At 42.6% G+C, this 288,358-nt stretch overlaps 2 protein-coding genes and 2 non-coding genes across 17 annotated transcripts; 1 reads left to right on the forward strand and 3 right to left on the reverse strand.

The window, feature by feature from the left end:
* Positions 1–14,371: 14,371 nt before the first annotated feature.
* On the reverse strand, positions 14,372–187,547 carry TMEM164 (transmembrane protein 164). 13 transcript variants are annotated; one of them, XM_065915536.1, is made up of 7 exons: positions 187,412–187,533; positions 186,052–186,333; positions 115,267–115,316; positions 88,263–88,329; positions 44,958–45,036; positions 19,043–19,143; positions 14,372–17,354 (listed from the first exon to the last, which is right to left on the reverse strand). In XM_065915536.1, exons 2-7 carry the CDS (start codon positions 186,058–186,060, stop codon positions 17,148–17,150), a joined length of 513 nt encoding a protein of 170 aa, XP_065771608.1. In that variant the 5' UTR covers positions 186,061–186,333; positions 187,412–187,533; the 3' UTR covers positions 14,372–17,147. The 13 variants fall into 13 exon arrangements, with proteins under 13 accessions (XP_065771608.1, XP_065771597.1, XP_065771602.1 ...); XM_065915525.1 differs by having other exon boundaries at positions 186,052–186,721; positions 187,412–187,529; XM_065915530.1 differs by lacking the exon at positions 186,052–186,333 and adding an exon at positions 163,223–163,294 and having other exon boundaries at positions 187,412–187,506.
* Positions 126,675–126,747, forward strand: TRNAE-CUC (transfer RNA glutamic acid (anticodon CUC)). The gene has a single exon. It is a non-coding gene; the product is annotated as a tRNA-Glu (tRNA).
* Positions 187,548–236,795: 49,248 nt separating the features above from the next.
* On the reverse strand, positions 236,796–237,559 carry LOC136153998 (ferritin light chain-like). Of its 2 annotated transcripts, XM_065916167.1 has the most exons (2): positions 237,299–237,559; positions 236,796–237,235 (listed from the first exon to the last, which is right to left on the reverse strand). In XM_065916167.1, the coding sequence occupies exons 1-2, from the start codon at positions 237,464–237,466 to the stop codon at positions 236,939–236,941; spliced, it is 465 nt and encodes a 154-aa protein (XP_065772239.1). In that variant the 5' UTR covers positions 237,467–237,559; the 3' UTR covers positions 236,796–236,938. The 2 variants fall into 2 exon arrangements, with proteins under 2 accessions (XP_065772239.1, XP_065772238.1); XM_065916166.1 differs by having other exon boundaries at positions 236,796–237,559.
* Positions 237,560–250,035: 12,476 nt separating this feature from the next.
* On the reverse strand, positions 250,036–250,142 carry LOC136154820 (U6 spliceosomal RNA). Its single transcript, XR_010660530.1, has one exon. It is a non-coding gene; the product is annotated as a U6 spliceosomal RNA (small nuclear RNA).
* Positions 250,143–288,358: the final 38,216 nt, after the last annotated feature.

A 288,358-nucleotide genomic window follows, 5' to 3' on the forward strand; every position in this document is an offset into this window, starting at 1 on the left:
TCTGTTTCATTGCCCCAAAGCCCCACTCCCTGTGTGAATTTGATGACATGTGCTCACGTCAATCACAGTGGCTAAAAACAGCCATCTTGGCTCTAGAGGACTATTGTGGTTTGGAATAGTGCTCCATTAAGGCAGCCATCTGCTCAGAGCCAGTTTCATCATTCATGTTTAATGGTACACAGGATTTTTTAATGATTTAGATGATATTAATAGGTTCAGGTAGAATGAAGTAATTTAATGAGCCCACAGCATTCTTTTTTTTTATAGCATTAGTGGTTAACTCAGTGGTCTGGACAGATTTCAACTTCAGTAATCACACTCCACCTACCTAAATTCTTCCCAGAGTTTCAGCACTTCCCCTCTTTAGACTTCATGCCCCACTGGGCACCTTTTAAATTGCTCCACTGCTTCAGAGGGCAAGTGTGACTGTGTGGAATGCGGCAGTTCCTCTCTGTTGATGGAAAATACTATCATATCCAGGGGGTCCCATCACTGTGAACTGGGAGGAAGTCTGCTGTGGGAAAAATCACACCTGGATTCAGAGCTGCCACTCAAGAGAGCCCAGTGAATGACAACCGTTTTCAGACCGTGGCTTCTCCCACTTTCTGCAGCTCTTAACCGCATGAGCTAAGACAAGTGTGGGTTTTGGCCAAGCTCTGATGGCTTCCCATCTGTCTGTCCAGGCTTTTCCCCTGCTGGAGGAATAGCTGAATGGAAGGATGTAACTGAGTCACGCCCTGGATACACTGCTTTGGCTACTACATTCAGAGGACTTCCTTGATCCCTTTAACCCATGACACAATCCCCTGTTTCAAACCCCAAGCCTGTTGGAAGAAATCTTTTCAAGAATCAGAAAAAACTGCCTTAGGACCCAAACCAGTTTACCTCTTCATCCCAATAACTTAGTATCACTACGACTTAAAATGACCCTTATTATGTTCCGAGTATATGGACTATGCCTCTCAAATGGTTTCAATGGACCCACCCAGAGGGCTGGTAGAGGGCATGTGCTTTACATAAATGAACACAGACCTAAGCTTGCAGATTTTCATCCTGACAGATGATCACATTAGCTCGACAGAGGTTAGCAACAGAGGCTAGCTTTAAGATGCACTAAGACAGGAGCACTGGGCGGTGTCTGCATTACAGGCCTCTGTGCTCACAAGTGCCCTGCTGTCCTTGAGTGCCTACTCCCTCTCTAAAAGGACACAGCCAAGTCACAAGGGGCTGGTAATTTGTTCAGCCTTTAGTCTCCCTCCATGCTGGAAGAAACTCTTTGCTTTTTAACCAGAATCTTAGCTGGCACCTCATTAAGTTACAAGTATGAGATTAAAAACAGTATTTCATTGCTTTAAAGTACAAATGTATACCAGTTAAATGTATGCTCAGAAAGTTAATGAGAATGACGAGGCTGTTTGGGTGACTATAAAAATTTGTAATTGGGGTGACAGATGACAGAGTCTCAGCACTCCATTGATTTCTGTATTGTTTTGGCTGTACAGCAGCAACAAGGTCTTGATTTGCAAACAGAAGAGGTAGTATTGTGTATAGTTTTATGAAAGTGAGTACACATTGGCCTAAATTATAAAACCCCAGTGCAGTCACAGCCTTCTGAACCAGGCCTGACAAGGAAGGCCTGCAAGAAGTTTGGCATCTTGCCAGAGGTTTGAACATAATGTGTCAACTTGATGGTTCCTGCTGACCCACTGGTGGTCTTCAATTGCCATTCTGAATGTAACACATTATGGATGTTTTAGTTAGGTGGGGTATTTTTTCAGTTTGTATTAGTGTTTCAATATTATACATTTAAAGACACACTTTTTTTGAATCAAATGTTTATGGAAACTTCAATCAGTTCCAACAGAATGCCAGGTCCCGTGGGACAATCTGAAAACCACTGCTGCCGTCCCAACATGCCCAGTTATTTTGAGAGCCTTTGGCAAAGCGTCATTTCATCTCCTTTTCTATTTTGGCCTTTTCCTCCCAAATGTCAGGCTCAACGTGATCCATCAATATTTACTGAGTGCCTGTCCCCCCAGAGGCAGGGTACCTTGCTTGGTTACAGAATAAAGATAGTATCATTTTGTAAGACAAATTAACAGTCCACTCTGGGCTAAGAGTTGTGAGCAGCATATAAGTGTGTTCCAGCTGGCAAAAGTCGTTGACTGGGGCCCAGGTGATACTGGGCTGGCTTTATAGGGTTTCTCTAAATGGCTCCCAATGCACTGTGGCATTAGAGGAGAGTTGTGGCAACCTTGTTGGGAAATGGCATTTCTTTGGCCCTCCAATGTATCAGCAGTAGAGACCACCCAGAAACCAGGCACTGTCATGGTTCCTTGAGTGGAGGACATGCTTTGTTCTCACAGTGAGGCTGTCTTGCTCCCTAGCAGGAATGCCAAGGTAGTTGGGCGAGAAATTACATGACCGTATAAGAAACAGGTCTATGTACATGCAGAATGGCATTTGGTGTCTCAAAGTTTTGTTTTTTGTTTTTGTTTTTTACTGCAAAGCTGTCCTCTGGAAGGCATCAGAACCTTCCCATGACCAGGAGAGAGAGAACTAGGCTGTTTGCTCTATGAGGCTGCCTTGAGGCCAGAAGAAAGTTCCCAGCATGTCAACTAATGGAAAAATCCATTCATGGGGCAGGAGGAGAGATAAGATAGTGAGGGAAACCCACCCAGAGAGGGAAATCAGAGTCACTTTCTGAATCACCCGCTACACAGAAAGGGCAGGAAGGCAGTCTTAAATTTGGATATTGTAAAACAGGAAACACAACTGGTACACAATAGAATGTTTAAATCACATCTTAACTGACAGGAAGCTGCGGAGAGTCACAGCCATTGCCTGAACACCAGGCAGATTTGAAACTAGGAGTTGCTCTTGTCACTTGTCATCCAACTAGCATTTTCATCTCAATATTCTGGAATGATCCAAGGTTAGCATATGTGTTAATATGTGTAAATGGATTTGTGCATATCAGCATAGGAGACAGGGGTGGCCAGACAGCTGGCTGGGCCAATCAGGATCCCCACTCCCACATAGCCTGGCAGAGCCAGAAAGGGGGTCTTAGATTGGAAAGAGGAGGAAATCCCCATCTTGTTGAAAGGACAGTACTAGTGTAACACAAACACTTCCCTAAACTTTCTCTACTCCAAACAGTCAAATGAATTCCAGGAACTCTGCATGGAGACATTGCCACCCTGCTGGCATAGGTCTCAGCAGTGGCCCCTTTCCCAGAATTGTGGTCAGTGACATGATTCTTGTTTACCTTGCCTAGCCTATGTGGTCTATGGCGCTCATGAATGATGGGGTCGAAAAGAGGAACACCTGGTTAATCCAGTCATTCAAAAAGGCTGGGATTGCTCCTGCAGGGTACATGGTCCTCATTGGGCCCCTCCTTCCCCATTTTGCTTTGTACCACTCCAGTAGAATCTGTGGCCTTGAAGAAGATCAAATAGAAATTCATAAAGGTCAGCCCTAGGCTGGTAAAGTGCAGGCAATACATTTGCTCTTGGGAAAGTTATCCAGTGAGTCCCGCGAGCAGGGTGCACAGGGCACTTGAGAGTTTAAAAGAAATTTCGTTCTTTTCACCTCCTTTTGTTGACTTTTTTAAAATTAAAGTAAAATCCACAAAACACAATGAGCCACTTGAAAGTGTACAGTTCAGTGGTTTTAGTGTCTTTGCAGTGTTGTACAACCACCAGCTCTCTCTGGTTTTACAATTTTTTCATCACTCCATAAAACACTCCATCTCTATTAAGAGGTCATTCCCCTTTCTCCCTTGGCCATCACCTAAGTAACCACTAATCTTCTGTCTCTCTGAATTTGCTTATTCCGGACATATCATTTATATAAATGGAGTCATTCAACATGTGACCTTTTGTCACTGGCTTCTTTTACTTGGCATAATATTTTCAAAGTTCATTCAAGTTGCTGCATGTTTTCAGTACTTCATTCCTTTTGATGGCTGAGTACTATTTCATTGTATGTATAGACCACAATTTGTTTATTCAATGTCCACTGATGGACATTTGGGCTGTTTCAGTCATTTGGCACTTACAAATAATGTTGCTACAAATGTGTGTCTTAAGTTTTCTGTGTGGACACAGGTTTTTATTTCTCTTGGGTAGATACTTAAGGATAGAATTGCCGGATCATGTGGTAATTTGTTTAACTTTTTGAGAAACAAACTATTTTCCACAGTGACTGTACCATTTTACATTCCCACCAGTATGAAGGTTCCAATTTCTCCACATCCTCACCAATACCTGTTATTATCTTTACCATAGCCATTCTAGTGTGTATGAAGTAGTATCCCATTTGTGGTTTTGACCTACATTTCCTTAATGACCAGTGATGTTGAACACCTCTTCATGTGCTTATTGGTCATTTGTAATCTTCACTGGAGAAATGTCTATTTGAGTCCTTTGCCCAATTTTTAGTTGTGTTGTTTAGTTGTTAGTTTAGTTGTTTCTGGTAAGTTTTAAGAGTTTGTTATATATTCAGGATATTAAACACTTACAGATATATGATTTGAAAATATTTTCTCCCATTCTGTAGGTTTTTTTTCACATTCTTAATGCCCTTTGATGGACAAAATTTTTAAATTCTTATTAAGCCTAATTTATCTATTTTTAATTTTGTTGCTCTTGTTTTTGGTGACAAATCTTAAGAATCCATTGCCAAATCCTAGGTCATAAAAATTTAGCCCTGTTTTCTTCTAATAGTTTTAGCTCTTATATTTAGGTTGTTGATCTATGTTGAGTTAATTTTCCTACATAGTGTACTGCCATAGTTGATTTTCTTATGTTGAACTCTCACATTCCTGGGGTAAATTCCACTTTGTCATGGTGTATGATCCTCTCAAAGCATTGTTGGATTTGGTTTGCTTGTATTTTGTGGAGGATTTTTGTATCTATATTATAAGGATACTGGTTTGTGATTTTCTTGTGGTATCTTTGTCTTGCTTTGGTATTAGGGTAATGATGGCCTTATAGAATGTGTTAGGAAGTATTCCTTCCTCTTCTATTTTTTTGAAAGAGTTTGAATAGGATTAACATTTAAATTTTAAATGTTTGGTAGAATTCACCAATGAAGTCTGGGTATGGTGGGGAGGTTTTTGATTACTGATTCAATCTCTTTACTTGTAGAGATTATATTATTATTAATATATAGAGATTGTTATATTTCTCCTTGAGTCAGTTTTGGTAATTTCCATGTTTCTAGCAACTTTTCCATTTCATCGAGACTAATTTATTGGCATACAACTGCTTATAATATTTTCTTATAATCCTTTTAATTTTTGTAAGGTTGGTAGTAACATCTCTGCTTTTACTTTGAATTTTAGTTGTCTTTTTTCTTAATGAGTCTAGCTAAAGATTTGTCAATTTCATTGATTTTTTAAAGGAACTATTGGTTTCATTGATTCTGTTTTTTCCTATTCTTTATTTCAATTAACTCTGCTCTAACTAACCTTTATTATTTATTTCCTTCTGTTGGCTTTAGGTGTAGTTTGCTCTTTTTCTAGTTCCTCAAGGTGTAAAGTTAGGATGTTGATTTCAGAGATTCCTTTTTAATACAGGTGTTTGGAAACTGCTTCCACTGTATACCAGAAGTTGTGGTGCTCTGGGGAAGTTGGGATTGACATATACACACTACAATATATAAAATAGATATTGTATAGCATAGGGAACACTACTCAATACTCCGTAATGACCTCAATACTGCTGTAATGATTCTGTTCCCATATGGAACAGAATCTAAAAAAAGAAAGGATATATGTTTAAGCATAAATAGCTCATTTTGCTGTACTGCTGAAATATGACATTGTAAATCAACCATATTCCAATAAAATTAATAATAAAAATTAAAAAGCATATTGCAAGAAATATATGCAGAAATTTTAAAAATTGGGTACATTGTACTTCCATTTTCATTCATCCCAAAGCATTTTCTAATTTCCTTAGTGATTTCTTCTTTAGCCCATTGGTTATTTTAGTGTGTTGTTTGATTTCCACATATTTGCAATATTATCAGTTTTCCTTCTACTTTGGATTTCTAAATTCATTCTATTTGGTCAGATAAGATACTTTCTATAATCCCAATCTTTTAAAATTTATTGATAATTGCTTTATGGCCTAATATATGATCTATCCTGGAGAATGTTCCATGTACACTTGAGAAGAATGCATGTTCTGCTCTTGCTGGGTAGAGTATTCTGTATATGTCTCTTAGGTCTAATTGGTTTATAGTGCTGTTTAAGTCTTCTATTCTTTACATATGCATTGTCTAAATTTTACCCATTATTTAAAGTGGAATACAGTAGTCTCCACCTATTATTGTAGAACTGTTTCTCTCAAATGGACAGTTCTGTCAATTTTCCTTCATATCTTATGGAGCTCTCTTGTTTGGTGTATATGAATATACTTGTTACATCTCTTGTTTGGTGTGTATGAATATACTGGTTATATCTTCTTGATGAATTGATCCGTTTATCAATAAAAGGATAACATTGTCTCTTGTAAAAATTTTTCACTTAAAATTTTTTACCTGGTATTTTGTAGCCACCTTCACTTTATTTTGGTTATTATTTGCATTAAATATCTTTTTCCATCCTTTCACTTTAAATCTCTCTGGATCTAAATTGAGTCTCCTGTAATCAGCATATAGTGGATGTCATTCAGTCATTAAGTCATGTCTGACTCTTTGTGACCCCATGGACTGCAGCATGCCAGGCTCCTCTGTCTTCCACTATCTCCCAGAGTTTGCTCAAATTCATGTCCATTGAGTGGGTGATGCTTTCTAACCATCTCGTCCTCAGCAGCTCTGTTCTCCTATTGCCCTCAATCTTTCCCAGCATCAGTCATTTCCAATGAGTTGGCTCATCAACTCATTGCCAGAACCCCCTGGACAGCATATAGTTAGATCATGTCTTTTTAAGATTCATTTGCCAAAAAAAAAGGAAAAAAATTCATTTTGCCATTATCTGTCTTAATTGGTGAGTTTAACCCATTTACATTTAAAGTGATTACTGATAATGAAGAACTTTTTTTCCCTGCCACTGTGCTATTTGTTTTCTACATGTCACATCTCTTTTTCCTCAATTCCTCCAATACAGTTTTCATTTGTGTTTGATGGACTTTTTTCTAGTGTACCATGTTGATTCCCTCTTCATTTCCTTTTCTGTATCTTTTATTTTCTTAGTGGTTACCATGGGGATAGAGTTAACATTCTAAATTTATATAGCAATCTAGTTTGATCAACTTTCTTTTCCTTTTAAATAGACTATAATTTCAGAGCAGTTTTAGGTTCACAGCAAAGCAGAGCAAAAAGTACACTGAACTCCCCATATATTGCCTGCCCTACCTCCTCCACCTCATACACACATAGCCTCTCCTACTATCAATATCCCACACCACAGTGGTGCATTTGTTGATTGATGAACCTATATTGATACCAAAGTCCAGAGTTTACATTAGAATTCATTCTTGATGCTATATATTCTGTGGGTTTTGACAAATATATCTACCATTATAGTATCATAGACAGTAGATTCACTGTCCTAGAAATCTGGTGCTTCACATATTCATGCCTCCCCCCAACTCTTGGTAACCACTGACCTTGATCAGCCCCTTTTTAATAACTACAATAGCTAATATTTATGAAGTGCTTACTGTATAAAAAGGACCATATTATACATTTTTCGAACAGCCTTATGAATTGCCCACTTTACAGAATCTAGATCAAAGAAGTTACCAGTTATCCAAGGCCACCTAGCTACAAAGTGGCAGAGCCAGGATTCAAACTGAGTTTGTCAGGGTTGAGAGACAGCCTTTTATCATTTACCCTGCTGTCTTGATGAAGATGAAGATGATGGTGAGAATGGTGGTGGCAATCATGGTGGTAATGGTAGCAATAATGGCATCTAACATTTATGGAAGTAGTGCTTACAATGTGCCAGGCACTGTGTCAAGTGTCTTATCTATTCAATCTTCACACCTACTCTAGGAAATAGTTATTACTATTATTGCCATTTTACAGATGAGCAAACTGAGGCTTGGGCTAAACAGCAATCTCCCTCAAATGCACAGAACCTACTAAGTAGAGGCTAGCAACTATGACTGCAGACTTCATTTTGACGCTCCACCATCTCTCTCTAGGTCTAAAGATGGCAAAAACACAGGATAAGTTCTTTCCCTGAAAATTGGTTGGCTTGGTTTTTGAAGTTCAAAATCCAAGGACTTAGACTTGACGTCATTGGATTCCTTCTTTTCCAAGAACACATGAGGTCTGACAGCACTGCTCTCCTATGGGCAGGGCAGATTCTGCCTTTGGCTGTCCAGCCTTAGTTATTGTCTTTCTTGTCAAAGGAGGACTACCCCCAGGCTTCTGGGTACACAACTAGGGCTCAGAAATAACCCCCTAATCGGCCTCATCAGCTTTGAAGGAGGCCACTGCAGGAGGGGCCTAAGTAGGCCACCACTTTAACCCAGTTACATGAGGGCAGCTGTAATCCAGGCTGATCATGTCTTGCTAAGCTCTCTCAGCGGGGTGGGGGAAATGTCCAAAAACTGCTTCCTGTGCCCAATTATCCCTGGATCTCACTGCAGACACTCCTTCCCTTTCTGGAAGAGCCTGGCCTCAAGACTACAAGGGCCAAGTTTAATTAGAGTGGCTGCCAGGACTGAGGGAAGGTTGGAGGCAATTTCCAATTGCAGTGAATGTCCATGGCTTAGGCTACCCTAGGTGCTGCCAAGGTGCTGCTTTTCCTTGAAAGGCCCACCACCTAACCCTTCTTCCACCTTGCTGGAGGAGATGAGGAAGTCATTGTCTTCCTCTTTATGGGCCAGACAACTGCTTATGTCAACCCAGGGAGTTCAGGACAGGCTGCACTCCTTTCCCCTGCACACACACCCCCACCCCCTGCTCATCTCTGGCAATGAGCAGCCCCAGAGATCCCCAGGGAAGCACGCTGAGCCGCCTGGCCAGGCTCTGGTTGGGAAATAAAGAAACCAGAGCTGTTGGGGGTGGCTGGCCTGACTTGTCTGGCTCCCTCCCTGTCAGCTGGCACAGTGGGCCTCCCTATGTAGGTGCACTCCATCTCCTTTCTGTCGCCCCATGAAACTCTGCCCCAAGAGAGAGCTCAACAAAGGGGGCTCCCTCAGATCAGGAAGCTGAAAGTTTGCCTGGCCTAGCTGAATGCTGGCAGGGAAGAAAGAGAGGATGGAGTGTCAGGAGGAGACTATATGCTAAAGTTTAGAAGTTTTTCCAAATGGCTTTTCTCTACCAGGAGAGTGACTCTCATGGAGAAGAGGAAGAAGAATCAAAAGTTAACAATGATGGCATTTCAGTGACTCTAAGATACTTCAGGTTCAAAGATGGCTGCTATTTTATGTACTATTAAAAAAGATGCCAATTAAACTGTCATGCCACTGACTGCATCCCAAATCTGGAGATATTAAAATTATATTTTTAGAAAGTGCCTAAAGCGTCAATGAAATACAGAAAAAAAAATGCCTTAAAACTGAGGTTATCAGCCTCTTACACACCCCAGAGACCCCAACCACACAGGGCACAAGAAAGCACAGTGGGTGAGTATAGTCAAAAGACCAAGCAACTCCTGCACTCTGTGAACAAGCCTAGTAACCACTGCCTGGAAACAGAACCCCCTTACACTGGACAGGACATTGTAGTTTATAAAGTCCTCTCACACTCATTTATCTCACTTGATGTCTCACCTGGAGTTCGGAGAGGTCTGACTTTGCCAAGGGGACCTGGGACCTACGAGCGGATGGAGAGCCAGGACCACAGCCCTCATCTGCTGAGCTCCACCACAAGACTCTTCCAACGACTACAGAATGACCACTACCTCAGAGAGGGTAGAAGACAGACTAGTGAGGGTGTAATGAAGTGACTTTTAAACCCTTTCCCCAATGAAACTACTTACAGAACCTCAGTGTACAAAGCAGAATAAACGTGGAGCTGTTTTGGGTGAAACAAGGGGAAAGGCCGGAACCTAACCCACTCTGCCCCCACCCAGCCATCATCCTGAGATGGCCCCTCAGACAGCTCCCCAGAGTTCCTGAAACTCTAAGGAACAATCTCCGAACCTCTGGGGTAAAGGGGCTTCAACTCTCTTGGTAATATTCTTTTTTCAAAGCTGGATTTAGACATTCTTCTTCATAACCTTTTGGCATGTCTTAAAATTTTCATTAAAAAATGGCACTGGTATAGATGGGTCAGCGAGCTGACTCACAACCCAGAAGCTTAAAGTCAGAACAAGACCAAACAAAAAGTTTGCTTTGAATTATGAGCTGGGCTGAGGCCTGGGCATTGAGATTCTTTGTAAAGCTCCCTAGGTGATTCTACTATGAAGGAAAATTTACAAGCCCCTGTATCAGCAGCATCCTGTCAGCTCCGACATTCTGGAAATCTGAGGGTGTCCTGGACCACACAGGAAGGCCTCTAGGGGGTGGAATACTGGAGAGTCTTGGGTCTTCCTAAAAACAAGGAGACTGGGGACTCCTGGTAACTAGGGAAGGAGCAGCTGAAGGGACAGTAAAGCGGGCATCACCTCTTGCAGGTCCCTGGATGTCGAGGGAAGGGGGAGGGAAAGGTGGCAGAGAGCAGGGCGAACTGGCGGCTAGAGCAGAGGTACAGCTGGGGATGGGTCATTTGCCAGCCTGACTTCTGTGGGTCTCTGTCCCTCCGCTGGCCTTGGCAAACCAGGACAAAGGGAAACCTCACTGGGGGATCAGATTGTAATCGTTCAAGCTGCTCCCTATGCCTCAGAGGTGACACATTCCATGGGCTGGTGGGGCTTTTACCGTGTAAACACCAACTCTGCCTTTGTGCCCCAGGGAGTGGAAGGGGGACCCTGGAGGGGATGAACAGCTGTGAGGTATGTGGAAAAGCAGTTGCTGCCTCGCCCACCCCCCAACCAGAGATCTAGAGAAGGGTCAGGCGAAACAGATACTGTCTCTGTTCTCTATCCTCACAACACTGCCTCCTCACCCGACTCCTGGCTACCTGTAACTCCTAAAGAGGAGCAAGATGGGGGCCCTCCAGCTGGAGCTTGAGGTACCCAGGTCAAAGGCACATGGCCCCATGCAGGAGAACTCAAGAGATGGGGGCCATAGCTTATGTGGCCAAGGTTTCTCACTCAGGTAACCATGGTGCCTCCCACTATTTTGTAAAACTCAGGGATAAGAGCATGTGTGGTTCACAGAACACGTTCCAAGGACCAGGTCCTTGCCCTCAAGGAGCTCAACGTCTACAGAGGGACAGAGCACCCTGATGAATTCCAAAATGGGTAGGCAAAGGGTATCCTGGAGTGAGCACCAGGGGCTGCAAGAGCTGAGTGGAAGGGTACCTCATGTATACTGGAGCTCACGGAAGACTGCATGCAGGAGCCTACACTGGAGCTGAGTGAGACCTCTGGACAAGCAGGGAGATGGGGGTAGCTGAGAAAACAGTGTGAAGAACAAGGCAAAGAAGTAGGAAACCACAGGGAGTGACCAAGGGGAGTTCAATATGGCTGGAACAACGGGTCTGCTATAGATGGGTCTTCATGGAACATGGAGGTGAGGAGATGAAGCCTAGGTGTTTACAAGGCCCCAGGGAAGTGATGCAGTCAGATCTCCACTGGAAACTGTTGCCTGCAGTAGAGTGTACAGACTGGAGCAGAGACCTTCAGCAGATGCATGAGCCCTGGGGAGAGGTTGCCATGGCCTATGTCATCCTTCTGAAATGGAAGATACATAGAAGGGCCACAGGACCACCTTCTCTCACCTCCTTCTGGCAGCCTCTGCCCCTGGGCCACCCCTGGCCTGGCCCTGTGCAGCACCATCTTGTTTACTTGTAGGCCTTTCAGCTCTGCTCTGCGGCTCGCCAGGGTCAGGTAGGTCTGCTGGCAGCAGAAGAAAAGATGGGCCTGACTCCCCTGCCTCAGCACTCGCGTGGTCCATCTTCTGCAGCACTGCCGGTTCTCCTCCCGTTCCTCTCAAACCCGGGGCCCCCTGCTGAGGGTCTGCCCAGTCATCCCAGCACCCCAGATGGACAGCAGGACCCAGGGGTCAGGGTGCCGAGCACCTAAGCTCTGGAGCCTCACAAAACCGGCTCCTAGGCCAGTTCCTCCATTGGTTAGCTCTGAGTCCCAGTTTTCTCAGTGTCTGCCTATACCACAGGGACCGTGTCACATGGGTGCAGCTACAGTTTTACTGACAGAGAACCTGGGGTCGCAAGTGAATGAATGACTTTCCCAAGCTTGTGGTTTGGTACAGGATGGTAGGGCCCATCCACTCTGAAGGCCAAGGCTTCTAACTCCTGGCCGATGAAGGAAGCCCACTTGCACTGGAGGCCCCTGTGGCTAGCTGTGTCCCCTGTAGAAGCAGCCACACCAGCAAAAGTCTGAGTACAGCGTCTCTCTGGTGTGAAGGTGGGCATGGCTAATCATAGTCACCACGGGGTTCTCAGTTGGGAGCCCTAGAAGGCCAGGTCCAACTGTTTCCCAGGGGCAGGATTACTTCACGTGGCATGGTCTGACCTGTGTCAGCCTTGGCCCTGTGCTGGACAGAGCTGGCCCCCAAGAAACTTGGGATGAGGGAGCCTGATTGCATCTGGTTTTAGAGCTGCCTCCTGTAGTTCAGTCCTCTAGCCCACGTGGGGTCCCTTGAGACCAGGGTCCCTCAAAGCCAGCAGATGTCCCCAGCCAACAAGCCCTGTGAAGAGCATAAGGCCTGCTGGGTCTCTGGTGGCAGCAGGCAGTGGGGGGAGGGGCTTCAAGGCCACACGACTTGAACCATGCGACTCCGGGGGCAGAGCTGTGCTGAGCAAGCCCGCTGCCCCGTGGTGGTCCTCCACAGCCTGGATGGTCAGTGGCCCCTTCTGTCTACTTTTCAAAGCAGGAGCCCTTCCTTCTGAGAGGCTTCTGGGAAGCAAGGCCAAGACTCGTAGGTTCTCACAAATCTTTTAATAACAGTAAATGAAGGAAACATTTAACAGTAAGTGCCATGGTGAGGGTTCCTTTTCATTCAGGGATCTTCAACAACAGAAACACCTCAATCTAACATTCAGAGTGCGAAGTACACAAATTAATGACCATTTATTTCCAAAGGTGACTGCAGAAACCATTTTGGTACAATCAAAAGGGTTTTACAAAACAGAGAAAACATTACAAAATGTCCCAAGAGGTGAGCGAACTGGCGGGGGCACAGAGCACCCAAGAAGCAGCTTGGCGAAAAGTACTCATCTACTCATCTTGCAGCTGGTTAGGGGACTCACAAAAACTGGTTCTCCAAGGGAGTCACTGTGGGGACGAGTGCCAGGGAGGGGGTCTGCCCAGGACATGGCAATCTCCCCTTGAGAATGAGGAAGGACTGTGGTGGGGGTGGGGGCGGCAACAGAGGCAGTGCCAATTTCCTGGCAGAAAGAATTACAAGTTGAACTATCTTATTCTCTCTACCACAATAACACCAATAGAAATGAAGAGTTCTTCCAAATGTAATACAAAACTGACACCAAAAAAAAGCAGGTTTCCAAAACAATAGTTTGGCTTGAAATGACATTTTTGTTTTGTGTGTTTCGTGCCACGAGTAGCTAACCAGTGTAGAAAATGTTACGAGAGCAACAATAAGCAACTCGGTTTTCCTGAGCACAAGGGACTCACTGTATGTACAGAAGAGGAAGGCTCATTCCCACTTACGGACCCTCCCCACCCTCAGAGGGAAGGGCAGCCTGTGCAGTGAGGACGCCCCTCCCCATAGTCCGGGGCTTTGCTCCCGATACCCTCCCTGAGGCCTGCTCCCCATTTACCAAAACCAGCACCGGCATCTTGTCTTACAGTGGCCATACCGGCCCTTCTTCTCCCCTCGCCAGCCTCCCCATCTCCCCTTCAGATGACCAACATCTACAAATCCAAGGAAGTCTTTTTTGGCCAAGGTGTGTATGTGTTGGGGGGGATGAATAGTCTTCCACTAGCCCCCCCCAACACCAGTGCCATGCTGACAACCTGCTCTTTGTTGCAGCTGTTGTCTGCCCCACAAAACAGTGCACTGAAATATCAACGACCACAAACTGCAAAGCCCTGAGGGAGGCTGCAGTCAAAGGGATGGTCTGAGAGCTGGGCTTGAGGTACCAGATGGGAAAGGGCCCTGAACTCCCCACCCCCACCTCACGGCCACCCTTCCCGCAGCTTTTGTGAATGCTGAGAAGTCAGTCCCGAGAGAGAGACAGAGAGAGAGAGAGAAGGTTGAATGGGGGAAACTGAGTCTATAGCCTCCTCACACGCTGACAGAGGAACGCATCACTGGGCCTCCAGAAAGAAGATGGACCAGATCATCTTTGGTGTGCAGAACCAAACAGAAGGAGTGGAGGGTGGGGTGGGGTGGGGGCTACAAGCAGGTGGGAACACCTCTCTGTTATTTGGAGCTGATGCCGTAAGTTGGCCAGCTGAACAGAGTGTTCTCATTGGCCCAGATGCTCAGCCGAGGCTACCTAGGGGCTGGAGGGAATACTCCTTTTCCCTTGCTAGGGCTGCTGTAAAAGAAATTGTCCACTTCTACAAACACCCTCCCAGACACACATGGAGCTCCCACATGCTGGCAAATGGCACATGGAAACTTGGACAGGCTGGCTGGGGAAGCTCCTTGGCACTGACAGGAGAGCCCCGGGGAGGGGCAGGAAAGCCTGGCCCCGTGGTGATGGGGCCCACCCTCCAAGGCAGGGCACCGAGTGTCAGGCCAGGTCACCTCTCCACGTGGGCCTGGCCCAAGGGTAGAGTCAGATACAGACCAGTTCAGATGCCTGCTGCTCCCCAATACCTCACAGGTCATGACTCCCTGTGGACCCAGTGGACAGGGCTTGCTTTCTGTCCCCTTCCCCTCCATGTTTCTGAGCCCGCCTGGCCCCCAGAAGCAGTGCCTCCCTCCTTCCCCAGACAGGTGCACCTGCTGCTGGCCTGGCCAAGCCAGGCACATGGCTTACACTTTCTTCTTTCCTGCCAAGCAGCAGCGAAGTGCCAGCCAGCCAGGGGCACTGAGCCATAGCCAGGGCAAAGACGAGTTTTTGGAGACAGGCCAATATGAAGAAAGTGCGAGCTGACTGGCACCCTGCACCAGGCCCGAGACAGGGGGGAAGAGAGCGCTCTGCCACTGTGCCCTTGGTGGCGCAGCGTCTGTGCCACCCAGGCTGCTGGCTCCCAGTTGAGGCAGAGATTCCAGCACGGCATAGGACAGATCCCCAGGGGCTCCTCCTATGACCTCACTCTAACCTTTTATTTTGTAAAGAGGCCAAAGGAGCACTGAGGCCTGGCCTCCTTGGCCGCCCCCATGCACAGCCAGTAGGCAGGGTGAAACCAGCCACTCAAGAGGTACCTCTTCTGGTGGCAACCCAGAGCATGCCACCCTCCTGCAACCCCACACCCTGGGGATTGATGGCATCAATTCCAGCATCCCTCTGCAAAGAGATGGGCCCCTCCACGGACGCTTCCCTGGGCCTCGCCCTGCTAGAAGAGACTCTCCCATTCTGCTGCCTCCAGTAAGGCAACTTGCTAAAATAATGACTACTGAGTCACTGAAACTCAGTCTAGGTCTGAAACAGTAACACCTGGAATACTGAACGGGCCAAGGGCAAGTGGGTTGCCTAGACTGGGAGACAGGGTTGGGGGGGGGGCAATCAGAGAAGGTCACAGAACTAGCTTTTCTGTTATGAAGTAATCTCTTCTTAGTAAGCGCCGACAAAGAGTCAGCAAATGCTACCACCTCCCTCTCCTGAGGTCCACGTATGACTGAGGCTATCCTGCAGCCAAAGGTCTCCCTTTCTGAGCACCTGAATCTCCAACCAAAGGGACCTGATTTTTTGGTACCTGCCTTTCAATCTAGATAGGTGCTGTGGGGGTTGGGAACATGTGACGTTCCCCCTGCCCCACCCTCAAACAATTCAGCTCTGATGCTGGCTGCAGTGATGACATCTAGTCCTAGGGAAACAATGCTGCAGGACCTGTATCCTTGCAAACCTAGGATGCTCATATATCCTGTAAAACCACGAAATGGATAGACAGGTGTCCTCCAGAGACAGGCCCTAATGTAAGGATTCTCCGAAGTCAAACATCCCAAAACAAATAAACAAAGAAACAAAACCCCAAAAGCCAAAAAAGCCCAACTCTAGCCCATCTTTCCCTGAAGCTGCCTTTAAAAAGAGAGAGAGAGAGCATTTAAGAGGTGCTCAAAATTAAAATGTCATCTGTTATCAACATTAAACTAAAAGCAAGCCTATGATTCAAATCACAGTTTTCTCAAGTTATCACTTCTGTTGATTAATTTCTATGCTCACTTCTGACCAGGATATGGGTCAGTTCTCAGCTCTCAAGTAGAATCTCCACAAGGTCCCAAACTAGTATTAGCTGTGGATATTTTGACCTAATTTCCTTTGGATTTGCTGTTCCAACAGCACTCATGGGCCTCAGTAGAATCTAGCCCCTCAGATGGTAGCACCCCTAAACCCCACCTCTGGCAGTATCTGGAGGGAGTGACTGGTTGGCTGCTTGCTTTGAGTCATGGGACACCAGTGGGAAGAATCTGGCCAGTTCTATTTTGGCCATGAGCTGGGAAATCCCTTGGCTCTTGGCTTGCCGCTGGTATAGAAACAAGGCCTCGGTCCCCTTATGGCGGGGGCTGTGCTGGAGACAAAAGGGGACCCCAGCATAAGCCTGGAGATCCCTGGCAGTGGAGAAATCAAACACAACCACATCTCATCACTTTGATGCCAAAAGAACTACTGCTTGCTGTTCCCTTTCTCCTCAACCAGCTGTTGTTAAAGCACCAACAAGCAGAGTGGAAGCCACTGACTACTGTCTTACCATGTAAGGCCCCAAGGAGCAGGGAGAGAGAGCCCTCAGCACTACACCCCAGGCTCCAGGAGCCATCCTGGGGGAAGAGGTGGGAAAGGAAACATGTTGGAAGAAAGGGGCAGAGAAGAGGGAAAAAGAAATATACTGAACGAGTTACTGCCCTCTCCCATGATTTCACCAAGAACTGGATGTCCTCCAAGTCAAGTCAGGACTTGTTTCCTCAAGGGGAGAAAAAAAACAAAACAAAACCCCAAACAAAATAAAACAAACAAACAAACAAACAAAAAAAACACAAGCACCTTCAGTCTATTTTCTTGGCTGGAAGCCGGAGCAAATCCAGCAGATATTTACACAAGGGCCCAGCCATGTATGAGAACAGGATGACCAGCTTCCCGTGGGTCATGGTCATGAGAGTCTGGTGTCCCGAGGCCCAGATGCGGTACCAGGGGCCGTAGAATGGGTCTGAGATGGCCGGACACAGCATGTTGTTCAAATTCACTTCGGTGACCTGCAGGGACAAGGGAGGTAGAGTGAGCGTTCACCATCCTGAGGCCTTCTCTGGCTTCTGCCAGTTCAGCCGTGTCTACCTAAGGGGGACTAGACAAGGAGGGATTGATAAATCCCCACCTGTTCATAGAGGGATCTTTCTCCCCTAAGTTTGGGTCATGGCTAGAGCCCTTTGGAGGTGATGGAGGAGGCCATCCAGTGGAAAAGCTGGTCTTGCCTTTGGGTTGGGCCCAGAGTCTGTTGACGTTCCTAAGTATTTACTATGTGCCTAGACCCGGAGAGGTCTTATGGGATAAGAGAGCCATCAGCTGCATGGTCCCTGCCTCTGTGTAACTAGGAACCAATTAAATTTGGACGATCGGTCTACCACAGCTGACGTCAAACCAGACGGTGCTCACTGGCTCTTGCCCACCATAAGATCTGAGGCGTGTACAGAACGGGGGCGGCAGAGTCCTCAGATAAGATCTGATGAGGGAAGTCACACCATTCTGAATGGACTCATGAAGAATGGATGGGAGTAATGATGAGGAATGGAGTGAACAGAGCCTTCCATGTAGGAGGCATGGCCTGAGCGAGGTCTGGAGGTGAGACTGAGCGTGGTATGTATGGTGACATGGAGACACCGACTCTTGTGGAATCAAGGAGTCACAGTGGAGACAGGTGTGAAGGTAAGGGCATGATGGTCAAACTGCTTCCTTCCGAGAGCACAGGAAGCATCTATGCTATTGGCAAGGAGCTCAAACTACCCCCAGGCCAACCGGAACAGAGCAACACACCACGGTGGGGAAGAGAAAATGACTGCTTCGACAAAGGCACTGGTGACATCAGTTACGTGCCCTAGTCCAGCCAGGTCCCGCCAAGACTCCACACGGCTAACGGTACATTTAACGCTGCTCGCACACAAAACCCGATATGCCACTCCCACCCCAAGGACGGCCACGACAGCTGCCTTCCAAAGTCCTTCAAGCCCATTCTCCTTAAAAACAAGTCCTCACCACCTCTCAAGAGAGGTGGAGGGTTTGTGCCATGTCACAGATGGGTGGAGAACAACACTGCCCTCAAGGATAATGTGACTCACCCAGAGCAGTGGCAAAGCCAGGACTTGAACTTGGGTCTCCCTAACCAAGCCCCAGCCTACTGCTACTCACTTTGCCACCAACTGATACACCACCCGGGCACCGAGCAATCCTGGGCTCTGGATAACTCAACTACTGAGTTCAGCTATCAGCCACATTCCAGGTAGGTCGGAACATCCCAGAAGGCCACGGGGGTCACCCGACACCACACTTCCACTGGCCACACAGATTTGGGCCTGGTGGTAGGCCTAGAATGGACCCAAGGTCAGAAGTTTCCCCCAGGGCCAGGGTTAGGGTCCTGCCTCTCACACAGGCCACAGCCAACAACTGTCCAGTGCAGCTCACTATTTCCGACCCAAGTGGCCATGAGTGAAGGGCCTCCCTGCCTCTCCAGGGATGAAAGAAACAGTCATTACTGAAGGATTCAGAAAGCTCTTTGGAGAGGCCAAAGCTGTGGATCATAAATCAGCAACCCAGACACAACAATCTGACAGTGTGGCCTTTGGCATCTCGTATTTTCAAAACAAAACGATATACCAGCGCCAACCAGGATTATCAAGATTTATGAAGAACTCCAAACAGAAGGGATAGAATGGGATAGAACCAAGCTTACCAGGCCCAGGATCTGCAAGACGCTGAAGTGGTAGAAGAACATGAGGCCAGTTGAGAGAAGGGCCCACCGGAAACTGCTGAGGGGCTCCGGGGTGTAAGCACCTGGAGAGAAAGGGACATGGTGAGACAGCAGGGGTGGTGACCCTTCTCCTCCCTTACCCCCCGAGGGTGCAGGTGCTGAGGCCATAGCCACCATCTGCTGTTCTACCCACTTCCGCTACCCTGCGACAGCTGCTCAATGGACAGCCCCACTGATTAGCTGGGTGACTCTTATCACCTCTTCCCAACCTTTGTTCTGCCAAGTAATGCTGGGGCCATTCTAGAGAGGATTTTTTTTAAACTTCTAATAGTAACACAGTTGGCCCTTTGTATCTACAGATTCCACATCCCCAGGTTCCACCAACTGGATTGGTCCATGGTTGATCTTTCGGGTTCCACATCCACAGATGCAGACAGCCAAGTATATTACACCATTTTATGTGAGGCGCTTGAGTATTCTTGCATTTTCGTATCTGCAGGGGTCCTGGAACCAATTCCCCTCGGATACTGAGGGACAACTACACATGCTCACTAAAGGAAATTTTGAAAATGTTAAAAAGGTAGAAATGAGATGGAACAAAAGAAACACACCCCCAACACTCTACTAGCTGAATGTGACCACTGCTAGAATCTGGTGTGTCTCCTTGGTTCTTTTTGCCTTGGGAGTTTCTTTTCTTTCTTCTTCTGATTACTGATTGGAATTTTACTGTATGCATAATTCCTCAGCCTTCACTTTCACCTTTGTTATAATCAGTCTTTCATGTTTCTAAAGAGAAGCATCATTGAGGAAGTGTGGCATGGTGGTTGAGCATGCTAACTTTGATGTCACACAGATTTGGTTTCAAACCTGGATGCTACCACTTACTGCCTGCTTGACCCAGGAAATGTTCTTTAAACTCCGTGTTCCTCATTTTACTTGTCTGTAAAATGGGGCTACTTCTAAGAGTAGTTGTGAGGAGTAAAGGAAAGAATATGTTGAGAGCTTTCAGTACGGAATCTGGTACAATGAAAGTGCTCAGTATGTGTCAGGTACTGTCATTATTGCCTTGTTATTATTATCATTCAGATAACTAAAGAATATGCCATATCCAGTTATCATGCCATTTCCTGATCTTTAGACAACTCTCTCCCACTGGAACAGCAAAAATTATGTATTTGTCTTCTATTATCACTCAGAACTCCCATCCCAGTAGGCTTGGGTATATGCTAGACCTTGCAGAGTAGGGAAATGGCTCATAGAATGCTCTGGGGGCAGGCATCCTATAATGCGGGTGCTCCACAATGAAAGAAACGTGGAATGCTCATCTCAAGCAAGTAGGCAGCAACAGGAGGAGGAGTATTTTCCCAAGTCAGTCTTTCATGGATCCATCCACTTATTCACCAGTTATTAGACACCTATTATATTCCAAGCCCCGAGCCAAGCATTGGGGATAGGAACATAAAGGAGGTGGGCTCCCTGCCGCCTCAGACTCATGATCTGGTGGTGGCGGCAGACAAACCAGGCAACAGTGAGAACCCGGTGCGATGACCAGGTCTGTGCTGTGTATAATGGGGGGATGGAAATCAGCTTGGCAGAGGGGGCACAGAGTGGAGTCCTATAGGACAAATGGGACTAAAAGAGGGGCCTAGGAAAGCAGATATTTCTGGGAGTGAGCCAATTCACAGAACTATGGGGAAGCACTGAGACTACAGAGGCCAGTGTGATGGGGCAGTGAGCAGGAATAGGCCTCAGAGGTTCATAGGGTTAGGCTGCTCCCAGCTGGGCCACATAGGACCTTAGGAGCCGTGCTGAGGTCTTTGGGCTTCATTTTGTGCTGCAGGGTCATGACACTAAATGCCTGAAGCCTCAGGCAGGCAATTAACTGGGAGCACGGGAGTGACTGGGGACAATGAGCCATCGGGGATACTGGAGACCGGCCAGCTGGAAAGGCCAGGCCCCTCCTGAAGAGGGCCATCCCCACTCAGCACCACCCAATCCCTGCCCTACAGAGGTCTGGGCCCAGCGCTGACAGTGTTTTCACTCTTGCAAGAAAAGCCAGAAGTGGGGAACTTTCATACGGAATTTCCTGATTTTTAAATGTTGGCAAATAATTCAGAATGTTTTAAGAATGCTCAACGGACCAAACAAAACATGTCTTCTTGGACGGCTTTCAGCCCAGGGGTGGCCAGCTTCAAGCTCTGCTGCAGAGCCACAGAAAGCAGAAGAGAATGTCTGCAGCAGGAAAGTGAGATCGATCATGCATGTGCTTGAAAAAGACCACCCTGGCCCCGGTGTAAGGGATGGGGCTAGAATAGGTGGGGCAACCAAGAAAGAGAGTGCTTCCAGAGCCCAAAGATGGAGGAGGATGGATGGCTTTGAAGATACAACAGTGGCCCTGTCTTCTAGCTGGGCATCACTGGGTTGATGGTGCCACTTGCTGTGATGGAGAAGAGAGGAAAAGGCAGATTTGGGAGAGAAGGTGGAGAAATGAGGCCAATTTTAGACATATTGGAGTTGAGGCGTCCATGAAATACCCCAGTGAAAGTGTCTCTTGGGCTGCATGCACTTTGGGAAACACAGTGGGACAGGGGTGGCGGTGTGGGCACTGGAGCTGGGCAGACATGGGTTCTCAAATCCTGGCTCTGGTTGCTTAGCGACCTCAGGGTTGTGGGCCAGCCACAGTATCTCCAATTCAGTTTCACTCATCTACAAAAGGGGGTGCTGTGGCCTACTTCACAGGGTAGATAAGATCATATAAGCCATGACTGGAGTGCCATATCTGGGATTTAACAAATGCTGATTATTTTCCTTATGATATGAACTGCAATCTCAGTGAAAAGGACAGGACAGAGCATCCAGCCACAGGTGTCATGAGCACAGGACAGTAACCAAAGTCACAGGAGCCTATATAGACTGAGCAAGGAAGAAGGCCAGAGGCAGAACACCACAGTGGGGAGGAGGAGGAGAGGAGACAGGGTGACCGAAGCCTGCTGGGTCTTCTAGGTAAGAAGCTCAGGCTCACTCCATGGACAAGGTGCACAATCACTGCACACCTGAGGCACCCTTTGCGAGCATCGGACTCATCTGTCCACTTTATAGATGGACAAACTGAGGCCAAGAGACAGGCAGCCCCACAGCCAATGTCAACAGCAGAGTACTGGGCTCTCAGACAGTGCCAAGGGACTCAATGCCCTCACTGCCACCTCTCCAGACCTCCATCACACCACACTGTACCAGCTCTTTGTCTGTCTACCCATCTATATGAGGGCCTCAGAGTTGAGGACTGAGTCGGATTCTTTTTTGAGTTCCTAGCATCTAGCACAGCACTTGGAATGCACGTACATTGGATGTGTTTTCCTGTCTACCGAGTGAGTGGGAACTGAGCACTGTGCTGTCATCCTGGCTGCTGAGGACATGAAAGGGAAGAGGAGGGAACCTGGAGGATCCACAGGTGCTTAGAACCTTGTTGAGCAGGTTTTCCCAGGTTTCCCTTCTCTCCAGCCTCTGCTTGGCTCCCCCTGGTGGCATCTGGGCAGTAGTGACAACCCCATGGGTGACGGCTGCGGGGAAGAGGGGACAGGAAGAACCAAACAGGGAAGTACCCTCAGCCACGCTTCAGCAACCCTACCCTGTCCTCCCCTAAAGGCCCTGTCCCCTGTCCCACCCTATGGTAAGGGGAGGGGGCAGGAGCACTCAGACACTGCCAGGGGGTCACGTGTCTCAGTGCTCTTACTGCCTCTAGTTCAAACCCCGACTTGAGTACCATTCATTCTGTGTTGCATCATCCATCTCTAAAGAAGGCTGACAACTGAGGAGTAGATGCTTTTGAACTGTGGTATTCGAGAAGACTCTTGAGAGTCCCTTGGACTACAAGGAGATCCAACCAGCCCATCCTAAAGGAAATCAATCCTGAATATTTACTGGAAGGACTGATGCTGAAGCTGAAACTCCAATACTTTGGCCATCTGATGGGAAGAGCCAACTCACTGGAAAAGGCCCTGATGCTGGGAAAGATTGAAGGCAGGAGAAGGGGATGACAGAGGATGAGATGGTTGGATGGCATCACTGATTCAGTGGACAGGAGTTTGAGCAAGCTCCGAGATGATGGACAGGGAAGCCTGGTGTGCTGCAGTCCATTGGGTCACAAAGAGTTGGACATGACTGAACAACTGAACAACAAAATCCATATCAAGTCAGACTATCAGATCCCTGAGGGGCAGGCAGTTTCTGAATCACCACTTCACCTCCAGCACCAGATACACAGTAGGCACTCAAAAAACCATCACTGCTGCAGAAAAGGCTGGTACAGGCTTTCTGGAGTATCTATAAACTCTAAACCTTTTGGCTCAACAATGTTACTTTGAGGACTGCTATCAAATACCTCCAACACCCAGCAAACAGCCTTTATGTACACAAAGACATTTACACTTGCACTATGTACTGTACTGGGACACTGGAAACAAACCAATGGGGGAGATATGTAAACTCTGGTGCCTCAATATTATGCAATAGTCGCTGCCACTCAAATGACAACCAGACAAACTATATACCTGTGCAGAAAAGTCCCTGGCTCGTGATGCCAAGTTTAAGTGATGGAACCAAACAGTATGTCAATGATGGGAAATGTGGCTTAGTGGTTTAAAACAAAGGCCTTATAGTCAGACAGCCTTGGGTGTGAGTCCTGCCTCTGCCATGGCCTTGGGCAAACTGCGCCACCCCTCTAAGCCTGTTTCCTGTAGTAACATCTATCTCTCGGGGCTGCTAAGTGGAGTAAGAAATGTAAAAAAGTAAACACAGCAGCTAGCCTGGCACACAGATGGCAGCTGCTATTTTTATCATGGCAACCACAGCCATCCAAAATCTCATAAAAGACTGGAAGACAAGGAATCTTGTAAAGAGGTGAGCTTTTTCTATGAAGGGGGACTCTGCCTTTTCACTGCTGATGGATTTTTTTCACTGCGAAGGTGATCAAATATTCAATTTCTTTAAAAAAGAAGAAAAAGAGAAAGCACTGTGAGAATAGATGACCCAGTCTACACAAATATATGCAAATTGTATGCAAACACACATCATTCTTTTTTTATATACCTGGATATGGCCCCTGGGAAAATCTCAGTGAAAAACCAGTTTTCTTTTAAAGGAAAAGAGAAACTTAAGCACTTTCAGAAAAATTAAACACATAAAACTTTTTTTTTAACTTTTAAGAAAAAATAAATGTGACATTTGCTACTAGCATCTTCTATCCCAGGAGGATAGAAGCGTCTCCACTCTAAAGGTAGGGGGAAACCGAGATAATAGCTTTTTCTGAAATCGATTTCTGCCAGAAGAAAGCTTTAAGAGCGCTGGGAGAGATGTCAATGTGTACCAGCAGCCACGACAGACCCCCAGAGGCCTCTCCCAAGGGGCTGTTCTCTAATCCTCTAATCCCAGATGGGAAGGCCTTACACCAAGGGGATGAAACAGGGCAAGGCGGCATCCTAATCATCAATCTTCTTCCCATTGCATTCAACTCATTCACTTTTACATGTTACCCATTCATTCAACATGGACTGGATACATGTTGGGCAGACTCCATGCTAGGCAGTGGGGATGCGGAGGCATAGGTAGGTCTGTGAGCAATGAGACAGTGTCATAAGTTGTGCCTTGTGGGCGCGTGCTCAGTCATGTCCAACTCTTTGCAGCCCCCAGGCTCCTCTGTCCATGGAATTTTAAAGGCAAGAATGCGGGAGCGGGTTGCATTTCCTCCTCCAAGGGATCTTCCCAACCTAGGGATCGAACCCACGTCTCTTGCATCAACAGATGAGTTTTTGTTTTTTTTTTTTTACCACTAGTGCCACCTGGTAAGCCCGATAAGATCAGCACCACTAAGTAATGGGCACACCGAGGAAAAGGAGCTGGAGAAGATAACAGTTGGGATGAGTTTTGAAGAACAAGGAGATGAGGACAGGAACTTAAATGAAGGAAAGAACATTCCAGGCAGCGAGTACAACCCGGGAAAAGCCGTGGAGACATGGAACAGCAAGCTGTTTGCATGGAATCCCAAGCAGGTCTGTGTTGCTGGAGCATCAAGTGGGAGGGGGACATGTGCCAAGAAATGAAACTGGAGAGACAGGCAAGAGGGCTCAGGTCATGAAGAGCCTTGTCTGCTGTGCCTGGGAACTTGGCCTTTATCCTTTACACAAGAAGAAGCCACTGAGAGGTTTGAAACAGGCAAATGCAAGATCAGATTTCGGTTTCAGCTAGCTTGACTACTCTGGCAGCAGCATGGATGAAGGGCGGGAGAAGGATAAGACTGAAGACCAGGTTGGGTGCCGCTGCAGAGATGGATGACTTGGTGATTTGCTGGGCATGGAAGAGGTTTCTAGGGTGACCCCCTAGGTCAATGAGTTTGGTAACAGAGAGGCATTGATTTGGGGGGAGGAGAGCTCAGGTTGGGGGCATGCTGACACTGAATGCCTACAGGGTACCCCAGGTCTAGAGCTCAGGAGAGGGAGATGGCCTGGAAACAGAGCTTGGGGTATGGGTAAGATCAACAAGGAAGAGTCCACAGAATGAGATTAAAGGACCAAGGACAGAGCCTGAAGAACACCAATAGCTACCAGGAGAAAGAAGACCCATAAGAAGACAGGACTGAAGACAAGATTAAAGACTGTAACAAGCCACATTTGGCAATTTCCATTTAAATGGATTAAGATGAAGTAAAATTAGAACTCTGATTCCTCAATAGCACCAGTCACATTTCAAGTGCTTGATAACCACACATGGCTAGTGGCTTCCATACTGGACAGGGAAGAGATAGAACATTCCCATCATCACAGAAACCTCTGCTGGGAACACACTTCTCTACAGAGTGCAATAAATACAACTATTTTCACTGGGTTTGCTGGAGCAACTTTGGGAAAGTAGTGAGGCATGAGCTGAGTGGTAAAAGATTGAAGAAAAGGTTTCCATGTACATAAGGTAAGGAAGAGAATGCCAGGAAAAGGGAACAGGATATGCAAGGTTACAGAGAAACCATCAGTCACATTCCCAGTGTCTCAATTCTCTGAATGACCCTTTCACAGCCTTTTGCTCTTTCATGATCTACCACTTGACACAAGGACCCTGCTTCATCTCTAGTACTGTAAAGCAGTCAGTGGTTTTTTTTCCTTGGGCTCATATAGGAAGAGTGCGTGCCAAGTTGCTACAGTCATGTCCAACTCCTTGTGACTCTATGGACTGTAGCCACCAGGCTCCTCTGTCCATGGGATTCTCCAGGCAAGAACACTGGAGTGGGTTGTCATGCCTTTCTCCAGGGGATCTTCCCAACCCAGGGACGGAACTGTAGTCTCTTACATCTGCATAGGCAGGAGTAGGAAATGTCTTTCTTTGCATTGCTGTTTCCAGGCCACTGGCCTTCTTTTCTCCCGAAAACCCCACAACCACCATACTGCACCACCCACCAACTACCCTTCCCTTTTACAGCTGCCTACAGACGTACAGGTCATGGCTCTCAATATTCCTCAAGGATATTAGTACCTGGCTCAGTACCACTCTCTCTAAAAACACTACTGCCATAGCGCTTGATCATTTCAATATCTAACAGGAACCCTTGCCTCTAGCTTCTCTCAATGATTTTGTCCCCATCTCACCTCAGCCAGTCATTTTCAAGATCATGCCTGAGATCTTATAATTATGAATATCTGTAGCCCCTCATTAAGTCAAGTATTCCCTCTCCACCCACCACTTGTATTTTTCCAGCTGACCCCCTTTAACCCTGACCCCAATACTTCTTTGACCCCACTGGAATCTGTGATCCATGGGTCCTACCATGCTTTTGCTGTCCTTCATAGTCCCTTCTCTCCTGCATTTTCATGACCCATCACTCGAATGATCCCTGCCCTACACCTTTGATGTCATGGCAACTCTCATCTGGAAAAAACCCCAGCCTGGCTTAAGTCAGTCCCAACCTGCTCTTTTTCCTTGCTTGCACCTACACAGTTCAACACGGCTGGAGAAAAACAACAGTGCTGGCTGTTCTCACTTCAGTGAGAAAACAACAGTGCTGGCTGTTTCGTGATCACACACCTGAAGTGCATCTTTCGTGTTGCCAGGCAATTAGAGTCCACTCTCCCAGCCCATTCACTCTCTCAAGGTCACAATTTAATATTGTCTCCCTTGCTTTTCCGAGCTTCAATACTTGTATCCCATCCTCACTCTCAGATGAGGACCCTGATTCCTACTTCACTGAGAAAAAAGAAATCAGACAAAAATTCCCATAAGCACTCATGATCACGTCTAAGCACATATCCACATTGGTGCCCAGAGTGCTCTGCCTTCACCCGGTTCCCATGGATGAACTGCCCAGGATCCTGCCCAAGGAAGGCCCAAGGCAGGCCTTTCCTTTTGTATCCCAATACCATCTGCTCGTGCCTCCTCAATATTTCCCCCCAAACTCTTTCCTCTTCCTCTTATATCGAGTTCCTCCTTTCTACTGATTATTCCCATTAGCATATAAACTAAACACACTGTAACTAACAGCTCCCATTCTAAAACAAACCCCCACACACTTGACCTCACTTCGCCCCTGCACATTCCATTCCTCTGCTCATCTTTACAGCAAAACTCCTTGAGAGAATTCTCCATACCTGCCCTGTCTGATATGGTAGCCACTGCCAGGCATGGCTAGTTAACATTTGAGATTTGGCTAGTCTGAACTGAGACGTGCTATTAGTGTAAAAAATACTACCGGATTTCAAAGGATGTAAAATATCCCAGTAATGATTTTACAGATTATTCAGGAAGGATAATATTTTAGATATAGTGGGTTCAATATCAGTTACATTATTAAAATTAATTTCACCCATTTCTATTACCTTTCTTTAGTGTGACTACAAGGACATTTGATACACTTATGTTGCTACCAAGCTTTTACTGGACAGCACTTGTCTATACTGCCATGTCTACAGCTCCTCTCTTCCAGGTCTCTCCCTCCACTGCACAAAACAGCTCCTGTCCAGGTCACAAACAACCTTTCCATTGCTAAATCCAATGGCCAATTCTCAGGCCTCATCTTAGGCACCCTCTGTGTCTTGCAACATTCTTCACTTGGCTTCTGGGACGCTGCTGTCTTAGCTCCCCCACTCCTGCCTTATAGCCCGCCTTCCTCTCGATCTCTGTTACTGCTTCCTCCTCAGCTCCTTGACCTCTAAATGATGGAGAGAATCAGACTGCAGAACTCGAGCTTTTCTTTTCTCTACAGACTTTCATTCCCTAGGTTATGTCAACCAATCGCATGGCTTTAATACCTGCTGATTACTCCAACATTTTCATCTCAGTCTGGACCACTGCCTTGAACTCCAGGTTCACACAGCTCACAGTCTGCTCACTATCTGCGCTTGGATATCTAAGTGGGCGTCTTTCTCTTAAACCCAGCTTTTGATTTTGGCTTCTATGGTAGATCGTTACAGTACTGGTTTCCAGTATCCACACTCTTATGAATTCCTTTCCCACACTGATTTGGCCATATGGCCCATCTGGCTAAGCCAGGCAACTTGCTTTGATCAATGGGACTTCAAAAAGATGGGATCAGGGGCTTGATAAGTTCTCATGCACTGGGGCTTGCCCTCTTGGAATGCTGCCCGAGACCCCCATGCCATGAAACGCCTCATCAATAGAGAGGCCCAGCCATTCCAACTGTACCAGTTGAGTCCAAGCAGGACCAGTAAGTAGAAAAAAATGTTTAGCTCAGGCAGCTATAGCAAAGTACCATAAACTGGGTGGCTTAAACATTAGAAATTTATTTCTCACAGTTCTGGAGGCTGGCAGGTCCAGGATCAAGGCCCCGGTAGACTTGTCTGGTGAGAACCCACTTCTCTGTCCACAGACAGACAACTTTTGGCTGTGTTCTCACATGGTAGAAGGAGCTAGGGAATTCTATGGCCTCTTCCCATGGCCTCTTCTCATCACGGCACTAATCACAATTGTAAAAGCCCCACCCCTATGACCTCATCCAACCCCAATTATGTTCCAAAGACTCCCACCTCCAAAATAGCATCACATTAGGGGGTTAGGACTTCAACATATGAATTTCAGGGTTGGACACACATATTAAGTCCATGACAAAGAATTACTCAGTTAACCTATACAACTGTGAAAAATAATAAGTCATTGTTTTAAGCTACTAAGTTTGGGGCATGCTATACAACACTAGGTCATTGAAGAGCACTCCCGCCTCTCCAAAAAAGCAATAAACAAGCACAAAACCCCTTCTCCTAGCCTTCCTTATCTTCATAAATGGCAATCCATTTAAGTTACTCAGATCAAAAACCTTAGAGTTATCTGTGAGTCCTCTCTCTCACATCCCACATCTGATCCATCAGCAAATCCTGTTGGCTCTACCTTCTGTATGTATCTGGAATCCAATGAGTTTTCTCCACCACTACTGTTAGTGCTCAAGTCACTGACATTTCCTTTCTCTTTTATTACAAACATCACTTACAGATCTCCCTAGTTCTACCCTGTGCCCTTACAGGATAGTAAAATTTCAGCATAGCAACTAGGTGATCCCTTGAAAGACGAACTCACATCATGTCAGTCCTCTGCTCAAAACCCTCCAATGGCCTCCCATTTCCCTAAGAAGAAAATGGCAAGTTCTTAATGGTCTATGAGACCCTAGATATGGTTTGTCCCTCACCCATATCAACTCTCTGACCTCCTCTCCTATTACTTTCCCCTTCCTTTACATGGCTCTAGACACACTGACCAACTTGCTATTGCTAGCATACTCTAGAAAGACTCCTGTGTCTCTGGGTCTTTACACTCATTATTATTTTCTCTGCTTTTTATACTCTTCCAGATATCCAGAAACCTGCAAGCCTTTGCTCAAATGTCATATTCTCAGCATGGCCGTCCTTCACTCTCCCCACCCACTCAGCAGCACTATGCCCCTTACCTGCTTGAACTCTGCCTCTATACACTTAACATCATCTGACTTGCTATATATTTTATTTATTGCTATTTATTTATTTCTTTACTGTCTCCTCCCACAAAAGAAAGTAAGCTCCGTGAAAGCAAGAATATGTATTCCTTTTACTCGCTGCTTCATCCCCACAAGTGCCTAACACCAAGTAGGGGGTTCAACTCATATTTGCTGAAAGAATGAAGCAAGTGGCCCAGTATGTTCAAGAACTTAATATCATTGAGTCTCAATGGATTACCAAGTGGAGACAGAGGCATAAACAGGAGATGAGGGCCAGTTCTTTAAAAAGCCTTTTTGCAACATTGTAGAAGGGAATGGCAACCAGTATTCTTGCCTAGAAAATCCCATGGACAGAAGAGCCTGGCAGGCTACAGTCTATGAAGTCTCAAAGAGTTGGACATGACTGAGCAACTTCCACTTTGCAACATTAGATATATTGAACTTTACAAATCACCTTGAGATCCAGTTAAAAGGCAGGCTTTGAGGCAGTCTGGGGTGGGGGCTAGAGACTGCATTTCTAACTGGCTCCCAGGTACTGCTGGTCCTCAGACTATACATGGTAATGGACAGGGCTCCTCATCTGGCTGCTGACTGAAATAGGGTGAGATGAGAGGCAGGGAGACCAGTATTGAACCTCTGTAATAGACCAAGTCAGGATGATCAGATCTGAACTAAATAAAATAGGAGGTGTGTTATGTGCTAAGTTGCTTCACTTATGTTCAACTCTTTGCAATGCTATGGACTATAGCCTGCCAGGCTCCTCTGTCCATGGATTTCCTAGGCAAGAATACTGTAGTGGGTTGCCATTTCCTTCTCCAGGGGATCTTCCTGACCCAGGGATTGAATTGCTTCTCCTGAATTGGCAGGTGGACTCTTTACCACTAGTGCCACTCTGGAAGCTCAAAATAGGAGTAGTAGGAATGAATTTGAGAAATGATCAGATCCAATTGATTGGATTGATGGGATGGGGGTGGTAAAAGGCCAATGATTATCTTTAGATTTTTGGTGTGGGTGGTGGTACCACTCAGTGGGATGGGGAACATCGGAGAGGATGTAGATTTGGGGATAGGGGATAAAACAACAAGTCTAGTTCCTGACAACAATGCCATGCAACATTTGCTGCCCTTTAAATGAGAAACCTTCATTTCTTTGCTTTTTTTTTTTCGCATGTGGGATCTTAGTTCCCCAATCAGGGAACGAAGCCATGGTCTCTCCATTGGAAGCATGGAGTCTTAACCACTGGACCCCCAGGGAAGTCCCAGAACCTTCACTTTTAGCTTCTGCCATAGTTACCCAGAAGACAGATGATCATGGATGTGTGATTTCCCATCCTTGGCCATAGAGTACAGGTCCAAGTCAGGACTCCTGCCATCCAGGCACCGGATCAAACGAACTGTACCCTCTAGGCTGCTTAATATAAGGGGAGGCGGAGACTGTCCCAAGTTGGGGGTCCATGTGGAAGGTCAACTTGGTTGACCGTTTTATCCTGAGGGGTTGGAGAGCCCACTCTGGCTAGGTTTCACCCTCAAGTGCCCAGTGGGCCACTTAGCCTACAGTGAAGGCATATAAAGACCCAACTTCACCCATGAGGATCAGAAAACCAGCCCTCTGCCAAAAGCAGAGTGAGGACCCTGGGCTGGCAAAGACTTCAACAGGGGGACCTGACCTAGCAGACAAGCACTGGAGTCCAGAGACCCAGGTCCCTGCTTCTGTTCTTCACCAGTTGCTGTGAGATCCGCTGTGTGGAGCAAAACCCCTCTAAGCCTCAGAGCCCTGCTGGGGGAAATCTAATCTCAGGCTCTCTGTACCTTACAGGAGCATGTAGGGATAGAAAAGCTAAAGGAGCACAGAGGTACTTTAGGGGGAAAGTACTATTTAAACACAAGCCCCACTATGCCTCATACGTGTTCTACAGTTAGTACTGGCTGGTGAGCTCTCAGCAAGGGGAAGCCAGCTCTAGGATCATTTGATGCAATGAAGCTACACCTTCCATCTGTATCAGAATCCCCTGGAGGGCTTGTTAAAAGGCATCTTTGCTGGGCCCCACCCAGGACTTTCTGATTCAGTAGGTCTGAGGTGGGGCCTAGAATCCAGAATCTGAGAATTCGCATTTGCATTTCTAATACGTTCTCTGATTAGGCTGTTAGTCCCAGGACCACAATGCAAGAGACATGGGCTTCTCCACTGGCTCAGCAATAAAGAATCCACCTGCAAGTCTGGAGCTGCAGGAGACATGGGTCGATCCCTGGGTCGGGAAGATCCCCTGGAGGAAGGCATGGCAACACAGAATACTCCAGTATTCTTGCCTGGGAAATCCCATGGACAGAGGAGACTCGCGGGCTGCAGTCCATGGGGTCACAAAGAATAGGACACTACTGAGTGCCTGAACAACAAGAAGCACATCAGGTGATTCTGATGCTGTCTTTCAACCACGCTGCCTTAGGAGGAATTCTGGAGCTGAAAGACATACCAAGAGGTCTAGGGAAAACTACCAGTGTGGGGGGCCACGGTCTGGCCAGATGTGAGGAGCAGTGTCTCCCAGAAGCTGATAAAATTAAGGCAGGAAATACTTGACTTAATCCACTGCTACCACAAAGCACTCCTGAGCCCCAAATACTTCCTCTTCAGCAGGGAAAGTCTTACAGTCTTCAGAAACTCACTTACCCACCCTCCTCCACAGGGCTCAACCCAGGGCCAATTTCTCAAATTTCCCGCTCTTCCCTCACCCAAAAAAACCTCTCAGGAGACTTCAGAATCCACCTGAATCCCTTAGCCTTTCCACTGCCCCTCACCCCATCAGCCAAGTGGAACTGAGAAGCCAGTGAAAGAGAAATTTCCCAGTATCCCAAAGTTAGACAGACAAGCAGGGTAGTGAGCTGACCTGGGGTAAGGAAGAAACAAAGGGCGCCACCTGGAACTGAGGGTGGTATGAAAACCTGGGGACATCACAGGCCAAAGTGCTCTTGCTTTAACTGCCCTCGAAGCTAGCAGGGGGCTGCATTAACAACCCTCATCTTGCAAAAGATAAGTGTAAAGTCTGGATCAAACAACATGAGGGTTCTCACATCCCAGTTTCCTGTGTGTGTGTGTGCTCAGTCACATCCAACTATTTGAGCCCCATCTGCCAGGCTCCTCTGTCTGTGGGATTCTCCAGGCAAGAATACTGGAGTGGATTGCCAGGTCTTCCTCCTCCAGGGAATCTTCCCAACCTATGGATCAAACCCACATCTCTTATACCTGCTGCATTGACAGGTGGGTTCTTTAGCACTAGCGCCACCTGGGAAGCCCTTGGGAAGCCTGAGATGTCCCCAAAGGACATCTTCCCTTGGACTTGAAAATAACCTTGTCACCTCGCTTTAAGCCTGTCCACTGTTCCAAGCCTGAAACAAGACTGTCCACTGTTAAGAGCGTCCACTGTTCCAAGTCTGAAACAAGAGCGCCCTCTAGTGAAACATATAGATAGGGGTTTCCAAACAGCCTGAAGGCGGGGCTTGCTAGCTTTCCTGTGCCTGGCTGGGTACATGAGGACACTGACGAATCCCTTCTCAGAACAGTGTTTTACACGCATAAAATAAAAGGCAGAGGGTTACCAAAGAAGCCAATGACATTAAGAGAAGATTATCAAAACATTTAAACAGATTTGTAATACAGTACTTATGCTTCTTCACTAATGTGTTTAATAATAAGAGCTAGCAGCTACTATAATTTCCAAGTAGTGATGAGCATAAACAGCATTCTGAGCTATCTGCCACAACTGTAACATGATAGGAAGCCATCTGCGATTGCCATTGACAACCAGGCCACAGGTAGGACTCATCCTTACATTCATATGCTGCGTTTCTGCTGGAGGTTAGTGAAAACAAAGATGTGATTATTTTTTCTCATCCAAGTTAATGGATCGCTTAATTCCTACTTGTGGATTCCAGGTTAAGAAACTGTCCTTAGATGAAAACTGCCACAATGCACCAACCAAAGAACCCCCACAAGGATGGAGAAGAGGGAGTTCCCAGAGCAGGGAGTTGTGCCACTAGTCCCACAGGTCCTCAAGCTGGCTGTCATCCAAGCCATCCTGCTGGAAACCCATGGAAACCCAAGATGGTGACCCCACCAGCATCAACTCCCTCTGAACCTGCCACCTGTGCACAGAATGGCCTCTCCACCTCCCCACCCCAAGGAAACCTGGCTCTTAGGATCCAGAGCAGGAAGCTCTATATGAGGTATCAACATCAAAGCTGCAAGTTCTCGCCCAGCCCTGCTGACACTGAGGTGCTGGGTGCCTGCTCAGCTGACATTAAAACAGCCCATTTTCATTGTTCCTTGGATGACCCTTCTCTCAACCCAGATGTTCTGCTCCTGCACTCGAGCTGCAGAGTCCTCCTGGAGAAAACTGGGTGACTGAACAGATTAGTACTGGAAGAATGCAAGGAGATGTTTCAGGGGGAACCCCCTCAGCGCTGGCCACCAACCAGAAGGTTGAAGAAGAGTTACACTGTCCAACATAGCAGTAGCTGTTTCCACTGCAATTCAAATTTGTTAAATGTAGAAATTCCCCAGTCCTAGCTCTTCAGCCGCACTATCCATATTTCATCTGCTCAGGAGACACCTGGAGCTGGTGGCTGCCATGATGAACAGAGCGGATATAGAATATCTGTTATCACAGCATGTTCCACTGGAAAGCACTGGAACAGTCTAGACTTATCTCCTTCTCCCATTTCCCGCAGCACTTACTCCTCTTGTTATTATCCTTCTCAGTCTACCATCAAGCCCTTTGATCCTCAGCAGCTGTCATCACCTTGTAAGTCATCCATTTCCCTTTCTCTCAGTGCCTTCAATGCGCCCTCTCACAACCAACCTTCATCTTGGCACCTGAAGGTGCCCAGCCTTAGGCAGAGAGGAAGGGGAGGAGGGGAAAGCGTGGGAGCGGGGCCCTTCCCTTGGCTCCACAAGGCCCTTCACCCCTCCTTCCTTAACACTCTTAACCACTTCCTTCCCATCCCTTCTCCAGTGGCCTCATTTCCCTGGAATCCTCTGAAACAATGAGGCACTCTGGGGCCACCAGTCCTTTCATGACAATTTCTCCTGCCTTAGCTACCAGGAAAACCAGCCACTCCTCCTGTTGCTCTGATGATTCCTGCCATCTCCTTACATTCTTCCTCCTGTCTATTTCCAGGTTGATGTCCCCCAAGGCCTTTTTCTAAGTCCTAATTCTTCCCCACCTACACAGTTAGCCTGAATCATCTCATCTACTCCCATGTTTATATCTACTACTTTGATACTAAAGATATCGAAGTCCGCCTCCAGCCCAGACTCCCCTGAAGAGCTCCAGAATATTCCACCCAACTGCCTCCTAGACATCTTAGTCTGATGAGCCTAGAAGTACCTTAAACTCAAGTAAAATAATCTTCCTCCTTAAAATATGCTCCTTCCTTCTGAGTTCCCTCTCCATGAGGGGCACTCAATCCCCCAATCGCACCATGGCTAACCAGACCAATATCCTGGGGCCTCAGAAGACTTCATCCTCTCCCTGGCTCCTATAGCATCTTATTTATAATAAACACTAGTAATTTAACAATCATTAATTTAAATTCAAATAAAGCATGATCTTAATTATCTTCATCTCCTGAAATGATGAAAAGACAAGACTGCCACCTAGTGGCTAAACACAGATTAAACAATTAGATACAGAATTATTAAAAGTATAGGGAACTTTCAGGAAAATGTGCCTTAGGTCGCCTAGGAAAGTCAGACATAGATCCGGAGAGGAGGTAGCACCTTTGAGCTAATTTGCGGGGGAGGACACAGACTCTTCCAGGCCCAAGTAGAGAAGCTGGTGTGTATTTGCGGTGGGGGGCGGGGGAGGGGAGGTGGAAGCGGCAAGAATGGAAGCAGGTGGGGCTTTGAAAGTAAAGTAATGGGAGCTGAAGTCTAAGTGATGGGAAATGAGGTCAAAGAGACAGGCAAATGTCAGACTGTGAACAGTCTGGAATGCCCATAAGGGAGGAGTTTGGTCTTTATCCTGCATGAGAATTTGAAGCAGTGGAGGGAATTCTGATCAGATTTGCTTTCTTTAGAAAGGTATTCTGGAGACTGGACAGAAGGCAGACTGGGTGGGAGGTAGGGCTGATCGGGGATGGTGGGGTGGGCAGGGGGGGGAGACAAGAAAGAAAGTACTAGTCCCAGCAATGGAGGCTGAGACCCTGACTAGGACAGGGGTGGTGGGGACAGAGAGGAACGTCCAATGTGCAAGCATTTTGAGAATTTGGATCCTCAGAACTTCTGAACTGATTGGTACCGGGGGTTAGGCAGAGGAGGGGATCCAGGAAGCTGGCAGGAATTTTGGCTTCGGCACTAAGAAAAGAAGTAGAGGAGGAAGGAGAAGAGCAGGTTGGAAGGAGGAGCATGGAACTGAGGAGGCTGACCAAAGATATCTCCTCAGGCCTACAGTCAGAGCTACAGATGGGGAATGCCAGGATCTCTGAGACAGGCAGGGCAAAGGAGCCCAAGGAAAAATAGCCAGAGAAGGAGGATAACCAGGAGACATGTAAGGCATGGGACTCAAAGGAGAAACAGACATCTAAAAGGAGGGGTGTCAGCAAAGGTAAGTCCACTGACAGACAGACACTCTGCATGGGCTGACTTCAGAAGTCAGCAAGGCACAACCTGACCCCAAGAACCCACGGTATACTTGGAAGATAAGATGTGAAATTAACAAGAGGCAGTAAAGTGGTTAAAAATAATAACAGCAGCAGTAATAATACCAGAAATATAGAATATACTGCTTACCATGTGTCAGGACCTTTACATATGTGAGCTCACTGACCCCTCACAACACACCTACCAATCCCCATTTTACAAATGAGAAAATATGCATATTTTTAAAAATTTTTTATTTTTTCAGTGGGTTTTGTCATACATTGATATGAATCAGTCATAGAGTTACACGTATTTCCCATGTTTTTAAATGTTGAGGTAATGATGAAGTGCAAATGATTTTGCATGATATCTGAGCAGTTGAAACAAGCAGGAAGTATCTGATTTATATTAATGACAACATGCCAAGGAGTACAAATGCAACCCAAGGACTGTGGGCTGCTGTGATTCAGAATTGAAGGAAATACTACATTTCAGTTGGAGTTAATGCAAATAAAGATGCGATTCTCCCCCCACCCCAACTCCCCGTATCCAGTATCATGGACCCCATAAGTCTAGTGAACTTTGTGCAGGTTCAATCAGCTCAACATCACCCTATGAAACTCTTAACGAGTGCTTAGTCCATGGAAAGCGCACAATAAATGTTAGCTTGTAAGATGTCTAACAGAATATGGGCAATGTGCAGTGTGTGGATATACAGTCTTTCATTCAGTCCAGAAATATGAAGAAGAAGAGAATAATTCCTGTCCTTGGTGTGACGGGCATGTAAACAGACACTTAAACCAAACCACTAACATAGCAAAAGAAAATAAGGGATTTTTTTTTTTATGACCTTGGAGTAAGGAAGGGCTTTCTAGTCATGACTCAAAATTCAGAAGCCATGAAATAATAGATACATTACACAGAAATATAAACATCATACATGGCAAAAATAAATCATGAGTAAAGCCACCCTGGTGGCTCAGATGGTAAAGAATCTGCCTGCAATGCAAGAGATCTGGGCTCAATCCCTGGGTTGGGAAGATCCCCTAGAAAAGGACATGGCAACCCACTCCAGTATTCTTGTCTGGAGAATCCCCATGAACAGAGGAGCCTGGTGGGCTACAGACCATAGGTCACAAAGAGTCAGACATGAATGAGTGACTAATACTTTCACTTTAAAGTTATAAAACAGATGACAAAAGGGGGGGAAATATCTGCAGGTGTATTACAAAAGACTAAAGAACTCCCAGGATTCAATTTTGTATTTAAAAAAAAATCAACAAGAGAAGAATGAGCACATGAGAGGAGCACATAATTCAAGGACAAGGAAATCGAATGCCAATTTAAGCATGTATAAAGAGGCTCAGCCTGACTCAAAGTAAGAGAAATTCAAATTAAAAGTGAATCAATATACCATTAGTTTTACCCATCAGATGGGAAAAAAAGTGGAAAGTTTGGAAATATACTCCTTTGGTGAGACTGTGTGGAAACAGACACTCTTCCACATTGTTAAGAAACATTTAAATTGATAGAACTTTTAGGGGTTTGGAACTATCCATCAAATTTATAAACACATATACTCTCTAATTCAGCAGTTCCACTTAGGGGGATTTATCCTTTAGATACCCTTGCACACCTGGAAAATGGTATTAGAGGTTCATGGTCATTCAGCACAGTGTTATTTATATTAGCAAGAGGCTAGAAACAAACTAAATGTCTACCAAGAGGAGATGGAATAAATAAATTAGAGTGTTGTAGTCTTGTGTCTAAAAGCCACACAAGTTGAGTTCAAATCCTGGGTTGGCTACTTACTATCTGAATACCAGTTTCCTCATCTGCAAAACAGAGGTGACAATAACACCTACCTGAAGGACTGTGGTGGGGATTCAATGGGTTAATGTTACGTGAAGAGCTTGAAACAGTCTGGCGCCTGTAAACATTCATTTGTGTGATTATTCAATTTACACCTGGCTCCTCCCACAACATTATGAATTCTATGAGGGGAGGGGTAGGATGGGGCCTGATTTTCACTCATCAGGGCATCCCAATGGCCAGCATAGAGCCTGGTTAGAAAGAAGGCACATATAAATATGCTGCTATGGTTTGAATGTCTGTGCCACTGAAAATTCATGTGGTAAAATTCCAACCCCCCGTGAAGGTATTGGGGGCTGGGACCTTTGGGAGGTGCTTAGGCCATGAGGGTGGAGCCTGGGAAGTCTGAGATAAAGTCACCAGCACGGTCACCTTCTTGTGAGGCCCCTCTTCCTGGTTCATAGCTGGCCCCTTCTTTTATAAGACACACCAAAAGGATCCCTCATCCCATCCACCACGTGAGGCCACAAAAAGAAAGGGCCAGCTGTGAACCAGGAAAAGGGACCTCACAAGAAGGTGACCGTGCTGGTGACTTTATCTCAGACTTCCCAGCCTCCAGAACTGCGAGCAATAAATTTCTCTTGTTTGTAAGCTACCCAGTCAGTAGTATTTGCTTGTGGCAGTCCAAATGGATGAAGACATATGTGTTAGATGCATGGATGAAACAGATGCGGGGATAGAGATGATTCCCAGGTTCTAGCTGGAGTGACTGAGTGGTGCCATCTGTCAAAAACCACAGGAAGAGAAGCAGGGCTGATGGGAAGATGAGTGCACGCGGGTAGGCTAAGCTGTGGTGTGCTTGACACATTCAGGAAGAGATGCTGGAGTGAACTACATGAAAAGGAATCTCCTAAGATTAAGGGCTGCCGAGGGCAACACCATGGCCATCACAGCACGGGCTGGTAGCTAAATTGTGTAAGCATGTGAGACCACAACAGGACTAGCAGAGCAAGAGGTGAGCCCAGAACAGAACTCTGGGGAAATCAATATCTCAGAGGACAGGGGAAAGAGAACTCCTGCAAGAGACTTGGGAAGGCATGAATGGTGAGATGGGGATGGAATGGGGGGTAGAGACTGGAACCCCTGAGAGTAGAATATTCCAAAAGGGAGTGGTCAACAACATCCAGTATAGCAAAGAGTGCAGGCAGGATAAAGCCTGACAGACAGTCACCACATTTGGTCACATAGTTGCTGGAAATCTTTAGAAGAGCTGTTTCCATAAAGAGGTGGGCAGTGAGGTAGATGTCTGATGGCAATGTTCTGATGAATGAAAATAACTGAGAGGAGGGCTCATCAGATGTAAACAAGTGTCACTCAAAGTTATGTCCTATTTATGACATGATTTCAAGTGGTAAATAGACAAATATTTCTTTAGCTTAAAAGTGATTTATTTAAAGTGTATTAAAATAGGACTTTCCTGGTGATCCAGTGGTTAAGAATCCACCTGCCAATGCAGGGGACATGGTGTCAATCCCTGGTCTGGGAAGACTCCACACACTGTGGAGCAACTAAGCCTATGTGCTGCAACTACTGAACCTGCAATCAAGAGTCCATAGCTACAAGTACTGAAGTCTGTGCACCCTAGAGAATGTGTTCCACAACAAGAGAAGCCACCTCAATTTGAAGCCTGCACACTGCAACTAGTGAAAGCCCAGGCACAGGAAGTGAAGACTCACCACAGCCAAAAATAAATAAAATTTTAAAAGGTGTATTAAAATAGATAATCAGTGTACTGAATCCAGGATTTCACAGAGTATCAAGCTTCTCTTAAAAGCTAATATATCTTAGGAAAAAAATCAATAGGTTTAATAATACATACATAATAATACAGGTGAATGCATGGATAAGGCAAAAAATATTATATCCTAAGAACTGAAATTTAGGAAATATTGTTTGGAGTACTTTATGATGTGAGGGGAGTATAAAAGATATAGTTGTGTGGAGTTAAAGTTTTTTAGACTAGGGAAGACTTTAGTATCCTGAAAAGCCAGTAGTGAAGCACTGAAAATCCAAGCACTGATAAACAAGTGACCAATTGAGGGATAGAGGTTCCACAGGAGGTGGACGGGATGCAATGGAACGACAACAGGGTGTGACTGGCCATGGCTACGAGCAGGAGGAACACCACTCCCTCCAAGATCAGAAGGAGGAACATAAGGATGGGTGTGGGTAGAGTGGAGAGAAGTGTTTGAGGGAATCCCCACCCGAAAATCTCCTATTTTCCCAGTCATTTGTTGGGAGAATATCTACTGAGAGTGGAAAGGACTGGAAGTTTGAATAGACTGGACAGGAAGTTTGGGGAGGGAAGCAAAGCTTTGTCACAAGATTTCTGAGGGCAGTGTGTAGAGACGTTGGTGAAAGACACAGAGTGAGTGAGTGATGGTGCTGACAGCACCATTATAATAGAGATCATGGAATTTCACTGGCCCAAATCTGAAAGAGTTGAGAAGTTTCCTCACAAGACTAACAGTAGGCACTGGGATTGGACACTAATCTGAGTACAAGGGACAAGGGAGTGAGACATGCTCAGGAACTGGTAAAGTTCCAGTAACTGGTCATGGTGGTACAAGCTGATTTGGAGCAAAGGGGAGGTTGGAAGAAGCACAGATTTGGGTCAAAGAAAAGGACATAAACGCTTATGATCTCGGAAGAGTTTTAGGGGAAAGCAAGGTCCTGAAGGGGGCGCAGAAGTCACTACAATTAACAAGCTCACACATTGAGAAGCTGGGGGTGGGATGAGCAGTCCTCACCGGAAGGTTGTCAGGATGCTGGCTAGAGCTGTACTGAAAATAGTGAGAGAGCCATGGGCCAAAGATACCTAGGAATGCAGGGGAACTGACCAAGAGGTTCGAATGGTGGTGGTAATCAAAGAAAGAGGTAAAGAGGATGGTAAAGAAAAAAGCACCCACACATAAGGCAGAGACAAAATAATGGTCTGGTAGAGACAGTGGAGAGATGGGTGGCATATGGGGCTGAGCAGAGACAACAGCCTCAGTTAGAGGGTTTCAGGCAAGAGATGGGAGGACTTTGTGTTTTGTGAAGAGCTGAGGGTGGGGTTATAAAGCATGCCATTCCACAGTTTCAGAGCTGACAGGAAAGGAAACAGCAACAAAGAGTGTGGCTGGAGGAAGGAGGAAGAGAAAAGCAGTGTGGACAGGGGAGGTCATGTTTACTACGAAGGTGCCAAATGGCTGTAGCTGTGAGGAGAGAGAGATTCCCATTAAGCAGGACCTTGCCTTTCAGGGACACAGGGCTCCTTGGCATGGGGGGTACTGGAGAGGAGAGCTAGTCCGGCCTTGGGTAAAAACTTCTGAACCAATTATTTCTAGAAAATTACAAGACTTCCATTAGGGAAGAGAAGCCCCAAACTCTCAGCTTTTTGGTTTCCAGGAAATCCTCTTCCCCCTGTTCACTCCAGTTCCACGGTCACTCTGCAAGGCCTACATCAGGCTCGGTGGAAGGTGAAACATCAAGAAATCCAGATGTTTTCCCCAAATGCTCATGATTTCCCCCAACTGAACAGCAGATGGCAGCAAAGAGCCAGAAAGGAAGCCGAGAGCACCCAAGAACCCAGAAACGGAAAAGCAGGGAAGGTAGAAAGACTTCAGAAATCCGATACTCTCAGTTGTGTCTGTCCTCTCAGACAGGCACTCCTTGCGGAAGGACTGGGCCTGTCTGGTTCGTCTCTGATTCCCTGGCACAAATCCTCTGCACACAGTAGGTGTTGAACAAACACAGGCATACCTTGGAGTTACTGCAGGTTCGGTTCAAGACCATTGCCATAAGGCAAGTTATAAGAATTTTTTGGTTTCTCAGCACATATCAAGGTAATGTTTATACTATACTGAAGAAGAACTAAAGAGCTTCTTGTTCAAAGTGAAAGAAGAGTGAAAAAGTTGGCTTAAAACTCAACATTCAGAAAACTAAGATCATGGCATCTGGTCCCATCACTTCATGGCAAATAGATGGGGAAACAGTGGAAACAGTGACAGACTTTATTTTGGGCGGCTCCAAAATCACTGCAGATGGTGACTGCAACCATGAAATTAAAAGGCGCTTACTCCTTGGAAAAAAAGCTATGACCAACCTAGACAGCATATTAAAAAGCAGAGACATTACTTTGCCAACAAATGTCCATCTAGTCAAAGCTATGGTTTTCCCAGTAGTCATGTATGGATGTGAGAGTTGGACTATAAAGAAAGCTGAGTGCTAAAGAATTGATGCTTTTGAACTGTGGTGTTGGAGAAGACTCTTGAGAGTCCCTTGGACTGTAAGGAGATCCAACCAGTCCATCCTAAAGGAAATCAGTCCTGAATATTCACTGGAAGGACTGATGCTGAAGCTGAAACTCCAATATTTTGGCCACCTGATGTGAAGAACTGACACACTGGAAAAGACCCTGATGCTGGGAAAGATTTTGGCGGGAGGAGAAGGGGACAACAGAGGATGAGATGGGTAGATGGCATCACCGACTCAATAGATGTGAGTTTGAGTAAACTCTGGGGAGTTGGTGATGGCCAGGGAGGCCTGGCATGCTGTAGTCCACGGGGTTGCAAAGAGTCAGACATGACTGAGCAACTGAACTGAACTAATACTGCAGTCTATTAAGTGTGCAATAGCATTATGGCTAAAAAAATAAACAAATAAACTATTTTCTAACAAAGATATATACATTGCTTTTATGTTTTACACAAAACATGCCTAGCATAGCATCCTGCACACAGAAAACACTCAATGAAAAGTAGGCATTGATGGTTATACTGTGGTTGTTATTACTGTTACTATTATTACAGCCTCTTTTCAAGGCCAGGCACCAGAGGAGAAGGGAAAGACTCAGGGACAGTGTGTGTATGCACAAATTGGATCTAACAGAGTGTGTATGTATAAATTTGAATCCCTTTCTTAGCTTGCTTCCCCCAAGCAGTGCAGCTATAGATTCAATAGAAGGCTGCAGTGGAGTCAGCCACTTCTAGAAAGTATAGCTTCCCAGATAGGATTTTTTGAAGAGGTGGGGAAGGTAAAGGTTGCTATCAGACCACTCTGACTCAGCCAACCAACAGACTTTTATAATGCCTCAGAATACAAATAGTTTTAACTAATATCCATGCACATTTGGTCAGAACTTGCATCCCACACCTCAGGAACCATGAGCAGTGGGGGTCTGGAGGCCTGGGACAACTTCCTGTCTGGTTCCCTTCAGAATGACTGTATCTCTGAGACTTACATATTATTAGGAAGCTCTTCCCTGAGAAATGGCATAGGTCACCTGGATATGGAAAGTCAGACTTCTCTTTAAGCTCAGTCAGGAAAAGGGGTGTGTTTAGAGCAAATTAAAAAGAACTGCTCTTTGACAATGTGAGCCCCCATGTGGCAGCACAGGTAAAAACAGCCTCAAAGAATAGAGCCACAAGACTCCTAATTGACAGAAAGCAGGGAGAGAAGTTTCCATCCTCCTACATGACCCCCAGTTGATGGGTCCTTAAGGCTCCCTCGTGCTGGAAGTTCTTAAAAATTTGCTAGAATTTCTGAGTTAGAGGAAGCACAACTTCCAAACCATCTCCCAACAGGCTTTAGGGTCCATGTGGCTTCAAGGAATTTTTAATGTGATAGAAATGAAACCCCTGCTGCCCTGGGTGAGGTTAGTCTCCCAGCAAAGTCCCAGGAACCAAGATAGAGAGGCTGGTGGCTCAGACTAAAAGAGGTTGACTTCCAGGCATGGGGCCTTTCGGGAAGCTCAGAACATTAAGAAGGGGGGCGGGTGTCTTACAACTAGTGTAGAATGAGTGAATTCCCCTTTCCTTTTGTCTACTACCGAACAGAAGGAGGGGATTATTTAAGGGTCGTTGTGAGGTCACAAACAGATCAGCCTCTCGACCAGGTTGGTGGTCTCTCCCTTTGATCAAATGAAGGTTTCCATGCTCTGTTTTACATGAAGGTCGCTGCTCCTTCACCAGCCTTTTCCCTTAATCCCATAATCCCAAGTTCCTGGACATCTTGCCCCTTTCAGTATCTTTTCTGGTTCAGAGAGGATAGATATAATGAGCAAAAGCACAAGGTCCCTCTACCCTCTGCTGCACACTGAGGCAGGGAGAAGGCAAGAGCAGAAGTGAATGACAGAGTGTGGGTAAACTCTGTCCATGCAAACCCAAGGCCACCATGGACAAACAGCCTGAGGCCTCAGCCCTGGGACGGGCTGTCAGTGGCCCTGAGCTCATGCACACAAAGGATGAGAAACCACCAGGCTCTTTGCAGGCCTCATCCATGGCCATTTTCCCACTGCCTGGTGTCTGGCATGAAACATGCTGCAGAGACTCGGTCAGGGAGCACCTCAGGTTTCTGATAAGACACCCAAGAGGTTGTGACTCCCCCCCCCCCAAACAGAAGAGAAGGTAGGTGTGGAGCTGGCACAGGGATGGGGTTTGCTGGCCTTACCTCCTTTCCAAAGCAGGTAGATTGGCACCACGTAGAGCATAACATGCTGAATGTAGTAAATCTCCAATTCAAAGGGGAGCTGTAAGGACAGGAGGGAGAGGTGTTTCAGAGCAGGAAGCACTCATTCTAAGGGATTCTCCAGGTGAATGCCTGACCTCTCATGGACCCACAGCTTAGCAACCCCACACACAAGCAGTTCAACTCCCTTCACAATTAGAGAAGAAAGAATGAAATGACTATACCTATGACCTAGGCCGGTCTGCCAAAGTGCATTTTGTAGAGATAGTACTTGAAAAATGCTCCACTCAGACAGTGTGGTTAAAAATTTAAGAAAGGTTAAATACAATCTATCTCCTCCTCCCTTGGAAATTCACCGTGTAGGTTAGTGGTAGATTAAGGACCTACAAGTAAGAAGATTGCTTAACATTGTTTATTTGGCATTTCCTAAACTTGTTTAGCCAGTGCATTTGTTTAAAAAAAAAAAAAAAGCACTTAGTGTTCTGCAGAATATACTTGAAGAAACACAGCCTTACATCACTTCCTGCTCCTACTGAGTAGCTGGTGGACTACTTAAAAGTTTATGTCTCACTGAACAAGAAGAACATACAGGGTAGGATTTATTATTCCCAGTTTCCAGATTTAAAGGTACTGATTGCCAAGTCTGGTTAAGTCTCGATCCAAGAATAAAGAGTTTCTCCACTGGATACTTGGGGTCAGTCCAGGGTTAGCCCTAATTTTGGGCAAAGACTAACTAAGCGGCTGGGCCAATTCTGGCATGGCTTGCCAAAAAAGAGTATCCCCACCCTCCTTCCAACCAACACGCTCATTCATTCACTCCTGCTTCCCATTTCACTCAAAATCGAAGCTCTAAATTACCAAAGTGGAGTGTGTTTCAACCTGGCACGGGGACCGTGCTTCAGCGCTTGGCAGCGGGCGGAGAGGGGAAACAGCTGGGCAGCTAACTCAATTCCGGGAAAAGAACTGCAGCCGCTGGCGAGAGGCATGGCCTCCAGGGCTTACACAGCCCTACACACACAGACACACACAGACACACACACCCCCCACCAAGGGGAAGCCCAAGGAAACAATGATACCCAGTGCAACGATCAGCTGCCTCCCTACGAGCGAGCACAGAACCAAGCCTGTGAGCTCATGAGAGGACCCAGTTCTGGGCTCCCCTCGCCCAGGAACCCAAGGCCTTGTGCCAAGGAGTGAAACCAAAAGATGGCAGAGCTCCCAGAATGGGAGCTGGGAGTACTGTGGACCCTGGCTCTGGCTACTGAAAATAAAACCCACGCAGAAGGAAAATTTCCCACGGACCCAGATGATTATTTTGTACTCACAGAAGGAAATGTAAAATTCCAAGAAAAGAAACAAGGTTCCCAGTGGGTCTGCAGAATGGGGTCGTGTGGTTTCACAGTGAGTGAGCACCACCAGCAGGAGCTAACTTTGGAGGCCTGAGAGGTCCACGGGGGACCCTCAGAGCAATGTGGTCTGGGATCACCCTACTATGAATGAATTAACTGACTTGACTGTGGTCCCACAGAAAGCAGGCAAAAGTTTCAAGAAGGCTCGACTCTCTGGCTGCTAAGCCAAATCTTCAGGTATCTAAGGGACTAGAGGTCTTCCTGAAATGGGGTCTGGGACCACAGGTTGCTCGCCCACCGCAGGGAGCAGAAAACCAGGCAGAGGACGGGCAGCTCCTGGTCCCAGCTAGGTCTCCAGGCAGTACCCCTGCTTAACTCCCAGACTCAAGCATTATTTACCCACCTGGACTCACGGGGCCCTCTGACTTCCCCTCCCTCACACTCCTTCTGGAAAGCAGACTCCCCACCTGTACGTCCAGGGAGGCAGGTCAGCGCTGCGGCCCTAAGCACAGACTCTGGAGTCCGTCAAAGCCCTGTTCTCGATTTGATTCTGCTGCTTAATAGCTCCATGGCCTTGGGCAAGTCACTTAACCTCTCTACTCCACTTCTGGCACTGGTAAAACTGAAATGAGAGTGTTGTAAAAATAAATTTTCAAAAGATTTTACTAGAACAAACATTTGTAGAGTCCCTATTTTGTGCCAGGAACCATTAAGCAATTTGTTCACTATCAGTTCACCTATTAATTCACCTGCTGCTCCCATTAACTCCATTTTAGAGATGAGAAACTGAGGCACAGAGAAGTTAAGAGAACTTACTCAAGGGCACAAGACTATTTGGTGGCGCAGCCCAGATTCAAACCCAGGTGGGCTGGCTCTAAGTCTCCAGTCTTAGCTTGTAGACTCTTCTACCCCATGCCCTGCTCCTTCCCTCCCACAAAAATGCTAACACCTGGGACATGTGCAGTGTAAGGGAGATTTGCAGGGGCAAAGGGGGTGCGCAGTGGAAAGGAGACCCTGGTAACAAGTGGAGAGGTAACAGAAGCACATTAGGAACAGCAGGATCAGCAATTGTCCTTCACCTGGGGACTAGGCCCAGTCCCTCCCTGTTCACAGGATCCCCACCCTCATGACCTGCTCTGCCCCATGTGGCAACAGGCCCCACATCACACAGTGGCCAAGCTTGGCCTCCAAAACAGACCTCCCAGCTCCCACTGGAGCTCTGGAGACATGTCAGTCACAGATCTCAGCTGGGCTGGCCAGGAGACTGCTCCCATCAACAGTGTCTTTCCTGCCTGCTTCTCCTCCTATTCCAAGAGTTCTCTACCTCAGAAGGCCACAGAGAGTATTCAACTAGGTGTGGGCACCACTGACAGCCAAGGCCAGGGAGAGGAACAGAAGGGGATGAAAGAGAAGGAGCAACACAAGAAAACCATAAAGTGGCAGGAAGAAGAGAGCTGAAGGCAAGCAGGAAGCTAGCTACTAGTGGTCCTTTAATAACAGAATATTTAGAAAGTACTTGTGTGCCATGCCCTGTGTTAAATGCTTAACGTGTGTTATCTCACTTAATTATTGTAAGGTTCCTGTGAAGCAGGGACTATGGTCATCCCCATTAGACAGATATGGAAATTAAGGCACAGAGAAGTTAAATAACATCCAAAGAAGAAGAGGCAGGGCAGTGATGGGGATAAAGGACATACAGCAATTGAGCAGAAAAAAGCACTGAACCTGAGCCCAGGAACTCTGTCATGGAGTCTCCTCTTTCTGTTTTCCCCATTTGATAAACACTGTCTCTAAAACATCATACTTCCCCCAGAAGTTCTACTTGGCTAATTCATCTCTGCCCTCCAGAATGGACATCTGGAGCTCCACTCTAATGTACATATCTGGGCTCCTTTTTAGCTGGGGGATTCCCAGGGATTTAGACAAAATGTCCTACATCATTGCAGTTGAAAGCCAAAGGCAATAAAAACGTTTTCAGCTACATAGGTTATAACGTCCTTCTCATGTCCAAGTCAACACTTTTTTTCCCCTTTTTTAAAGAATTAAAAGAGCAGACAGGTAAAGTTCTCCAGGCTTCTGGAGTCAAATTGCCTGAAACATGAAGTGTGTGGGCTCCATACATGGAGAGATCTGGGGCCTCCTTCCTCCCGACCTGCTACCCTGACAGCCACATACCCACACTCTGCTGTGGAGACGACCTGCCCCCGTGTGCCCTACAGCCTGCCCCAGTGTGCCCTATGTCCCTGGTTACTTCTGCCACCATAAGAAGCCCAACACTCCCAGGTCACCAGCCAATGCATGAACTCTAATCCCCACATGGCTTTCTACAAATTCTCAAATCCAAGACCACCTTCCACCATTCCCCAGTGCTTGAAATCCCTCCCCTCTATCCTCTGGAACCCACTAACTATCATTTGCAAAGCCCCTCTATCTTCAAACTCTTCTCTGAGCAGTCAGTTCCTTCACCTTCTTACTTTGATGAAAACCTGGCCCCCTCTCTGAGAACATGGCTATCTCTACAGCCCCCTCAAGTGGTGGGTGCTTTCCCTCCCATGTCGCCTTGTAACCCTGAGCCAAGAGGACTCCTGTCTGCTCCCAGAACATTCTCTCTACCTTCTTTCTAACCACTCCCTGGATATGAACCTCATGTCATCAGACTCTCCCACCCTCTAGTGTTCTTGTTGTACTCATCCTATGGACCCTTCTTCTTACTGCTTTCCAACCTGCCTTTGTCAAAATTTCTGTGTTTTCAATATTTAGCAAACACCAGTCTCTAATGCTTTGACCTCCATTCCCCTCGAGTTTTCACCTCAGCCGTTTATTCCCATGGTCACACCCACCACTACCAACACCTGCAGCCCTTCTGTAAACTCCGTCATGCACTCCACTCTCCAACCAACACCACCAGTCTACCCAACTCACTCCACGCCCCTTCACATCCTCCAGCCTCACTGGGACCTACATCCACTGACCCTACCACTGTTTTATTGGCCCTCACAAGCTTATGTCCTCACCTCTTTACTTGCCCATCACTCCCTTCCATATGTTCTAAACCCTTTTCCTTACTTGCCGTGAAAAAACATATTCCTGGTTAAACTGAACTCTCTGCCTTCATGTTCCTCTGCTATGCAAGCAAGCATGGCTGGAAAAAAATGTAAAGCTATGCTGTTAACTCTTAAAATTCATAACTGCAAATTTTAAGCGGGCCCTTAATGCAACCTTATAATCCAACTACATTCCCAAGTCCATGCACTCTTATCTCTCCTGGATGATTCCAACCCTTATTTTCACAACTTCTGCATTCCTCAAACCTTTTCCCATCCTCCCTCTCAGCTAGCAGCATGACTCTCTATTTCACTGGGGAAAAGGGAGCAGCTGGAAGAGAACATCAACAAGCTCCCAGCTTCACATCACCCTCCTCCCTATACCATCCCATCACCACCTCCTCTGCCGCTGCCTTGCAGGAACCAGCCATGCTACTGGCTAAGGCTAGTCCCGGGTTCCCACACTAGATCCTTTCCCCTCTCACCTACTCAAGGACACACCAGCAATTGTCCCCGTTTCACTAGATCATTCCCATCAGAAAACAAACAAGCTATAAAATCTTCCAACTAAAGACAAAAACTTGATCCCATTGCCTCCTCCAGCTGTCACCCCCATATCTCTGCTTCCCTCGATAGCAAAACTCCTAAAATGGCTTGTGTCTCCTCACTGCCATCATTTCCCCTCCTCTGAATTATCCTTCCATCCACTCCAATCACAGTTTCACACCCACCACTCCCCTGAAATTGCTTTGATTGAGGTTATCAATGACCTCTATGTTCCTAATTCCTCTACATATTGAAGGCGCCCAGAACCACATCCTTGGCTCCTTTTTTCTCCCTACTCTCACTCACTGGATAACATTATCCAGGCTCCTGGCTCTAAACACTTATCTATTTACTGATGACTCCCAAATGAGTATTTCCAGCCTAGAGTCAGGCTATTAAGACTGAAATTCTAGGACTTCCCTGGTGACCAGAGGCTGACTCCATGTTCCCAATGCAGGGGGCCTGGGTTCAGTCCCTGCTCAGGGAACTAGATCCCACATGCCACAATGAAAGATCCTACATGCCACAACTAAGATCTGACAGAGCCAAAATAAAAATATGTTTTTAAAAAAGACTGAAATTCTAGCTCCATCACTTAGTTGCTATGCACCTTTGGGCCAATCACAATCTTGTAAAGCAGGAATGACAATAGTACCTACCTCATCAAGTTGTGATAAAATTTGGTGAAATAACGCATGGAGAGCTCCTGGTCCAGTGCTAGAATATGATATATATAGACTCAATAAATGCTAGCTGTTGTTACCATCCTCCTCTTCAACATCAATGCAGCCAGTGAGTGGTGAAGCCAGGATCTCAACTCTGACTCACAAGACTAATGCCAGGTCTCTCTGGGTCAAAAGTTGGAGCTCATTTCATCCCATTATTCCACCCTGGCAAGAGCCTCCAGCAAGAGATGGTGACCAACCTGGGCCAGCCCACAGCCCTAAGTCACAAATCACTATTTCATCAGATGACTGCTAGGATAACTTTAGCTTGCTAGCTCAATCCATTTTTTGGCCCATCTTTAAGAGACTTTCTCCTGGAGATGTCTTGATTTCTCAAAGAAATTTCAACACTGCTCTCCTCTTCTCACCCATGACAGTCCCATTCTTAACACTCAGCCAACCAATTGAAAAAAAAAGCCAACCATTTACTGAGACACTCCCAGGTGGCAGGTAATGTGCCCAGTTCTGGGTATGCAGCCATGATGAAGACACAGTCCCTGTCCTACAAGAGCTCACAGTGAAGTTGAGAAAGCTCACAGACAAACGGATAAGGTCAGCACAGCAGAGGAGCATGGAGGGAACTGTAGATTAAGCATTGGATTGGGTCTGATTTTTTTCTTGAAAAGTAAGGGATGGTCCTGGACGATGTGCAAGGGATACTGGTAGAGGCAAGGAGCCCAGTCAGCAGCTGGCGATAGCAATGTTGAAATGAAGCTTGAGGGACTTGCCTGGTGGTCCAGTGGTTAAGAATCTGCTGTGCAATGCAGGGGACATGGGTTCTATCCGTGATGGGGGAACTAAGATCCCACCTACCTCGGAGCGACTAAGCCCATGCGCCACAACTGCTGAAGCCCACACGCCACAACTAGAGAGTTTGGGTGCTGCAATGAAGATCCTATATGGCGTAAATAGGACCCAATGCAGACAACTAAATAAATATTAAAAAAAAAAAAATCAAACTTGGAGGCAGAGACAGCAAGAGAACATTGAATGGGAAGGTTTGAGAGAAGGTAAGGAAGTTGAATCACCAGAACTAAGTAACTGATGTGGATGGGGGTACACCAGAGTAAAAGGAGAGGTGAAAGAACTCCCAGGCTGATGGCCTAGGTGGCTGGTGGGATGTCGGGGCTTCTCTCTAAGTTGGGGACTACAATCAAGGAAGCAGGTTGGAGGAGGAGAGGCAGAAGAAAATAAAGTGAGACCAGGCTGAATTTGTGAACCCAGTAGGAAAACCTGGCGGAAATGCTCATCAATCAGTGCGAATGTGGGGTCTGGATCTCATGGAGGCTGGAGAAGATGAGAAGAATTGAAAGGCAAATGATATACACGTATATAAAATGCAAACACAAAAAAGGATGAAATTCTAAAAGGCAGTAGAAATGCTGATATTCTCTTTACACACCCCAATACAATACCTTATGCAGCCCACTCTATAGACCCCTGGTCCATGGTATTCTTTCAAGAATGAATGGGTGGCAAGAAATGGAAGTCGTAACTCCAGGGGAGTATCAATAGAATTGGGAGAGATCTGAACATAGTTACAGATGAAGGGAAGGAGCCAGTGGGGAGATGGAAGATGAGGAAGCAAGAAGGGCAGGAGGCACTGGATGGGGGACAGGTACTGGAAGCGGGCAGGAGGGCTGGGACCCAGAACACATGGAGATGAGGAGGGAAGGACAAGTTAAAGCGAGAACAGCTGTAAGAGGGAAGGACATGCTGGGAGTGGAGGCAGCTCATGACCAAGGGGGTCCCATTACCCGGCTAGGGACTTGTGTTACCAAAGGATCCATGGCTGCGGATAAAGTGCAGACTGAGGATGGGTGATTACAAAGAGAGGACCCTGCACTCAACTCAGCCCCAGACTGCAGCCTCGCCAAAGAAACCAGGAGATCAAATCAGATCACTGTATGGTCTTAGTGCCTGTGTCTCTCTCAAATTCATGTCCGATGGGATGGTAAGCGGAGGTGGAGCCTTTAGGAGGAGATTACGTCATGATGAAATCAGAGGCCGAGAGCGCCCTTACCCCTCCCACCCTGTGACCCAGAAGGGGATCCCCATTTGACCCTGCTGGTACCTGGATCTCAGATTTCCAGCCTCCAGAACTGTGAGAAATTTCTGAGGTTTAGAAGCCACACAGTTCATGGCATTTTCTTATAGGAGCCTGAACAGACTAAAACAATAGTCTCCCTTCAAGGGAAAAGGCTGCAGCCTCTGGCAATGTTCCAGCCAACCGAGCTGGGCTTTGGAACACTTTATCTTCATTAACTGACCACAGACTTCGACTGTGGCTACTGGTGTTGCAAATTCCTTGGGACTAAATACCATTTGTTAGAGGAGCCACAAAAGGAATGCCCACGACCTAAAATCAACTACAATGCATTCACAGAACAGAATACCATGCTGCCATGAAAAACAACAAGCTGCCCTAACAAACACTCAGACAAATCCAAATCTGGAACATTCTGCAAAATGACTGGCCCAAACTCATCAAAATGTCAATGTTATGAAGGAGAGAGTGGTGGTGGGGGGACTGTCTCTAGATTTTCAAAAAGTAAAATTAACAAAACCTGATGAGATATACAATCAAAACCAAACATGAAAGTCGACTTGATCCTGATTTTAAAAAGAAAAGTAAAAAAAGACATCCTTGGAATGAGTTGGGGAAATTTAATATAAACAAGATTATTAGATAAAGCAGTATTACAGAACTGCTGATAATTTTGTTGAGTGTGATTATGGTATTGTGGATATACAAGAGAATGTCTTTTTCCTCGAGAGCTGCAGGGTGAAGAATTTAGAACTGAAGAGTCAAAATGTCCACAATCTGGGGGGAAATGATTCAGCAAACATAAACAGAAAAACAAAGACAGTGAATAAGGAAAACTGGCAACTGTCGAATCTAGCTTGAGGGTATATAGTCGTTGATTATACTTTTGTTTCAACTCTTCAGGATGTTTGAAAATTTTTATAATAAAAAGTTTGTAAAAATTTTAAAAGTAAGTAAATTTAAAGAAGGTAAATCTATAGAACTCATATGGCAAAGTAACAAATACTTGCATATATGAACAAAGCTGTATACATAAAGATGTTCACTGCAACATTACTTGTAATAACAAGAAGTATCTAATATCAGAAAAGCTAACTGAATGTCCACTGGTAGAAGAGTCATCGAAAAAAGAAATACTCTGGAAGACTAACTCTGCAACCACTTACAAAAAAGGAGGTACAACCATTTACAGGCAAAACTGAGCAAATCTACTGAACAAAGCACAATCCTTTTTGTAGAAGAAAAGGGGCTGATAAGTTTTTGTACTTTTATGATTTTTTTTGACATGGACCATTTTAAAACTCTTTATTAAATCTGTTACAATACTGTTTCTGTTTTTTATGTTTTGGTTTTTTTGGCTGTGAGGCAAGTGGGATCTTGGCTTCCTGACTAGGGATCAAATCTGAGCTCTGTGCATTGGATAGGCGAGGTCTTAATCCCTGCACTGACTGCCAGGGAAGTTCCAGTCTTCATACTTTCAGATGTCTATCAATGAATACAAAAAGGACGGGGATGATATTTACCAAACTGATCAGGGGAACAGGACTGGGGAGGACAGGTTGGCATAGGGAAGGGGAGACTTAGACTTGGATTCTAGATATTTGTATATCTAGATTTTTATGTATTCATTTTGGATTTTTATGTATTCATTTATTAATCATGTAGCTAAAAGTTTAAAAAAAAAAGTTCAAAAAAAAAGAAAAAGTCAAAAGAGTAATGTACCTCTTAGCAGCAATTACCTCTGGGGAGTAGGTGGGGAGAACTTCTGTGTTATAGTCTTATCTCTCTATTGCAGGTTGCATTAAGCTATTATGGATGATTAGTATTTAAGAACCCCCTCTCTTAGAGTATCTGAATATGTTGTAGAACCCCTCACAAGTTCCTTGTTCTCACTTTATCTTCCCTTGTAACCCAACTCCCACCCCCAGTACAGACAAGCTACCCATGGCCCTACCAGGCACGTGGAATTCCATCTTACACTCAAGGTCTGATGTGGACCATAAAAAAGGCTAAGCATTGAAGAACTGACGCTTTCTTCTGTCATGCTGGAAAAGACTCTTGAGAGTCCCTTGGACTGCAAGGAGATCAAACCAATCAATCCTAAAGGAAATCAGCCCTGAATATTCATTGGAAGGACTGATGCTGAAGCTGAAGTTCCTGGTCACCTGATGCAAAGAGCCAACTCATTAGAAAAGACCTTGATGCTGGGAAAGATTGAAGGCAGGAGGAGAAGGGGACGACAGAGGATGAGATGGTTGGATGGCATCACCAACTTAATGGACATGAGTTTGAGAAAACGCTGGAAGATGGTGAAGGACAGGGAAGCGTGGCATACTGCAGTCCATGGGGTTGCAAAGAGCCGGACATGACTGAGTGATTGAACAACAACAACAAAGTTCTTGGGTTGGTTTCACAGTTGTTTATAAAATTACCCATGAATAAATAAATGTAGTTATGAATAAAATTAAAGCATGCCGTGTATGGACCAATGTTGAAATTTGTTATGACTCGAGAATTATAAATATGATTTATTTACAAAGCTCTGTCTAAAAAGAAAAAGGATAGGGGTTTCATTAAATGACTTGTCCAAGGTCTCAAGGCTGAACCAGAATGTGAACCCAGGCAACTTGGCTCCAGAATGCATGATCTTAACCACTGTTGTCTGTTGTCTATACTAGGCTGTTCCCCTGATAGAAAAAAAAATAGGGTCTACTATGAAGCCAGAAGACCTGACCTAACACCTAGCTACCACGATACAGGCACTAGCCATCCAAGACCCCAGAGGGCTCCGAAGTCCCCAAATCCAGATTTACTACTTCTTTAGACTGAGCCAGAGCTCGCATTTCATGTGGAAGAAGGAGTGTAGCACTGAGTACACAAGAAGGTACTTCAGGACTTAGAAGTCCAGCCCTGAATGTGTCATTTGACTTTCTACTCAAGGATGGAAAGTAAATATTTGCACAGCTCTCTCCAAAGAACTCTGCAGAAAGGCTAATGACAGAGATTGTTCAAAAGGTCTAGAAAGGAACCAGGGCAGCTGCAAGTCAAAAGACAGTCAGCTTGTATACAGAGGCCAAGCCACAACTGCAGAATGAATGTGCCAGGGCTGGCCTTCCTTCTCAGGGTATGTGACAAGGGGTCCCAAGAGGGCCTTTAGCACCACTGACAGGAACAAGACCTCATTCTCCTCCACCTTGGGTTACAGATTCCATACAGAAAATGTAAGCCATGTAGAGTGGGAGGGATGAGAGTAAAGGTACTAAACTTCCAGTCCCTCATCAGCCCCAGCACTCTGTGATGCCATCCGGCTGAATTTAGTGTCTTTGAAGGACTCAAACATCAGAAGGCTTGAAATAAGGCCAACCCCAGACTAGCACTAGAGCAAAGGAAGGGACAAACACATCTGAGATTTGGCTCTAAGCCCAGTAAAACAGCTGGACACTCAGTACCCAGTACTCACTGCCCTCAACCAAACAACCATAGTGTCTGGTTAACCTTCTACTCCTTGGGGGCCCTTGCTTGAAGGCAACCAGTGGGCCAGGCAGCCATTTGTAAGGCAGGCTTCCTGACCTTGTTGCTTCCAACATGTTCCCCTGACAAGGCCCATTACCTCTGCTACAAGCTGGAGTCAGGGTCAGGAATCTCTAAAGCAAGGGAAGGCAAATGTCACATGTCCCCTTGAGGCATGGCCCTTGAGAAGAGGCCGAGAGATGGCACTAGACCACCTCCTGACATGAGTAGACTCTGCTCACTTCTCTTTCTACTTCTCTCCTGTTTAATTCTCCCGTTCTCAATCTCTTCCCAGGCTCTGAGACTGCTTCCAGGTTTTCTACGAGCACTGGAGAGTAATAAACTAGTAGCTCCTGGCTAATCTGACACACAAAGGATGTGCAGAATCTTTATTTTCATCACACATTTTTAGAGAAAGAATCTTTTTGACCCACTGGGATGGAGCCCAACATTTCACATTTCAGTGAGGATCTCGAAGGTAATCTGGATACAGGTGCTTAACTTACTCTTAAAAGAAATACTACAGTAGGTTATCTCCAAAAGTCTAAATGACAGGTGTGAATTTACAATATTTTCTCCCAGAAATGACAGGCAGTTCCCAGGAAAATGTACTGATAAGGATAATGATGTGACTAGTGTTCAAAACAACAATAAAGATAGCAATAATCATCATTAATAATGGCGGGTACACAGGACTTCTCTGCTAGACATTGTCCTAAGTACTTGTATTAATTAACACAACAACTCTGTAAGATAAGAGCTATAATCCCCCTTTTTTGCATGAAGGAATTAAGATACAGAGAGATTAAGTAATTGGCCCAAGGTTACTTAAAAGAGCCTGGATTTAAGCCAGACAATCTGACTCCAGAGTCCATGTTCTTACCTACTGACCTACATTACTCTGATGTGTGCTGAGGCCCTTTACAGTACAGAGGAAGTCCTTCATTTACAAATGACTCAAATCCATGCTGGTTTGATCACTTGCTACTGAAACAGTATCCTTTCTCTTCCAACCCCACCATCTGAGCCCAGACCTGGAATGTTCTAATTACATTGCCATGGGAACTAATCAACACTGGAATCTATCTCCATGATCCCCTAGACATCAATGAATTCATTCATTCAGTCAATCAACAAATACATATTAAGTATCTACTGTGTATCAACTCTTATATCAGGATACAAATGGTTCCTGCCTTCATGCACTTATGCCTTCCTCATTCCAAATGCTGATTTCTAGGGTTTAGAAGGGCTCAAAAGATGGTTAAAATCAGTGCCCCAAGGCCTCATGGCCACTGATATTAATATTTTGTTAGCAACATGGTGGGTTAAATAGCTATCAGATACCTCATACAACTTAGGACAATAGTAAACAGACATATAGTAGGTATTTATCAACTTACATAGAGATATTTTAGGGGAACACTGAAAACAGAAAGATGGCCAAATCAATGAATAGAATGAGAGCATCCTCCTGACTGTACCAACAGGAAGGACACAGACATAAGAGAGTCGGAAAACAAGACCCAAACTTTCACTTCTGGTAATAACAAATGATAGTTAGTACTTAAAAGGATCCCAAAACACCACACTTCAGTGTAAAAGTATACTGGAAATACAAATCACTCTACCCCTAATGGTAAGGAAAATACAGTCTCAAATCTTAATGATGAGCTGGAGTAATAGGGGAAGAAACTAGTTAGTTCCACTAAAATCTTGGAACCACAAGGCAGCCTTCACATGGGTTTACAACCTAAATTTATACAACTTGGGTAATCTAAAACTGCTAGGTTGAGAGTTTTATTTAGCATGATTCCAGACTGGTAGCCCTCAAGCACCTGATAAGAAAAGACAAATCTTCTCTAGAGAAATCCAGGACTCAAAAAAAAAAAAAAATAAATCCCCACAAAAATTAAAAAAAAAAAAAATAAGTAACGTACAATAAAGAACAATAATAAACAACAGTAATATTTAAAACAAAACCTAAAGAAGTCAAGAACCAGTAAAACAGAGCTTTAAAGACCTCAGAATAGTTACAGACTATGTTTAGTATATTTGGAAGAAGGAAAATTAATTGAAATTAAAAACTCTTGATAGTTTTAATTTATATGTTTAGTTGCTGATTAGACAGCTAAAGAGATAAGTGAAATACAAAGCTGAAAAAGTTGTCCAAAATGCAACTAAGACAAAGAAGTAGAAAATAGGAACAAAAAGATTAGGAGATGTGGAGGACAGAGTAAGAGGAGCTAACATAATTCTATACGTAGTCCTAGAAGAAGAAAAGAGGAGATAGATGCAGTAGTTGAAGGCAAAATAACTAACAATGTTCAGAAACCTGATGAACATATATTCACAGATTCAAAAAGTTCAAAGACCCTCAAATAGAATAAGCCAAAAAAAAAAATCAACATTGAAACAAATCCTACTAAAACTGCAGAACACCAAAGACTGAAAATCTTAAAACCAATCAGAAAGAAGAGATTTACTTTCCAAGAAGTGAAAGTTAGGACTGACCAATAACTTTTCAAGGCAATGCTGGAAGACAGAATATAGTAAAATTACATCTTCATTGTGCTGGGAGAAATATAATTATGAACCAAGATTTTTATAGCCCGTGAAAATATGTTTCAAGAATAAACAAGGAAAACAAACATTTTTAGGCAAAAAAAAAAGAAAAAAAACCCCGAAGAGTTTGTCTTCGATAGATCATCTCTAAAGATAATTCTTAAAGATAAAATTCCAGCAAAGGCAAAGCAATGTCAAATGGAAGGCCTGAGATGCAATAAAAAATAGCAAGTAAACAAAGTGGTAATTATGTAGGTAAATCTGAATGAACTTTTTTACATTACATAATGTCTTAATTTAAAAGAAAAGTTAAAATAATACAGAATTAAAATACATGACAATATAAGCACATAAGTTGAGGGTAATGAATAGAGTTTAAATATTAAAAGGTCCACAGGCAAAGAATAAAGTAGTAACCCTATTTCATAGCATACATACTCCAAAGGATATACTCAAGAGTAAAAAAAACAAACAAAAAAAAAACTAACAAAAAAAATGTCTACACAAAGTTATATATGAATTTTCATAGCAGCATTATTCAAAGCAGCTATAAAGTGGAAACAATCCAAATGTCTATCAACAGGTAAATGGATTTTAAAAAGTACTGTATATCATACAATTGAATTTTATTAGCCAATATAAAGAAATGGCATATTAATAGATGCTACAACATGGATGAATCTCAAAACATTATGCTAAGTGAAAGAAGTCAGAAACAGAAGGACAAATAAATATTTTCTGATTCCATTAATGTGAAATGTCCAGAACAGACCAATCTATAGAGATAGATATTAGATCAACTGTTACTTAGGACTGGGGGTGGAAGGAGCGGTGGATGTAAGCAGACAGAAAGATGATAGCTAAATAGTATAGTTTCCTTTAGGGGTTGATAAAAATGTACTAAAAGTTAATTGTGATGGCTGCACAATTCTGTGAATATATTTAAAAAACTTTAAATTCCACACTTTAAATGAGTGAATAAACTCAATAAAACTAGGACCAAAAAAATGTTATAAGATCCTTGTATTGTTTGAGAGAAAAGGTCTGACTGATCCTAGCTCTGGATATTTTTGTTAACATTGGTAGGATAAACGTTAAAAAGAAAAACCCAATAACTGAAATAGTGTATGCAACTTCTAAATCAGTAAAGGGAAAAAGAGAATGATAAGAAAATATCCAATAAATGCCCTTAAAAGGTTAGACGCAAGGGGAAAAAAAAAAAAAAGACAAAATGCTCCAACCTAGATTAGTAAGCTGTATCAAATGGTGGCAGAGCAAGTGACATCCAGTAGTATATTTTGGAGTTTGGGATAAGTGGGAGCTCACATTCTACCCAACCTCCTTCATGAAAAGGGTCTCTGGAGAAACACACTCCTTACTGAAGACTTGGACCTGCCAAATAAATACCACCTTGGGACAAGACATCTCCTTTTGGTCACCAGGGATCAAAGGTATTCCTCCAATTAGTTAAGGCCTAGAGGTCCTGGGTTTTAAAGGAAAAAAAGTAATTCTGTGCTGAGAGGTCATCTGAGTTTTGACACACAAGCTAGTTTGAATTATTAAGAGTGTAACGGGTGGATAACTTGTACATGTAGGGCTCAGTGTAAGAATGCCTGGCTGCTTCAATAAGAACCATGAGTGCACTTTGCATTTGCTGTCATAGACAGGGCTCCTGCATCTCTCTAGGGCAGCGTGGTGTCACAGGATATGTATTTGTGCTGTGCTTATCCCATGTATTGGAGCTGATCGATGGGAATGCTGTCCAGTCCCTGACCAGAGGAGGTGGGTTGGGAGGGGGGCACTCCCCCAATTCTGGCTGCTGCACTGGCACAGCAGGGCAGGGAAAATAAGCTGAAATACATCTGGAATGACTCTTCTTGCTTCAGAGCTTACTCAGTTAAAGAAAAAGAATTTTTTCTGGTCCCACCTTTGGAACTAACAGTTTAGTCTTTGGCCACATGATAACACCTTGCCAGAAGAAATTTCCAGATGATATTTTCTCATGGACAGCTCTAGCTCTGCATGTGCCAAGAGTAAACCCATGGCCCCTGCTCCACAGGGCAAGTCACCATCCCTTTGCTCAAGACTGTGAACAGAACAAGGGGCATCCCTTTGGCCCATATGGCAGCTGACCTCTGGCCTACTTTCAAGAGTAGGAAATAGCAGTTATGCACAGTGAATGTGGTATGAGGCCCAAGAGCGAGTGGTCCAATTCTTTTTACACTGTCTAAGGCAATGGCACCCCACTCCAGTACTCTTGCCTGGAAAATCCCATGGACGGAGGAGCCTGGTAGGCTGCAGTCAATGGGGTTGATGCATTGGAGAAGGAAATGGCAACCCACTCCAGTGTTCTTGCCTGGAGAATCCCAGGGACAGGGGAGCCTGGTGGGCTGCTGTCTATGGGGTCACATAGAGTCAGATACGACTGAAGTGACTTAGCAGCAGATCACCTACAAATTGGACTTCTTTCTCATCAGTCATTATCTTGAACACCCACTCCATAAAGAACCATGTCATGTGTCCTCACACGCCTCCAGCACACATGTGCATGTGCGTGCGCACACGCACACACACACACACACATCCCTAAAGCCCTGTTCATCAATTCTTGTTTCCACTGGTTGTGCTTCAGTGCATGCTAAGTCGCTTCAGTCGTGTCTGACTCTTTGCGACACTATGGACTGCAGCCCGCCAGGCTCCTCCGTCCATGGGATTCTCCAGGCAAGAATATTGGAGTGGGCTGCCAGTTCCTTCTCCAGGGGATCTTCCCGACCCAGGGATTGAACTTGCAACTCTTACATCTCCTGCACTGGCAGGCAGGTTCTTTACCATTAGCACCACCTGGGAAGCCCTGTGTTTCAGTGTGCCTCCATAAAATATAAGTGGAGAGCAGCAGTTAATGTCTACTTGGAAATAAATTCTGGAAATCTGAAAGCCACAGATAAACCTCCTTCCTGGCTAAAGACATCCTGATAGAATCTGGAGCCAACAGTGTGCACCTGTTACAGGTCAGCGGTTGCTGCAAATCCAAAAGTGGAGGGTTCCCTCTGCTTTGAGACTCACTGCCCTGGGAGGAGGGGGAAAAGTATGCCCTGGATCAGCAGGGGGAGGGATGCAGCATCTCCCCACCCTCCTGTCAGCCTGATCTCTGCCCCCATGGGACGGCCCCCAGAGGGCACCTGTGAGTCAGATCAGAAGCAGGGAGGAACCAGGCAGCTTCTAGAAGATTCGTGGTCTTCTCTTCCTCTCCATTCACCCTCCAAATAGTCATTTCTAAGTGGCTGTCATCTTAGAAAAACATACTTCCTGGTCTATATAGACATGTTCCGCTTCTTTAGCACCCCCGTCTACATCTCCCCACCCCCACCCCCACCTATTTTGGGCCGACATAATTTACAACTCCCAGAAATGCCTGAGAAGCAGCGTACGCACTTCTGGTGCCAAGCCTGACCAGTTTTACAGATTTTCATTTAGCAGGTGTCTGTTGCTAAATCAGTAGCAGCTGCTAATTGCTTTTCCTCCCTCCAACCTTCAGACAGAATGAAACATCTGGTGTTCTCTCACTTTGGGTTAAAATCAGCTACCTTACCATCCCTCCTCTGGGCTCCATTTTTATTAAAAAGCTGTCAGCTGATGCCTGGAGCCAGCGGGAACAGAGAGCCAGGTGGCCCCTGAAGAAGGGAAATGATTCTAATGGCAACTCGGCAGGCTAAGGCCGCCTCCTGGTCCCAGACCTTAGGGACAGACGAGGGATTGCTTGGGCACCAGTCCCCACCAGGTGGAGCTTGAAGTCCATGACCACCCAAGTTACATGGAGCTTCATTTCTTGAGCGAGTACTCTGAGGACCTTGCCCCCTCTTGCTGGCAATGCCCGCCCTGCCCTGAATCTGTTCCAGAGGTGGGACCCTACGCACCAGGTCGCTTCACTCTCTCTTCCAGGGAAGGAGGGTGGCTATTCAATGCACACATGCTTCTACTGCCATGAATTGGAATCTCAAGGGTAATAAAATATATACAGTGGTGGAAATTATAAGGACCTTATCATTTACAGCTTCAATTTATACCAGTGTTCTTTTGTAGCTTTTTCAGTCACCTTTTGGTTCTGGTGTTTCCTTCCCACCCCCCACCCCCCAAAAATCTGTTGGCTGGGCCCTATATCTGCTTCTTGATTCTAAGTCAAAACCATTCTTAAAGGTACCTTTACAGCAACTCAGATATTTTACATTATTAATAAATAATAATCACAGCTAATCTTTATTGAGCACTTACTACTGTGCATCAGGCGTTGGGATAAGCACTTTACATGCATTACCTTATTGAAGATTTAGAAATGATTATGACTGCCCTCATTTACAGTATGCCAACAGTTTCAGAGAAGGCCTACTGATGTTGTGGAACCAAGACTGGAAGTGTGATTTAGCCAGATAAGAAGCCTGTGCTCTGCTGACTGGGTATTTGATGATATTAAGGAATTAGCGATAATGATAACAGATACGATAATGGCATTATGATTATATATATGAGTCCTTATATATTAAAGATGTATAATGAAATATCTACAGTTAAAATTCCATGAAATTTCCTTTAAAATCATCCAGGTAAGAGAAATGAGTAGGAGAGAGAGAGATTCTGTGTGTGTGTGTTTGTGGAAGGTGGGGAAGCAGTTTGAGATAGAGTAGGTATACTGATGAAAACAACACTGGCCATGAGTTGATCCTTGTTGAAACTGGGTGGGTAATGGATTTTTTTTTACTTTTATATATATTTCCATTTTCTTTAATATAAAATTATACACATACTGTATACTATATTTTAGAACCTCCTGACTTGAGCAAGATCTTCCCTATCCCTAACTTCTCAGCTCCTATCACCAAACTTTTCTCATCTGGTACACATGCAGTAACCACCCTTCCCTTGGAGTTATTAAACCCTGTTTGTCTTCAAGTTTCCAGTCATTTTACTCAAGGTCCTTGGTGTGGGACATAAGGGGAGGCTAGGAGGGCCAGATGCTGGTAAGAGGAGGGCATCATAAGGACTCTATTTCTCCATTCTGAAAACTGCATTCATCTTTTCAGTGCTTCTGCTGCTGCTAAGTCACTTCAGTCGTGTCCAACTCTGTGCGACCCCATAGATGGGAGCCCACCAGGCTCCCACATCCTAGGAATTCTCCAGGCAAGAACACTGGAGTGGGTTGCCATTTCCCTCTCCAATGCATGCATGCATGCTAAGTCCGTTGTGTCTGACTCTGTGCAACTCCATGGATAGCAGCCCACCAGGCTCCTCTGTCCACAGGATACTCCAGACAAGAATACTGGATTGGGTTGCCATTTCGCTCTCCATCTTTTCAGTGACCATCTGACAAAGGAGTATTTGATTGAATCCTTAAATAACTATGTGGTAGATAACATTATTATTCTTGTTTTACAGATGAGGAAACTGGATGAAGTAGCTCAACTAAACCCCAAAGTCCTTCCTAAGAACAGCCACTGCCCAAGGGCATCTGTGCTATAGGAACAAATAGATTTGGTATTTGTCCCCATTCCAGGCACAAAACTCCTAAAACTCTTAGGCATTTCCTAGTCAAGGCTATGGTTTTTCCAGTAGTCATGTATGGATGTGAGAGCTGGACTATAAAGAAGGTTGAGCGCTGAAGAATTGATGCTTTTGAACTATGGTGTTGGAGAAGACTCCTGAGAGTCCCTTGGACTGCAAGGAAATCCAACCAGTCCATCCTAAAGGAGATCAGTCCTAGGTGTTCACTGGAAGGACTGATGTTGAAGCTGAAACTGCAATACTTTGGCCACCTCATGCAAAGAGCTGACTCATTGGAAAAGACCCTGATGCTGGGAAAGATTGAGGAGAGGAGGAGAAGGGGATGACAGAGGATGAGATGGTTGGATGGCACCACTGACTCAATGGACATGGGTTTGGGTGGACTCCGGGAGTTGGTGATGGACAGGGAGGCCTGGCGTGCTGCGGTTCACGGGGTCGCGAAGAGTCGGACATGACTGAGCGACTGAATTGAAGTGATAGGAATGTCTTTTGTCACTCATGAGAAGCTCCTTTTGAACACACCCAAGTTTACACTGAGAGAACTTAGGGGAGGGCCCCTAGATAACCACAGGATGGGAATGGTCCCCAGGAAGTGATAAGGAGGGTAGAAATTTGTAGCTGCACCCACTGCTCTCTGGGAAAGGGTGGCTAAGGAATAAGCTCTATAAAAACTCTTTAATAGGAAGACTTGATAAGCTTCCCCATTGGTGAACACATCTGTAGGCCAGGAGGGGTGGTACACCCTAGTTCCATGGAAGTAGAAGTGTCTGTGCTTGGGACTCCATCTTCTATACCTCTTCATCTGGGGGTTCATGTGCTTTCTTTAAAATATACTTCCTAAAAAACTGATTGGTGGTGTTTCATTGCTAAGTTGTGTCCAACTATTTGCAACCCCATGGACTGTAGCCCAGCAAGCTTCTCTGTCCATGGGATTCTCCAGGCAACAATACGGGAGTGGGTTGCCATGCCCTCCTCCAGGGATCTTCCCGACTCAGGGACCGAACCCATGTCTCGGGCAGTGCAGGCAGATTCTTTACCACTTAGCTACCAGGGAAGCCCCAAATAACTGGTAAACAAAAGCAAATGATTCTCTGAGTTCAGTGAGCAACACTTGCAAGTAGTGGAACCTGAGGAGGGAGTTCATGTAACCTCTAATTTTTAGCATATCACTCAGAAGCATAGGTAACAACCTGTACTTGTAACAGGTACCTGAAGTGGGGGCAGTCTTATAGGACTCAGTCCTTAACCATTGGGATCTGATACTATCTGCCAAGAGTGTCACAAGGAATTAACCTGTAGGCCACCCAGCTGGTGCTATAAAACTGTTTGGTGTGGGGAACCCCCTACCACACACAGAACATCCCATTCAGTATTTATGCAACAGGGGAGGTGGAAAGAGCACTAGTCTGGGAGCCGCAGACTTCAGTGGTGATCCTAGAGCTGCTACTCACTGGCTGTGTGACCTTAAGCAGGTCATTCAACCCTTTCTGGTCTTTATTATTTATAAAATGACATAGGTGGATAATATGAAATTCTAAGGTCCACCAAACCTCTAAAGTTCTAGGATCTGGTTGCTTTTTAATTCAAATTTTTGAACTTGACCTTTACTCCTCTCTGTTCCACTAATGTTATCTTTTAGGACTTTTTCGAATATTGAAACTGGTACCCAATATAGCTTTCCTTCTGAGCTTTGGGACACAAGCAAATCTGACACTTCAGTCAGTCATCTGTGTCTTAATGTAAATTAGTTCAACAAACCACTAGCCAGCTAACTGTATTACCCATTACCGAGTCCATAGTTCTCTATCTGGTCATGTGCAGCTTAGTCAAATGACTCATTACTAAAATCCAGATACCCAGATACTCTCTGGGTTTCTGTAATTAACATTTGATTAATCCTATCAAAATGACACAGGGAGAATTTCACAATGTATTGGGTGGGAGAGGTGTATTCTATGTGAGTTCCCTCGTTCTTGCCATATTATTTCTTAATAAGGCCAGATGGTCTTGGGATGGATATAATATGGATTGAGAACTTTTGAGAATTCGACCTTCACTTCTTTTCAAAAATCAAAATAGCTCTTCAACCTAATTTGGGGTACCTCACCTGTTTATGCCCTGTGCTGTCGTGTCCGATTCTTTGTGAGCCCATGGACTGTAGTTCACCAGGCTTCTCTGTCCATGGGATTTCCGAGGCAGAAATACTGGAGCCAGGTGGCATTTCCTACTCCAGATCTTCCCAACACTGGGATCGAACCCAGGTCTCTTGTGTCTCCTGCATTAGCAGGTGGATTCTTTACCACTAGCACCACTTTATGCTAGTGGTGAAGAATTTCAAATTCACCTGCAATGGATTTCACATCATAACATTAACTTTTTTTTAATTGAAGTCTAACTTACATATATGGGGACTTCCCTGGTGGCTCAGATAGTGAAAAATCCACCTGCAAATGCAGGAGACTTGGGTTTGATTCCTGGGTTGGGAAGATCCCCTGGAAGAAGGCAAGGCAACCCACTCCAGTATTCTTGCATAGGAAAGAATGAACAGAGGAGCCTGGAGGGTTATACTCTACAGGGTCACAAAGAATCGGACAGGACTGAGCAACTAACACTTTCACTTTCAGCTTACATAAAGTGCAAAATATCTTAACTTTTGTCAAGCCCTATAGTGTAGGCCTTATTTATAATAGCTGAATGACTGACTAGGAAGACTTTCATCTTTATCAGGTACTGTTCCAACCATATCTGTTCAAAGACAGGTGTCCTTAAAGGAGAGAACAGAAGCAGAACAAGAATTGATCAGTATTGAGTTGCCTTTTCTCCTTTCTACACTAGATACTGGCTGTTTTGCTTTCTCTCAATCTTGTTTCCCAGGTCTTTCCAACTGTCATGTGCACACCAACCCCAAGAGATCTTGTTAAAATGTAGAGTTTCATTTGGTAAGTCTGGGATGAGGCCCAAGGTTATGAATTTCTAACGAGTTCTCAAGGGAGGCCAATTCTGCTGACCTGTGGACCACATTTTAAGTTGCAAGGACTCAGGGCATAGTGAGGAAGGTGCAGAGGTGGAGTGGATAGAGAGTGAGCTTTGTAAACAGAAATCTGGGTTCTAACTTGCAACTTTTTCCACTCACTAGCTCATTGCCTTTGGGTAGACTGCTTAACCTCTTTGCATTTCAGCTTACTCCTTATAAAAATGAGATGAGTTTCATCTCAGGGCAGCTATGAGGATTAACTGAGATGAGGGAGGTAATAAATCTAGCACTGTTCTGAGCATATACCTCTTGTACTTCTGCTCAGTCATGTCCAATTCTTTGCGACTCCATGGACTGTAGCCCGCCAGGCTCCTCTGTCCATGGGGTTTCCCAAGCAAGAATATTGGAGTGGGTTGCTATTTCCTCCTCCAAGGGATCTTCCCAACCCAGGGATCAAAGCTGCGCCTTTTATGTCTCCTGCATTGGTGGGCACATTCTTTACCACTAGCGCCATGAAATGGTAGCTATTTTCGTGAAAGTCTAACTATGCCTGCCATTCCCTACCTTTGCTGTTATGAATCCTAAAAATTCAGATTTGCCATGCCACACCTGGTGTGTATAATATTCTAACCTTCTGCTGTGCATTGCATGTTTGTGTCCCCACCCCACCAAATTTACATGTTGAAGCCCTAAATCCTAATGTGATAGCATCCGGAGGTGGGACCTTTGGGAGGTAGCTAGTTTTAGATGAGGTCATATGGGTGGAGTCCTCAAGATAGGATTAGTGTTGTTATAAAAAGAAACACCAGAGAGCAAGAGGGATCTGTCTTGAACTTGTGAGGACTCAGCAAGGTGGCCATCCACAAGCTAAGAAAAGAGCCCTCACCAGAACCTGACCTAGGCTAACACTGTGAGCTCAGATTTCAGGCCTTCAGATTGGTGAGAAATTTCTGTTGTTGAAGTCAGTCAAAGCTGACTAATAACACCTCCTCTAAGCTTACCAGCTATCCAGTAAACATTTATTGAGCTCCTACTGTATGACAGCCCTGAAGCCTTTCAATTCCCTCTAGTTCCCTCATGGCAATGCTAATCACTGTACTTTAAAAGAAACTCTAGAGAACAAGATGGTGGAGGAGTAGGTGTATGTGGAGTACATCTCTCTCCATGGATACATCAGGAATACACCTTCAGACACAGAAGTGCATGCAGAACACCAGCTGAGGGTGGACAGGAGTACCTGACCAGTGGAAAAGAATATATAGAATCACACAAAACTCGGTAGGATGAAGGAACTAGGGGGAGAAACAGGAGTGTTAGTAGGACTGGACCTGCCCTCGGCGGGTGGGGGAACTGAAGCAGGGCTCTGATCCCCATAGCAGGGCAACTGTCTGAGTCAGAAGAGAAACATTTAAGGCTGAGAGTGAAAGAGCTGATCTGTGGCAGCCTAAATGGAATGAGAATCAGACAGTCCTTGCCCACAGCCTGTCTCCTGGAAGGGGCAGCAGCTGGGAGCAAGCCCAGGGCAAGGGCTGCTGTTGAATGCAGAGAGACCGGTGGAGGGGATGTGAGGGAGGAGATAGTGGTGAGAAATGCTGGTAGAGGAAAGTCAGGCAGCCATGGTAGCATGGTGATACCACTGAGTCATGCGTAGGGGGTGGAGCGATCACCATAGCCTCTCTCTCCCCACACGCCAGCATCAGCACTGATCTATAGAGAAGCTGGCCCATAAAATGCCTGAGGCACTGAACTACAGAGTAGGACCCCACCCAGGGTGCCCCTTTAAGTGTCTCAGGTGCCAATCTACAAACTAGGAACACAGTTAGGGAGGACCCTCTATGTGTCTGACATGCCGAACAACAGAGAAGGACCACACGCAAGGGAGCCCTCTAAGCGCCTGAACGGGCGGAGCTACAGAGAAAGACTGGCCAAAGAAGCCCTCTGATGGCTGGCTAGAAGAGGTTCAAAAAGACTCTGATAGGGCCATAACTCCTGCGGTGGGGCAGTCTGTGTCCCTTCACATTTGGTGCCGCCAGGGTCTCTGCAAGACAAGCAGCTGCACTACTTTCATGCTCAACTCTCACTGGGCAGAGCTGCCACAGGCAAAAAAAAAAAAAAAAAAAAGTCTTGCATTTATGCACACAGGATCACTTCGGTCATGTCAAACTCTTTTCAACCCTATAGACTGTGGCCTGCCAGACTTCTCTGTCAGGGAGGGGGGTTCTCCAGGCAAGAATACTGGAGCATATTGGCCAAGACTGGTTGCCATACCCTTCTGGAGCACTGTATTTCATACTTCCCCAGCCTCCAACTCCCCTGAGTACCTGGTGCTGCCAGAACCCCTGTGACCCAAACAGCTGCACCACCTCCACACCTGGCCCTCACAGGGGCAAATCCAACCCCTCCAGGGCAGTCTCAGGAGCAAACCCCAGTGCAGGACCCACATATAGAGGTGGAAATAAAACCACAACTGAAACCCAGGGGCAGGGTGGCTAAGGAAGAAGACCACAAACTTCCCACCAGCTGTACAAGCTGCAGATTAAATCTACATGATCAACTAAGCAGACTCTGTGTCTATGGAATATATAAAGGGCCATAGAGAGTGCCCACAAAAGAAAACTCACTAGTTCTGATAGCTGTGGACATTGGAGGCAAGAACACACAGGGGTAGGACCAGATTAGAAACTGAGCTGCCCCCACAGCAGGTCCAGAGATCAGCACACTGTTGGAGGGCATCCTAGGGAGGTGAGGTGGACTGTGATTGAGGGAAAGGACTCTGACAGCCGTGACTCAAGAAAAACTCTTATTTTTTGACTTGTTCTGTAGATTCTTTTGGATTTTTTTCTTTCTTTTTCCTTTATTCCCCCTCCATTGTATTTGTCAATCTTATTGGCACTAAGAAATCTAATTAAGCTTTTGATCTTTTTTTTTCCTCACTCACATTTTTTATTGTTGTCATCAATCTCTGCCTCTACATGGGGCTTTTGCAGGTCTGTGGAGTTTTCCTCTTGTTCTTTCCTTTCTCTTTTATTTTTTATACATTTATTCCTTTGTTTGCTTTTCCTACTGTTTTTTTCCCCTGGCAGTTAACCTTTAACGTATATAAATCTTCTTTTTGTAGCTCTTTTTAACTTTGCATATCTATTCTTTCTTTCCTTTCTCTCCTTTCCTCTCCACATATTTGTTAGTTTTATTTTCATTGTTTTATTCCCCAATTGGCACCGTGCTTTAGTTTTGTTTTACAGCTTGTACTTTAATTAGTTTTGTTCTGGTAGATATAATTTTCTGTTTCTTTTGTTCGCCAGGTCGATCAATTGTACTTTATTTTTCCTGCATCAATTTTGCTTATGGGTGTATAAGTATATTCATTCACATTTTCTGTTTGTTGTTATAAACCTCTGCCTCTACATTGGGCTTTTGCAGTTCTATGGAGTTTTCCCTTTTTCCCCCTTTGTTCTTTCTTCTTCCTTTTTTCTCTTTTCTCATTTTATAATTTTAATTTTTTTAAACCTATTATACTTTTTCTATATTTATTCCTTTGTTTGCCTTTCCTACTGTTATTTTCCCCTTGCAGTTAATCTTTAATGTATATAAAACTTTTTCATCTACCTCTTTTTAACTTTGCATATCTATTCTATCTTTCTTTCCTTTCCTCACAACATATTTGTTAGTTTTGTTTCACTGTTTCATTCCCACTTGGCACCTTGCTTTACTTTTGTTTTCCAGTTTGTGCTTAAACTAGTTTTGTTCTTAACTTGTAAATGTAATTTTTTATTTCTTTTGTTCATCAATCAATCTACTGTACTTTATTGTTGTTGGAATGTTTTGACTTTGCTCATGGGTATATATGTATATGTGTATAGTCCATTACTTTAATTATTACTTGCCTGATTTTGTAACTGCCATTTGTCTGGGGTTCATCTTTGGTTTCTCATTTTTGGATATTTGTTTTCCTCTCCCTTAATGCCATTACAAACCACTTGTGGAATCGCCATTCCTGACCAAAGATCAAGTGCTAAGGTTTGGGAGAGGGAGCACTGACTCCAAGACCCTAGACTAGCAGAGAACTAACCCTAGGGAGTATCAAATACTAAGAACTCACACAAAGAAAACCACTTGAATAGAAGACCTGGGATTGCCCAACCACCAGTAGCACCCTGTGCAGAACACCTCATCTAAACAAGAAACAAAACAAAAATACAGACCCAATTATCAGCAGACAGGATTACCACCTCACTCAAGCCTTGCCCATCAGAGGAAAAATGAACAAACAAAAACTCAGCACAAATCTCACCCTATACTGAAGCTCACACAAACCACTGGACCAACCTGAGGAGGATAGAAACCAAAAGGAAGAAAGAATTCAACCTTGAAGCCTGGGGAAAGGAGACCTCAGACACAATAAGTTAAAAAAGTGAAAAGGCAGAGAGGTACTACACAAATGAAGGAGCAAACTAGAAACACAGAAGTCCAAATAAATGAAGAGGAAATAGGCAAACTACCTGAAAAACAATTCAGAATAATGACAGTAAAGATGACTAAAACATTTGAAAACAAAATGGAGAAAATGCAAGAATCAATTAACAAAGACCTAGAAGAATTAAATAACAAACATACAGAGACAAACAACACAATTAGTGAAATTAGAAATACTCTAGAAGGAATCAATAGCAGAATATCTGAAGCAGAAGAACGAATCAGTGAGCTGGAAATACAATGGTGGAAATAACTTCTGAAGAGCAGAATAAAGTAAAAAGAAGGAAAACAGCTGAGGACAGTCTCAGAGACCTCAGGGACATTACCAAACACACCAACATTCGAATTATAGGGGTCCCTGAAGAAGAAGAGAAAAAGAAAGGGTATGAGAAAATTTTTGAAGAGATTATAGTTGAAAATTTCCCCAACATGGAAAAGGAAATAGTCAATCAAGTCCAAGAGGTACAAAGAATCCCATACAGGATAAACCCAGGAGAAACACACCAAGACACATACTAATCAAACTAACAAAGACTAAACACAAAGAAAAAATACTAAAAGCAGCAGGGGAGAAGTAACAAGTAACATACAAGGGAAACCGCATATGTTCAACAGCTGATCTTTCAGCAGAAACTCTACAGCCCAGAAGGGAATGGCAGGATATACTTCAAGTACTGAAAGGGAAAAATCTACAACCAAGATTACTATACCCATCAAGGATCTCATTCAAAATTGATGGAGAAATAAAAACCTTTTCAGACAAGCAAAAGTTAAGAGAATTCAGTACCACCAAACCAGCTTTACAACAAATGTTAAAGGGACTTCTATAGTCAATAAATACAAAAAAGAAAAAAGATCTACAAAATTAACCCCAAACAATTAGAAAATGGCAATAGGAACATGTATATCAATAATTACTTTAAATGTAAGTGAATTAAATGCTCCAAACAAAAGACACAGACTGACTGAATGGATACAAAAACAAGACCCATATACATGCTGTCTACAAGAAACCCACTTCAGACCTAAAGACACATATAGACTGAAAGTGAAAGGATGAAAAAATACATTCCATGCAAATGGGAAGCAAAAGAAAGCTGGAGTAGCAATCCTCACATCAGACAAAATAGACCTTAAAATAAAGAAGATTGCAAGGGATAAGGAAGGACATTACATAGTGATCAAGGGATCAATCCAAGAGGAAGACAAAACAGTTGTAAATATCTATGCGCCCAACACAGGAGCACCGCAATACATAAGAAAAACACTAACAGACATAGAAGGAGAAATTGGCAGTAACACAATAATAGTAGGAGACTTTAACACCTCACTCACACCAATGGACAGATCATCAAAACAAAATTAATAAGGAAACACAAGTCCTAAGTGATACATTAGATGAGATGGATCTCATCGATATCTTTAGGACATTCCATCCAAATGCAGAAGAATACACCTTCTTCTCAAGTGCACATGGAACATTCTCCAGGATACAGCACATCCTGGGTCACAAATCAAACCTCAGTAAATTTAACAAAATTGAAATCATATCAAGCATATTCTCCAACCACAATGCTATGAGAGACTAGATATCAATTACAAGAAAAAAAAAACTGTAAGAAACACAAACACATGGAGATTCAACAACACATTTCTAAATAACCAACAGGTTACTGAAAAAATGAAAAGGGAAATCAAAAAATTTCTAGAAACAAATGACAATGAAAACTCAACAAGTCAAAACCTATGGGATGCAGCAAAAGCAATTCTAAGAGGGAAATTTATAGCAATACAATCCTACCTCAAGAAACAAGAAAAACATCGAATAGACAACCTAACTTTACACCTAAAGCAACTGGAAAAAGAAAAAAAAAAAAACCCAAGTTAGAAGGAAATAAATCATAAAGATCTGAGCAGAAATAAATAAAAAAGAAATGAAAGAAACAATAGTAAGATTAATAAAACTAAAAGCTGGTTCTTTGAGAAGATAAACAAAATGTACAAGCCTTTAGCCAGACTCATCAAGGAAAAAAGAGAAGAATCAAATCAACAAAATTAGAAATGATAAAGGAGACGTTACAACAGACAATGAAGAAATACAAAGGATTATAAGAGACTAGAGACTATTATGAACAACTATATGGCAATAAAATGGATAACCTAGAAGAAATGGACAGATTCTTAGAAAAGTTCAATCTTCCAAGACTGAACCAGGAAGAAACAGAAATTATGAACAACCCTATTACAAGCACTGAAACTGAAGAAAAATCTCCCAAAAAAACAAAAGCCCAGCACCAGATGGTTTCACAGGAGAACTCTAACAAACATTTAGAGAAGAGCTAATGCCTATCCTTCTAAACTTCTTTCAAAAAATTGTAGAGGAAAGAACACTTCCAAACTCATTCTATGAGGCCACCATCACTCTGATACCAAAACCAGACAAAGACAACACACAAAAAGAAAACTACAGGCCAATATCACTGATGAACATAGATGCAAAAATCCTCAACAAAATTTTAGCAAACAGAATTCAGCTATACATCAAAAAACTCATACACCATGATCAAGTTGGGTTTATTTCAGGTCTGAAAGGATTCTTCAATATATGCAAATCAATCAACGTGATACACCATATTAACAAACTGAAAGATAAAAACCATGATCATCTCAATAGATGCAGAAAAACCTTTGAGAAAATTCAGCACCCATTTATGACTAAAATTCTTCAAAAAATGGGCATAGAAGGAACCTACTTCAACATAGTAAAGGCTATATATGATAAGCCTACAGCAAACATTATTTCTCAATGGTGAAAAAATGAAAGCATTCCCCTTAAGATCAGGAATAAGACAAGGGTATCCACTTTTGCCACTATTATTCAACATAGTTCTGGAAGTCCTACCTACAGCGATCAGAGAAGAAAAAGAAATAAAAGGAATCCAGATCGGAAAAGAAGTAAAACTCTCACTGTTTGTAGATGACATGATACTCTACCTAGAAAACCCTAAAGATAGTATCAGAAAATTACTAGAGCTAATCAGTGAGCTTAGCAAAGCTGCAGGATACAAAATCAATACCCAGAAATCACTTGCATTTCTATATACAATGAAAAGTCAGAAATTAAGGCATCAATCCCATTCACCATTGTAACAAAAAGAATTAAATATCTAGGAATAAACTTACTTAAGGAGACAAAAGAACTGTACACAGAAAATTATAAGACACAAATGGAAGAAATCAAAGACAACATAAACAGATGGAGAGATATTCCATGTTGCTGGGTAGGAAGAATCAATATTGTGAAAATGACTATACTACCAAAAGCAATCTACATATTCAATGCAATCCCTATCAAATTACCAATGGTATTTTTCATAGAACTAGAACAAAAAATTTCACAATTCATATGGAACCACAAAAGACCCCAAATAGCCAAAGCAGTCCTGAGAAAGAAGAATGGAGCTGGAGGAATCAACCTTCCTGACTTCAGATTATACTGCAAAGCTACGGTCATCAAGACAGTATGGTATTGGCACAAAAACAGAAATATAGACCAACAGAACAAGATAGAAAGTGCAGAAATAAACCCATGCACCTAAAGGTACCTAAAGGGTACCTTATTTTTGACAAAGTAGACAAGAATATACAATGAGGCAAAGACAGCCTCTTCAAAAAATGGTGCTGGAAAAACTGGACAGCTACATGTAAAAGAATGAAATTAGAACAATTCCTAACACCATACACAAATATAAACTCGAAATGGATTAAAGACCTATATGTAAGACCAGAAACTATAAAACTCTTAGAGGAAAACATAGGCAGAACACTCGATGACATAAATCAAAAAAAGACCCTCTATGACCCACCTCCTAAAGTAATGGAAATAAAAACAAAAGTAAACAAGTGGGACCTGATGAAACTTAAAAGCTTTTGCACAGCAAAGGAAACTATAAGCAAGGTGAAAAGACAACCCTCAGAATGGGAGAAAATAATAGCAAATGAAACAACTGACAAAGGATTAATTTCTAAAATATACAAGCAGCTCATACAACTGAATGCCAGAAAAACAAACAACCCAATCAAAAAGTAGGAAAAAGACCTAAACAGACATTTCTCCAAAGAAGATATACAGATGGCTAACAAACACATGAAGAGATGCTCAACATCACTCATTATTCAGTTCAGTTCAGTTCAGTCACTCAGTTGTGTCCAACTCTTTGCACTCATTATTAGAGAAATGCAAATCAAAACTACAATGAGATATCACCTCACACCGGTCAGAATGGCCCTCATCAAAATGTCTACAAACAATAAATGCTGGAAGGGGTGTGGAGAAAAGGGAACGCTCTTGCACTGTTGGTGGGAATGTAAACTGATACAGCCACTATGGAACATGGTATAGAGATTCCTTAAAAAATTAGGAATAAAACCACCATATAACCCAGCAATCCCACTCCTAGGCATATACCCTGAGGAAACCAAAATTGAAAAGAGAAACATGTACCCCATTGTTCACTGCAGCACTATTTACAATAGCTAGAACATGGAAGAAACCTAGATGTCCACCGACAGATGAGTGGATAAAGAAGTTGTGGTACATATACACAATGGACTATTACTCAGCCATGAAAAGCAATGTATTTGAGTCAGTTCTAATGAGGTGGATGAAACTAGAACCTATTATACAGAGTGAAGTGCATCAGAAAGAGAAAGTTAAATACCATATTCTAATGCATATATATGGAATCTAGAAAAATGGTACTCAAGAATTTATTACAGGGCAACAGTGGAGAAACAGACATAGAGAATAGACTTATGGACATGGGGAGAGGGGAGGAGATGGTGACATGTATGGAAAGAGTAACGTGGAAACTTACATTACCATATGTAAAACAGATAGCCAAAGGGAATTTGCTGAATGGCTCAAGAAAGTCAAACAGGGGCTCTGTATCAACCTAAAAGGGTGGGATAGGGAGGGAGATTCAAAAGGGAGGGGATATATGTATACCTATGGCTGACTCATGTTGAGGTTTGACAGAAAACAGCAAAATTCTGTAAAGCAATTATCCTTCAATAAAAAAATAATTAAAAGAAGAAACTCTATAAGCTTTGACTGTTCTTTTAAACATGCTTAAGATTCCTTTCTTTAATTTGCATGTAGATGACTTTAAACCCAGAAACATTACAATGCCTTCTTTGGAAAGACATTTCTCACCATAAGCAATTCTAAACTGTGAATGACTAAGTATCTCAACATTAAAAAACTCTACTACCCTCGGTTCCCCAAGGACAGATATTTATTAAAAGTTACTAAAGGAACTTCCTCAACTTGATAAGGGTATATGCAAAAAACTCACAGCTAAAGTCATACTCAATGATGAAAGATTGCATGCTTTTCCCCTAAGGTGAGAAATAAGACAAGGATGTCCACTCTCGCCACTTCTATATAACACTGTACTGGAAGTTGTAGCCAGGGCAATTGGCCATGAAAAAGAAATACAAGGCATCCAGATTGGAAAGTAGAAGTTAAACTGTCTCTATTCATAGACAACACAACCTTATCTACAGGAAATCTTAAAAAATAACACACACACACACACACAAGTTATTAGCAGTAATAAAAAAGTTCTGAAAGGTTATAAGATCGATACAGAAAAATGAACTATACTGTAATGAGCAATCTGAAAATGAAATTAAGAAAACAATTCCATTTGCAGAGCCATCAAAAAGAATAAAATACGTAGGAAAACATTTAACCCAAAAAAGTGCAAAATCTATATTCCAAGAAACTAACAAAATGCCACTGAAAAAAAATTAAAGAAGACCTAAATATACACATAGACATCCTGTGTTCATAGATTGAAATACTTAATATTGTTAAAATGACAATATCCCTGCAATTACTCTATAGTCAAGGCAACCCCTATCAGCATCCCAGCTGGCTGTTTTGCAACAAATTAAAAGATGATCCTGAAATTCATATGGAAATACAAGGGCCCCAGAATGGCCAAAACTATCTTGAAACAAAATAACAAATTTGAACGACACACTTCTCACTTTCAAAACATTCTCCAAAGCTACAGTGATCATCAAGACAGTGTGGTGCCAGCATAAGGACAGACATATACATTAATGGAATAAAACTGACGGTCTAGAAATAAACCCTATTTGATTGATTTTTGATAAGAGTTCCAAGTGGCTCAGCTGGTAAAGAATCCGCCTGCAATGTGGGAGACCTGGGTTTGATCCCTGGGTTGGGAAGATCCCCTGGAGAAGGGAAAAGCTATCCACTCCAGTATTCTGGCCTGGAGAATTCCATGGACTGAATAGTCCATGGGGTCACAAAGAGTCGGACACGACTGAGTCACCTTCACTTCACCAAGACATTTCAACAGGGAAGAGTCTTTTCAACAAACAATGCTGGGACAACTGGATATCCACATCAACAGAATGAATTTGGACCCCTTCTTCACATGATATATAAAAAGTCCTAAATGCAAGATCTAATACCATGAAATTCTTAGAAGATATTCCTAAGACCTTATGAACTTGATTAGATACTAGTGTCTTAGACATAACACCAAAAGCACAAGCAGTCAAAGACAAATTAGACTTCATTAGTGTTTAAAGATTTTGTATTTTAAAGGATGCTATCAATAAAATGCAAAGACAACCCAAAAGATGAGGGAAAATATTTCAAGTCATATACCAGATAAGGGTCTACTATCCCAACACATAAGAACTATCACAATTGAACAATAAAAAACACATAACCCAATTTAAACGTGGGAAAAGATTTGAAAAGCCATTTCCCCTAAGAAGACATAAAAATGGCTAATAAGTACATGAAAGGGTGTTCAACATCATTAGTTATCAGGGAAATACAAATCAAAACCACAGGGATATACCATTTCACACCTTCCCAAATGGTTATTATGGGGAAAAAATCAGGTAATAACAATTGTTGGCAAGGAGGCAGCAAAACCAGAACCCTCATACATTGCTAGTAGGAATAAAAAACAGGGAAGCCACTTTGGAAAGCAATCTGGCAGTTCCTCAAAAGGTTATTTAAACATGGAGTTACCATATGACCCAGAAATTTCACTTCTAGGTATGTACCCCAAAGCAGTCAAGACTGTACCCCACCAGGCTCCTCTGTTCATGAAATTCTCCAGGCAAGAATACTGGAGTGGGTAGCCATTTCCTTCTTCAGGGGATCTTTCTGACCCACGAACGGAACCCAAGTCTCCTGCATTGCAGCCAGATTCTTTACCGTCTGAGCCAATAGGGAAGCCTAGTCAAGCAGATATCTTTACACAACCATTCACAGCATCACTATTCACAATGGCCAAAAGGTGGAAACAACCCAAATGTCCATCAATGCGTGAATGGATAAACAAAATATAAGATAACCAACAAAGACCTACAATATAGCACAGGGAACTATACTCAGTATTTTGTAATGCCCACTATAAGGGAAGAGAATCTGACAAACTGAATCACTGTGCTGTACACTTGAAGCTGGCACAACATTGTAGATACAGTATACTTCAATTTTTAAAAAATGTGGTATACTGTACAAAGGAATATTATTATTCAGTCATAAAAAGGAATGAAGTAACCTGGATGAACTTGAAAACTTTATGCTAAGTGAAATAAGTCAATCAGAAAAGGCTACATATGATATGATTCCATTTACATGAGATATCTAGAACAAGCAAATCCATAGGGACAGAAAGGAGATGAGTGGTTGCCAGGGTCTATGGAGGGGAGGAGTAGAGAGACATTTACTAATGCTTTTGGTGGGGGTGGGGGAGAATGACGAAAATATTCTAAAATTAAATAGTGGCAATGGTTGTACAACTCTGTAATGCACTGAATTAGACATTGAATTGTACACTTCAAATGGATAAACTTGCATTATGCAGATTTTATCTCAATTAACACCTCCCCTCAAAAAAATGACTACAGGGAGAAAGAAAGACGCAAGGATTCATTGCCTCTTTGTGGAGTGGTTTTAAATGTTCAAAGTTCTTTGCTAATTCTTCTGTTGTCTTCTGTTATCTGCTACCTTTTCTTCAAAAACGTATCTGTGAGGTAGACAGAGCAAATATCACTAAGACCAGTTGACAAATGGGGAAACTGATGCTTGATGGGAATGAAACTAACTCAGTCAAAGCCCCAACGTCAGCGGTCAGCGACAGCATGAGACCAGGCAGGGCCCTAAGCAGTGCTGCCCCGCCTGCACACTGGAATTGCCTGGGGTGCTTCTGGAAAATGCTTACATTTTGAAATTGGCTCTGTTGCTTCTAGGGTGCAGTCAGTGCTGAGAACCACTGATCCACACAGACTGGGGAAACAGAACTCGCCTCCTAGATATGGCTTTGACTGCATGAAGAAACACTGCTGACCACCCGAGACTGTACTGCTTACGACTTGCTCAATAAATCTTGCCTGCTTGATCTAAAAACACAAAAAAGAAACATGGCTTGGGGGAGTGGCTCAAAGACGAGGGAGAAATACTGGGTGGAAGAGTCAGAGGCTGTGTCTTCTAATCACATTTTTGGAAAACAGAACTAGTGCAAAGAACTATTAAACTCTGGAGGCAAAGAGGCTGCTACCTGTCATTCTCATTCATGACTGCCACTCTCCCTGAGAGTGGGGGGCTTGGGTGTTACTGAAAAACTCAGAGGTCTCGACATTTCATTCAAATGGGAAGAAACACCAGGAGTGGGCCTAATTCACCTGTCAGAAGGGAGTAGAGAGAGAGTTGGCCAGTTCCCTAATCTAACAGTCTGTCTGGGAAACACACACACACACACAAAGGTGCTGCTAGTCAATGTGGAAAAGAAATCCGGCCAGGGAATTTTAATCTCACTCGGCAAAGCTAATTCAGAAACATAGCCCTCAAAAACCACTACAATATTGTAAAGTGATTAGCCTCCAACTAATAAAAATAAATGGAAAAAAATAAAGAAACAAAGCCCTCTTCACATCACCATCACCCAACCAGGGAGCTGGAGCCAAGGCCCTGAAGGCTAACATCAAATAGCACAGGCCAATAGGAGCCCAGTTTGACATCTGTTTGGAGTAGTAGTAACAACAAGAGCATCTGACACTTAATTAAACACTTACTGTGTGCTAGGCACTGGACTAAGTGCTTACCCCACGTATCTCCATTCGTTCAAGCACCCATCTACAGATTAGAAAACAAGGTCACCGAAGTGTGTAATTTACTCATGATCACATGGATAAAGACAGACGAGCCAGCCATAAAAGCAAGGATCTGCTCACTCCAGAGTCAGCTAACTGACCACTACATTATACTAACTCTTAACAAGCACACAGAGACGAGAAGACTTTGAGAATACGCTACAAACAATATGAACATCTGTCAACTATTCACTGATCCTATTTCAGTATATTTCTGTATTTTCTTTATTTGCTATTATGAAGATATTACTTTTGTAAAGAAAACATTTACACAATTGCAAGGACAGAGGCACAAAAACCTCATGCTTTTTGGTGTTTTTCTTTTTTTTAATATGTTGAAAAATAAGCCCTTTTGCATTGATGGTACTTATTTTTTATTTCTACTTTCCTGTATTTCACAAATTTTCATCACTAAATATGTCTTTTGCTGTCATCAGGAAAACAGCATTATTTTAAGTGGTTTAAAAATAATTCACTTGGGAAAAATATCTCTCATCCCTCCGGTATCACACCTAAGACATCATCCTGGACATGTGTGCAAAAGATCCCTGAAATTTCTCTGCAATACAGAGGCTCAGGTTGATGGGCTAATTCATTTATTCTATTTGTGGATACCACCATGTGCTGGGTGTCCTGCATAGAGCAGATACCACAAAAGACACTACTCTTGCCCATAGACACTAGTTATGATGCAGGCCTGGGAGCCTGGCAACAGGCTGAATATACACTTCAACCAAACTATGGAGTGCTCAGCAGTTATTGGAAAACAATGAGCTACGTCCACACCTGAAGAGATTACAGATTCTACAATTAGGTTAAAGGAAAATACACTGGAGGAATGGTTATAGCTCAATGCCGATTGCACAAGAAACCTACAACCAAACCAACCAACAACCCCAGAAATGTGAACATCTCCATCTGCACTTATGGGCAAAAGAAAAATGTGGAAACATATACAAACAGTTAACACAACTTACCCCTGGGGAGACAGGATTGAAAATTGATGAGGTTTAAAGATTGGCTTTCAAAAAAAAAAGATTGACGTTCTCTTTATACTTGTCTGAATAAATGAATTTTTCAAGGAGCATATATTTTTTAAAAAATCCTGAAAGTATAATCGGTCCTCCAAAAGAATCTCTAATGGATATTGTATAAAATTTACACAAAAACTTGACTTGGCTTAATACTTGAAAATAAAATAAAATAATCAGGAAAGAGGTGGAAAGAAACCCTTGAGCTTGCATATCAGAAAGACAGATGTTCTCAGGCCAGTTCTGTCAATTCTTGTGTGTCTCTGAGCAAGTTATATAAACTTTCTAAGGTTTAATCTGTTAAATGGCAGTGCTAACCAGATGGCTCAGTGGTAAAGAATCTGCCTGCCAATGCAGGAGACACGGGTTCGATCCTTGGGTCGGGAAGATCCCCTGGAGAAGGAAATGGCAATTCACTCCAGTATTCTTGCCTGGGAAATTCTATAGACAGAGGAGCCTGACAGGCTATAGTCTATGGGGTCTCAAAGAATCAGACATGACTTAGCAACTAAATAACAACAACAAGTGAAACCAAGGACAGGCATCAGCTAGATTTCTTAAACCACAACTTGCTTAATAAGTAACATCCTATAACCTGCCTTTGCAGACCAAGCTCTCCTTAATTGTTCCTGCAAACTGTATACCTTCCAAGCTGCGTATAGCTTAGACAATATATCACAAGACTCCTTTAGGCACCCCTATAGATAACAGCTCTGACATTATAGTAATGGTTGCTTCAGTTGTTTTTTCAGGAACATGGAGCTAGTCTAGTCCATTTCAAAGTGGTCAAGACCATCAACCATTCACCATTCAGCTGGGACTGAGAGTATCTGATGGATTACTTTTTGATGTCAGAGGTCCAAAAACTCCATCCTCAGATCATGCTAAGGTCACCATTTTTCTGAACATGCATCTCAAGAAGTACGTAACTCAGCTATACTTGCACAGAACGCTGATTACTTCACCGCCTTCTTGCCTCCAACCATCTTTCCCCAGGCCTCAGACCACCCTGCTTCCTTGTCCCATAAATATCCTAAACCCCTCAACTTGGGGGAGGTGGATTTGAGATTGGTTCTCCTCGCTTGGCTGCCTTGTAGGGCAAACCTCAGCATCTCAGCATTTGGCTTCCTGCACACTGGGCAAATGAACCTGGTACAGTAACACTAATACCCACCTTTCACAGGGTTTCTGTGAAGATCAAAGGCTAATAATTAACAACTAATGCTGATGGAGGACCTCCCATCTGCCAGGTGCTGTGCTACATGCTTTACACATATTAACTGATTTATCCTCAGAGCAGCTTTAGGAGGGAGGCACTATGATCACCTCCATATCATAGATGAGAGCATGGAAGCCCATTCAAGTTAAGTAACTTAGCCAAGTTCCCTTTCTCCCTCCCTCTCATATACACACAGCACAGTCAGGGTATGAACCTGGAAAATCAGATCCCTGAGCTATATTCTTAATAACTCTACTAGGGTGACATATTTGTATTTGTGAAAGATTTTGTGGTTGAAAAGCTCCGTCTCCCTGTAAGAACTCTTAGTGGTGGTGGAAAACGTAAGTAAGTACACATAAAATCAAAACACTCCAAGGGCTAAAAGGCGTGACAGAAGCAGTGTCACAGGATGTCTTCTGGTGATTGGCCAGTAAGTGGCCAGTAAGTATATACAAACTGGAGTTCATGACTCTCCTTCCTGCTCTTTAGACAGTCAAGGAGAGTCTACTATTTCCTACCTCCATACCTCTGGTCCCTTAGTTGAACTGTCACCTTCCTCTGCAATTTGCATGCACATTCTAATAGCCCTTCAAGGCTTGGTTCAGGCTTTACTTCTGCATGGAGCATTTCTGGACCACCTCATCCAATGACCTCTTTAGGACGCAGTGCATTAGAGCTCAAAGTCTTTAGACTTAGTTTTAGTACTTACAAATCATGTAACTCTGAGCAAGTCATTTAGCGTCTCGAAACCTCAGTTTCCTCACAGGTAAAATCAGGTTCTTGTGAGAATTTAATAAGAATATCCATAAATTACCTGGCACACATTCACATTAGATGCTCAATAAATACTGATATTAATCCTCTTCCCATTTTTGTAGATCTTGAAACAATTACAATTTAGCAATTAAGCCTGTATTGCCTTGCAATTCTCCTTTCTCAAGATTTTGACTCTAATATCGCAATCATGTCTAAGGCATTTGTGCCTTATCCTTCTAACTAAACCACAAGTTCCTTGAGGGCTGGGAATGAACTCTGGTTGCTTTTGCATCTCCTGAAGCATATAGCACAATATTTAACAAAAAATGTGCTCAATAAAAATTTGGACTGACTGGTACAGCTGGGCTGGCATTCTGTAAGACTCTCAAAGATTAATCTCAAAATACAGGCAGTAATTAGACCTATTCTAGGCCAGTGCCTAGAATTTGGTGGAACCCCAGGCCTTCTCAACACCCTCCATGTCCCCATACACTTTGCATTCATCTGATCAGAAACACACTGGCCTTTGTAGAAGGTTGAGGCACAATTTTGCCTGAATCAATTCTTCAGAAAGCTAAGGCCTCTTTTGAAAACAAGCTTTTTCTATTTTAAGTACTGTCAAGAAAGCAAAGGGACATTCTGTCCCTAGTTCAAGTCCAAAACCCAAACTATAAATTTTAAAAATAGCTCAATTTGCCACTCACAGAAATAACTTTTCTAGGTCAATTAGCACGTTTCAATGTACCAATTAGCAAAGAGTAAGATTCTCAAGTCGATTTGCATCCGTGACAGCAAAGTGTTCCCAGCAGCACACATGGGTACAAGGTGTGCCGGCGGCAGTTACATCCCCAAAACATGATGGTGGATAAGGAGCAGCCGCTCCAGGAATGGAAAAAATCATTACTAACCTCTTCCACTCAGTCTGTTAGGAACATTCAAGAGAACCATCTAACAGAACAGGAACTGGGTAAAAGGGGAGGGGTGGTAAAGGAGGAAAACAGGAACTAATGTTAACAGATCAACATGGCTACACAATAAGGGGCAATTTTTGATAATGAGATAATAATATACTAGAGGCTTTGAGCCTTGATGAAGAAAGGAACTTGATGAAAAGAATCATTATCATTCGTCTCCTTATTGTTCTAGTAGAAGACAGATGGCTGCAAACATAAATATAGGCCAGGCTAGAGGCTTTGGTTGGAGAAGGGGCTGTCACAGTTTGCAGTTTCTTTTCTCCCTTGCTCAGAATACTTCATAAGAAGTTGTCATGGACATTTGAGGGTAAAAGGCTCAGGGTTGGAATGCAGCTTGGGTCCCGTGCCTCATTCTGAGGATCAAATCAACAGCTCTACAAGGTAAGAGCTGTAACCGAAAAGCTAATATGTAACCAAGTTCCATGGGCACCCTGCTTAGCTCCCAGGTCTTGGCTTGCACTTTCCAGGAGGTGGTTTAGCCTGAAACACTGTCTGCAAAGTCATGTGTATAGATAAGGAACCCCATCACCATCAGAACGAAAAACCATTGGCTATACAAGGAGCTACTAGGCAAGTTCATCTATTCTCCAAGCCATGGACTACTTACTGACAGCTGGGGCTGGGGGATCTCAACAAGGAATCCATGGATGGGCTTCTGGGAGAAAGGGGCAGGAGGTGGCGGTCTGTGTCCCTCCTGAAATTGTATGCAAACTTGTCTTCGTGCATCTGGGAAGAGGCTCTATAGTCCTCATCAACTTATCAAAGAAGCCTATGACCCAACTCTTCTACTTGGAGAGAAGCTAAGTAGCATCTCCAGCGTCTTAATTCACTATCATTCATATTCAAACTCACCCTAGATGTCAATCAAACAAAGGAAATGGGCTCTGAAGTCTGAGTTAGGAGACCTGGGTTCTAGGGGCATCCACCTTGGCTTCTTAGGCAAGTCATTTATCCATCTAAGTTACCTCTCTGGGCTTCCCTGGTGGCTCAGATGGTAAAGAATCTGTCTGCAATGCAGGAGACCTGGGTTAGATCCCTGGGTTGGGAAGATCCCCTGGAGGAGGGCATGGCAACAACCCTCTCTGGTATTCTTGCCTGGAAAATTCCCAGGGACAGAGGGGCCTGGCAGGCTGTTACAGTCCATGGGGTTGCAAAGAGTCGGACACAACTGAGCGACTAAGCACAAGTTTCCCCTCTAGAAGATTAGCTCAGACAAGCTTTCACCTCTCTGATAATCAAATAATAGTTCCATGATACATTTCCCCTCCTTCCCTCAAAGAAACAAAAGTGAAATTGCCCTTAAGGCACTTCATCTGAAGTCAGAAAGAGACCTACTCTGAAATCCTGGTAGTGAAGAGTACTTACTTGTAATATGGGCCATTGGAATAAATCTTCTTTCTTCTAAGGTGTCAGCTTCTAAGATCAAGAACCAGGAGGAACTTGGAGCTGGACATTTTTTAGCTGGGCTGCAAGCCCCAGTGCCAACAAGGCATAGAGCAGAAGACCACGTGGAAATTCACTGATGATCCACATCCTTTAGCTGACTGTGGAAATTTCCTCTAACTCCCTCACTGTCTTTATATATGAGTGTATACACGTTTGTATTACTGGTATACACACCAATTAGCTCATTCTATTTTCCTTGTTTCCTCATTATAGCTACGGAGGAAAAAGAGGATTAAAAAGCATCAAGGGCCAAGAAGGAAGAAAGGGCAAAAAATGTCCAGAATTGACTTCCTGCCTAATTAGATCATCAGGCTTACAGAGTTGCCTACCTTCCTGTGCCTTATTTTGTCAATCTGAGCTCAAGGGGTTGCAAAGTAAAAAGTCCTGAAGGTCAGGGTAGCCTAGGAGGGGTCCCAGCCATTTAAAGTAGCCAGACCAAAGCCAATTGTCAAGACATTTGCAAACAGAGCCACCACCCTGAGCTTTTATTTTTGAAAAGGAATACGAGATTATTTACCAGAGTGACTGGAATCGCTAGTTAACACAGAGTTCATCAAAGAAATTTCGATGTTAAGGAAAGTCACTTGGACATTCTTGATAAGCTGGCTGACTAAAGCTTGACATTTATTTAGAAAGTACTGGGGGTCATAACAAATAGAATAACAAATCTGCCATTAGAGAGGGGAAGAAGCGGAAAGGGGGAGAGGGCGAAAGAGAGGGAAGGAAGGAAGGAAGGACAAAGGAGGGACAGACGAAAGAAAAGAATTTCTACTGATGAACTCTCTGAACGCCAGTTTCTTCCTCTATAACAAGAGGCTATAAGACTCGGCCCTCACACAACTTAATAGCTACCTCCCCCAACTGTTATTTGAAATGACCTTGTAAATTATGAAATGCTATCCAAAGAGGAATGATGATCATTTTGAGATTTAAACTGTGATACTAACACATGAGGCAAATTTAAGTCTTGAAAACAGAAAGCAGAAGGAAGTATTTCATGTGTGAGTTCTTGCCCTGAGTTTTCTCAGCCAGCCTGCTAATCCCTCTGCAGCCACACATATGGGAGTCTAAGGACAGGGCCTGGCCACTCAAGCCCTATACTCCCACTTCTCTCTGTACTGGTTTAGCACCCAGCCACCTGCCACAGTGGGGTTTTACCTGCTAGCCACTGGCGGGATGTGTGGGCCAGACTTCTCTGTGGCTTTGGGACAACAGGGAAGAAATCTAATTCTTGCCCAAAGGCGTCTCTGGCAAAGCAGGCTGCCTTTGAGGCTCCCCAGTAGATTATTCTGGACTAATGTGGCTGAATCCACACTGGAGGCCCTTGGAACACCTGGAAGCTTTGGTTGAATGGGTGGGGCCTCCTTTCTCTTCACCAAACCCTTCCAAAAGCTTTTGTAGGCTTTTCTGATCTGTTCTGGTTCTGGCCTAAACCCTTACTAAAGCCCCCGAGTTCCATACCATACTCTCATCCTCATCAAGCTCCATTACATCCAAACAGGGTTGCATCAAATCTCAACATTGAATGTGTAGACATGTAAAAACTTACACAGAGGGGCCAAAGGTAGAAATTACCATGATCAATATAAATAAGCTAAAAGGATATATTGCATAGCACAGAGAATATAGCCAATATTTCATGATAACTTTAAATGGAGCTTAACCTATTAAAAACAATGAATCACTATGCTATACATCTGAAACTAATATTCCCAATCACCTATACTTTAATAAAAAAGATTAAAAAAATAAAAACTCACATGAGGACATGACCTAAGGATGAGGACAAGCTCTGGATAACATAGGAGCAAGCAAATACCATTTTGTATGTTGCTGGTATATTTCTAGAAGGGGCCACTTACCAGACGCGTATTCACCACAGGAAATAGCAGAGCAAGAAGAGCTCCATTCAACATGTGCATCTGCAGCCTGGAGAGGAAAAAAGATAAAGTGCAGGTCATACTCTGACTGTGATGCAGAGGCAGACAAAAATGTGTCAGGTTATGCCATGCCAGATGGGAGAGCATGTATACAAGAGGTTGTGTGAGTGAAACAGAACACTGGAGTTGGCACACATGTGTAATAAATGAAAAGCAGCACATTTTGCATTAGCTGAAATGTTCTGAAGAGCACCAGTGCCGCCTCAAAATCCCCTAAACGCTTGGTGAACAGGCTTTGGTTACAACACTTCATTGCATAATTAGCTCTGGGCTCCCTAAACATTCGGTCCGTCCCAATCTCAGCTCCAACTGCTGTGGCTCAGGCAGCCTAACAAAGGGGCACTGCGGGAGCCAGGTGTTATTACACGACTGTGTTATTATAGTAGAGACCTATTTCTCAGAGCCAGCTTGCTTATTTACACAGCCAGGTCCCATCCTCCTCCCCAAACAGAGACCTAGGCAGGAAAATGGTAGCAAATACAACCCAGGAAGACAACTTCAGTGTTTCGCAAATGGGCTCCCTCGCTTTCTTAGAAACACCTTTGGGGTGGAAGTGGCAGCCTTCCAAGCTTTCTTTTGTCTATTTTACATACTGGGTTCTGTGACTAGAAAGCAAAACGAAAAAGAAAAGGAGAAAACCACTGGTCTCCAGCACTGGGTAGTGATCCTGTTTCCCAAATCCAGACTTGTTAAAACACATGCTAGGAACCCTTTATAAGTCAAGAACAAGCAGGTCAGGAACAAACTCCACCTGTGTGAGCTGTGGGACTAGGCTGAAGCAGCTTTCCTCATCATTCAAGGCAAGTGGTCCCTGATGACTGAGGGAGAAGCAAAGAATGACAGTCTGTTCCTCCTGAAGAAAAGCTAATTTGATGGGTCACGTACAACCACCACTGAGTCAACGTGGCTTCTGGACCTCAAGTTCACTCTTGCGAGCTCACACACACACAGACACTCACAGCAGTCTCAAGATAACTAGGATCTCTCTTGTGCCCTGACTGGGACCTAGAAGAACATGAGCTCTTCTCTTGGAACTCACGGACCTGTGCCTAAGACTAAGAGACCATGTTGTAAGGAGTCCCCAATGGGACACCACACAAGCCCCAACCAAGGCTGCTTTTGGTTTACCCCAGTCTGTTTCTTTCAGCTGCTTGTTACTGGCAATGCTGTGATGATGGTGATGTGCACTTAACATATCCCAGGCAAGTATCTAAGTAATTGCTTTAGGTAAACTCTCCAACTGAATTTTTACAGCAATTTTATGAGATGGGTACAATTATTCGTCACATTTTGTGGATGAGGAAACCAGGCTCAGAAAAGTGAAGTGACTTCATCAACGCCATAGGGTAGCAGAGTCACAATGCAAACCCAGGTTCATCTGACTCTGAACTCGAATGTCCACCTCGCTATCTTGCACCAGAGCCCGCCTCCCTTCCTCCACTGCAAATATGACCTCAAGTAAAGAGTTAGCGGTGTGTCACTTTCCTTCCTTGTGTTTTCAGGGGTCTCTCGTACCACCTTCTTCATCCCCAGCTCCAGCTTTAATGAGCTTTCAGGGGATAACTGTCAGGAGCTTGCTGTTAGGCCATGCCAGACCAGCAGTCCTACAGTTTAAGAGGGCTTAGCTTGATCCATAAAAGGGAGGAGGCACATCAATGCAATGTCACTCCTGCCTCCCTGGATTGGCACATTTTTTAAAACGGAGTCTTTCGAGGAGGCACCTCATACTCTCAGAAACTGGTGAAAACTCTGGCTCAAGCCTCAATGCCTGGAGCAGGGGTCCTTAACAGCCATTCTGCAGCTGTTAAGGGGGTGAAGTAACACATGCCTAACTCTGCCCCTGGACACTCCTAAGTGACAGGCACAGCAAAAACACTCACCCTGGCAGAGAAAAAAATCTCACTGATAGTAGAGGTACCAGGCTTTGCCACTGGCCTTAAAAGAATGTCATTTACACAAGGCACCAAAACTTAAATCCTGAGGATGATGGAACTGATCCCAAAGGCCCATGAATGGCCAAAGATAAAGAAGATAAAAGTCAACATCAAGATTCAAAATAAACAACCTAGATAAAGACAAGTCTTGTTCTGAGTCCTCAAAATTCAATTCCACAAGCTACATACAGGCCAAAAGGTGAATTATCCTTAATATAGAAAAAGATCTTACATGTCACTAATTTAAAAAATATCTAATGCATCAATATATTGAGCAATTTCATGTGCCAATCACTGGACTAAATATTCAAATACATCATCTCATTGAATCTTCATGGTTTTTATTATAATCAGTACCATTTTCAACTTCATAGCTGAGAAAACCAAAGCACCAAGTGATTAAGTCACTTGCCCCAGATCAAATAGATAATAAGGGGCAGAGGGAGAGGTCACATTCAGATTTCATCAAGTTCCCAGGCTATGTTTCTGCTGCTATATCCTGCACTTCAAATCCACGATATGAACATTGCAAATGTTGTGTGTGGTGTGTGTGCATGCCAGACAGGAGACCATGGGGCAGGGGAGATCATTCCTAAGAGCAACAGAAGTCCTTATGTATTCTGTGGCAAAGCTGGCCCAACTACCCAGCTGCACTGCCTTCTACAGACCCAGGGCACAATCCAACAAGTAAATGATTGCCCGATCAGAGTCAAAGACTTTGGTTTTGCTATGTATCACCTCTAGCCTGCCTCCCAGATACCTACTGGATACTGGAAATGGATAATGAACCATTAGAAAAGCCAGTGAGAGTGCTTCCCTGGTGGCTCAGTGGTAAAGAATCTGCCAGCCAATGCAAGAGACACAGGTTTAATCCGTGATCCGGGAATATCCCACATGCCTTGGATCCACTAAGCCCGTGCACCACAACTACGGAAGCTGGGGCAACCCAGAGCCTGTGCTTTGCAATGAGAAAAGCCACTGCAATGAGAAGCCCATGCGCCGCAACTAGAGAAAAGCCCATGCAGCAATGAAGACCCAGCAGAGCCAAAACATAAAATAAACAAAAATATTCAGAAAAAAATAAAGAACATCCAGTGAGAGTTCCCTCATCTGTACAATGGGAATAATAATAGTACCAACTCACAAAATTATAAGTGGTTGATATATATAAAGGGCTTTTAAAAAGTGCATGGCATATGTTAAGACTCAGGTATATGTTTCTTAAATAAATGGTGAAGAGCTCATCTAAAAGCCTCAAGATTAAAAGGGGAGAGGGATCATGAACCATTGGGGAAAGCTTAACTGTTATAAAAGTTCAAAGTGTGACAAAAAGGTCAAAAGAGAGCAAAAGGACAGATTGAAGGCCAGAAGCATACAGTAGAGCCTGGAGATGGACCCCAGGTCAGTCACACTTACAAACCTTCTGGCTGGCTCTAACACTTGGCCATTACCATTGTCACAAATATTTTGCCAGCTTTTTTTGTTTCTATGTAGGATACTATGCTAAGTCATTTTAGTTGGTAAGAACCTGGGGTAAAATGGCGATTGTTATGGGTTTGATTCTCTGTCATGTCAGTTCTTTCATTAAATTTTGTCTACAACCATTTGTCCATTACTGTGTGTTAATATCATCCCAGGTACTATAGAGAAATGCGCTTAGTTGCTAGGTCTTGTCTGACTCTTTGCGACCCCATAGACTGTAGCCCACCAGGCTTCTCTGTCCATGGGATTTCCCAGGCAAGAATACTGGAGTGGGCTGCCATTCCCTTTTCTAGGGGATCTTCCTGACCCAGAGATCGAACCTGGGTTTCCTGCATTGCAGGCAGATTCTTTACTGTCTAAGCCACCAGGGAAGCCCAGAGAAAAGGAGATCAATATAATTAAGACCTAGTATGTGTCTTCAAGAAAGCTGACAATCTTATTAAGAAGCCAAGAAATCAAAAATGTAGAGGAAAAGTAGTATAATGGTTAAGAACTTTGTTTGGAATCAAAAGTGAAAGAAAGTGAAGTTGCTCAATCATGTCCGACTCTTGGCAACCCCATGGAGTAGCCTACCAGGTTGCTCCATCCAAGGGATTTTCCAGGCAAGAATAATGGAGTGGGTTGCCATTTCCTTCTCCAGGAGATCTTCCCGACCCAGGGATTGAACCCGGGTCTCCTGCATTGTAGGCAGATGTTTTACCGTCTGAGCCACCAGAGAAGTAATGCTACTACTGCTGCTGCTAAGTCACTTCAGTCGTGTCTGACTCTGTGCGACCCCATAGACGGCAGCCCACCAGGCTCCCCCATCTCTGGGATTCTCCAGGCAAGAACACTGGAGTGGGTTGCCATTTCCTTCTCCAATGCATGAAGGTGAAAAGTGAAAGTGAAGTTGCTCAGTCGTGTCCGACTCTTAGCGACTCCATGGACTGCAGCATACCAGGCTCCTCCGTCCATGGGATTTTCCAGGCAAGAGGGAAGTAATACCTACATTCAAATCCCAGCTCTACCACTTACTGGCAGAGTGACTTTGGACAAACCGCTTAAGATATGTGATTCAGGCACTTCCCTGGTGGTCCAGTGGTTAAGACTCTGCACTTCCACTACAGGGCATACATGTTCAACCCCTAAGTCGGGAAACTAAGATCCCACATGCTCCATGGCACAGTCAAATGAATAAGTAAATAATAAAAAGACTTTAAAAAATAAAGAAAAAATATGTGATTCAGTTTTCTCAGTAATAAAATGGGGCTAGTAACAGCACCAATTAAAAGAATTGTTGATAGATGTGGTAAGACTATGTAAAGTGATCAACACAGTACTTAGGACATAGTAAGGACTCAATACATGATAACTATTATAATCCTTAATGAAGCAAGGTAAATGAATATCATATTATTATTCATAATAAATGAAGCTATTACAAAATTCTCATGAGATGATGTATATTTAAATTTAACACTTGATTACAACCAAGAATCTAAAGATATAGAACAGAGTGCCTGGAAAGGAAAATTTATAGAAAGGAATTATCAAATGAAATTATAAAATATTTTGAAGTGAACAAAAAATTAAAATACATTAAAATACAACATGTGAAAATGTGTAAGATCCTTATAACAGAAAATTCTTATTTTAGGAAAAAAGTATAATCTCAAAGCAGTAAACCAAGATTCTAACTTGAGAACCCAGAGAAAGAAAAGCACAATAATCCCAAAGCAAGCAGAAGGAATGAAATAATAAAGGCAGAAATCAATGAATGTAAAAACAAATACAATCAATGAAACCAAAAGTTCACCTTTGAAAAATGCAATATAATTGTGAAACCTCTAGGCAGTATGACGTGGATAAAAAGAGAGAATGCAAAAGCTACCAATATCAGGAAGGAAAGAAGGGATATCACTACAGACCCCCAGAAATTAAGAAGATAATAAGAATATACTATAAACATTTCTATGCACATAATTCAACAACTTAGATAAAATGGAGAATTTCCTCTAAAGCCACAAGCCACTAAAACTCACCAAAGATGAAACAGATAACCTGAATAGTTCTATTAAAGAAATTATGTACCCACACACACACTGGAATATTATTCAGGCACAAAAAAAGAAAGCTATTTGTGACAACATGGATGAACTTTGAGGGCATCATGCTAAGTGAAATAAGGCAGAGAAAGACAAATTACTGCATGATCTCACTTAGATGGAGAATCTAAAAACAAACAAATAAACAAAATAATAAACTCATAGATTTGGAGAACAGACTGGTAGTTGCCAGAGGATGGTAGTGCAGTTTTGACCGGTTGAAGGAGGTCAAAACTTCTAGTTGTAAAACAGGTAAGTCATGGTGATATAATGTACAGCATGGTGACTATAGTTCCTGCACTGAATATTTGAAAGTTGCTTAACAGGATAAATCTTAAAAATTCTTGTCACAAGAAAAAAAAAAAAAAGTAACTATGTGTGGTGATGGATATTAACCAGACTTACTATGGTGATCATTTCACAATATACACAAATATCGAACCATTATATGATATACTTGAAACTTATATAATGTTATATGTCAATTATATCTCAATAAAAATGTGTAGTTAAAAATATTCTGAATAAGACTCACATGGCTTCAGTAACCAAATCTACCAGATATTTATACAATCTGGTTCAGAATACTGAAAAGGAGTAAGCATGTCTCAACTCATTTTACAAGGTCATTATTACTCAGATACCAAAAATAGCACCGAAGAATTGATGCTTTTGAATTGTGGTGCAGGAGAAGACTCTTGAGAGTCCCTTGGACTGCAAGGAGCTCAAACCAGTCAATCTTAAAGTAAATCAACTCTGAATATTCATTGGAAGAACTGATGCTGAAGCTGAAGCTCCAATACTTTGGCCACCTAATGTGAAAAGATGACTCACTGGAAAAGAACTTGATGCTGGGAGAGACTGAAAGCAAAAGGAGAAGGGGGGCAGCAGAGGATGAGATGGTTAGACATTATCACCAACTCAATGGACAAGAATTTGAGCGAACTCTGGGAGATAGTGGAGGACAGAGGAGCCTGGCATGCTGCAGTCCATGGGGTCACAAAGAGTGAGCCATGACTTGGCGACTGAACAACAACCACCACCAAAACAAGAGAGGAGTGGGTGCAAGGGGAGATGGGGATGTTGAGTGGAGGAGGAGGAGGAGAAAGAGGAAAATTAAAAATAAACTAAAATCTTCATGAACACAAATATCCTCAGTAAAATGTTAGCAAATCTAATGCAGCAATATAAAAAGAACACTACTCCACAACCAAAAAGGGTCTGTCCTCAGAATGAAAGGTTGATTCAATATGTGAAATTCAATTAATGAATTTCACCAAATTAACAATGTAAAGAATAAAAAGTGTATGATCATATCAATTCATACAAAAAGGCATGTGTCAACATTTAACACCTATTTATGATAAAAAAAAAAACCAATAAACTAGCAATTGGAGGGAACTTCCTCAACCTGATGGCTTCCCAGGTGGCTCAGTGGTAAAAGAATCTGCCTGCCCATGCAGGAAATCAAGGAGATCTTGATCAAGAATCTGCCTGCCCATACAGGAGATCAAGCAGATCTCCCTACCCAGGAGATTCAATTTCTGGGTAGGGAAGGTGCCCTTGAGTAGGAAATGGCAACCCATTCCACTGTTCTTGCCTGGGAAATCCCATGGACTGAGGAGCCTGGTGGGTTACAGTCCATGGGGTCACAAAAAGTTCGACATGACTGAGCACACATGCACTCCTCAACCTGACAAAGGACATCTAAAAAATGTTATGCCCAAAATCAAAAAGACCGAATGCTCCCCCCATTAACATCAGGATCAAGACAAGAATGCCCATTTTCAGCACTCCAATTCAACATCATACCAGTAGTCTTACCCAGTGCAGTAAAACAACAAAAATAATAGAGATTAGAAAGGAATAATACTGTCCCTGTTTTCAAAGAATTATTATATGTGTAGAAAATCCCAAGGAATCAAGAAAAAAGTTTTTAAAACTAATACATGATGAGCAAGGTTAGTTGCTAAAATGAATATATAATTAGCTAAGTTAAAGCATTGCAAGGTCAACACACAAAGATTTCTGCATAATAGCACAGTAAAACTGGAAATCAAAGTTTTAAAAATATATACTATTTACATTATCTCTTCCAAAACTGAAATACTTGGGTATAAATCTAATAATATATGTACAAAATCTATATGCTAAGAACTACAAAAGACTGATTAAAGAAATTAGAAATCTAAATATATAAAGACATACTGTATTCAAGGATTGAAAGGCTCAACATAAAAAAGATATCAATTCTCACCAAAATTATCTATAGATTCAATTCAATTCTAATCAAAACCATAGAAGGATATTTTGTAGACAAAAGCAAACTGACTCTAAAATGTATATGAAAGGGCAAAGAAAGAAAAGCTAGAGTAATTTTGAAAAAGCAGAAGATGAAAGAATCACTACCTGATTTTAAGGCTTACTATACAAAATTATAGACTTCCCTGTAGCTCAAATGGTAAAGAATCTGCCTGCAATGCAGGAGACCAGGGTTTGATCCCTAGGTTGCGAAGTTCCTCTGGAGAAGGGAATGGCAATCCACTCCAGTATTCCTGCCTGGAGAATTCCATGGACAGAGAAGCCTGGCAGGCTACAGTCCGTGGAATCGCAAAGTCAGACATGACTGACTAACACACACACACGTATAAAACTATAGTAATCAAAACAATACAATACTGGCCAAGAAAAGCCATATCAGTCAACAAAACAGAACAGTCCAGAAATAGACCCACACTGATATTGTAATTTGATTTTTCATCAGAAGCTTTGCAGGCCAGAAAGCATGGGCTGATACATATTCGAAGTGCTAAATAGGGGAAAAAAAAACCTGTCAACCATGAATCCTGTATCCAACAATGTTAGCCTTCAAAATAGGGAAAATAAGACATTTTCAGAAAAGCAAATACTGAGGGAGTTTGTTATGACTTGACCTGCCTTGCAAGAAATGCTAAAGGGAGTCCTGCAGACTGAAATGAAAGAATATATCAGACAGTAAGTCAAAGCTGTATGAGGAAATAAATATCTTCATAAAGGAAAAGACATGGGTAATTATAAAAACTAGCATTAGTGTAACAACAGTTTGAAAGAATAATTTTATCTACATGATTTAGTACAGTAATACATTTCTATAAAACACATTAGTCTAAAAGCTAGTGTTACTATTACTTTGGTTTATAATTCCACATTTTGCTTCCTATATAATTTAAGAGACTAATGCATGTAAAATGATTAAGTTTGGGGGCATATTTGTATAGAGATATAATTTTATGACATCTCTAACTTAAAGGGGTGGTGATGAAACTGTAAAGGAGCAGAGTTTTTGTAGATTATTGAAATTAAGCTAATACAAATTCAATGTAAACTGTAATAAATTTAGGATGTTATATGTAATCTTCATGATAACTGCAAAGAAAATATTGGGTTCCCAAAAAAACTCATTCAGGTTTTTCTATAACAGCTTATGGAAAAACCCAAATTAACTTTTTGGCCAACCCAATAGTTGAAGAATACATGTAAAAGGAAACAAGTATTAAACTGTTACACTACCAAAAAAATCAGCTAAACACAAAAGAGGACAGTAACAGAAGAAATACGTGTCAAAAGTTTATAAAATATATAGAAAACAAATAGCAAAGTGACAGAATTCCCTGCTTATCAATATTAACTTTAAATGTAAATGGATTAAACTCTCCAAATGAAAGACAGAGATTGGTGGAATGGATAAAAAAAATATGATCTAACTATATGCTGTCTACAAGATAATGTACTTTAAATCCAAAGACAGAAATAGGTTGAAAGTAAAAGGATGGAAAAAGATATTCCATGCAAACGGTAATGAGAGCAGAAGTGGTTATAATAAAATCAGACAAAAAAGCTATAAATCAAGAGTTTACAAGAGATGAAGAAGAACATTACTTACTAGTAAAAGTTTCAATACAGCAAGGACATGACAATTACAAACATTTATGTACCTGATAACAGGCTATCAAAATATATGAAGCAAAAATTGACCAAATTGACAGAAGGAATAGACAGTTCTACAAAAGGAGTTGTAGACTTCAATACTCCACTCTCAACAATAGATAGAACAGTCAGACAGAAGAAAAGAAATTTGAGGACTTGAACGAGACAATAACCAACTAGATCTAACAAACATATACTTTATAACAAACACTTTGTTTTGTAAAGTGTTTTATGACAAAACACTTTTTTTTTCATAACAAACACTTTATTTTACCTGACAACAAAATTTCTATTCTCAAGTGCATGTGGGTCATTTTCCATGATAGACCATAGATCAGGTGGCAAACTATTTCAATAAATGTTAAAAGATAGATATTACACAAAGTATCTTCCCTAACCATAACAGGATAAAGTTAGAAATCATTAACAAAAGTTCAGGTGACCCTTGAACAATATGAGGTGTGGGGTTAGGAGCACCAATACCCCATGCAATGGGGATCTGCATATAACTCTATAGTTGCAATCTCCCAACATACAGAAAGGTATAAATATAATAAAAACTTCTGTGTCCAGCATCTCACTTTAATAAATTTGAACATTACTGGTTTGGTTGAAGTCTCATTTAACCTTCCTGAACACCATCTCTTCCATTCCTTAACCAGATGGAGCCTTTATTCTGAAAGTGCTGGGAGTCATTCTGATGTTTTTATATATTATGAAACTTGTATATATCCACAAGCAATATATATTATTATTTTATGTTTAGTCATTAAATAAATGATAAATGATATACTCTGTGTGTCTATGCATCCCCTTCTGCAAATTACATTTCATTCAACAGGGTTTCTTCTAATTATCTGTGCTGACACATGTAGTCTGTTTTTCACTGCTGTAAATTATTCAATTATATGACTATATTAGAAGGAAGTTATACACTGTCATGTTGATGGGAGTCTGGATCTACTTTTTTCCCTTCATCCAGGAACTATGTTGAGATTCGCTTTCTGTAATTTGTATTATAAAAACAATAGATATATTTCCATCACCCCAGAGCCTAGGGTCATTACACTCTGACCTCCTGTTTCCATAAGCCCTTGGTTTGACAGTGCATACATTTTGCCCACTATGTGAGGCCCCACAGCACAAGCCTGTCACATAGCAGGAAATGCAGTTAAAGTCTTAACATCTTTTAACGTGCTTATCAGAAAACATGACAAAATCACTGAATCTAGGTGGAGGTCATACCCGTCTTTGGCATACTGTTCACCATCCAATATGCTTGAAAATTTTCAGAATAAAAGTTTGAAAATAAAAAACAAGTAAAGGAAAACAAACAAGTACAACAGGAAGGCTTAGCTGGCTTGGCCTGTGGGCAGGAAGATAACTTCCTGGTTGCAACTGGTGGTTTCCCACTTCCTTGTTCTGAACCAGATAGAGCCACACAACTGCAGAGGCGCCAAAACTTTCTTCCTGTGAATTTCAGGAAGTTGGCCAAAGGCTCCATCTGTAAGGCACCTAATAAAAGGCGTTACTTATCTGAAGGCAGTTTTCATTCTGAAATTCTACTTATCTGTGTAAATGCAATATTCCTTCCCTGGGATCCTAAGTCTAACAGTGAAGTAAGTACACATATGGTAAAGCATCAGAACAAGGATAATTCTGTTATTATTAATACCTATTGATTACTTAGTCTATGTGAGGTTTCATGCTAAGAGATTCACATGGATCATCGCTCATCTGTCACCACCCAAGAAGTAGTTACTATTCCTGGCCTTCTTTGACAAATGAGGAAATAGATGCTAAGACTTTAAGCCTTGCTCAGAAGGTTTAAGAAGTAACAGAACCACATCTATAACATAAGCCATCTACTTCCATTGTTCTCTTCAAGATTTCATCAAATCACATCTATCCAACAAACCAAATGTCAAATAACAGAGCACGGTTTAATACATTGTATTATGTCCATTCAAATGATGAAATACAATGCAGTCATTAGAAATTATGTTTAGAAGAATATTTAATAACATGGGGAAATAATCATGGCATATTAGCTTTTAATATATTGCAAAGCAGCATGTATAGAATAATCTCAATTAAAAAAAAAAAGGCATATATACACAGAAGACTGGGAGGAAACTACACCAACACATTAATGGAGGAATTTCAGTTATTCTTATTTTCTGTAACATTTGATGTTTTCCTTATAGCGAGCATGGATTATTTTTATAATGAGAATGAAACATTCTTCTTCATGTCTCCTTACTTTTCTTTCATTTTTTTTTTCCTTTGATGCACTACACTGCATGCAGGATCTTAGTTCCCAGACCAGGGACTGAACCCTTGCACCCTGGAGTGGAAGCATGGAATCCTAACTATTGGACCATCAGTGAAATCCCCCTACTTTTTCATTACCCACTGCACAACCCCTACATAGCTTACCTAAACCTTATCTATTATGCTGTATGAATTTTCCCTCTTAGAATTACTTTGTCCAATATTTAGCAGAGTAGGTTCTGAATTTGGCTTCCAAAAGGACTACGTGAGCTAACAGAGACGCCCAAAAATGATCAGTCCCCATTCCTCTGCTAAGAACTCTTTTCCATGATTCCCCAGATGGGAAAAGTCATCTGTATCCCCAGCCTTGCTTTTACCAGGAAATAGTATACACCCAAACACATGTTGAAAGCAGAACAGCCCAGGGAGGAAGAAAAAATAAAAAAACAAAAGCAGTCCCTGCTCCAAAAACCTTCAGAGAGACTTCAGGAGAGAATTTGGGGAAATGAAAATGCTGAATCAGAAATTCTGGACCAAGACTGTAGAAGTCAAAGTCCCCAGGAGAGAACAAAACCGAGTATGTACATATGGAGACAAAGGCTGCTTCTGCTGTGTATGGAAGGGAAGGAGAGCTGTGAATAATCTGAAAGCACCTTCTTTCTTCCTGAGCATTAAGAGCAGTAAGGAAAAATATGTATAGTCACAAGGTAGCTACCTGGCAGTGGCTCCCAGGACAGAAGACACCAGAGAAGTTTCTGCATCAGAAAGGAAACTGGGCTCCTTGAATCGCTGCTTATTTACTATGGATTTTCTAGGTTCCTGATCTCTTTCCCGCTGACATCAGCAGCATTCATATGTAGGATTTCCTCTCCCTCGCCCAGAACAGAGTCTTAAGAAAGCTGCTCAGGTCAGAGGCAGCTTCCCAAACACCCTTTTCAGGAATAAGTCCAAAGCTAGACCAGGTGAAGATGCAAAAAGGCTGTTCCTTTGGGGGTTCTGAAGCAGCTGGTCTGTTGCACACTGGGAAAGGGGGTGCTGAGATAGATGGCGAAACCAGTCATATTACAACAGGTTCAGCCTGAGCCAAGCTCATGAACTCAGGACAGTTCTAGAGATAGGAGTCTCTGGGGAGAATCCTGCTGCTTAAAAATTGGAATGGGATCTAGAAAAAGAGATGGTCACAAGGCTACTGAACTCTCACAATATCGTGTGCCACAAGGCCAACAGGGCATCAATCTTGCAATGCCAAGATCACATGTCAGGTTGTCCTAATTGCCCTTATGCACCCCCATGCTTCCCTCACCTATCTTGGCTCACACCCGGCTTACAGTCCTCTCTCCACCCAGCAATGCACCCCCACCCCTGCTCTCTGTGGCACAGATGAAATTTCATCTCATCTCCTTTAAAAGCCTCTCCAGACTGAGTCAGCAGACACTCATGACCAAATAATTCTTCCTGCATCAAAGATCCACTACCCCCATGCGTACATGAAAACAAACAGATTGAAGGGGTTAAGTATCAGGGGCGGGGATCCCCATACCCTATACTTTCTGAGGTACAGACGTAGGCCAGCTCCAAGCTATGCAATTTTCTCACCTGGGGTGGGGTAGGGGAAGAGCTCTCTGCCATTCCAAGTGCACAGATCAGTGACTCCTTCCATAAGTACTCCCACCCTCACGAGTGCACAATCAGAAAACCAGGCACCTTAAGCAGTGGGTGTTTGCAAGGCAGCTAAGCTACCTGATAACAACCCAAAGCCAGTTTCCTTTTCCTTCGTCTATTCCTTCAAAATACCCCAGCTCAGAGAGAGCAGCATCCCAAAAGGCTGGTTTCTCTAAGTAGAGCACTCTGTGTGTGCATGTGTACCTGCTCAGTTGTGTCCAACTCTGCAACCCCATGGACTGCAGCCCGCCAGGTTCCTCTGTCCATAGGATGCTCCAGGTGAGAATACTGGAATGGGTTGCCATGCCCTCCTCCAGGGGATCTTCGTGACCTGAGGATCAAACCTGCATCGCCTGCATTGCAGGTGGATTCTTTACCATGGAGCCAGTGGGCTCCTAGCCCCTTATGAAACCAAGAATTCCATCCTTTTCTAAAAACAGCAGCCTGGATGCCAAAGAGCAAGCTGAAAACTAAGAGGCTGCCAGCACTCAAGCCCTCTATGGTGGCGGGATCCATGGAGACTGGGCAGGGGGAGTGAGTGCTGGACACCCAGTGATGATGACACCTTCCTTCGGCTTGGAGAACAGATTCCAACAGAGACCAGGAAGCTCTCAAACCACCCAGCACTGCCCAAGGCTGCTCTTGGCCACACCTGCAGGTCCCGTGACTGGTGGTCCTGCGGCACCAGCCCCACCACTCAGCTGCCATGGAGACCTCTTAGACTTCCTCCAGCATCACCTTCAGATGGGGTAGTTAGTGTTAGTCACTCAGTCGTGTCTGACTCTTTGCAATCCCATGGACAGTAGCCTGCCAGGCTCCTCTGTCCATGGGATGCTCCATGCAAGATACTTGAGTGGATAGCCATTTCCTTCTCCAGGGGATCTTCCTGAGCCAGGAATTGAACCTGGGTCTCCTCCATTGCAGGCAGATTCTTCACCGTCTAAGCCACCAAGGAAGCTCTTTAGACGGGGAGGATCGTGTAAATGGATGTGGGTATGCTAACTCTGCTCCAAGAACAGCATTAGACACACCTGCTTCCCCTGTGGAGATGGGAGGCCATGCACGGCTAAACTTTAGGCTCTTTGTTTCCAGGTCTGGGAAAAGCTGAGGGCTGCCAGGGCGAGAGCTGGGGAGGAGGAGTCTGTCCACACCACCGAAGGAAATGTGGCCTGGAGCCCAAGGGCAGCACTGTTTCCAGAGGCCAAGGGTCCTGGTCTCCAGCTGATGGGTAAATCCCAGTGGCAGATCCTGGTAAAGAGGCACCATAGCAGCCGATTCAGACTAGCGGCTGCTTCTCTTTATCTAGTGAGCCTGTTGTGGTTAATAACTGAAAACCCAGGATCTTCCAGCCTTGGGAAGAGAGCAGGTCATCTACAGGAAGCATCACTACTCACAAAGAACAAAGGCCGGGCTGGCTTTTCAGTTGCATCTGATATGAACCCTTGTGACAGCTGCAGAGGTTCCCCAAGCCTCGCAAGGACAAAAAAATCCCTGCTCTGATCCTTATACCGAAAAGTGTGACTGTCAGCTCTATGTATCTCTATTCTTAAAGAGCATGGGATGCTATTACGAGGATGAACTGTGAAGTTCCCGAACTCCACCCCCCTCTAACTCTGATATGCCTTTTAACTGCTACTCCAGAAATCTGTCTCACTGCCTTGAAGCTTCGAGCAAAGTTCCCCTCTTACTGTAGGCATGGAATTTCCTCTTTCCTCTCTCTTTCTGTATGCTAATTTTTAAAATTTATTTATTTTTGGCTGTCCTGGGTCTTTGTTGCTGCCTGGGGTTTTCTCTAGTTGCAGCAAGCAGGGGCTACTCATCATTGCATTGCACAGCCTTCTCATTGCAGTGGCTTCTTTTGTTGCAGAGCACAGGCTCAAGGGCTCCAAGCTTCAGTAGTTGTGGCACTTGGGGCCAATAGTTGCTTTTTCTGGGCTCTAGAGCACAGGCTCAATAACTGTGACCAATGGGCTGAGTTGCTCCACAGCATATGGAATCTTCCTAGATTGGGGATCAAACTCGAGTCTCCTGCATTGGTGGGTGGATTCTGTACCACTGAGCCACCAGAGAAGCCCCTATCTTAACCATTTTTAAGTATATAGTTCAGAGGTATTAAGTACCTTCACAGTGTTGTACAACCATCACCGTCACCCATCTCCAGAACTTTTTCAGCTGGTCCTCCTGTTTTTGAAAAGTTTGATTAGAATACTTACTGCCAAACTCATTTGTATACATACAGTACTGGTCTATGCTACTTTCTAGCTCCAACAGTACTTATGGAGTTAAAACAAAGATCAGATCAGATCACCTACAACGTCCAAAACATTTACTATCTGGCCCTTTACAGGAAAAGGTTGCTGATTTCTGCTCTAAACCAAAACATAAGGAATTCCCTGGTGGTCCAGTGGTTAGAACTCCATGTTTTCACTGCCAAGGGCATGGGTTCAACCCCTGGTCAGGGAACTAAGATCCCACAAGCTAGGCAGCATGACCAAAATTAAAAAAAAAAAAAAAAGTATTTACACACACACACACACACACACACACACATTGGATTTATAGTTTAAAATAGTATTTGCTTAACTACTACTAACACAGCTTCTCCTATCTCCCCCACTAAAATACATATCAAGATACACAGAATGATAAAACTCCACCAAATTACTTAAAATTTAGACTGATGGGCATCCTACTATGATTATCTGGGAGAAATCTCCATTAACATTAAAACTAATGCTGAAATAAGGAAAAAACAATTTGGGGTCAAGTCTTGCAGCAGAAATCTGAAACAAGACAGTAAAACACTGAGTGGTTATACCACAGCCAGCCTCACAGCTTAGCAATGGAGAGTTCATCTCATAACTGGCAAAACCAGCCATGCCTCCACTCCAGGGCTACCATTTGCAAGGGAAATCAACAACTCCCCAAGTCGGTCTATATCCATTCGGAGACTCCTCCCATAAACCAAAAGGGATGAAGTGATCGCTTTGGTGCTTTTACACTGCCTTCTGGGAATGGCAAACTTCACAAGTAAAACTCAGGTACCAATGCATATGGGAGGCTGCAGTTCATCCAGTTTATATGTTCAGAGCGTCAGAGAATCTAATAAGTAGGAATAAGGGATTCCATATGGGTCCAGCAAAATCCACCAGATGAAGCTGCAGCTGCTGCTGCTGCTACTGCTGCGGCTGCTGCTAAGTCGCTTCAGTCGTGTCCGACTCTGTGTGACCCCATAGACAGCAGCCCACCAGGCTCCCCGCCCCTGGGATTCTCCAGGCAAGAACACTGGAGTGGGTTACCATTTCCTTCTCCAATGCATGAAAGTGAAAAGTGAAAGTGAAGTCGCTCAGTCATGTCTGACTCTTCACGACCCCATGGACTGCAGCCCACCAGGCTCCTCCATCCATGGGATTTTCCAGCCAAGAGTACTGGAGTGGGGTGCCATTGCTTTCTCCGATGAAGCTGCTAGACACTGCAAAACAGGCTGGAAGCTTGGTGCATCAACCTGGCCACCAGGAATGGGGCTGAGAAGGGGTTCTAGCCAATACCAAAGAGAATAAGAGGAGAGTCAAATGAAATCCACATACTCTATGTCTTTAACAAAGCCTAAATCAATCTTCCTTTAACTATGCATCAACATACACCACAAACTGCATGCTTCCTATGAAAACCTCTAGCAGCAGAAAGGAAATGTATAGCATTCTGAAGAGTTGGAGGAAGCACAAAAGCCTTCATTTAGTGTTGGAATCAGAAGAAAATTTTAGAAAATTGCATCCTCAAGAGAATACGAGAAAACATGAACTATATGAAAACAAGTATAGAAAGCCATTGGAATAAAACATATCAAGAAAGAAAGATAACAAAACTGGACAGAAAAGAAAGTTTAGCAAACCAAGGAAGAATTACAAAAAATATTGTAGCAGTAGAATTAAACTTCACATTGGAGATGGCAAAAAGCAAAATATATCAATTCATAGTGCGGAGGCCAAATCTAAACCTCTCCCAAGTACGCAGAGGAAATGGAAAGCTGACCACAGAAATGTGACAAAGGTTGTTATTAGAAAATCTATTAACATAACAGATGAAACGGGGAGATCAAAGGAGAAAACCCAAATGAACCTCTCAATAGATTTTCAAAAACCATTAGCTAAATTCAACAACCATTCCTGGGTCGGGGGGATGGTGATTTAAAAATAAGATAATTCTTTAACATTATAAAGGATGTTTAACTTTAACCAATAACCAACATCAGAATTAAAAGTGAAAGCACTAGGAACGTTTCCATTAAAATCAGAAACAAGGCAAGAATTCCTGCCAATACTACTATCATTTAACACTGTCCAGGAAGTTCTAGCTAAAACAATCAGGCTTGAAAAAAGTTTTGCTCTTTAAAAGAAGACCAAGTTATCATACCAGAGTTGATACTCTTAATTTCCAAAATAAAGTGAAGAAATTGAAAAACTACTAGAAGAGTTAAGCATGGTGGTCAAATATAAAATAAACACATAAAATCAAAATCTTTCCTATGTACCAGTAATAATCAATTTGAACATAAAATAAATCATATCACAAACTATAAACTCTCCAGAAATGACATTAATAAGAAATCTGTGGGATATACAATCTGCACACACTTCTAAATAACATACAAGAAAACCTGAATAAACTAAGAAATCTACCTTGTCTTTCCTTAGAGAGACTCATTATGGTAAGGACATTAATGAAATTCTATATTTAAAGTAATTCCAATCAAAACAACAGGATTTGGGGGAAGAGTCTGACAAAAGCATTTTAAGTTCATCTGGAAGGAAAAAAAAATGGTTCAGATGTGTTATGAAAAAAGTGTGAGTAAAGTAATAGTCTGGGAAGAATGGTGAAGAGAAATCTGGCCTGCTAGCTGCTGCAAATACAAGAGTCTGAAATTGGTGGCAAACCCAACAGAGACACTGACAGAACAGGATAACAAGCCATCCAAATAAACCTCAGTGTCAGGGAGGAAGAAATTTTCCTCTGCCCTTCTGGGTTCTTCTGGCTAGTCTAAGAATTCAATTGACGTGAGACCAATTAACAGGAGAAAATCATAAAAATGTTTAAGGACATGTATACAAGGGAGAGACTCAGGAGAACTGAGTAACTTGCCAAAACAGCTGAAACCCTCAGCGTAAACACCATCTTAGAGAACAGACATGTGAACACAGCGAGGGAAGGAGAGGGTGGGATGAACTGAGAGAGTAGTATTAACATATACACACGACCATGTATAAAACAGATAGCTAGTGCTGTAGAACACAAGAAGATCAGCTTGGTGCTCTGTGATGACCTAGAGGAATGAGATGCGGAGCAGGGCAGAAGGCTCAAGAGGGAGGGGATATATGAATATTCATAGGTGATTCACTTCATTGCACAGCAGAAACTAACACAACACTGTAAAACAATTATCCTCCAACTTACAAAATATCCCCTATGATAGACCATAATGGGAAAGAATATTAAGAAAGAATATGTGTGTGTGTGTGTGTGTGTGTGCATAACCAAATCACTTTGCTGTACAATAGGAATTAACATTTTAAGTCAACTATATTTCAATAAAAATACATAAATAAAGACAAAACAGGATGATAGAGGTAGGGGTTTGGGACTTAAAAAGGGGAGAAAGGCAAGTCAAATGGAGATAGGAAAACAAACGTTTGGTAAACAAATGTTTGCTGGGCCATGAAGAGAATGAGACACAGAGAAAACTCAGAGTTTCCTCCACCACACCTAGCTCATCCTCTGTACATTATCTCTGGTGAGGGCACTATGTCAAAAATAAGCCCTTTATTATACTTTAGGCAGCTAAGAAGGAGGTAAAAAGAAAGACTTTCTGAGTCTTCTGTTAATCTTAAAACTAAGAACATACGTAAATTAATCCTCATGCAAAAGTGACGGGGTAGCAAATTTTGCTCCCCTATGCTAGCATATATAAGAATTTATGTACGATAAAAATGTAACAGCAGTAACCATAGGGAAATAGTTAATCAACAAATACTGCTCAAATGAATTACAATTTGGGCAAAAATATTCTACATCCCTATCTCATACTATGCACAAAATGAATTTTAGATGAACTGACAGCTAAAATATTTAAAAACAGATTTAAAAGCTAGATTGTCTACCTGATCTTAGAATGGTAAAACTCTTCAAGCATAAAAGCACTGGAAGAAATAACCATGGTCTGAAAGTGGTGCAGAAACCAATCAATGTGACTAATAAAAATGTAGAATATACATCAAAAGCATTGTCAACAAGTTAGAAGGCAGTCTGGGGAAAACATTTACTGCAAAGGTGATAAAGGATTAATACTCTTTATATATGGACAACTCATTCAGATCCACAAGAGGAGAAATAATTTCATATAAAAACAAAAAAAATAACCAAAAAAGTGACATTTCCCCAATTAAAATATGTAATATGTAATAAGCATAGTAGGTATCTGTTTGGAATTTCTATAATGAAATTTGAAGCAGAAAAAAATGAGGAAAGGGGCAAAAAGAAAGAAAAAGAAAAGCTACCAGAGGAGCTGGGGAGTACCTGCTCTCTTTCCTTTATTTGAGGGGCAAAAGAGAATCTTATTTATTAAGAACTCGAAAGGCAGGCTGACTCATATTATGCAACAGGGTATTTTCCCTAAAGGTAACTGCAAAAGGTACCTTTTTTGAAGTCAGTAACAGGAGAGAAAGCACAGAATGGCCTCTAAGGATATAATACTCAAACTTGAGTGGGAGAAAGAATTCTGTGGCTTGGATGTTGAAGATGATAGACAGCTCTTCAGATAAGAATCACTCAAAACAGCCAAATGAATAAAAAGAAAATGGCTCAGACTCAGAGACATAGACCAACACTGCCCGTACAGACTCAATACAACATGCATCCACAGCATGGAAGAGCTGGGAACGGATTGGGGGATAAGGGGCCAAATGCTGCAGGCTGGCATTCTAGGACATGGAAGTCAACCATGCCCAAGGCTGCTGCAGTGGAGGCTCCACGTTCGAGGCACATGTTTTTCCCTTGGGCAGCCACTTACAGCAGCTGGCTAAGCAGGTCACATGTCAACTGTGGGGCACAGAAAGGGGACACTTTGGGTCCCACTCGGGGACCCAGCCAGAACACTGGGGAACCATCATTCCCTCTTGTCAAGTGCAGTGTGAGAACCCTGTGGAGAGTTCTGCTCCTTCCCCACCCTAGAGAGAATTGCCAGCCCCTGCCCAGCACAGTTCTTGCAGCCTGCTGGGCACACCATACCCCTTTCCTGCAGTGACTGGGCATGCCTCCATGAAGAGCATGCCAGCCCCTGCTTCGCCGGGAAGCAAACAAACTCATGTGTGGCTGCCACAACAAAGGGCTGCTAGAAAAAACAAGAGGTGGGTAGGTAGCACTAGTCAATGCACCCACAGCAGGGCCTGTCTGTGTACACTGAAATTTATGAAATTTATGAAATTTTAAATCAGATGTTATCATGGTTGTTAACCCTTTCTTTCAATAGTACCAGAAGAACAGAAAATACTCCCTTAAGCAACATAAGGCAGCAATTAGGAGCACTGGTTCTGCAGTTAGAGAGATACTAGATCGAATCCCACCTACATCACTTACAAGCCACTTAAATCACATAAACTTTCCGAGCCTGTTGTCTTGATCTAACTGAGGATACTGTTTGTACCTCCCACATAGGTGTGCTGGGAGGACTAAATGAGATATCCATGTTAAATGTTCCCCACCTTGACTAGACACAATAAACCCGATTAAAAGCATTAGCAGGAAGAGGAAGAAAGGGAATCCTGACTCTGCCACTATGTAATCTTCAGTTCAGTCACTCAGTTGTGTCCTACTCTTTGTGACCCCATGAACCACAGTACTCCAGGCTTCCCTGTCCATCACCAACTCCCAGAGCTTACTCAAACTCATGTCCATTGAGTTGGTAATGCCATCCAACCATCTCATCCTCTGTCGTCCCCTTCTCCTCCTGCCTTCAATCTTTCCCAGCATCAGGGTCTTTTCAAATGAGTCAGTTCTTCGCATCAGGTGGCCAAAGTATTGGAGTTTCACCTTCAGCATCAGTCCTTCCAATGAATATTCAGGTTTGATTTCCTTTAGGATTGGCTGGTTGGATCTCCTTGCAGTTCAAGGGACTCTCACGAGTATTCTCCAACACCAGTTTAAAAGCATGTAATCTTAGCCAAGTTATTTAAAATCTCTTGGCCCCAACTGCTTTATTTGTCATGTGGATAAAATGTACTCCCTATCTGACATTAGTTGAAGGATTAGATAAGATCCTTTAAGACAAAGTCCTTTGAGAATAGTAAACAGAGCTGTACTATCTACTTTCTAAAACAATGATTTTCAACTTCACACTGCACAGAGGATTTTCACAGTGGAATAATAAGTACCCATGAAAAATTATGTGTATGGTTAAAAACTTGGATGAACCTCCAAGGAATTATGCCAAATTTAAAAAAAGTTAATCCCAAAGGTGACATACCATACGACTATATTTATATCAACATTTTTGAAATGACAAATTTAAAGACATGGAGAACAGATGAGTTGCCAGGGGCCAGAGAAAACATGCAAGTGGGAGGGAATGAACTTGGCTTTAAAAGGACAACAGGAGGGATCCTCATGGTGATGAAACTATTCTTTGTCTTGACTGTATGGTTGTGATATCATAGCACACTTTTGCAATAGGTTACAACTGGAGGAAGCTAATTAAAGGGTATATGGGATCTTTCTATTTTTCTTATAACTTCTACATCATAATGATATTTGTTATATTTTATTTTACATAGTTTCTCAAAATATAAAATTTAATTTAAAAATGATGTGAACAAAGAAAAATGATGTGAACAATGTAAATACATGATAAAATAGGGGAAAACCTGTGATATCATCAAGTGAAAAAAAGCAGAATAAAAAACCACAATTAAAGAAAACAAAAAGTAGAGAAATAAGCATAAATCTTGAGAGATTAGGCAAAAAACAGGAAAAGAAAACAAATATAAAAAGTTGAAAATTAAGTAAATATATATGAAAAGTGAAAGTGAAACTCGCTCACTCGTGTCCAACTCTTTGTGACCCCATAGACTATACACTCCATGGAATCCTACAGGCCAGAATACTGGAGTGGGTAGCCTTTCCCTTCTCCAGGCATCTTCCCAACCCAGGGATCAAACCCAGGTCTCCCACATTGCAGGCAGATTCTTTATCAGCTGAGCCACAAGGGAAGCCCCCCCTTCAAAAAAAAAAAAAAAAGTATATATATATATATATATATATATATATACACAAAATAAGGTAAAAGGGATAAATATATCCAAAACCAGGTTCTATAAAGCCACCAAAAATAGATAAAAGTGCTTACTAATATATAAAATATGAGACAGAATATAAAGTCAGACAAGACTAAGCCCAAGAAAGAAAAATATGACTACAATGAGGAGAAAGGCTTCTTTAATTATAGAGCTATATGCTCAACTAAATTCATGGCAATATTTTTGAAAACTTAAATAGATAACTCCTAGAAAAATACAAATGATCAAAATTTACCCAAAATGATTTGAATATATGATTTACCACATAAAACACTGGAAAGGTGATTAAGGGTCTACCCATTGAAAAAGGCACTGAGACTTCATATTTGGGTTTTACAGTTGAGTTTTATCTGATCTCAAAAAACAAACAAACAAAAAAAAACCACAAAATTTCTAACGGTAGTTAAAGTATTCCAGGCCAGAGAAAAGAAGGAAAATTCTGCAGTTCATTTTACGTAACCTACATAATTTTAATCCTTAAACCTGAAGAAAACAATCCAATAAAAAAATGACTCCAATCTCACTTATGAATACTAAGGCCAGGCTCTAAATAAAAGACTGACAAATAGAATCCAACAATGTACCAAAATAGTAATATATTATTACATTATTTCAGTAACATAAGAGTTGTTCAAAACCAGACATCTAATAACATAATTCACTATATAAAAAACTTAAATTAAAAAAAAAGATCAGAAATCATTGAAAAAGCATTTGATAAAATACAAAAACATTTCTTTCTAAAATATCACAAAGTAAAAAAAAATAATAAAATAAAATATCACAAAGTAAATGTGGAAACTATTTAAAAATACCAACAGCAAATATGGAAAAACACAGAAAACATTTCTATTTAAAATTGGTTATAGACAAAGTGGCCCACCAGCATCATTTTTATTTAATGCTGTCTTTGAGTTTCTAGTGAAAAATAGAAGAAAATTAAATAATTAGAATAACCATTGGAAAGAAAAGATAAGCCACCCATTCCAGTATTCTTACCTGTAAAATTCTATGTATATAAAAAAAAAATGCTATGGACAGGGGAGCCTGGTGGGCTACAGTCCATGGAGTCACAGAGTCAGACATGACTGAGCACAAACAAACATACAAGGGCCCACCCTAAATCCAGGTGATCTCATCTCAAAATCCACAATTACATCTGCAAAGATAGTTCTTCCAAATAAGGTCACCTTTGCAGGTTCTGGGGTTACAACTTGGGCATACCTTTGGGGGCCACTATTAAACCTGCTGCAATCTGGTAAGAAAAAAAAGATAAAACTAAAATAAAAGTTACTGGAGCTAACAAGACAATTTGGTAAAATAGCTAGATATGAAAAGTATCTTTAAAATTAATAAACTTCTTCTATTCTAGCAAGAGGCATCTAGGAATGGAAACGAGGACAATATTGCACTCCTAATGAACAAAAAAGCTCTTAATTCTTTAGAATAAATGTATCAAGAAAGGTATAAAATAAGATCTGAACAGGAGGAAAGAAACAACCATTTCTTAGACAAAAAGAGCTATGTATTTAAAAAATGATTCTTACAAAATTGAAATATAAATTTAATGCAGTTCTAATTAGAATCACAATAGGATGGGGTTGGAGGACTGATTAAATGATATTAAAATGTGTATAAAGAAAAAATGCCAAGATAAATATTTTTAAGCTAATTTAACCTAATCAACATGACTAAGGTAAATAAGACACACAGATAAAACGAAACAAGAGAATTCATAAATGGATCCTTGTATATAAAAAGTTTAATGACAAAGATAGTAGTTCAATTTACAAGGGAAAGTAGGAATTACTTAACATATTATGCTACTACCACTGGTTATCCATCTTTGAGGAAACAGTCTCAACAAAGACTGGGAACCCAGAAGCTATAAAAAAATTATCATATTTGGATATAAAAAAAAGTATGTAGAAAAAATTATGTGGCAAAATATACCATCAGTAAAATCAGCACATACAGATTTGGGAAATATGTCTATAATAAAGATGGTAGCCTGAGGGCCAATATCCAAAATATACAAAAAGGCCTTACAAGTTAAAAAAAAAATATAAACAACCCCGAGGAAATGGGTATATAATATGAGCAGACAATTCAAAGAGCAAATCCAACTGGACAAAAAATAAGAGAATACTGAAATGCATTATTAGCCAAGGAAATACATCCATTAAGCTGTCAAAATTATAAAAGAATCATAAAACCTTAGGCTGATAAGGATGTGAAAAAAAGAATAATCTCATATATTACATACAAAGAGAAAAAGTGAATTATAACAGCCTGTTTTTATAAATTGATATGGTAACAAATATTTATTTGCAAATAAACATTTGTATGTGTGTGTGTACATGTGTATAAATTGAAAGCACTAGTATATAAGGGCATAAGCACAATGATGTTTAAATTCAGCATGGACTGTAGTGGCCAAAATCTGGAAAGAATATATATGTTCATTAATAGGGAGATGGCTATATAAATTGTGCATCCACAAAATATTTTCTAGCCTTTTGAAAGACAAAGAGCTGTAACAAGAGGCTCTGATAGATTTTCATGGGATGTTGTTGAGTGAAAATAAGTAGAATGTATATATAGGATTCTATTTTTGTAAAACAATGAACAAAAACAACAAAACATTCCAAAATCCATTTGTGTGTGTGTGTGTGTACCTACAAGCATGAAGAAAAATATAGAAGGATACATACCGGTTTGGTAATATACAGGGACAATGTGGAAAGGTAGAGCAAAGGCCATACCAAACAAGGAAAATGAGTGAGAGGCAGGAGAGGACTACTTAAAAAAAAAAATAAATCCATGTGAAGTAATTAGCCTCCAACTAATAAAAATAATTGAAAAAAAAATCCAGCAATTATATTTATGTATTTTATATGTACAAACACATATAAATTGAATTAAGTTTAGAAAAGTAAAAAACAAAACAGTAAAAAACAAAACAAAAAACAAAATATGGTCTCCACTTATTTAAAAAAAAAGAGGGCAGTAACCAAAATAATTTCTTAGCAGGATTAGTGATGGTATTTATTTTCTTTTTGTGTGTTTTTGCATTTTCTATAATGAGAATTACAACTCCCATAATAATGAAATAAAAAGCAATAAATGTTACTTTTAAAACACTGCACTGAAAGACTAAGCCCATTTTGGGAAATCAAGGGAGGGAAACAGGGTTAAATACCCCTTTCTCCTTAGGAGCTGTCTAAGTAAGAGACTTATGAAATCGGGACCCACTACCCCTCATTCAGCAGAAAGTTATTCACCTAAGGTAAGAGACTAAATGGCTATTCCAAGGAGCTATTTGAAGCAACAAATGGGGTATATTTTCCCCTACCTCACACTTTAATGACTTAGTAAATCAGAAAGTCATTTACACCACTCTCAATTATCCAAAGATCTGCTGGGCTCTCTGCTTTTTGCCCCCTCCCTCTGGTTTGGGGCTATTTCCCTGCTCAGAGACAGCTCCAAAATGGGGGCCGGAGAATGGGAAAGAAATGAAATTAATTGAGTCGATTTAGCTTCTTATTAGCAACTCTAATAAAAGGTTTGGTAAGCAAAATGGTCACAACTCCTGGTTCACATGAGGCTTCTGGGACTCTTGAGAATTTCATTTAAGTAAACTTGCCTTCAGACAAACACAATTTGCCTGCAATACACTTTAATAGATTTGGATGCTTGTTATTTTAAAGAAAGTCAGGACTTATAACAAGGTGATATTTTTCTCTCCTCATTTTAATTTGCACTTTAACAACAACAAGAGCCACAAAAGATAAAAACACAAGAACACAGGCCTTCAAGTATCCTCAGTGGAACAAGAGAATCACAGTACAAAGATGTGTGAGTAGAGGGGGGCTGCCTGGCCCCCAACAGGCTCTCAAAAGAAACTTTTGGAGGGTGGCAACCTTCCAAGGGAGCATGTCATAGCCACAAACCACCACCACAAGGAATCGCTAAAAGGGATCTGCCAGAGCTTACCAAAAGCACAAAGGCCAAATCTCCATATATAACATCTCCCTGTTTCATTGGACCCTTGAAGACATTTGTCTCTTGGGAAGCCCAGACACACAGCATCGCAAGTTCAATGTGCTCACAATGTGTTCACCATCCTTTTTTACCAAGCAGACAAAGCAACAGCAACAGAAACACAATTTGCCCTTACTTGAAGATGACGATGGCTCCTGGACATGGAGGGCAGGCCAGGAGAAAGATCTGCAATGGAAAAAAAATTAAGTATGGTTATCACGAGAAATGCTGGACACAGTGAGACAGTGTTACTTTAATAATACTAATTCTAAAGCTACTAATAATAAAATAACCAAACTCTTACACAGAAAAAATATATATAATATAAAAAACTTTAAAAGACAAGCAAGTGGTTTTCTAAACATGTTTGTGTTTGTACATGCATCTACGTGTGCCTGTCCTGGCTGTGTGTGCGATGGGGAAGGTGGGGGGAAGGGGAAAGAGATGGATGGGGAGTGGAAGAAGTAACTGTTTGGAGGGTAGGAGATGGGGAGAGCTTTTCCTTAAGTCATTTCAGCCTCACTTCCTTTTAACCTCTAGAACACTCAATTTTTCAATACTTCAACTTCAGTATGATACAAGTAGCCAGGATAAGAAGTTTTTAACCCAGGACAAGTAAAAATGGATTCTGAGCATAGGATAAGCACACAAATACCTTCTGATTTGCCTCCCATGGGGGAAGGTGGGTTAATCAATAATTAACTTTGCCAGATTTAGCAAATAAAAACACAGGATGCCAAGTTAAATTTGAATTTCAGATAAATGAATAATGTTTTAGTATCAGTATATCCTGAATAGTCCATGGAACATACATGTGCTAAAACATTATTCGTTATCTAAATTCAAAGTTAACTAGACAGCTTGTATTTTTTACCTGGCAATTGTATTGATTTTGCCACCCCCAGGCTCTTAATTTCCCTTTGATTTTGAAGGGGAGCCGAATTTGCTACCCCAAAGTCTGTTTCTTTGGTACAAGGATTATTTTAGGCTGACTATTTTTAAGAAACAACAGACATAGGAAAAGCTCTGAAAACTGTGTAAAAGTTACCTTTCTGTACAATATATTTACATTTATATGGAAAATCTCCATTTGTTCAGGTGTCTCCCTCTAGGAAAAGGATAACTCTAAATCTTTATACTCTCTCAATAAGGGAGAAGGAAAGGACCTAAACCTGTGTAACAACCTTACCCTGGTTTACTGCACTCTTCCTGGTCACCTCCAGGAACTGGCCTTCTCCTCCACCCCTACCCCTCAACCAACACCCAACATGTTTATCTTTAGCTGGAGATGGTATTTAAGGTGGTAGCTTGGGCCATTTCAGGGAGTTTGTTTTCCTGGGTCTCCCCCATGTATACAGGAGGTATACATATTACTAAACTTCCATTGTTTTTCTCCTGTTAATCTTTTATTGTGGAGGAGGGGGTGTGTCTCAGCCAGGAACCTAGAGGAGTAGAGGGAAAATTATTTTTCCTCCCCCACATTTGATTGGTTTTTTTCAAAGCCTGACTAGGTGGTTCCTCTTCTATTCTCCCTGCTCAAACCAAACAAAAAGAACCTGATCCTTCTAAGAGACCATCAGTTCCATGCTCCTTGGTTTGAACTGGGCTTGGGTTATTACAGCCTTCAGAAACCCACAGCAGTGGCAGTTTGACAGAACCAAAGTCAAACCTTGTTTGACTTTGCTCAAGGGGGGGACAAAGAAAGCCCTGCAGAGCAGTTGTACAATGTGCAAATTCCTGGGCTCCTCCCATGAGGAATGCTGATTCCATAAGTCAGGGTTCCAGGAATCTGTGCATTTTAACAAAAGCCCTAGGAGATTCAACTGTTCTAAGCAGCCAGGTGTGCTCAAGGTTTGATCAAAGACATTCAGCAGGACAAAGACTGACCAAAGAATGAAACTCATGTTTCTGGAGTTACTTCACCTACGGTGACTTAATGGTGCAAATTTACAAAATCATTGCTATGTGCTCCTCTCTTGTGGTGAAAATTTATGAATAGACATTATCGGCTGGCTTGGCTTTGTCCCAGGTATCTTTTTTATATTCTGTTCTTCAGTTCTCTCAGAATCTACATTTAAAAAGGAAAGGGTACTCTAAGGAAAATCACTCTAAGTAGAGATACCTGAATCCCTGCAGCGACTAAGAGAAAGAATGGGGAAGAAAGGGTCCTGAAAGAAACACAGCCGGGAGTCCATCACACACAATACCTCATCAGAGAACCCACCAAGAAAAAATCCGTTGAGAATGTTACTTTCCCCTGTGGATCAATTTGATTAAAAGTGCAAAGCCAATGACAATTACAGGTCCACAATCCTTTATCTGCAATCGCCAAATCCAAAAAGCTCAAAGAAATAGAACGTCGGGTTTGGTTTAAAAAACAAACAAAAAAAACTAATTTGGTAGCAGACATGACTTGAACTGAGCTGAGGCTCTTTATAGACTGTCTTTATTCCATTTATGGTGAGTATTCACAGGTTTTCCACAAGAAGAATGTACTTTGATTATGGGGTGCTGTCCCAGATCCCACTGGCAGTGTCTGTAAAACACTCCACACTCTCAGTATTGCCTTTCTAAACTCCAAAAAACTCAAGACTTCTGAAATACATCTGACCTTCATGGTTTGGGATAAGGACTGTCACCTTGGAATTTCAATCAACCAAACATGAACTTAACCCCACTTCCCCACCCTACCCGTCAGAACAGTACAGGAGATAAAGAAACCAAGCTGGTTATTCTTTACTACTGACCCGGAAGCAAAGTTACTCACCTTAGGCAAGGGACCAAGTTGGAGGCTGTACATAGTTACCCAGCATCAGGCCATCAAAGGCTACACTCAGAAGCTACAGTATATAGAAAGCAGACAGGGGCCCCCAAGCACCTTGGAAAGAATACTTCTGGAGTCACCTAAGAGTCATGTTAGCAATCTTCCTGAGCTTCTGCAATACCCTCGATACTTGCAACACACTAAAACAGAGAAGTAAAAATGCAACACGCCCACCCCACCCTCCCGCCCCACGCTCTGACTTTTCTATACACACAGCCAAGAGGAGATAAGCAGATTCTTGGGGAATCCCTGTAACTGCCCCATTTGGCTGGGTCTGATCCCAGATGTCCCAATGTACAGAAGCCCAGAAACCTCCTGAAGAAAGCAAGCCTCCAGTCCCAACTTAATCATGGATCTGATTTCTTTCGAGGCAGCCCATCTAGTCTTGACTTTTAAGTGAGTTTTCCAACAGTTACTTGCCTGTGGTCATGTTATTTCCAACCAACATACTGGCTTTCCTCATCTTGCCTATCTATCCCCAACACCAGGATAGAGGGTATCTTTTCCAAGCAACTTTTAAAATCAGATACAGGGAGAACATCAAAAAAGCAGGTCTGAAAAAGGACCCCGACCCCATCCTATTTCTTTTCCTGTAAACTCATGGTCTCCTCTGGCAACTTCCTAGATTTATGACACTAAGACTCTCTGCTTTGTCATGCTGGAGCCACATCCATAATCACCATCAACCAAAGGATCAGAGTGAAGATAAGATGTTAATTCAGAGGCCCAAAGGCCCCCAGCCTTGGCCCAAATATCCCTGCTCTCTTCTTTGGTTAGCTGCCAATGGCCTCCAAATTTTGTTGGCATGTGTTTTAGCCTAGCAGATGGAAAGCTAAACTATCCCTTCAGCTGCAAATATAGGGGGAAGAGAGGACACTTGGAAGTGCAAACAAGGAGGGCAGGAAGATGAGAAGGCATCTGAGTACATCCCAGCACCGACGTGGCACTTTGTCTTCTTGCCGTCATCTGCTCCAATAGGCATCTGAAGAAAAGAGCAAGGAGCATAATAGAGAAATGCTACTATGCCCTTCCATTGATCCACTGTCTGGGAGGCAAGCAGGGCTTTATTATGAAATCCCATTTGACAGACGGAGAAACCCAGGGGAAGGTTCTGACAAGGTTTCTGGCAAGAACCCAGGTCCCATAATAAACTCTCAACACTTTTCACCTCACACCTGACACGGTCCTAGCCTCATGGAGGCTTTTCTTCTTTAGACTCTCGCCCTGTCCCTCAACTCCCACAGCACACATGGAGTCACCCCAGGGTCCTCACATCTATACCACAACACAGCTCCTCCAATCTCATCCTTACAAGCTGAGACATCTCAAAATACAGACCTGCCTGGGCAGCAAATTAAATTTACACAGATGGGTTTCAGGGTTTCAGAGTCCAACATTCCCTAAAGACAGGCTCACATTACATCCAACCAGCTTCATTTTCTGATCTACTGGGTGCTGGCAATTCTTGAATCCTTACAGAACTGAAGTCTTTTGGGGCTGGTTTTCCCTGGAAAAACCTGCAGGTTCCATTCAAAAACCACACTCTCTCAGCTTCTTCAGGAGAGAGTGACTCTGTTATCTTGCCCAGAAGCTAAAAAATTCAGTTTTCTCTTAAGCACATAAATCTAGGTACCAGCAGCTGTACCAGTTGATCCTCTACCTCTGAGACACTCTGGTTCCAGGTTCCCACCTTCTCCACCCAAGCTCTCAGCATCATTTGTCCCACTTCCTCTTCTTGTTTCTGTTCATGTTTCATGGTCATATTAGCCCCAAGTTCACTGGCATCACTACCCTGTTCCCTGTCGAATTCTGCTCAACCCCAACATCAGATTCATTAACCCTTCATGGTCAAAACACTGAAAGAAGATAATTTTTGTTCATAGGAAGAAGTGTTAGTACTATGAGAAATGTAGGCGGGAAGGATGGCCAGTCACCAAGACCATCCTCACTGAGGGGCTAGCCAGATTAAGCAGTGAAAGGATGGGAAAACTAAATCAAAGGGAAAGAAAGGGAGAGAGGGACAGGAGAGTGGCATTTGGCTTGCAACACAATCTTCCAAGGCCCAGCTCCAGTTCTCTTGGATCCACCGCCTAGGAGGGTACCCATTTACTTGGGGGTTCTTAAAGGAATGCCTATAAACATAATCCACCATAGCAAAGATCCATTCCTTGGGCTACCCAAAATCTGTCTTGGGTTTTATTCACTAATGTTAATACTCTTGGGGCCTCATCTTCTCTCTCCTTAGACTGATGAAATGATTTTCACTGGTTTCTTGCCTAAAATGCATCTCTGATCTTTCCTTTAGAATCCTTTAATGGCTGGTCAGTAACTATTGGAAAAGCTCAAGCTCCTTAGCAAGGCAGGCAAGGCTTTCTCTACTCACCCTGCTGATCTCTTCAGCCTGCTGGCTTCGGGCACTGTCCCAAACTTTATCTTGAGCATATTCCATGTCATAAACAGGCTTCTATAATCTCATTTTCTAATAGCTTCATTTTATTCAACTATATGGATATGCAACAATTTACTCAACCCATCTCTTCCTGTCACACATGTAAGTTATATCTAAATTTTCAGGTCCTTCACTATTTAGTCTACATTTTGTAGTAGTAGTCTACATTTAGTTGGCAGCCCACTCCAGTATTCTTGCCTGGAAAATCCCATGGACAGAGGAGCCTGGTGGGCTACAGCCCATGAGGTCACAAAAGAGTCACACATGACTTAGTGACTAAATAACATTTAGTAGCAGTCTACATTGAGTATTTGGTCTCTCATTAGAATGAGAATTTCTAGGTCTTCAAAGGGAATATGGATTTTAAGGCTTTTTAACCTATAATTCTAAACTACCTTCCAGAAAATGTCTTTGAATTTGTACTCCTGCCAGCAACATATGAGAAATGTGTTTCTGCTACAGTCCGACCAAGAGGTCATTATCAGTTTTAGAAGGCAAAACACTAAAAGGGAGCAGAATTTGCCACCGTCAAATATGTCTCTTTGTCATAAAGACTATTTATGTTTTTTTTAAAAAAAAGCAGATACAGAAGCCCTGAAAATCAAGTAGAAGAGATTCTTTCCCTAAGAGACATTTGCATTTATAAAGAAAATCTTCATTTGTAAGGGTGTCTCCTCTCCGTACAAGGAAGACAGGAATGACTCTAAATTTCTAGATAGAAAAGGCAGCAACTTAAATCTGCATACAATCTTACCCTTGTCTACTGTGACTCTCCTGGTCACCTCCAGGGACAGGCTCCCTCCACCCTTTTGTCTTTAGCTGGAGAGGGTATTTAAGGTGGTGGTTTGGGCCCTTTTCCTGGGTCTCTCCCACACACACAGGAGGTACGGAAGTTATTAAAAGTCTGTTTGTTTTCCTCTTGTTATTCTGTCTTTTATTACAGGGGGATCTCAAGCCACGAATTTAGAAGGGTAGAGTGAAAATTAACTTTACTCCCCTACAACACACACATACACACTTCACTGCTTTAATGTGCATGCCTCAGATTACCAGAAACATTAAACTACTTTTTAACATGATTTTGGCCAGCTGTATTTCTTCTTTTGTGGCCCTGACTATTTTTCAACTGGTATGTTCTTTTTCTTATTGGGTTATAAGAAGCTATTTATGTTTCAATGCCATTTAATACAGACTACTTGACATTTATTGCAAATATTTTTCCCATGTTGCCATTGTTGTAGCTCTGGTTATGGCAGTTTTGTATGGAAGTTTTTGTATCTTTATGTAATTAGATATACTTTTTTATTTCCTTCATGGTTTCTGTCTCTGATGTCACACTTTGAAAGTTATTTACAATCCTGGGATTAAAAAAAGAGTCACCAATTGTTTTCATAATATTTAAAAATTTTAAATCTCCAAATCAAAAATTGCATTATTGTTAATCCTACTCACTCTTCCAGAATGGCCTTCTCATCTTTCCTCTTTTGGCTACCTCTTATTTACCCTTCAAATAACAAAAGAAAGCATCATTTCCCCTGTGTGCATGCTTAGTCACTCAGTCAGGTCCAACTCTTTGTGACCTCATGAACTAAAGCCCGCCAGGCTCCTCTGTCCATGGACTTTTCCAGGCAAGAATACTGGAGTGGGTAGCCATTTCTTCCTCCAGGGGATCTTCTTGACCCAGGGATCAAACCCATGTCTCCTATGTCTCCTGCACTGGCAGGTGGATTCTTTACCACAGAGCCACGTGGGAAGCCCGTGATTCCTTCTATCCTCCCATTAATTCTTTCTGCTTATTTCTTTCTGAGAAATTATCTTTTTTATCACTATAAGAAACTGACAGCCTTCTCTCAAGAATGTAGACAAAAATGAAATTAGAGCACCTACTGACAAACTCTTGGGCTTCAAAATCACCATATAATGGATTTAAAACATAGCAGATGCACTTTAAAGCTAGAATGTTCCTAGACTTGAAAGACCAGATTGTAACCTGTTTGAATTATCCCCAAAGAAAGAATGGAGTTGACCAAACACTGAGGTACAGAATAAAGAAAATCACAAAGGCATATATATTTGGCAGTTTCCACATCCAAGTACTAGCCAAGGACCAGGGAATCTTATCTTGCAAATCTCAAGTTTTCTGCTCACAGTGCCAAATTCACTCCTATTAAAAGAATGGAAGTGGGCTAGGGAGCACTGCTAAGTGGTGAATATTATGGGCTTTAGAGTTAAGATAGATCTCGGTCACTCACCAGCACTGTAACCCTGGACGAGAGACTGGAGGAATTTTTATCTCTAAAATAGGGATAAAAATAGCATCTATGTCTCATGAGGTTTTGGGGAGGATCAAATGAGATAAAGCAAGCAAAACACTTGGCACAACGTCTAGCACATAGCTAGCCCTCAATACATAGTAGCTATAATTATTCTGATTGCAAAAGAAAGTCCATCCCTACTGTGAGCTACATCAGCAAGAGCTTCTATGAAACTTCCAATTCATCTAACTTCACTTGTTCTACTCACTTGTTCTTCACTTGCTTGTAGTATAAAATGCTAATATGTTATTTGGCTCCCTTGTCCAGCTGCCTACAAGGAGAGAATATGGAAACATTCAAGGTACAGTTTCCTCATCTGTCAAATAGGAATTATTACATCAGTACTATCTCATAAGGTGGATATGGGGATTAAATGTTTGAAGCACTTAGTTCAGTGCCTGGCACGTTGTAAGCAGTAAAATAAATATGAGCTACTGATAGCATCATCCTTCTTGGTTGCCCTTTCTGTTGTCCACTCACTACAAATTCCATCCAGGCCCACAGCAAGTTCTAGTTTCCACACAAAACCTTCTCCAATAACTCTAGGTAACACCTCCTTTTTGTCCAATGGCCTCTACAACTCATTAGGTACTTAGATTTTATTTAATTTGGGCTATTAAATGGTTTCTCTATGGTTGCACAAAATGCTATAATAGACTGAGAGTTAGGACCGGATTATCAATTGTTCCTTACTGACAAATTTTAAATTGGCATAGGTGAGTCACTGAACAAAGCCCAAAGTTGTTTGTTGGGTAAGCAGGGCTCTCAACAATGTGACCCTCAGCTGCCTTGCCAGTTTTATTTCCCACTATGACTAAGGTTTTCATCCTGAACCTCAGTTTCTACATTCTAAAATACAAAAGAGTAACAGTGCTTGCCTCCAACATCTTAAACTCAACTATTGTTTGAGCAGATAATAAATGCTTTCTAGATATTTCCATCTGGATGGCACACAGGTATCTCATGCCTAAATCTGAACTTGCCATCTTCTTTTCCTAACCTCTTCCCTTGCTAACTGCTCCCTCAAAAAGTGGAAGAATAAGGACAGGTGTTCCAATAGTAGAATTCCAACTGATATGACAAAGGCAGAAGGCATGAGGGAAACAAAATTAACATCAGGTAAGCAGCACAGCAGTAAGTATAGGCAAGAACCATTGGTAGATGCTGACAAGTAATGCAAGATTATCATTTTTGCATGGAAAGTACTTATTACAAAGGGAAAATAGTAACTTTTTGGTGGAAAAAAATGACAAGAAGAGATCAAAATTAATTAACATCACCAATAATAACACATATCATCATGTCCCCCGGATATGATGTACCAAGAAGGGGATGACATCACTTCTGTGGTATTTTTGCCCAATGACTTAAATCTAATCAACAACAACAAAATCAGCTAAGTTCAAATAAAGAACACTTTACAAAGTAACTGACCAGTACTCTTCAATATTGACAAGGTAATAAAAGATGGACACTGAGGAATTGCCATGGATGGAGGAGATTAAGACGACCTAACAACCAAATGCAATGTGGGATCCTGGATTCCATCCTGGAACAGACAAAAGATGTTTGTGGGAAAAACTGGTGAAATAGGAATAAAGACTATAGCTTAGTTCAAGTATCAATGCTAATTTCTCAGTTTTAAAGATTTTATCACGGTTATACAAGATATTAACATTAATATCTGAAGCTGATGGAAGGGGATACAGAAATTCTCTGCAGTATCTTTACAACTCTTTTGTAAACAGAAAATAATTTTAAAATATAAAGTTTTACACACTACTACCTATAAAATAAACAAGGTTCTACTGTATAACACAGGGAACTATATTCAATATCTTGTAATAACCTATAAGGGCTTCCCTGGTGGCTCAGTGGTAAAGAATCCGCCTTCCAAGCAGGAGATGAAGGTTTGATCCCTGGGTCGGGAAGATCCCCTGGAAAAGGAAATGGCAACCCTCTCCAGTATCCTTGCCTGGAGAATCCCATGGACAGAGGAGCCTGGCAGGTTAAAGTACATGGGGTTCCAAAGAATTGGACATAACTTAACAACTAAACAACAAAAATAACCTATAATGGAAAATAACCTAACTATATATATATATATATATATATATATATGTATATACTTACATAACTGAATCACTGTGCTGTACAGTAGAAACTAACACAACATTGTAAATCAACTACACTTCAATAAGTACTATTATCCAATCAATTAGCCTGTCTTCAAACCCCAGAGCTATCTTTGATGCTGCCCCTTTTTCTCAGGCCCCGTATGTAGTCACTCCCCAAGTCCTGTCATCTTGACACTTTAACCTTTTCAACATATCTCAAATCCATCCTTGTTACCATTTCCTAGTTCAGTCCCTATTCATTTTCTTCAACTACTCCAACAATTTTCCTATCTGATCTCAAGGCCTCCAGTGTCTCCTTCTTCACTCCAGTTCACACAGTATTGCCAGGTTCCTCTTCTTAAACACAACCCTGGGACCTCCCTGGTGGTCTAGTGCTTAAGAATCCACCTGTTAGGGACACGGGTTTGATCCCTGGTCCAGGAATTAATATCCCACATGCCATGGGGCAATCAAGCCCATGTGCCACCTAAGCCCACGTGACACAACTACTGAGCCTGAGCACCCTAGAGCCTGTGTTCCACAACAAGAGAACCTCCTGCAACCAAAAAAGCCACTTCAATGAGAAATCCATGCACCACAACAAGAATTACCCCCTTCTTGCCACAGTTAGAGAAAAGAAGAGCCTGTGTGCTGCAGTAAATACTTAGTGCAGCCAAAAATAAACTAAAAAGAAAAAAAAAAGAAAAAAAAACAGAGCACTGATCATGTTACACACCTCACAAATTTCAGATGATACATTCAACACAATTTCTAGCAAAATCTCAACTGACATCCTTATACAATCTGAGAAGCTAACACTAAAGTTCACAGGGAATTGCAAGGTATCCCAAATGGCTAGAGCAATCTTGAAAAGAAGAATAAGTAGGAAGACCCACACTACCTGATTTCAAAACTTACTACAAAGCAACAGTAATAAAGACACAGTGATGCTGGCATAAGGACAGATATATAGGCTAATGGAAAGAATTCAAACAAATCCCAAAATAAACCCTCCCAACTGATTTTCAACAAGGGGACCAAGACTATTCAATGAGAAAAGTGTCTTCAACAAATGGTCCTGGGACAACTGGATTTCCACATGTGTAAGAATGACCTTTGGACCACTACCTCACAATCATCTACAGAATCAACACAAGATCAATCAAAGACTAAATAAAAAAGCAAAAACTACAGAACTCTTAAAATGGTACACCTTCATGATCCCAATTTGGCAATGGATTCTTAGATGTGACACCAAAAACAAGAGACACAAAATATAGGTAAACTGGACTTAATGAAAATTAAAATATTTTGTGCTTCAAAGCATACTATCAAGAAAGCAAAAAGACAACTCAAAGAACGGAAGAAAATTTTTGCAAATCTTGTCTCTCACAAGGCTCTATTATGCAGAATACATAAGTAGCTCTCAAAACTCAAATAATAAAAAGACAAACTATCAAGTTCAAAAGTGAGCTAAGGATTTGAATAGACACTTCTTCCAAAGAAGACACATGAATGGCCAATATGCACATGAAAAGGTAGTCAGTATCATTAGTCATTAGGGAAATGGAAATCAAATCTACAGTGAGAGACCACTTCACACGCATGAGAAAGGCTAAAATAAAAAAAAAGACAATCACCAAGTATTCATGATGATGCAGAGCAATTGGGAACCTCATACACTGTAAGTTAGGACTGAACATGGTGCCTCAATATGGGAAAACAATTTGGCAGTTCCTCAAAAAGTTAAACACAGAGTTATCACAGGACCCAGTAACTCTACTTCTATATATATATATCCAAGAGAAACGTTCACAGAAAAATGTATACATGGGGACTTCCCTGGTGGTCCAGTGGCTAAGACTCTGCACTCTCAATGCAGGGGGCCTGGGTTCAATTCCTGGTCAGAGAACTAAGATCCCACATGCCGCAACAAAGACCTGGTATAGCCAAATAAATTGGGGGAAAAAAACTTATACATAGATACATGGATGTTCATAGCAGCATTACTCATAATAGCCAGAAGGTGGAAACTACCCAAATACTCATCAATGGATGAACGAACAGATTAACAAAATGCAGTATACCTATACAATGGAATATTGTTTGGCCATAGAAAGGAATGAAGTTCTTACACATGCTGACATGGATGAACCTTAAAAACATTATACTAAGAGACAGAAGCCAGTCAAAGTAGACTATATATTATATGACTCCATCTCTGAAATGTCCAGAATAGGCAAGTATATAGAAGCAGAAGGCAGAGCAGTCATTGCTTAGGCGTGGGGGAAGAATAGGTAGGGCAGTGATGGCTAAATGGTATGGAGCTTCTTTCTGAATTGATGAAAATGTTCTAAATTGACTGTGGAAATGGTTACACATACCTGTGAATATACTAAAAATCACTGATTGAACACTTTAAGTGGATGAACTATATGGTAATGAAGTATATCTCGATAAATTATTAAAAAAAAAAAACGAACCTCAGATAGCTCCTTATTCCTTGTTGAATAAAGTCCAAACTCCTTAATTAGGCATTCCAGTCCCTCCCCTTCCCCAACCTCATTTGACTTCCCCCACCCACCAACCAGCTTTATTGTTCACTATCCTTTTTCACGAGCCTTTCTATCAAACCAAACTGAATTTTTACCACTATCCATATACCCCAGGCAGTTTGTCTTTCCCCTTGCTGATCCTTTTCCCTGGAACTCTCTCCTCACAATTCATATTTATTAATACATTATTTATATTGTTTTATACAAGACCCTGTTCAAATACTCCCTCCTATGCAAATCTTTCCCCATCCTTCTACCCATATATAGTAGGCCTTCAAAACTTTATTTACTGTAGGAATGAAGGTAAGTTGTCCTTCCACATGATGGTTCCCACTGCCAGATGATAATCCTCTTGAAGACACAAGTGCACTTCTCTCTTCCTTTCCTAGTTAAAGCAGCAGTTCCCAGCTTCAAGACCTCTTTACTAAGTTCCTGAGAATGGTTCCAAACTGCTACTCTCTACTTCTCCCAAAAACCTTCTGGAGATGAAGAAAGCGGACGTTACATTACGCCAGGGCCACCGAGTAGAGTTGTGTAGGTTGTGCACTGCACAACCCTAGTGGCGCCATTCAATTATAGTCTATGTGAATGGCACCCTCTCCTAGGGTTGTGCAGTGCATAGCCATTTGTGGCAGCCCTGCTTGGAAACATCCAGAATTTGGAAGCAAAGTCAAAAAGAGCACTCAATGAGAAGAAATCACTCTAACTATATTGATGGCAAGAAGTGGATATTTTCCAAATCTTATGAAGAAGATGAAAAAGGAACTCAGGAGAATAACATGGTGTTAGTACACACAGTGTTTGTATGGAATTACAAAACAGAAACATCCAAGAGAGAAACCATCATTCATGTTTTTTCCAGCGGTAGAAAGAGAAAAGGACCCATGTTCTTGTCAATATAAAGGTGTGATGTACCTACATGGTCTCTCTCATAAGACCCTTCAATTCTGTTAGGTTCTGATTTTAGGTTATTAAATAAGCCCCTGTTTAATTTGGCTTCAGGAACCTTGCTCTCAGGAAAGGTATGACCAGGCTGATAGACACAAGTGTTATGTATCTATACAGATCTCTCTCCCATCATCAATCCATTCATCTACCTTGTGGTTAATCAAGCAGTCTTTTGTAAAGTTGGGGAGTGTGAAACCAACATCCCTAGGCAAGCTGATAAAAATTAGGCTTTAAACCTACCAATCACACTGCAGACTTAGGACCCAGGTCAACTGTGCCACAGTGGCACAGACATCTTCTAAATCCCAGCCAGAGCAGCCGGCAACAAGTCCCCCTCTGACTACCACATCTCAACAGCAAGCAGTAATAAAGTATGCCTACAGGGAGGCAAAAATGGCTGGAAAGATGGACTGTGAAGACAAGTGAGCTAGTAGCAGAGTCCAAGTATGCCAGACATTGGGTTTGTTCCTTCTTTTTGTCCCCACTCCAGTTTAGTTCAGCCTCCCACTTTCGTATTTGCTCTTCCTGGCATATTTCATTCCACTTCCTCTATCTCCTCCAGAGAGATCCTGAATAACATCCACCCCAACTTATCATTCCTTTTCTGAACGCCATTTGCACATACTGGTACTATACACTTATCACTCCTTTCCACTGTAATTAGTAACAGTAGTAGTAGTGATGATGATGACAATGACAATGATATTAATAACAATAATGGCAGCAGCTATTCTTTACCGAGTGCTTCACTAGATGCCTAACACTATATTTGTGTGTGTGTGAGCGTGCCCAGGCTCATTCATCCAAGTCATGTCCAATTCTTGCAACCCCATGGACTGCAGCCCACCAGGCTCCTCAGTCCATGGGATTTTTCAGGCAAGAATACTGGAGTGGGTTACCATCTCCTCCTCAAGGGGATCCTCCAAACCCAGGGATTGAACTCACATCTCCTGCATTGACAGGTGGATTCTTTAGCACTAATACACCTGGGAAGCCCCATATTCATGTATTCCTCATAGCAATCCTGTGAGGTAAGTGCAGTTCCCCACCCCACCTCTGTTTAAACATGAGGAAACTGAGCTAAGGAAAGGTTAAATACTTTCCTAAGGTCACACAACTAAATAAGGAAAAGTCAGGCCTTGAATCAGAACTGTCTGGTTCCAAAGATTTTGTTTGTAGCCAATCTTACCTTTTGTCTCCCGCTTTGTCTTTTGAGGATCTTCAGCTGCCACCACTCCCCATAGTGCCTAACACCACGTCAGACACAGAAATGCTCCCCCAGGATACGTATGCAAGGGTGACTCTGTTCCCTGGCCAGAGCCCAGCCCAAGACACAAGCTGGAAGAGCAGGGAAGAAGGGCAGTGAGTACAGAGAGACATGACCCATTGGGGGAGCCATGGGAGTCCTCTTCCTCTGACTCATTTAGGGCAGGATAACGCTGCTACCTTGACCTCAATCCCAGAAACATTTAGAATAGGATGGATAACCTGGTTGTCTTAAAACTCATCCAGACAACTCAGAAGGAACAGAGCCTAGGCCAATCTGTGAAAGGGCTGGGTGGTATCCAGTTCCCTGAAGGAAGGGAACCAATTGTATCAGGGTCACAGCCACTGAGAAGCTATGTGACTATGGTCATAGATTTTGGCAGCAGCAAAGGGGGGGGTGGACAGAAGTATTTTTTAAAGAAGAGAGCTTTACACGAACTAAGTCCCTCTCTCTCTCTCTCTCTCTCTCTCTCTCTCTCTCTCACACACACACACACACACACACACACACACACTCCTCATTAAACCTGTTTTCTCATCTTTAAAAACGGAAATGAGAATACATACCACTTGAAGTGCTGCTAAGGTATAAAATGAGACTGTAATAAAAGGACCCACCACCTAAAGTCTGCATCAGTTTGTCCATGCTGGGGTTTGGAGCACACACAGAGATACAAAGCATAGTTCCTGTCTGCAAGCAGTTCAGAATGTCTGACAAAGAGTCTGATCTAGCGTACTGCCAGCACTCTGTCAACCAAGTATAAATATAAAGCTGGCTGGTAGATTACCCCAACTCTCAGCAGGACATTTTGTCAGATGAAAATTTTGGCAGGAAAGAAGAAAACTGCTGGCAAGAATAAAGGTTGCAGTTTACATCTTTGCCTCCAATCTATCATTCACACCTCCATATTCGAAAACTGGGGAAGGGGACTCTACCAACCACTGCTTTGGAAGTGACACATGTAAAACGCTCTTTTCCTTCACATCTGTCACCATTTCTCATTTGATAGTGCATGCGTGCGTGCTAAGTCACCTCAGTCATGTCCTACTCTTTGCGACCCCATGGGTGGCCTGCCAGGCTCCTCTGTCCATGGAATTCTCCAAGCAAGAATACTGGAGTGGGCTGCCATCCTGTGTTAAATGCCAACCTTCCCTGCTAGACTGTAAGGTCCTGGAGGGCAGTGGCTGTGTGCCGGTCCTTGTTATAGATCCAGAAACTGACATAATGCCTGGAACATTCAATATGCTCATCAGATACTTGTTGAATGAATAAATGAAACAAACAGATGTCTCTGGTAGGTGGATAGACCTGATTACCTAATCAAAAAAAATCACTTCAAAATATTCAAGTCTTGTTTATGCATAAATGTCTCTCAAGATTTCCAAGAAACTGGTAACATTGGTTTGTTTCTGGGGAGAAAAAGTAACAGATTAGGGGTGAGGGGTTGGAGGAAATTATACATGCCCTTCTATTCCTTTCAAATTATTTGAGTTTTTCAATAACAACCAATCAAACATAAAATCTGAAGGAAACACACGCTGATGATGAGAGAGACAACTAGGGGACTTTTACTTGCTATGTGTCATATTCTTGCAATGTTTCAGGTTTGGATCATAGGCGTGGCATTGCCTTTATGTTGTTGCTGTTGTTTACTTGCTAAGTCATGTCTGAGTGTTTGCAACCACATAGACTGTAGCCTGCCAGGCTCCTCTGTCCATGGGATTCTCCAGGGAAAAATACTGGAGGGAGGAAAGTGAAATTGCTGTGCCTCCCCATACGTAAGCTCCTTCTTCAAGCAACTGGAAAGATTTATTTTAATCCTTGAGACTGCCTCAAGCCACTGTTATGGCCCAGACATGAAGCTAGCTGGATAATTGGATTTTTTTTTTTAAGCAAAGGTGCCACTCTTTTGTATGTGACAGTAATGACATGGCAGTTAGTTAGGTTCTTTAGCTCCTCAAGCTTTACGGGTCGCTCTCCTAAGCAGAAAAAACTGAGGTACAGAAAAATTTATCATATTCTCCTCACTTGTCTAAGACAGCCCAAAACCCAACTGTTTGGCTTTGCTGTTAAAACTCAATGGTTCTAATGATACAAACAAACTTATTTATAAAATATAAACAGATACACAGACAGAAAACAAATTTATCGATACCAAGGGGGAATGCGGAGACATTAGAAAGCAGAGACATTACTTTGCCAACAAAGGTCCGTCTAGTCAAAGCTATAGTTTTTCCAATAGTCATATACGGATATGGAGTTGGACTATAAAGAAAGCTGAGCACCAAAGAATTGATGCTTTTCAACTGTGGTGTTGGAGAAGAATCTTGAGAGTCCCTTGGACAGCAAGGAGATCCAATCAGTCCATCCTAAAGGAAATCAGTCCTGAATATTCATTGGCAGGACTGATGCTGAAGCTGAAACTCCAATAGTTTGGCCACCTGATGTGAAGAACTGACTCATTTGAAAGGACCCTGATGCTGGGAAAGACTGCAAGCGGGAGGAGAAGGGGATGACAGAGGATGAGATGGTTGGATGGCATCACCAACTCAGTGGACTTGAGTTATAAACTCTGGGAGTTGATGATGGGCAGGGAGCCCTGGCGTGCTGCAGTCCATGGGGTCGCAAAGAGTCGGATGTTACTGAGCGACTGAACTGAACTAAACTGAACGGGGAATGGGTGATGGAGGAATAAATTAGGAATCTGGGATTAAAATACACACACTACTATATACAAAATAGATAACCAACAAGGATTTACTGTATAGCACAAGGAATTAAATTCAATATCTTATAATAACCTATAATGGAGAGTGAAGTCAAAGTCGCTCAGTCGTGTCCAACTCTTTGCAAACTCAAGGACTGTAGCTCACCAGGCCCCTCTGTTCATGGAATTCTCCAGGCAAGAATACTGTAGTGGACTGCCATTCCCTTCTCCAGGGGATCTTCCCAAGCCAGGGATCGGGCCCAGGTCTCCTGCATTGCAGGAGGATTCTTTACGGTCTGAGCCACCAGGGAAGCCCAAGAATACTGGAGTGGGTAGGCTAGCTCTTCTCCAGGGGATCTTCCCAACCCAGAAATCAAACCAAGGTCTCCTGCATTGCAGGTGATTCTTTGCCAGCTAAGCTACCACAAGGATCTGAAAAATACATAAATCTGTATAACTGAATCACTTTACTGTACACCTAAAACACTGGAAATCAACAATACTTCAATTTAAGAAAGAAAAAAAAAACCTCAATAGTTTTAAATGCTGAATGCACATTAGGATCTCCTAGCCAGTTAACTGAAAATAAAATCCCAATTCCTGAGGTCTAGTCCCCTAAATCTTGACTCAACTGGTTGAGCCTGAGGCCTAAGCAGCATTTCAGAGCACTCCAGGTGATTTCAAAGTATAACCAGGTTCGCAAACCCCAGTTCTACCCACTGCTGAATACCTTAGTATCTTTCAAGAGCCCTCAGTCACTATTTTTAAAAGTCTTCTTTAAGTAGTATATTCCCCTTAAAAAAAAAAAAAAGGCAGGCCAAAGAAGTCTGTAACCAAGACAACAAGCTGGGAACACAAAGAGATAGGTCTTCTGTGATTTGCAACCAAAGGAAGCAGAAGAGGAAAAGTAGACACTGAAGAATTGACAGGAAACTAGAGAACAAAAGGCATGGTGTCTGAGCTGGTGCCCAATTAGGCAGCACATCAAACTTCTGCTGCATCTTCCAGGCTGGGTACCTTGACACACAAGCTCTCAAGATGGAAAGCAGCCCTGGATTAGCAAATGAAACCCTTAAGAACACGCTTTCTTCTTAATTGAACTTCTGACCCCCAAATGGGAATGTCTGCTTTGACGAAGGTTGCAAACCAATTTTTTCCCTCTTGCTTCCTACCTGCACCTGACCCTGTATTGTGAATCACTGTGACAATGAAACACGAAATCCGCATGGGTTTGGAGTCTGAAAAAAAATGTTCTTCCTCCGTATGTGCTCTGACCATGTAGCTCGGGTTTTGTTCCCAACTAGGGGAGCACTGAGATGGATGAAAGGGCTGGGGATGCTGCAAATTGAAAGCCAAGGAGTTGGCCTTTTGTTCCCTTTTTGCAGTCAGGGGCTATTCTGGAAAGCAGAAATCAAAAAGAAAATACAGCCTGCGATGAGCTGAAATTGGACAAAAATGTGATGAGGCATAAATGGAAAAAAAAAAAGGAAGAAAGAAAAGGGGAAAAAAAAAAGGAAAAGGGAGTCTTTCTTTACCAGAAGAGGTTCTTTTCTGAAAACTGCCTCAAATTACCACACTTTCCACATTTGGTTCACTCCAGGAAGCTTTGCATTGTTACCTAAAACCAAAATGCTTTTTATCACATTACAAGGAGAAACTGAGGCAGATGCAAACAGCCCAGAATTTGGTGGTGCATGGCTTCAAGAATGGCCCTTCTAGGCTCATTCTATTTCCCTCAGTCCAGACAGTCAGACAGACAGATGAGAGTTTATTCAGTGACATTAAAGAAGAGATGTGGAAACAAAACTATGATGGAGCAAAATACTGATGATTTGAAGGTCTACAAAACTATATGCTACCATTTCTTAAAGTGGGGTAGGGAATGACATTCATTATGTTATTGGCCTGCCAGTCTCTGAGGACTTTGCGTGGCCTGGTGGAAGGCTTAACCCCTCACAAGTCTGAAGTTCGTTTTAGGGCTTATGATATTTCTAATTAGCCACCTGTTAGCGGTCTTCTTCACCAGGGAGAAATACTCAGCCTGATGGGAGACTGCTGGAGTGTGTCCTACAGGAAGGTAGGTGGGAAATGAGCTATGCTGCCCTCTCCAACCAGCCACATACCTTCCACAAGAATCCAACCTTGGATCACAGGCTTACACCTGGAAAAGCCCTGCTTTCCCTTCCTCTCCAGGGACCAGCAGAGGGGAAAACTAAATTCTTTTGAACTTTACTTACGTGAAGTTTACTTAGTGTGACCCATTAGGCTGTTTCCTTTCATTCAGTCCTATGGCAAATTCTATTCTGAGCAGAAGAAACACACAAGTATCATAACCAGAAGTACAAACAGCATTAAGGTCCCTATGCAATTCTTAACAGATGACACAGGGCCCCAAACCAAATGGCTGAAAGGCTCCTTCTAGCTCTATAGGAGCTCCTTAAAAGTAATAATAGTAATAACAGCAACAACCACCACCTCATTTATCAAACCACATGCTTACCAATTAAATGTTCAATGGTATAAAGAAACCTAAATGGTATTATCATCAGACCAGCAGAGTGATTTCAGCAAATCACATAATCAAGAAATACCCACTGAGCATTCAGTCATGTTCTACACTCTGTGCAGATGTGCAATCCTAGCATAATAAAGAGCCATCTGTTAAGTCTCAATTGCATAAGCAGTGCCTTGGGTAAGTTGGACTCCCTGCCCTCTCCCCAGGCCTCACATTAATGAATCAAACTGAAATTAGAGAATATACTTTTTGCATTCCTTCACCCTTCTGCTTCCCTCAGTCTATCACCAGTAGTGACCCTGGTCAAGTGATTTGAGACTGCCTAGAATATCTACAGAAGGGTAAGTTGTTTCAAAGCATGCAGACTCTATTTATAGAATGGATACCTCTGCAAGAAGATATAATGACCTGGGAGTCAAAGGCCTTAGATTCTATTCCCAGAACAGCTGCTAACTAAAGGACAGACTCAGGCAAAAGACTGGCCCTTTCTCAATTTCAAAGCCCACAGCGGCACTGGACCAGATCTGTGCTTCTCAGAACCACGTATTTGCCCATGGGTGTGTCTCAGCAGGCAAAGAGAGGTGAGGCAAGTGATTTATGATGAATAATAGAGTACTGAAGTTGGCAAATTATTTACACATCTATTCATTTGTATCTTATCCCTCCTCTAGCTCACTTGCAAAACGCTTTTTGCCATGTTATAAGGAGGAACTGAAGCTGATGTAGACACTTGCATATGCTTTTCTTGGGTTGGAGGGCAGAGGTGAGCTACAGATATAGATAGCAGTTGCAAATTCTACACAACCCAAATTTTATCTTCTTACTGACGCAGCTCTCAGCTTAGTCCAACATCGGTACGGCAGCTACAAAAAGGTTGAGAACGCCTGGGCTAAATCATTCATTCAACCTGCTGTATTCTGAAGAAACCACCTCCTGCCAGACTCCAATCTAAGTGCTGGGGAAACAACAGCGAGTTAACCAAGACATGGTCTTGGCGTTTGTAGAGTATTTTGTCTGGCAACAGGGAAAAGAAGTGACACAAAACACATGAATTAAAACCTATGATCAGAATTCTGAGAGCCTGTAACAGAGCCACCACTGGGCAGCAGGTGAGGGAAGGAGGTCGCAGAGGGAAGAGTGTGGGTAAAGGTTCAGTGGCCCAGAGGATACAAAAACATGTTCAGTGAACACAAAGCAGCTCCTTTTGCCTAGATAATATAGAGTTCGAGGGGAAACCCATAAGAAACGATGCTAGAGGGGTGAGCAGAAGAAGCTAGATCACACAAGGTCTGGGAAGCCATGTGAACGACTTTGAATTGTTCCCTCCCACAAGTCCCTATGATTCTGCTCAGAGAGTGAAACTCGGATGTGAGAATATATGCCAAGGATCACAGGTCTGAAACTCTGGTGCTTTTTTCCCATAAAAACACTGTTAGGGAGACTTCCCTGGTAATCCAGTAGATAACAGTCCACCTGCCAATGCAGTGGACATAGGTTCAATCCCTGATCTGGGAAGATTTCACATACCATGGAGCAACTAAGCTCGTGTGCCACAGCTACTGAACCTGCATGTTGCAACTACTGAAGACCATGCACCTAGAACCCATGCTCCACAAAGAGAAGCCACTGCAATGAGAAGCCCATGCATCACAACAAAGAGTGGCCCCACTGCAACTAGAGAAAGCCCACACACAGCAACGAAGACCCAGCCCAACCAAAAATAAATAATAAAAAACACTGTTTGGAATCCTGCTGAGGGGCTGAGGGACTCTACTTCCATTCCATTCCAGATTAAACAGGCTTTTGCCAGCTTGCGGGGAGCGGCTTGGAAGAGCTGACTCTGGGAGCTGCCTTGATTGATTATCAAGGGTCTCTTTAAAGACATAGCTCTCTGTCCCGCCACCCCTCTGAATTTACTATCCAAAGTTAAACAGAACACTAATAAGCCTTGAATGCACACAAGACGCAGACAGACAGCCTTTTTACGATTACCCCTAATATAAATCAGGATGCCATTCCTGTGCTCTGGCGCCTAACGAGAGTTCTAATTACTGTTATCTTAAGATGATGTACATGGGGAAGAATTTTCTTTGTGATGCCTCCTTCTTGGTTTAAGTATAAATGAAGCTTAGAGAAATAAAGGAGCATCGTTGACTGCAGCGATCCTCTCGACCCCATCTGTCCTGTCTCTTTATTTCTTAGCCTAAAGGAACGCGTCGTGTTGCTCGCTGAAATCTCCCGGCTGGTCCGGCAAGTGGCGCCCAAGCGTGTGGCTAGACGAAAGTTCCTCTCGGCCGCTACCCGTTGGAAATTGTGCAGTAAGTAAGTAAAAGAATATTTGCTTGAATATTGTGGGGTAGGAAGGTTTATTGTCGAGAGTATAAACTATGGGGCAAGATCATAGTCGTCAGTTGTTTGTGCATATGTTACAGATAATGTTGAAGCATCGGGGAATGCAGGTTACTAAAACAAAATTGCAGACTTTTCTTAGTTTTGTTGAGGAAGTATGTCCCTGGTTTCCACAGGAAGGGACTATGAGTTTAGAGATATGGAAAAAGATAGGGAAACAGATTCAAACGTATTATACTCTCCATGGACCTAATAAGGTTCCTGTGGAGACATTTTCATTATGGTCTTTAATAAGAGACTGCCTTGATTTTGAACATGAGGAAGGGAGTAAATTAAAACACATGCTCTCACCTGAAGATCCAATTTATGCTACTCCCAAAGTTTATGCTATTCCTGAAGGGAAAAGACCCACAACCTTTGAATTAGAATCTGCCAAACCTTTGAAGGAAAATGAGGGAACGTTGACTCCAAAGGATGAGGAAAGTTTAGAGGAACAGGCAGCTGCTTACCATAAGGATGATCATTGGGAATTACTTGTAACTGATGATTCAAATGTGCAGGCAGCAGCTGCCCCTCCGACAAAGAGTCTGGAGGCACTCATGCAGCAATTATTAATAACAATAAAGGAAGACACTGGGCAAAAGATTGTAAATCAAAGGTTAATGAAACTATGGAAGTCATGGGAGCATTACAACCTGGCTTACCTTCCCCCATGGCTATTCCAAGAAATGCTCATATAATAATCATAGACCTAAAGGATTGTTTTTATACTATTCCCTTAGCACCTCAAGACTGTCCTCGATTTGCCTTTAGTGTTCCATCTGTTAATTTCTCTCAACCAATGCGCCGCTATCAATGGAAAGTTTTGCCTCAAGGTATGGCTAATAGTCCGACTTTATGTCAAAAATTTGTTGCAGCAGCATTAGAAGAGACTCGAGTAAAATACTCTGATGTTTACATTTTGCATTACATGGATGATATACTGCTGGCACATTTTGATGAAAAACATCTGTTAGCAGCTTATGCCTTCATGGAACCAACTTTGAAGGCTGCAGGGCTTATAATAGCCAAAGAAAAGGTGCAAACCTTTCCTCCTTATTTCTATCTTGGTTTTCGTTTAGAAAGGGAGACATTTGGAGTTCAGCCCATTGCTTTGCGAAGAGATAATCTGAAAACACTTAATGATTTTCAAAAGTTGCTCGGGGACATTAATTGGATTAGGCCCTATTTACATCTTGCAACATATGAATTAAAGCCTCTTTTTGATGTCTTAAAGGGAGATAATAATCCTACCTCCCCACGCAGCCTTACAGAAGCTGGAGAGCGAGCTCTTCAGAAAGTGGAAACTGCCTTATCACAGCAGCATTCCAGTTACTGTGACTATGAAAGGCCTTGGGGACTTTATATCCTTGCCTCAGAACATTCACCTACAGGTGTCCTGTTTCAAGATAACCCTCTAAGGTGGATTTACTTGCCAGTTTCTCCTTTACGGGTGTTAAGTCCTTATCATGTTCTTGTAGCTAAAGTAATAGCCAAAGGCAGACAGGAATCCGTTAATTATTTAGGGAGGGATCCCCACTTTATTTGTATTCCTTTTTCAACTGAACAACAGTTATGGCTTTCTCAATTTTCTGATGATTGGGCAATTGCGCTTGCACAGTATGCAGGGGAGATTAAACAACATTATCCTGCTAATAAATTGTTACAATTTGCACAGCTGCATCAGTTTATTTTTCCAAAAGTCGTGCAGCAATGCCCTTTAGAAAAGGGGATAACTGTCTTTACTGATGGATCTTCCAATGGCATGGCCAGTTTGGTGATTGAAAATGAATCTTATTATTGTCAAACCTCATATTCATCAGCTCAAGAAGTAGAGCTTTTTGCAGTACTCCAGGCTCTGCAACGTGTTCCTCAAAGTTTTAATTTATACTCTGACAGTCATTATGTTGTCAGAGCTCTCTCAGTCATTGAAACAGTACCCCTCATTGGAGCTGCAAAGCCCTCTATTCAAACCTTGTTTTTGAAAATTCAGAATCTCATTCGAGCCCGAACTCATCCTTGCTTTTTTGGGCACATACGTGCTCACACTGCCCTTCCTGGACCTTTAACGGCCAGGAATGCTCTGGCGGATGAAGTCACCCGTATGGTATGTTATTCTTCCTTAACCCCTATCTCTGTAGCACAGGCCTCTCATGCAATACACCATCAGAACAGCAATTCTTTACGGCTGCAATTTGGAATTTCCCGAGAGGCCGCTCGTCACATTGTAAAAACTTGTTCTACCTGCCCGCAGTTTTTTGTTCTTCCCACTTATGGAGTCAATCCTCGGGGTTTACTCCCCAACGATTTGTGGCAAATGGATGTTACACATATTTCTGATTTTGGAAAATTGAAATATGTGCATGTTACTGTTGATACCTTTTCTGGTTTCCTCATGGCCACACTTCAACCTGGAGAGGCTAGTAAGCATTGTATTCAGCATTGCTTACGGAGCTTTTCTGCTATGGGCCTACCTAAATGCATCAAAACAGACAATGGCCCTGGATATACTGGTCGCAATTTTCAAGCCTTCTGTGCCCAATTACAAATTGTGCATAAGACTGGTATTCCATATAATCCACAGGGCCAAGGAACTGTTGAGCGGGCACATCAAACCCTTCAGCACCAATTGAAAAAATTAAAAAGGGGGAATTTGTATACTATTACTCCTAACAATCTCCTCAGCCATGCCTTATTCATTTTGAATTTTCTAAGTCTTGACCGGGATGGCAAATCAGCAGCTCAACGTTTTTGGCACTATGACAATAAAAAGGCTCGGCCATTAGTCAGGTGGAAAGACCCGCTGGAAGGCAGATGGCATGGGCCGGATCCAGTTCTAACATGGGGGAGAGGTCATGTTTGTGTTTTCCCGCAGAATGCCGAAGCGCCGCGCTGGCTCCCGGAAAGGCTGGTACGCACGGCGGAGGAGGTCACTGGTGGAGCGAATGAGACAGCTCACAATCCAGGAGACGGTCCCGCTGCCGACAGCTCAGCAGATACAGGCCCTGTTACAGATGGCATGTGAGAATGCTCCAAACCCTTCCCCCGCCTCTCCTACTAGTATATTAATTTCTTTATTACTCCTTTTAAACCAGATAAGTTCCATGAACGCTGATGTCTTCTGGGCATATGTTCCTGATCCCCCTCTTTTGCAGCCTGTTGGATGGGAAATGAGTTCTGTTCCTGTGTATGTGAATGACACAGTACTTTTGGGGGGGGGGTTTCTGATAAACATATTTTTCCGCAGAATGCCAACATTTCTTATACTGGATCCTCTTCACAATTACCAATGTGCTTTTTCCGAAATCATAATGTTTCAGGATGTCTTACTGTTACAGATGCACAATACTTTGGTTATGATTACGACCATGACCGCCGTAATTGGATAGTGGATATTCCTAGCATTACGAGATCCACAGGATTTGTACGACGAGTCAATGGAACCGGACCTAAAGACATTCCATTTTGTGGCCTGGGGGTAGAAGGACGATATATAGCTGTGCCATGGAAACTTTGTAGAGATGAGACTGCTACTGTATATTCTATTACTAATGACACACATTCCCTTTGGGACTGGTCGCCAGACTCCAACAGGAACCCCGGAAGGGAAGGCAGCAGACAACTTGCAGCCAGAATTTGGAATCTTGGCGGTTCCACGGTGTATCAGACTGAGATATGGAAGCTGTTGGCTGCTTTCGGAACAGATGGGACCCGTTTGCGGACCGGAGGGAAGACCAAAGGAGTACTATCTTGGAGAGCATATTGGTGGAATGAGACTTGGAGATATCCTCGGGCCTGTGTACCCTATCCCTTTATGATCCTTGTTGGCTTTGTGACTCTTTCTAAAAATGCTAGCCTATATCATGTTCATTGTTTTAATTGTACCCTGACTAATTGTATAAGAGGTATGGAAAATAATTCTGGGGCTTTGATAGTCAAACAACCACCCTTCGTCATGATGCCTGTGAACCTTACTGAACCTTGGTATGAGGAGTCAGGGCTTGAGCTATGGAATAAAGTGCGTACAGCCCTTGCTAGGCCACGAAGGGGAATAGGATTAATAATTCTGGGAGTAGTAACTCTTATAACTTTGATTGCTTCTGCTGTTACTGCTTCTGTATCTTTAGCTCAATCTGTGCATACTGCTAATATTGTAGATGATTTGGCAAAGAACACTTCAAAAGCCTTAGGAGTTCAAGAAGATATAGATAGAAAATTAGAGGATAGGCTAAATGCGCTTTATGATGCAGTAAGATTTTTGGGAGAAGAAGTGCAAGGGTTAAAGCTGAGAACAAAAATTAGATGTCATGCTAATTATCGTTGGATCTGTGTAACTCCAAAAATTTATAATAATACTGAGACCCCTTGGAATAAGATAAAATTACATTTAGATGGTATTTGGTATAATGAAAGCATTTCCTTGGATCTATTACAACTTCATCAGGAAATTCTTGATATAGAAAATGCTCCTCGGGCTAGCATGGATTTGGCAAAAAATGCTGAAGAGTTTGTTAACAGTTTGTTTTCCAATTTTCCCTCGATTACCTCACTTTGGCATCTTTTTTCAGGGGTCGTGGCTGTGCTCCTAGTGTTTGCGCTTTTTGTGTGCATTGCTCCTTGTATCATAAAGAAATTCATTACAGAGTTGTGGGACATCAAGGCTGTCCTACACAGTAATTACTTACGCCAAAAGAATCAGGCGTGCCCTTTTACTAAATAAAAGAGGGGGAGCTGCGGGGAGCGGCTTGGAAGAGCTGACTCTGGGAGCTGCCTTGATTGATTATCAAGGGTCTCTTTAAAGACATAGCTCTCTGTCCCGCCACCCCTCTGAATTTACTATCCAAAGTTAAACAGAACACTAATAAGCCTTGAATGCACACAAGACGCAGACAGACAGCCTTTTTACGATTACCCCTAATATAAATCAGGATGCCATTCCTGTGCTCTGGCGCCTAACGAGAGTTCTAATTACTGTTATCTTAAGATGATGTACATGGGGAAGAATTTTCTTTGTGATGCCTCCTTCTTGGTTTAAGTATAAATGAAGCTTAGAGAAATAAAGGAGCATCGTTGACTGCAGCGATCCTCTCGACCCCATCTGTCCTGTCTCTTTATTTCTTAGCCTAAAGGAACGCGTCGTGTTGCTCGCTGAAATCTCCCGGCTGGTCCGGCACCAGCTGGTCTGGGAACCAGAACCCCAAGAATATTGCTTCCACGGGAAAATGCAATCTGAATTCTAAACAGATTTCCAAAGAAACCTTTGGAACAAAACCCATTCAACAGTTGTTGGGGAATGCTTGGAAAGCAATGAAACACAGGACCTTGCTTTCCTCCATGGAGCCAGTGTTTGGAGGGAAAAAAAAAAAGACTGAACACTAAACCACAGTCTGAAAATGTCTTAACACTACAACCACAGTCACTTTGATTAGTAGGGTTATACTTAGGTACGACCATTGAGTGGCACCATGTAATATCTATTCATATACTTAAATTACCACAAAACCCCAAATATGTGACAGATGACTGGCTACTTCCACTCTAAATAAAGACAAGGCAGAAATGGAGAAGAGGGTGGTCTTGTTAAAAAGAAACATGGATGTAAACCAAGTCAGTGACTTCTACACATCATTCCTGTGTCCATGCCCAATTACCTCTCAACTATTCAAGCAGAAATTCAACAAATATTGAGAGGCTAAGTGCCATCTAATTCTGTTTGGTCGAATTTCCTTTCAGTAGAGAATCCTTACCTATTAGCACTCAGAAAAACACCCTCTTCCCACTTTCACATGGAAAAATGCCCCACTTCCCCCACCCACTCATTCGGTGGACTAACAGTAAGGGAAATGGAAGTGGTGGTAGTTTCCCAGAACCACCCTCCAAAGCCCCTCAGGTCATTTTACGGAGCAGTCATTCTCAAAGTTCAGGGTGCATAAATACTACCTGGAGAGGGGTGAGTCATATCCCCAGGTCAACTCCCCTCCCCCTTACCTGGACTCAATAGGCCTGGGGAAGGGTGCAGGAATCAATATTTTTAATAGTTATTCAAGGTAACTCTGAGGCAAATGGCTTAAAAACCAAACCTTGAGAATCTCCACTGTGGAAATTCTAGCCAGCTGAGTTCCCACTCCTGAACTGAGAATGTGAAGTCACTCAGTCATGTCCGACTCTTTGCGACCCCATGGACTATAAAGTCCATGGAATTCTCCAGGCCAGAATTCTGGAGTGGGTAGCCATTCCCTTCTCCAGGGGATCTTCCCAACCCAGGGATCAAACCCAGGTCTCCTGCACTGTGGCACATTCTTTACCAGCTGAGCCACCAGGGAAGCCCTGAACTGAGAATACCAGTTGCCAATCAGAAGGCTGGGTGATCTGATGTGAGACACAGACTGAGGGCAAAATGGACACAAGAGAAGAAAACAGAATCCCAGTCAACGTGCCCCCAGCTATACTTTAGTTTTTAAAAATCCCATATTTTTACTTTAATCCAAGCAGATGGCATTGCCTTTCCAGCAATCTCCTCCTGGCACCAGAAAAGGAACTCAACAGAGACCATTTAGAAGGAAGGTATAGAAGTGGAAAGAGAAACAATGCTAATTTGCTTGGCCCTGCCCCAACTTGCTTAGTCTCCTTACCTCTCCTGATGGTTGGTTTCCATTTCTGGAACTCTGTGCTGCTGTGGCAGAGAAGAGAGGCCAAGGTGGGGCGGTCTTCTCTGACTCACATTAATGTTTTTCTCTCTTACGTGAATAATCAAGAGTTGACCGGAAAGAGGAATAAATGAAAGGCAAATATTCTACTGAGAGGTTATATAGGATAAAGAAGGCCCCCTGTTGGTTGAGAGCTGTGAGGTGATAAATGAACAGTCAGAATCCCTGCCTCTTTTCATTTTCACTGTTTGCCAGGAACACAGATTTAAAACCCATAACGTCAGCACTGAGCCTGAAAGAAATAATCAGGTATCTGTTTTTTTCCACTGTTCCTCATAATACCCAGAAGAGTCTTCAGCAGTTCCTGTTAACCCTAAAAGCCTAAATATTAAGCATCTGTTGTTTATTCAGCCCCAAATCTACAATTGTGGACCTAGATCTGGTCTATTTTATTGTGGTAAGAACATTTAACATGAGATCTATTCCAGTAACAAATTTTAAATGCACAATAGAGTATTGTCAACTATAGCGCAATGTCATACAGCAGAGCTCTAAAACTTGTTCATCTTGTATAACTGAACCTTATGCTCACTGATTAGCAATCTCCCAGGCCCTGGTAACCCTTCCCTCCCAGCTTCTAGTAACCATCATTCTACTCTGATTCTATGAAGTTGACTAGTTAAATACCTCATGTAAGTGGAATTATGCAGTATTTGTCCTTTGACTGGCTTACTCCACTAACCATAATATCCTCAAGGTTCATATCATGGTATCTGACAGGATTTCCTCCTTCTTAAGACTGAATAGTTCCACTGTGCATTTTTATATTTTCTTTATCCATTCATCCATCATTGAATGGCATTTGGGTCATTTCTATATCTTGGCTACTCTGAATAGTGCTATAAGAACACTGGTTGGCTAGGTATCTTTTCAAAAGTCTGATTTCAGTTCTTTCAGCTAAATACCCAGAAGTGGTAAGTAATTGCTGGCTCATATGGTAGCTCTATTTTTGAGAAATCTCCATACTGTTTTCCATAGCAGTGCACCATTTTGCATTCCTATCAACAGTGTACAAGTGTTCCAATTTCTCTACATCTTCACTAACACTTATCTTTTTTTTCCCTCGCTATCATCAAGAAATGGAAAGGTAAGTGTTGGTCTGACCATTTTTACTGAAAGAAAACAGTCCTACACAAGTTGACTCAACAAAAGAGAGGTTTATGGTAAGAAAACAGGTATTCCATGAGAATCTCAGTGCAGGATAATGCTTGGCCTCAGGGGATGTGGAAGGCGGTTCTAGGTCCAAGGTGGTTATGAGGAACAGCTACCCTGTCTCTCAGGGCACCTCTCCTCCTCTTACTGTTTCCTCATGGCTTCTCTCTCCTCATAGCACCAGCTTGGACTTGGCCTGACATGCCTGCTCCCTTCCCTGTCATCTTTTGGCCCTTGTCCCAGCTGCAAACTGTCTTATTTAGTCTCTCACCTTCCCAATTCTAATTTCCTAGGAGAGAAAACTGAATGGCCCAGCTCATCTTATCAAGCTCATACTGCACCCCAGGTGATCCACTGGCTGTTTGGAGGACAGGTGGCCACTCCCAGTCCCGTCAGCCTAAGGAAAGGAGGCAAAATCTCTGGCCCAGTCCACGGCTACTGCCCCTCCCGCCCCAACACAGCCGGCCTGGAGTGGTTTGCGTTTGAAGGGGATATGGACCCAAAGGCACAATAAAATATATATGCCCAAGTCTGAGGCTTTGCATGTAATTTGAAAGTCAATAATATGTCCATTCATGAGTTTCCAACACCCATATTTTAACCTTCATAATTAAGAAAAAAGATAGCACAGGCTTTAGCCCTCAGTGCCTACTAAACTGACCTTTTTAAACTGGTAAAAAGAATGCAAGTATGTTTTAAAGAGGAAAAACTTTAGTACTTCAATATGGCTTCCATGGTGGCTCAGATGGTAAAAAGCCGCCTGCAATGCGGGAGACTCAGGGTTCAATCTCTGAATAGGGAAGATCCCCTGGAGAAGGAAATGGCAAACCACTCCAGTATTCTTGCCTGGTGGAATCTGGTGAGCTATAGTCCATGGGTTGCAAAGAGTTGGACATGACTGAGCAACTAACAAAAAAATAAAATAAAAAGGCAAAAACATAGTGCTGTCAGCTCCCTGAGATGGACAGGAAAGGAGAAGAAAGTATGAGATAGACAAATCCTGATAAATGGATACCACTGGCCTTTAGCCCATCTCTCTTGACAGGCCTTCAGTCAGCTTGCTTTACACCATATGAGCATCTTATCTTCCTCCAAGTTTCTCCAAGTAGCATGTGAGGTCAGCGTTCAGTGTTAAGTAGAACAAGCGAGCAGCATCACAAAGCGACAGATGGCAATTGAGAGTTTATCACTCTTGGATTGATTATTTAATCCCCACACTGAAGAGTAAAGCATTCTATTTTGACAGCCACCTAATAATGGCTGTCAGACACTTCAACCACTTTCAGGCTAAACCTTCCCCTCCATAACCTTATTTCCTCCCATCAATTCCCAGATGCAAAAAAAAAAAAAAAAAAAAAAAAAAATCATAAATGCCATGCCTGCTAAAGTCAATAGCTTTGCTAGTGACAAGTGCCTAAACCGAGGACAACACAAAAACACTGACAAACATGGAGAATAACAGAGAACTAACAGGTCAGAATAACAACAAAAAAATCAGATGGTGGTCATCTTATAAAATGAGCAAGAGATGATGAGAAATTAAAAGGTTGTCTTGCTCTGAAAACAGGTTTCTCAAACTCAGACTAAGTCCTACTGGAGTTGAAGAGATTCCAAATAGGGTTTCAAAGATCAGAGCTGCAAAATCCTAAAGATTTGTGAAAGATTTTGATATTTAGTCTTACCTCACAATTATCCGAGCAGCTTAGTTTATTGAAGAGTTTTCCTGGAACTCTTAGCAACACTGAGTTGCATCTTATCACTCTGGCTAAGTTGTGGTAGCTCTGGAGGAGGGAGCGGGCAGAAAGGCACTCTGTTTCTGGTACCCAACATCAGTTATCAATCTTTTCGTCCCATGAATCACCTATTATCCCATGAGTCATCTATTATCCCTTCCTCAAAATAGCCCTCAATCAGAAAGAGAAAAACAAATATCAAATAGTAACCCATATATATGTGGAATCTAGAAAAATGGTATAGATGGCCTTATATGCAAAACATAAATAGAAACACAGACACACAGAACAAAAGTATGGATACCAAAGGAATAGAGGGATAGGGAGATTGGGATTGACACATACACTCTATTGATACTATGTGTAAAATAGACAACAGATGTGTATAGGACAGGGAAACTCTACTTATGTACTGCGGTGACCTAAAAGGGAGGGAAGTCCAAAAGGGAGCAGGTATAGGGAGTGGATATATGTATATGTTGGAGAAGGAAATGGCAATCCACTTCAGTACTCTTGCCTGGGAAATCCCATGGACAGAGGAGCCTGTCGGGCTACAGTCCACGTGATCGCAAAAGAGTAAGACACAACTTAGTGACTAAACAACAAACATACGTATACATATGGCTGATTCATTTTGCTATGCAGTAGAAGCTAACACAGCATTGTAAAGCAACTATACTGCAATGCAAACTAATTAAAGAGAAAATTAGCCCTTCAAAATCCCTTATGCTTCTTTCTCATCATAGATATTACACAGCAATTAAAAGGAATGAAGTCGCGCTACATGCACTGGCATCCAACTCTACTGCCCAATGAGAAAAGTTTCAGATTGTAAGCAATCAACCCAGTTTTGTTTGAAAAAAAAAAAAGATAAAAGATCTGAAAGAATAAATGCAAGCCATTAATGATTATCTCTGGTAGATAGGATTATAGAGGATTTTCACTTTCTTTTTTGCCATTTTTCTTACAAAACATGGGCCTGTTTTTCTGTGTGGGGTTTTTTTTTTCTTTGCAATTAGGAAAAGGATATTTTTAACCCTCTGCAGTTCATTGGTAGGTAGTACCAACACAGCATTGGTTTGCATCTCTAATTTGTAGGTTTTGGAGTGGCTGGAAGGGAAAGAGTACCACAGAAGGGTCTCTTTTACAAGAAAGCCATTCACTCTGTTTATGGAAGTCAACAGTCAGTATGTACATCCCATGAATGTGAAAGAAGGCAGTGTACACAGAGGTCAAACACAGTGGCTCTGGAGTCCAGGTTCAAGTCTCAGGTTACTCCAAACTTGTTTTAAGCTTCCTCCTCTGTTGACTGATGATTCTGTACCAAACACTTGGAACATGTCAAGTACATGATGCGCTCAACAAATGGTAGCTATTCTGAAAGAGTTGTAATTGAAAATCATTTTCATTTAATTTCAGTTATAATGTCTGCAACTTAATTTACAATACTTGCAGCATAGACACTGTGATATGCGTGTTTATTAGTTTTCTACACTGTAGGACAGTTAATTAACATTTAGTGCTATGCTGGAAACCCAGCAGCACTGGCTAGCAAGAGTTGATTCTGTGCATCCTTCCCTGTTAGTTTAGTGAGGGCAGATTGGTAACTTGAAAAGGACCATGCAAATTGGCAAATGCTATAAATCAGGACTTTAAGTGTTTAACCAGTACCTCACTGTTAACATCTGAAAAATCCTAACTGAGAATACATACTCAAGGGGTGATTAACAACAATTCACAGCTATTTTGAAGAAGGGATAATGGGTGGCATATGGGATAACAAGGTTGATAACTGCTGTTGGGTACAAAAAACAGAGAGTTATTCTGTCCACTCCCTCCTCCAGAACTACCATAACTTACCTGGAGTGCATATCAATGAATGTTGTTCAGTTTGAAACTGAGATCTCTAATCAAAGCCCACAATCAAGAACTCAACAAAGAAAAGACAAACTATCCAGTTTTTAAAAATGGGCAAAGGACTTGAACAGATATTTCTCCAAAGAAGACATATAAATGGCCAATGAGCACATCGTTGGTTATTAGGGAAATGCAACACAAAACCACAATGAGATACCACTTCATGCCTACTAGGATGGCCACAGTTTTTAAAATTATAAAATAAGTAATAGCAAGAAGGTGGAAAAATTGGGACCTTGGTACATTACTGGTGGGAATGCAAAATAGTTCAGCTGCTGTGGAACAGAGTTCTGCAGTTCCTCAAAAAGCTAAACATAGAGTAACCATGTGACTCAGCAATTTCACTCCTAGGTACATACCCCAAAGAATTTAAAAAAAAGACTAAACAAATACTTGCAAGTTAATGTTCATCGCAGCATTATCCACAATAGCTAAAGGGAAATCATCCAAGTGTTCACAGATAGATGAATAAACAAAATGTGGTATATCCATAAAACAGAGTATCATTCAGCCTTAAAAAGGAATGACACGTTACATTATGCATGACCCTTAAAAACACTGTGCAAAGTGAAATAAGCCAGACACAAAAGGACAAACATTATATGACTCTACTTAAATGAGGTAGCAAGATAGGCATATTCATAGAGACAGATAATAGAATAGTGGTTCCCAGGGGCTGGGGGAGGGGAAAATAGGGACTTACTGTTTAATGCTTAATGGTAAGGAGTTTATATTTGAAGTGATGAAAAGGTTTTATAAATACATAGTGGCGATGGTGACAGAATGTTGTGAACATAATTAGTGCCACTGAACTATGCACTTCAAAATGGTTACAATGGCAAATTTCATTATATATATTTTTACCACAATATAAAAAAATGTAATATACCAAAAATCATTAATTGTACACTTTAAGTGGGTGAACAGTATGGTACATAAATGATACCTCAATAAAGCTTTTTTTAATCCCTCAAGCAAGTCATGCGGAAATTGGGGAGGGGGGTGATGAAGGCATTCTCTATCTTGATTATGGTACATACTTGTCAAAACTTGCAAAACCCTATCCTAAAAAAGGTGAATTTTACTGTATGTAAACTATACCTTAATTTTTTTTAATGGATAAAAAGCTACACTCAAATGCTTCTATGAAATCCTTCAAATGGTTTTTAATTAGAGCAATGGACATTAGAAATATATTTCACTGGAGAACTTCTTGGCGCTCAAGACAAGCGGACCAGTTTTAAGTATTTAGGCACTCCCACCCTTGCAAACCTTGAATCTAAGAGTTGGCCAGCCCAATGACCTTCACGTCTTGGGAATGACACACTAGGTTCAGGAGTCCCAGCAAATCTTATGTATAGACACTTAATGGAGGTTTTGGATGTGCCCTTTAGAAAAGTAAGGTGAATGCTATAGCTAGAATACTGTTACATCTATCTCCAGGGAAACTTTCTCACAAGACAGTGGTTGGCAACAAGAGATGGAATGTCTCTGGGCATACAGATCAGGCTGTCTGACTGTTTTCTGCTTGATGATTAATAAATGTTTGTGTGGTAGAATTTGATCTGAATTGCTTTCACTATAATATCCTGGTTGTAGGGAGAAAACCTTTATAGCCCTCACCTACCTCTAACTGTTGAAAATCAATGATACTCACCAAAACAGAACTGAGTAACTGGACAACCAAATTGGCTTATTAGGTATCAATTTGCAACAAATATTTTGGGGACTTCCATACAATCAGGGCTGTGTCTGATCTTGACAATTTCCGTTGAGTAAAATCAAAACTGAAGAAACAAAAACATCAACTTTCCCATTCAGGCTACATGGCTAACAGGGGTGAGGGGATAGAAGCTGTTCATGTTTATTACTTATTTACAAGGTAATCCATTCTGAAAGAGATGGGAATGCCAGACCACCTGACCTGCCTCTTGAGAAACCTGTATGCAGGTCAGGAAGCAACAGTTAGCACTGGACATGAACAACAAACTGATTCCAAATCGCAAAAGGAGTACGTCAAGGCTGTATACTGTCACCCTGCTTATTTAACTTATATGCAGAGTACATCATGAGAAACGCTGGGCTGGAGGAAGCACAAGCTGGAATCAAGATTGCTGGGAGAAATATCAGTAACCTCAGATATGCAGAGGACACCACCCTTATGGCAGAAAGTGAAGAACTAAAGAGCCTCTTGATGAAAGTGAAAGAGGAGAGTGAAAAAGTTAGCTTAAAGCTCAACATTCAGAAAACTAAGATCATGGCATCCGGTCCCATCACTTCATGGCAAATAGATGGGGAAACAGTGGAAGTAGTCGCTGACTTTATTTTTCTGGTCTCCAAAATCACTGCAGATGATGATTGCAGCCATGAAATAGAAAGGTGCTTATTCCTTGGAAGGAAAGTTATAACCAACCCTAGACAGCATATTAAAAAGTAGAGACATCACTTTGTTAACAAAGGTCCATCTAGTCAAGGCTATGGTTTTTCCAGTGGTCATGTATGGATGTGAGAGTTGAACTATAAAGAAATCTGAGCACCGAAGAATTGATGCTTTTGAACTGTGGTGTTGGAGAAGACTCTTGAGAGTCCGTTGGACTGCAAGGAGATCCAACCAGTTCATCTTAAAGGAGATCAGTCCTGGGTATTCATTAGAAGGACTGACGTTGAAGCTGAAACTCCATTACTTTGGCCACCTGATTGAAGAGCTGACTCATTTGAAAAGACCCTGATGCTGGGAAAGATTGAAGGCAGGAGAAAAAGGTGACAACAGAAGATGAGATGGTTGGATGGCATCACCGACTCAATGGACATGGGTTTGGGCGGACTCCAGGAGTTGGTGATGGACAGGGAGGACTGGCGTGCTGCAGTTCATAGGGTCGCAAAGAGTCGGACATGACTGAGAGACTGAACTGAACTGAATCCCACATTTCTAAAATTAAAGTACAAATGATTTATAATATTTTGCTAGTTTCAACTGAAAACATAGTGATCCAGTATTTTGATACATCACAAAATGATCAGCAGGATAAGTCTAGTTACCATCTGTCATACAAGGTAATACTATTAAATGAATTTTGCTTCATGGAAGGATTTCCCATTTAATCTGCTGCTCGCCTAGGTATTTTATCCCAAGGGTCAAACTTTACCATATGGAGCCAAGAAGAAGAAAAAAAAAGAAAAGGATGACATTTAGCAGTAGCAAAGATCAGTTTGGGGGCACATCAGAGGCAATGTGGTTATGAGCCCAAGCAGTAGGTAACCTCAGAGGAGCGTGGAGGGAGGTTCAGTGAAACAAGAGAAAGCAAAAACCAGCAGAAGGAAGTGAAGGCTTTGTTCTGTTCTCTCTCTTTTTTTATTATATTACCCTATATTGTATCATCATGAAGTGACTGTACACAACTCCTTACAACACAGATAGATAAAGGTTGTGGGAACTCACATTCTAACAGAACTAACAGTTACAGTTACAGCTCTGAGGTCTTAAGTTGCTAGGATCAAGGGAGACCATGACATGGTTCCATTTCCCTGAGTATTTTATAAAGGGGACATGCCTCGTCATTTCACTGAAAGGAGGTTGATCTTGAGAACAATGACAGCCAATTATTAAGCCCATGTGCTAAAGTCAGGATGGGGTTAGAAAAATATCAGCAATGTAATAAGGAACACAGTGGGGGCAGTAAGGAGCAGATAGAAGCAAGCAGTAGAAACGTTCAACCTAATTGAAAAGTTGGGTAGCGAGAAAGCAATAAGATTAAAAATCTCCTAAGGAAGAAAATGAGAAAATTTTCACTGGTCTTTCAAGGAAGTGGACCAGTGGGAACAGAATGTGTGGGCTGCCAGGCTGTCCTAGAAGGTTCAAGAAGCCATCAAGACACACCTCTCAAAGCGCCAGGACCACAAAGGGCTCTCACTAGTGGTGACCAAACAGCTGATCTCCCCTCACATAGGTGGCCTCTCTCACCTCCCAACTCCAAGCCTTCAAAGCTAGTGTGGATCTGAGCCACAGGAAGGCACACAGTAACTGCAAGCTAATGCAAAAATAAATCATCTGTGTTCTCTGATGGGGCTCGGTTTTGATGGAGTTGGTGAATCACTACTGCCCAGCTCCACCCAATAAAGGAACAACCAATAACTCACAACCCCTCCCAGTTGTTTGCGTGCCCCTGGAGGAGACAACCTTGAGACACCACTCTCTCTCGTCACTCTTCTCGTGAATCGCTAATGGCTCCCTGTTACTGACCATATCAAGTCCACATCTCCTCTGGATATCCAGCTTGCTGTACTCTGCCTCTGCTTGGCCTCTGCTCAACCATCTCCCTCCTTGCCCAGTGCAGAGTTCCCACTAGAAGCAGTTTCCATTTAGAACCAAACTCACAGCTTCTCTCACCACAATTCTATCAGGATCTAGGCTGCCTTGCCAAAATTCCAGGCAGCCACCATGTCAAGTTTGCTGTAGATTATTAAAAATACTGAGCTTCTCTTAGCCATATAAAAAAGGGGGACTGTACCTTTCAATATCCTGTATGACCCTGCACTGTCCAGTATGGTAGCCACTACTACTCATGGCTATTCATGGCTATTTCCAACTATTTTAAATTAAATAAAATGAAAAAAAATCAGTTTCTCGCTTGCAGTTAACTACATGTCACTATCCCCACGTGGCTAGGGGCTACTGCACTGGAGAGTACAAATATAAAACATTTCCATCAAAATACAAACTTCTATTGGCTAGTGCAATACACTATACACCCAAGAGAGGAATAGCCGAACGTGTGCTAAAACTGTCATTTACCACCTCTTGGAAAACTTGAGGAACCACATTTAATAAGAAGGAATGCATAGGACTCAGGGATACAGCTCATCTTAAGTAATGAGGAAAGTGTTCTTATCACTGATACCAAAGAGCTCCGCAATCATAGGTAATTACCATCTCATTTTTGTTAGCTTGTTCTTGTGTATGTGTGTGGAGGGGGAGTCATTGAAGTCACATGCAGTAGACCTCAGGAACCCTTCAACAAAGCATTCACAGACTAGTCAGACCTCTGTATACTAAGCTCCTTGGTAGGTTCTGGAAGCCAGTAGGGAGAACATGACCCAGTCCCCGCCCTGGGAAGAAAGTCCATACACAGAGAACTACAGAAGGAGGCAGAAAGGAATAAAGGCTGTAAGAGAAGGACCTTGGGGCAGAGAGATCAAATGGATGGGAGGAAGAAGGGAGGACTGCACAAACAGGGAGGTGACTTCAGATCTGGATCAAGCTCTAAAGGATGAGTAGAATTTTGAAAAGGAGTTTGGAGGATGAAAGGGAAAAACTGCATAAGCAAAAGGGGGAACGAGGGCCCAGGGTGCATTTATGGCTGAGTGAGCCAAGGAAGAAATATGACAGATAATAAACAATTCTTCTAAAATTTCCCCAAGCACTCTAATAATCAAAGAATACATTAACTTAAGATGCCATTTTCACAAAGATTTTGCTTTAGTGAAAATCTGTTGGCAAGGACGAGATGGAACAGGCTCTCTTTGACACTGCTGGTGGGAATTAAATGGGTACTACGATTTTGAAAAGCCATATTAAGCTCCTTAAAAACATTCCTTCCCCCTGACCTGATAACTCCACTTCAAGGAAAATGGCCTACACAAAATAATCTAAATTATAGAGATTTATGCACAAAGCAGTATTTTTGCAGTCATTTATAACTGAGAAAATAACAGGAAATGATTAGGTAAACTACAATCACCTTATCAAATGGAGTACAATATAGCTATTAAGAATTACACCTCTGACAAATTTTAAATGACATGCAAAATGTTTGTGAGAATGTTATGTGAAAAATAAAGTCAGGGTATAAGTTTGGTAGTATACAATATATAGTCACAACCATGTAAATCAATATGAATAGAAAAAAGAAAATAAAGCAAAAATGTTAACATTCTGGAAATATTACAGGTGATTTTTACTCTCCATACTAGGACTCACCAAACTATGACCCACAAACCAAATCTGACCCACTAACTGATTTGTATAAAAGTTTTACTGGAACACAAACACATGTTCATTTCTCTACTGTCACTGTCCATGGCTGATTCTGTGCTACAATAGCAGATCTGAGTAGTAGTGACAAAGACAAAATTATTTACTATCTGGCCCTTACATAAAAATGTTGCCAACACTTGTATCTTTCAAATTTTCCATAATAAGTAGGTATTAATTTGCAATGGGCTTCCCTTGTGACTCAGCTGGTAAAGAATCTGCCTGCAATGCGGGAGACCTGGGTTGAATCCCTGGGTTGGGAAGATCCCCTGGAGAAGGGAATGGCTACCCACTCCAGTATTCTTGCCCAGAGAATTCCATAGATAGAGGAGCCTGGTGGTCTAAAAGAGTTGGACCGCAAAGAGTTGGACATGACTGAGCAACTTTCACTTTCATTAATTTGCAATAGTTTTCTAAAAGATGTATTGCCACTTCTCTGGTGGCTCAGATGGTAAAGCACCTGCATGCAATGCAGGAGACCAGGGTTCAATCCCTGGGTTGGAAAGATCACCTGGAGAAGGGAATGGCTACCCACTCCAGTACTCTTGCCCAGAGAATTCCATGGACAGAGGATCCTGGTGGTCTACAGTCCATGGCATTGCAAAAAGTCAGATGCAACTGAATGACTACCACACACACACACACACACACACACACACACACACACACACGAGCAAGCTAACCACCTCAGATTTTATTCTGCAAGTAACTGGGGGCTCTAGAAGCTTAAGAAGAAGACAGGACATGATCTGACATGATGTCCACTAGTAAAACACAGATCACTTAGGAAGATGGAATTTAAACTGAATGCCAGGCAAAGTCTGTGATTCATTAGCAGCTGTGACTCTGGGCCACTCCTCATTTAAAGGGGAAGATTAACTTAAGATGTGGCTTGTTGTTTTCAAACTTCCTCCTATGAATTCAGTTCAGTTCAGCTCAGCCGCTCAGTCGTGTCAAACTCTGTGCAACCCCATGGACTGCAGCACACCAGGGTTCCCTGTCCATCACCAAATCCCAGAGCTTACTTGAACCCATGTCCATCAAGTCAGTGATGTCATCCAACCATCTCATCCTCCGTCGTCCCCTTCTCCTCCTGCGCTCAATCTTTCCCAGCATCAGGGTCTTTTCAAATGAGTCAGCTCTTCGTATCATGTGGTCAAAGTATTGGAGTTTCAGCTTCAGCATCAGTCCTTCCAATGAATATTAAGGACTGATTTCCTTTAGGATGGACTTGTTGGATCTCCTTGCAGTCCAAGGGACTCTCAAGAGTCTTCTCCAGTCCACAGTTCAAAAGCATCAATTCTTTGGCGCTCAGCTTTTATAGTCCAACTCTCACAACCATACATGACTACTGGAAAAACCATAGCTTTGACTAGACAGACCTTTGTTGGCCAAGTAATGTCTCTGCTTTTTAATATGCTGTCTAGAATGGACATAGATTTTCTTCCAAGGAGCAAGCATCTTTTAATTTCAGGGCTGCAGTCACCATCTGCAGTGATTTTGGAGTCCAAGAAAATAAAGTCTCTCACTGTTTCCATTGTTTCCCCATCTAATTGCTATGAAGTGATGGAACCAGATGCCACGATCTTAGCTTTCTAAAAGTTGATTTTTAAACCAACTTTTTCACTCTCCTCTTTCACTTTCATCAAGAGGTCTTTAGTTCTTCTTTGCTTTCTGCCATAAGGGTGGTGTCATCTGTATATCTGAGGCTATTGATATTTCTCCTGGCAATCTTGATCCTAGCTTGTGCTTCCTCCAGTCCAGTGTTTCTCATGATGTACTCTGCATATAAGTTAAATAAGCAGTGTGACAATATACAGCCTAGACACACTCCTTTCTCGATTTGGAACCAGTCTGTTGTTCCATGTCCAGTTCTAACTGTTGCTTCTTGATCTGCATACAGATTTCTCAGGGGGCAGGTCAGGTGGTCTGGTATTTCCATCTCTTTAAGAATTTTCCAGAGTTCGCTGTCATCCACACAGTCAAAGGCTTTGATGTAGTCAATAAAGCAGATGTTTTTCTGGAACTCTTGCTTTTTTGATGATCCAATGAATGTTGGCAATTTGATCTCTGGTTGCTCGGCCTTTTCTAAAAACAGCTTGAACATCTGGAAGTTCACAGTTCGCGTACTGTTGAAGCCTGGCTTGGAGAATTTTGAGCATTACTTTGCTAGCGTGTGGGATGAGTAAACCTCCTCTGACTAAACCTTACGAAATTGTCTCCTCCCTGTAATAATGACCAATCAAATTTGTTCCTCCAAAGGAAAGGGGAGGCCATATGCAAATTTGTGACTTCTGCCTGGAGAGACAGTTTAAAAGTTCAGGGTGGTAATCCTCTACTGGTGAAGTTAGTCCTCTTATCTTCCAAGCTTCTTCCTGTCTCCTACTTTTCATTTATATTCTAGAAGGCTACAGGGAGATGATATTGGGTAAAGGGCAGGGAAAGGCATAAAAGTAAACAAAAACTTTTAGATGCTTCTGTCTCAAGGGTCCTTAAGGAGTCACTAGATCTAGCCACCCTTAGAATATGGTCAAGGCCTTAAATCCTATCTCCAAGGAATATGGTCCTTCTGGTTTTTTCCTTAGAAAGAGGAAAGACGATTTCTGTCAAAGAAAGCTTCCTGTCCACAGGCTTTCTGCAGGTTCTCTAAGCCCTCACCATCTGCCTCAGGCCTGCTTCCCCAGGCATACTGCAGTAACCAGTTCATACAAACCACTGTTTACTCATTCTCTCAGGAATGAACACAGTGAAAGGATGGAAATGGTCTGAAGACAAGTTTCGTTTCAAATAAACACACTACCCATCACAAAAACAAGAATAAGCATCTACAGAATGAGAAACTCCAAACTACCATAATTTCAGGTCTGGATGCAATACAAACATAGTAAACAGGTCTCTGGGTTTTGGCTGTTTTTTCTTTTTTCCTTTTAAACACATGATATTTGGGGGCATTTCAGCAAATGAAAGCTGGGAATTTCATTTGGGGCACTTTATAAAACAGAACAATTTGCATGTAACTCTGGTATCTGTTTTTTAGAAGTTGATTTATGTTGTATTTTATTGGTTCACAAGAGAGATTGGAAACAGAATGCACTGAGATGCTCAATTATTTAACAGATCATACTTAACATTTTATATTTTAACATATACCCAGTGCCAACAATTGTTCTCACGAGCTTTCTAAACCATTAAGCTGCACTCCTCTCCTTCTTCTAAATCAAATATAAGTAATTTGTTGTCATAGCAATGCTTCTTCCCACTCCAAAATAGTTCAATACAGGCTTTGTTTCTGCAGACAACTATCTGTCTACCAAAAATTGGTCATTATCTGCCATCTTCTTGACAAATGTCTTATTAAATTTTGCTGCCTGGCTTCTATAGTCATCAGGAGACTGTATTTCTGTGGCACTTTCTAGCACATGTACAGGAAAGGGGCTTATAAAAGCCCCATGGAATTGCCTGGAAGCATATCACAGCTAAGTCGCTGAGTGACAGCCAGTCTCCTCAGTCATGATGACATTGATCCTTTGCATTATTACCCAGCTTAACAGTTTATGGAGTGCTGTCACTCACTCTATTGTACTTAAGGCAGTACTTGGGTAATGCTTTCTTATATGCTGCTTCAATTCCCTGCATCGAGTGGGCTATTTAACAGGGCATATCAGTAGCAAGCTACACTTCTTCTTACCTTTATCCTCTAAGGCTCAGTTCTGCTTCTCTATCCTATTGATGAGGTATATTATTAAGCAGCTGAGGGCAATTAAATAAACTGGAATTGCAAATAGATGGAACATCTGAGACACAGGATATCATTTGGCCAGTTGCTTGTGCAATGGCTCACTGACAGATATTAACTGTTCAGATAAACACACAAGACCATCCCCCCCCCGCCCCGAGTCAGCAACAACATTCATGCTAATCTCATACTTGTAGAGCTTGTTAGTTAACAAAGCAGTTTTGCAAAAATGGTCTTACTTTGACCGTACCGCTTGTCTATCCATCCCCCTAACACACATAAACACAGCTGGATCAGGCTATGAGTACCTAAAATCTTATTCCCTGCCTTACAGTTTACCCTTTTAAAATAAGAATGAACAATTGGTATCTTCAAGCCCTGACCTTTATTTCATGCAGCCATATTCTGTAGAAGCCAGAACCACCCTCCCCCACCACCATAACCATTAGATTAGAATTTTTTCACATCAAAATTAAAACAAATCAGAAGGAAAAGAATCAAGAGGGTGAGGAGAAGAGATTCTTTGACATCAGCCACAGTCTTTAAAAGGAAAAGAATAGGGTTGAGGAGATGGATTTCCAGGAAATTTCCCTTTTCTTTATACATTCCTGTACTTTTAAGGTTTTTTTTTTTTTTTAATCCATGACCATATGTTACTTCTATAATCAAAAGATAATGAGAGTGGGTCCTAACTGGCTCACCTGCTCCCCCTTCTTTGCAATTCTCTGAGAGGGAAGGAGGCATTAGTGAAGAGGACCACCTCAGAGTGCTTATTTCAGAAATACAATCAGAATCAGGGGCTGCCCTAACAGAGCCTGAAAATGAGATTTCACAGAACTACACCGGCTCAAGAGTTGGAGCTGAAAAGTTCTATTCCCACCCAAATGTGACCAGATGTAATTTGTCTCTCTGTATGACTCCCAGCTTCATGTGGTCTGATTCTATTTGAGAATCTAATAAAAGGTGTAGTTGCTGCCATCATTTCTGTCGCTTGGTCCTCCTGAGTGCTTGTCTCCTACAGACTTGATTTTCTTTCTGCAGAGTGAGCAGAGGAGCTGATAAATTATTTAGAATCCCTATGCAACTATTATCTCAATTTCTGCACACCTCACCCCTGTCAGGTGGAAGGGGAATGAGCACTACCCACATAATTACATCCACTGAAACTTAAAGGCAGAGAGGTAACTCGATTTGAGCCATATCCCACAGAAAATGCTAGGCAGTAAGAAGCAGAGTGCCTAAGGGTCTGAAACTTGTCTGACCAACCAATAGTAATGTCTATACGGCCCAAGAGAAATAAAGCTCTCTTTCCCAACCTCTTGCCCAACCCAAGAGGAATACAGCTTTCAAAACTGTTTTAATGATGACAAAAAGCCTCTGGCTCTTGAGGATATGAGGGTGTTAATTTTGTTTAGCAAAGTCAAATTGCTTTAAGAATTTAATTCTATGACTGGGAAGGTGCAATTTGGATTTTAAATGTGTTTCTTCCCTGGAACTCAAAATCCAATTTACCCAGCCCCCCTAGAAGGATGCTTTTGCTTTCACCAAGTCACCCTTACTAATTTATATACAGGCAAAGTTGTGCCTGTCTTGAACACCTATCTTGAGCATTTCATCAATGGACCTAACAAAGAAAGGGGAAAAGTAACTTACTACCCCTAATGACATAGCAGCAAAATACATAAAGTAAAAGTTGACAGAACTAAAACAACTAGATTGACCCACCTTTGTGGTGGTAAATTTTAACTCTCCCAACAATTGATAAGAGAACACTGATGAAAAACTGGGTAGGGCTGTCAAAAAGCAGCAACATTAACAAGGTTGATCTAGTGGACACTGGCCTCATGCTGGGCCACAAAGTATCAAATTTCAAAGAATCAGACCATACAGACCACATCCTCTGATCACAATGTTACTAGGTTAGAAATCAACAATAAAATAACTTAGAAAATGTTTAACAATGTTTCAAAAAATCCTAAACACCCATGGGTTAAGAAATCACCATGGAAATTATAAACTAACAAGTTCCAAGTATCCTTGGAACTAACAACATAACAAAATACTGCATACCAAAGTCTGTGGGATCCAGCTAAAGCAGCACGTGGCTCAAAATTATTAGCCTTCAATACTTTTAGTCAAATAAAGTCTGAAAATAAATGAGTTAATAAGCATCCAACTTAAGTTAGAAAAAGAACAAGGGATAAAACTGAAAACACTTTAAACTGGTTTACAGAATAATTTTTTAACTAGCAGAAATAAGACTGACATACTAGAAAGAGGATTAATAAAGCCCAAATTGTTTCCTAGAAAGGATAACAAAACTTACAAATCTCTGGTGAGGTTGATTTTTTAAAATAAGTAATACTATGAATGAAAAGAGAGCTGTCTTTTTCATATCTGCAGTTTCTATAGTTAAGAGGTTATTAACCATTTTAAACCTCTAAGTATGAGCATTTAGGCAAAATGGTCACATTCTTAGAAAAACAAATTACTAACACTAATTAAAGAAGAAATAGAATACTTGAAAATTTCTACCATCATGAAAGAAATTGAATCAGTAGTCCAAAATCTTTCCACAGAAGACACCAAAGGCCTGATAGTTTCACTGGCAAGTTCTAGCAAGCACTCAAGAAACAAATACTCCCATCTTCTGCAAACTACTCCAGAGTTTAGAAGATGAGGAAGCATTACCCAGCTCATTTTATGAAGCTAGCAATAAATACCAAAACTTTACAGGGAAAGTACAAGAAAGGAACCACAGTCAGACTCATTCCTGCCTGAACAGTTGTAAAAACGCCAAATCTAATACTAGCAAATCATATCCAGGAACAAGAAAGATAATGCATCATGATCAAGGTCATTTCATTTCAGGAATGGAAAGTTGGTTTAGTATTAGAAAAGCAACATGATTTACCACATTGAAAGATTAAAGACAAAAAGTAATATGATCACCTTAACAGATGAAAAAGTCTTTGATAAGAAGCAACATCCATTTATGACTAACAAGAAACAACTTAGTGAACTCAGAATAGAAGGGAAGTTCTATAGTCCAATAAAAGATAGCACCAAAAAAATTTACAGCTTAACACCCGGTGAACAGATGGTAAAGAAACTGCCTGCAACGCAGGCGACCCAGGTTCAATGCCTGGGTCAGGAAGATCCCCTGGAGAAGGGAATGGCTACCCACTCCAGTATTCTTGCCTGGAGAACCTCATGGACAGAAGAGCCTGGCGGGCTACAGTCCATGGGACCACAAAGAATCTGACACGCCTGAGTGACTAACACTTTCACTTTTCACTTTCGACACCATACTTAAAGGTGAAACACTTCAGTGTTTCCATGGTGCTAGTGGTAAAGAACCTGCCTGCCAACGAAGGTAACCATAAGAGACCCGGGTTCGGTCCCTGGATTGGGAAGATCCCCTGGAGGAAGGCACGGCAACCCACTCCAGTATTCTTGCCTGGGAAATCCCATGGACAGAGGAGCCTGGCGGGCTATGGTACATAGCGTTGCAGAGTCTGACACAACTGAAGAGACTTAGCGCACATGCACACCCTTTAAGACAGGGAAAAAGACGGGTATCTACTATTGCTACTTCTGTTAAACACTGTATTAGAGGTCTCAACCAGAATGGTAAGGCAAGAAAATGGTATTAAAGATAAAAATGACTCCAAAGGAAGAGACAAAGGTCTCACTCGTTGTAGATTATGATTACCAACAAAGAAAACACACAAGAATCCTCAGATCAATTAATTATAATTAATTTGAAGAATTTAGCAATGTTGCTGGCTACAAAAAAATGAACAAAAATCAACTGTATTTCTGGACATCAGCAACTAACAATTACAATGTGTAATTTAAAAAGGAAATAAAAAGACCAGAGACTTTACAGGAGAGCTGATGAAGACCCTGAGTTTGGTGTCAGACTACCTAGTTTCTAAAACCAGCTCCACCACCAGCTGTGAGAATCTGGCAAGCAATTTAGTTATTTTGTGCCCTACCTTTTAAAATTCTTGTGAGGATTAAAAGAGTTAATATGCATAAAGCATTTAGACCGGTGCCTGGAACAAAGTAAAAGCTAAATAAATACTAATTGTTATTATCACTGTGAAGAAATAGTTAATAGGCCTATTATCAAGAGCCCTGAGGTTCAAACTATAGGACTCTTGACATCTCAAGGGTAAAAAAGTCAGGGAGCCACCTGTCACAAGAGCCAATGAAACTCAGTTATGTTGTCCCTTAGGCTTGGCACTGAACTCCCACACCAAACATACAGCTCATTACTCATACACCCTGCTGTCTGCAGTGCAATTAGCAAAAGCATACACCTTTTCTCTGGAGATTTCCGCCCCATCTTCCCAACTCTTAACTGACAGCGAAAGTCAACAACTTCAAGCTTTCCGTGAGGATAAAATCCAGAGTTCTTGATTGTTCTTGATGGTTACTCTTCATCATCAAAAGACAAGGCAAACCTCAGCCCCTTAGGGCAGACTAATGCCAGGAGAGTTTCTGGAGATATTCAAAGAAAGGCTGTTATTTGTTACTGCCTCCACTTCTTGGGGGGGAAGGGGATAGACAGTAACTAATATTTCTTTGAGCACCTACTATGTTCCACGCACTTTTCTCACGGCTTCACAAATATTAACTCATTTAAATTTTTTCGGTAATCTAATGAGACAAATAGAATTCTTAGCACCATTCTACAAATGAAACAGTGATTAGGTGACTTACTTAAAGCACAGAGCTCAGGAGTGACAGAAATTAGCTTCAAATCCAGATCTGTCTGCAAAGCCCTGCACCAAGCTAGAAGAGAAAGAAATAAAGGGGGGAGTGGGTACTGTGTGTATGAAGCAATGCGTGTCAATTCTCCTTCTGAGACCAGAAGGCACAATTCCAGTGGGGACGCACACAATCATCATGTGAATAGAAGACTGAAAAATCAGCAAACCAGCAGGGTATCCAAGTTAGAGTTCATGATGTAACCAGGTAAAATGCTGCTGCCATTTTGTGGCATGACTGAGCATTATTTTTTAAAAACCCACAGAAATACTGCCCCTATGTGGCCTCATTTTACCCTGTCATCTGAAAACCAAGATAGTCATGACCAGGACATATACTCCTATGAGTGTACAAAGACCCAGGTGATCATGAATAAGGTAAAATTGGGTGGGAGCTGAAGAACAGGATGTGCATGCTGCTTGGGTTTTGATGTCACCTGATTTTTACTTAACTCCTTCTATATGGCAGCACTGCCAGGCTAACTGACTTCATGGCCCACAAGCAATGAATACCCCCAACTGCTTTGACCTGGGGCTGGTGAGCAAAGGCTAACATTTGTGCTGCACTGGCTATGTGCCAAGCCACAATGCCATCATAAACCACCTGTCAGGGCTTCCCCTTCCCTGTCCTCAAGTAAACAATTTTGTTCCCCCTAATGGCAGTACCTAACCTGAATGGCAGAAGACATGACAAGAGCCTGGCTTTGGGGGCAGCCCCTCACAGCCCTTCCTGATGCAAGTTGACTGCTACATGTACCGTCCAAAATAAGAGCCTCCAGGTTCAAGAACATCCACACCCATACACCCCAACAATAACATAGAAATACTTTTTAAGATCCAAGCTACCCTTTCTAACTGCAGGACCACATAGGTTTTACAGGTTATTAACTTGAACTGTTCTTGAATACAAGATGATTTTTGATGACAAAACAAACAAAGGAAAGGTCAATTACACAAGACCTAGTTATGGGTCGACCTGCTCTTAAACTCTGAAGGGAAATAAAAGTTGCACATACAACATGCTGTTTAGATTGCTTCTCTTCTAAAAACCACCATCTCCCCAAACCCTCTTACAAAACAGAACACAAATTTTAATCATTCTAACCCAGAGCAGTAAAATATGATTGCCCCCTATTTAAGTGCCCTGTTACCCTTTCAGTTTTTATTTGATCTTCAGAAATACTTTTAGCACCACAAAGTCCTGAAATTAAATAACTGCCATTTTAGGAAAGCTGGTTAAATTCTGACATGGGTAAGAAGCTACCTGAAAAGAAACTATTTCTTTATAAACTCCGGAGGAAAACCAGAACCCATGTGTAACTGCCTAAGCATGGCAAAGTCATTTGATGTTAACTGACCCATCCAGGAAGCTCCTGAGAGCACTATGAGATTCTCCCCACTTTTACATTTCCAATTCATTTTGTCCATCATCCAGTTCCTTGACTTTTCCATTCTGCCAGGAAGCGAAAAATGAACCAAAGTGTCATCAAATGTACGAGTTGGGAGGGATCTTAGATATCATCTGGTCCAACCTTCATTCACAGATGTGGAAAGTGAATCCCAGAGAAGGGAAGCAACCTATCTGACTTTGCAGTGCTGGTCTCCCAATACAGTCTGCCCCACAGCAGAACAGAATTCTGCTACATGGGACTCTTCTCTTCTGACTAATTCTTTAAATAGGCTTACTGAAAGTTGGCACACTGTTCTTCATCCATAGGAAAAATATAATTGGTAATCTCTTTGAATGACAAGCTCTACACCACCAGCCTTGAAGTCAGCCAAACCTAGCTGTCTGTACCAGTTTGACCATTTTCTAGCTATGTGGCCTTGGGTATGATACTTAAACTTCTCTGAAGGTTATTGTCTACATCTGTAAAATGGGAATGCCAATCATAGCATTGATCGCACAGGGCGTCCAATACATATTAGTTGTGACTATTATTGGGGCTTCCTAGGTGGTGTTAATGGTAAAGAACCCTTCTGCCAATGCAGGAGATGCAAGAGACATGGGTTCTATCCCTGCATTGGGAAGATACCCTGGAGAAGGAAATGACAACCCACTCCAGTATTCTTGCCTGGAGAATACCATGGACAGGGGAGCCTGGTGGGCTACAGTCCATGGGGTCGCAAAGAGTCGGACACGACTGAAGCAACTTAGCAGGCACGCACATGACTATTACCACAATCTGGCACAGTGGAAGGCAGAACTGTTAGCTCTCTAAACCCTGTCTGTATGGGGAAGGGGCTTAGGGAAGAGCAACCCACAATCTCTACCTGGAATTACACCTGACTCTTCAGAGAAAGCCCCAGATTGGAACAGAATTATGGGCTTGGGAACTGGCAGGGAACAGGCCTAGAAGAAACAGCCTGATGCTGGCACCACTAGGAACCCACCCCCACTGTACTAATTCTCAGGCCTGCACAGAACACCAGGCCACCTTCTTCCTCTAAGGTAAGCCTCACAAAAGTTTAACAAAAAAAGGAGTGACTGAGGCAGAAAAGTGATAAACCTACTAAGCTTGGGAAGCCTATTAGAAACAGTAGGAGAAGTGCCCTAATTAGACACAGAGGGGTTAGAGTCAGTGGCTGTTTCAGTAAAGGCAAAATTCCCCATCTTTAGGCCTCTCAGTGATGCTATTTAATCGCTCAGTTGGGTCCAACTCTTTGTGACCCCACAGACTGCAGTCTGCCAGGCTCCTCTGTCCATAGGATTTTCTAGGCAAGAAGACTGAAGTGGGTTGCCATTTCCTTCTCCAGGAGATCTTCCCAACTCAGGGAACAAACCCGGGTCTCCTGCATCAGCAGACAGATTCTTTACCATTGAGCCACCTGGGAAGCCCCTTAGGGCCTTTTGGGCCTGAGCTATAATTCCAGTGGTAACCAGTGCTGGCCCTCCCTAGGCAAGCTTTTAAAAAAGACTAAATGCAAACACTCTTCCCTCAAGTATAAGATAGTGAGAGCATAAAGCACAAACTGGAATTCTCGTTAAAGTTTTAACACAGGCCATTAGGTTCACTTGTCCTTCAACTGATCAACAGAACAGTGCACTAAGACCTCAGAGGGAGGCAGCCCGGCACTCCAGCCCTGTTTTTGTTTGCCATGCCCAAGTGGGGTGACCTTGGGCAAGTAGCTTCCTGTGCTGGGCTTCTTTCCCCCACTGCAAAGTGAAGGGTTCGAACTAGAGGAACTTCAAAGGCCCTCTGACCTCTAGCATTCCCCTGTTGTAAGTTCTCCACATTAAAAAGGAGCGATTAGACTATAAACGAGCCTTGATAATAAGCTCCTTAGGGAGCAGAAACCGTAGCTGATGTTTCCTGTGTATCTCACGGCCCTGAGTATGATGCACGGCTCAGTCGTTGCAGGGGACATGCTGAGGACACCGATCCCCTCACAGTGCTTAGTGTACCAGACGCTTTACATGTGCCAGGTGGTTCGCAAGCCTCTCTCCCACTAGACTTTCCGAGTACGTCAGGTTTTACCATTCCTGGGTTTTTAAAAGCAGCATTGCACAGGGAAACAAAGCTTCTTGTCACTTCACCTGACAATAATTGAATACAGAAGTGCCAGGCACCCTTATGAGGGGCCCTGCAAGTACAACTATTGTTCTTGAGGAACTCCTGAATTTTACCTCAAAGAGCTTATTAGATCTCCCCGACATGCGAGCAAGAATGGGATGCGCGTTTTACAAGTGATGCACCCACAGGCTTGGGGAATACACAATACACGAAATAGGCTTATTGAAATAGTGTTAAATACACACAACACACACAAGCTTCAGAGGGCCAGTTTAGGCTCGGAACACATGTAATCCAGTCTTCTCCACTAGTGGTTTCTAATCCTAGTTGCATATTAGAATCACTTGAGGAACCTGAGAAAATGCTCATGTGTAGGCCTCCAGTCCAGACAATTAGATAAGAATGGGGTGGGGAAAACAGGTACTGGGATTTTTAAATGCTTCCTTAATGACTGTAGGAGCAGGCACAGGTGAGGACTCCTGGCCTCCACCTTTTCCATCTCCACCTCTAGTCCCAAACTTAGTGACAGGTTCAGCAGATAACTCGGAGGTCTGCAAAGCCATTTCACTCACTAACCTGACTATTCTCTGAGCCATAAAGATAACTTTGCCACTGCCAAAATGTTTTTGGCCACAAAAATTTAAATAAAGAGGGGCTTTCTTAATCCCCAGTCAGAGAAGGCAATTAGGCAGTCCAGCCTCTGCCCCAAACACTGTATGGAAGACTTACTTGGCCTGAGATCTCAGCCTTTTGAGGGAAGCTTCTCTACTGCTTAAACTGATGTTTAATTTGTCCCTGCTCAACTGTGCTACTCTTTGCCTCATCTGGATGTTTCCTTACAGCTAACAGTGTTTGCTCCATCTGCAGCTGGGCCCCCAACCAGTCTCTGCCCCAACCCCATCCTCTCTTGCCCCCCTCATATATACACATGGCCACTTTGCTTTGCTCTTTTAATTCATTCTTAATCAGCCTCTGCCTGTCTCTAGGCCACCTTGCCACTCTTCTACTTAATCCCTTTCAGCTGAACGCCCTGGCCATGGGGTTACTGCCTCACTCTAGCAGCCCTGTCTCACTGCACCCCCTGCCTCACCCCCACAAGCCAGAGAGGCAGCAAAGGCTCTGTGAGCAGTCTCTCACCCACATGATGTCTTCTCAGCTGCCAGATCCTCTCTCGTGAGTTGGCTTCCTTCATCCAATGATTCTCTTCTACTGAAATTGCTCTCCCAGGCTGCCTTTCTTTTTTTTACAAAAATATTTCTTCTCAATTAGTCAAGAAATTTGCACTTACACCAAATTCCAACAAGGCAGAAATGTGTTAAGTACAAAGTGAGGGTGTCCCCCCCTCTCCCTAATGACTCAGTATTCAACACTACCGAGTACACATTCTTCCAGACTTTCACGAGGTGCATATACATGGGTTCGTATCACACATACTGTTATTTCTTTTTAACAAAATATTGTGACCATCTTTCAAAGGGAATACAGAGATCAGCCTCCCTTTTAAAAGCTGTACAATATCCCACTGGTGGGATGTGCCATTCTGTCACTGGCGGGCTGTTTCCCAATCTTCTCTGATGCCATAACACCCTTGCACACAACTCTTCACACACGAACATTTCTAGGGCAACTATTTAGAAGTGGGTGGGCCGTTGGCCACCAGACCAGCCTGTACTCACCAATTCCAAGTGCCTTCTCTCAAGACCTCCTTGGTCTCAACCTTGTTGCCTCTCATGACATAGAGGACCTGCTTCTTGAATTTCCTTCCTGCCTTGGGTGTCCTTTCATGTCTGCTTCACTGAGTTTTTTCTTCTGCCCACAAAAGGAGGCATTTCACAGAATCCTTTTCTTCTTTCTCCTCTGGTTTTGCATGATGGTTGCATCTTCTCCCCTGCCATCTTCTCTAAATGAATGCCTCCTAAATCACTTTGCCAGCTCAACTGTATCTCAACTGCCTGCTGTTCACTCCAGCCTCAACATCTCAAACATCTGAGACTCAACAAACCCCCAAACGAACTCCTGACCTTTTTCCTCTAAGCCTTGGGTTTCCTCATCCGAAAAACAAAGAGAAAGGACTAGACTCAGTTAAATGCTTTTTAAAAAAAATTAGGAGTCTAGTATATACTAGATGTTGTGCAGGGTAAGAAAAAAAAAATCAACAGAATACAGATCCTGCATTCAGGGAACACACAAACTAAGAAGTGAGGGAACAACATAAACAATTATGTAATACAAGGCAGAATCAAATGCTAAAATAGACAAGAATGGCTAAATCTGGCATAAAAGATTTAAAGAAACCTTCACAAGGGGGAGTGTTGAGCCTTGAATGATGACTGGCAACTAAACAGGAAGAGAAAAGTATTTCTGACTGAGGGTACAACATGAATAAAGTATAAATTCAGAGTCAGAGAAATGTGGAAGTTCATGGTACATGTGGCTGGATTAGAGTACATATGGAACAATGTACTAGAGGATAAAGCTGGGGAAATGGTTGAAACCAAGATCAGGAAGGTCCCAAATCTTATCACAAGGAGCTCAGGCTTTCTCTAAAGGGTTTATCTCTCTGCCACTCTCTGGTTGAGTAATAGTTGCTGCCTAAAATACTATGCTAAAGATGATTCTGAACCTACATGGAGACGCATGTTGAGCAAGCATGCTCATGTTTTGATTAGCAAGGCTAGCCCAGGGTACAAGATGCACCACAAGGTGCACTTATCCAGCTGTCTGCTCTCCTTGCTGAAGGCAATAGGGAGCTATCAAGGGCCTTTAAGCAAGGGAATGGCAGGACCCAACATGAATTTTCCTTGTATCATTTCTGGCAGCAGTATAGATGATGGTCAAAGCAGAAAGACCCCGGGAGAAGGGAAAATCAGTCAGCAGGCTGCTGGTAAGAAGCCAGATAGTGGTGATGATGATCAACAACCAGGTAAATTAGGGCAGAGGAATCAAAGAAGAAAAGCAAGAGACAGATGGGAGAAATAATGAAAGACAGAATCAAAATGACTCAAGAGACTCTGATGATGGAAGAAAGGAATGGAAATGTGTCAAGGTTTCAAAGGACTTAACCCGGGTCACTGATGGACTGCAGTGCCATTAACTAAGATAGGGGCCCTAAGGGAAAGGTATCGTAATCCTTGCTTTTCACTCCAAATCTTCCAACCACTTTACTTAGCTTTTAAGCACCCTTAAGTACACTAGGAGTGAAAAAGCAGAACATGCACTGCTTGATGGACCCAGCATTTATATAACCCTACACATAAACGTACTATCCTTCCTTTTGCCAGCCTGTCAAAAAAATATCATGTTGAATTGGTTCACAGTGCCTTTCAGGTCTATTATATCCTTCTGCTTCTCTATATGTTCATTCTATTATTTTTTGAGTGTTTGATGTGGAAACCAACTAAAAATCTTAGTTTATCTACTTAAAGAATACTTATAATAGATAATGGAACTACATGTAATCTTGTTCTGTATTTTCCAAGTCTCTTGTAAGTCTCCAAGTCTCATACTTTCATAATTTAAAAAAATTTAAATAAAAAAATCCATCAATATCTAATTCTAGGATTATATAAAACCATTGAAAAGACTTGTCTTTGAATGCTCATGATCTCAAAAAGATTATTTTTCCCATTTAGATAGTGCTTTCCAGCTACAAGACACATTCGCAAATCTTCTTTTACTTGACTCTCACGTTCACCCTGTGAGGTACGAAGGGCAAAGAGCATCCCTATCTTACAGATAACATATTCTGTGCTTGCTATGCACCAGACATTGATTTAAATACTTTACAGAGAGATATGCACTGAATTATTGTAAGAAAACCACAGATGGTATTATCCCTATTTTACAAAGACGAAAACATACACAGAGATGTCAATTAACTTATCCAAAGCAACGCAGCTAGAAAGCAGCAGAGCTGGGATTTGAACCTGGCCACTCTGACTTCAGAGCCTAGACTCTTAACCACCACACTTTATAGAAGATAAGCCCCAGAGAGGCAATCTGACTAGCCAAAACTACTAGGTTCTGCCAACCAGTTAGGGATGAAACCTACAGCCGAGGCCCAGGTCTGGCTAACACTTAATCCTATGCTCTCTCTATTATTCTACATTTTTTACCAAGATGAAATGACTTCTTCCCTGGGCTGGCAAATTAATTTGACCTTTTTCCTCTTTGACCTTCGTCACTTCTGCCAGAATGAGGTTCTGAAATCACTCGCCTGCTGTGGAGCCTCACACAACTGTTCACTAGGATGGGATGCAGGTCTCTACTTAGAGGAGAGAAATGATGATCTCAGTTACAGCCCCAAGTGAATGGGTCCCATTGCCAAACCATCACTATCTCGCAGCAGATGACACGGACTTGCCATACAGGCTCACTGAGCATATACCACTCCCTGGGCTACCTGCCCAGGGCAAGCAGCAAGCAGTGGTGGCACTGCAGCCTGCTTTCTCTGTGGAAGAGAGGAAGCAAGGGCAGAAAAACACGTTGGAAAAGTAGTTGCTATAGCAGTCAGGTAGAAAAGTGGCCTGCAGCTTTGAGAGCCTCGCTTTCAAGGCTGTCATAGACAATGATGCTCAAACAAATAAATAAATAAAACACAAGATTTCTGTTTCTCTACTACTGGGCAAGAACAAAAGTCCAGCTTCTTTTATGCTGGAATGGTAAGGGGTGGAAGGAGGCCATGAATGGTACTAGAGAGTGACAGTGAACCAGTAGATCCACCTCTGCTTCCATTGAGCTCTGTGACTTTGAGCAAGTAAGTTACTTCACCTCTCTGGGTCTCGGTTTACTCATCTAGAAAAACAAGTGAGGAGATGATCTCTGAGGTTCTTTTTTTTTTTCAGCTCTGATGTGGCATCACTCAGCCATTTCCATCCAGCAAAGTGTTGCTAGAATCTTTTCTTCAGTATCTGTAAGTCAACCAAAGAAGAAATGGGCTAAAACAGAGGGAAAGAAGAATGCATGCTTGCATGCTTAGTCGCTCAGTCGTGTCTGACTCTTCTGTGATCCCTTTTAACTGTAGCCCACCAGGCTTCCCTGTCCATGAGATTTTTCAGGCAAGAATACTGGAGTGGGTTGCTATTTCCTTCTCCAAAAGAAGAATTAGATAAAACAAAAATGGCCCTTTGCGGAAGGCTGAAAATTAGGTAATATATAGGCAGTAGACTTAAGCACAGTGCCTGAACCATGATACATGCTCAAACTGTTAGTTCATTATCACTTATATCAAAAGTACTATCAAAAAGTATTATATCAAAAAGTTTTATCAAAGTATAGTTTATATCAAAAGTATTATCACTACAACTCCTAACTTTTAGAGTGTACAGAGATAACCAAATATTATGATGAGCTCTTTCTCCTAAATTTAGCCCCCTTTTGCCCATATAACCCTATTTCAGGTTTATGGTATTTAAGAGGTCTGGGGCAGGGGGACCCTAAATGAGCAGTGGCACCAACTGTCCTTAGTGTCTATGGACATTTATGACTGGAGAGTGAGAAGCCAACCCCAAAGGAAACTAAAGAAAAAATAAAAGAGAAATGGGAGGAGCCAGGATTAATCTTCAGTTCACTGCAAACTGGCTGTGGATAGGGGATTAAAAAAAAAAAACAGGTGCAGACCACAGTGTACTCTGCAAATTGTTTTTCAGTTCAGACCCAAAGCAGGGAGTAAGAAACTTGGGAAGATGATCCCAGCCTGGATTCCATGTGTGTCCATCTGAGTAAACACAGCCCTAGCTGTGAGGTATGGCCAAACACCGCTCAGCCAGACAGAAGACTTGTGACCTCACAAGTTGAAAACAGCCTTGGCCCAAAGGCCACCCCTGACCTTCCAGGCCCAAGATAGCACCCCAGCCTATCCCCACCCCCACCAAGAGCCTCACCCAGGGAGGACAGGCACAGGGCTGGGGTCACTCAGTTCTCTTTGCTCACCAGCCAGAAACCCCGCCAGTAAAGAAGGGAAACCTGACTTCAGCTTGGTGCCAGCTTGCAGGGCTATTCTGAGGACAGCGGAACTACAAACTCCAGGGCGATGCTGCACAGGGAAGAGAAACCCAAAGGTAAAACCAGCCCCTTTCCTCAGGGGCCTTGAGCGTCCTCCTGTGACTAGGGACCAGGGAAATAGGGAGAAAGGCCTGCAGGAAGCAGCAGCCAGCAGTCAGTGGTAGCTCAACGGGCCAAGTGTAAAAGCGCTGAAGATAATAAGGTACTTATGCACCTGACCCTGAGCAACATTCCTGCAGGGCAGGAAATAAAGTGAGGCAACAGGCATGCACACTCTCTCAAGTGCCTGAGACTTAAAAAAGGAAACTCTTGACAAATGCAAAATGACAAGGAACAAAATTGTGGATAAGAAGGGGACCCTTGGGTACAGTCTCCCTTAATTTCTCAGGGTTGTCCTTAGTTTTACGAATGCCCTCCAAGCCAGTTCCTCCCAGGGAACCAGGATTATTACAGAAAACCTGACCCCACCCCAAGGAACTGCCTGTTTACTCACAACGTTTGCAAATAAGCCTGAAGGCCTATCAATGGCCTTGCTGGGGTGGGGCATCCCAACCCCAAGGTTGTGAAACCACAAGACCCAGGTCTTGGCCCCAGAGAGTTGCACAATTAAAGGGTACTTCTCTTTAGGGAGGGACTGGCTGCTGAGGTTCTAGTTCTGAGAGTAGCTAGTCTTAAAAATGAGAGGGCTTCCATACCTGGGAGATACTCAAAGAATTGTCTTGTTCGTTTGTTTAGTTTTTCACCCATTTGCTGACATGTCCGGCAAGGCACTGGTCTATGTATAACCTGCCTTTCTCCTCTGATAACTTCTTAACTCTGGGAACAGGCAGCAATTGAGAGAACTGCACTATCCTCAGTCAAAAGAAATTAATGAAAAAGTAAAAACTCAATCCATGCACCTGTTTCTGCCCATCCCCAAACCAATCCTTTCCTGCTTCTGTCATGTTCTTGTTGGTTTCCTAGGCTACCGATCTCAAGACAGTTGGCACCAGAGAGCCAGTCCATTGATGAAGAGCAGCAATAATTAAGCCCAGAGGTCCCTGGACAGCCAAGCATCCCACCAATGACAGCCATCCTCCAAATGCTTCAGAAAACACTGGGTGATTTACAGTAACTTCTAAATTTCCCACAAAGCTATCCTTAGGCCTTGAACAATCAAGCAACCCCGCCCTGCAGAGATTATGTGGGTGCCAACTTCATGGAATCAGTATTTTTGCCTACCACATGAAATGAAGATGCCAGCGAAGTTTCTCTTGGGTGAGATTCTTAGAGCTGCCTTCCTGTATCTAATTTCTGTCATCTTATCCCAGCATCAGGCATCCAAGCTCATAGCAGCAGGCAGAAGGATAACGAAGCTCATTATCATCATCACACATCACATCACATCACAACAAAAAAAAGTATTGACTGTTTACTATCTTAAGTGTTTTATTACTTTTGTCTCATTGTTTCCCATTACTGTCTTACAACAGCCCTGCAGGGTAGGTTTAATTATTCCAATTTACAAATGTGGTCACTAGGGGGTCAAAGAGGTTACACAACTTTGCCCAGGGCTACACAGCTAGTGGTAGGATCTGAACCCAGGCTTTTACCAACCTAGAGTTAGCTTTTGTGTGTGTGTGAGCACGTGCACTCCACTGTGTCCAATTCTTTGTGACTGTAAGCTGCCAGTCCCCTCTGTCCATGGGATTTTCCCTGGCAAGAATACTGGAGTGAATTGACATTTCCTCCCCACCTGGAAGCTTCCCAGCTGACACTAAAGAATGCTTCTGCCAATGCAGGTGATACAAGAGACATGGGTTCCATCCCTGGGTCAGGAAGATCCCCGGGGGTAGAAAATGGCAACCCACTGCAGTATTTCTGCCTGGGAAATCCCACTGGCGGGTTACAGTCCATAGGATCGCAAAGAGTCAGACATGACTGACTGTGCGCACGTGCACACAGTCAGCTTTTACCCAGTATGACTTGAACCACTATATAGTAATTCTAAATACTACTGTGTGTGCTAAGTCGCTTCAGGCTTAGTCACCAGGCTCCTCTGTCCATAGGATTCTCCAGGCAAGCATACTGGAGTGGGCTGCCATGCCCTCCTCCTCCAGGGGATCTTCCTGACCCAGGGATCAAACCTGCATTTCTTATGTCTCCTGCATTGGCAGACGGGTTCTTTACCACTAGCACCACCTGGGAAGCCCCCTATTACCACTATAGTACTATACAGTACTATCACTACTACAGATGTCCCTTGCTATCCATGGGGATTGGTTCCAGGACACCCCAGGGATACCAAAGTCTGCAGATGCTCAAGTCCCTTATATAAAATGGTGTTGTACTTGCATGTAACCTTGCACATACTCCCATATATTTCAAATAGTCTCTAGATTATGTACAACACTTAACACAATATAACCAGTTTCCAGTGCGCAATAAATTCAAGTTTTGTGTTTTCAAACTTTCTGAAAATTTTTTCCCTAATATTTTCAATCCGTAGTTGGTTAAATCTGCAAACTGGAACACACATTTATGGAGGGCTGACTGTACTATGAAAAGCTGCTAACATTTATTGAGTGCTGACAATGAACCAGAATTTCTGCCAAATGCTTGATTTAAGTTATTCCATTTAAATCTCACAATAGCCCTATTAGGTAGGTACTGTGATTATCTCCATTTTACAGATAAGTGAAGTTGATAGCAGTTAAGTAACATGCCTAAGGTCACACACGATTCATTGTTGTTTGGATGCTCAGTCATGCCCAACTCGTTTGCTTCCCCATGGACTATAGCCTACCAGGGTCCTCTGTCCATGGAATTCTCCAGGCAAGAATACTGGAGTGGGTTGCCATTTCCTTCTCCAGGGGATCTTCCCAACAACCCAGGGATTGAACACATGTCTCCTGCATTGGCAGGCAAATTCTTTACCACTACCCACCCAAGGTCACATGATGATGGAGCTCAAATACAAACCCAGGAAATATGGTCCAAAAGCTCAGTCCATTCAGCTGAACCTGCATTAGGAAAAGGAGGCATTTCTAATGCCCAGCTTAACTTAGCCAGGTTCATTGCTGTGTCCCAGTCCAAACCTACTGAGTGCCAGTGAGAATTTCCCAAGTAAATGCCAAGGAGGAAACCCGTCTAGCCCTTCTGTGTACATGCCAGTAGCTCAGATCTGATGCATCTAGGAAAAGACCAAAGCCCATTCTAGAAGTCTCTCCTAGCCAGTTTCCCTCATGTCCAGCAGCCTCCCTGAATACTCTACCCAGAACATCTAATAAGTGTTTACCCAGGGCTCCCAGAGCCGTAGTTAAGGGCCTTGATGTGCAATCTGGCTCTGCGCCTTATTTAATCAGCACCTGAATGAAATGACTCTTTGCTAGCAACAGCCTGAGCACAAAGTCTTTCTGCAAACACTGCTGGTCGACTGGCAAAGGTGATTCAATTCACAGGCAAAATACACCCTGAGTTTATACCACCACTGAGGTGTGTTGGAGACAGGGAGACTGGAGGAACTGAGATGGAATTAGAATGGGCTCATGTTTCCTTCGGGCTTCCCAGGTGGTGCAGTAGTAAAGAACCTGCCTGCCGATGCAGGAGATGCAAGAGACATGGGTTCAATCCCCAGGTCAGGAAGACCCTCTGGAGGAGGAAATGGCAAACCATTCCAGCATTACTGCCTAGGAGAATCCCAAGGACAGAGGAGCTTAGCAGGCTACAGTCCATGGGGTCACAAGGCGTGGGACAGGACTGAGCAACTGTCATGCACGTTTCCTTTCTCCTCAAATAATCTCGCCTCTCACTCTCCTACCAACCTAAACACCTGCCCACAGGACATGGCTTGAACTGGGTCTGCCCAACAGTCCAATCCTCTTCCTAGAGAAGACAGTCTCCTGCCATCTATTTCGTTTCCTCAGAGCCACCAGGCCCACGACCAGACTCATCCTACCCTGCCTGCCTCTCTCTGACATTTGCTCCAGCAGCTACTGTTAAGGGCACGCAGACAACAGAAAGATCCCCCCAAACCTCTCTTTCAGGATCTCAGGCTCACAACAGGTCAGTGTCCCTTGACACACCACACACTGACAGACGTGCAAGCCATGCCCTGTTTAGGTGGCAGCTCTTTCTCTGGGGAAGGGCTGAATAAACAGAGGACCGTGCCCAGAAAAGGAGGAGCCCTCCCCAGGCCTTCAGATTTAATTGCTGTATTCAAGAGCACCTTGGAGGGAGACTTACCCTGGGCGTTTAGCAAGTAGGATAGCAAGACACTGATAACCCCAGTTCTCAGGGTGGGGGAGGATGGGAGGTGTGGAGCAGGAGGGAGGCCAACAACTGAGCAAGGAGCATGGGAAAGGCCACCTGCTCAAATACTGAGACACACCCCACCAATTAAAGATCAAGTAAGGCTAACAAGGCCCTTTTAAAAAGTCCTGCCCTCCCCCACCCCAGTTGCATCTGAGCCATTCACACTGCAGTATGAACCTCCTACATGGAACTGATTTCTTCCTGATTTCCTTGGAGATAGAACCTCCTCCAGGGAAACAGGCGTTTAGATGGAGTTGATCTGGAGCTTTGAGTACTCTGGAAAGAGGAAAACTAGGATGGGGTGAGTTGGGGGGTTGCAGGGGGGAAGACTTGGAAGCAGGGGAAAAGAAATAGAAAAGAGAAAGGTAGAAGAAGAGCATCGAAACACTATATAAGTTCCACCTTCCTGGGGGCAGCAGCCATCCCATGAGCCACTAAAAATCATCTGGTGGGGGGTGGAATGCCTGCTACCTCATTTCCTGCATTTAATGTCTGCTCACTCGCCTCTGTGGTTCCCTGTGTTTGTTCTTGACCATGTGGGCCCTCCTTGGGACAGCAGAGAGAACACAATGCTCTATCTCACAAGTCCCCTATCAAGGACTTGTGAGCAACTGCAGTTGTCTTATCAACAGGCCAGAAATGACAGAGCATTCCAAGTTTTATGTGGTTTGCCAAGGGAGAAATACAAAAACAATACCTGCCCCTGATAATAACATGCAAATGACTCCAGGTAAGAGTTGTAAAGCTTTCCTGTGAAAGAGGAAGCAACTCTGGGCCTTTACATGTATCATTTCCTATGCCAAGAAAACCCTTTCCTTCTGAAATACCTAGCCACCTCCTAGTCATTCATTCACACGTTTATTGAGCACCTACTATGAGGTGGGTCCTATGAGAGGCGCTATGATAGAAAATAAGACAAACAAGGGCACCTGCTCTCAAAGAGCTAACATGTCTCCTTAGTGAGTCAAATGTCACCTCCTCCGGTATGCTTTCCTTAATTGCATCAGGAAAAAATAAAAGACCCTCTGGTCCTCTATGCTTTGTTCAAACCTGTTGCCATACACGTTACGTTGTAATTTAGCTGATCTTTTTTTCTTGCCTGAATCATCTCAACTGTGGGCAACATGAAGGCAAAGAATGTTTCCTATTTACCTTTGAATCTCCAGTGCCTGGCACAATGACACACAACAGGCACTGGACGAATGTCTGCTGAATGAATGCAAGAACGAATGCATACCTATGAGCAGTGAAAACGAAAGTCCTGCAAATAGAGAACCAGCATGCAATAATTCTGTGTCAGTATTTCATCTTGTTAGTTCCCAAAGATCTCCAACACTGCAAGAATGGCAAAGGAGTGTAGGAGGACTGGAAGGTGATTAAAAAGAGCTTTGGCTGAAATCCTCCACTGATAAAAGGCACAGGCACCCAACAAGCCACTGGAATGCCAAAGTTACCTTAAAATCCACCTCACAATAACTCAGGGTCTTTAACCTCTAATTTCAACCACCTTATTTAACACCCACATAAATACCGAGGTACTACTAGAAGACCAAATGCCCACCCACAGGCCACCAGAATCACACCAGTCAGGAAGAGCATCTGAAGCAACATCCCACCTCATACTTTGCTGCCACTAAGTCGCTTCAGTCGTGTCGGACTCCGTGCGACCCCACAGACAGCAGCCCACCAGGCTCCACCGTCCCTGGGATTCTCCAGGCAAGAACACTGGAATGGGTTGCCATTTCCTTCTCCAATGCATGAAAGTGAAAAGTGAAAGTGAAGTCACTCAGTCGTGTCCGACTCTTCGCAACCCCATGGACTGTAGCCCACCAGGCTCCTGCATCCATGGGATTTCCCAGGCAAGAGTACTGGAGTAGGGTGCCATTGCCTTCTCTGACCTCATACTTTAGTCACTAGATAATGTCTCTCAATGTGGGATCCAATGCTCACCGGCATCAGAATCACTGAGGAGCTTGTAATAAATGCAGGTTCCCATCCTCACACTATAGGACCTAGACTGACTTAGACTCTGAGTGGAGATCCAGGCATCTGCATGAGAACAAGGTTCCAAGGGAATCTTTCACAAAGAAAATTTGAAAAGCACTGCACTCCACTTCAGGTCCACTCAGTTACTGGCAGAAGATGCTCTCAATTTAACAAAAGATATGAAAGATCATGGATGTGTTAGTGAACTCAGTGGGGGGTGGGGAGTCCTTTCATGATGTATGTGTAATAAAATCATGTTGTGCACTTTAAATATCTTACAATTTTCTTTGTCAATTATACCTCACTAAGCTGAACACAAACAAAGTTAACAAAAAAAAATATATGAAGGACCAGAAGTTGAGAAATCTGGCTCTTCTTGCGGAGGATATTTCAATGAAGCATGATGACAGTGAACAACCTATTGAAAAATATAAAAGGGGAGAGATAGAAAGTGAGTTACCAGCTTAATAACAGTTTTTTAAAAGTCTGATATTAAAGGAGGAAAAGAAGAAAGTAGACATTTCCAGATGTCAAACTAAAGGATTTAAGACCAAGATCCAACAGTGCAATTTCCTCATTGCAATAAAAGTGAGCAGAAACTTGGGGCAGAGAATGGGCTGCAGTTCCTAATAACCAGCTCTTTGTGATGGAAATTCAACAAAAAGATGTATGAGCTAGAGGTGAAACCACCTCTCTTTCTGACTATTTCAAAAAAACCAGACAGAAGTTTCTCTTAATAGGCACAAGAGCCACAGGAACTGTGCCCATGAGACCTCAAGGGAACACAGACAGAACCACTGGAGGGAAAAAGGAAAAAGTCAGTTCTGTCAGTCAGTCAGCCAGCATTATCAAGGCACACATTAAGCAATTAATGTGCACATACAGTATTGTATTAAGCTCTGCAGGGTGTTACAGAGGGAAAAAAAATACTACTCCTTTCCTTAAAGAAAAGTATACATGCTAATGGTAGAGAATGAACAAACATGTAAAATCAAACAACCCAGTTGAACACTTACCAAACTACCTACTTGCATACAAAGCCATGGGCTTCCCTGGTGGCTCAGATGGTAAAGAATCTGCCTACAATGCAGGAGACCCAGATTCAAACCCTGGGTCAGGAAGATCCCCTGGAGAAGGGAATGGCAACCCACTCCAGTATTCTTGCCTGGAGAATCTCATGGACAAAGGAGCCTGCTGGGCTACAGACCCTGGAGTCACAAAGAGTAGGACATGACTGAGTGACTAACACTTGCAATTTTTTCATGCAAAGGCAAATGTTAAAGAGGCTAACAGTCTGAGGAATATTCAAAGAGTTGGGAAAGGAGGACAAGAGGCATTGGTGGAATGAGTGGAATAACTATGGAGTCAAGGTCAACTGGAAAGTTTCCCAGAGGAGAGTCTTCAGGACCATCTACAGAGGGGAGGAATTCACGACAGATCCCATGAAGATAGTGATGAAGGAGGTACTTCTATGGCAAAGGGACAAAAATCCAGGGGGCCTGTGGATCACCCCGTGAGTAGGAGCCTGCTGCATTCTATTACTTAACAGCAAGCTCCAGGCTGCAATGTATTAACAGGTGCACAATAAGAAAAGGCTGAGAAAGAAATCTTTCCTCTCTGCTGGGTGTGGGCTGGACCTCTGGTCACAGTATCCAGTTTTATAGACTATGTATGAGAAGGGTATGCAGGCACAGGCAAGGATCCAGAGAAAAGCAACAGAACTAATTAGAGGAATGGATTCTAAGAGCTATCAAGAAAGGTGAAAAGAAGTTGAGGTTTGTCAGTTTCTGAGTCATAGGAAAAAAATCTATTGGTCATCTGCCAGCTCTGATCAGCTGTACCTGGCATCTGTTAAGTGACCACAGAGCTATTCAGAGGATTAAAATGCTTTGTTTCCATGTGGCCCATTTCATGAAGAAGATCGAGATAGGAAAAGGCTAAATAACTTGCTCAGGTTCCCTATCAGGCGACAAGCAAAACTGGTAATCATCATTTTAAATCCCAGGGCTGCCTGTGGGTTGTTTAATCCACCAATCCACACCACTTCCCTTATAATGGAAGGGACCCTGCCAAAGACTGTAACAATGAAAGATGGAAAACTTCTCTGCAAATTTCCTTGGGGGAGAATATAAAACAAACTAAAAAGGAATGTCATGCCTCGATGCTGAGGCCCATATAAACATCACCCCCTTGGGTCCCCCTGGACTGATGACACAGGACACAATCCATCTGATAAGCCAGCAGATGGCTGGATCCCTCATTGCACCCATTACCCACCAACATCAATTGCAACCAGGGCAGTTATCAGTGCTCCAGACAACAGATGGGGATGAAGAGGTGTGGTTGGTGTGAAGTCAAGGAGGCAGGGGACAAAAAGGCCTAGTTCTCAAATCTATCAGGTTTTCTCTAAAACAAATCCATCACAGAGCAAATAGAACATACCGATGTACATTCAGTGAGTTCCAAAAGGTGTCACAAAGTAATTAGCCTCCAACTTATAAAAATAATTGGGAAAAAAACCAAACAAAAGCTGTCACAAGAAGCTCAGGGCCATTCTGAATATGTGCCATTATGTGCTTTCAGCAAAGAGTGAAGTAGGAAAATAAACAGTGAGACAAAAGCAGGTTAGCCATATTTAGTGGACATCAGCCTTCTAATATATCGTAAAGACAGAAAAATAAAATAGCAATGCTAACTCTAAAAATAAGGATGGGCTCATTTGGTATTAAAGGATAAAAACCAGAGGCTTGGTGCTCAGGGGTCAATAGCACCAATTATTATTTGGCAAATGTCCAGCTGAGATCTAGAGTGCCTTATACACAGAGACACGGAGGATTAAACGGCATATGCTATGTCTGACTAAGTTCAGGGCCCAATTGGGAGATACTGACATAGACATATACACAACCAACCGGAAGTGGACAATTAGACAAGACATCCAAAATTCGATCTTTGCCTTAAGTTCCTAAGACAGAGACAATCTAACTAGATGCAAAGGATAAAAGGCCATGAGTTTTTACGGACACAATCAGTCAAACTGTCTGGCATTTTAACCCTTCCTCTAAGAAACTGTAGATTTTAGGACTTAAATAGCTATGAGAATCTCTTCCTGCTAAAGCCCCAATTCCCACTGTTGGCAGCTGGGTTCTAAAGCCACCCCTGCCAGTACCTTGCTGGCAGTGTGATTTCCGTTTTGTTTTGTTTTATAAACAGCATAAACAGTCAGTAAATTCATTCCGTGTCACCCATACCTACGAAAATATTATGCACAGGGGACTAGCTAGCCACGCTTGAAGAAATACTTTTTGGTGTAATGGGTAAACACCACTGATATTCAGCAAGGGGTTTAACAACGGTGCGTTAATCCTGGTGCTTGCTGATTCCAAGAACCCTCAAGCATCCCCGGCTTAAGTTAGATGTGAGAAGGTGCTGCTTTAATCCTACAAACCTCTACCAGTCCCAGGTTCCAGGGCCCTTGAGATAACAGACGAGGCCAAAAAGAAACCTGACAGCAGGAATATTATTGAAGAACAGAACTCGGACACAAGAAGTACCCTGCCCTGTGCTTCTAAAGCTGGCGGTCACCCAAAGGCAGCATGGCTATGAGGAGGGTCTGTGTATCAAAGGCCTTGGGAGTAAATATTTTACAGACTGAAAAATGGGAGGTAAGGAGACTAGTCATTCTCCCTCCAGTGCTTCCATTTCCTGGCCGAAAGTAATACTGCCCTTGTTACAAACTTATACTGCCTCTGCAGAACAAGGCCTTCTATAAAGCCATAATTGAGTCATCCTGTTGAGAGACACACCAGAAATGTCTCTGCTAAGCTCCTGCTTTCAATTCAGCTAATGTCTCCCTTTCCTTTTCAGGACCCCTGAACTTCACAGAATTTACTGCCATGATATAGCCTAACTCAGCTAATTCACTTGCCAAAGTATTTCTTTGTGCTCAACACCTCCCCTTTGGAACACACACAGTCACAGGATACATTTTAACATCTCTATGTCCAGGCTCAAACTTATCCAGCATAACCCTAAAGAAGATAGTGTGTGTGAAAGGGTCTTATAAAAGTTAAGGGAATACATGTAAATCCATGGCTGATTCATGTCAATGTATGACAAAAACCACTACAATATTGTAAAGTTATTAGCCTCCAACTAATAAAAATAAATGAAAAAAAATACATAAAAAAAAAAGTTAAGAGCTAGACAGATGTAAAGTATTATTAATACTAACCCCATGGACTGTAGCCCCCCAGGCTCCTCTGTCCATGGGATCCTTCCCACAAGAATACTGGAGTTGGTTGCCATGCCCTCCTCCAAGGGATCTTCTTGACCCAGGAATCAAACGTGTATCTCCTGAATTGCAGGCAGATTCTTTACCGTCTGAGCCACCAGAAAAGCCCAAATACTAACCATACTTACTATCATTAGTCATTACTGTAGCCAAGTTAGAGAACTGTTTCCAACCATCTGTTGTAATATTTCTTTTAAAGATTCACATCAGCTTTTAAAAATTTGTATGTCCCTGCTTCCAATAAGACCATAGGTAAGGTATGGAATGTTGGATTCATCAAAGGCTAAGTCCCCCAGTAGGCCAGAAGTTTCTACTTAAATGACACAAAGCAGTAACTTGGGAGTAAAGGGCAAAGCAGTACAATCCTGCTTGGTCTCAAGGATTCCTCAGCCTGACTGTTCTTTGCCCCCACCACCTAGCTTAAGAGTTTCAGCTAAGCACAGGACAAGAGCAAAAGCACAGTGACAGGAATCAGTCCACAGTTCCCCAAACATCCATCTCTCTGCAGCACTCAGCCCCTGAGGGCCAACATCATCTATATGGATCCCTAAGGGTGGCCTTCTCAAGTTTACTTTACGGGGAAGACAGAGGGAGCGAAAGAGGAGGGTGAGAAGATGAACCATGACCACCTGAAATCAGCGAGGAGACCAAAAGCCATTTCTAGAAGAGCTCTGTGTGGCAGCCCCGGGCACTGCTTATGGAGGAAAGCAGCACAGCACATAGACTGTCAAGACCTAGAAATTCAACTCTGCCTCGTTTTGCAGCCAGCCAAACTGAGAGCCAGGACAAGTACTTTCCCCAAAGTCACACAACTATTAATGCCAGAACGAAGCCTCCAGAGTCTTCTAAAAGCCTCTAAAAACCTTTCCACTGAAAACCATGGTGCTGCCAGGTTTGACGTCATCACTCCAGCAGCAGCCCCAATCGGGCTGAATTTAGTTCTTTGTTGACCTTCTAGATTAGATATGTGGTTGTCACAGGCCTCAAGACCCCTTTGTCGAAGAGGCACCCACTGACCCTCACCACCTGCCATCCAAAAAAAGCACTCCTGTCCCAAGAGCCTCACATAGCAGTGGCTGAGATGCGTTGTTTCCTTTCATTAACAAAAAGCCCATTCATTAAAAAAAAAAAAAAAGAAAGCAGACAGGCTCAAATTTACACAGAAGGTCTAACTGGGGGAGCCCTTGGGTTTCCTGTGAATGGCATCACTTCCCAAGAAGGCCTCTAAAAAAATGCTACCCACTCCAAGCCTACTGGATGCTTAGAGCCATCCCGTCACTAAGAGCTGCTTTATTCCAAATCTGTCTACACCTCCTTACCACATCTGCAAGACTGAAAGGGGTTTCTGGTCATTCACCACAGTTTCCAGATTGGGAAACTGAGGCCAAGAACCTGCCATCCAAGGAGTTCCTACAACACAGAGCTAGCAAGCATCCACAGCATAAGTAGGCAGAACCATGCTGATCAGCATCGGCCTCCCAGAGACTGCTGCTCTGCATTCCACAACCCCAAAGAGGGTGGGTTAGCTTTCCAACCCAGAAAGCTAATTCATCTTTTGGTTGCAAGTGGGCAACCTCCCATCCCCGAGTCCCCTGCCAGGCCTGTGAAACCAGGACAATTATCTCAACCTCCTGCCCCACACAAGGTTGTCACAAGTCTCCTGAGAACAACCTTCTACAAATATAAAAGCAATAAAGATGCTAATGACAGGTTTCACAACCGTCCCTGAATAAAACTCACCAGGTTTTCCACAGCCTGAAATCTAAAAGAGACAGCCCCCCACCCCAGCCCCTCCTCCTCTTCCTACCCTTCCGTGATATTATAGTTTTAGATCATCTCTCTACACAGGCTGAGTACAAAAAGACAGTCTTGCTCTTGGTTGGTCCTCACCCAGATTATTTTTATGTATCTGGCAACTTTCCTTTTCAATCTCATTTGTTTTTCTTAGCACCACTAATGGGAGATAAAGAAATCAGCTCTCTGGGCACTCCTGGACCTCAGGAGAGAGAATGAGAGTGATAAGATGGAGAGGTTTGCAGGAAATAAATATCCTCTCACTACGGACAGAGAAGAGTTCACGAGTCTGCCTAGGGTCTGCTTCAGAGTGCAGTGAGTCGGAGTTTGGTGCTGCTCTGACACCTCAGAACTCAAAAGGCAGACCTCACCCTAAGACCCTAAACTCCCAAAAGAAAGAGTTATTAAGAGAAACCTACAAAAGTATTTCCCCCAAGTATGACAGTAGAGACCGGAACCTTCTGTGACCAGCTCCAGGAAAGAAAGCCACCAGGCCTCTGGGAAATTAACTGTGGCGGAGGGAATGGGCGGGGGGGGGGGGGGGGGGGGGGGGGGTTGGCCCATGGCCCCCCTCTGGTGATCCAGAAAGGGAACCTGGCTGGGGTCAGACTTCCTGCTGGCAAAAGGCCAGGGTAGGCCTGGGAGGGGAGGGGCCGCTAGCCTGAGTGCTAGTCTTTCCCAGGGCTCACCACCACCATAGGGCTGACGCATTGTGCAAAGGTGGAAGGAAGCCAAATCTGAAATCCGCACCCAAACAGCCACTCGGTGGAAAATCATTTTTAAGGGTCCCGCTGCCCGCAGGGGTGAGGTGCTCTACACGGCCAAGTGTCCTCAGCACACAAATGACTCTGCTGACTGAGGCCGCCAGGAAGGGGTGGGGGAAGTCAACAGACTCACATGCATCATGGTGACCAGGTGACAGGGGTTGAGCAGGTAGATGACGGTCTTGGTGGCGAACTTAAAGCCCACCTCCACCCCGAAGGTCAGGCACAAGGCTACTAAGAGCAGATTCTTGCTCAGGCTCTCTTTGCCTTCCTCTGGCCGCTGGGTCACCTGCTCTGGCTGGCAGCCACGGCCACCCCTACCGTCCTCCTTCGTCTGCCTCAGGATGTGCCGCAGGGCCACCAGGATCTCCAACAGGGCCAGGGTCAGGACCACCACACTTTCCAGCAGCCGCTGCTGCCAAGAGAGGAAGGCAGCACAGTCGGGGCCCCCATTGCCCGCAAAGCTGGGGTCCACGCCCCCATAGAGCCAGTCCAGGAGACTTTGGTAGCTATACCGGGACATGATGCAAAGTGGCTCCCCACGACCACCGTGCAGGAAGCGAGAGCGAGATGGAACACAAGCCCCGAGGGTGGCCCGGGTGGTGGGACATATACGGAGGGCACACCCCCGCCCCCGCACCCCCCTCCGGACACCGGGGCAACTAGAGCAGGGGACGGGAAGCTACACGCGAGGCTCGGGGCCAAGTGCTGGCTCTAATTTGTCCCTACGGCTGCCTGGGGAGCCCCCCGCGCTTCTCCAGTGGCCACCAACGAGGCAGGGTGGAAACGAGCCGTTGGCCAATCTAAAAGGAAGGAGAGGAAAAAAAAAAAAAGGTCTCAAAGAGGCAATTGCATCGGGAATTACGAGGCGGGGAGGGGTAACTAGCGAGGGAAGAAAAGGGGAACAGGGGCAGTGGCGAAGCAAGCAGGGTTCGGGGGAAGTCGGAGGCCGGGAGGGTCAGGGCGAGGGTTGAGGGGACGCGGCAGGAGCGAACCGGGGGAGACGGCGAGGGAACACGCGGAGGCCAGGAGGGGAGCTGGCGGGGCCGGGCCGGCGGGGAGGGCGACGGGGCTGGCGGGGACGCCGGACTCCTCGTCTCACGCACTCGCCACAGGGGGATCGCTTACTCCTGCAACCGCGTGGCCGTCTCTGCCCCCAGCGAGCAACTTCGCCGCCGACGGGCCCCTCCGAGCCAATTTAGAGCCTCCCGCCCCCGGGTACACCCCCGAGCCCCCAGCTCCACCCCCCGGCCCCAGACGCCCGCCCTCCGGGCAGCACCTCCCCCAGCCCGCGGCCCGCCCGGGACCTGCCCCCCTCGCGCGGGCAGCGGCGGGAGGAAGCAGGGAGGGAGGGAGGAAAGGCGGGCGGGAGGCCGGGCCAGCCGGGGGCTGGGCTCCGGCCGGCCCCCTCCCTCCGCCCCGGCGCCGCAGCTTCCCGCGCCTCACGCCCGGCCCCAGGGACGGGTCGCCGCGCCCCGCGGGGCTCCACTCACCGGCAGTCGGCCCTCGGCCCCGACTGGGCGCCCGCTCGGCTCCCCGCGCCCCGGCGCTCGGCTCCCCCGGCGGCCGCCACGGCCGCCGCGCACGGCTCCTCCTCCCTGTCTTCCTCCCCCTGTAGCAGCCGCGCTCGCTTCCTCCTTCTCTCCTCCCCCTCGCCGCCGCCTCCCCGCTCCCGCCCGGCTCGGCCCCTCGCCGCCCCCCCACTTCACGCCCTCGGCCACCCCGCCCGGCCGCCTCCCCTCTCCGGCCTCCCCCCCGCCGCCGCTGGCACCCTTCACACCTCCCACTCTCCCTCTCGGCGCCTCGGCCTCCCCCGCCCTCCCCCGGGCTCAATCCCCGCCTCCTTCCCCTCCTCCCCGGCCTGCCTCGCGTTCTGCGCTCGCCCGGCCAGCACGCGTGCACCGCCACCCTTCCGCACCGCCGACTACGGAATTCGCTCCTCCGCGAAGCCATTTGGACCGACTCCGCCTCCTGCGCCCCGGTTCTCCAGGGCGCTTCCTTGGACACCGGGCACCTAGTAGGCGCTTAGCCGGCCCTCGCTGAGTTCTTGGGGGAATGGACGAGCCTGTCTAGTGATAAGCCGCTGGGCTTTGGGAGGTCCGCTGGGTGTGACCTACTCCTCTTCGCCTCTCCTTCAGACCTCCCTGAAATAGCAGACTCGGGCAGGGCCAAGACGGCATCTTCTCCACCTTTGTAGCCACAGCCCTACTCTTCATTTCCGTCCTAGACAAGGCTTCTTTTCCTACTTTGCCCGGCCGTTCCCCCTCCTGCTCTGCTCCGATGTTTCTCCATCTAACCACCGGCCACTCCCTCTCCAGGCTCTCCGTCTCCCCTTTCTCCTGCCACGCCTTCAAGCTCAATCGTACTCTAGCTGGAGGAAAAGATGGAGGAAAAGCAGCTTCCCCAGACCTCTTTCCGTCCTCCCGCCCTGCGACAGAGCAGCTGTTTCCAACCTGCGCTTGGCCGAGAGTCCTGCCACTTAAAGGCCCGCCAGGCTGTGGAGGGGCCCAAGAATTGGATAAGGGCTGCTGGCAGAAACAGGGTCCCATCTTCCCTGCTGCTTCCTACCCATAGACTGGGATTTTCTTTTCTTTGGGCATGGAAACAGGAAAAAGACCTTTTCAGAATCCACTTTGTGTTGGTTTAATATCTATTGAAGACTCACAAAGAGGAAAATAGCCAGAAAAAAAAAACCAAAAAACAAAAAAACAGGCACCTTGCCTGGGAAACACTTTCTGGTGTTGGCTGCCAGCCATTTTCCTGCCATCCTTTCCAAGTCTGGTTTTCTCCCACCTGGCCTCAGAGCCAGGAAGCTTTGCACAGACAGCATCCACCTTAGGGCCTGATGCTCTTGAAGTGCTAATTAATAAAGAACAACAACAAGCAAGGATTGATTCAGCACCTCACTCGTTCTCCGTCGGTGTTTTGTTAAATCCTCTGCACAGTAACATTAAGTATAAAACTGTGGCGTTCTGGTGATGACTGTAGCCTGAGACCTCAAGTTCCTGTCTTCAAGGAAGTAAGAAGGAGATGATAGCACTCAGTAAAAGGCTTCATTAATCCATGCAGAAATCTTCCCTCTTAGCTCAGTCAGTGAAGAATCTGCCTGCAAATGCAGGAGACCAGGTTGAATTCCTGGGACAGAAAGATGCCCTGGAGAAGGAAATAGCAACCCACTCCAGTATTCTTGCTTGGAGAATCCCAGGACAGCGAAGCCTGGCAGGTTACAGTCCTTGGGATTGCAAGAGTTGGACAGGATTTATCAACTAAACCACCAATCCATACGGAACACTTTTGGGAGGTGGGCCTAGAGGGTCTTGTGTTTGCAAAATGACTGTGTTTAGTGCCAGGCCAGCTTCCTCGCCTGAGGCACAAATTCCTCTCTTTCAAAGGTAGAATAGCCAAGTGTTTTGACGACTCTGGGACACTAATAATAATTATGCCATTTACTTGCTGTGTCACCTTGGGCAACTTACCTCTCTGTACTTCAGTTTCCCTCTCTCAACCAAACAGTTATCAGTGATCTATTATCTAATTCCTAGGATTATGTACATTTACATGAATTGAATTGTGTAGCCAGTGCATAAAAAGTGCTCAATAAATGCTATCCCTAATCCCCATGTAGTTCTGCATTCAAGCAGCAGTCCCCTACCCCCACCCGTGCAGACACACATTCAGTGCCCTCCCCCACATCTGCATAAACAATCCTATCCCGCCTTCAAAGCCCCTGTGAAATTGCACTTTCCCCAACCCCCAACACCCAGCTCCCAGAGCGCTCTCTCTCCTGTGAACTTGAACAGCAGTTATTGCCTGCACTATTCATTTTATTCTGAATCACTTACTGCCTTCCATTGTTCTCTCATTGTTAGTTCTGTCTCCCACACTCAGATCTTTGACAGCAGGGATGGGTCTTCATCTTTTCTAAACCCTCCTCAGCACCTAGCAGCATGCCAAACATAGTAGGCAGTCCGCAGACACTAGGAGAGTGTTGTCCCCGTTACTGTTGTTGTTTTTCTCTTTGGCCACCCCATGGACTATTGCCCGCCAGGCTCTCTGTCCAGCAAGAATACTGGAGTGGGTTGCCATTTCCTCCTCCAGGGGATCTTCCCGACCCAGAGATTGAATCCCCATCACCTGCGTTGGCAGTCGAGATGGATTCTTTACCACTGAGCCACGAAGGAAAGTCTGTTGTCCCCATAGATAAAAGGTAAACAATAATTGAGCTGAAACAGTGGGTCACATTTTGGAAACTCAAAAAGCTTCAAACAAATGTCCTGATTGTTTCCTTGCTGGGGCACAGCCCATTGGCTTCTTGTCTCTGAACAGTAAGAAAAGCAAACGAACTTGGTTTTTAAAGTAGAACCTTGAAGTGCAGTGAAAAGGAAACCTGGACCTTGGGGAAAGTCATCTCTCTGTGCTTCCATGTACTCAGGTAAGATGAGGGGGAGTGGACTAGAATGGCTATTTTTTTAGCTTTGTTTATTTTGGTTGCTCTGGGTCTTCATTGCTGCATGCGTATTTTCTCTAGTTGCAGTGATCGGGGGCTACTCTTCGTAGGAGTGCACAAGCTTCACATTGTGGTGGCTTCTCTTGTCGTGGAGGACAGGCACTCGGCACACAAGCCTCAGTAGCTGCAGCATTCAGGTTCAGTAATTGTGGCACACGGGCTTTAGTTGCTCCACAGCATGTGGGATCTTCCTGGACCAGGGATCAAACCCAATGTCCCCTGCATTGGCAGGCTGATTTCCACCCACTGTACCACCAGGGAAGTCCGAGAATGGTTTCTAAGATGCCTGCTGGCTCTAAGATTCTGTGATTCTAGGAACTCAGCCTCGCCACATTTCATCCAAGTCATGCTTGATTCTTAAGGGAGAAACCTCATCTAACTGGCTTGGTGATCCTACCCACCTTTCTGCCTGTTGAGACAGTACCCTAAATTCTTTTTGTCCAAAGTACTTTTCCCAGCTATGAACTCAGCTGACCTGCTATGGAATGCAGAGTCAAATTATGATCTCTGTCATACCACCAACTAGCAGCTCAGAAAGGTGTGGTGACTTGCCTAAGATCACACAAGTTCATGGCAAAGTGAGGGCTAGCATTTGCGGTTCGACAGCACAGGCCCGAGCAAGCTTGCTCATTGACTTGGCCATCTGACCTTTTCTCCTCCTGTACTTTGTATTCTTTGCATCCACTCCTGTCCTACTCACGATGTAACCTGAAACTGAAATGCATGAATGACTGCCCACAAGCAAAAAAACAGTGCACAATCCAATATTATACGTGTTATCAGTAAAAATAAATGGCATGTGTATGGGGGAGAATGAAGAGAGAAGCCTTTGTCTTGATCTGACTATCTGCTTACTGCTTCTTCCTGCCCACCCCCCCGCCACATTCATTCAACACTAGCATTCATTCCACAAATATTTACTGGAACTCTTATTACAGTATTACCTATTGCATGGGAAAGTTCTAGACTTGTGGGCAAGCTCTGCCTTCAAGGAGCTTAAAATCTAGCTATGGAGACATGGCAAACAAATGGAAGGTTAGAGAACAATTAAGGAGGGAGGTATAAGTACAAACCAAGCAGGTAAGAGCTGCTGCCACCACAGAAAATCTTGCATATGTCAAGTGGGTTGCACAGTCAATGAGTCAGTAGTTCAACACCAGGCAGAACTCATCTGTGGGGAGAAAAGTCAGCATGGTAGTGAAGGGGAACAGAATCTGTCACCCCAAAATATGCCTTGTTGGCATAAGGATTATTTTAGGCCGATTATTTTTAAGAAACAGTAGACATAGGAGAACTTGTGCTTCTGTAAGAGATATTTACATTTGTAAGGGGAAACTGCCATTTGTAAGGGTGTCTCCCTCTCTGTACAAGGAAGAGAAAGATGACTCCAAATCTCTAGTAACACTTATCAATGGAGACGTGTGTGCATGTTTAGTCTCTCAGTCATGTTCTATTCTTTGCGACCCTTTGGACTGTAGCTCACTGGGTTCCTCTGTCCATGGGATTTTTCAGGCAAGAATACTGGAGTGGGTTGTCATTTCCTCCTCCAGGGGATCTTCCAGATCCAGGGATCCAACCTGCATCTCCTGTATCTCCTGTATTGCAGGCAGATTCTTTACCTGCTAAGCCATCAGAGAAGCCCCCATCAATGGAGAAGGCTACAAGTTAAATCTGCAGAACAGTCTTATCCTTGTTTACTGTGGTTTTCCTGGTCATCTTGAATAACTGGCTCCCTCCACCCTCAATATCATTTGTCTTTATAAGATGATAGTTAAGGTGGTAACTTATGCCATTTCAGGGAGTTACTCAGTTTTCTTGGATCTCTCCCATTTACTGCCTACAAAACCAAGTTTCCCCAAAATTGAGTTTCCATGCTGAGTTTATGATTATCCTCTCTATCCAAAACTTTATTCCCTTCCTTGTCCTGCCCCTGCTCCCCTCAGGGTTGAGGAGTATCAAAGAAATGGGATTGAAACTGAGCGGGACCCTGTAAGGCCCTCCCCAGTACAAAAGCCCCTCTGCACGCTCCTTTCTTACTTGTAGAAAAAGTAGGTCTTTCTTTAATCTCCTAGGCCTTCCCTGAGTTCCAAAGAGCAGACTCAAGTAGTTACTAACAAGTTCCTGTGCCTAGCACACATTGAGGCCAAACAATCTGAAATGTCAGTGTTTGGAAAAGAGAAAGGTTTATTGCAGGGCCAAGCAAGGAGAACAGGTTGGCTAAGCTCCAAAACACCCCAGCTCCCTGATGATTTTGGGGGAGAAGTTTTATAGGCAAAATTTGGGGTGAGGGCTGTGGGGTTTGTGGCTTACTTCTGATTGGTTGGTGGTGAGGTAACAGGGTGATGCTCCAGGAATCTTGTACTCAACCCGAAGTTACTATCCTCCACAGGTTGGGGCCTTAGTTCTCACAGAAGAGTTCAAAAAATTCAGATATTGCTACATTTGTACTTTGAGGAGGAACCAAGACCTGTGCTATTGTTTCTTTTTTTTTGCTATTGTTTCTTTTCTTTTTCTTTTTTTTTTTAAGGACTGAAGAGTATTTATTGGATTTGGTAATATGGAGGTAAATGGGTGACTTCAACCATAACAAGTGAAGCCACTTATTTCTCCATGATATATTAATACAGCTCCTCCTTTGTTCATTCTCTTGCTTCCCTATTTAGCAACTGTTTTATTTTTATTTTTTTTTTTAGACCCCGAAGGCGGGCGGCAGGGACCACTCGCCCGGGGTGCCGACGCCGCTCCCTGAGAGGAGGGGTTAGCAACTGTTTTAACCTGCCCTTTGGTACTCAGGGAAGTTCTAGAGGCTGAAGCCTTTTTTCCAACAAACAAGAAAAGGTGAAATGGAAACAATTTGTACCCAGGAGGGTCTCAAAGTTTCAATGAGGAAATGCAGAAGCAAAGGGAAAGCCGTTAAACAAGAAGAGTAATGACAGTGTTGTAATGTCGCTCAGTCATGTCCAATTCTTTGCAACTCCATGGCCTATAGCTCATCAGTCTCCTCTGTTCATGGAATTTTCCAGGCAAGAATACTGGGATGAATTGCTATTTCCTCCTCCAGGGGATCTTCCCAACCCAGGGATCGAACCCATGTCTCCAGCATCTCCTGCTGAAGGAGGAAACAGACAGAGCTGGACTCCATCTTAAGCCAGGCTGCGAACATTAGGCTACACCCATGGTCACCCTCCCAATGGACTCTGAACTTTGTGCCTGGTGTCTGTAGAAGTGGCATACCAGTGGGAAACCAGACCCCTGGATAAAAGAGCCTCAGGACTTGTACTTGGACTCTCTGTTGCCTAAAAGAATATGCTAATTATCTCTGTAACAGAACAAAGTTGTAAATTCCATTATGTTTATCGGGATATGACCACAGTCCAACTGATAAATGTCCACTGTTTATCTAGTCTTGTGACACATGAATCATGGGTTAACTTTGATCGTATCTCTCTTTTACCTTGTCCAGACTAGTTTCAAGGAATTTGGGGAGGTGGGTTTGAGCAAGTACACTTAGGGTATATAAGGTTTTCACAAAAACTGGTCGGGGTCCATGGCTAAGAGGAGACTCTGCCTTGGGCCCACAGGTGAAATAAACTGCACTCCACTATCTTCATTGTCCTTCTGAGTGAGTTTGTTTCCCGGAACGTGTGGCTACAACACTGCAGTGGCAGGCAGGTTCTTTACCACTGCACCACCTGGGAAGCCCATAATGACAATAGTTCAGCAATAAAACAAAGTCCTAGTTTCTCCTCAAGGGATACCCTTAACAATCTGACATATATCTTTGAGTTTTTGCAGGAACTAAGACACATACCCCTACCCAGGTGAAGGGTAGTGACTACTTGCTGAACACAAGCATGTAGACCTCAGATTGGATGATTAAGATGCCAGAAACACCAGTCTGTTATCTCACTACCAACCAATCAGAAGAAAGTCATGCACACTGCAGCCCTCCCCTAAAATGCTGCCTTTGAGGCAATCCTTCCCTTAAAAGCCCTTCCCTGAAAGCCTTAGGGAAGTTCAGGTCTTTTGAGCATGAGCCACCCTTTTGAGCATACTCCTTGCTTGTCACCTGCAGTAAAAGCTGTACTGGCCTTCACCACAATCCGGTGTCAGTAAATTGGCTTTACTGTGTGGTGGGTAAGCAGACCCAAAGTTTGGTTCAGAAACATATATAGGAGGTATACATGTTATTAAACATCTGGGAGTTGGTGATGGACAGGGAGGCCTGGCATGCTGCAGTCCATGGCGTCACAAAAAGTTGGACACAACTGAGCGACTGAACTGAACTGAAACATCTGTTTGTTTTTCTCCTGTTAATCTGTCTTTTATCACAGGGGAGTCTCAGTGCAGAACCTAGAATGGTAGAGGGAACATTGTTTTTCCTTTCCTATAGCAGTTACTCTTGGGGGTCACTAACAGGAAAGGTGAAAGAAGTCTTCCAGAGTGCAGGCAGTGTTTGTATCTTGATCTGGGTGCTGTTATATGGGTGCACACATATGTGAACATTCATAGACCCCACACTTGTGACTTTTGCACTTTACCACATACAAGTATACCTCAGTTTTTAAAAACGTTCAGAGAAAAGAGAAGACACCTAGAGCAGGAATTGCCAGGAACTTCTTCATGGAGAAAATGGTAGTGTTTAATTGGAGATGTGAATGAATCTAGGCCAGTGGTCGAGCAGGACCTTGTGGGGCTCTCCAGGGTACAGAGGCCTGTGTCCCCTGTTTTTTGTTTGCAGGAATAAGGTTTCAGCTTCCTAGACCTTCATGTTTACCAAAGGACAGATTCAAATATTTGCTACTCAGGGAAAGGAGGGAATGCAGAAATGAAAGAGGAACAATCAAGAAACTGCAGGGCAGGGTCCTGGTTCCTCCCCAAGGGATATACATAACAATATCTTTGAGCTCTTCTGCAGGAACTAAGGCCCCCACCCAGGTGGAGGATGGTAACTTGAGGCTGAGCACAAGATTTCCTGGAGCAGTGCCCTGTTACCTCGCCACTAACCAGTCAGAAGAAAGTCACTTACTCCACAGCCGTCATCCCAAATTTCTCCTATAAAAAACTTCTCCCCCAAAACCACTGAGGAGTTTGGCTCTTTTTTTTTTCTCTAAGTATGAGCCACCCATTATCCTTGCTAGGCCCTGCAATAAATTTTTCTCTGCTCCAAACCCCAGTGTTTCATTTTGTTTGGCCTCACTGTGTGTTGGGCACATGAATTTGAGTTCAGTAATGGCTGTACGTTAGAATCAACTGAGTAGCTTTCTAAACATACTGATTCTTGGGGCCCACCCCAGACCAACACAGTCAGAAGCTCTGGAAGTTGGTCCTTAGTATGGGTTAGTGTTTTTATTTCTTTTTAAATCAGGGTTCAGACTACTATGGGTCTGGTCACTGTAGCAAGAGTATCTAAAGCTGATCAAACACCAGCCTGCCAGGCTCCTCTGTCCATGAGATTTTCTAGGCAAGAAAACTGGAGTGGGTTGCCATTTCCTCCTCCAGCAAATGGTATAATACAGTATCTCATGGACATGAGTTTGAGCAAACTTCGGGAGATAGTGAAGGACAGGGAACCCTGGTATGCTGCAGTCCATGGGATCACAAAGAGTCTGACACAATTAGTGACTGAACAACAACATTCTCATTTAAACCTCCTAATAGACAACCCTGAGAGACAGGTACTCTTGTTATGATCCTCATCTTACAGATGAGAAAATAGAGGCTCACGTCATACTGCCTATAAGTGTCAAAGCTGAATTTCACCCTAGATCTGTTCACCCTAAAACCTGAACTGATAAACACTATTGCTTGGCAGCCAGTCATGTCACTGGGAAAGCATAGGTAGATGCTCTTGATAGATGAGCTGGTTGTACATGAAGACATTGCTTTTTAAATGTTCTCTTTTTTTATTGAGAGTTAATTTACGTATATTAATATGCACTATTAGTCTTAAGCACCATGAGTTTGACAAATGTATACACCCCTGTAATCACTAGTCAGATCTTGATACCTTGACCCCCAGTCAATCCCCACTCCCAGAGGCAACCATTGTTCTGATTTCTATCATCATAGGTTAGTTTTGCTTAAACTTGAATGCCATTTAAGTGGAATCATAAACATGTGCTTTATTGCATCTAGATTATTTTGCTTACCCTTCTGTCTGTGAGGTTCATCAGATCACTTCTTACATCAAGAAATAAATACTAAGAGTATAGGAGATGCTAAACCAATCGCAGTTGGGACCCACCAGGTCTCAGGGCTCTCATTGTCAAGCTGGGAACAGATGGAAATCAGAAGCCCTTCTCCATCTCTGTCACTGTAGTTCCCAGCCATGTTCCCATTGCTGATATTGACAGTGGGGCCCCTGTGTTTTATTTCTACCAAACTGTTCAAGATACATTAACCTCATACAATCTGGGAAGCAGCAAAAGCCAGCTTTCTGGTGTCAAAGGTATATGCTGCAATGAAATTGGCCTCTGGACTCCAGGAGCCCCAGGAAGAATTCTGGTCCTTCCAGTTTTGGAAAGATCTCAAAGAACATAATTAACATTTGGTGGGAGGTGGGGAGGACATTTCTGATGCAACCCCATGTTAGGAAAGTTCAATAAAGTCCTTGTACTCCCTTCTATTCCCTGTCAGAACTGAGCCCAGAATACCCATGGCTGATCCCTAAATAGCACAAATTGGATTCAACTACTCTCCCTTTCCTTCTTTCATCCTTCTACCCCCAGCTAATGCCAGCCTCTCATGTTCAGGTACTTAATTTTTGTAGGCACTTCCAAATTTCCAGATTTTCTAAGTCCATTGCTATATACTAGCTCTTCTCATGGTAGAAATGATACAGCTATTTTAAATAGGTTTAGTCACAAGGACACAACTTTATTCTCCATTCAGGGTCTCCAGCATGAGGCAATAATAACTCCAACCTTCACAATGTGCAGAGCTCTTTCATCAGGGCTGTGAGAGGCAAAGAATCACAATCTTTTCGTTCTATTTCCTGACTTTATTTTAAGGGTTTCCTTTCTATAACCTTGAACTTTGATCTTTGGACTTTATTTGTAAGTCTCCTGGAGTCTCCAGAAATCAAACTAACTTTTTCATATGGTTCCTGAGTATCAGATGGATTTTTTTGTTTGTTTGCTTTGTTGTTTGGCTCACTAACTTCTCACCTACTTTGATCCATCTAGCAGCAATTTTCACTTGCTCTCCACTGGATTGCTTGATAAGAAACCTGACTGACTAGTTGAGAAAAACACTATGTTCAGAGACAAAAACAATCCAGGTTCTAGCCTCGGGTCCTTGACTTGTTACCTAACCAACTTTACCCTTTGATTTCCTCATATTTGACAGAAAGGCACAAATTCCAGCCTCTCTTTATTTCACAAGTATATGTTCAGGAGAAATAAGAATATACAACTGAAGGGATTGGCAATTCAGTGCCTAAGACTCTATGCTTCCACTGCAGGGGACATGGGTTTAATTCATGGTCAGGGAGCCAAGATCCCACACGACCCAAGGAGCAGCCTAAAATTAATAATAGTAATAAATTTTTAAAAAAATAAATGTAAAAAAGAATATATACCCGAGGCTCTCTGCAGTCTCACTGATCTATAAATTCAAAAGATTATTACCATCATTAAATCTTAAATAATGGGAAATTCATGTTTTCACAAGGGAAGCCACTTAGAAGTACATATATCAGGTACACACCAAGAAAAGAAATAAAAACTTCAGGGACAGAACACATGAAAAATGTCTTTGCTTTGGGGTAAACTAACTGAACAGAACTGACATCATTAAACCTTTTATTTATCTCTAGATAGCCCAAGCCAAGTTGAAGAAAAATTTCAAATTAACAAATCACTCCTCAAGCTTCCAAATTTAAACTTTCCCTTAATTCCATTAATCAACTATCAGTGGAGAAATGTTTTCTTGGTTTGTAGTCCTAAGTTACCACTTACTCTGTCCTGAGAAATTCAATTTGACGTTATTTGGCTATTTAAATCATGAAGCAGTCAGGTGGTTGTCTTTTTTCCAGGGGTTCCAAGAACGGTCTGTGGTTAAATGTCACAGGCTCAGGCAGAGCCAAAAACTTGCTGTGGCATACTGGGCAGAACAGGGAACTCTTCAGCACTTGGGCTGCTTCATCTGCCCTTGACAATCTGGGAAAGCCTGACTGGGGGAAATGTCATATAGTTGAAAGCACAAGAGGGAAGCGGCAGCCAGGACACCTGGATTGAATCTAATTCACTTGGGCTAGCCACTCCCTTTCTTGGGGGCTCTGCTTTCTTTCTTGGAATCCAAAAGGATTTCAGTCGCTGACCTCTAAATTCCCTCCTAGCTTTAATAGATCTTGAAAATAATCAGGAATATTGGTGTGAAAAAACAGGCCTTACAAATGTGGGCTGCAGTTTGGAATCCTGGCTGTCTAGCTCATTTGTCTCTGGACCATGATGCAGGCTTCCCAGGTGGCACTAGTGGTAGAGAACCCACCTGCCAAGGCAGGAGACACAGGAGACACAGGTTCGATCCCTGGGTCAGGAAAATTCCATGGGATCGAAGAGAGTCAGACATGACTGAAGTGACTTAGCACACACACACTCATACCATGATGCAGTAATGAAGAAATTGCTCCAATGAATAGAGATATAATCTGATTCATTTCAGGCTAAACTAGTCCCAAGTGCATGAAGGATGGTACACTGAGCATTTTCTTGATTTCTACTGGTTGCATTTCCTCACACCATTTATTATCCTTCTTTTTAATAAACATGTATTGAGGGCCACTCTGTGTGAGGTAGTATGTACAAACAAGCATTTTATAGCTAAAATTTCACAGACAATGTATATTTCAGGTATTAGAATGCATAAACACACCTCCCTTATTTTGCAGAAGTCGACTGGGTGTGCTCAGTCACTCAATCATGTCCGACTCTTTGCGAGCCCAAGAACTGCAGCCCACCAAGCTCCTCTGTCTATGGGATTCTCCAGGCAAGAATATTGGAGTGGGTTGCCATTTCCTTCCCCAGGCTATCTTTCCAAAGCAGGGATCAAACACACGTCTCCTGTGTCTCCTGCATTGCAGGAGGATTCTTTACCACTGAGCCATTGGAGAAGCCCTTAGAAGTCAACTAGTGCTAGAAATATTTAAGTCCCTGATGCTGAAATTAACATAAAATAAGTATCGACTTTATTTCATGAATCAATATTTGAATAATCAAGTAAACAAACAAATCAGACTTGAAATGTGAGAGATATAGGCCTGTGATGAGCTTTTGCAACTCCAGGCAAGTGACTTAACCTCTCAGAGCCTTTTTCTTCATAGGTGTTATGCTATTCAAAGTATCCACCTTGCAGGGTGGTTGTGAGGATCAATGATGTAATATGTATGGAAAGTAGCTAGCACCCTGTCTGGCAAGTAAGCCACTCAATAACTATTTGCTTTAGGGATTTTTCCCCCTTTTCAATTCCGGATATTTGTGTTTTAATCCTAAAGCAGAAATCAAATCTATCCCAAGTGGGTCAAGTGAGCCGATTTTCTGTGGACTAGAATACCCTTTTACTTCTGTAGCCTCAGGTGAAACTGACATCCTGTCCCACCACAACATTGCAGGAGTGTTATTAGAAACCACATACTTTCCTGCAGGGGAGGAAGAAGAAAGGAAAGAAAGAAAACCAAGCATCTGGTACATGTGCAATTGATTTGGAGATGTGGGCAAGCTGGCAGTGTGTAGTTGCTCTTTTCCTGAAGTGCAGCACTGTCAGAAATCAATATGCTAAAAGCAGTTTTGGAAAGCTAGCTCAAGAATCGCTGGGGGATTCTGAGAGCTGTTGCTGCATCCATCCTAGCTCTGTGAAAGTCCCCTACCCTCACCTGGTACTCTGTTTGTAAGATAAGCAGTCAGGGCTCTCTTTCCTCCCTCCCTGTTGCAGAGAAGATAAAGCTATTCCGTCCCTTATGGGCAGACCCAAGAGCTTTGAATCATTGTTCTAGCAGTACAGTCAGATTGAGAATAGGAGATTGATTTCATTTGACCTGAAATTATTAAGGGATACTGATAATAACACCCCCTCTTGGAGCAGGTTAAACAGTGTCCAGGGCCAGGTGAATTTGCATCTCTTCTGAGAATTCTTGAGGGGAAACGTGGCAGGAGCAATCAACTTGCAAATTTATACTCAGATCTCAATCTACATCTGAGAATTATAACATTATTGGTGATAATAAAAATAATAACAGCTTTCATTTATTGAGCAGTTATATGCTAAATTATCTCAACCCTGTGGGGAAACCAAGGCTCTGAAAGAGAGAGGATAAGTAATTGGCTTAAGGTTCCACTGGTAATAAGGCGGAAATAAGAAGGGCAAATTCCCAAACCAGGTCTGTCTAAATGCAGATCCTGACCAGCTACACTCCACACCACCCTGCCTCTTGCCCAGAGTTTTCTAGGACTAGTGGCTTATTCCTGCAAAATGACCGTCTATGTTTGGAGGACTCATTTGTGGACAAGAGCACAGTCTCTACTGTTTGGAACTGGGACGTCGAGAAGCAAAGGAGCCACATAGGGTTTGAGCCCAGGACCTCAGCCTCATGATCACAATACTTTAATCTTCTGAAGACTTGGTTCTACCTCCTGTCATTAAAGATGGGTAAGCTTTTTACTTGCTGCTTCAAATCAGGATGTGATTTAGCTGTTTCAAGGACTCATTTGGCATAGCTGGCATCTGCTTTCAAAACACTTGGGGATTGAATATCTTCAGAGCAATTCCTTCTTGGATAGGGTTCTCCAGATATTGATAGGTTTGTTTCTAAGGAAACAGAGACAGAAAGAACAAAGGAATAAGAGACAGGAGTCCCCAGTTTGCCCTTGGATTGGCCCCTAGCATGCTAATCGCTCATGCACACAAGGGGTTCCAAAAATGAATGTTTTATAATCAGATTTTTAGTTTATCTCCATGCGTCCCAGCCTCTTTCCAGAGCTTCCCGCATTTGGCGCTACCTTTGTGGCAGAATCTTAACTTCAGGGCCACCCCCTGCTCCTTCCCTCCTTCTCTTTTCTTCATCAACCCTCCACCTCTTCTTTCATCCAGATTTTATCTCCAGATGCACTCCTTAGGTAAGCGCATCTTACCTTAGGTAAGGTATCCTTAGGTAAGGGATACTCAGCAGGTCATGCACATGACCCGTACAACTCATGATATACTATTAGTCCACAGCACAATTATGGATTCTATTCCTTTCCACATTTGACATTTCCTTTATTCTGGCTTAGAAACTTGCAGGAACCATATGCAGAGCAAGGTACAATTCATCATTAAGGCAAGTGAATAATAAGATGCAGTGACTGCATAAGCCTCAGCTGGAAGCTTTCTGTTTTCCCCTTTGGAATGGGACTTCTCTGACCTGGCATTTTCTGGTTCTTCAGAGGTGTGTAGAGCACAATGTTATGTGTTTTTCATGCTTTTGTATTTATTTATTTTTGACTGTGCTGGGTCTTTGTTGCTGCACTCAGGTTTTCTCTAGCTGCAGGGAGCAGGGGCTACTCTCTAGTTGTGGTGAGCAGGCTTCTCATTGTGGTAGCTTCTCTTGTTGCAGAGTACGGGCTTTAGGGCACACAGGTTTCAGTAGTTGCAGCTCCCAGGCTCTAGAGCACTGGCTCAGCAGCTGTGGCACATGGGCTTAGTTGCTCCACGGCACTTGGGATCTTCCAGGATCTGGGAGCAAACCTATGTCTCCTCCATTAGCGGGAGGATTCTTTACCACTGAGCCACCAGGGAAGCCCGAATGTTATATGAACTTACTCATGTGAATGAAGAGTGAAGGGATCCACTAAAGAAAAATCTAATTGGACTTTAAAATGCAAATACAGTACAGCATAGTGCCTACAGTTAATTATAGTTAATACACAGTACCTTTATTGTGTATTTGAACATTTGCTAAAAGGGTAGATCGTATGTTGCATTATCTTCCCCAAAATAAATAGATCAAGAAGGTAGGAGGAAGCTTTTGGAAGTGATAGATATGTTTATGGCATTGATTGTGGTGATGATTTCACAAGTATATACGTATCTCCAAACCCATGAAGTTACACACATTAAATAGGTACAGTTTTTTGTATGTCAATCAAAACACAATAAAGTTGCTTTAAAAAAAAAAAAAGCAAACGTAACTGGGGAGAGGGTACTGGGGCTTTCTCTGTATCATTTCTTACAACTGCATGCAAATCTACAATTATCTCAATAAAGTGCAAATAAAAGAAGCTCTTCATAGGATTTAGTCAGGAGTTCCTAAGAGAAAGAGACTCATGGACAATTGGATTCAAAGACTTCTATTTCCTTCAAAGGTCAAAGGAGCTCCGATTCTGAGTGCAAAAACCATGACTTTATTAACATTCAATTGATTAAAGGTGAAAGAATCAAAACAAAACCAAAAAACACAGAGAGAAGAATGAGATTATTTCTCATGGTGTTGTTTATTCTCTTTTTTTGACCTTCAATGTGATGTTTTCTCACTACGATAACTGAAGCAGCCACATCATCTGATTAGGATGGTCAGGTCAACCCTAAACAGGAGAGATCTCCCCAAATGGTGATTCTTAAAAAAAAAAGGGGGGGGGTGGATTTATCAGCCTTCTAGGGCCATTTGTATCCTCTCCCAACCCTATTGGCCTCTCTCTCTTTTTCCATCCCCATCACATCATCCAAAAATTGGATTTCGTCCTATTTTCTATAGAAGACAGACCAGGCTTGCCTGGAAAGAACACATCCCTGGAGAGATTAGGCTCTGACTAATTCTCATTTCTAGCATCTAAAGGCAGAGGATTAGATTAAAAAATAAATAACATAATACTGTGCTCCAACTGCACTGTACACAAGCTCCCTAATATATGGCATTTTTAATGGCAACTGGCCAAGATGGTTCTTAGAAACGGATGGTCAGTACTATATTGATCAAAAGGCCCTACACACCTAGGAAGAGGACAAGAGAAATAACTTAGATTTAAAGCAGAAAAATGACTTCTGGTTTTTCTTCCTGTTCTGATGTAAACATTCAAAGTCATACACTTCACATTAAAGTCTGTACAAGCTGCGTAGACAGGAGGGGACAGAAATACTATTTTGTTTTAGCCAGCACCTGAGGCTAAAGGTTCCGGTAACTACCATTAAGCAGGACAAGCCTGGGTTTTCACTTCCTATTCCTCCTGATGCCCCTCCAAGTTCTTTCACTGCTCCTCCCTTCTTTTTTTTTTTTTTTAACAAATATTTATTTTTATATTATTTAATTGACTGCACTGGGTTTTAGTTGTGACACACAGGATCTTCAACCTTTGTTGCAGCATGCAGGATCCAGTTCCCCAACCAGGGATGGAACCCAGACCCCCTGCAGTGGGAGCAGTCTTAGTCACTGGACCACCGGGGAAGTCCCACTCCCTTCTTTTATCTTCTGTCTCTTCCTAACCTTATCTCTTTCTGTTGTTCCTTTTCCCCTGGCCCAGAAAATCACACTTCCTTTCAAAAGTGTTAGTCGCTCAGTCGTGCCCAACTCTTTGTGACCCCATGAACTGCAGCCCACCAGGCTTGTCTGTCCATGAAATTTTCCAGGCACGGATACTGGAGAGGGTTGCCATTTCCTTCTCCAGGGGATCTTCCCGACCCAGGGATTGAACCTGGATCTCCTGCACTACAGACAGATTCTTTACCGACTGAGCTATAGGGTAAAGCCCTAAAGGAAGCCCTTCCTTTCAAACTCAGCCTAAAAATGTTCAAATAGTGCCACCTGACCTGGAAACTCGGCAGGTATCATCATCAAGCTCTCATCTTTGCCCCCTCGTGCTCTACGTTGGCTTTCATTTGTGCGGTGAGACCTCCCAGCTACCCCTAGCCCATGGAGTAACTCATCTGAGTCTGGCTATGTTGTGGTTAATGGAGGGAAGATGGGGGGAAAATGGCACATCTGTGTTTAGGGGACTTCCTTGGCTATTTTCCAACCCTACAGAAAAGCACCGGCTTCCCTGGTGACTCAGTGTTAAAGAATCCGCCTACAATGCAGGAGATGTGGGTTTGATCCCTGGGTTGGTAAGATCCCCTGGAGAAGGGAATGGCTACCCACTCCAGTATTTTTGCCTGGAGAATCCCATGGACAGAGGAGCCTGGCAGGCTACAGTCCATGGGGTTGCAAAGAGTCAGACAAGTCTGAAGCGACTGACCACACACGCACAGAGAAGCACAGTTGCAATAGGGTGACTCTGCCATTTCCCTGCTTCCCACTTTCCTCATGTCCATATGCCAGAATTCTTACCTATCCCTATGGACAGGTGAAAAAAACACCCACTAAAATGACTATTGCTTCTTAGATTGCTATAACCATCCTTGAGAGCAACGTTTGAGGTTTGGAGAGTATGAGAAAGGAACAATGGAAGGGAGAGAAGTGGCCTCCTCTGCCCATTCAGCCAGTATTACGTAGAAGGCTTCTTTTATGGAGTCCCTTTCCTTCCTGTAGTGACAAACGATATTAGAAGGGGGAGGGAGGGTTTTTAGGGAATCAGAAGAGACGCTGAAATCATGTTTCAGAGATTTAATTTTTTCCCTAATCAAAGGCAAGTCGAAATGGTGACTTGAATCCCAAGTAAGGCCTGAGCATGTGAAGAGAAGAATAGAGCCAAGCTCCAATACCCAATGGGTATTGTCTGGGTAGTACTGTAGTGTGATGGTTGAGAGTAAGGGACAGCTGGTTCAAATCCTGGCTCCTTCCCTTACTGGCTCCACTTGTGCCCTTAACCTCATCTCTCACCCACTTAAGGAAACCACTCTAGGAATTCTCACCTCTCTCTTGATTTCTTAAGGAAAGACCCAGAGGGATTGGGTAGAGAGGGAGGTGGGAGGGGGGATTGGGATGGGGAATACATGTAAATCCATGGCTGATTCATGTCAATGTATGACAAGACCCACTGCGGTATTGTAAAGTGATTAGCCTCCAACTAATAAAAATAAATGAAAAAAAAAAGAAAATTAAAAAAAATTTTCTTCCTCTCTACATGCTACAGTAGTATCCACCAACTAAAGTCCTCCATTCACCCCATGCACATCCCTCTCCAGCTTCTGTCATGCCTCTCTTCTCTCTGTTACAACAAAATTCCTTGAAAGAGCTGCCTATATTTGCTGTCTATAATTCTCTGCTTCTCTCTCAAGTCATCTTCAATTAGACATTTATCACTCCATCAAGATAGCTCCTCTCAAGGTTTTAATGAACCTCCATGTTGTCAAATCTCAGTCCTCTTCTTGCTTGACATTTCATCAGCATTCTAAACAGTTGAACCCTCCCTCCGCCTTGAAACACTGTCTCCCCATGGCTTCCAGGAACCATTCTGTCACCACCTACCTCGCTGGCTACTCTGACCTAGTGCTTTTTGATTTCTCCTCTCAGTTCTGACCTGGGACCATTGGAATAACCCAGAATTCAGACCTTGGGCGATTTCTCCTTTCCATGCTCTGCCCCTAGGTAATCACATCTGGTCCCATGACTTTAACTACCCTAGATACATTGAAGATATCCAGATGTGTATCTCAGCTCAGACTTCTCTCAACTCCAGATGCATCTACCCAACTGTCTGTTCAACATTCCCTCTTGAAGATCAAATAGCCATCTTAAATGTAACATGTTCCAACAGAATTCCTGATTCCTCTTCCACAAACCTGGTTCTTCTCCAGTCTTGTCCATCTCTATTGATGGCAGCTCCAACCTTCTAATTGCTGAAGTAAAACCCTTGGGGTCATTCCTGACTCCTTCTTCTCCCACATTCCATACCCAAGACATCTGCAAAACATACCAGACTTTTCTTCAAAATCTGACTGGTCTCCCCATCTCAATCACTACTACCCCCCTAATCCTGGCCACCATCATCTCTCACATGAACTACTGCAACTTCTTTCCAGCTCATCTCATTGCTTCTGACTTTAGTCTCCTAAAGCCTGTTCTCACTCAACACAGCAACTTGAGTGACTCATTGAAAACTTAAGTTAGATCACATCATTCCTCATGGAATATTCTCCCATGACTTCCAATCTCACCCAGAGTAAAAGCTAAAGGTCATATAATGCCCTGTAAAATCCTACATGATTCAGCGCTTCTCCCTGACAAGCCCTCATTCTTACTATTTTCCAACTTTGCTTCAACAGCACTGGTCTCCTTGCTGTTCTTTAAACATCCTACATGGTTTCCCACTTTTGGCCCATTACACTGGCTATCCCTCTGCCTGGAAAATTTTCTCCCTGGACATCCCCATTGATCACCCCCTTGCTTCCTGTAGGTCTTTGCTCAAATGCTATCTCCTCAGAGAAACTTTGGTGTTGTGTTAAGTCACTCAGTCATGTTGCAACCCCATGGACTGTAGCCCACCAGGCTCCTCTGTCCAGGGAATTCTCCAGGCAAGAATACTGGAGTGGGTTGCCATTTCCTCCTCCAGGGGATCTTCCTGACCCAGGGATCATACCCAGGTCTCCCACACTGCAGGCAGATTCTTTACCGTCTGAAACACCAGGGAAGCCTTACTCACTTTATTGTTCCTCTTAACAAATATCACCATTTGCTATATTACAATTTTATTTGATTCATGTCTGTCTTTTCCCAATGTGAACTTCTTGGGAGTAGAATGTTTGTTTTATCTACTGCTCTTCTCCTTAGCACTTAGAATAAAGCCTGACATAATATTTAATTAATATTTTCTAAGTGAATGAGTGACTGGGTGAATGAGTCTCTCTTCCAAGATTCTTCCACACAGAACAAGCTCTCAATAATACTTAGGGTAAAGCAGCTGCAAAGAACTGATCATTCCAAAACAAAAGAGATCCACATTCCAGTGAAGAGTAGCCTTTGTATCAAAAGAAATGTTGACAACTCTACACCCCCTTTTTTATGCATGATCCTCATACTAGGTAGTAGGGATATGAATCTTTATTGTACAGATGAATAAAATGATGAAGCTCAGAGAATTTAACATTTCTAAGGTCACCTAATTGGTAAAAATTCACCAGTTCATCCACTCACTTGTTCATTCCCTTAGCAGTTACTGAGCACTTACCATCTGCCAAGCACAGTTCTAAACACTAGAAATAGAGCAGTGAACAAGAGATATGAATTTTCTGCCCTTCATGGAGCTTAAAACTCCAGTGGAGTAAATGGTCCTATGAGCAAAAGACACTTAAATGCTGTTTCATTAACTTGATTTATTGCTAGTGGGTCAACTGATAGCCCTAGAACCAATCTTTTTTAAAATGAAGAGTCACTCATGGAAGGTGTGGTGTACCCTGGTGCTGCTGGTATTGCTGGTTCAGGGACCACACTTTGAATAAAGTCTAATGTAAATACACTCTCTGAAGCAAATAGCAACATCTACTTGGCCCCTGTCCTTTTATATAACACAGTCTAGGCAGAAGGGCTAATTACAGCATGTGGAGCAAATTTCAAGTTACCAAGACTTGAGATTTCCTGACAGGTGTGTTAAACAGGGCACTGGGAACTCTAGAAGCAGAGATGCAGCTGAGCGGGCAGCAACAGGGAAGTAAGACACAAGGTTTCAAGGTCATAGCCATTGGAGCATTCCAGTTCCTGGAGGAAAGAAGAGGAGGGAAAGGACTGGAAAGAACAGAGCAAATTCCCAGTTACAGAGGATTCATGCCTGCACACTAATTGCTTCAGACTCTGTGACCCCATGGACTGTAGCCCGCCAGGCACCTCGGTCCGTGGGGATTCTCCAGGCAAGAATACCGGAGTGGGTTGCCATACCCTCTGCCAGGGGATCTTCCCAACCCAAGGATCGAACCCGAATCTCTTATGTCTACCTGCATTGGCAGGCAGGTTCTTTACCACTGGCTTCACCTGGCTAGCCCTACAGAGGATTATCAAGGCCTAAACAGAAGCTCAGGGACAATAGGCCAGAATCAGAACAGAGAGAGAAAATAGGGGCTTGAACTCGGGTTGAATATAGAAGTCATCACCAGAGTGTTATGGCAGGAGTTGTCTCGAATCTGAGCATTGAATTAGAGACCTTAAATCGCTGGAGGGCAAGGTGGGTCCCATAGATGGGGCAGAGCTCATTGGGCCTGTAGATTGGCATTCAAATGCCTCGAGGGGGAACTATGGAAAAATGAGAACTTTGGGGACAGGAAACCAAACAGATTCTGCACTGTCCCTATCAGAAATTCTTAGAACTCATCAAGAAGCAGAAAGTGTGATGGGCTTTGTTTTGAATGGCATGGCCCAAGTGGGGGGAAATTTAATATTGATTATTGGCCAGAGATAATGAAAAAAAAAACAACAGCAACAACACTGATTTCTCTCCTGTCAGAATAGAAAGCCCTTGGACGTGAAGACTATTAAACTAATATTGGGAAAGAAGAGATAGCACAGAGCTCTGTTGAGAGGAAAATGATGGGAGAGACAGACGAAAGAGACAAAGAGAATCTGGTCTTTGGAAAACCGTGCCCTTGATGAGATAAGAGGAAATGTGGGAGGGACCCAAGGAAGCCAGAACCTAACTCTGCAAGTGTCATACCAGTGTCTGTGTGCTCAAGTGAACTTGGCAAAGAAGGATGACTAAGCCCCAGCTTCCTGGAAACTCACTAAGTAAGTGGCCAGGAAAGTCTGCCATCCCTCCTTCAAAAGAAACCAGAAAGGCAGCGTAGCCCCACTGACTCAGAGCTGCATATTGGTAGCAGTACTGGTTATGAATATGGCTTCTAGAGCCAAACAAGCCTGGGTACAAATGCCTGCTCTGCCACTTCACTCCTTTGGGTTCTCAGTTTCCTCATTTGTAAAATAGGGATGATAATAAAATCACCTACGTCACAGAACTATGGTGAGAATTCAAGTACTTGATGCACAGAAAGGATTTAGAACAGTGCCTGGCACATTGTAAGTGTGGATTAAGGGTTAGTTGTTACTGTTGTTGTAACAAGGAAGAGCTGGAAGGAACACAAGAGTCCAGTGCCCTCACAGGTTAAAAAAAGAGCCTGAGGTCCAGAGAGAAGCAGGCAGTTGCTTAAGCTCACCAGCAAGCTCAGAGCAGGGCTCAGAACAGAAACTGGGCCTTTTGAGCACTGACTTTTCAGAGGACTGGCTTCCCAATTTCTTAAATCACAAATACATTTTACACTATAATCCACACACACACACACACACACACACACACACACACACACACACTGACACAAGATTTGTGTGAAACAGTACTTAGAAATTTTACATTCATTCACTCTATTATTTCCTATTCTATTCTTTGAACAACAATAATAACAACTAGGAGAAAAAAAACCATCAGGGTCAGGAGCCAAGATATTGTATCCATTAGAGATATAATAGCCAGTTGGAGGATATTGCACCTGTGAGGGGTAACACGCATAAGAATCCATGAGACACACTTGGATGCTTATCAAACAGAGGATAAAAGAGGCCGACCCTGCCCTGTTAACACTAAATAATCATATCCTTTTCTTCTAATCACCACATCATACTACCCCTACTCCAGAGAAATCGGAAGTATTTTGACCATTTTGAATACTACTGCTATGGATATTCATTAATAGGTTTTTGTGTATAGATACATTTTCAGTTCTCTTGGATACATACCTAGAAGTGGACTAGTTGGGTCATATGGTAACTTTGTATTTAACTCTTTGAGGAGCTGCCCAACTATTATACAAAATGACTGCACATTCCCACCAGCAATGTATGAAGATTCCAATTTCTCTATGTCTTCATCAAAACTTGTTATTATCTGTCTTTTAAATTATAACCATCTTAGTGGATGTGAAGAGGCATCTTATTATGGAGTTGATCTGTATTTCCCTAATGATTAGTGATGTTGAGCATCTTTTCATGTACTTATTTACCACTGGTGTATCTTCTTTGGAGAAATGTTTATTCAAAATAATTTTGCTCATTTACAAATGTTTACCTACTTCTGGCTGCACTGAGCCTTCATCACTGCACGTGAACTTTCTCTAGTTGCAGCAAGCAGGAGTTGCGCTCTAGTTGTGGTTCATGGGTTTCTCATTGCAGTGACTTCTTTTGTTGCAGAGCTTGGGTTTTGGGACACACAGGCTTCTGTAGCTGCGATGAGTGGGCTCAGTAGCTGTGGCACACAGGCTTAGTTGCCTCATGGCATGTAGAATCTCCCTAGACCAGGGATCGAACCCATGTCCTCTGTATTGGCAGGTGGAATCTTAACCAGTGGACCATCTGGGAATACCTTTTTTGCTCATTTTAAACTTTGAATTATACACACTTGAGATGGCAAAACATAAAAGTATTAATAAAGTCTCACCTGTGAGAAAGGCTATGTAATACGAGCCTCAATTAAAATTGTCAAGAATGAAATAATGATAAAGATGTGGGTAGAGTGAATTTCAAACTGTACTTAACCATTGTCACATGATTTTTGACTCTGGCTGGTAAACTGAGATTTCTACTAGACTTTCTCAGAATATTCTTGAATTGTTGGAGTTTTGAATGTTGCGAAATCTTCATGAAGACTCTGAAATAAAACGTATCCACCTTCCAAAAACATGCTTCTGAAAGGAAACACAGTGGTTAGCTTTTTAAAATTATTCTTTTTGATGTCTGATGTATACATTAAAGCACATCAGAGGTCCTAGTCATGAGTGAACAGCTCGATGAATTTTTGTGCATGTATATACTTGTGTAATCACTACCTGGATTAAGACATGAAACACTTCATCATTCCTCAGGCCCCTACCCGGCCTACACCCCACCTCACAAGTAACATTATTCTGACTTGTATCACCCTTATGTTGATATCCTTGCCCTCCATTTAAATGGAATCAAGCCATTTATATATTTTTTGTATCTGATTTCTTTTGCTCAGCATAACGTTTGTGAGATCCATCCACATTGTTATATGTGGGATGGGAAGGGAGTCTGTACAGGAAGAAATGATGATAGAAGAAATGTATTTGGTTACATACCGGAAGATTAAGAATAAAGGGAGTGAGGTTTCTCACAGAGAAGGGGGTTACAAATAAAAGAGAGGATAAAATTAGAATGAATCCCGTGGCACTGGATTGGACTTGGACATATTGATATGAAGTTGTGATGTATTAATTTCCTGCTGTAACAAACTACCATAAAATTAATGACTTAAAACAACATGAATTTATACTCTTGTAGTTCAGGAGGTAAAAAGTCTGAAATCAAGATGTCATCACAGTTGCATTGTTTTGAGAGGCTTCAAGGGAAAATCTTTTCCCTTACTTTTTTCAACTTGTGGAAGCTGCCTACATTCCTTGATACTTGGTCTCATTCTTCAGTCTTCAAAGTGCATCACCCTGACCTCTGGTTCCATCATCACATCTCCTTTTTCTGTAATCAAATCTCTGTCTCTCACCCTCCTATAAGAACATTTGCATTTACTTTGGCTCTACTCAAATAATCCAAGAAATATCCTTATCTCAGGATTTTTAATTCAACAACCTGTCCAGATTTCCTTTTACAATGTGAGGAAAAATATTCACATTGTCTGGGGTCAATATTCAGCCTACCACACATGCACACTAAATGTATACATGACTAGGTATAGAAATGGGCTTCCCAGGTGGCTCAGCTGTAAAGAACCCCCCTGCCAATGCAGGAGACATGAGTTCAATCCCTGGGTCGGGAAGATCCTCTGGAGAAGGAAATGGCCACCCACTCCAGTATTCTTGCCTGGGAAATCCCATGGACAGAGAAACCTGGTGGGATATAGGTCATGGGGTTGCAAAAGAGTAGGACACAACTTAGCAACTAAACAAGAACAACATCAGGTATAGAAATAAATATAGAAGTAAGTATGTGTGTGTGTGCATGTGTGTGCACATACAAATCTTGGCTTCTAAATACCATTGTCCAGTAAAAGAGTTGGCTCTACTTCAAGAAATGGCTGAGCCCGAAGCTGTGGTGAGAATAGTACAAGGTAAGCCTGAAAAAATATTTTTGTACTTTTGAAAAGCAATGAAGTACTAAAATAATAATAATAGAGGCATGTCAAAAGAAATATAAGCCAGCTGGAAGGGACTCCTATTGACCAAAATGGTCACTGAAATTTTGTGCATTAGGATAACTATTTTTTGTGCATTATAATAAACAGTGAAAAAGAATAAACAGTGAAAGTAACTGATTGTAACATATTGAATTATATGGGAAATATCGAGTCTGTACTGATATAAGGAAATAAATGAGGAACGAGAAAAATACACTAAATGGGATTAACAGCAAACCAGATATTACAGATGAAAAATATTAGCAAACTGGAAGACATAACAATTTCATGTCTAGCAAGAAAAGTCAGAAAGAGAGAGTAAGAGCAAGGTAGAAGTCTTAGTCTTTTATAACCTAATCTTAGGAAAGACATGCCATCACTTTTGCCCTATTTTATTCATTAAATCCAAACCATTAGTTCTAGCCCACACTCAAGTGATGGCACTAAAACATAAAACCAGGAAATGAGAATCATTGGGAGCTGTTTTATTTATTTTTTTAACTTTTAAATTTTATTTTATTTATTTTTTTTTTTCAGTGGGTTTTGTCATACATTGATATGAATCAGCCATAGAGTTACACGTATTCCCCATCCCGATCCCCCCTCCCACCTCCCTCTCCACCCGATTCCTCTGGGTCTTCCCAGTGCACCAGGCCCGAGCACTTGACTCATGCCTCCCACCTGGGCTGGTGGTCTGTTTCACCATAGATAATATACATGCTGTTCTTTCAAAACATCCCACCCTCACCTTCTCCCACAGAGTTCACAAGTCTGTTCTGTGCTTCTGTGTCTCTTTTTCTGTTTTGCATATAGGGTTATCATTACCATCTTTCTAAATTCCATATATATGTGTTAGTATGCTGTAATGTTCTTTATCTTTCTGGCTTACTTCACTCTGTATAATGGGCTCCAGTTTCATCCATCTCGTTAGAACTGATTCAAATGAATTCTTTTTAATGGCTGAGTAATATTCCATGGTGTATATGTACCACAGCTTCCTTATCCATTCGTCTGCTGATGGACATCTAGGTTGCTTCCATGTTCTGGCTATTATAAACAGTGCTGCGATGAACATTGGGGTGCACGTGTCTCTTTCAGATCTGGTTTCCTCGGTGTGTATGCCCAGAAGTGGTATTGCTGGGTCATATGGCAGTTCTATTTCCAGTTTTTAAAGAAATCTCCACACTGTTTTCCATAGTGGCTGTTCTAGTTTGCATTCCCACCAACAGTGTAAGAGGTGATGACACTAAAAAGTGATGACACTAAAACATAAAACCAGGAAATGAGAATCATTGGGAGCTGTTTTATTTATTTTTTTATGGTATCTTTTTTTAATTTTTTAATTTTTTTTATTAGTTGAAGGCTAATTACTTCACAACATTTCAGTGGATTTTGTCACTGGGAGCTGTTTTAGAAGCTATCATAGCAATAAGAACTATTCTAAATTAAACACAAAGAGAAAAGGGAATTTTTTTTAAAATGATGGTGCATCAATAAGCTGTGGAACTACTGGTAGCCTAAAACACATGTAACTGGATAGGTGAAGAATAGAGGTGGAAAAGAGAAAAAAACATTTGAAAAAATAATGGCCCCAGATTTTCCAAATTTGATTAAAACTATAAGCCTACAAATACAAAAAGTTCAACTAACCTCAATCACAAGAAGGACAAAGATAACTTACATCAAGGTACACCATAGTAAAATTGCTCAAAACCAGTGATAAAGAGAAAATCTTAAACACAACCAGAGTGGGGGGAAAAGTCATATTGTATATTGAGAAACAGAAGATAAGGAAAACAACAGGTTTTTCATGAGAAACATTGCAAGAGAGAAGACAGTAGAGGAACATCTTTAATGTATTGAAAAATATTGTGAATTTAGAGTCCATATAAAGTGAAAATATATTTTAAAATAAAACACTGCTTCTCTTCACACAAAAAAAGAATTTTATAACTATTTGTGGCAACAGACTTACTGTGGTGATCATTTCACAGTGTATACAAATACTGAATTAGTATGTATACAAATATACAATTTACAATATACATTACATAAATATTGTCATTATGTGCACAAATGTGTATATATGCATACATTGGTGGTGGTTTATTTATTTATTTATTTTTAGTTCTACCAATTTATTGCTACCAACCCATCTCCCTTCACCCTCCTCATGCATGTGTGCTCAGTCATGTAACCCCATGGACTGCAGCCTACCAGGCTCCTCTGTCCATGGACTTTTCCAGGCAAGAATACTGGATTGGGTTGCCATTTCCTTGTCCATGGTGGTGGTTTAGTCTCTAAGTTGTGTCCAACTCTTGCGACCCCAGGGAATGTAGCCTGCCAGGCTCTTCTGTCCATGGAATTCTCCAGGGAAGAATACAGGAGTGGGTTGCCTTTTCTTTTTCCAATGCATACATTATGTATACATATATACAATAGACAATATATAAATATTGAGTTCATTACACCTGAAACTATTATAATGTCATATGTCTATTATACTTCAATTTTAAAAAACAGAAGCAAAACAAAAATAAAAACATTACTGAAAGAAATTGAAGAAGACATAAATAGATAGAAACATACTCTGTGTTCATGGTTTGGAAGACAATCCATTTTAAGTTACTTTTTGTTAGTAGTGTAAATCGGGGGTCCTATTTCATTCCTTTGCAGGGGTTATTCAATTTTCCCAACCTGATTGGAAGACTTAATATTGTTAAGATATCATTACTACCTAGAGTGGGTCTAGAGATTTTTCTTTAAATCCTAAGATTCATATGGAATCTTGAGGGGCCTAGATGGGCAAAACAATGTTGATAAGGGGAACAAAGCTAGAGGACTCACACTTCCTAATTTGAAACTTTACTGCAAAGCTATAGTAGTCAAAACAGTATGGTAATAAAAATATAAAATATTAGGGTACTGAAAGACTTTTCAGCAATTATTCCAAAATATTTATCCAAGTTTATAGCAATTTCTACTCCTTAATCATAAGGCAAAAAAACAAAAATAGTGTGGTACTGCCATAAAGACAGACATATAGACCAAGTGAATAGAATAGATAGACCCCAAAAGTAAATCCTTGCATATATGGTCAAGTGATTATTGCCAAGACAAATCATTGGGGAAAGGACAGCATTTTCAATAAAAGCTGCTAGGAAAACTGGATATCCACATGCAAAAGTTGGACTCTTATCTAACACTGGTGGTGGTTTAGTTGCTAAGTCTTGTCCGACTCTTGCGACCCCATGGATTGTAGCCTGCCAGACTCCTCTGTCCATGGGATTCTCCAGGCAAGAATACTGAAGTGGGTTGCCATTTCCTTCTCCAGGGGCTCTTCCTGACCCAGGAATTGAACCCAGGTCTCCTGGATTGCAGGCAGATTCTTTACTGACTGAGCTACGAGGGAAGCCCTATCTAACACTAAATTGCCAATTAATTGCCAATTAATGAGACAAATGTGCAATTGTCAAAGAGTTGACATCAATACAGATATTAAAAGGAAAGTAAGGAAATATTATAAACAACTTTATTCCTAAAAAGTCAGTACCTTAGATGAAAGATGCATTCTGTGAAAACTCACTTAAGAAGAAATAGATAACATGAATATCACTGTATCTATTAAAGAAATTGAATTTGTGGTTAAAAACCTTCCCACAAGGAAATTCTAAGCCCAGATTTAGAGAAGAAATAATATAAGTTCTACTGAACCCTTCCAGAATATTGAAGAAGATGGAAACCTTCTAAACTTATTTTATGAGAACAGCATTACCAAAGTAGGTACAAGAAAGCTGCAGACCAATACCCTTCATGAACCTAGATGCAAAGATTCTAAACCAAATTTCACTAGTGTGAATCTGTTATTTGAAAAGGAGATAATACATTATGACCAGCTAGATTTTATCTCAGAAATGTAAGGCGTGTCTAATATTTTTTAAATTTCTTTATTTTAAGTTGGAGGATACTTGCTTTATAATGGCAACTCACTCCAGTACTCTTGCTTGGAAAATTCCATAGACGGAGGACCCTGGTAGGCTACTGTCTGTGGGATCACAAAGAGTCAGATACGACTGAGAGATTTTGTACTTTTGTACTTGTTTTACAATTTTGTACTGGTTTCTGCCATATATCGACGAGACTTTTCAGTCAATGTGATTCAACAGCCATGAAATTAATCTCACAACCCAATAATGTGTTACCAACTGCAGTTTGAAAAACATTATGTAGGAGGAGAAGATAAAGAACATTGTTTTGCATGTTACCTTACTTGTTTGCTGTTCACTGTTCATCCTTTTCCTATTTGAAGGGGTATCTCCCAAGATGTGAGATATTGGTAGAACACAGTACCCTGTCTCAACTAGAGAAGTTGAAGAATAAAGATCTTCTCCCCCTCTCCCTCCATTCCTAGGATGAAGAATCTGGAGCAACTGATCAAGAGACTGGGGTGATTTGTGTCTAATCTCTATAGTTTTGACAATGCTTAGCCTCACTATCTCAGCCGTACTGTTGCTGCTTCTTGGTGGCCTCTGGAACCCTTTTGATTTCTATCAATCTTCCAACCCTGGCCGTCTAACCTCCCCTTGATTTGGGGAGCTCCCCCTCCTGCCCCAACATCCTTTCAATATGTATTTTTTGGTGTGTCTGACTAGTTTAACTATAATTGGTTTCTTCTACTTACAATCAAGAACCCTGGTAAAACAGAGAAGAAAAGGGAGAGTTATGTAGAAAAAAATTCTGGAAAGACCACCAAACTTCAATCAAGCAGGAACTAGCTATTTTGTTTAATAAAATTCAAGACCACTGATGTGAAACCCTAAGATAGCTTTACTTAGGGTTAAGGAAAAGAAAAATATATTCAGCAATTTTTGTACAGTAAGTAGACCCTGCTAGTTTGCTCCAGATGCCCAGACTCTGATCTCATCTTCAAAGACATTTCCCACAGGGCTAGCTTGGGTGGGTGGGCACTGAGGTTTGTTTTCCCTTTCTCTTGTCAATACACAAGGTTGTGTTTATAAAGAGTGAAGAGATTGGTAGTGGTTGTTTGCCATTGTTTGGTAGAGGAAAGATGGCAGACAGACCCTGGATTTGGACCTTCCCCAAAGCAATCAAGACCACATTCTCTGTCTAAACATTTCAAGGCCCTCACGACCTGTCCCAGTCTGCAGTTTTTCCATTACTACTTGTCCCTTCCCTTCTATATAGCCACATTTTCTAATTCAGTGTCATCCACTGGTTTTCAAATGATCCAATAAAAAGGCTCTAAGGTCTGATGGAAATAAAACTCAAGCCAGGAAAGCTTAAAAAACACTGCTCCGGGCCACAGTGACCTCTTCTTCCTCTGACTTTGTCTTATTTTGTCATGGATCACATTCCACTTTATATTGAACATTTCACAGGTTATATCTTTTTCTTAAACTGGGGTAATGTTGTTTTATAACACTGTATATGTTTCATCTGTACAACATTTTATTTCTACTTCTCTATACGCTACGTTGTGCTTACTTCCTATCCATCACCATATAGTTGACCTTCTTTACCCATTTTGCCCTTCCCCATCCCCTTTCCCACTGGTTACCATTATGCTGGTCTCTGTATCTATGTGTTTGCTTTTGTTTAGTTTGGTTTGCTCGTTTATGATTTTTTAAAATATAGTCCACATTTGAGTAAAATCATATCATATTTGTCTTTTGCTGTTTGACTTACTTCACTTAGCATAATACCTTCAAGGACCATACATGTTGTCCCAAATGGCAAGATTTCATCTTTTTATGGCTGAGTAATATTACATTATATATAATCTTTCTTTATCCATTCATCTGTCAGTGGGCACTTAGGTTGCTTCCTTATTTGGCTATTGTAAATAATGCTACAATGAACATAGGGGTGCATGTATCTTTTTGAATTATTATTTTCTTCAGATAAATAACCAGAAGTAGAATTCCTTAAATGTATAGTAGTTCTATTTTTAATTTTTTGAAAAGTCTCCCTACTATTTTCCAACTTACATTCCCACCAACAGTGTGTCAGGGTTCTCTTAGGTTATATCTTGTCTTGGCTTCCCAGTTAAATTGGAAGGTTTTGGAATGAGTGCCAAGCTCATTCCTAGCACTTAATAAACACCAGTTTAATGAATTAATTAATGCATGAATGAAAATACTTACACTTATTCATTTATTGATTACTATGAGCCAGATACCATGTTAAACAATTTGCATGCATTGTCTCATTCAGTCTTCACAACTAACCTATGAAGTGGGTTTTGTTAATATACTCATTTCATAAATGAGGAAAGTGAGCTTCAGAAGATGGAAATGACTCACTCAAAGTCACACACATTTACTCTGGCAGGCTGGCATTTAAACTACTACTGGTCTCAAAGTTCTCCCAGGCGGGCTTCCCAGGTGGTGCTCGTGGTAAAGAACCTGCCTGCCAATGCAAGAGACATAAGAGACAAGGGTTTTATCTCTGGGTTGTGAAGATCCCCTGGAGGAGGAAATGGCAACCCACTCCAGTGGGAGAATTCCATGGACAGAGGAGCCTGGCAGTCTACAGTCCATGGGGTCACAAAGAGTTGGACACGACTGAAGCGAAGCCAGCAAGCAAAGTCTCAAAGGTAGCATGATTCAGAAAGCGAGAATGTTAAAGACTTTCAAGATTTAATTCTAAGATACCAAATGTTCTTAGACAGAGTTGGCAGGTAAAGTATCAAAAGAGCAGGGAAAACTCATTAAATTAAGTTTTATTGAAGACAGAAGGAAATGGAAACCAGCACCAAGTTAGGGCCATTGAGTCACTCTCTCCTGACACCCTCCCTCCCTCTAAGCCCTTTGTCAGATATACAAGGTTTCTATTAAGTGACAGCAGCAACCCACATTCATTCACAAGGACCGAATGAAACAACTAATTGTAAAGAAATTTTCCGTGGTTTCCAGATACTAAAACATGTACATGTGAACCAGCTATACATGTGGAAGCTAGCTAAGTGCCTGACACGTACACAGTAGGGAATTAACAAGTGAATCATTCATGTTAATTGTTGGCGTCAATAAAGAGAATGTGTATTAGGTGCCTAATGTGCACAATACTCTGGGTAATTTCATAGTTTCTGACTCACATAATTCTCACAACCATTCCTTGAATTAGATGACTTTACTGCAGTTTAACAAATGAAGAAACTAAAGCTCAGAGTGGGTACAATTTCCTCAGAGCCATACTGATCTGATACCAAAACCCATGCTCTTTATAATATCCAATACCAATAAATAACATGTATATTGATACAAATAAATGGACCAAAAAGAACATGGCAACCAGTTCCTACTAATACCCTAGAAACAATGCCTATGGTTTGAATTCAACTGAAGGATGAAATTCATTCAAAGTTGTTGGTGGCCCCCTCCAGCAACTCAATCAGACTTTACAGAGGATAGCAGCTTAGAGAACAGATATTCTATCCCTCTAGGAGCCAAAGTCCACTTGAGGCTGACTTAAGGCCATTTCATAGCAGACCACAGGACTTAGTCTGACCCCTTTCATCAAGAACCTTCTGGCTTAATCATTAAAAACCACTATGAAGTATCATCTGACACTGGTCAGAATGGCCAGCATGAAAAAGTCTAGAAATAACAAATGATGGAGACTGTTGGTGGGAATGTAAATTGGTACAGTCACTATGGAGAATAATATGGGGTTTCCTTAAAAAAAAGTACAGTTACCATATTGTGATCCTTCCATTCCACTCCTGGGGATATACCCCGAGAAAACCGTAATTTAAAAAGACACATGCACCCCAATGTTCATTGCAGCACTGTGTACAATAGCCAAGACATGGAAGCAAACTAAATGTTCATCAATAGATGAATGGATAAAGAAGATGGAATTACTCAGCCATAAAAAAAGAATGAAATAACACCATTTTCAACAATATGGATCGACTTAGAGGTTATTATGTTAAGTGAAGTAAGTCAGAAAGAGAAAGACAAATATCATGTGATCGCTTATATGTGGAATCTTAAAAAAAATGGTACCAATAAACTTATTTACAAAACAGAAACAGACCCATAGACACAGAAAACAAATTTATGGTTACCAAATGGGAGAGGAAGGGTGGGGGATGCGATAAATTAGGACCTTGGGATTATATATACAATATATACACACTACTATATATAAAGTAGATAACTAATAGGGACCTACTGTATAACATAGGGAACTATACTCAATATTTTGTAATAACCTGTAAAGGAAAATAATCTGAAAAATCATATATGTGTGTGCATGTCTATAAATGAATCACTGTGGTGTATACCTGAAATTAACACAATATTGTAAATCAACTGTACTTCAATAAAAATAAAACAAAAAGAACTCCTTTTGCTTGGTAAAAGCCAGTGAGTAGCATAGCAAGCCAGTGAAACAAAGAATCTTTTGGGAGAAAGAGATAAGCAAGATTACTCATTCATAATATAGTACTCTGCCAGAGGCTGCTTGTCAACTCCCCACAATATCTATCCCCATGGTTTTTCAATAGTAATAGGAGCTTTAATTGCATATGATGGCAAGGTAAAGATCGCATTTTCCAACATCCCAGGCAGCTAGATGTGGCCGAGTGACGGGGTTCTTAGTCAACCGGACTCAAGTGGAATGGATATTTGCAATTTCTGAGTTGTGCCCTTAAAAGAAAGAAGCATATATTCCATTCCTCTCCATAGGTGAGGGAGATTAAGAAATACAAACTTCCAGTTGCAAAATAAGTCACAGGTATGAAATGTACCGTTTGAGGAATATGGTCAATAACTATGTAATACCTCTGTATGGTCACGTATTGTAACTTGACTTACCTTGATGAAGATTTGAAATGTGTATATACCAAATCACTGTGTTGTATAACAGGAACTAGCATAGTGTTGTAGGTCAATTACAGTTTAAAAAAACAAGAGTAAAACAAACTCACAGAGAAAGAGATGAGATCTGTAGTTACCAGAGGTAGGGCGGGGGTGGGGGATGGGGGAATAGGATGAAGGTAATCAAAAGGTACACACTTCCAGTTATAAGATAAATAAGTACTAGTGATATAATGTACAGCAAGATAAAGATAATTAACACTGCCATGTGTTATCTATGAAAGTGGTTAAAAGAGTAAATCCTAAGAGTTCCCATCACAAGGAAAAAGTGTACTTTTTCTATTTCTTTAATGTTATGTCTATCTGAGATGATAGATGCTCACTAATCTGAAAATGTGATGATCATTGTATGATGTATGTAAGTCAGATCATTATGCTGTACACCTTAAACTTACACTGTGCTGTATGGCAATCATATCTCAATAATATGGGAAGAATAAAAGAATGGAGTATGCCTTTCACTGGTCATGTGCTCCGTTCCTATGTTAACAAGGTGGGGAGCAACAAAATAGAAGCCTGTGCATTTAACATCTCCAAACCTCTGTGTTTGCCCTGGACCACCTCCTTGGATTATTAACTGAGTGAAAAAAAAACAAAACACTTCTGACTCATTGAAAATGCATTATTTTGGAGTCCCTTATTAGAGCAGTTGAGCCTGTAGCTAACTAATAAGAGTATTAGTGTGAAGGTTCTTCTGGAAGATTGGCTACTTTGGGTATTTTGTTCTAAATGGTTTGAGATAGTAGGACCTTTATGTCATCTAATCCAAGGTTCTGCTATTTCAGTTGAGATGCAGAGAGGAGGAAAGAACCTGTCAAAGATCCCACATTTAACTTGTCCTCATTTTCAGATAGGCCAGTTTCTAAAAGCAGGTCTGTTGCAGCCCCTAGAAGGCTGGCATGCTAGTGGACTGTGGTGGTTGATGTTTTCAAAAAGCAATGCATTGTAACTCAATGGCTGATTCGTGTCAATGTATGACAAAACCCACTGAAATGTTGTGAAGTAATTGGCCTCCAACTAATAAAATAAAATTAAAAAAAAAAAAAAGCAATGCATTATGAAGTAATTGGTTAAACTGTAAAATAATGACACTCTATTTTTAAAATAGTAATGATTTATCTCATCTCACTTTTTCCTGGGAATCAACATAAATACACAACCAGATATTCAGCACTGACTTTGTAAAAGTGATAATTAGAGAACTTAGCTAAAGTAAACATTGAGTCGGCCAGGTTGACAGTTGGACAACAAGCATTCAGTGAAATGAAAGTGTTAGTCACTCAGTCATGTCCGACTGTTTGTGACCCCATGGACTGCAGCCCACCAGGCTCCTCTGTCCATGGAATTCTCCAGGCAAGAATACTGGAGTGGGTTGCTTGTTCAGAGTATACATAAAGCTTCTGTTATGTGGAAAGCAGGCTCTGAATTCACTCACTTTTGTAACAGAGCATCAACCCAAACAAATATCAAGTCTCCAGAATACTGAAAAGTCAGTTAAGCAAATGAGTCTGGTTTACCTTCAGGAAGTAGGAGTGAGTGCCAAAGATAGTACATGAGGACAGAGAAAGAAGATTTGTAATAAAAAGATCTACTGACAAAATGATGTTACAGAGAGTCTGTCTTCCTGCATTGTACTGACGATTCCTCATCTGATCATTTTGTGACATCTTTTAAGAGCTGCTAAGTATTATTAGAAGGGGCTTCCCAGGTGGCATGGTAAAGAACCCATCTGCCGGTGCAGGAGATATAAGAGACATGGGTTCGATCTCTGGGTCGAGAAGATCTCCTGGAGGAGGGCATGGCCACCCCAATCCCATGGACAGAGGAGGAGCCTGGCGGGCTATAATCTAGAGGGTAGCAAAGAGTGAGACATGACTGAAGTGACTTGGCATGAGTACTGTTAGAACCAACTTTAGAATGATTGTTTGAGACAGGATGTAGTAAAGACTCAGATCATGGCCTTTGGAGATGGGTAGACTTTGGTTTGAATCCCAGCTCTGTTACTTACCAGCTGTTTTTCCTTCATGCCTTCAAGCCTCTATCTTCTTTTTTTTTTTTGAAGATTTTGTTTTTGTTTTTTAGTGAAGTCGCTCAGTCATGTCTGACTCTTTGTGACCCCGTAGCCTGTAGCCTACCAGGCTGCTCTGTCCATGGGATTCTCCAGGCAAGAATACTAGAGTGGGTTGCCATTTCCTTCTCCAGGGGATCTTCCCAACCCAGGGATTGAACCCGGGTTTCCCACATTGCAGGCAGACACTTTACCCTCTCAGCCACCAGGGAAGCCCTTTTTGAAGATTTTTTAAATGATATTATTTTATTAAATTTATTTTTTGAAGTAATGCTGATTTACAATGTTGTGTTAGTTTCTGGTGTATAGTAAAGTGATTTATATATATATATATATATATATGTATGTGTGTGTATATATATGTGTGTATATATATATATATACATATATATATATATAATAACTTGCATCTGCTAATCCCAAACTCGCAATCCATCCCTCCCACACCCACCCTTCCCCCTTGGCAACCATAGATCCGTAGGTTTGTGAATCTGTTTCTGTTTTCTAAATAAGTTCATTTGTGTCATATTTTAGATGCCACATATAAGTGATTTCATATAGTATTTCTCTTTCTGACTTACATGATAATCTCTAGGTCCATTCATGTTGCTGCAAATGGCATTATTTCATTCTTTTTCATAGCCAAGTAGCATTCCAATGTATATATGTACCACCTTTATCCATTAGTGTGTCAAGGGATATTTAGACTGCTTCCATGTCTTAAGTCTCAATCTTCTCATCTGTGAGATGCAGATAATATCCCTTGCCTCACTTGGTAATTGCAAGGACTGTATATGCAATAGTAACACCCAAAGCTCTTAGCACAGAGGCTGGCATAAAGTATGCTCAGTTAACAAGTTCTGCCATTATCATGGTATCTATACATGAATATGACACTGAAACCTGTTTGAGCAGAAGGAGTAGGAACCCCTTCACAAAGCCTTCTTATAGTAAGGGCAACAGTTGTTGTCTTTTATGGTATCCCAGATTTACCCAGTAAATGTGAGGAAAATGCAGATGCTTGGGTCCTATTGCCAGAGATTCTGATTTAGTGGTCTGAGGTGAAGCTTTTTAAACTAGATTACCTGTATATTATAAAAAGAATATAACTTAGGAACAGTCAGACGGAAGAGATGCACAGGGCAAGGTATGGCAAAAGGGCTTTCCGTAAATCTTCACACATTCACTAACCCAGCAGCCCCTGAGGTGAAGCGTTTTTTCACAGCTTTCCAGATATTCTCATAGATAAGTTCTAAAAACTGTACTTTAAGAGAATGCCTCTATAGGACCTGGGAGAAGGCTGTCAAATGATTTCAACAGTTGAGCAGGTCTTGGCTCAACACTGTGAGACTGACACCCTCCTCATTGACGCTCTTGCTTGGGAGTGGTGGCTGAAGGTCTCCAAGCTCTGGGCTCTCTTGGTTCTCTCTTAGGTCACTGATGGTTCAGAGTTGAAAAACGTACAATTTAATTTTCTTCAGCTGCTTTTACCTGCAGCTTCCTGCAGGCTCTCTCCCTGACTCCCCTCTCTCAGGAGACACAAGTGATTGCTGACCACATAAAAGGGAGGCTGTTAGAGCTATGGTTCATTAAGTTGTGGAGTGAGGAGCACTCCACTTAACAATCATCTTCTTCTCATCGAAATTAGGACTGGAGAGTGGCTGATAATGGGATAAAGAATGCATCTTCTCTGGCTAGTGCATACAGCCCCTGCAGTTCAAAATCCCAGGCTCCCTGATGCCTGTCTGAGCTCTTCAGCTAGGATACTTGTTCCTCTAATGTTGAAATTAGACCAAAGGACAACAGACACACTGTCCTGCCACTCTGTGCAAGACCCCACAAGATATTTAGCCTAATTTTAAATGCGCGCACGCGTGCACACACACACACACATACACACACACACGTCCCCTCTAATTGGCTAAGACAGAAAGAGGTTGAAGTTGCTACAAAACAGTCTGTAAAGCTTTATGATTAACAAGGTTTTCTTTTTTTTCTTTTTTGCCAAACCACACATCTCATGGGATCTTAGTTCCCTGACCGGGGATGGAACCCTTGGCTGTGAAAGTGCTGTGTCCTAACCACTGAACCATCAGGGAATTCCCAACAAGGTTTGCACTGACACCATCCCGCCCCACCTTACCTCTATGATGAATACAAATAGACAGAAACAGCAAGCATCTCATAGAGACCATAACTGAAAAATATAAACCTCTAATGTTGGGCAGGAGATTCTGGGGTAGGAGGACTTTGAGAGGTCACTTTTTCCTTGTAAAAGACCTTGGTTGGACTTCCCTCATGGCTCAGTGGTAGAGAATTTGCCTGCCAGTGCAGGAGACGTGGGTTTGATCCCTGATCTGGGAAGATCCCACATGTAGTGGGGCAACTAAGTTTGTATGCCTCAACTATTGAGCCTGTACTCTAGAGCCCAGGAGCTGCAACTGCTGAAGCCTACGTGACCCAGAACTTGTGCTCAGCAGGCTGACTGATCAGCCCCTGATTGATTGTCGTACCTAGAGAAAAGCCTACACAGCAACAAAGACCCAGCACAAGCAAAAAGAAATAAATAATTTTTAAAAAAGTTTAGAAGACTTTGGTTTCCTCAATGAGCCTTTCTATACATTGTAAAATGGATCTACAGAATAAGAATGGCGCCTTCATGGAGATTTACCAACCCCAAATCATCTCTCCAGGAGTTTGGTCTTCAGTATCAAGTCACTGCTTTAAACCCCTTATAGAAACTGCATGGACACTCAAAGTTTTTCCTTTTTCCAGAATTTGGACTTAATTAGGTGCATAGAGAACCATTGGCCTTTCTCCATTTTGTGGAAAGAGGTCTGTGACTCACACTACTTTGTAGGACATTTTGTTTGTTTAGTACTGATATTATCGGAAAATCTGCCATTCCAAGACACCAGCTATGATGCATTATCTTTTCCCTTGCGTCTCCTCTCTGTTCCAGCTAGAGACCTTCATACACTGCACTGGGCATTCCACATTTGCTTGTTGACTAACAGGCCACCTGATGGGAAGAGCCAACTCATTGGAAAAGACCCTGATGCTGGGAAAGATTGAAGGCAGGAAGAGAAGGGGATGACAGAGGATGAGATGGTTTGATGGCATCACCGACTCAGTGGATGAGTCTGAGCAAGCTCCGGGAGATGGCGAAGGATAGGGAAGCCTGGCATGCTGCAGTCCATCGGGTCACAAAGAGTCAGACATGACTGAGTGACTGAACACCAACAACGAAGCAGAACACTGGCCTATAAGTGACGAGACCTGCATTCCTGTTTCAGCTCTGCTACCAACATGCTGTGTAACCTCAAGCATGTTGATTCCCTGAGAGTCAGTTTCCTCAATTGCAAAATGAGGAAGAAGGTGTCTAAGAGTCCCTCCAGCTTTGCCATTTTATGAGTTTTAGCATAAAGGTTTAATCAGAGATAAATTATTCCTATCACATCAGCAACCCTTAAGCCAGTGGTTCCTAAATTCCACTGTGCATCAGAATCAGCCAGAGAAGGAACTCTAGTTTTGGAAATGTATCCTACATCTGCAGATAATGGATGTACAAGGTAATTCCATATATCTGTTTATTGTATTAGTTTGCAAAGGATTGGAAACAACCCAAGTGTTCTTCAAAAAGTGACTGGTGAAATAGTCTTGTCCATCCATACAATGGAATAGTATACAGTTGTGAAAACTGGTAAGGAAGTCAGATGTGGAAAGATCTTTAAGTTATGTATGTATTTATTTTATTTTATTGTTGAAGTATGTTTGATTTACAATGCTGTGTTAGTTTCTGGTATACAGCAAAGTGATTCATATATATATATGTATGTGTATTAATAATGGGGCTTCCCTGGTGGCTCAGTGGTAAAGAATCTGCCTGCCAAGCAGGAGATGTGGGTTCAATCCCTGAGTTGGGAATATCTCCTGGAGAAGGAAATAGCAACCCACTCCAGTATTCTTGCCTGGGAAATCCCATGGACAGAGGAGTCTGGAGGGCTAAAGTCCATAGGGTCACAAAAGAGTTGGACACAACTTAGTGACTAAACAACAACAATATGAATATATATGTTCTTTTTCAGATTCTTTTCCATTATAAGTTATCATAAGATATTGAATATAGTTCCCTGTGTAGGACCTTGTTGTTTATATGTATTTTTAAAGATGAAGAACACTACGTGAAGAGTGTTAACTTTTGTTGAGGGCAAGTGAAGGACACATATTTGTTTTGCTTGATATCGGATAAAATATCTGATAAAGAACTTCTGAAAGGATTCTTAAGACATGAATATCAGTGGTAACCTACCTTTGTATGGCAGGTAGGGGTGGGGAAAGGTCAGAACTGGGCAGCTGTTGACAGGGATGGGAGAGACACTTTCACTCTATACACTTTTTATATTTTTAAAGTTTTGTGCCATGTAAATGTGTTGACTGTTCAAAAATTACATAATGGAATAACAGTCTACTTGAAAACTCATTAAAAATGCTGAGCTTCATGAGTCAGAACTCCAGGGGTTCAGAATCTGCATTTTTAGCTAGCTCCCCCCTGTAGATTCTGATGTAAGTGGTGAGGGAAATATACTTAAAAAAACACTGTCCTAAACACTTTGCAAAACAGGAAGGATGACAAAGATGCTTGCCTGCAGTGTAACCAAGGGCCTTCCCCTTAACGATTTCTCTACCAAGCAGCCCCACCTCACAGTGAAATTCTAAGGCCTCCCAATCCATATCTTACCTTTCTACTTTCCTACATCTTCCAGTAATGTGTGTGACCAAGCTTTCTTTGGGAAGTCCTGGTATTTCTTGACAGTGGAGAACATTGAGTCTCCAGCGCCTTTGTTTATGGGGCTTTTCTTTTTCAGGCTGGCAGAACCTGCTCAGCTGGAGGAATCAGGGTGGTTGGGAAAGAGAAAATCCCCCCCAAAAGATGAGATCAAAGAATGATTTCACTTGCCCTGCCCTTCTGCTGCCAGTTGGCCTGCACAGCGGTGCCCTTGGCAGAGCCAGCCCCAGGAGTGGCAACAGTAGGTCAGCCCCTGCCTCCTATTGAGGATGCCTGCTTGTAGATTTCGAGTCAGGGTGTGGATGTTACACAGGTTTTGCCTGGAACTGATTTACACTGATCCTTTGTCTGAGCCAAAGTGATGTGCTTTTTAAAAATAATATATTTTTTAAGATGTTTATTGATTTGGCTGCTCCAGGTTTTAGTTGCAGCATTTGGGATCTTTGATGTTCATTTTGGCATGCAGGATCTTTAGTTGCAGCATGTGGGTTCTTGGTTCCTGATCAGGGATCGAACCCAGGTCCCTTGCATTAGGAGTGTGGAGTCTTAGCCACTGGCCACGAGGGAATGCCCTAAAAATTATATATATATGGTAAAGAATCCTCCTGCAGTGCAGGATACCTGGGTTCGATCCCTGAGTTGGGAAGATCCCCTGGTGAAGGGAACAGCTACCCACTCTAGTATTCTGGCCTGGAGAATCCGAGATAGTTTATAAAAGGGCTTCCCTGGTGGTTCAGTCAATAAAGAGTCTGGCTACAATGCGGGAGAGCTGTGTTCAATCCTTGGGTCAGGAAGATCCCCTGGAGGAGGGCATGGCAACTCACTCCAGTATACTTGCCTGGAAAATTCTGTGGACAGAGGGGCCTAGTGGGCTACAGTCCATGGGATTGCAAAGAGTCGGACATGACTGAGCAACTAACACACACACACACACACACACACATATTTTAGTCACTAAGTTGTGTTGGACTCTTTGCAATCCCATGGACTATAGTCCACCAGGCCCCTCTGTCCATGGAATTTTCCAAGCAGGTATACTGGAGTGGGTAGCCATTTCCTCCTTCAGGGGATTTTCCTGACCCAGGGATCAAACCTGGGTCTCCTGCATTAGCAGGTGGATTCTTTACCACTGAGCTACCTGGATAGCCCCAAAATAACATTAAGCAGCATTTATTGCTCATGTGTTTTAAGCACTTACCATGGTATCGTACTTATTTTTTCAACCTTGCTAAGTAAGTGTTTTTATTTCTATTTCACAGATACGGAAGCCAAGGCTAGAGTAGATGAAGTGACTAACCACAGGCCACACAGATAACAGGCAGCACAGCTGAGATGTACTTTCAGGCAGTCTGATGCTAGAGTGTACTGCTAACCACTTGACTATATTGCCTGTCTTTGCTGGTGGTAGGACAGTCATCCCTACTCAAAGCCAAGGCCCAGTCACTCAGTAAGAAGTTTCTGCAAAGCTGTCCCAAGAGTTCAGGGAAGGTCCATAGGTCCTGCCTTTGACTCTCTGTCCCAATCCCTCTTGCTCTGGTCTACTGTGCCTGGTTTTCTCAGTAACAAAGAGCACAGATTCTCTCCCTTTTGTCTGCCAAATGAAACTGGCTCTTCAGTTGGGCTGTCTGATAGGATTTAATGTTCAGCTTCTCCCTTGATCACTGGCTTTTGGATCACCTTTGACTTCAAGCTGTGATGCCCCCAGGTGGGTCGAACCCCAAACTAAACCCTGGTTTCCAGCCCAGGCTCCCAGCATGAATGTAGAATCCTGGCATCTTGCTTGTCCTACTAGGAAGAGAAGAACAAACTTTACTTGGTCTCTCAGACTGTTCTTTCTTAACTAGCTGCTTCAGCTGACCCCTCACCCTCAGCCACATGAAGCAAGTTCTCCCAAGCCTTGTCAACAAGTTGACTTCCTCCAGCAAACCACAAAGAAGTCAAGCCATCAGCAATGACTTATTGGTGGCCCAGCATTGTATTTTAGAGCTATAACTTCATTTGATGGCATGTGTTACCCCTCCCTCCTAACAACTGGCATACAGCCCAGACACTATGGAGACAGGAAGAGGAAATATTTAACGCAACAGCCGTATAGTTCACTCCCTTTTCGTTTTTTCAGGAGTGGGATGAATTAGCACCAAACCAATCATTTGTTCTTGCCTTGTTTTATGGTGGGATACATTTGAAGACAGTTGGGTACAGTAGGGGAGAGGTGGAGTGTTTGGACATGTGATAGAGTATAACAAACTGGTCCAGCCTCAGAGTGCTCTAAAACCTTTAATCAGTGGTGTTAGCTAGTTCCAGGTAGGGTGATAATAATACTAGGTTACTTTTAGAGAATGCTTATTTGTTTCTGTTAGCCATGGTGAGAGCCAAATGATGCTTTGCTAATTTATTCTTTTTAGCATGTCCTTGTCATTAATCAAGTCCTAGGGACTATGTGGAGTGAGGTCACTTTATCTCCTTTTGCTGCTTTGACCACAGCCTTCCCCTTCTTAAAACCATCCAGCAGTTTTTTCATTGGAACACCAGAAAAACTAGATCCCACCCATGGTCAGTTAACATGGTATAGATAGCCTGGGGTTGGGAGCCTGAAAGCCTGAATTTTGAATCCTAGCCTAGCTACCTACAACCTATTTTATTTGAGGCAAGATACTGAACTCTCTGTTTGCCAGTGTCTTCCTTTGTAAAATGGGAATAATAATGCCACAGATGTTATTGGATTATTATGAGGAATAAATGAGTTATACTTGTATAGCACTTGGAACAGTGTCTGACTATAGTAAGTGCCATGTAAATTTATGTGTTAAATAAATAGTAAGTATATCCATCCTTTAAACAGATATCTGTTAATTATCTAACCTGAGCTAGGTTTCCCAGGTGGTTCTAGTGATGAAGAGCCTGCCTGCAAATACAGGAGACTTTAGAGATGCAGGTTCAATCTCTGGGTCAGGAAGATCCCCTGGAGGAGGGCATAACAACCCACTCCAGTGCTCTTGCCAGGAGTTGAATCCCATGGACAGAGGAGCCCGGTGGGCTATGGTCCATAAGGTCACAAAAAGTCAGACAAGACTGAAGCAACTTAGCATATCCACGAGCAAGTCGGGGACTGGTAAAGAGGCCACATACTAAATATTTTTTTAGGCCTTCAGGCCACATAGTCTCTTGCAACTACTCAGCACTGCCATTTTAGTGTGAAAGAAGTCATAGGCAATATTTGAATAGTGTGGCTGTGTGCCAATCTCAATTTATTAAAAGAAAACAGACTTTGGGCTAAATTTGGCCCACAGGCCATAGGTTGGTGACCCTAGGCTAGGTAATGGGGATACAATGATATGCAAAACAGACCCACTTGCTCATTCTGTCTAGTGTGGAAGACAGATATGAAATAAATAATTACATACCTTATCTATTGTGATAAGGAGTAGGGTTAGGAGGGGGATAAGGAGTAGGGTTGGGAGGGGGGCCTAACGAACTCTGGAGGCTCAGACAAAGCTTCTGAGAAAGTGGCTTCCAACTGAGATCAAGGTCAGACTTAAACAGGTGGTATCTGGAGGGACATGTGTGAGATGCCCTCCATTGATGTCAGCCTCAAAGACTCAGGATATTCTAAACATCCCTGTGATTTCCCTTCATTTAGTCTATGGAGAAATACTTGAAATTTTTATCCAGTTCTTTCCTGAAGCTCTTTGTAACGTCAGCATGTCTAATCTCTTGTGAGAACAGCAGAACTGGTAAAAGCACAGAGTGTTATCACCAGACTACCCGGCCCCACAACCTTGGGCAAGTTTCTTAGCCTCTTTCTGTCAAAGTTTCCTCCATCTGTCAGATGAGAATGACAATGTCAGTAGTATCTACCTCATGGGGTGGTTATAAGAGTTAAATGAGCCAATGTACGTAGCCTACTTGGAATAGTGTCTGGCTCACATTAAGTGTGATATGTGTTAGCTCTTGCTATTGTTGGTGATTATATATTCAATACTTTTTGTAGGGTTCACTAGGGTTTCCTTTTCTTCCTGCTAACATTGCCCTCCTCCCACTCTAAGATGTACCAGTCTACTACATTCTCTTATGTAAGGATTTAGTTATAAGACAGTCAGCACTTGGACTTCCCTGGTGGCACAGTGGACAGGAGTCTGCCTGCCAGTGCAGGAGACACAGTTTCGATCCCTGGTTCGGGAAGATTCCACATGCATTGGAGCAACTAAGCCCACGTGCCACAACTATTGAGCCCAAGCTCCAGAGTCCATGGACTGCAACTGTCAAGCCCGTGTCGCAACTACCAAAGCCCGCGTGCCTAGAGCCTGAGCCCTGCAACAAGAGAAGCCGCTACTATGAGAAGCCAGTGTACTACAATGAAGAATAGCCCCCACTCACGGCAAATGGAGAAGGCCCAAGCAAAGCAACGAAGACTCAGTACAGCCAAAATAAATAAATAAATAGATACTTAAAAAAATTTTTTTTTTCTGTTTTTATCTGGTTCAGTTTGATCGGGATGGGGAACACATATAAATCCATGGCTGATTCATGTCAATGTATGACAAAAACCACTACAATATTGTAAAGTAATTAGCCTCCAACTAATAAAAATAAATGAAAATAAAAGAAATAAAAGTGAACATTTAATTTCCAAATTAAAAAAAAATTTAAAAAACAAAGCAAAATGATGGGCACTTATGTTCCATCCAGATTTGGTGCTAAACTGTTAACGGACAAATTTCACTTAATCCTGAAATTCAAAGTTTTAATGGCCCATTTAAATTGAGGAAACCAATGCTTTGAGAAGTTAAGCAATGAGAGACAGATTATACAAATGGACAATGACCATACCATATATAAAAATAAAACTCTGACCCATAAACTGCAGCAAATGCCCAGGAAACCAAATTCTCATCTTCAATAACCAGCCCAGTAAGGCATCTGACTTGATTGTAGTCAGACTTCTATCTCCTGTATAATCCAGTCAGCCAAACACTGATCCCTGTAACAGTCAGCCCCCAATGGCCAGGACCAGATTAGTAATTGACAGCTCCTCTAATTTTTGTTCCAGCTTCCAACTTGGGACCAACCAAAGAAAGCCAAATATCACCTCTAATCAATCACATAGGATGCCCTGCTTCTAGTTAGCCTGTTCGAGGTATTCCCATGCTAACAGCCTCCAATCAGGGCATATACTCAAAGCCTTTCCTTTTTCCACTATAAAACTTCCTCACTCCTCTGCCTGCTTTTGAGCGTCTGCCTCAGCCTAAGCAACAGTGACTGACTATCTTGTAGCAAGTTCAGAATAGCCTTTGCTTGCTCTTACTTGTTTGGTCTTCATTTTTTCACACTCATCTTAAGGGCCACAAAGCTAATACGTGGCAGAGCTAGGACTCAAACCTTGGTCTCCCAGTCTGCAGAGTCCCAAGTCCTTAACCTATACTCCATATACTCTTCCCATGCTTTTAGGATGTTCTTGAATGATACGTTTTGATGGCATCCTCTTCACCTTTTCCCACTGAAAAGAGGTAATCTGTTTAGGATTCCCTTATACAAGATAATTGGAGCCTCTCTGTACCTTTTCTAGCTCATGGCACAATTGGAAGAGCAACCTACATATAACAATTATATAGGGCTGACAGCACCCAGCATAAGAATATGTGTTTGTTTTTTTCAGGGCTGGCACTATGAGTAGAAAGTGTAATCAAGATAAAGATCTAATATTTGCTGAGTTCTTCAGTTCAGTTCAGTTCAGTCGCTCAGTCATGTCCTACTCTTTGCGACCCCATGAACTGCAGCACGCCAGGCGTCCCTGTCCATCACCAACTCCCGGAGTTTACACAAACTCATGTCCATTGAATCGTTATGATGTGCCAAGCACTGTGCAAAACATTTTATACACAGTAATTATCTCATTTAGTCCTCAGAATAACACTAGGAAGCCAATAATTCTGTAACGTCCATGATGGGGATGATGAATCAGAAGCACAGAGAGCTCCAGCAATATTGCTGTGACTTTAGGGGATGGAGAAAATTTCTTCACTCCTCAGAACAATTTTGGGTAGCTCCTACCTGAATTCCTGTTAATTAAGAACTGTTGGTTTTGTCAAAATGCCAATCTCCTTGGAAGAGGTAATACATTCACACTTCCCAACCCTTTACATTTCAGTTGGGAGGAACATATCTCAGTCCCATTTCTGACAGCTGGATTTGACAGGCAGAAAAGCAGAGAGAGCAAGGACATATTCAGTGAGGGTGCAGACTTTGGGACGTTTACTATCACATAATGTGATCAAGGACTGGAGAGCTGGCCCTAGCATCTGTTTCGTTTCAAGTATTCTTCCTAAGGACACTGTCAGGCCTTCCCATCCCTACTCTCCAAGCTTTCTGTAAGCTCTGAACCAGACCATTCCTTTCCCTTAGTATCTTTTTCTGCTTCTTGAAAATAAGGTTATCAAACTTTTCCCTTAAAGTTCCTTTATATCGCCACTTCCTTCTCTGATTAAGGTTAGATCTGTTTTCCTAAAGAACCAGACCAAGTGATTGCCAAAGTTTCCACTTCAGCCTGACCATTTGGTGGTGGTTATCCGAGGACCGCTGCCTGTTCCAGTCTGTGTATGAATGGGCTTTCACAAAGCCCACATGCTGATTGGATAAACCTGTTTTTTTTTTTTTTTATTGAAGTTTATTTACAGTGTTGTGTTAGTTTATGGTGTACAGCAAAGTGATTCAGTTATGTGCGTGCATGCTGTCACTTAAGTCATGTCTGACTCTTTGCGACCCTGTGGACTGTAGCCAAGCTGCCGTGTCCATGGGATTCTCTGGGCAAGAATACTGAAGTGGATTGCCAGATTCAGTTATAATATATGCATATCCTTTTCCATTATAGTTTATTACAAGATACTTAATATACAGTAGGCCCTTGTTGTTTCTTTTGTATATAGTAGTGTGTATCTGCTAATCCCAAACTCCTAGTTTATCCCTCCCCCTTTCCCCTTCAGTAATCATAAGTTTATTTTCTGTGTTTGTGAGTCTATTTCTGTTTTATAAATAAGTTCCTTTGTGTAATATTTTAGATTCCACATGTAACTGATATCCTATGATATTGTGTATAGATCTGGTTTTATTATAATCCGATTGTCCCATGTAGTCAGAGTGTAAATCAGCACCCTGTTTTCAACCTTAAGACCATTCCATCTCCATTCCTCTTTTCTAGGAAGTTTCCAAATTGGTGATAGGGATAGATCATCTATGGCCCATTCAGAACAAGGAAAGGAAAGAGAAAGAGAAAAACTGACCAATCTGTCTTCTGTGTCCACTATTAGCTAAGCTTTTGATCTGTGGTCCAGAAATCATGTCTGCATTAGTGTTTTCATAATAGCGGCCTCCCCCACACTGCTGCCTAAACTAGCTGAGAGAAAGAGAGGGTGGGGAGGCCAGAAAGAGAGGAAAGGGAAGAGAAGAAATGTCTAAAGAACTTCTGCCTGTATGTCCCATCTCACGCCATCCTTATCCCAAACTCCAACCCCTAAGTGAGAATGGAACTAGACAGTCAAAGTTGCCTCTGGGTTGAAAGGGAGCAGGTGGCTTTCGCAGTTCAGCCTGAGATTTAGTGACATTCGTGTAGACCACACACTCTCTCTTACATGGGCAAAGAACACCATTTCCAACAAGGCTTTCTCACTTGACTTTATCCCCCACCCCCACAAATATACACACAGCCGCCCACAGTTCTCTTGCTCTGTGTTCTATGTAGAGATGGCTAGGTATAGGAAGAGCATTTCAGTCTGCTTGCCCACACTCCTGCTCCTTTTCCCCAGTACTGGCTTCCCCTCAGCTGTGTGTGTGTGTGTGTGTGTGTGTGTGTGTGTGTATCTGAGGCGGTCAGTGGAGGGAAGGTAGAAGAAGAGAAGAGGAGGAAGAAAGAAGTGTCCCTCACTGATTTATGACCAGCTCCAAGAGTAGTCTAAGGCAGGAGTCGGCAACCTTTTTCTATAAATGGTCAGATAGTAAATATTTTGGGTTTTGTGAGCCACAGTCTCTGTCACAGTTGTCTAACTTTGCCATTATAGAGTGAGTACAGCCATAGACAGTACATAGATGAACAAGCAAGCATATGTTCCAATAAAACTTTATAAAAACAGGTGGTGATCTGGATTTTGCCTTTGAGCTGTAGTTTGCACACTCCTGATCTAAACTAAAGGAAAGGCTGGAAATCATGAATGGACAGCCATCGCCTAAGCCTCTTTTGAGTTGACTTTCTTTCACAGGCCATAGTTATCATCACCTCTGGTTACTATCCAGGCATGGAAGTGGAAGTTATGCTGGAGATGGATGCTAGTGATTAAGCCTAGTGTGGCTTGACCCCAAGATGTATTCTGGTAATGCTGTTTAATATATTTATGTATTTATTTATTAATTTGTCCTCACCATGTAGCTTTCAGGATCTTAGTTCCCTGATCAGGGACTGAACCCAGGCCCTTGGCAGTGAAAGTGTGGAATCTTAGCCACTGGACTGCCAGGAATTCCCTGGTAGTGTTGTATTAAAACAGGAATCCTGATAGGAGCTTGCTTCCTTTTTTTTTTTTTTTAATGCTGCAAAAAGCTTTATTGTTTCCATTTGGTCCAAGGCTTGAGAGAGGGCTCCAGGATGTTAAAAAGCTGCCTAGTAGCTGCAGAGAGGGGCTTCAGGCAGCCCTGATGTTAGGTGGGTTCTTCAAAGGCCACTGGTCTCCAGAAGCTCCTAGTCGTGCTTGAGGGTGAGCCTCTCGAAAAGATACTCGCCCAACCCAGCCTGGGGACCAGCCAGCCTGCGGAGGTTGGTCAGATGGTCACCCATCTTCTTGATGAGTTTCACTTCCTCATCTAGGAAGTGGTTCTCCAGGAAATCACAGATGTGGGGGTCTCCGCGGGTAGAAGCCAGGCCATGCAGATCTAACAGGGCTTGATTCAGGTTCTTCTCTACGAGAAGGGCGGCTTCCATAGCGTCCTGGGTTTTACCCCACTCATCTTGAGATGGCTTCTGCACGTCCAGGAAGAGGGCGCGGCCGCCACGCTGGTTTTGCAGTTTCAACAGACGTTCCGTGCCCTCGCGCTTCTCCTTGGCCAATTCGCGAAAAAAGTGACCCACACCCTCCAGAGCCACATCGTCGCGGTCGAAATAGAAGCCCAGAGAGAGGTAGGTGTAGGAGGCCTGCAGTTGCAGGTTAACCAGGCGGTTGACGGCGGCCTCCACCTCGGTAGAATAATTCTGACGAATCTGGGAGCTCATGATTGGTCGATAATAAGGAGTTAAAAAATGGTGGCTGGTCCCGGTGATCGTGGACAGCTGAGTGGCTGACTCCGGAGGTTGCGACTGGAAAAAAGGTTGGAGGGTGGGAGGTTGCCACTGGGAAAAAGGTTGGAGGGTGGTCGGAGGCTGGAGCAAGGGGCGTCCCTGGGTCTGTTCCGTCCAAGCACTGTTGAAGCAAGAGACAGATCCGCGGGGCCGACTAGCGCACTTCCAGGAGCTTGCTTCCTTTCTATTTCTTCTACTTCCTAAAAGTATAATGTAGTTTTTTGTTTTTGTTTTTTTTTGAGTTGGGGAGTAGAATAAAGGAGGAAGATAGGGAAGTTTCCAGTCTGAGAGTCTGATGAACTGGATTCCAGTTAACTGAGGTCTGTCTGCCTCCAAATTAGCAGCAGAGCAAGCTTATTTTCCAATCAGGGCTTAGCACTACCAGGACTGGTGGACTTACTTATCAGTGTTCGGGGTTCACAAGTGGCTTGATCATAACACTTGCAGACCTAGAGTAGGCCTGGGTCTCCAGGCCCCTGGGAGAGCTCTGTGTCATGCTGGCAGGGCACTGTGTCCCAGAAGGTAGGAATCTGCTCAAGGCCTGGGGTGGCAAATAGGTTTTGCTTTGTGTGCCGATCCCAGCTGCTGTCCTTTGAGAGGGATTTTGAGGCTACATCTGGGGACAATGGGAAAGGGAGTCTGCTTGATTAATGAGGGCGGCTGTGGGCATGGGAGGAGCAAGGGGAGGCATAAGGACACCAGCTCTGCTCCACGTCTGGTGAACTGAAAAGGATACCTGGAAGTGCAGACTGTTTACTGAGTCCTATCTGTTACTGCCTGGCTGGCTGGTGAGAAACATTCCTTCAAACATCTGAGTGAATCAAGTGACTCATTGGGAAGATGGCCCAGTTAAGGCCTATTTTTGTGGCCATTATCAGCCACCATGCTGATGTGTCCTGCTGTATAATCGAAAGCACACGCCTGCTCAGGGTGTCCTATAAGGAGAGTTGCGTTCCTTTTACTATCATTGTTGTTGTTTAGTTGCTAAGTCATATCTGACTCTTTTCGACCCCATGGACAGGCTTCTCTGTCCATGGGATTCTCCAGGCAAGAATACTGGAGTGGGTAGCCATTCCCTTCTCCAGGGGATCTTCCCAACCCAGGGATCAAACCCACTTTTCCTGTGTTGCAGGCAGATTCTTTACCACTGAGCCACCAGAGAAGTCCTCCCTTTACTATGGATCATCTATATTCATTGTGCCCGCACTGAAGGGTGCAGACAGAGATGGGGAAGAGAGAGTCTTAACCATTAAGGTTAAGACTGTTGATATGCAAATTAGTGTCTAAGCCATAAAACCAATAGAAATACAGCCTAAAAGAAACAGATTAAGAAAAATGCTGTTGGAGCACAGAGGAAGGAAACGAGCTTCAACCCACAGGAGATGGGATTTGGGCCTATGGGATGGAGAGCATGCAAGTCCTTTCAGAGGATTAGCCTATGAACCAGGCATTGAAGGTGAAGTCGGTTTTAAGGTGTTGACAAAACGTTGAAGAACTACTTTCTTTTTAAATTTTATTATATTTTTATTATTTTTAATTTTCATTGGGGAATAATTGCTTTACAATATTGTGTTAGTTTCTACTGTACAGCAAAGTGAATCAGCTATACGTATACATTTATCTCCTCTTTTTTAGATTTCCTTCCCATTTAGGTCACCACAGAGCAATGAGTGGAGTTTCCTGTGCTATATCAGAGGTTCTCAATGGTTATCTATTTTGTGTGCATGCTCAGTTGCTGCAGTCATTTCTGACTCTCTGTGACCCCATGGACTGTAGCCCGCCAGGCTCCACTGTCCATGAGATTCTCCAGGCAAGAATACTGAAGTGGGTTGCCATGCCCTCCTCCAGGGGATCTTCCTGACTCAGGGATTGAACCCAGGTCTCCTGCATCTCCTGTATTGCAGGTGAATTCTCTACCCAATGAGTCACCTGGGAAGCCCGATCTATTTTATACATAGAATCATAGTGTGTGTATATCGATCCTGATCTCCTAATTCATCCCATCCCCTCTCCCCCTCTTGGTATCCATACGCTTGTTTTCTATGTCTGTGTCTCTGTTTCTGCTTTGCAAATAGGATCGTCTATACCATTTTTGTAGATTCCACATATGTGCCTTAATATGTGATACTTGTTTTTCTCTTTCTGACTTTGCTCTGTATGACAGACTCTAGGTCCATCCATGTCTCTACAAATGACCCAATTTTATTTCATTGTGTATATGTAGCACATCTTCTTTATCCACTCCTCTGTTAATGGACATTTAGGTTGCTTCCATGTCCTGCCTATTGTAAATAGTGCTGCAGTGAACATTGGGGAGCATGTGTCTTTAGCCATTGCTTTCTTAAGCGTCTCCCTACCTGTGATTCAGTGGTTTTCAGTCTTATTTACACCCCAAACTTCCTGAGGAATGTGATGTGTCCCATCTATTCACCCTCCAGCATGCCTGGTTGTGAGCCAGAGGCTGTGGTGATGTGGTCTAGTAGCTCACCTAAAAGGCTGTGCTTCTCAGTGGGAGACTCTCTACTCCAGCCTCCCTCCCATTCTGCCAAACCACCTTTCCCACTGCAACCAGAGCCTGCTTGCCTGCTTTAGTTTCATTTTTTTAGCATTTTATGTGTTTTTAAATAAAAAATACTTGCAAATAATCCAAAAGATGCAAGAGTATAAATTAAAAGGAAGTTTATCCTCCAAACCCTGTTTTGTCTAACCATTGTTAAGAGTTCCTTATGTGTTCTGCAGGAAAGAGTGCAGATAAATACAAGCAAATATGCATATACTTTTATTAATCCAATGGCAGCACATCGTACACATTGTTCGGCATCTTGCTTTTTCCACAGAACTATGCATCTTGCAGATACTTCTATAAGCACATATAGTTAGTTAGTTAGTTCAGTCGCTTAGTCATGTCCAACTCTTTGCAACCCCATGGAATGCAGTAGGCCAGGCCTCCCTGTCCATCACCAATTACCGGAGTTTACTCAAACTCATGCCCATTGAGTCGGTGATACCATCCAACTATAGGTGCATACTCTTCTTTTGTATGGATTGCTGTGAGTTATTGATATGTAACCTGTCTCCTATTGATGGATATTTAGGTTTTCTGCAGTCTTTTGCTAATGAATGATTTTTACACATGTGGGAGTATTTTTGTATGATAAATTCTTAAAAGTGGAATGGTTCCATCAGATGGTGTAGGCATCTGTAACTTTTATACATATCACTAAATTTCCCTCCATAGCGATTTTCCAATCTACACACCCATCAGCACAGTGTGTTGTCACATTTTTTCATATCCCTCAATCTGATAGGTGAAAAATGTCTTCTCATTGAAATATTACATTGTATTTCTGTTATTATGAGTGAATCCTATTGTTGCTATTCCTTGCTGAAATATTTCCTGGTTAGTGACTATCTGCCTTTTCAATTCAAGAAATCTTTCAGAATCTGATTAAAGGTACATACCCAATGCCCAGAAATATATGCACATATAACATACCCACAACCTTGCATTTACCTTCAGAAAATTCACAGTCCTTCTGAAAAGTAGTGTTTTTTGAAGTGTGGCCTAAGAACAACATGTGTCACAATCTCTTGGGAGCCTTGTTTAAAATGCAGATTCCTGAGCACCTCTCTGGGGTGAAGGAACCAGACTCTTTGCAAATGGATTGGGACATGGAACTCACATGTAAACACATTCTGATTATTTTAATACACACTAAAGCATCCCACAACCTAAAGACAACCATGGATCCAGGTTAAGAACCACTGTTGGCTTTCTGTCCACATCTGTAGATTCAACCAAATGCAGATGGAAAATAGTTGGGAAAAAATCCAGAAATTTCTGAAAAGAAAAGCTTGAATTTGCTATGCACTGGCAGCTATTTACATTGTATGCAAATACAATGTATTTATACATTGTATGAGTATATAAATGAGTGTTATAAATAATCTAGAAATGATTTGAAGTATACAGGAGGATATGCATAATTATTGTTGTGGTTGACAACAACGTATATGCAAATACTACACGATTTTAAATGAGGACTTGAGGATTTGAGAATTTTGCTATTCACAGGAGGGCTGGCACCAATCCCTGTCAGATAACAAGGGATGACTGTATTTGAAATCTGATAGGAAAATTGGAAAGAGGAAAACCCTCAAGATTTAAGACTCAAATGAGGGAGGAGTGACTGATGGGGAAAATGATACTTTTGTGCAGAGGTCTCTTAAATTATACCACGTGGTCAGTCAATTATAACAGCATCCCACTATGTGTGTGTATATGAGTGTGTGTAGGCAGGGGGGCAGAGAATTACACTTGGAGCTCTTTATCTTTTTTGATACGTAGCTAACAAATGACCTTTTCAGTATTTCTCTCTCCTTTTCCCTCTCTCCTCCCGTCTCTCATTTGCTCTCCTTTTATTAAAGCACAACGCACACCCTGACTCCAAGTGGAGAAGGTGCTGGTGAAGGGGAAGTGCCTCCTGTGCAGAGCAGGCTTGAGTAAAGGCCTGAGTGTTGCTGGAACAGGCCACGAATAAGGGTGATCGGAGTAGCACTGGATTTTTTCACAGAAGAGTGTGCCAAGAGCAAACGGTCACTTGGTTGTCAAGACTCAGCTCTTGACCCCTAGGGTCCAGAGGGCCAGTCTCCTGGCACTTTCTCCTCGTATAGCTACCTCCCCATGGGGACCCAGTGGCCTCCTTTGTTGATCAATGTCTGCTTCTCATGAAATATACTGTATGTTTTAACTACTGTCTTAGAGCAGTGTCTTTTAATTCTGTGGGCCTGTATCTGGATGAGGGCTTCCCAGATGGCACTAGTGGTAAAGAACATGCCTACCAATGCAGGAGACATAAGAGATATGGGTTCAATCCCTGGGTCGGGAAGATCCCCTGGAGGAAGGCATGGCACCCCCCTCCAGTATTCTTGCCCAGAGAATGCCCATAGACAGAGGAGTCTGGCGGGCTATACAGTCCATGGGGTCAAGAAGAGTTGGACACGACTGAAGTGACTGAGCTTATCTGGATGAACTCACCAAACACAATTTGCATAGAATGCCAGGGGTCCAGGAATTTCCTGAAACCCATCCAAGAGCTCCCAAAGTACTACTTCCCAAACTCTAGCCCTGGACTTCTGAGCATCTGGGTGACACAGGGAGCTTGTTAGAAATCCCAAGGCCCATGCCTCACTCCAGACCTACCAAGCCAGAAACTCTGGGGCCTCTGCCTGGACCAATTCTCCAGGTGGTTCTGACACTAAACTGTGGGACCCACTGGGTCAGAGTTAGGAAAACTGCTGGAGGATTCCTTCCTGTGTTGGGAGTGGGAGTGGGGAGTTCCTTTAGTTCCCAGTGAGCCCAGGCGAATGCAAGGCACTGGGGACCATCACATGGGCTTCACACACATGAGTCTCCAAAAAATAAGGCGAACACACTGCTTTTGTTTTCTTCCCAGATTAGCCTGTACTGGGGACTATGCTGGGAGACTGGGTCTGCTTGAGAGATGAGAAAATAGAACAGTCCAGCCTAAGAGCTCTTCAATGATTCTCTTTATAGATACAGTCTATCTCTCCACCCTCTCTACTGTAAACATTGGCTTGGAAATGAAGGTGGACAGTCTGCTGCTGCTCAGCAGGGAGAGGAGGCTCAGGTGAACTGAAGCCTGGGTAATGACAGCATCTGACCGTGGCAGCCTGCCTGGCTTCTGGCAGCCTGAGAGTGGCAGAGAGCAAGAGCAGGGAGGCACCACCATCTCCCCTGGTTCCATTGCCCAGGCACAGCCACCCAGCTCCCTCAGTGCAGCTCAGAGAGAGGCTGCTCTCTGGGGAGCTGTCTAACTCTCCAGGGAAGCCTCCCCATCCCACCCCTCACTGCTGCCTTCCAGCTAATATGCAGTCTTTATGGAGCTAGGGAAAGCAGCCCTCCTGGAGGGCTGCGTGTGCTCCTCCTGGGAGATGACTGGAAGAACCACAGCAGGGGGGAGGGAGGCAGGGGTGTACTGACTGCTTAGAACACCCACGGAAGATGGAAGATTCCACCAAACAGCCATTGCTGGGTCTTGCTGCGAAAGAGGCACGTGGATGTTTGTTTCATGGAACAATGAGGTACTTCCCAGGGGTCCCCTTGGGCATGGGGTTTACTCTGCCATCCTGGAGCGCAACTCAGCTCTCAGTCCCAAGAACCATCGGGCTCCAGTGGACACAATGAAGGATATATCAACAAGCGCTAAAGACTGATTCTCAAACTTGACCTCTGATTTGTGACGTATCAGTGACAGTTCTATCTGCAGCAGCTGTATGTTCCCGGCTTGATGTGGTTTGGGATGTGTGTGGGGGGGTGTGGGGGGACTAACTCCTCCCAGCTCCCAACTCTTATTTAAAATGTCTCACAATGGACTCTTCCCTTATGTCTAAAATCTTCACCATCAGGGGTGCTTCTTTGCATTAGGGGATGCATTCTCAGTGGAAGTGATTATCACCCCCCATGGACCGTAACCCGCCAGGCTCCTCTGTCCATGGTATTTCCCAGGCAAGAATACAGGAGTGGGTTGCCATTTCCTTCTCCGAGGGATCTCCCTGACCCAGGGATCAAACTCATGTCTCCTGCATTGTTAGGTGGTTTCTTTACCACTGAGCCACCTGGGAAGCCTGGGCTTATCAATGCCTGGGGCAGGGGGAATATTGTTTCTTAGGGGTGGATGTTACAGTGGTGTGTGACCTCCAAAACACACCAGTGCAGAACCAGATATACACTTCATCTGTGTCATTCAAATTTCATGGGGAGAAAGAGATTAGGAAAGAGATGTCTTAAAAGGCTCCTTAGTGGAGCAATAATGCAAAAAAAGAAAAAAAGGTTGAGAAACACTGGTCCGGGGGAAAGGTAAAGAAGTTCGAAGCCCAGGGCCAGATCTGGTTCTTGACCTGCTTGTGTGCACCTTAACCTGCTGTTTCTCTGGACATTGCTGTAGGAGGCCAGAAAAGAACACTTTCCCAGGCAGATTACCCTAGTTGAGTCATCGGGAGGGAAGCAGATTTGAAGTTGAAGATTTGTGACTAAACCAACTGGAATTTCAAGGCTGAAGCCTAAAGCCTAAATTAATTTCAAAAAGCAGCTTATCTTGCTCACACTCACCTCAGAATTCTCAGAATTTATAGCATCTCTTTCTGTCTCAAATTAGATGAAGTGAAGTGAAAGTGTTAATCACTCAGTCATGTCCAACTCTGTGACCCCATGGATGGTAGCTTGCCAGGCTCCTCTGTCCATGGAATTCTCCAGGCAAGAATACTGGAGTGGGTTGACATTTCCTTCTCCAGGGGATCTTCCTGACCCAAGATTGAACCTGGGTCTCCTGCATTGCAGGCAGACTTTACTGTCTGAAGCCATGGAGACAAATCAGATTTCTGATTCACAGATACTGTGAAGTAAGAAATGTTTGTTTTTTTAAGTCTCTAGATTTGGGAATAGCTAATACAGTAGATCTTCGATAAAATACTTATTGACTTAGTGAATTCTTGGTGACTTCCACATCCATGTGACTTCCACATCCTCAATGATCCTGCCTTTCATTTCACTCTAGTCACTCATTCTCTTGGCCACACCTGTGTCCTTGTCACCATCTAGAATATTCCACCTCTGAAATCATAAGACATTCCACCCTTTGACCACACCCTCCCATCCGTCCACCTCAGTTACTCTTAGCATACTAGTCCTTCAACCTCACAAGGACTCGGTCCACAAACACCATGTCACAGGTTGATTCCTAAGGAAGCAAACTCTTAGAGGGAGTTTAGTGTACAAGGCATTAATGAAGAAGTGTTCTTGGGATTAATACCTGTATTAAGAGAAAGAAGCAGAGACAGGCCCAGAGACAGTCTTGGTCAATCCCATAGGGGAGTTCTGAAGCTATAATAATCCTTAAGTGTTGTTCTGAGTTCAGCCAAGTTGGCCAGGCCTTTATGCTCATGTCTTAGTCAATCATCGAATGTAGGCCACTGGGGAAGTGGTGTGACTTCTTTGTGTAAGGAAGCTCTCTCTCTGTGGCTATGAAGCAATTCCTGAAGCCTCTGGCAGCACAGCTGAAGGCATTCCCAGCAACTGAGGCAACAAGTCCTTCACTGAAAGGTGGTCTGGGTGGGATATTACAGTTTACATCACACTTCAATCTATCAGCCTCTTTCCTGTCCTCACTTCCTTCCCTACTCAGCTTACATATCATTGTTCAATGCTCCAATTATACTCAAGTAAGTACCTTCAAGTGCTTATTCTATTGTCTTTCTGTGTTACCTGCTCAGGTAAAGCCTCCAATCTTAAGTGAATTCAAGTAACTTTCCCCATTCTTATAGCTGAGCTGCTGAACATAGAGAAAATCAAGTAACTGCACACCCTGGTGTTTCCATAAATCCATAGTCTCTAAACTCAACTGGTCCTCAATGATGTCTGCCTACCAATATCAGCATTCTACCACTCACAACTCCAGCTATTTCAAAACTTGTCCATGTCCTTCAAATCCATGAACATGGTATATTTCTCCATCTATTTGTGTCCTCTTTGATTTCTTTCATCAGTGTTTTATAGTTTTCTATGTATAGGTCTTTTGTTTCTTTAGGTAGATATACTCCTAAGTATTTTATTCTTTTTGTTGCAATGGTGAATGGTATTGTTTCCTTAATTTCTGTTTTCTCACTGTTAGTGTATAGGAATGCAAAGGATTTCTGTGTGTTAATTTTATATCCTGCAACTTTACTATATTCATTGATTAGCTCTAGTAATTTTCTGGTAGAGTCTTTAGGGTTTTCTATGTAGAGGATCATGTCATCTGCAAACAGTGAGAGTTTAACTTCTTTTCCTATCTGGATTCCTTTTATTTCTTTTTCTGCTCTGATTGCTGTGGCCAAAAGGTCCAAAACTATTTTGAAGCCCACACCCTCCAAACAGATGGCCTAACATCCTCTTCAAGGAGAAAATCATTACCAGAAGAGAATACCTGCAATTTCTTTCCAAAAAACCTCAAGGTAGACGCGATCTATTGATTCTACCTCTCCAGTAAATTTCAAACTCATTCACTTCTTACAAAGGTCTAATGCCACTTCCCTATTTCAAGTCACTATCCTTTTACATATGAATGGCTGCAGCTGTCTTCTAACTGGTCTTCTTGGCTCTATATTTTTCTTCACTCCCATTGGAGTAAAACATCAGGCTTATTTTCTCCTCTCTACCTTCACATGGAAGTTTCTCTGCACCGAAAATATTGTTCCTTTTACATCAACCCCTGTATCCTGGTGAATTCCTCCTTTCTGTTGAGGACTCAGTTTAACTGATCCCTCAGTAAGAACTTATTTGCCTCTTTAAACTTAAGATCCTGTGCAGCAGCTATATCTTTTCATAGTTCCTGTACTTCCTGTTTCATAGTATTTACACACCTTGTATTAGTTATCTATTGCTGTGTAACAAATTACCCTAAAACTTAGAGGCCTGAAAATAGTAAGCATTTATTGTTTCTCAGTGTCTGTGGGTCAAGAGTGGCTTAGGTGGGTGATTATGACTTAGGATTTCACATGAGGTTGTAAACAAAATGTTGACTATGTCCTCCCAGAGCAAGTGATCCAAGAAAGGGATAAAGAAGGAAACGGCAGTGCTTCTATGACCAAGTCTTGGAAGTCACACATCATTCTTTCTGCTACATTCTATTTGTTAGAAATGAAACACTGAATCCAACCCACACCCAAGAGGAGGGGAATTAAGTTCCACCTCTTGAAAAGAAGAGCATAACAGAATTTGTGGACATGTTTTAAAGCCACCATATACACTTTCATAATTGTATATTTGCTAGCTTGTCTTCACTAGACTGTAAGTTCCATTGGTGCAGGTGTCATGTCTGTCTACTTCACTCTTGTGTCTCCAACATCTAGCACAGTGTCCAGAGCATAATGGATGTTCAATAAGAGTTTGCTTAGTAAAGGAAAGAATTAATTAACTTAGAGCTCTTATGAGAATGAGGAAGGAGATACTACAAAATGCTTTATGAATCACTAACCTCTTAGGTCAAATTAGTATTTCAGGTTAGCTTTGGAGAGACTGGGGTCCAATTGGTATAGAGTTATGTGACAAGAATAAAAACCCTGATGGAGGCATTGCTAGATGGCTCTGCATCTAACACTGAAATGTCCTTATCTGAAGATACTGAACCTTGGAAATAGTTCCTGAAGAACTAGGAGAGCATGTGACACTTTTCTGCCCACCTCTGGTAAGGAGATAAATGGTAGAACCAAGATTTTTACTTTCATTCTGGACCTGACAAATTCTTCTGGAACTGATATATTCTGACTCATTAGATCACAATGAGATGGAATTATCGGGACACTAACAGACATGAACAGACTGTTAAACAGTCTCTAGATAGTACCAGCATACTTTCTAGTCCTGTCTGAAGTGGAGAATCACCAGGAACTCAAACAGTACAAACTGTGGCCGCTAGTGCTTGAAGGTATTGATGGCAGTGATTTCCTCACCAAGATAGGTCCATTGTGTGGTTTTAGATATTATTCTTGACTTTTTTTCTTCAAGGCTTGCTCTCCATCCCTCACGATTACCCTGCAAACTACCATAATTAACCCATTTTCTGCTTAAATCAACTAGGGTCAGTTTCTGTTGCCTATAACTAAGAATCTGACTAATACAGAGAAGTCAAGTGACTTGCCCAAAGTCATTCAATCAGGGAACAGTTAAATTTTGCCTCAAATGTGAATATCTCTGACTCCAAGGCCTAGACTCCTAACCCTTCCTTCCTTCCTGGGCAAGGCTTTCTCTCCAAAGAGCACGTCTACACACAGTTCAAGTCCGACCCTAACAGCAGCATATTGAACAATAGTCTGACAAAAATTATGGAGTTTCTAGTCTACAAAATAGTCTAGGGTCTTGGGTTGAGGGTGGAAGATCACACAAGAGATGAAAGGGGTATTTCTTTCAGGAGAGCAAGTACACACTCACACTTAAAAAACCAAGTGGTCTAAAAATCAGTGTCATTAAAGGGTTAGAAATTGCTGTGGGGAGCAGAGTTCTTAGAAAGAAGAAATGATGTCCAACTTGGGAAGTCAGAAAAAGCACAAGAGGGTGGCATTAATCCAAACTATAGGAAATTCTACAGGATGAACTGCTTGTTTTCTTCAACAAATACATTACAAAGAATAAAGAAAAAAGAAAGAGGGGTGCCTAGAGATACTTAAGAACCTTATCAAAGATGCTCAATATCCCTCATCATCAGGGAAATGCAAATCAAAACCACTATGAGATATCACCATACACCTGTTTGAATGGTTATTATCAATAAGACAAGAAAAAACAAGTGTTGGCTAGGATGTGGAAAAAAGGGAACCCTAACACACTGTTGGTGGGGATGTAAATTTGTTCAACCATTATGGAAAACAGTGTGGAGTTTCCTCAAAAAATTGCCGTATGATCCAATAATCCTACTTCTAGGTATATACCCAAAGAAAATGAAATCACTATCTCAGAGATATGTGCACCCCCATGTTCATTGCAGCATTATTCACAATAGTCAAGACATTAAAATAACCAAAGTGTTCATTGATGGATGACTGGATAAAGAAAATATGGTGTATTATATACAATGGAATACCACTAGGCCATAAATAGAAAGAAATCCTGTCTTTTGTGACAACATGGATAGACCTTGAGGGCATTGTGCTAAGTGAAATAAGTCTAACAGAAATAGATGAATACTATAGGATCTCATTTATATGTGGAATCTAAAAAACAAAACTCAAATTCAGGGAAACAGAAAGTGGAAAGGTGGATGCCAGGGGTTAAGGGGTAAAGGGGGATATACTAGTCAAAGGGTACAAACACCTAGTTAGAAAATAAATAAGTTCTGGAGATCTAATACACAACATAGTGACTATAGTTAGCAATATCATATTATATACTTGAAAGTTGCCAAGAGAATATGGATGTGTTAGCTAACTCCATTGTGGTAATCATTTCACAACATATATGTGTGTGAAATCATCACATTGTACACCTTAAATTTACACAATGTTTTTGGTTTTGTTTTTTTAGATTCCACATGTAAGTAATCATATGGTATTTGTCTTTCTGTGTCTGGCTTGTTTCACTTAACATAGTGCCCTTATGATCCATCCATGGTGTCACAAATGGGAAGATTACACTTTTTTTTTTAATTTTTATTTCTTATTTTTTCAGTGGGTTTTGTCATACATTGATATGAATCAGCCATAGAGTTACACGTATTTCCCATCACGATCCCCCCTCCCACCTCCCTCTCCACCCGATTCCTCTGGGTCTTCCCAGCCCACCAGGCCCGAGCACTTGCCTCATGCCTCCCACCTGGGTTGGTGATCTGTTTCACCATAGATAATATACATGCTGTTCTTTCGAAACATCCCACCCTCACCTTCTCCCACAGAGTTCACAAGTCTGTTCTGTACTTCTGTGTCTCTTTATCTGTTTTGCATATAGGGTTATCAAAAATATGGAACGCTTCACGAATTTGCGTGTCATCCTTGCGCAGGGGCCATGCTAATCTTCTCTGTATCGTTCCAATTTTAGTATATGTGCTGCCGAAGCGAGCACAGATTACACTTTATTTTTTATGGCCAGTTTCCATTATGTATGTATGTGTGTATATATACACACATATATATAATAAAATATGTATTATATATGTATATACATATATAATACATATTTTGTGTATATATATATACACACACACACATATGTATAAAATAAAATATGTGTATTATATGAGTGAGTGAGTGAGTGAGTGAAAGTCGTTCAGTCATGTTCGACTGTTTGTGGCTATAACCAGCCAGGCTCCTCTGTCCATGGAATTCACCAGGCACGAATACTGGAGTGGGTTGCCATTTCCTTCTCCAGGGGATCTTCCTGACCTAGGGGTTGAACCCAGATCTCCTGCATTGCACGCGGACTCTTTACCATATGAGCTACCAGAAAGAAAAGAAAGTGAAGTTGCTCAGTCGTGTCCAACTCTTTGCCACCCCACGGACTGTAGCCTACCAGGTTTCTCCATCCGTGGGATTTTCCAGGCAAGAGTACTGGAATGGGTTGCCATTTGAAGTCCTCTAATGAAAATGTAATATATGTATCAAACATTATCTGTCATTGGACTTTTGGATTGTTTTCATATATTGGCTATTGTAAATAATGCTGCAATTAACACAAGGGTGCACATATCTTGTTAGTAGTTTCATGTTTTTTGGATAAATCCCTAAAAGTGTAATTGCTCGATCATATGGTAGTTCTATTTTTAATGTTTTAGGAAACTCTATATTGTTTTCCATAAAAGCTGCACCAGTTTACAGTCTAATCAACTGCACATGAGAGTACCCTTTTCTCCATATCGTCACCAATACTTGTTATTTCTTATGTTTTTGATAATAGCCGTCCTAGAAAAGGCAGAGGAACAAGAGATCAAATTGGCAACATCCACCGGATCATCGAAAAAGCAAGAGAGTTTCAGAAAAACATCTGTTGCTGCTTTATGGATTATGCCAAAGCCTTTGATTGTGTGGATCACAATCAACTGTGGAAAATTCTGAAGGAGATGGGAATACATGACCACATGACCTGCCTCTTGAGAGACTTGTATACAGGTCAGGAAGCAACAGTTAGAACTGGACATGGAACAACAGACTGGTTCCAAATAAGAAAAGGAGTATGTCAAAGCTGTATATCGTCACTCTGCTTATTTAACTCGTATGCAGAGAACATCATGAGAAATGCTGGGCTGGATGAAGCACAAGCTGGAATCAAGATTGCCAGGAGAAATATCCATAACCTCAGATATGCAGATGACACCACCCTTATGGCAGAAAGCGAAGAAGAATGAAAGAGTTTCTTGATGAAAGTGAAAGAGGAGAGTGAAAAAGTTGGCTTAAAGCTCAACATTCACAAAACTAGGATCATGGCATCTGGTCCCATCACTTCATGGCAAATAGATGGGGAAACAGTGGAAATAGTGGCTGACTTTATTTTTGGGGGCTCTAAAATCACTGCAGATGGTGATTGCAACCATGAAATTAAAAGATGCTTACTCCTTGGAAGGAAAGTTATGACCAATCTAGACGGCATATTAAAAAGCAGAGACATTACTGTGTCCACAAAGGTCCATCTGGTCAAGGCTATGGTTTTTCCAGTAATCAGGTATGGATGTGAGAGTTGGACTGTGAAGAAAGCTGAGCGCCGAAGAATTGATGCTTTTGAACTGTGGTGTTGGAGAAGACTCTTGAGAGTCCCTTGGGCTGCAAGGAGATACAACCAGTCCATCCTAAAGCAGATCGGTCCTGGGTGTTCATTAGGAAGGGCTGATGTTGAAGCTGAAACTCCAATACTTTGGCCACCTGATGAGAAGAGCTGACTCATTTGAAAAGACCCTGATGCTGGGAAAGATTGAGGGCAGAAGGAGAAGGGGACAACAGAGGATGAAATGGTTGGATGGCATCACCAACTCGATGGACGTGAATTTGGGTAGACTCTGGGAGTTGGTGATGGACAGGGAGGCCTGGTGTGCTGCGGTTCATGGGATCGCAGAGTCAGATACGACTGAGCAACTGAACTGAACTGAACAGATGTAAGGTGACATCTCATTGTGGTTTTGATTTTCATTTCCCTGATGATTAGTGATGCTAAGTACCTTTTCATGTACATGTTGGCCATCTGTATGTCTTCTCTGGAAAAATGTCTGTTTTGTTCCTGTGTCCATTTTTTAGTAAAAAAATTTTTTGCTATTGAGTTCTTTATATATTTTAGATATTAAGCCCTTTTCAGACATATGATTTTCAAATATTTTCTCCCATTCCATAGGTTACCTTTTAATTTTGTTGATGTTCATACAGTTATATATCAATTATATCTCAATAAAACTGGGAAGAAAGAAGTTTGGGAAATATTAAGAAAAAAAGAGAGACTTATCGATGAATTGCAATGTATATAGATCTTATTTTTCCTGATTCAAAAAATTATTTTAAAAAACAAAAGAAATAATATGTATACTAGATATTTAATGATATTATGGAATTTCTTAATGATATTAAGTAATTTAGTGAGATGATGGTATAGCTATTTTTGCAAAGAGTTCTTTTGTTACAGAGATACACAGTGAAATGATTATAGATGGAATGTTATAACAACTGGGATTTGCTTCAAAATAATAGCAAGAGAGTGGCACTATAAAGGAAATGAGAATGAACATAAATTGATAATGTCTTAATCTGGATAATGGATAAATTTGGTTCATTGTACTGTTCTTTAAACTTCTTTAACTGTTTGAAATATTCCATAGAAAAAAGTTACAAAAGGAGGAGGAGGAGGCATTACAGAGAGTGAGCTCTGGAGTCACATTGCCTGACTTCATATTCTTCCTCTGCCTTTAACAAGTATGTGCCATGAGGCCAGTCAGGATAGAAGGGACCTTAGTGATAGAAGGGACCTTGGTGATAGAGGCTCTGCAATCTTGTAATACCACCATAGCAACATGTGGCTTCTGAAGGTGCTGCAGAAGGGGAAGAAAAAAAACAGGAGGGATTTATGAGAGGTTTTTAAGAGCCAGGCCAGAAATGGCTTGCATCTTTTCTGTGCATATTATATTGGTCAGAAGCCAGCCACATGGTCTTAGCCTAATTGCAAGGAAAGATGGGAAAATGTGTGCCCAGGAAGCGGAAGATGAAATTGATTTGATGAAACATGCTTGTGCCACAAAGTTACTTAACTTCTTGTGCTTTAAGTTTGCTCCTCTGTAGAATGGGGGTGATAATGATAACATGTATCTCACAGATTTAAATGTTAGATGGGTTAATACATGTAAATCTCTCAGACTAAGGCCTATTCCAGAGTAAGTGCTTAATTTTTTGTATCTATGTGTTTTTCTAAAAATGGGCATATTGGGAACATTATTTTCAGCCAAGATAGGGGTTGGTGAAGCAGGCTACTTTACAACATAGGGGACAGCATGAGCAAAAAAGCAAAATGGAAGTGTGGGATGTGTTCAGGAAACAATGGGTGTTTGGTGTGCAAAGGAGGATGGGGTCATATCTGGAATGATTGGTTGGAGATTGATCATGAAGAGCCTCAAATACCTAAACTTAGCATTGAAAAAATGGTGGCAGTGAGATGACAAAATATCGTAGAATCATATAGAATTATAATACTGAAAGAATTGCTAGTCCAATCTTCTCATTTTACAGAGAATGTAATTAAAACAAAGAGAATTCAATGACCTATCCATTGGGACACAACTTGCTGATGGTGTGGCTGAAGTGAGTTCAATCTTCTTAACTCCCTAGCCTCTGGTTTTCCACCATACTTTGCTCCTTTTAACGATTGTAAGAGACTTTAGGGAGATGAAATTGTCAGGTTCTAATCTCGAGTTGCAAGTTACTTCAACTCTGGGTGACAAGTTTCCTTTTCTGTAAAATGCAGGTGTGCCGCACAATCTATAAGGTTTCCTTTCTAGCTCTAAAATTAGATTTACATTAGAAATGAGAAAGTTTGGAAATAGTTCATTTTGATAGTCTAATACAGAGATTGATACTTGTCCCTGGAATCAGTTCTCCTTCCTTCATATAGAGCACAAAATTTTAAACTGGGAATATTGCTGCCAAAATAAATCTTATATCTCTACCCTCCCTTGGAACTATGAGTGGCTATGTGACTAAGTTCTGGCCAATGGGCTATAAGCTATGTTTTGGTGGTGGATACAACTTTTAGGAGGTATCCATCAGAGGGGGATACTTCTGTCTTTCCTTCTTCCTACTGGCAGGAATGCAGACACGATAGCTGGAGCTGGAGCAACCATCTTGAATCATGATGTGACATTGGCCCATGCATGGAAGATGTGTGTTGAGAAATGAAGAACAACAAGGTGAAAGAACTCTGGATGCCAATGATCGTGGAGACTTCACTAACCCTGGACTTCCTATGTTTACATTCACAAGAAAAAAATATCTACCTTGTATAAACATTGTCATTTTGGATGTTCTGTTGCTTGCAACTGAACCTATATTATAATTGATACAGGAGAAAACTGATGTACCCGATTGGACTGAGAGCCTGAACAATCAACAGGTTGGCAGCAGTGACTCTAGGAAAACACAAGTGAGTTGAGGATTACTCCAAAGTTTTGAGCCTGAATGACTGTTTACAGAAATAGGAAAGTGGGAGAAAGAGAGGGTATGAGAGGAAAGAGCAAGAGATCATGTGAACATTTAGTGCCAAGATGACACCAAATGCAGGCGCTCAGAAATAACTTGAACAGGGAGGAACTCGGCCTTCTCTCAAAGACTCCCCCAGTTACTTCTGTGACTCTTCTTGAACATTTCACTTTATTCTTGGAAATATGTTCTCTCATGTTCTTTCACTCTAGGTTCCTTATCAAAGTCCCTTATTATTGCTTCTGGCCCCACGAGAATGCTCTGGACCATGCACAGCTGTCCTCTGCTGATGGCCATCCTGAATGGCACTATTGTCTGCAGCAGCGTGGTAAGAGGCGGGGGTGGGGCGTTGAGACTAGTCTTTCCTCAACTTTGTGACTCACTTTTTCACCTGCCAGGAAGCAGCACGTTTTATGCCGAGAATCACACAGAGTCCAGAGCCTGGTTCTAGTTGAACTCAAAACTAATCTCTTTGGAACCAGTAAGGCACAGACCCAGTAATTGTGGTGGACAGACTCTAAGATGGCCCTTAATAATCCCTGTTTCCTGGTATATCCTTGCCTAATTCCCTCCTCTTGGGTGTAGGCTGGCTTAAAAACTTGCTTCTAACCCATGGAATATGAAAAGGGTGATGGGAAGTCACTTCTCTGATTATGTTACATAAGATTTTAACTCTGTCTTGCTGACTGATTCTTTCCAGTGCATTCATGGCCTGCATGCTTTCATGAAGCAAGGAATCTGTTGGAGAGACCCACCTGGCAAAGAATTGAGGAAGGACTCTAATCAACATTGAGAAGAGAACTGAGGCTCTCAACCCAAAAACCCACGAAGAACTGAACCACACCAACAACCGCATGAACTTGGATCTAGAGCCTTCCCCAGTCAAATCTTCCAATGAGACCCCTGGCTAACACTTTGATAGCAACATTGTGAAAGACTTTGAAACAAAGGACCCATTTCCATTTAAGCTATACCCAAATTCCCAAGTCACAGAATCTATAAGATAGTAAATGTGTGCAACTTTTAGTCAAATTTCTGGTAAATTACCAATTTATCACAGTGATTGATAACTTGCACAGTAGTATTTCCTCCATTCTTCTCATCTCTCCTCAGGCTTCTGATGCCTTCACCCCCAAATCCCTTCCATGTGTATCAACATATGTAACTATTAATATATTTCTTCAGGGATCACCAGCCCACTGGTTCGGCAAGCATAGAGTTTTGACATCATATTTTGGGCTACAACCTGGACAAATAAATAATCAAATATAAGGACTTATCATTCCTTTACTTGTTTGTACAACACAGCTTAATTTAACTCTAGATTCACCTTCTGGCTTCTCATATTTTTTCAAATCTCGATATGTTTTATTTCTCCCAAAGTTATCCTGGATTCTGTGGTTCTGTGAATGTATATGTGCTCTGGTGCTCAGTCATGTCCAACTTCTTGCAATCCCATGGGCTGTAGCCCATCAGGCCCCTCTGTTCATGAGATTTTCCAGGCAAGAGTACTAGAGTGGGTTGCCATTTCCTTCTTCAAGGGATCTTCCTGACCCAGGGATCTTCTTGAACCCATGTCTCCTGCATTGGAAGGTGGATTCTTTACCATTACGCCACCTGGGAAGCCCTCTGAGGCTCCACAGAGAGTCAATTATGAAGTCTCTAGCTGCTCACAGATGCCTCTCTCAGAGCCTTGACTGCTTTATTCAGCTGGCTTTAGTTCATAGAGCTACTTAGGTTTTAGTTTTGATTTTCCAGGCTCCAGGAAAGAGGATTCCACTCTAGGTCTTTCAGACTACCCATGTCTCCATTCTTCCTCTGGGCTAAGTTTTCCCATTCTGAAGGTATTTACAAAAACTTCTATGTTCTGCCCAAGTCTGCCTCCGTTTCTGATTTTTCCTTTTATTTTCATGTGCTTTAGCAACCTATAATTTTGTCAACTGGTCACCCTGAAATGAAGGTACATGTATTGTTCCATAAAAAATAATTTTAGGGGCTTCCCTGGTGGCTCACAGGTAAAGAATCTGCCTGCCAATGCAGGAGACATGGGTTCAATCCCTGATCCAGGAAGATCCTACATGTCGCAGAGCAACCAAGCCCATGTGCCACAACTATTGAGCCTGTGCTCTAGGGCCCAAGTGCTACAACTAGTGAGCCTACGTACTGCAACTACTAAAGCCCATGTGCCCTAGAGCCCATGCTCTGTAACAAGAGAAGCCACCACAATGAGAAGCCTGTGTACCTCTACTAGAGAGTAGCCCCTGCTCAAAGCAACTAGAGAAAAGCTGGCATAGCAATGAAGAGCCAGCACAGCCAAAATTAAATAAATTAAATTTAAAAATTGACATTTTTCATAAAACTCTACATTTTATATTTATTTTTATATATATTTATTTTTGATATATTAACATTTTTTCTATCTCTTCCTAACAGCTATACCATTTTCTTCAATCTACGTGCACAAATCAAAAAACCTCAACAGTTATTTGTGCTGTATGGCTCTTGTTTTCATATGTATCTGATGCTAAATACCCTGCTATTCATTGTCATTAAGTATTTGTAATCCATGTTTATCACCTGTATGTAAACTCTATGGAAATATCTTTCTCAGGATGTTTTTCTAGTCTAAATTCAATTAACTCAACAACAAGCTCCATACAGCAAACATGGGTGATGCATCTACCGTGAGTTGGATGCTAGGGATACAAAGATGACCAAGACATGAATTTTACCCTCAAGCAGCTCACAAACAAGAGGTCTCACTTGTCCCTATGAGAGACAGATAAGTAAACCAATGTTTGTAATACCATGTGTTAAGTGCTATGTTCAAAGTGTATTCAAAGGGCTATAGGAGGGACTTCTCTGGTGGCACAGTGGATAAGAATCTGCCTGACAATGCAGGGAAGACAGGTTCGATCCCTACTTGCCATGGAGCAAGACAGGAAGATCCTACTTGCCATGGAACAACTAAGCCTGTGTGCCACAACTGCTGAAGCCCGCATGCCCTAGAGCTGGTGCTCCACAACAAGAGAAACCACTGCAATGAGAAGCCCGAGCAGCGCAATGAAAAGTAGCCTCCACTCTCTGAAACTAGAAAAAACCTTCATGCAGCAACGAAGAGCCAGAGCAACCAAAAATAAAAATAAAAAAATAAATATATATTTTTTAGAAAAGGGGCTATGCGAGCACACTGGTGGAAATGAATAGTTTCCCTAGGTGGGTAGGTGGGAGGGAGAAATTTAATCTAGAAGGTAGCTTTTGAGATGCACTTTGAAGCCTGAGTGGCATTTTTGCATGTGAAGAAGGACAACAGTACATTCTAGGCAGAGAGGACATATTATGCATGTTGGGAAAGATATTTATTTAAAACTGCTTTTAAATAGTGCTTAACAGATCTTAAAATTGATTTCAAGTGGTTTCATTATGCCTTCTCCTAATGTTTCAGAGCTACTTCAAATGGTGAAAAAAAATCTTAGGATTTGAAGTAGATGGTAAGGATATTTTCAACCCCCAGATTAGAACACATGATCTGAAAAATACAACTGTAATTTTAGGGAATAATAGAACAGATCCATCTGGGAAAATCAGGTCAGAACATACATTGTCTTAAATCCTAGTGTGTAGAAACTCCAGATGGAGAAAGTCATGATTACAACCCTTGACAATCAGACAACTCAATCAGAATGTCTGAAGCATATAGTAGTGTTGGTCACTCAGTCGTGTCCAACTCTTTGTGACCCCACAGAATGTAGTCTGCCAGGCTCCTCTGTCCATGGGATTCTCCAGGCAAGAATACTGAAGTGGGTTGCCACCCCCTTCTCCAGAGTATCTTCCTGACCCAGGGGTCAAACCCAGGTCTCCTGCATTGCAGGCAGATTCTTTACCATCTGAGCTACAGGAAAGTCTGAAGAATGCTTCATGGAATTGGCCAGCTCTTGGGAACCAGTCACATTAGAGACTCTACCATGGGAGTCCAGCCATTCTAATAGTCTTATCTTTTGGCCGCAAGAGTCAGACACTCCAGGTCACGCAGGGGGTACAAAGTGTTGAGTGGAATGCCTCGTGGGATTCTGGGGTATGTCAAAGGACCAAAGGTAGATTGAAGTAGTCAAGGCTCAGAAATAGCAGAAACCAAGGCACGCCAAAAGCATACACCGGAGGAGCAAGGATCATAAACTCCGGGAGTCACACAGGGTTGAAGTAGGCTATAGTGATCTGGGGCAGTTGTTACTTCCCTCTAGCCAAATGTTGCTATATAGAAATTTGGCCCATTGCCACCAGATCCAGTAAAGTCAGAATTGTGGGTTATTTCACATTCCCTGATTTTAAAACATTTACTAGTAATCCACATTAAAACAAAAGACACTGTAAGGGCCCAGAAAAACACATGTCTTCAGTTTCTGCTCCAAAGTGCTGCCATTAGGCATAGAGAATGGACTTACAGACATAGCAGGGGAAGAAGAGGGTGGGGCAAACTGAGATAGCAGCATTAACATATATACACTACCAGGCATAAAGTAGAGAGCTAGTGGGAAAGTGAAAGTCACTCAGTAGTGTCCGACTCTTTGTGACCCTGTCTAGTCCATGGAATTCTCCAGGCTAGCCTTTCCCTTCTCCAGCGGATCTTCCCAACCCAGGGATCGAACCCAGGTCTTCCGCATTGCAGGCAGATTCTTTACCAGCTGAGCCACAAGGGAAGTGCTAGAGGGAAGCTGCTATATAACACAGGGAGCCCACCCTGGAGCTATGTGATGACCTAGAGGGGTGGGATGGGGGATTGGAGGGAGGCTCAACAGGGAGGGAATATGTGTATATATATATATATATATATATATATATATATATATAAAATTTCATAGCAGAAACTAACACAACATTATAAAGCAATTATCCTCCAATTAAAAACTGGAAACAAAGCGCTGCCATTAATGTGACTCAATTCTAGCACCTTGTCCTCTCTGACTTGCTCCATTCACAGTTCATGTTTTCTGGAGAGAAAATTCCATTGACCTGATCTGTGCCAAGGATCTGTCTCAGACTTACTCAGCTATGACCTGAGGGCAGAGTCACTTAGTACAAGTATGGCTACCGAGTGTGTGTCGGGGGGAGATTCCACCATTATGTATATAAAGGGTCATTCTCAGGGAATAATAATCATGACTAGCACATACTGAGTGCTTACCATGTGCTACCCAGTAATCTAAGTAATGTGTATTATTTCATTTAAACCTCACAACAAGCAAATGAGGGGACACACTGATTCCCCTATTACAAATGAAGAAATGAGGCTCAGAGAGGTTATAGATGATTTGCTGGAAGTCACACAGCTAAGGGTGGGAAAGCTGGACAGTCTGCTCCCTGATTCCATGCTTTTAACCACTTCAGCCAAATCCCTCCCTAACAGAAGGGGGATTGTGATCCAGGCAGCCACCTCACTTGTTTGATTGGGTGAGAAGTTTCAGGAAGGACATGCATGACAGAGTTAGAAATGAACGGAACACTGGTCTGCCAGATTCTGACATCCAGGAAACTGACTCTCAGAATGGAAAAGTGGCTTGTCCTCAGCAGGCTAGGACCTCCGAATCCCCTGCCTTTTGTATATTCTCCCATTCTCAGTCAATCAGCCTCACTAACCACACTCCCTAACACCTTATTTACATTTACTCTCTAACACCTTATTTACATGGGGTCCCTTAAAAACACTCCTCCATTTTTTTTTTCATGCAGTTCAGCCTCTCAGCTGCAATTCTGTATATCCACCCTTTTATCCCAGATCTGCCTGGGGGCTTCCCAGGTGGCACTAGTGGTAAAGAATCTGCCTGTCATTGCTGGAGACACAAGAGACTCGGGTTCGAGATGTGGGTTCGATCCTTGGGTTGGGAAGATTCCCTGGAGTAGGAAATGGCAACCCACTCTAGTATCCTTGCCTGGAAAATTCCATGGACAGAGGAACCTGATGGGCTACAGTCCATGGGGTCACAGCTTCAGACGTGACTAAGCACACAAACACACGCTACTTGTTTATTTAGGAAAATCAAGGGAAACCCTAGAATGCCTTCCAGGGCAGGAAGCACATCATTTCCCACCTGCATTATTATTTTCTATTTGTCAGAGTTTACCAGTCATGGAGAAAAATCAGCCCTGGCCAGAAGTCCAAAACTGTCAACAAGTACTCAGAGGTTAAACTCTAGAGGCTAGTGTCCACTGCCATCCTTGCCACACTGTCAGGTTAAGCTTGGGTTGAAAGCATGTGTTACCTACAGATGTCGAAAATGAAAAGAATGAGTTCAGGGAATATGCTGGTGCTTGGGCCAGCCTTGACAAGTGATCTGGAACTTCACAACACGTGGCAAATCTCAGGCCTGGTGGTCCATGCTGTGTGCTTTGGGGAGCACACCCAAAGCCTGTGCTTTGGGCATCAGGCCCTCTGAGAGAAGACTGTAGTGAGGAAAGGGCCTGAGCGTGGGTCAGACAGTGGAAAGCGGAGAGTAGAAGAAAGGCAGAACTGAAGTTAGGCAACCTTTTCAAGTCACGTACTTTTGCCTTCATTCTCATGTTACCCTCTTGGTTAAAGCCTCTGGAAAGAACCTGTTATAACCATCCCCGCTGATAGATGCTGACCCTTCTCAGGGGGACTGATGTTCTCATCGGCTATTCTCACTTGAGACTCATGTACCCCTGGAACAGGTGGTGCGTGAATGGACTTTAGAAAATTCAAGAATCTTCTGAAATTGTTTGTTAAATGCTGTAAGTGTGTGCATTTTTCTAAAAAAAAAGCAGTCATACATCTGATCAGATAGTTAAGGGGTCCTTGATCTCTCTCTCTCTCTCTCTTTTTTTTTTTTTTTTGGCTGCACTGTGTCTTAGTTGCAGCATGCAGGATCATTTATGTGTGGCATGTGGGATCTAGTTCCCTGACCAGGAATCGAACCCAGACCCCCTGCGTTGTAAGTTCAGAGTCTTAACCACTGGACTACCAGGAAAATCCCAGTCCATGATCCATTTTTTTTTAAAGTACAAACCACTGGGCTTCCCTTGTGGCTCAGCTGGTAAAGAATCTGCCTGCAATGCAGAAGACCTGGGTTTGATCCCTGGGTTGGGAAGATCCGCTGGAGAAGGGAAAGGCTACCCACTCCAGTGTTCTGGCCTGGAGAATTCCATGGACTCTATAGTCCATGGGGTTACAAAGAGTTGGACACAACTAAGAAACTTTCACTTTCACAAACCACTTTGCTTGGGAGCTTTAATGTGAAGAAATACACTACAAATTGTGTTGTTTCAGGAGCAATGAGATCGGGGAGGGGGGTCGGGGATTTCTCCCAAAGTCCTTACAAATCTCATGGAACTCATGAATGAAGTCACAGAGATGTTGCCTGGGAGAGGCAGGTTGTCTTGAGACAGACCAATGGAAACTGGAGGGGCAGGCAGCCACAGAGGCAGCAGAGATGTTAGGGGAGTTGGAAGGGAGGTGGAATCAAATCAAAGCCAGTTTGAAGTAAGTCAAGCAGAGGAGCCAATCTAAAAGTGCTCTGCAGGTCTCAGCTGAATGAAAGAGATGGGATCTGAATGGCTGGGAACAGAAGCCATCTTGAAGAAGATTTGTGTTTAACTGTGATGTTTAATATCCCTTTGCAAGGCAAAACAGTAGCAATCAATGTGAAAGTAAGGGAGCAGCTGCTGCTTCCCAAATACTGTCAACAAGACAGAAAATGTGCGAGGTGTTGTGAATAATGGCTGTAATTAAAGCACTGCAACAATTCTGGTAGGATAAGCAGGGCTCCCAGGGTTATGATGATCAAGTTCAGTCTCCAAAGCACTGCCTCTGTGTGTGTGTGTGTGTGTGTGTGTGTGTGTCCATGTGTGCAAGTGCACTTGAGTATACACATATGTACACATATGTCTATGCACAGAAATGTGGAGAGTTGAAAGAAAAGAAAGACAGAATCTGGAGAAAGTATCTTGGAGAGGAAGGTGAGATGGATGGGACTTGATGTTAGGGGATGATAAGACAGGAGGAAAGGGAGAAGATGAAGAAGAGAGAAAGAAAGAAGAAGAGTTGATTTCATGTTCTGTGGGTCAAGGGTCAGCAACCTACCTTACCTGACCACCTATATAAAGTAGGTCTACATACACACACACAATCACACACACACACAGAGGTAATCATTTTCACTACATACAATTCCTTACAATAATCCCCTCCCTCTCTCTCTGTTTCTTACTTGTTTACTGCTTTCTTTATCTCTTTGTACATCCCATGAGGGCAATGACCACATGTGCCCCATTTACAACTTGGTAGTAGTCAGTTTAGGCTAAGTGCAGCTTGTGGGATCTTAGTTCCCTGACCAGGGATTGAACTCATGCCCTTGGCAATGAAAGTGTGTGGAGTTTCTAACCACCAGACTGCCAGGGAATTCCCTGAGTGCTCTACTTTTGATAGTTCTTTAAAACAGGTTAAGCTAAGAAATCCATAGCCCCAAGCAGACAGAAATATATTCCCATATTTATGTTTTACCTAAGCTGGAAACTCTGGCCTTACCTCTAGATTGTCCACTTTTGCTGCTACTTCCTTCATTCTTATTCCTTTTCATCATTTGCCTGCACTGATCTGAATTACCTTACCTCTCTTTTCTGCTGCCATTCACCAGTCTCTTACCTCCCAGTCCATCTTTTACATTGCCGCCCCAATGGCTCACCTTCCTAAAACTAAGGCTAGATTCCCTTCATGCCACATTTAAAACCATAAGTGGCTCCCCATTCCTTATAATCCAAGCCACTATGGACAGCATTTTTTCTCATAATTTTTTAAATCTTGTGTGTGTGTGTGTGTGTGTGTGTGTGTGTGTGTGTGTGTGTATTAGGGCTTCTCTGGTGGCTCAGATGGTAAAAAAATCTGTCTGCAATGCAGGAGACCAGGGTTCGATCCTCTGCAGAAGGGAACCCACTCCAGTATTCTTACCTGGAAAATCCCGTGGACAGAGGAACCTGGCAGGCTACAGTCCATGGGGTCACAAAGAGTCAGATACAACCGAGCAACTAGCACACACACACACACACACACACACACACACGCTGCAGTAACAAACGGTTCCCCAAACAAAGACTTATTTCTTGTTCATATTTATTATATGCTGGCCATGGGTTGGTAACGGCTGTGCTCCATGTGTCTTCACTCTGGGACCCAGGTTCACAGAGTGGCCCCTATCTGGGATACTGATATTCCCATAGCAGACAGAAGACAGACCATAGCGTTATCATGCTATGGCTCTGAAAGCTTCTGCTTGGAAATGGCATAGTCACTACTGCTGAGTTGAACAAGATGGGCAAGTTTATAATATATATGTCACTCAGGCATGGGTGACAATAAACTTAGGCAGTAATACATTCTGCTGCATCACTGCATTCTCGGCACCTAGTGCAATTCTTGGAGCCAAGTAGACCATCCAATCAATGGTGCTCTGTGGTCCTTAGCTATTGGGAGTTTTTGTTCTAATGTGTGATGTGAGATTGGCCATAAGAACTTCCTCCTGGTTTGTATTATATGATATAGAAAAGCAATATTTTCTCAGGCTTATGTAATGTGTAAACAAAAGCATATTCAGAAAAAAAATTGCTCTTTTTATTGCTTTGTAGCACACAAGTCAAGTGAAAACCATGTGCTTTTTTTTTTTTTTTGCAAAGGCAGCTTCAAAAAGAGTCCCATAGCTCCCTTTTAAACAGACTGCTTTCTTCAAATTCCTTCAAAGCAAAATTTCAAAACCACCAATAGGTAGGCAAATGGAGTGATAGGTCAGCAGGGTGGGGGCTTCAGAGTTTTCCAAACAATTCAGGGAGATGAAGGTATCATTATTCTTTCAAAGTCTAAACCTTAGAACAGTCTTTGGGGAAACACTGAACTATGAGTTATCTGATAGGCATGCCAAGCTCATGTCCAAAGCCAAACTTCTGATATTCCTCTTCCCCTCAAAGCTGTTCCACCTTAAGCCTTTCTCATTTTGTTAAATAATAACTCCCTCTTTCCAGTTGCTCAAGCCAAATTGTTTGGAGTTGTCCTTGAATATTCTCTCTGTTGCTGTCTCTCTTTCATACCCCACATCCAATTCATCAGCAAATACTGTCAGTTCTGTCTTCAAAATATATCCAGAATCTGATCATTTTCTATCATTTCCACTATTATCACCTTGATCTAAAGCATCATCATCTCTTAGCTGGATTATTGCACAACCTCCTCTATCTGTCAGCCTTTGCCAAACAATCCCCAAATATTAATTGCTTACAACATTTATTTTGCTTGTTTATGGGTCTGTGGGTTGGCTGGGATGGCTCTGCATCAGGCTGAGAGTCAAGTTCATATCCTCTTCATGTATCTCTTTATTCTAGGACCAGCAGTCAGCTGGGGCGTGTTCTCCTCACAGCAGATGGCAGGTGAACAAGAGGCCAAGCTAAATCAGGCAAGCACATTTAAAATCTCTGCTAGCATCCTGTCCATTGACATTCCACTGGACATCGCAAGCCATGTGGCCATGTTTAGCAGGCAACGTGGTGGTGAAATATAGTCTACTTGCTCTAGAAGGAAGTATTTCAAAGTCACTTGATGAGGGGATGCATAAAAATTCTGTAACAGGAAGGGAGTGAAAAATTAAGAACACTAATCGAAATCTGCCATGCCTCCTAGCTGTTCTCTTTGCTTCTTTTTCTTCTTAGAGTCTATTCTCAATGTAACTCCCTTCCTCACCTCTCTCTGGTTGCTCAGATGTCACTTTCTCTGAGAGGCCTTGTCTATGCACACTGTTTCAAATTGTCACCCCCCAAACTATCCCAGCATCTCTACCTCCCTTTCCTATTTCATTTTTCTCTAATAGCATTCAATACCTAACTTATTGCGCATCTTACCTATTTCATTCATTGTCTGTTTCATTTCAATAGAATGTAGGCTCCCCAAGAGCAGGTATTTTGGTCTATTGTATTCACTAATCTATCTTGGGTGCCTAGAGCAGTGCTTGGTGAAGTCACTTCAGTCATGTCCGACTCTGTGCGAATCCATGGACTATAGCCCATCGGCGAGGCTTCTCTGTCTTTGGAATTCTCCAGGCAAGAATACTGGAGTGGGTTGCCATGCCCTCCTCCAGGGGATTTTCTTGACCCAGGGATTGAACCCTTGTCTCTGTCATCTACCTTCATTGGCAGGGGCGTTCTTAACCACTAGTGCCACCTGCGAAGCCTGCCTGGCACATAATAACCCTCAATAAATATTGCATGATTGAATGAACTATCAGTGGCAAGAACAAGAAGCCAGCTAAGCCAAGAGTGGGAAATGGTTGGGTATGGCAGTGGAATGTGACACTTTATACCAAGACCCTGCCAATTTTGAGGAGGGGAAAGGAGATAATAAAAGCACCTTTGGGAGAGGGGAGGTAATAAACTATCACTTTATTCATGTCCATTTGGGGGCTATAGGCGGTGAGGTGATATAACTCACAAATACTTTCCATACCCTTCTGCTACCTCCTTCTTCTCTGCTCCCTACTCACCGGCAGAGAAGCAGAACCAAGATTACAAACTCTTGTTTCCTGAGTTTCTCTCATCCATTCTCCTCCCTTGGCATCACACAGCCAGGAATCTTCAGCGGCTGAAACTTTACTTAAAGCAATGAGGTCTGCCAGGCTGGCTGGTTTTCCCTGTGTGAGTCCCAGTGGGTTACTGCCTCAGAATGGAACTTCATTTGAGAAGCCCACTGTTTTCTGTCATAGGAAAAAACAAGGGATTCTGTGCAGGTAGAACACAGGGTCAGCTGTATAATCATACTCCTCTAAGTCACTGGGAACAGGGAGAGTTGGCTGAGCCACTGGAAAAGGCATTAAAACCTTTGATGGGATCCAGGCCTGGGAATGATTCCAGTACTCACTAAGCATCTTGAAGTGGGGCCAACCGATGCAGAGTATTGGTCAAAATATCTGCAATTTTTGGCTTTTTAATTAAGCTTTTGTGTGTATACATACAAACATATGAGGTAACAAATTAACATGTATATAGAAAACATAATATAAATGGTGTATATATAAACAATGGGGTAGTCCCTAAAGATGGTCACTATAATTACTTCTTTTCAAGCACCAGCACACCACTCCAGTCATCAGAGTGAAGATGATCTTGGAGGTGGTCTGACCTCATGTCTTATTTGACTAATAGAATGTGGTTTAAGCAACACCGTGCCCAGTTCTAGGTCTAGCTTTTTCAGAGTTCTCAAGGCATCTGAATTTTCTCAGGGGCAGCCAGCTACCATGTGAAAGTGTTAGTTACTCAATCGTGTCCAACTCTTTGCAATCCCATGAACTGTAGCCAGCCAGGCTCATCTGTCCAGGGGATTCTCCAGGCAAGAATACTGGAGTGGGTAGCCATTCCCTTCTCCAGGGGATCTTCCCAACCCAGGGATCGAATCCAGATCTCCTGTATTGCAGGCAGATTCTTTACCACTGAGCCACCAGGTAGCCCTGCTACCATGTAAGAAGTCTGACTGTTTTGACCACCATGCTGTGAGGAAGCCCAAGCTAGCCACATGGAAAGGCCATGTAGAGGAGAATCTAGGAACTCAATGGGCAGTGAGAACTGAGACCCCAGATATAGGAGCCCAGTCAAGCCATCCTGACCAATTCCCATCTGTTTTAGCCACACCAACTGAGGCTCCAGAGATCATGGAACACAGACAAGTCATCCATTGTGTGCTGGGATTCTTTACCCACAGAATCACAAGCAAGGAAAATGATGGTTGTTCTCAGCCATTAAGTTGGAGGGTGATTCTGTAACAATGGAAAAGAGAAACAGCAGAATGTGTGCAGTGAGAGGTATAGTGTAGTGTCAAGCCTGTGGAACCTGGTTAAAGGCTGCCCCGGTACCAACTGCATGACCTTAGGCAGGTCGCTGAACCTCTCTGTACTTCAGTTTCTTTTCCTCTAAACCAGGGTTAATATCTCAGTTCGCAGTTGTGATGACTGAGTTCATGCACGTAAAGCCATTTGAACTGTGCCTGGCACATAATAAGTGCTAGCTAGGGCTTCCCATGTGGCTCAGTGGTAAAGGATCTGCCTGCCAATGCAGGAGACACAGGAGACATCAACACAGGTTGATCCCTGGGTCAGGAAGATCCCCTGGAGAAGGAAATGGCAACCCACTCCAGTATTCTTGCCTAGAAAATCCCATGTGCAGAGGAGCCTGATGGGCTACAGTCCATGTGGTCACAAAAGAGTCGGACATGACTTAGCAACTAAACAACAAGTGTTAGCTGTCTTTGTGATGATGATAATGATGATAATGTATAATTTGCCTTATTGGTCACCTTGTTTTATTCATATTTAACTCTTTTGCATCTCTGGGGCCCCTAAGAAACAAAAAGAAGCCACATAGGACAAATAAAGGTACTGTCTCTTTAGCTACCAAAGTAAGGCTTTTGCACATAGTGTGCAGCTGGAATTTGGGGATTTAATTGAAGGCCCCAAATCATTTCTGGCTGACAGGAAAGAATCAGAGGATTGTGTGCACCCCCCTTTCCCCATCCAATTTTCTTCTGTATTTCCATTTTGCGTAGGCAAATGTTCAACTTTGCATTCCTTAAGCACACATCCACAGGCTGTCATGGGAGCAGAGGGGAAAACAGCTCAGAAGCAGGCTAGCAGGCAGGGGGAAACCAGCTTAGAGACAGGCATTATCCTTAGATAATCCGCCAAGTGGATAAATCACAGGAGGAATCAAGGGTTGACTTTGGTAAATTACCACTTCCCGGGCTCTCTCAGTGGCCTATAAAGGTCACGCGGCCTCTCCCAGTACCAACCAATGCTTGAGAGGAATAGTGTGGGCCCCTCAAGGATTGGCTTCCATATAAAATAAAGTAGACAATAAGTATTTCCACCCTTCTTGTCACTCTCATGGAAATGTAAGCTGCCAAGGCTGAGGGGAGGTGGGTGTTACGTGTTCATCTGACTAATCCGTAAATCAGCATGCTGCAGCCTGGGCACAGGTAGTAGGAGGCAAGTTGGAGGAAAGAGCTGGGCCCCGGAACAATGTTGTGCAAATGGAGGTTGGGGGTTCCCCAAGAGGCACAAAGGATATGGCCAGAGCTGCAGTCACTCACAGGAGGAGAATGGAAGTAAAATGTTAAGGGAAGCCAAGTCCTTCCCCTGACTCTTCTGTCCCCTCCTACACGCTGCTTCCACTCCCCTCTGGTTACTACTCCTCAAACACTAAAATAAAGACCACCCCCCCAATCTGGGTCATCTCCCTCCCCATGTATTCAAAACTGCCATTTCTCTGAATTTCTGAGCCCCTTCTAATTGAAGTCCTGAGAGCAAAGTCAGGTCAAAGAAGCAAGAAAGGGACTTCCCTGGCAGTCCTGTGATTAAGAATCCATGTTTCCCCTGCAGGAGGCATGGGTTCGATCCCTGGTCTGGGAACTAAAATCCCACATGCTGTGAAGTGCAGTCAAAAAAAAAAAGAGGGAGAGAGAGAAGCAAGAAAGAGCTGCCTATGACTGAGGCCTGTGACAGAGGAGAGGCCATGGAAGCAGGAGAATCCTGGAACCCTGCTGGTTGGGAGTGGTGGACAGGATAGTTTGGGCAGCTGCCTGGCCTCTGGATCCCACCTGGCTTTCCACAGACCGCTCTGGGCTCCAGGAAGCTGAGGAGGGGTTGCTGCTAGTAGATGCCAGGCTTGCAGGATGGGAAGGGTGAAGGGGTGGCTCAGGGTGTGCTGGAATGGAAAAAACAAAAACAAAAACAACAGACACACTCTCCCTAGGGGAGCTACCAATTGCTGTGTCGCTTGACTCTGCTTTCCAACAGGGGCACTGTCTGCCCGGCATATGATGTTGCGAGAATCAAAAATAGCTTCTGGTAACTGCGAGAGGATCTGTTTATAGAGCTCCAGCCTTCACACCACCTGTGAGTTACAGCCAACCCAGCCATCTTTTCTAAAGAACAAATTCATTGTTTCTCTGAAGGACCCACTGGCCACAAAAGGCAGATGCTTTCCTGTGCTCTCATTCCTCCTCCACCCACAGGGCCACCAGCGCCTGCCACCCTGGGTGTGCCCTCAGGCTCTGCTGAGCCTTTCTTCTTGGCCTCCTCTCAGTCAAATTTACTTATGCTGTGACTTATTCTCTACATGCTCTCTCTTCCTTTTGCTGGAGACTAGCTAAGTGACTTGAACAACGTTAGCCATCCTAAACCCCTTCCAAAATCCTTCTGCTGCAGACCCTCTCCCCTTCGTGTTCCTGTAAACCAGCAGAATAGACTGTCCCTCCCAACTTAACATGCTTTCATTTTGAAAGGGGAAGGCTATGTTCTTTAACCTAAGAAGTGAGTGATAATATGAATTTCAGGCAGGTAGGCCCCTGGAAAGCTATTTTTGAGGCATAGGGCCTTGCTGTTGACAACCTGTCTCACAGATCGGTGCTGGCAGCTACAAACCCTGCCTGTGTCTAAGACCAGCCTTGTGTCCTTAGAGTAGGGGTCAGAGACAGAGACCTAGTGACAGCAGGAGCCAGGTAGGCAACTGAAATAAATCTAGTGGGTGTGGTGCACTAGTCTTTGTGACAAACTGTAAAGCACATATTCATCTGAAGTATGAAATAGCACAAATGACAGCCTGCCTCTGTGCCTGGCTGAGAAGAGGAAGTGGTGGATCAGAGGTGAATGAGAGAAGGGGTGCATGCTCTGTTCACGCAGGGCAGTCACTCTTCAGCTCCAGCCCTGCGAGGATGCAGGTCAGATTGCATGCCTAGAGTTGGCAGAGCTTCTGCATTTTTCAAGAGAAACTAAAAGAGCTGATGTTTTAAAAACGCAAAATCTCCTTGTTTTTTTTATAAATACTTTCAAATTGCAAAAAAATGATCCTGAAATATTGAGCATGCTGAGCAAAAATATGTCTTTGGGATGCATTCAGTCTCCTGGCCATCTCTCCTGGATGCTGTACCAGTATATGATCCCAGGTGTTGAATCAGTCCAGAATATTTAAGCTTGGGTGACCTTTGGCCTTGAGACAGGAAGGCGACATGGTATAACCTTTAAAAGAATAGACACAGCCTGAAGACACAACATAAACTGGTTAGAACCAACTAGGTCCAAGATGGCTGGTGGGCCAACTTCCACTAGACGTTGAACCTCAGTTATTGTAACATATCAGCAAGCTAAATGACATACCAACAGATGGCATGACAGTTTCCAAAGTCAACCACAAAGGTCAAAAAGTGGGTAGTAGCCCAATTCCTGGAAATCCCCACCCTTTCCCCTAAATAGCTGGAATACTCCTCCCACTCATTAGCCTATGAAATTACCCACTCCTATAAAAACTGACAACACCATACCCTGGTGCCTCTTGCCTTCTGAGATGGCCCACACTCTGTCTGTGGAGTGTGTATCTCCCTGCCTCTTGCCTTCTGAGATGGCCCACACTCTGTCTGTGTAGTGTGTATCTCCTTGAATAAACCTGATTTCTCTTTACTATGGTGCTCTCTTGAATTCTTTCCTGCACAAAGCCAAGAACCCACCCTTGGCAGCCATCCCAGGGATTCTCCTGAGACCTGGGATGTGACCAACCTCTCACAGCTCACTTTCTTCCCTGCAACAGGCCTGGCACTGATTATATGTTCATGAATAAGAAGGAGAGACAGAAAAAAAGCCAACCTAAAGATAACTTTATCTCTTTAAAAAAATCTCACCAAAGGTGTTTAGGTAAGGCTCACAAAGAGAAGTGTCCTGAAATTTAGCTGGTAACTTGAATTCAGTCACTATTCAATTATCTATGGGAGAAGACTGCCTCCTCTAGGGATTAGTCATGGGAATTGTAAAGCCTGTGCCCCTTTCCTGTGACACTCAGTGACATCCCCGGGCACTGCCTGCTATTCCCCACAAAAATTAGGAAAGCAAATCTGCAAAAATGATAATCCCAGAATCCATTCCCCCAATTCCACATCCTTGTGAATCTCTGGTAAAAGGCGTAAGAAGGAATCCACTGCAGGCTTTAGCTTCATCTAAATAGTAGAAGTTGAAAAGAGGAATTTGCTTGGGGCTACCCATGCAAATTTCTTGCCTAAAGTCTTCTCAAGTAATCCATAAACACAAATAGTATCCATGGGGCAAAAATTCCTTCCTCTCCTCCATTTACTTTCTTTTTTTATTCCTTTCATCATTAGACATTATTTATAGAATAATGTCTATGCTCTGGACACTGTGCTTGTCACTGAATATAGAAAATCAGACAGCTGAAACCACTGTCCTCTAGAGCTAGTGGAAGCTTGTGCAAATGGGGAGGAGGGAATTTACCTGTGATACATGCCTAGGCCTATGGAAGCTTCTCAGTATATACCTGTGGTCATCTCACCATATTTTGAAGCCATAGCACCATATTATGCTGTGTAGAGAAAACACATGGATTTTGAAATCTAACAAGCTTCTCTTTGAATCTTGGTTCTGCCTCTTCCTAGATGTGTCACCTTGGTCAAGTTATTAATCATCTTTATGCTCCAGTTGCTTCATCTGTAAAATGGGGGCAATAGTGGTACTTAGTTTATCATATTATGTACACACAAAACACTAGATTTGCTCCTTTCATCCCTCATAATTTGAAAGTAAAGCCATTGATCCTCCATTCAGAATGTGCACATTTGGACAATTTTTTAGTGGTGGAGATGGGTAATGCTAATCCTTTTATCCTTTTTAATTTCTCTTTGCCATCCTTCATGCTGGCCTGGGTTGCAGTTAGTAAAAAGTCCAGGAATCCTGGCCAGTGGTGTGCAGAAGTCAACTTGCATCAGCTTGTAAGAGCAGTTTGGGCATGTTTCCCCACTCTCTGTTTGGAGACATTTCACTGATAGCTTCAAATGGACCATGTGGGAATATTTACACCACAGAAATTGGCAAACATTATAAATCACAGTTCACCCTGCAAAGACATGGTTGGTAAGCATTTACCTCCATTCCACTGTTCAGGACTAGATGGAACCCCCCACTAGGTCTGGTCCATCCTCTGCTTTCAGGGCTGGTACTAGGGTGAACAAGCAAGGTGCCTAGGCTGAAACTGTAAGGTGTCACTTTCTTAAGGTTATGGAAAATCAGGCTTGGGGTTTGAGAGTGAGTGCTTTCTTAAATATGCCTTGGGCACCTTGCTTGTTTCATCCTAGTCCCCACTCTGCTTTGTTTCCATACAATGATGCTTTCAATCAGTATTTATTGATCATCCACTATTTGCCAAGTTCTTGTCTAGAAACAAACAGCATCTTTGGCTTTATGGAGCTTCTATTCTAGTGGGGAAGGGCAGGAATAAACACAATAAATAATCAAACATAATATGTTAGATAGTGTGAAGTGCAAAGACAAAAATAAAAGAAGCAAGGAAGGGGATATAGGAAATATTTTGGGTGAGTTACAATTTTAGATAGAGGGGTCAGGGTAGAACCTCACTGAAAAGTAACCTTTGAATAGAGACCTAAAGAGAGTAAACAACTTAAGACTAATGGCTTCTTCCATAGTTTGAAAGCTCTCTAGGCAAAGAGAATTCACAGGCTCATACATTGATCCATTTATCCAACACTTTGACTGAATGTCTGGTGCCCAGTGTTGCACGTAATAGCTAATACTTATCTGTGTGCTCACCCTGGGCACTGTTCTATGCATTTTACAAGTATTAACTTTTTCTCATCATAACAACTCCAGGAGGTAAGTACTACTAATATCGCCATTTACAGATAAGGAAATTGAGACACAGGTATGGGGGTAACCAAAACATGCTACCTATTCCCCCAAAGCTCTCACTCTGATGAAGAATATAGATATTTAAATAATTATAATGTAGTTTGATTGACAGAAGGACAAGATGTTATGGGAACATAGAAGGGCCCTATTTCAGCCTTGAGAAGCTGGGGGTGGTAACCAAGAAAGATTTCTCAGAGGAAGCGATTGTGTTGCAATGAGGAATATTAATAAAATAAGCAATTTCCTATCAAATTCATCGTAGGAGTGTTGTGGAGAATTCCATCCAATTCATCTTGCAGTATCTCTCTTTTTGAGAATCCTTGGAGGATGTTTCTCTCATATCTGAGGGAAAAAAATGAGCTTCTTTTTAAAATGAAGGGGGTAGGTATTTTTTTTAACTAATGGAAACTAAGAATCCTGTAACTAATCAAGTTTCTATCCTTGCCTTTGCTGCTAGCAAGCTTAGAAATAAATTTGTGGCCCACATCTTCAGAAACAGAGTCTTTTAACAAGCACTTTTTTCCTAGGTGAATCTTGCCTTACTGGGTTTTTGTTTATTTTGATAATTCTAATTTTCTTTTGGCTTTGCTTTTAGCATTTCTTTGTTTTTCTTGTTTTCACTATGAAAGCCATCTCAAATAATTTTCAGAATAAAGTGGAATATAAAAAGTAGAGTAATCATAAGAGACAATGACATGAAGTGAGTCTTAAAGGATGAGCTTATAGGATGGACAGAGAAAAAAGGATAGGGTTGGCAGCAGGAGCAGAGAAACCAAAGCATGAGAATTAATGGTGTGCACTGGGGAGACTGAGATGGACAAGAGAGGGGGTCCAAGGAGAACTTCTGGAATCAGACAAACTTGGGTTGGAGTCTCAGCGCTACAAATTTTATGAGTTTTTAAAAAAATTTTTTATTGAAGTATAGTTGATTTACAATGTCATGTTAATCCCTGCAGTACAGCAAAGTAATTCAGTTATACATAGATACACATTTAAAAAGTATTTTTTACTATATGGTTTATCATAGGGTACTGAACATAGTTCTCTGTGCTATACAATAGGACATGGTGTTTATCCATTCTATATATAATAGTTTACATCTGCTAACCCTCCTGCCCATCCTCCCCCATTTCTCTTCCCCTTGGCAACCACAAGTCTGTTCTCTATGTCCATGAATCCGTTTCTGTTTCATAAATAAGTTCATTTGCATTATATTTTAGATTCCATGTATAAGTGATAGCGTGTGTATTTGTCTTTCTCTTTCTGAGTTACTTCATGTAAGTATGATTGATAATCTCTAGGTCCATCCATGTTGCTGTTAATGGTGTTATTTCATTCTTTTTTATGGCTGAGTAATATTCCATTGTATATATATATACACCATATCTTCTTTATCCCTTCATCTAAACGTTGGTGGACATTTAGGTTGTTTCTATGTCTTGGCTATTGTAAATAGTGTTGCTATGAACATAATAAGGGTGCAAATATCTTTTTTTTTCATTTATTTTTATTAGTTGAAGTCTAATTACTTTATAATATTGTAGTGGGTTTTGTCATACATTGACATGAATCAGCCATGGATTTACATGTATTCCCCATCCCGATCCCCCCTCCCACCTCCCTCTCTACCCGATCCCTCTGGGTCTTCCCAGTGCACCAGGCCCGAGCGCTTGTCTCATGCATCCAACCTGGGCTGGTGATCTGTTTCACTATAGATAATATACATGCTGTTCTCTCGAAACATCCCACCCTCGCCTTCTCCCACAGACTCCAAAAGTCTGTTCTGTACTTCTGTGTCTCTTTTTCTGTTTTGCATATAGGGTTATCATTACCATCTTTCTAAATTCCATATATATGTGTTAGTATGCTGTAATGTTCTTTATCTCTCTGGCTTACTTCACTCTGTATAATGGGCTCCAATTTCATCCATCTCATTAGAACTGATTCAAATGAATTCTTTTTAACGGCTGAGTAATATTCCATGGTGTATATGTACCACAGCTTCCTTATCCATTCGTCTGCTGATGGGCATCCAGGTTGCTTCCATGTCCTGGCTATTATAAACAGTGCTGCGATGAACATTGGGGTGCACGTGTCTCTTTCAGATCTGGTTTCCTCAGTGTGTATGCCCAGGAGTGGTATTTTATGAGTTTTATTTAATGTAGCTGAGCCTTTGTTTCTTATCTATAAAATGAGAATAAGCTATATGCATCTGATAGAGTTGTTGTGAGAGCTAGATTCATTCAGGCATCAAGAAATATTTACTGAGGGCCCCCCATCAGCCAGGTACTTGGCTGGACAGTGTGGGTACAAGGGTAAATCCATGACAATAGTGGCCTTGCTCCTCATGGAGCTGACAGTCAACTGGTAATGAAGCATATGCTTAGCACATGGCAAGTGCTCAACAAATGACCTAAATAATCATATAAATAACAAATAATAACAACAGGCTAGATAGTCTTGCATGTTCAGGGCATGAGAATTATGGGAATTCTTGTCTGAGCTGCAGTGCAGAGGAAAGGGATAGGAAGATGATGAAGCTGGAAAAATATAAAGAGGACAGAGATCTTGAAAGGCTTTGTATATGATTCTATGGAGTTTGGAGTCATATAGAGTTTTTAAGTGTGTATGTGTTTTGTGTGTGGTGGGAGTGGGAGGAGGAATCAATTTAGACTCACTCAAAATTACAGTTACCAAAGGGGAAAGGCAGAGGAGAGGAATAAATTAGGAATATGGGATTAACAGATACACACCTCTGTATACAATAAACAACAAGGATTTACTGTATAGCACAGGGAACTATATTCAATATCTTGTAATAACTTATAATGGATAATAACCTGAAATATATATATATACATATATATATATATGTATGTATGTATAACTGAATCACTTTGCTGTACACCTGGAACTTTGTAAATCAAATATACTTCAATAAAAAAATTTTGCATCACTAAGTTCTTATGTCTAAGTCAAATCTCTCTTCCTGCGGTTTTTGTGTACATTTTTACCCTTTTCCTCCTTCTTCTCCTCCTCCTCCTCTTCCTCTTACTACTCCTACCATTACTACTAGCTTTCACTTCTTAAACGATTACTCTGCCAGGCACTGGTGCTATGTTTTTAATCTGTATTTAGTGGTAATTAAAGTAAGCAGTGGTATAAATGAACCTTCAAGTTGTGAACTTTCAAAGATGTGAATGTGTGTTCAAATGTCCAATCACCTGTTAGTCTTTGTGTCTGGTGTACATTGTCATGTGAGTGCATCCTCAACGAGTGGTTGTGCTTTTGTGTACTTTACAGTACTGTATAGAGTACAGTACCTTTATTTCAAGTCCAGGATGTCTGGAAGCAAATGTAAAAGCAGTGGTGACGTAGCTGGTATTGCTAAGAGGAACCAAGTGATAATGATGGAAACAAAAGTGAAAATAGTTGAGAGAGTGGAGTGAAGTGAAAAGATGGAGGAGAAGAGAGAAAGGACGAAGAGAGACAAGAGGAAGAAGTAACTGAAAAACCAAAAAGATTCATGATGCAGGAAATGGCAAGATTTTCTTTATTTAAGGAGGCACTGTTAGTTTTGAGGCACAGGACCCAAACCTAGAAGAGTACAGGTAGGTTGCAGCAGACATTCAGAATGCAATCCAGTGCCACCATGTCACCGTGTCACCTATGACAAGAAAGAAAGAGCTACTACCCAGACATCACTAGATTATTTTTTCAAGAGGGTAGAATCCAGCAAGGAACCAGAACCTGTGCCATCAAAGTCAGATGTGAGTGAAATTGCAGCCTGCCCTCTGTCTCCTATTGCTGACGATCCTTTAGCTCTACCATCCCCACCCCCTCCATCCTCCAGTCAGTAACTCGTCTTGCCGGTTCACTCAATGCCAGCCCCTGTATGCCAACCGTTGTACTGTACTAATGTATTTTCCAAGGGACTGAGCTGTAAGATTAAAAATGTTTTCTTTATTTTTTTGTCCTTGTTTTTTATGTATTACTTGTGTGAAAAGTATTGTAAACCTATACTATATAGTACAGTACTTTATAGCCAACTGTGTTAGTTGGGTACTTAGGGTAATTTTGTTGCACTTAAGAACAAATTGGACTTACTAACACACTCTCCGAATGTAACTTGTTCATATGTAGGGGACTTACTGCCCTTCCTCATTGACCTGTGAAGATTATTATTTCCTATTTAAAGATATGAAAATTGAAGTTTAGAGAGATTAGGGAGCTTCCTAAAGATTAATAAATGGTTAATAAATGCTGGAGTTAACTTTTTTTTTTTTTTGGAGTTAACTTCTGAACCCTGGGTATATGCCTTAATGGCAGATAATGCATAACTTTATCTCATTTCATCCTCACAACCCCCTTGTTAGATAATATTATCTTCATCTTATAGACTGAGTCTCAGAGAGGTTAAGTAACTTTTCCAAAGTCACACAGCTTATATGTAGTATAACTCTACATGCAAATTTTTGCTGGTACTACTATTTAAATGGGCAGATTTGCAACGTTTGTACTTAAATTCTACGTACTATATAGCTTTATGGACTTTCCAGGTGGCTCAGTGGTAAAGAATCTGCCTTCCAGTGCAGGAGATGCCAGAGACACGAGTTTGATCCCAGGGTCAGGAAGATCCCCTGGAGGAGGAAACAGCAACCCACTCCAGTATTCTTGCCTGGAGAATCTGCATGGACAGAGGAGCGTGGCGGGCTATGGTTCATAGGATCACGAAGAGTCAGACATGACTGAGCACGTGTGCTATAGCTTTAATGTTTTAGGTCAATAGATAGATCGACTGAACAGTTGTTATTGTTTTAAATGGGCCACCTTTTTCCATGTGTGCCCTGGGAAAGAGCTAGAAGCAACTCTTGAACTTTACCTCCCATTGAAAGAGCTTTATAGCTGTTTCTGAGGCTTCTGCATTTTAACAAAGGTTGGAAACCAGAGCTCATATCCAAGTTAGCCTTGTCCCCTGCCCTCCACACCCATATATCCCCTCTCCCACAAAGCTTGTTGCCACAAAAACCACTGGAGAAGGGAAGGGGGAGCTGTGCACAGGGAGATTTGGCCTGTCTACTAAAGAAGCCAACTGCAGCAGAAGCTAATGAATCTGGGCTTGACAGGTCTCTTTCTACAAATATATATATAATTATAAAATGTCCCTGTCTCTTGAAGCCTCTCAGCACTGCTTCTGATTCATGGGAGATAAGCTTAGAGTTGCAAGCCTGCCACCTTATTGCCACACAAAACATTAATCTTCTGGGTTTTTTCACCCTCCTGGCAGCACAGAGTAATCAGACAGAATTACAGCTCTGAGACATTCATGATCATAGGATTTGTGCCAAATAAACTGCCCAGGTTTTGATATCAGTGGCTGGTTATAGCTTTTTCTTTTCCTATCTTTTTTTTTTTTTTTTCTGTTTCTGGGAAGTCAAGGGCACCTTTCTACATTTCTGTTCCACATATATTTCTTCAAAAAGCCTCAATTCTCCATTAGCAAAAGGAATTCATTTATGCTACCCAAAGCTAGCATTTGCAGATATACAACCAGGAACCTGGTATTGGCCCTGGATTCTAGGAGCCTACCTTCCAGGCTCTGTTTCCTGAATGTGTGGGCAGAGTGTAGAGCTGGGGATGAGAGCAGGGGCTGCACTTAGGAAAGGCAAACTCTGTGTAAAGTCATGATAGGGGATAGGATTGAGGCGGTGGGGTGCTCCTCCTTCCCCTCTTCCTCAGTGGAAGGCTTCTGTTGCCTGAAATTTCACCATGCATGTTTGATTTCTTTGGCTTCAGGTTCGAGTCCCTGTTTGAAGGCACAGGTCTTTGGGAGAAGCACATGAATATGTTTCAGGGACTGAGTTTGTCTTTTTCGATGTGTAACTAGCTGAAAGTAGGGCTGTTTTTTAGGTAATGTAATGCTTTCAAATAGGTGGCACATTCACATGATTCAAAAATTTAAATAAAGAATCAAAAATTGATCCTATTTAAAAAGGATACATTAAGAAGTCTTCTTTCTACCTTGTCTTAAATTACCCCAGTCTTTGCCCAGTCCTCTTGCCATTTTTATCAACTTCTTGTTTAATCTTTAATATTTGTGCAAATATGTGTGTGTGTTTTATCTTTTCCTCCTTTCTTTCATGAAGGTAGCATATTATATAGCCTTCACTGTACTTTGCTTTCTTTGCTGTAGTATGAATCATAAAGATACAGTAGTTCCTCGGTATCCACAGAGGATTGGTTCTGTGACACCACACAGATACCAAAATCTGGGGATGCTCAAGTCCCTTATATAAAATGATATAAAATGACATAGTACAGTTGACCTCCATATCCAAGAGTTCTGCATCCACAGATATGGAAGGTCAACTATACTTCAGTATCAGTACAGAGACAGCTTCCTCAATCATCTTTTAAAAAAATATTTATTTATTTGCCTGCATGGGGTCTTAGTTATGGCATGTGGGATCTTCACTGTTGCACTCAGGCTTCTCTCTAGTTGTGTTGTGTAGGCTTAGTAGTTGCGGAGCGTGGACTTAGTTGCCCTGCAGCACGTGAGATCTTAGTTCCCCAACCAGGGATTGAACCTGCATCCCATGCATTGTAAGGTGGATTCTTCTTCTTTTTTTTTTTTTTTCCTGTAAGGTGAATTCTTAACCACTGGACCACCACGGAAGTCCCTCAATCATCTTTTTAAACAAGTGCATGATACTATATTGTACAGATGAACCACAGTTTATTTATCCAGTTCCCTGTGGACATTTGGGCTATTTCTAACCTTTCACCATTCTAAACAAGGAGTAACCCTGTGCATGAGTTGTTTCACAAGTGTGAAAGTTTACCTGTAAGATAAATCCTCAGATGGCTAAATGTTTTTAAATGTTGGTAGACATTGCCCAGGTGACCTCTCTGGAGGTTGGACCATTTTGTAATCCCAACAGCAATGAATGAGAGTGTTCATTTCTCTACTGCTTTTCAGTGGAGTGTTGTCAAGCGTTCAGACTTTTGCAAGTTGAATAAGAAGGAAATAGTTTACAACTTTGGTTTTAATTTACACTTATTACAAGTGGGGTAGAGCACCTTTTCATATGTTACAGGTCTGTGGGCTTTGTATTCATTTGTTTCTTCATTAAACCTTCTGCAACATTCAACAGTTACTTGTTGAGCACTGACTATGTAGCATTTGGGATACATCAGTGAACAAAGAAGACAAAAATCCCTGCCTTCCCTAGAACTTACATTCATTTGCTCATTGGTTCATTCCTTCTGTTGCTGGTGAATTCGGAGATGAAGTTATAGGTAAGAAGGGAGGGGGTTTCCAGGAATTGGGCCATCGCCCACTTTTTGGCCTTTTACAGTCAGCCTCAGAACTGTCATGGCGCCTGTGGGTGTCATTTAGCATGCTAATGTATTACAAGGTCTACTGGAAGTGGCCTCTTCTACCATCTTGAACGGAATTGGTTCTAACCAGTTTATGTCAAATCCTCAGGCTATATCATTCCTTTAGAGGCTATCCACTCCCTTCCCTCCTGTTTCATTCTACAGACCCTCAAGCAGGCACTGGGAATGAGCAGATGAGTAAGACATAGTTTCTCCCTCAAGATTCGGTGGTGAGATAATAGCTGTAAGAGAGGTGTTTACAGAATATTAACTGAGAGGAGAACAAGATGGTGGAGGAGTAGGTGGACATGAAGTACATCTATCTCCATGGATACATCAGGAATACACCTTCAGACACAGAAGTGCATACAGAACACCAGCTGAGAGTGGACAGGAGTACCTGACCAGAGGAAAAGAATATATAGAACCACACAAAACTTGGTAGGATGAAGGAACTAGGGAAAAATAGGAGTGTTAGGAGGACTGGACCTGCCCTTGGCAGGTAGGGGAACTGAAGCAGGGGTCCGATCCCCACATCAGGGCAACGATCTGAGTCAGAAGAGAAACATTTAAGGCTGAGAGTGAAACAGCTGATCTGTGGCAGCCTAAATGGAAAGAGAATCAGACAGTCCTTGCCACAGGCATATGTACCCCAGACAGGGAGGGAGGCGGGTCCCTTGCAAGGGGACTGGGAGCTGGAGTTTGGGGAGTCTGGAGTGATCCCAGGGCGAGGGCTGCTGTTGACTGTGGAGAGACTGATCGAGGAGAGGTGAGGGAGGAGATTGTCTGGGGGAATTGCCTGTGGAGGAAAGCCAGGCAGCCATGGAAGCCAGGCGATACTGCTGAGTCATGCATGGGGGGTTGGAGCCATCACCATAGACTCTCTCTCCCTACACGCCAGCATGGGCAGCTGAACAAGAGAGAGGCTGGCCCATCAAACGCCTGATGCAATAAACTACAGAGGAGGACCCCACCCAGGGTGCCTGTTTAAGTGCCTGGAGCATTGAACAATAGAGAAGGACCCCAGGCAAGGGAGCCCTCTAAGTACCTGAACTGGCGGAGCTATGGAGAAAGACTGGCCAAAGGGGCCTTCCGAGTGCCAGCTACAAGAGGCTTGAAAAAAGACTCTGATAGGACCATAACTCCTGCAGCAGATGCAGTCCGTGTCCCTGCACACTTGGAGCTGCCAGGGTTCCCGCAAGCCAAGCAGCTGCGCCCCCTTCACGCTCAACTCTCATTGGGGCAGAGCTGCCACAGGCAAAAAAAGTCTTGCCTCTATGCGTGCAGGGTCGCTTCGGTCATGTCCAACTCTTTGTGACCCTGTAGACTGTGGCCTGTCAGGCTCCTCTGTCAGGGAGGGGGGTTCTCCAGGCAAGAATACTGGAGCATATTGGCCAAGACTAGTTGCCATACCCTTCTAGAGCAACTATATTTCCTGCTGCCCTAGTCGCCAACTCCCCTGAGTACCTGGTGCTGCCAGAACCCCTGCGACCCAAGCACCTGCACCACCTCCACACCTGGCCCTCACAGGGGCAGACCCAAGCCCTCCAGGGCAGCCTCAGGAGCAAACCCCAGTGGCGGACCCACATGCAGAGGTGGAAATAAAACCACAATTGAAACCCAGGTTCAGTGTGGCTAACGAAGAAAACCTGAAACCTTCTCACCAACTATACCAGCTGCAGATTAAATCCACACAATCAACTAGGCAGACTCTGTGTCTGTGGAATATATAGAAGATCATTGAGAGCTCCCACAAAAGAAAGCACAGTAGTTCTGATAGCTGTGGACATTGGAGGCAAGAACACACAGGAGTAGGACCAGACTAGAACCTGAGCTGCCCCCACAGCAGGTCCAGAGATTAGCACAGTGATGGAGAGCATCCTAGGGAGGTGAGGTGGACTGTGACTCCCAGCGAGAGAAAGGACTCTGACACCAGTGACTCAAGATAAACATTTATTATTTTTATGTTTTGACTTGCTTTGTAGATTCTTTTGGATTTTTTTCTCCCCCCACCTCTGTTGTAGTTGTCGATTTTGTTAGCACTATGAAATCTAATTAAGCTTTTGAGCTGTTTTTTATTCTGTCACATTTTTTGTTGCTGTTAAAAACCTCTGCCTCTACATTGGGCTTTTTGCAGTTCTGTGGAGTTTTCCTCTTCTTTTTCTCTTTTCTCTTTAATTTTAATTTTTAAACCCATTATTACTTTTTTTCTACATTTATTCTTTTGTTTGCTTTTCCTACTGTTCTTTTCCCCTTGAAGTTAATCTTTAATGTATATAATTCTTCTTTATCTATCTCTGTTTAACTTTGTACATGTATTCTTTCTTTCTTTTCTTTCTTTCCTTTCCTTAACATATTTGTTAGTTTTATTTTCATTGCTTTATTCCCCAATTGGCACCTTGCTCTAGCTTTGCTTTCCAGTTTGTGCTTTAGTTAGTTTTGTTTTGATGGATATAATTTTTGGTTTCCTTCGTTCGCTGGGTCAATCTATTGTATTTTATTTTTGTTGGGCTGTTTTGATTTTCCTTATAGGTGTATACGTATATGTGTATCTTCAGTCACAATTTTTCCTGTTGTGATAAACCTCTGCCTCTATGTTGGGCCTTTGCAGTTTGGTGGAGTTTTCCTTTTTTTCCCCCTTTCTTCTTTCTTCTCCCCCCCTTTTTTTGTTTGTTTTGTTTTTTTCTCTCTTTTTTATAATTTTAATTTTTTAAAAAACCTATTATATTTTTTCTACATTTATTCCTTTGTTTGCCTTTCCTGCTCTTCTTTTCCCCTTGCAGTTAATCTTTAATGTATACAAATCTTCATCTACCTCTCTTTAACTTTGCATATCTATTCTTTCTTTTCTTTCTTTCCTTACCTCTCAACATATTTGTTAGTTTTGTTTTGTTGCTTTATCCCCCACTTGGCACCTTGCTTTAGTTTTGTTTTCCAGTTTGTGCTTTAGTTAGTTTTGTTCTTAATTGGTAAATATAATTTTTTATTTCCTTTGTTGGCCAGGTCAATCTATTGTACTTTATTTTTGTTGGACTGTTTTCACTTTGCTCATGGGTGTATATGTATATGTGTATATTCAGTCACATTTTCTGTCTGTTATAAATCTCTGCCTCTACACTGGGCTTTTGCAGTTCTATGGAGATTTCCTTTCTCCCCCTTTTTCTTTCTTCTTTTTTTTCTCTTTTCTCATTTTATAATTTTAATTTTTAAAAACCTATTATACTTTTTCTATATTTATTCTTTTATTTGCCTTTCCTACTGTTCCTTTCCTCTTGCAGTTAATCTTTAATGTATATAAATCTTCCTCACCTACCTCTTTTTAACTTTGCATATCTATTCTTTCTTTCTTTCCTTTCCTTGCAACATATATGTTACTTTTGTTTTCATTGCTTTATTCCCACTTGGCATCTTGCTTTAGTTTTGTTTTCCAGTTTGGGTTTAAACTAGTTTTGTTCTTAACTTGTAAATGTAATTTTTGATTTCTTTTGTTCATGGATCAATCTACTGTACTTTATTTTTGTTGGACTGTTTTGGCTTCGCTCATGGGTGTATGTGTATATGTGTATATTCCATTACTAATTATTATTTGCCTGATTTTGTAACTGCCATTTGTCTGGGGTTCATCTTTGGTTTTTTGTTTTTGGATATTTGTTTTCCTCTCCCTTAATGCCATTACAAACCACTTGTAGAATCGTCATTCCTGACCAAAGATCAAGCCTTGAGCCTGTGGAGTGGGAGCACTGACTCCAAGACCCTAGACTAGCAGAGAACTAAACTAAGCCTAGGGAGTATCAAATAATGAGAACTCACACAAAGGAAACCACTTGAATACCAGACTCAGCATTACCCAACCACCAGTAGCACCCTGGGCAGGATGCCTCATCTAAACAACAAACAAAACAAAAATACACACCAAATCATCTGCAGAGAGGATTACCATCTCACTTAACCTTGCCCATCAGAGGAAAAATGAAAAAACAAGCAAACAAAAACTCAGCACAAATTTTACCCTATACGAAGCTCACACAAACCATTGGACCAACCCGAGGAGGGCAGAAACCAAAGGGAAGAAAGAATTCAACCTTGAAGCCTGGGAAAAGGAGACCTTAAACACAATAAGTTAAAAAAAATAATGAAAAGGCAGAGAAATACTACACAAATGAAGGAACAAACTAGAAACACAGAAGTCCAAATAAATGAAGAGGAAATAGGCAAACTACCTGAAAAATAATTCAGAGTAATGGTAGTAAAGATGATCAAAAACTTTGAAAACAAAATGGAGAAAATGTAAGAATCAATTAACAAAGACCTAGAAGAATTAAAGAATAAACATACAGAGACAAACAACACAATTATTGAAATTAAAAATACTCTAGAAGGAATCAATAGCAGAATATCTGAAGCAGAAGAACGTATCAGTGAGCTGGAAGATACAATGTTGGAAATAACTTCTGAAGAGCAGAATAAAGTAAAAAGAATGAAAAGAACTGAGGACAGTCTCAGAGACCTTTGAGACGATATCAAATGCACCAACATTCGAATTACAGGGGTCCCTGAAGAAGAAGAAAAAAAGAAAGGGTCTGAAGAGCTGAAAATTTCCCCAACATGGAAAAGGAAATTGTGAATCAAGTTCAAGAGGCACAAAGAGTCCAATACAGGATAAACCCAAGGAGAAACACGCCAAGACACATACTAATCAAACTAACAAAGACTAAACACAAGGAAAAATATTAAAACCAGCAAGGGAGAAGCAACAAGTAACATACAAGAGAAGCCCCATACACTTAACAGCTAACCTTTCAGCAGAAACTCTACAGGCCAGAAGGGAATGGCAGGATATATTTAAAGTACTGAAAGGGAAAAATCTACAACCAAGATTACTGTACCCAGCAAGAATCTCATTCAAATTGATGGATAAATAAAAAGCTTTTCAAACAAGCAAAACTTAAGAGAATTCAGTACCACAAAACCAGCTTTACAACAAATGTTAAAGGAACTTACATAGTTAAGAAATACAAGAGAAGAAAAATGATCTACAAAATCAACCCCAAATAATTAAGAAAATGACAATAGGAACATATATATCAATAATTACTTTAAATGTAAGTGGATTAAATGCTCCAACCAAAAGACACAGACTGGCTGAATGAATACAAAAACAAGACCCATATATATGCTGTCTACAAGAAACCCACTTCAGACCTAAAGACACATATAGACTGAAAATGAGAGGATGGAAAAATATATTCCATGCAAATGGAAAGCAAAAGAAAGCTGGAGTAGCAATCCTCATATCAGACAAAATAGACCTTAACATAAAGAAGATTACAAGGGATAAGGAAGGACATTACATAGTGATCAAGGGATCAATCCAAGAGGAAGACAAAGCAATTGTAAATATCTGTGCACCCAACATAGGAGCACCTCAATACATAAGACAAACACTAACAGACATAAAAGGAGAAATTGACAGTAACACAATAATAGTAGGAGACTTTAACACCCTACTCACACCAATGGACAGATCATCAAAACAGAAAATTAATAAGGAAACACAAGTCTTAAGTGATACATTAGATGAAATGGATCTCACTGATATCTTCAGGACATTCCATCCAAATGCAGAAGAATACATCTTCTTCTCAAGTGCACATGGAACATTCTCCAGGATACAGCACATCTTGGATCCCAAAACAAACCTCAGTAAATCTAAGAAAATTGAAATCATATCAAGCATCTTCTCTGACCACATCGCTATGAGACTAGATATCAATTACAAGAAAAAAACTGTAAGAAACACAAACAGATGGAGATTAAACAACACATTTCTAAATAACCAACAGGTTACTGAAGAAATGAAAAGGGATATCAAAAAGTTTCTAGAAACAAATGACAATGGAAACATGACAACTCACACCTATGGGATGCAGCAAAAGCAGTTCTCCATGAGGGAAATTTATAGCAATACAATCCTACCTCAAGAAACAAGAAAAACATCAAATAGACAACCTAACTTTACACCTAAAACAACTGAAAAAAAAAAAAAAACAGAAAACCCCAAAATTAGTAGAAGGAAATAAATCATAAAGATCTGAGCAGAAACAAATGAAAAAGAAATGAAAGAAACAATAGTAATGATTAATAAAACTACAAGCTGGTTGTTTGAGAAGATAAACAAAATGGACAAGCCTTTAGCTAGACTCATCAAGAAAAAAAGAGAGAAGAATCAAATAAAAAAATTAAAAATGAAAAAATAGAGGTTACAACAGGCAATGCAGAAATACAAAGGATTATAAGAAACTATTATGAAAAACTATATAGCAATAAAATTGATACCTGGGAGAAATGGCCAGATTCTTAGAAAAGTTCAATCTTCCAAGACTGAATCTGGAAGAAATAGAAGTTATGAACAACACAATTACAAACACTGAAATTGAAGCTGTGATTAAAAAAAATCTCCCAAAAAACAAAAGCCCAGTACCAGATTGCTTCAGAGGAGAACTCTATCAAACATTTAGAGAAGAGCTAATGCCTATCCTTCTAAATCTCTTTCAAGAAATTGTAGAGGAAAGAACACTTCCAAACTCACCAGGTGGCCACCACCACCCTGATACCAAAACAAGACAAAGACAACACAAAAAAGTAAAACAACAGGCCAATATCTCTGATGAACATAGATGCAAAAATCCTCAACAAAATTTTAGCAAACAGAATTCAGCTACACATCAAAAAGCTCATACACCACGATTGAGTTGGGTTTATTACAGGTCTGCAAGGATTCTTTAATATATGCAAATCAATCAACGTGATACATCATATTAAGAAACTGAAAGATAAAAATCATATGATCATCTCAATAGATGCAGAAAAAGCCTTTGAGAAAATCCAGCACCATTTATGATTAAAACTCTTCAAAAAATGGACATAGAAGGAACCCACTTCATCATAGTAAAGGCCATATATGATAAGCCTACAGCAAACATTATTCTCAATGGTGAAAAACTGAAAGCATTCCCCATAAGATCAGAAACAAGAAAAGGGTGTCCAGTTTCACCATTATTATTCAACATAGTTTTGGAAGTTCTAGCTACAGCAATCAGAGAAGAAAAAGAAATAAAAGGAATCCAGATTGGAAGAGAAGTAAATCTCTCACTATTTGGAGATGACATGATACTGTACATAGAAAACCCTAAAGATAGGATCAGAAAATTACTAGAACTAATCAGTGAATTTAGCAAAGTTGCAGGACACAAAATTGATACTCAGAAATCACTTGCACTTCTATATATTAACAATGAAAAATCAGAAAGAGAAATTAAGGCATCAATCCCATTCACCATTGCAACAAAAAGAATTAAATATCTAGGAATAAACTTACCTAAGGAGACAAAAGGACTGTACACAGAAAATTATAAGACACTGGTGAAAGAAATCAAAGACAACATAAACAGATGGAGAGATATTCCATGTTGCTGGGTAGGAAGAATCAATTTTGTGA

Source organism: Muntiacus reevesi, chromosome X (genome assembly GCF_963930625.1).
Source record: "Muntiacus reevesi chromosome X, mMunRee1.1, whole genome shotgun sequence".
Lineage (NCBI taxonomy): Eukaryota > Metazoa > Chordata > Mammalia > Artiodactyla > Cervidae > Muntiacus > Muntiacus reevesi.

What these genes read in the sequence shown, in the direction of transcription:
- LOC136153998 (XM_065916166.1), bottom strand. Translation starts at nt 237,466, where the DNA reads ATGAGCTCCCAGATTCGTCAGAATTATTCTACCGAGGTGGAGGCCGCC.
- TMEM164 (XM_065915525.1), bottom strand. Translation starts at nt 186,441, where the DNA reads ATGTCCCGGTATAGCTACCAAAGTCTCCTGGACTGGCTCTATGGGGGC. An exon ending in ACCTGGTCACCATGATGCAT is followed by an intron (nt 115,317 to 186,051) that starts GTGAGTCTGTTG and finishes TTTCCATTGCAG; the next exon opens with ATCTTTCTCCTGGCCTGCCC. An exon ending in GGAGCCATCGTCATCTTCAA is followed by an intron (nt 88,330 to 115,266) that starts GTAAGGGCAAAT and finishes TTTCCTCTCCAG; the next exon opens with GCTGCAGATGCACATGTTGA.